Genomic DNA, 288,358 nt, shown 5'->3' with positions numbered 1-288,358 from the left:
TTGAATAGATTTTGTGAGGCTGCAGGCTGACCCGAAAGCCCTCAGCAAGCAGAAGAGTAATGCTAGTGCCAACAGCTCTGCAATAGCCTGCGGCAGCTCAGCAGTGCACTGAGCAGCCAGAGCATCAGAAGGGCACTTTGGGAGCCCATTGCTGCTCATCTCCACTGCCTAATTGGCAGAAAACTCTGTAATTGCTACAAGTCAACAACACCAAGAGTTCAACACAGAAATCAAACAAGGGGGGCAAATTAAATGACTGTACATGCTTCTAGGAGAGCCAAAGGCTGTGCATCTCACAGCAAGTGAGCTACAAAGCAAGTCCCTAACAACATATGCCCAGATCTTCCAGCAGGGAAAGGATTGAGTTCAGTGAAAATGCTGATGAGCAGGGAATTTGGCAGGGGTTGAACTCATGGCACAGAAAGTGAGCCTTACATGGTTGGGTTAAGAAGTGAGAAGCCTTTGCCTTCTTGTGTAAAGAATTTTTGGACACACCTATCCCATGAGACCAGGCAAAGCTCCTTCCTGCTTAAAGAGAAATGTACCTCTCCAACTCTGCGGTATTCCCATTTTCAGGGACCAGGTTTTTAACTAACCTCAGCTAAACCTCGAGAAATGGCACTCAGTGAAATGCACAGGAAACATCCAAGGTTTATTCCTTTTGATTCATGTAACCCATCTAAATGGCCTTCTGCCCAGACTCTCACACGTCCCCTCTGCTGCATCATCTTGTCTCCCACTTCTCTGCAGACTTATAGAAGAGCAGCCAAAACATGAGGGCAGAGTGATCTCAAAGAAGCAGTGCCAGCCTGTCCTATAAATAATGCATACAGATCTTTTGTAGTGGTGAATTTTGCCTCTGAATCATCAACTGTGTTATCTTTCCCATTCCTGTCTTCTGCTGCAGCCTTCCTGTAACCCTTCTAGAATTAAAGTAATGTAAACAGCAGATTTGAAGTGTGGTTTTTACTATGGGTTCAGCAACCCATCGAATGGCTCCTTCTACTCACTGACTTCACAGATGAGCAGAACTCTTTATCCAGGGAACAGGGAGCTGTGGAGCTGGTGCTCAAAGGTGGCAGTAAAGAAGAGGCCTTGAATTATAACAGCGCTGCAGTGCTCAGTGAGAAAGGACATTAAATTAAAAACAATTTTTGTAAAGCAAACAGGACTGTATCCAAGACAAGCCAGACCTTGACCATCCATTTTACCACTTCAGGGGGGAAAAACCCCAAAGGTTTCAGATACCAGTGAGACAGAAGTAGAAACTCAAAGACCAAATCAGACATTTTCCTGTCAGCCAAAATCTACTTACAACTGATGGCTGACTTTGAGATAGCACACTATACCAGTACAGTGGTCTGTGAGCAATTGGCTGAGATACACATTTGTGCAGCTTTCTTCCTTAAAACAAATGCAAAAGTTTGAGATTTGTAAATTGAAGAGCTATTGACTCATTAATGTTTGTTTTGCTCGAAGAGACACAGATCCTGCTGAAAGTGTCATTCCAGCCAGGAAAAAAACATGATCACTTCAGGAGTTCAGATATGGGGCTGAATATTGTACTTCCATGTCTGAAAGGTTTCCAGAGTGAAAGAAATAAATATCATAAAGTCTGAACTGTGGCTCAGTGCATTTATAATTATACCAAGTGTGATAATGGTCCTAAAAGCAAATTAAATGCAAATGAAAATGAAAAAGGTCCTAAAAGCAAAGGAGATAATACCATCAAAAATAATGCCCTGCAAGCCTCCACCAGCTGAATGACATTTATATAAAGATGCTTTCAGATCCAAAAGCACACAGAGGCACTTACTGTCACCCCCTCCTATCCATCAGTTTGCTCTTGCTGGCTCTCTGAGGCTGAGCACTGAGGCCAAACAATGCACTTGGCTTCCCAAATGTCCACAGAGATCACTGCTGGACAAAGGGACACACTTTTTTCTCTTCCTACCATTTATTCTTCTTTGAGAGGCTGAACCTGATTGTTGACCACACTTGCCTCAGAGGAACTGACATACCAAGATCTGAACTGAGCTCTGCAGTTATGCCTTAGGTTTCTGTAAGACCCCATATTTTTGGATGCCAGTGTCATAAAATGAGTTTAATACTCAGACAGCAATAGATGGAGCAATTCTTAAAAGATGTGCATTTTCTGCAATGGTAATAAGCAGTGGGGAAGCAGTGTAACAACCCAACCTACTAGCACATAAAATGCTGTCCCTCCTCACCATCAAAGGGGACAACTCCCTTGTCTAAAACTATAGAAGCTGGTCCCTTCTTTTTCTCTCAAGATACTGCAAAGTGACAGCTCAGGGACAGAGATCCACAGGATTGCTGAGCTCTTCCTTTTCCTTTCTTCAGCTTTTGTACAGTCAGTGTTGGCCGTTTAGGGGACAGGATGGACAGTCCAGAATGGTACTGACTGGCTTCCGTACCCTGGTGGAAGCCTGACAGATTTTGAGTGTCCCCTTGCCTCCCTGACCTCCCAGTGCTGGGAGCACTGGCAGCTGGGAACAACGCACTGGTGATCTCTGTATCCTTTCTTTTCTACTTCCATGCCCCTGTGATGCTTCAAGGTGGCCACCTATAAACAGAGACTAGACAAAAATAAGAGGATAAAGGTAGGTATTTATTTGAAGGGCCTTCAAAGGTATGCCCTGGGCAGTCAAAAGGCTACACCATATGAAACAGATAACAGGCCACATGAAACTTCAGAGTTATGCACTAAGCAGTACAGGATTTGAAAAACATAAGAGTTAAAACCAAAGGCATCACCTGGATTTTAATACGTTCCAGGCTGCCTCTCTTGTGTGGGTATCCCAGTTTAGCTGAAGCCTCTAAGATAGCACCATTCACACACAAACAGTGTGGCTGATGAGTCATGCCCACTTAATGTCTTGAAGGACTGGACTGCACTTGTCCCACTGCTGCTGTTCTGTTCCCCAGCAACAGCACAGGTTCTCAGTAATTTCAATCACTTCCACTACCTCCTGGTATTTTGTTCCCTGAACACTGAGTTCTCCCCATCTATCCCAGGAGCACCTGGGCACCTGGGTTACTTGGATGCAATTGCTTGCAGCACATTCCTCCACTGGCATTTCTATTCCCCCTCAACCACAATGGATCATTAATGAGTCTGTTACTTGGATCATTAACTATCATTTATGCAGAAACTCAGTAGAACATTGTCAACTTCAAAAATTGTATTCCTCAATGAAAACATAAGTTGTTGATAAAGCCGAAAAGATTGACCAAATTTTTTTTTTCCAAGTTCTTGATGCCCTTGCCAGTAAGCTGAGTAGACCCATGCCATTTTCTTGCTGCACTTTCATTTGTGTTTTCCAGTTTGGTCCTCACCACCACTGTTAGACTCTTCTTGGGCAGAAACCACAAAACCCAATAAAACCTAATTATTAGAACACTATTTAAGATAAGCTTCCCTTTCTAATGATATAAACCTTCCTTATCACATATAGCTGTGCTTTCCTCAGGCATTTTCTAGCAGTGCCTCTTTCAGCACAAAAGAATAAAGCTCCAAAGCACTGTGATTGAAAGCGTGCCAACCTTTATTGACAAGGAAGCGCCAAGGCTTTGGAGAACTGTGAAACAGAAGCCTATGGAGAAAGAGATACATTATGTATAACAAGATATTCTAGAAAATACCCAAAGGGGAAAACGAGCTAGCCTTGAACAACTGTGACAGACTTCCAGCCTCAGCACTTACATTGCTGTTGAAATCTGCTGAGGAGAACTGATCAAGAAGCTGAAATCAATGAAAGACAACGATTCACAGGTTTCACACACTGATGACCCTCTGTATAAAGTTAGGTGACTGGGAAAAGCAATGACATGTGAAAGATTTGGTTGCCTATTTTCCATCAGAAATGTGTAAGAATGAGGTTTTCCAACTCTGAGAGAGGCAAATTCTAACTTAAATGTAGTAAAAGCTATGGGGGAAATGTGGAACTGCATCAAACTAACAAATGCATGGAAACAAAATAATTGTCAGCAAATGTTTCAGCCTGGTTGTCTACACAAATGTGGTAGGCAAAGAGCCAGCAGGCACAGGAAAGACTCGGAGGTCCAAATGTGCTCAAGACATTGACAAAACAAATCACTTCAAACCAAAACGAAACCAGACTATGACTGACAACCAGATTTATACACTGACAGCCTCCAGCCCCTCTCACATGGTTCAAATTCTTGAATGATCTTGCATGTGCTTTACTTTGGGGCAGTGACAGGTATCTATGCTTTGTCTGGAAGCCCCTAATATCTCAGATATCTAGATCCACTAAGAATCTTATTCCTTTACAGTTCTCTTAAAAGCATGGTGAAGGAATTGGTTCATGGTACAGGTTAATCCATTCCAGAAGACCACTCCCAGCATCCCAAAACACAGCCTAAAATGGCAATAGCCTAGTTGTGCTTTTCCAGGCAATAAAGAAAATAAATGGTTTAAATTCTAGCTAAGTCATGCAAATGCCAGCATTTTAACTGACAATGATGCAAAGAGCACTTATTTTCCAAGAAAATGTATCAGCTTAACACAGCTTAAATCCCACTGTGATCTGCCTAGACCCTTTTTGCCTTGTCCACAATACTTTCAGTCCCTAGAAGAAGACCCTTTTAAGGACACCCTAAAGAATGTCCTCTATCTATGAAATCTGTAGGCTGAGGAAGCTGTTGGTTTGTTCAACCCCTCTCCACAACTTTCCCAGTCCCAGTTTCCAGCACTTCATGCCAGGTTTGACAGGAGTCAGCCTGAAGCCTTGCCCCTTCCCACTTCCTCAGAGATTCCTGATGGATAGACCTGGGCTGCTGAGTATAGCAGCACCTGCTTATCTCTTAATTTGTTAAAATTCTTCCTTAAATGCTTCACCCCAAAGTTATTCAAGTTAAACCCCCAAGTTGCTTTTCTAAATATCTTTTTGAAATAATCATCCTCAAGGAATGGGCTGGAGCCCTTCTGTTTCCTTCAACCTTTCCCAGCCAGATCATCCCCTTTTCAGCAGGGCCTATTGTAAAGTCCCAAACAATTGTTCTGGAAATGCTGTTTCCAAAAATAACATTTGGGTAGTTTGCAGGCTACATTTCCATCTGGAGCAGATCTTTTCTCAGCAGCTCCAAAGACATGGATACATAATGGAAAATACTGTCATGGCTTGAATAATGGCTCCATCGAATAGAGAGCAAAACTCACTAAGCAATGAATCCCCAAGCATGCTGAGCCCTCAAGATCCAATTCTGCAAAGCTGTTAAGCATGGATGTATGTTGTTTTAAACAAGCTGCTATTGTAGCACTTCGCAAGATTTATTGTTTGTACTCTGGTGGCACATATCGATTCCTGGGATGTGCAGAGCTGAAAGAGTTGTTACAAGAAGAACCTCTAGAGCATTAGATCTGGAGCATTGTATCTTGGCTCACAGCTTCAGCCAGTTCATCCACCCAGCCTCTGTCCCTCTGGTCGTCTGTAGGTATCCTTGCACAGCTCTCCTGCCTTGCTTTCCAAGCAAAACTTTGCAAAGCATCTCAAAATTGATTTGATTCTGAGAGGACACCTAGGTCCCTTGAGCTCTGGAGTCACTTTCTTGGGAAGCATTTGAGAAGCCATCTGGATATGTGAGCCCAGTATCTGATTTGCTTAATGAGCCACATCAAACTCGCCCAAATCTACATCAAAATGTAATGAATGGAGTGATATAGAAGCAACCTTTGATTCACCAGAGTAAATTCATCAGTAGCTGAACTCCGAGGAAGTTGATGGAGTTCTTTGACTACAGGCTGCTGGGGTCTTTGCAGCAGGGCTCTTCATGTTTTGTCTACTGAAACAACCAAAGACGACTCATTAAAAACCTCAGCTCTCTGGAGTTATCGGATTTTCAGATTTAATACAATTTCTGCACTATTTCCTGCTGTAATTTCCAGCTAGCATGACTTAAAGCATGAAAATTGGCACAAAATTAAGAGAACCAATTTGGATGTATTAATTTTGTCGTGTGCTTTTTGTATAAATCCCATCTTCTTCTGGACTGCTGGATTTGTCAGCACAAATAACCTGGCAGATTCTGTGACTAACCTTGAGGCTTTCCCACCATGGTTCCCATGTAATTTCATCACAGTGGCGGTACTGAAGTAACACACTAACAAACTGCATTTCAGATCTGCCCCTTCCTTGCAAACAAGCAATACACCAGGGTTATGCTGGGATCATCCCAAATCCTGCAGTAAGGCTGTCTCAAGGTGAAGGGGTGGCTTTGAGCCATGAATGTCAGACCTTACAAGGCTGGGGTTTTATCAAAGGCTGCGGGAAGCCAGTTCAGGGCAGGGGAACACCCTTCCTAAGGGGCCAAGCCCAAATACCTCAGGCAAAACTAAATTCGGGGTCTCCATTCCTACAGAATACAAACCTTTTTCGCCATTAACACTTGGCTCACAGACCCAGCAGAAAGGCAGAGGTGTTTCTGTACCTTTCTCTTTAGGAAGGATGGACCCAAGGGCAGTTCTAGGACCCAGGCACAGCTGAACACCCAGGGAAGTGACAAGTCCAGGGAAATGGCTCACCCTCCCAGGCTCCGTGTGCCAGAACAGTTTGCCAGGAGGGCTGTTTCCCACAGAGCCAGTCAGTGACCCCAGCAGAAGGGGCTGGATTTCCCCATGCTGACAGTGACTGGCAGGAGTACATGGGCATGCAAACGACCAACTGTGTGCCAGTCTCAGCACAAAACGTCACACTGGCTAATTGCAGACTGAATTTGATGATAAAGTTCCTGTCCTGATGTACGTGAGCTATCAAGTGACCTTAAATGAATCAACTGCAGGTCTAAATGGCAACTGATTATAGCAGGTTGCTCTAAGTGGGCTTAAAACAGCTGGAACTTTACCCTATTTGCAAAAATTACTAGTGGTGGGTAGAGAATGATGGGACATCAAACTGCTTTTGGTGTTGAAGAACACCGAGAGCAGCCTGACCCATCAATCCCAAAGTTAAACATTCTGAGGATGTGAAGAACAATGTTTCCTGACAGAAACTGGCACCCAGTGAGGAGGTAGCAGAAAAATTACTGAGAAAGGAACCAGCAAGTGATAGTACTGATAAGTTATCCAAAGCTGCTGAGCTAAAGGCTGCTGAGCTGACACAGTTGGCACAGAAACATCTGACTGAGAGACAATAATTTTATACTATAAAATCCCACTTTTTAATGGCAGGGACTTCTAACAAACCTTTTCTAAGATCATTTGTGAGACTCTCCCATTAGTGGGGATGCTCCCTGAGGCCAAGTGAAAGAGATTTTCACACAGTTGTTCATATGGGTGAGAAACATCCAGTCTGTCCTTCATAATTATTTTACTGTCTTCAATATCATTGCTTCAATATTGCCTCAGAAAATAGTGTACTATACTAGTAGCTGTAACTATATTGTGCAATAAGTAATTCTGATTTGGGTCATTTATTCTAATGATTATCATTAGAATCATCAATAACATAAATACTTAATCTTATAAATATAAACATGTTTGGATTGCCATCATTAATCCCATGGAACAAAATTGTACAAAGATGCAATTGCATCTATAAAACCCTTTGACTAAGTCTGGGACTAGGATTCCAGACTCCTGTCTGAGAAGGAGTTTAGAAGGACAGGGGGTCCTTTCTGCACCTCGTGACTCAACAGGAGATCTGTTCTAATAAACTTAGTCCAAAGCTTCTTTCTGCTCACAGCACTGACCTTGAGGAGGCAATACAAAAAACTTGCTTGTATGCCATGTGCAATTAATGGGACATGGTGTAAATCAGACCTCATGTCAAAAGGAAAGCAGTTAAATGCATTTTCCCAAGTTTATCATATTTGTCTTCCCAAAATTCTGCTTCTTGTTTGTTTGGGTTTTTTTCCTCTAGTGTTGCATCTTTGCACTTGTTGTTGGAGACCTGACCAAGGTCCAACACTTATTAAATCCAATGAGGGAATTCATTTACATCCAGATCCAACTCAAACTACATCACAATGAAGTTGTTTGCTTCTGTTATATAACTGTTTGTACAGGAAATAGTTCATTATTTGCAAGGAAGGTTTTAAATTTTGCCACTTCTCCTTGGCTTTTGTTGTGTATTTTTTTTGGCACAGCAATGAAGTATTCTGCAGTCCTCACAATCCATTCTTCAGAACTGCTTCACAAATTCAAAATCACAATGTTCAATACATTATTGGGCATGGACTACTTTTCTTTTGCAGGCAATATAGAGCAGTCTATTTAGAGAGAGAAGGTCACATTATGTTGGGCCTTGCACATCACATCTTACCTCAAGTCTCTGAACAGAAATTTATAACCTTCTCCTTTGTCTTCCTTTGTGAATGTTCATAAAATAACCTTGGTATTTCCTTGCTGTTGCACATCTTGGTATTGAAACTTACTGATGTGGTTGTTTGGGGGAAGGAAATATAAAAAGCACAGCTCAGGAAGAGCCTTTAGAAATATGGACCAGAATTTGACATAAAGTTTTTCATTAGATTCCAAGTAGGAAAGTCAGTGATTAGATAAATGGCTTAAATGTATAACACTTATCTCTTTATTTCCTGTATAAATTATCCAAGTGTTAGCTAAACAGCCAATAGTTAGACAGACAATAATTCTTTGTATCTCTAATGCTAGAAGTCATACATGGCAATTGATGTCTACTGATTTCACCTTAAAATAATTGTAACTTGAAGAATTTGCTATTTTCATACATAAATGATTGCCTTTAATACGTCTACAAGTGAGGCACAGTGGCTTGCATTCTTCTTATGAAAAGAATATTTCTCCTTTGATGAATTTGGAGGCCAGAGACAGCAAAAGAAACATGGGCAGTACCTCAAAGCACTCTAGTGGCAAAGATGTATCACAGCTCAAGAATTCTTGGTTTCCACATCCCTCTTCAGGCTCGTACTTAACTGCTACTGATGAGCTTTACAGTCTGCTATACATTCAACTCCCACACACACCTTGAGTAGTAAGGTACAGGCACAGTTTCTTAAGCAATTAAAAAGAAAAGGAATTAAACATCAGGGAAGATGGACTTGTTATCATTATTGTGTTTCTGTGGGGCAAAAAAAATTGTAGATCCATAGTTTTACCTCTCCTTTTTCATTTATTTATATGGAATGAAATCTGATGTAAAGAGAATCTGTCCCCTCGAGATGTGTCATTCTGTCCTCATCTATAATGTACAAACTGGTAAAAGCAGGTTGGTGTACCAACAGTTAGAAAAAACATGGATAATATATAATCTTGAGCTCATTATCAGCCTGAGAAACAAAATTTATAGATCAGATTCCTTTAGCCCTTGGCCCCCAGTTCTGTATTTCTAGAGATAGGGCACAGAAGCATTGCTCTGGCCAGGAAAAGAAAACCTTTTGCAACACTGTAAGGGAACTGCAGGAGATCTGAAAGGCAGCTGTTTTACACAGAGGAAACAAAGCACTGTGCTCCTGTGAAACAGGCCTGGGTCACCTCACGTGGTTTTCAGTGAGATCATGGAGATTCCTATGCAGGCATATGAGGGTAGACTTTGGGCCACAGTGCTGAGAGAACAGCTGTGATGATTTCAGCATGAACAGAGCCATGATATGGAGTCCAAAGAATGCATTGAGACAAGCCATGCTGAACAAATGGTCCATCATTTACTGGAGAGTTCTCTGCAAGGAGCCATTGCATGGAAAATGTAATGATGGATGAAGTGAACTGGAGATTTAATAATGGACATTCATGAATGCCATCATTGTTAATCCTTTTTTATCTGCTAGGGACACAGACAGGGCAAGCAGATACCTGGGGTTCCTCAGTGTATAAAGCTCCATCATGGGTGGCTGCTCTGCGCTGCCACTGGGCCTTCTGCTTTTGCTTTTCCTCCCCAACATCTTTGAGCTCAATGGCCAACTGGAATGACGTGATTCAAGGATCCAGTTGTCTCCCCTTTGCCACCCAGCTTGGGGATGGAGCAAGAGACACAGGTGTGAGGCAAGTGGACTCCTGCAAAGTCTACCATGTGCTTCAGTCTCCTCAAGAATCATGAGAATGATTAAGTGATTTTCTAAGAGCCTCCTGGTGTTTTTCATTCCTCCCCTCTGGAGCTCAGCAAGTTAATTACTTCAATTTGTTTCTAGCCACATACATAGAAAACACAACAAGAGCACAGAAGCTTGTCCACATTGAACCAAAGGCCCCTCCATTGTGGGATCCTTCTTCAGCAATCAGCAAATTATCACGAGCATATGGGGGGAAATAAATTCCTTCCTCTGCTTATGTGGAGATGCATGTTCTGAACAGACCCCCAAGGCCAGTTCAAGGCAGAGCCAGAATCAGACACAGGAAAACCACGGTGACTTTTCAGAAGTTTAGCAGACCCATCTACTTCATCCATTGCAGCCAGGAATTATTTATTCAAAATGTTTAATGCAGCAAAAGTGAGGCTAAATATTTTATATGTATTATACACACATATATGCATATTTGCAATTGATATTAGTTTTCCACCTCTATTTAATGTTTGCTGCCAAGAACACTCTTTAAATGAGTGTTGCCTTTCTCCTTAGATGGTAAAAGCACCTGCAAAATAATTTCCTCTTAATCTTTAAATCAGCAAGTACCAGTCTGCAAAAGATGCTTCCATCTCTTCCATAATTTCTTTGGGAACAAGCACAGCACACAGCCTCCCTGAGACTTCCCGTCTTCTGCACAACTTCAGCTGAGGAACACAGGGAGTATTCACAACTGCCTCTTCCATCTTCATTTCATTGCACAGCTCTCAAAAGCAGGTTCTGGAAAGTTTGGAAATTTCTCATGCCATGCTTGATGAGAGTGTGGAGAATGATCCCTTCTTTTGCACCAGTGCACACAACATCTCTGAGCTCCCCTTTTCAAATCCTGCCTCTGACACTGCTGTGATGCTTTGTCTGCAGCACTGCCCTCAGCCAGAGTGGTTGCAGCCCCTGCTTACCACACTCAGCACATAAATCCCTGGGAGGCTGCAGCTCTGGTTTCTCTGTCAGGAGCCCTGATTTGCCCAGAACTCAGCCAGGCTGCAGAGGGCAGGTGTCTTTTCCCCTCCACACTTGCTCCCTTTTTCTCTCACACACTGAGTCCTCACCAGGGAAGGACTGAGCAGAACATTGTTTTAGGTAAGGGGGTCTATATCTGCAGGCCAAGAGAGGCAAGGGCAAATTTCCTGCCTTGTGCCAGTTCCAAAGAGAAAACATCTTTTATTCTTCTCTGCCTCACCAAAGGCTCCTCAGCCTCAGAGCCTTTCTGCTTTTAAATTACCTTTGAACTAAGCTGGGATTCCTGTTATCCTCCTTCAGCTCAGCAAGTGCTTTGTCTCATCAGGGTGAGATCTGTGCAAACCATGAGTCCCACTGCTAGAGGAGGAGCTCTTGTCTTTGGGTTCCAGTCTGGGACAGGTGCAGAAGAAGGTACAGAAACCACATGGTCACTCTTAAAGGAACTACTTCCACACTTTATAACTATTTCTCTGAAAATGGGGAATGTATATCAGATGCTCAGATACCCCAGGAGGTACCTACAGACTAGTTCTGGGTACAGAGACATAACTGGCTTCTAAGTATGAGGTTTCCATCTGGACAGGGTTTTTCAGAATATTCCACAGAGTCCATTCACCAGCTGATTCAGCTAGCAATAATACTACTGAGCTTTGATGTTACCTAACAGGATTCTACATTACAAGCAAGGTAAGCTGTGTTTCCATTTTCAGAATGAAATCCAGACATGTCTTCAGAGAATTTTTCTGAGACTCAGCTCAAAACTACTGACTTAGAATACACACAGAATTATACCCAACGAAGGCACTGGCTCAGGTATGAGAAGCTCTGGAGATGTGGGGATCATTACCAGGATTTCTCTGTCACCTTGCCTACCTAGAGACACCATCACACTAACATGATTATACCACTTCTCTTCCAGGGAGGACTTGGCTGTGCATTTTACGGGCTATCACCTGCATTCCATCCTGTGTACAAATGCTGCGTGCCCAGGGCTACCAGCAGCAGCACTGCACCAAGAGAAGAGAAGACACAGTTTGGTTTCAAAAGGTCACGAGAACTGCCTTGGCTCTGCAGCAAAAAAAGTACGGGAAGTGTTGGGTGGGAGAAAAAACATTCTGCTTTAAAGGCTCCTGCAATTAAATCCTTCTGCAAAATACATAGTTTCTTCTAGTAAGTAGAGACTCAAGAGGTTCTGAATTTAAATTAACCTCCTGACCAAAAATAAATTAAAACTATCTAGCTCCATTTTTTTCTTCATGCTATCCTGCAATTATAAGGAACTTTATCAAAACCACCTAGTACAGAGTATGGGATCCTGAAAAAAGCTCACAAAATCATCACTGTACCTTTATTTGAAAGAGTGAGTTTGATTTTATACTTCAGCAAATAAGAATATATTAATAAATGTAGCCCAAATGCCAGGTCTTTTTATTTTTGTATTAAAAATAGCTTTTTTTCTCTGAGGATTTTCCACCTAATTAAAGACCAGATGTAAATTAATGCATAAGCATCATCATTTTGTCAAATCAATAACAAAGCACACCAAATACTATAATGCATCTTGCCCTTTTATTGTGTTGTATTATAGACAAAGAGAAGTACAGAATAATCACTCTCTTACAGCCATAAAGTTGCAGTGTCACTCTGATCCCTTTGGGAGTCAGACAACATCCCCTTGTCATTCATTCCACCTTTTATCGTAACAAGCTGTGTATATCAAAACTCAACTGTGAGCAACCACTTTTCTAAATAAAAACATGAACAAAACAAAAGAATTTCAGTTCTTGTAACAGGAATTTGCAAGATTCTTTAGGGTACCAGCAGAATAAGCACGCACAATAGTAATACCAAACCATAGACATGCTGCCCCCTGAAAAGGGAAGCTGTGCTGGAAAATTCACAGGTTCAGTGCTGGGACTCCATCTCCTGCAAAAAGCTGGCTCGAAAGCTGTGCATTATTTTGGTCCAAATCTAAGTGAGGATAAAGTAGCCAAAGGCTGGTATTTTGCAATGAAGCTGTGTTAATCCTACTGCTTTCTTTGATAAAATTTGGTCTATGAGGAAAACCTCTATTGCTCTATTGACCGGTGCCACAGTGCAGTGTGATGCTACCAGGAAGGAGCTGTTGCTGTGTCATGCTGCTTCTCTTGTACACAAAACAGGTCCCAATGACCTATAAAGGGGTTTGCTGGAATACTACAAAGGACAAAGCAGATTTTTTATTTGACATGCAGGTGCAAGGAAACTTTTCCTTGCTGAGAACCACACACCTTTCAAACAACTTTGGCAAAATATATGGCAACACACACTCCTTTGTGTTACTGAGTATGACTGCTCACAAAATAATGAGTTGGCAGTGGGTCACAGGTCCCTATTTCTCTGTGCCTGATGTTGTAGACAAAATGAGAGAGAAGCAGTTTGGAAACATACAGATAGCTTTGATCCTAACTTACTGAGCAGGCTGAGAGCAAAATATCATAAACATCAGTCACTTATGGAAAGACAGACATATTAATAAGAATTAGTAAAATGACTTTGAAAACCACTGTTGTTCGTCCTGCTCCAATACTCTTGTTTGTATAAAAGTTTCTAGCGTGTACATAGATGCTCGAGCTGATACACAAATGTCTACTTTGGGGATGATATTTTAAGTCCAATGAAAAATCTATTATTATGAACAGGAACTTTCCACTGGGGCCATTTTCTGTTCTCCTTCCCAAAATAAATGAAAAAAAAGGTAAACAATGAGAAAGGATTTGCTATTCTCTTTTAAAAATTAACAAGGCACAATCTTGCTGTCTACTACTACACTGCTTAAATTGTTTTGTTCTCTCTTGTCTCACACTGACTGCAGCAGGAATGTGAATAACATCAGCACTGTAACCCACCCTGATGGAGTGCAGAGTCCATGCAAGAGCTAAGGACCATTCTGGTAGAATTTAAGTATTTCCCAAAATACAGTTTACAAGAGACTCCTGGGCAGGCAGGCGTTGTGTAGGCTCTCTGCCAAAACTCTCTGCAGAGGCCAGTTTGAGTGGTTCAATCCAGCATGTGATTTGCTTAATGAAAGACACTTCTCCAGAAGATTTTGGCAGATGCAATCAGTTCAACTGCCAGGCAGTATTCAAGTGATTAAAAATGTTACTGATCACATTAGATACTTAATAAATCTCTCCAAAAAGATCACAGCTACTGTGTGGCTTTGAAGAAATGAAAATTGTGAGACAGATTACTGTGTTTGCACTGGACTATTGATACAATTGGTAACAAATCCCTTCCCTGGACTGCCAAGCAGTCAGTGATAACTATTAATTTCTATATAGAGCCAAGTCTGCTTGTTTGTAAATATTTATCTATGCATCATGGCAAAGTATCTTCCTTTTCATGTTATTCTTCTATAAATACATTAAAAATTTTGACTCCACTGAATTTTACAGATCTATGGCAATTCACATAAGCCAAGAGGTTGGCCTGAGAGTCCAAGGACAATTTTTAAAAATACCAAAATTTTGAAATACCAAAAAAGCAGGATGCTATCCTTGCATAAAACCTGTAAGCATGACTTTGTCACTGTTTCTTCTGTTGACATTTCAGCAGATGCAATATCACATAGAGTAATGATAAACCACAGCAAAGCAAAAAGAATCTAACTGAGCTATACCTGTTCTGATAAAAATGCTTTTCCTTATGGTGGGGCACAACTTGCACTCTGTATCTTCCTGTAATTTACTGAACAGCATTTTTAAAATGAATAAATGTCCATTGGCCAAATACCGGTGCTCATTTCAGTGTATTGCACGAAAGCAATCACACAGGCCTCTCTTTTCTGCTCTCAGGAGGAGGGTTTCTGTCTGAAGAAAAAAAAAAAACAACAACTATGAAATCAATGAACTGAATATATCACTTTAAAAGAGTATATAATTGATTAGATCTAATCCCTCTGCACAGCTGTAGCCAAGGTGCTCTGCTGAGTGAAAAATCATAGTTATTAGTGCTGGTTTTCATCCAGAAAAAGTGATGAAATGAGTATATTCAGAACCGAGATGCAGGGAGAGTATTTTTATAGTTCGAATGTTTTCATTTTCACAGTTAACTTCTAGGGAGTAGGCTGTCAAAATTATTAAAGTGTCCTTTATAAGCACTGCGACAAATTCCACTTTCAACTGCACTGCTCTTAATTCCTTTGTGGTGATTGATGGCTTCCTGTTGACGATGCCTTCAGTACTGTATAATTTAATTGCACCAGATAGCAAGTGCTGAGGAGCCAGTTGTGCTCTCAGTTACACTGCTGTTTCTCTAGAATAACTCTGAGTTGAATCCAGCTGTCAGTTTAACTCTGTTGTCTGAAACTCATAATCTTTCAGGGCAGATCTAGGTCTGAGTGTGTGGTTCCTATTTCAACCTGAGTTAATTTACTGACAGTTGTTTTATTATCAGTACTCGAGCAAAAGCTTAAACACCATTCTCAATATACATCATTTAAAATTAGTTGCTGTTGTATTTGGAGCTCCTTAGTGGAAAAGCATTTCCAAGCTTTTTTTCTCTGTATACAGTGGGAAAAAATAATTTTAGATCTTTAAAGATCCTCGAGTATCATTTATTTAATTGTGAACAAAAAACTTAAGTATTTTGTGAGTTCTTTTGTCACATTTTTTGAGAAACAAAGGCTGAATCTTTTGAATGGCACCATCATTTCAGAAGCCAATTTCTTGTGAGACTCAAAATTGTTGCTGCAAGGAATTCACATCAGCAAATGCAATTGTGACTGAAGAGAAACTTCTTCCTGAGCATATCTTGTGGTTTCCACCCTGCGGTCTGCGGTCCCTCAAGCAGTTTGCAGACTGGCTTTGAAGAGTTTCTTGAGGGGAGAAAAAAAGAATTTAGTGGACTTAAATTCACTGTGCCTGGGTTTCCCATCCGCACTGCAAAAACCCATTAAAGGTTAAAACCCCCTTGTTAAGAAATTATCTCAAAGACCTGTGAAACAACAAGGTCTTCAGCCTGCTGGTGTTCCTCTGACCTGATGCCTCCTGACAAATTAGACACAGCAAAGGGCTAATTAACAAAGAGTTTCCAAAGGAGTAGCTGGGCACTCCTGTATGGGTCCTGCTCCACTCCTGGCTTGCTTGGGCAGCAGTACGTCTGTCCCCCAGCTGTACCCACTCTCATTCATTTCGTGTTCTCAGACTGCAAGTTTGTGCAGGACAGGCTGTTTCAGAACAGCTTTTGCTCCCCTCCACAGCCCTATATCCTCTTCAACTCGAACTTTTGACATCCACCTTTGCCTTAAAGAGGACTTGTTCACATTCCTTGCCTGCTTTCACTTATCAGCTTAGCGCAATGGCAGGCGCTGTTAAACACTGCTCCCTGCTCGCACATTGAAATCTTGGATGAGTGAATGCTCCCATTGTTGGGAGCCCAGGAGAAATCATAGAATCATCTTAACATCAAACAGGCTTATTGGATTTCACAGTAATGCCAACAAGCTGTCACTGCTACCACAAACTCTGCCTGGGCGTCACTCAGAACTATTTACAGGCAGGAAAAGCAGCTCTGGGAGCACTCAATTGCAAATTGAAAGACTGTGAAAGAGAAGTATCAGTTAAGAAATTAATTGTGGCCTTGATGGCATTGGCTTAGAAAGTTCCTGATATACAGGAGCAGTCCTGCATGGGGCTTGCCCTTGTAGCAACAATTTCCAAGACTCAGGAGTTATTCAATGAAGTTATTTGTGTGTAAAACTTGAGAAATGATAGTTGGTCAGCACAAGCCAAGCACCAGCAGTGGAGTAAGGATATGGAAGCCCTGCCTTTCAGAGTATAGAAGGCCACAGGGTGCCATCTGTAGGGCCTTGGCTGTTGTATTTCACTTTGGTATCTCTGCATCATTCAATAATTTGTGTTTCATCAAAGCATCTCTGATAGAAAGCCCATTGGAGTCTTCATCCAATGCTGGAAAAGGTAATACAGCCTTTATTTACTAGTGGTAGTAAACTCAGTTGTCTAAGGGTGGGTGATCTTACGAACAATGGGTTCTGTTTGTTTTTGTGATGCACTGTTCCTATGCCCCTTGCTCTGTAACACTGGGAACTGTCTCAGCCAGTCTCTTGGCATGTCAGGCCCATCCAGGTCCTCACAGAAACAAAAATTCATCTTGTGACACCCTGGGACCAGCCTCTCCCTTTATATTCTGCCTCACCTCTTCCAAGACAGTGCTGCTCTCTGATGGGCTGCATTCTCAGCCACTCTCCAGATAGAATAGACATCACAGATACATCTGAGTATCTCTGCATGTGGGATTAAAGAATTGTGCTGCCTCTATTACATTCAAAAAAATCTTTAACTTCCCACATAAAGCCTGTTGGCAGTATAAGAGCCAGCACAGCTGCAATTGCACCTGGCCTTGACATGTCATGTGTAGGTACAAAACATTTCAGCTGAACCTAATCCAAACAGGTGGAAATCTGCTATGCACCAGAAGAGCCCAGCACAGCTGCTGGAGGTAAAGCCCTCTCTACTGACACTTTACCACTTAAGAATTATTTATTATTACTCCAGTGCATGGGAAATTTTTGGAATGTAACCCACACTGGGAACTTTGTCCTAATCAGTTTGCTATTGATAGATCAAGAAAGCTGAAGTCACTCCAAATTTATTGTGTAGGGCATGACATGGCTGCCCAAGGTCACAGGAAACCAAAGGCAAAGCTACATAGTTGCCTTTCTATGTTACGGTTTGAGACACATAATTCATTTCTATCCCTTTAGTTGGCTTTGCTGTGAATGACAATTTGAGCTGAGTGTGACTGTAGAGGAGCAAGGAGCCCTTCTCACCTGCCAAGAGAGATGGCCCTGCTCGAAGCGAGGAGAGGTAGGACAAGACATGCCTGGAGGGGCTTTATTACAGAAGAGACCTCCTGCCTCTTGCAAACTTCAGACAGCCCCAGAACCACTGTGGTAAATCCTACCCCAGTCAGTTTGCACATATTTATGAATCCATGCATATATGAGTTGCTAAAATCAAGGCATTTAACATGCCCTCATTTTGTTCACTGAGACCTGTGCAGACCGGCATGTGAAGTGGCAGAATTCCCTGTGTGCTGTGATAAATGCCCGAAAAATTGTGCTTCCCCCTTTTTCACGGAGTATCAATCCATGAGCAAGGAGTGTTATGTGTGTGCTACCCTTTCCTCTGCCAGCCTTGCCTGCCACCTTCTTGCTCTCCCGCTCATTTCTGCTCCTGCCCAGTGAATAGTCAGTCCACAGCTTGGAAGCAACGCTGTGAGGGTAAGTCATCTTTCTTATTTTCCACTGCTTCCTACATCTTCTTTCCTTCTCTGTTTGGTGCAGGGACTGTCTGAGATAATTCCTTAGGCTGTTATGCAAGAAGTCAGACTGGATGACCATTAATGAACCTCTGCAGACTGTGAAAAATAATCCGTGCTTGGTATAAACCTATTTGCTGAGATGGGAGTGAGTCAGCAGAGATGTCACGTCTGCTGTACCCAGACAGGCAAACCTAGCCGCTGGGAGATAAAGGCTAAGGGAAAGCATTCCTACAGAAACACATACCCGCGTGTCGAGGTTATACGCCGTCTTCTTTAGATCCTGCAACGCCCTCTGCATGAACTCGAACGCATGGCAGTCAACACAGGGACGGCCTGGGGAGAGAGGCAGAAGAAGACATCACTGCCACAGCAGGAAATTTGGAGTTCAGCAGTACAGAGGAGGAATACTCAGAGACCTTGCCAGGGGAAACTCCATTTTACCAGGCACCCACACCTGCATGTGTGCAAAATTCGGGCTCCCTGTATCTATCTTTGTGCCAGTGTGAGAGGATCAGCAAAAACCACAAAGAGTACTTTGCTGTGTGTGCTTTTCTGAACATGGCCCAGACCTGACTCTGCCTGCTGCTTCAGCCCCCAGCCTCTCCCCTTAAAATTGAAATCCTTACCCCTCCTCAGACATGGGTTAATTCTCAACAGATACACTGAAAATAGCAGTTTGCAGTGGTTCAGGAACCAGACAGGCAGGTCTGTTTTTACAGGAGCTCTTACAGAGCAGCTTGGCAAGGGACAGTGCCAGATCTGTATTTGCTTCCTTTCACCTGCTGCTGTATTTTTTCTCTGCCAGGAATGCAAAGCATCCCACTGGCTCTGCAGCTGCTGCCAGTGTGTGTGCACAGAGGGGCAGGGCAGGGAAAAGGCAGAGAAGTGGAGGAGGAGGGGACTTGACAATAACTGGAATGGCTCACTTCTGAACCTGGGCATTTCTGCTCTGCCAAGATTCACCCTGCACCAATCTCTGCCTATTCGAAGTTAATGAAGTGTGAGTTTTCAGAAGAAGAAATTGCAGATACTGGAAGAGATGCAGGGGGAATGGGGAAAGAGGATATTTCACACTGATCACAGAGCCCCCATGTTGGGGGAAGTGCCGAAAGCCTTGTCCACATGCAGCCACTTGTGCTGCTCTACCCAAGCAAAGAGGGTGCAAAGCTGCTGCTGAGATGGCTGGGGAGCTGTCTGGAGCCAGGACCTGCTGAGCAGCACTGCAGCACCCATCTGTGCCTGGCACCCTGCTGCCAACACTGCCTTCTGGGTTGTACCTGAAGGAAGGGAGCAACCAGAGTGCTTGTCAGTCCTCTATGCAGGATGTGTTTAGGAGGTATTTCTCTCCCACCCACCCTTCTCCATCTCCCCTTCATGCAGCTGACATCTCAGGGAGACCTGGGGATCAAGCTAGGGATTTAATTCCCAAGTTGTGAGGAGATGCAAAGTCCCCACCTCTATCAGAACAGCATTGCTTACAAAGACTCTGCTTCTCCAGGCACAGGAGTAGTGACAGGATGGTTTTGAGCACACTTTAAAGACACTCAACCCCCTCCTGCTTTCAGTATTTCAGTAATTTAATTGTTTCTACTTCAGATCATGAAACAGAGCCCTTAGAAAGAACCTGCATGCTCAGACTGCTGTCAGCAAATCCATCATTCGCTTGGTGTCACGCCCTGCTCCCTCCCCTCACTCTGGTCTGCTCAGAAACACTCTGCCCTGGCTCCACCTCGGGGAGGTGCTGCATGCCCTGAAGTGCTGACAAGCACCAAAGTGCTCTCAAAACCAGAATCTGAAGGAGGAAAAAAAACCTTCAGGTGATAAATGAATGTCTCCTGCTTCTGCAGTGGGAAGAAAGCACATTTGAGGAGAGCCATGAATTCCATAAACTGTCACTGCCTGTCACCCAGGAAGTCTTCCCAGGCCTTTGTGAAAGCTATGATGGAAGGGCTGTGTGGGATCATTCACTGGTATTTATGACAGCCAAGTGCTCCTGTGTGGACAGGGAGGTACTAGTGGAATGGCACAACCATGCCAAGTGGTTATTTTACTTCTGCTAGCCCTGGGAAAGCAGCTGCCCTGGTGTCAAAGCAGCTCCTGCAGGAGAAGAGTGGTGGCACAGAGGACCTGCCTGTGCAGCTCTGTGTGTCCTGAATCAGCACCTGCAAAGCTCCTAGCACGGCACTGCCCTCTAAAGTCAGAGTGCAGATGCAGCCAGTTTCACCACATGACAGGATATTCACTCTTTAAGGTTGTTTCTTGGGCTGTGCTCCGCGGTGGAGGGTCCTTCTCCAGGCACTGCTGTCTCCGGGTCAGGTCAGCATCCCTGCCTGCTGGGAGCCAGTAGCCAATAGCAGATATTTAAGGAAGATGTCAGAATAAGTGTCTAGCAATGTTCTTCCAGCCTACCAAGAGGCTGGAGGATATCCTGTGTCTGGCTGGTATTTCTACATCTGATAAGCCCTCCATGAATTTTTCTCACATTAATTTGCATCGTTGCTTCCTGAATCCATGTAAACTTTTGCCATCTGCAACATCCTGTGGCAATGAGTTCCACAGCTCAGCTATTCACTGAGTGAACAAAATACCATTCCTGTCTGCTCTGAAGTTGACATCTGCTGCTTTCATTTCCTGCCTCTAACTTTTGCAGTGGATGAGATAGTTATTAAATAATCACCAGCTTTGTCCCCCTTATGACTTTGATGTTCTCCACCACTCCCTGCCTTGGTCTGCTTTTCAGAATGAAGAGCTGAGCTGCTAAGCTGGCCTATCTAGGTGGATTTGATCTCTCCTCATGCCCACAATATTTTCAGCAAGGTGCCCATGGACATTTCCCCAACATAAATATGTCTAATCATCTGTTTTGACAAACTAAATAAGTGCTGTTGTCACTAGGATCAATCCCACTGTGCTTTCTGTCCTTGGCTATGGCATCTCACACTTCCACTCACAGCAGGAGTGGCAACGCAGCTCCTCCATCAGCTGGATTGCTGATTTTTTCCCCGCAGATCAAATCCTGAATGCCCAGGTTCTGGGGCCAGAACAAGAAATAGAGCAAGGAGAGGAGGACAGCTTATGGAGAGGAGAAGGGCAGAGGCAGCACAGGCTTACATTGGCTTAAAGCAGTCATGAAACCAAACCTTAAGTCACATCATAGCGAAGTATAGAAGAGTGCTATTAATTCCTTGCTGACAGCTGGAAACAGACTATCATTCATAGGGAGACTTAGCAGGTCTGTGGATTAACATAATGAGAATTACCAAGAGTCAGCTATAATTCCTTAAATGAGTCCTGTCAGCACAAAGACTGTGTGTCTGTGTGTTTTGGGAGGAGTAGGGGAAGAGAAAAAATAAGTTTCTTGGCTTCTTTGTGGTAAAAAATTGGAGCTGGAACTGGAAGCACTGCGTAAGTCTAATTTACTTTCCCTTGCATAAACTTGGTGTTTACTCTTTGTATTTCATGCACCTTGGCTAATGAAAACAGACTGACCAGCTTCTGGTCTTCAGATTCTATATTTTAGCTTTCACAGTGGGTGATCTGGCCTATAAATGCAATGGGAGGTTAGGGAAATAACTTTTTTTTTTTTTTTTTTTTTTTTTTTTTTTTTTTAGTGGATTGCAGAGAAAATTAAAGAAAATAATCTGCAAGTATTAGCAGCAGCACCACTTCAAACTTGAACAGTCTTTTGCATATGCTAAATGCTGTGTATAAAGGACACAATTAATCATTGCTAATTAGAATTATTCATAAAAAGCTATGCCTGGCTGTGTGACTGGCAGAGAGCAGGGGATAATGCCCTGAGCCAGATCTCAGTGCCACACACGGGACAGGATCTCTCTGCAATGCTAAGGAGAACTGTGACTCACTCTCATGCTCCTCTCCTGTGACTCCTGCACCTCCCACACTTGAACGGAGCATTGCTGCCCCTGTCCTGCTCGTGATGCTGCAGGAGGGACACTTTCCTCCCACCAGGTGGGAGAGAGAGACTGTGTGGTCCATGCGGGAATGTTCCTGCTAAAGGCATGCTGCCAGCGCCACGTCGCACACCTGGGAACAGAGAAAAGCATTGAGCACCACACTGCTCTGCCCCACAGAAGGACGCTTAGTATGCTTAGTATGGTCCCTGCCCATCCTATATCCATATATATACACTAGAGCCTCCTTCCCCTCTCTGGGTCACCCAGGGTCCCCGAACCAGCAGTTTGCCTGGGCCGACAGTAAGGGCTGAAGTGCCAGCAGTAGGGAAGATGTGTGCTCGTGCTGCAGAGGCAGTGCCCGCTAAATGGGTCCGTGCCCACGGGGGTCAGCTCCTTGATGAGAAGTAGCCAGTGGAGCACCAAGCAGGGAAAGATCCAGGAATGTCTGTACTAGATCCCATCAAAGTGAGTGCCCGACCCTGTGTCGAGTCTCCCTTGATCTACATCTCTTGAGGAATATTGCAAGCCTGGGAGCATTCCCAAGCCTTGAGAGCAGCTGGCATGGGACAGCTCATCTCTGGAACAGTAAAAAAAGTCTGTCTTCCAGATGGACAACTGGCCTCCTATCATGGACACAAGAGTCATCCTAGCAGGTCGCTGGTACAGTCATGTCCCTGTGCCAGGGTGCATCGCTGGGCACTGTTATAGATGAGACCTTCATGGCCAGCAATGGGTGCCTTGGAAGAACAGGGCAAGTCTGGAGGGATGCATTCCCAAAGACCCTCCCAGGTCTCAGGAATATGCTAAGGCAGCTCCTGAGCCAGAAGAAATGCTGCTGTATCTAACAGCCTTTTCTAGAATTTTTTTCCCTTGAATTTAACCAATCAGTTCTGCAATCTCATGCAAACTTTTAGCACCCGCTGTCCTAAGGGAAGAGTTTCACAGGTTAACCATCAGGAAGAGCCCTAACAGGCAAAGGAAAGTGTCTGGAGCACTTAGCAGCTATGTAGCACTCTCTCAACAAGTGGCTGATGAGGAGCATCAGGAGTTTTTTGCGGCTTTAAATCTCTGGCCCTGCAACAGTCCAAAACAATTTACAATTCACAATTAGCTGACAGCCTTGCTCTTGTCCTGGTCTCAGACAAAAATAGCATTATGCTTTTGTGGCAATGCTCGCAGCCTCTGTTCCTTGGGATGGGGCAGTGTGTCTCTGCAGGAACACTGCCACAGAAACACTCTGACCTGCCCTTCATTCCACACTCTCATGTGCAGGAGTAAGACAAGGAATCTTCCTCAAAGGCTGTTCAAGGGACTCCACAGCTTGGCTAGAGGATGGTAAAAAGATAGTAAAAACACTCCTTGATACTGTAAAAAGGAGGGGACAGACTTTTTAGCAGGGCCTGTTGTGATAGGACATGGGGTAATTGTTTTAAACTAAAAGAGGGTCAATTTAAATCAGTTAAAGAAGAAGTTTTTTACTGTGAGAGTGGTGAGGCACTGGTATCGGTTGCCCAGAGAGGTGGTGGATGCCCCATCCCAGGAAATGTTCAAGGTCAGGTTGAACTCAACTCTGAGCAACCTGATCAAGTTGAAGATGTCCCTGCCCATTGGAGGGGGTTGGACTAGATGAGCTCTAAATGGCCCTTCCCACCTTTCTATGATTTTATAATTCTCTGAGACCTGGGTCAGAAACCCTGAACCAGGAGTTTTGCTCTACAGATCAAACAGGAGTTTTCACTACACAAGTAGAACAAGAAACCACTGTATACATTTTCCCAAATGTGTTGACTTGCCTCTGCTAACAAAGACACACAAAGGGTACATACAATTTATTTTCCAAGCCTGATTTTCTCTTTGAGGAGATAAAATGGACTACTCATCACAAAACTCCTTAGAATTAATGAATGTCTAGAAAACAGACACACAAAATAGCAGTGAGGTCTGGTTTAGAACAGACCAAAACACAGCACTTATAAAAAAAAGAAGAGAATGGAAAAAGAGGGAAATTCAACATCTAAGTCCTGTGGAGACAAATACGCATAAATGTATTTGAAAAGTAGTAATGGAATTAATGGAGAATAAAATGCAATGACTAAACCAGACCTTGTACTAAATATTTTGGTAGTCATATAAAAAGATAGCTGTGATACAAAGTAAGCATGACTAAGTACTAGAGATTTGTTTTTATACAATTATCTTTCTTTGGTTTAAATTATCTTTTTTTTTCCCCAGAGGATATTTTATGTTTGTAATGAGTGGCTACTTCCCACTTGCTGTCACCAAAACACTGTGAGAACATTGACTCCATCCCCTAATAACTTTGAACTATCGCCTCATTTTGGAGCTGAGAAAGTTTAGAGACTTACTCAAAATGACAGAGGAAGCTCTTATAGAACTGTGATCCAAATTCAAGAGCTCCCAGCTCTGTGGTGTGCTCAAGCTAGTCTGTCATATTTATTTATTTTTCAGGTTTGCAGGATTTCAGAAATTTATATATGCTTCACAAATGCACTATTTGGGTAAACACCCCCTGTGTTGATTTGTAGTAGTTACAAGAAAGTTGAACTTGACCTATTGTTCCAGCCATATACTAAAATAAGCAAGATGCAATGCCCCAGCAGAAATACACAGAAATTTCTTCTAACAATACTCAGACTAGTAAAGATATCACACGTATTGTGGCAAATCTGGAAATGAAACTTCCAAGAAGCAGATCTAAAAGACCTACAAACAAAGAGCTTGAATACCAGTTCAAATGAAAATTAGAGTATGCAGTTAGCAATTTTTCCTAAATAACTACTAATCCTACTAATCCTATGCTTGCTTGCGGTTTCTATGACTGTTGTTTTCATGTGCTTTGCTGACATGGCACAAACTCATCATTACTGCCTCGTTAATCAGGCAACACAAAGTTCCCCTGGAGCTGAGTGCCCGTGCGGCTGCTGAGGGTGCAGTGGAGGAGGGCAGGCAGGACAGGGTGCAGCAGGTACCTACTTTCTGCAGGGATGACACTCCCGGAGTCCTGGCCAGCCCCCACGAGCCCCGCGCTGAGCAGGCTGAGCACCGAGAGGAGCAGGATTCCCACACGCATCTCGCTCCACACAGACGGCAGCGCCATTGCTCTCATCAATAATTCAAGCTGTCTTCCCTGCCTGGAACAAGGAGAAGCAGTGAAAATCAGCAGTTTGCTCCCTGCATGTTCCTCACAAAGAAGTGGATGAGACACGATAAGCACAGGCGCTGTGCACACACAAACCCACTCGCACACACCACTGCCGTGACACGCCATGGGCTCGAGATGCACCCCAAGGACCAGTTTGCCCAGTACCTGATCTTTCTCTTCGCCTGTGTGCCAGACCCTTGGAGCAGCTGTAGCGAGCAGGCAAGGCTCCAGCAGCCACTCTGAGCATGCGCCCCTTTTGCATCCCCTCTTCCCTGATTAGGGTCATTGCCATGGAGATTTGCTATAGCAACACTGAAAAATTGGAGCTGCCAAGTGGAGAAGAAGATTTAAAGAGACCACAATGTGATGGATGGTCACTGCTGTACTCCTCCTCTGCTCCCAAAGGCCATGCCCTCTCCTTGGCAGACACTGGCTGCTGCCACCCACATAAGAGAGTCTTGGGCAATTTTTGTATTTGTTGCTGTTATTCCCAAAGGAACTGAGCTGAAATACAGAGCTCCCATCCCTTGCTTTAGCTGTAACTCACTTAAAGTGAGATTTCATTCTGTGAGGTATCAAATGAGATGAAAACTCAGAAGTTTGCTTGGATAAATGAAGTTGCCGGGCCTGCTGATGGTAGCCCATACTTTGGGGAAGAATGCATTATGGTCTTTGTTTAACTACACTGAAAACAAAGATTTGTAGACAAGAGCACCCCTGGCACATGGACCAGCCACATGAAAATAGATCCTACACAGCATCACACGAGGTAACCGTGATAAGAGCCCAGCCAAGATGTACACACTGCAAAAGTTTAAGGATGCTCTCTTCAAGCTCAACTTTTGATCTGGGATCAGCCTATCTGCTAATAGGCTGTGTCCTGACAAAGTTCAAGCAGGAGGCTTCCAGGACAGGGAATCTGTGTAAGCACCTGGCTGAAACCAAGCATTCAGATGGGGGAGGTGATACCGTTGGGAAAAGAGAAAGCGATGCTCTAACATGTACCTGCTTGCCCCAGAGCACAATTAAAGGCTCATTTTGCAACATAAGTGTTCAATTAATGTCTTTGTTGTTCTGTCACAGAAGTACACTCCATCTCTTCTCACCGAGGAGAAGCTCCAGCCTTCCTCGTCTGTACAGAATAACCACCCTGCCAGGCTGTGGAGCTATCAGTCTCCCCAGACACAGACATCGTTTATCCTTGGCTTTCTTCAGCCCTAGAGGCTGTCACCTGCACTGCACTCTGCTTCCGTTTCACTTGTTCCTGTGGATTCTTCAGGATTACCTCTTACAGCCCTCCCTTCAATGCTTGTGCTTTTGGACCAGGTTAGTTTAAAAGTCCTCTCACAGGACTTTCTGGAAAAGTGGACGTGCCTTGGAACTGCCTCTCTTGCAAAAGAGGATTTTGCAGGGAGCAGCCCAGAGTGGTGGAAGCAATTCCTACAGAAATGACACACTGCCAAATTTTTAGCCCACAGTACAACTGAAACTCAAATTCCCCTGTGTGGAAGGTCCAGATGAAGGTCTCAGTCACTGGGATCTTCATGAGGTGAGTCTGGCACCAAAATGGCTCCTCTGGCTTTGTGAGAAGCTGAGACTCCTAATCCAAGTTCTGATGCTGGATGCCTGAAGGGAGGTTGTGTGAGATGGACCAGTTTTACATTGTTTGCGTCATCCGAGGCCTCAGATGCCTGTTAAAGGAGCAGCTCCGTAAGACCCAGGGTATCAACAAACAACATTGTACAGCTAGACAGTACACCCATCTAGAGCTGGTCACAAAGTCTAGCCTGATGTGCAGTTTTAACTAACATCCAATGGAAATTCTGGCACATAATCCAAAATCCTTACACTTCCATTTACCCTGGTGTATGTGTTTCTTGCCCATACCCTTGTTATGGTCCCAGGGCTATAACCTATTTCTCGTACATGACTTTCAAGAAAGGGACAGGAAGGAATTACCTACAGGTGCAATAACCTTTATAGGTAGAAAGCACTGTTTCTTATAGTATTTTTTCAAGGTATCAATATAGACTTCTCTAAAATGGTAACTATTGTGATATCTGCAGTAGGGCATTCTGTATGCACCACCTAAAGGGGTACAAGGTGTTATTTCAGTGTTACTTACACTATTAAGCTTAAAATACTGTCCTTTTTTTTTTTTTTTTTTTGCTCAGTGCCAACATAAAACAATCAGACACTGCACTTACAGAGTCTGGCCAGTTTTTGAGTAAAACACCAGGGTCTTTAAGAAACATGAAGAAAGTTTCCAGCTCCTCCTGCTAACAGAACCATGAGGTCCAAGATGTGATTCTCAATTCACAGGGAACAGGAGCCAGTATGAATGGAAAAGTTCCAGAAATCTGTGCTATTCTCTCACCTCCAACAAAGCTGAAGAAGAGAGACACGTGAAAACATTTGCATGACTTGCTTTGCTATTACATTCACTATTGGCTATCACCATAGCTAAGGGATACCAGTACTAAATTAACTTTGGAAGGTGAGAAAATTCCAAGAGATTCGCAGAAGTCCATTTGTGGTTGGAAGGATATAATAGTGAATCCCAGAGGGCTGTTGGAAACACTTATACTTATCTTTTTCAATGGAGAATACACACCTAATAATTGTTTGCTAAAAGAGAAAAAGAGTTTCCTCCAAAACAATCAGAATGATCAGGCATTTAAATGGAAGATGATTAGTGATGATAGATATCTGGTAGCTTTCTTGGAAAATTTCGTATTGATGCCTAAGTGTTACATGTATTGAAAGTTACATCTTTGAAGCGGAGGAAGAAAATTTATATATCCAGTTAAAATGACATACATTAGAGGCCTGAGTTGAATAGGTGTGCATAAAAGCAAGATGCAAGCAAAGGTTCTGATTTTAGAACTAGCTCCATTATTACAGTGATGGGCACACATGGCAAACAGGGCAGTTAATCCCAGCCTAATATGAAGTGCTAAATCATTGCCTACTAACAAGGCCACAAGCCCTTTGTTGGACTCAAACAGAGGAAAAAACCACAGGCACAGAAGAATCTGTGTCTGGTCACTACTACCTGAATAACAGAAGGAGAGGAGAATAACCCCAGGCATAACCCCAGAGAGGCCAAAACACAAACCCAGATACAAACAGTGTGAAACATGAAGAACAGCAAGAAAGCATCCTTTAAATACAAAGGGAGTAAAATAAGGAAGACAAAACCCAAGGGAAGGGTTTATTCTCTGTTCAGCAGAAGGGGAAACTCAATCAAGCTGATGCCTAGAAAGTGATACAGGGCTAAACATCTCTTTTATCTACCAACGAAAATAAGGAGAGCTGGTGAGCAGGAGGCTCACACAACTAATACCAGTGAACATATTTTAGGTAAGAACATTTAGCAGAAATTTACTTTGGTTACTGATGCTTGTAGGTTTGTGACAGGTCCCTTTTCTATGATTTGATCTGCCTGGAGCTCCTTTTTAGTCAGGGCTGTCACTAGACCTACCACAGGAGACTGAAAGAAGAACCTAAAACAACAACCACCAGCAATTATTGCTGAGAGCTCAGGGAAGATGTAAGTTATGCCAGCCTTGGAAAAGGGTAAGTGCAGTGACTGTGTTTAAAATGAGGAAGAGAAACTGGAAAATGACACACAAGCCAATTTACCATCCATCCCTGAGAATGTTCTTGAAGCAATAATCCCACCAACATTTTGTAAGTGTTTGAAAAACAAGAACTGGAGTTGCAAATAAGAGCAAGAATCAAGTCAAACTGGTTTGTTATCCTTCTGTGACAGGGTAACAGGCCTTGCAGATAAGGAAAGACAAATTTAATCAACTTCAAGGCGATTTCTACTGCTGTGTCACACAGCATTGTCAGAAGCAAACTAAAGAAACCTCTCTGAGGCCAGCAAGACTGGCTGGGTCACTGCTCAGAGTCAGCAGTGGGTCACTGTCACCATGGGAAGATGTATCACATCAGGACTGCAAAGACTCGCTTAGTTCAGGTGTTATTCAGCATTTAATTAGACAACTGGATAATGAAGAAGCAGAGTGGTCATTTAAGATGTAACATCAGCCTGGACGTTATAAGCAAAGCTGGGGGAGAGGACTAGAATTCTAAATCAGGCAGACAAGTTGGAAAAAAGGGTCTAAAAACTGAATACAATTTTATAAAAATGAGAACAAGGTGCTACACTTCATCAGGAATAATCAACAACTCATATTTGGAATGGGGAACAGCCCCTTAAGTGGCACTTTTATAGTGAAACTAGGAAGTCACAAACTAAAATCAGTTTATCATATTCTGTCATTCCCCCCAAAAATACAGTTATACTGGGATATACAAAGAAAAGTGCACAAGCTTAGGCAGCCTTCAGCAGAAGGTCTGAGCTGCAGTGCTGTGTCTGGTTTGGTCACTGCAGTACTAGGAAATATCAGAGACACCAAGAGCAGCAGAAATAACCACAGATTTAAATAGCATCCAGGAGGCACAACCAAAGCCCCTGGAAAACGTCTTAGTAATGAGGATGGCACTGGGATGGATTTCCTGTGGAAGACAGGGGAATATTTAAGCCTGCAGGTATAAACTAGACATCATTTGGGAATGGCATTGGGATAGTGGCCCTGCATAAAGACAAGGGAAGAATGGAGTGATTTCTTATCGATACCTTTCCCTTCCTGTTTTTCCCAATTCTGTGATTAAGAATAATTTTGTTCCCCAGGCAGTCACTTCCAACTCTCTGTGTTGTAATTCCAGCAAATACAGACACCCCTGGGAGAAATTATTTGCCCTTGTGCAGCATCTGAAATTCAGACTAATTATTTCTCCTCCCTCAGTTATCAGGGCAAAGGAAATGTTTTTTCTGGTTTAAGCAAGTATGATGTCAGAACATGCCCATTCTGGGATGGGTCACTGATAAAGCAGTTCAGAGATATTTGGCTGTAGGGCAGTCGCCAGGTTTCACAGTTTCTTAATCTGCCTTTAACCAAGTAAACCACAACCTTGCCAATGAATTGAGAGGTGAGAGGCTGGTGCACTGTTAGACATTTTAGCCCATAAACAGAATCAATTGTATTGTCTTTTTTTCTGACAGCCATCTTAGGCCTGAGAAGGACTGAAAATTAAATCACCTTATACTTACCTTGTCCCTCATGCTATGAGATAATTGCTTGATGGCTCAGTATCTTCTTTAAACACTAAGTCAGAGGTTTGGTGAGAGGCAAAATTCTCCCTCGTGAAAAGACCAATTTGTTCTTGGCATCATTGCTTGACAAGTTCCCTATCTCAGAGCTTCCTGGAAAACCCTTCAAGAGTTGACCACAAGCTGAACCTTGGTCAGACTGTGAGGCTTCGAGACACCAAAACTGTCCCAATGAAGTTCACGTGACACTGCAAAACAGGCATGTGGCTGCAAACAGGGAGTATGACAGAAACTTAGCACTAAGATCCTTCAGTGTAGGAACAAGTCAACTCCAAGAACCCTCTTTCACCACAGTGCAAAATGTGGGAAAGCACCCAGGATTGATCAGTTCTCCAAAAATAACTGAAGCCAAGTGTGACAAGCGTCTTTAAACACTTTCAAAAGCCTAGAATGCTTTCAGCTACACAGGAGGGGCTGTGTCAAGCTGTTGTGAAATGAAGGTCAGTTCAGGCTTTTGGTTCCAAGAAAAAGTAAGAACCACTGGCAAAATACCAGTTTTCCTGGTTTATTTATGAGGCTTGCACTGGACTGCTGGAAATCCAGCAGGCATCACTGTGCTGGACATGGGGTCAATTTACAGCATAGGCAAGGGTTGCGTGCTGCTTGTGTGCTCTGAATGCCACTGGACGAAGCTGAGCTATTTGCCTTGCTACTGCCAATCTTATCCCTGTCTAGGAAGATATAAGCATGCTGTTGTTTACTTGCCAGTGAATTGTGTGTAAAAATCCTTTCTGAATTTTTATGTTTGGGAAGAAACAGTTGGTTGATTTTTTAAGTCCTGGTATTTGGGCAGGTTATTCCACGGCTACCAAAACCAGAGTGACTGAAGGCACAGACAGTTCTCTGCACAGCCTGTCTGTGCTTACAGAAAGGGCAGGTGGGGAGATCTCATTCTAGTTTAGGAAATCTATTGACTTCCAGGACGTGGCTCAAACTTCCACGGGTAAAATGGTATATAAACCAAACCATACTTTCAATGTGCAACATACCAGCTGTCAAAGGGCATGCAAACATTGTTCAGGTCCTGCTTCAGTGCAAGCCCGAATTGTGTGTTACATTTAGTGCTGTTAGCTGAAACCAGACACGGTTCACAGGCTGGATGCTGCGGTACAGTGTATATATAGTCCAGGATGAACGCAAGAGCTGCTTAGGCAAGAAGTCTTGTGTATCAAATCTAGTGCATGGATGAAGTTCTGCTCTTCAGCCGGGGAAGAAGAATAGCCCACAATGCCCAGAACTCTGAGTGACAAGTTTTAGCACTGCAGGTGGCCTCCATGAAAGCCTGGACTTCAGGCAGTCACAAATGGTAACTCTGGGTTTTTTCCTGAAGTTTGTGTCTCTCCCCAGACCCTATATTAAACTGAAAAGTTGCAGAGTGCAACTCCACAATCCCCTTTATAAGTTGCAGTCAAAAGATTAATAGATATAACCTCACTAAACCTGTGAACTTTAAAGCCCGTTGGGATTTATGCAATGGAAGATGCTAAGCTTCACCTGGCTCAGTGCAGGAGCCACACAAAACAACAGATTTGGTCAGTACTGGTTGCCTAAATTAACTTAACAAAAGTTAGTCCAGATTAGTATTAAAAGGTACTTTCTGTTAGCAAATCTTTCCATTAATTTGGACTAGATTAAATTTATAAAGAAAATCTCCTATGTTTTCTATTTTGTAGAAAACTCCCTTAGATGAATATCCTTATACATACCAAAATGTCATGTTATCAACACTTTTAGCACTTAAAGCTAAATAGAAGCTGTGTTTTTCTCTTTCTCTAACAATTCATACAGGTCCCTAACTGCACAAAAATCCCAGTGATGGGATTCCTTCATTTTTCTGTCTGTGTTGCCTACTGGCTTTTGCATAGCCAAACACTTTATGGACTTTAGGAATAAAATAAAAGAATTGGGTAAAAATAAAGTTTTTTTTAAAAAGCATCAAGCATCAATTCTTAGAAAACATCTATCTAACAGTTAGATGTGGCTCAGGGCTGAGGCTACCATTCTGTTTGCCTGAACATGAACATTAAGTGTTAAGTGCAGCTATTAATGCACACACACAGAATATTCAGATCCCCCCACATCTAAACAAGAAACTGAACATTGTTTTCCCTTGAAATCTGCATCCTGCTTACCCTGTGGAAGGGTCTAACATGCATCACCAGCCAGCAGTCTTTCCAGCTGATTTGGACTCTCAAAGAAGTGAAGCTGTATGAAGAATAATGAGAGGGTTGCCAGTCCTGTCCCATTTTCAGACTCTCTTGACGAAGAGACAGTCTATAGTTTTGTCACTTAAATGACCAGAAAAGTGCAGCGTCACTTACTTTAATTTAAACAGCAAAAGGTGCTCAAGGCTAACGAAGACAAGCTGATGCGTTAGCAGGTTTTCAGACAGTTCCAGGTTCAGAGCAGGAATCAAATGATGACAGCCCTGACTGTGAAGAAGGAAAAGTGTAGGCAGATCAATGTAAAAATAGAATTTCTGCAGATATTTGCATTTCCTTTCTCATGGCATCCATGCCTGGAACTCTTCTTCTTATTCTTTAAGCCACCTTTTAAACTTCAGGTGTTTAGAGGTCTTGAAAATATCATCTCTGCCACTTCCCATCTCTACAAAGTCACAGCTGGAGCAGCAAGATGGAGTTGGAAGGTTAAGGAATATCTAGATGGAGATTAAACTGCAAATCTATGCATATAAATGAATACTGTGCTTGAAACTTGAGGAACAGGCCAGGATATTTTACATTATGATTTTTATTTAATAAATTGATGATACCTAAAGGTGTGATGGCCACCTGACAGTGCAATTGACATGACAATTTCTCTGCCCCAAACAGCTTTCAGTGCAGTCACAAAGTGAGAGGCACCACGTAATGTAGAACAGGGAATAAAACAGGACAAGGTGGAGAGTGAGAAGGATGCATGAGTATTCTAATGACCCCATTACATTTATGTGTAACAACAGTTTGGATTAAACAGGAACCTTTGGATATTTAGGAGAAAAAATGCACATCTTGTAGGACGCACAGCAGCAGATTCCCACAACTGGAACACACGGGAGGTCAAGAGCATCATCCTCATGTTTGCTCTGACCCTGCCTCCAGCAGGTTTTGTTCAGTGCATCCCACTGCTTGTTTGCAAAGGGATAGCAAACAGCCATTCTCTGATCACTTATGGTTTTATAAACTTCTATCATCCTCTTCAGCCATCTCTAGTCTAGACTGAAAACTCCCAGTCTGTACATTGCTTCTGTTTATCCTAGCTCCTTTGTCAGCACTTTATATGGTTCTGCTGTATTCTTGTTCTCTATAAAAATGGTCTTGAGTCTTGTCACTGTGTCATACTAAACCTGACTTTACATATTCAAATTCTTCAAAAGTTTCTTTCCCATAATAGATATTCTAGTTGCTGGGTGCAATTCCCACATCTTCCTGCCAATCCTTTTTCAGAACTGGTGGCATATTAGCTGCTCTCTGCCATTTTGGTGGTTTTGAATGAGAGGTAATACAGAACAGTCATTGAATGAAAAGAGAATAGGAAAGATGGACTTTAAAACAGCGTGCAAAAATCTCCACTAGAAAAATCCTGGTCCTATTAGAGCTCTGCAGACGGAAAAGAACCTTAAATTTTTCAGATTCTGAGAAAGAGAATGAGAAAGTTATTCCCCTTTCCCCATCCAGCCCCCTCCTGGCTCCTTTGTCTTGAGGCAACAGCCCAATTCTATCTTGTGTTTCACTTCTGCAGTTCCAACATAAAGTAGAGGTGAATCATAGAGTTGTACTAAAATGACTGAAGGAAAATATTTCCACATGGTCAGGTTTTCTTTTGCTCAAGCCAGTGTCTGTGCAATCACCAAGGGAAAAATTTATGAAGATCTATAGGTGTTTCCATCTGGCAAACATGGCTGGGTTCCTGTCCACACCTGTAAGAAGCCAGTGAGATTACATCAGCCTGGGGGACAGTGCACAGAATAATTCAGCTTCAGGAGCAGAGCTTTCATCTGAAACTGAGCTGTTCTAGGACTTCCTCCAAGTTTTGTAAGAGAAATGTTGGCTTTTAGGTAAAAAGAGGCTGTTCCACACAATGTCTTCCCTGGACAGGTGAATTCCTCTTCCTTGGGAATGAGATGCTGATGTTGCTCACACCATAGTCACTCACTGCTCTGGCAGTGCTGCCGGCTGGACTACAGGGGCTGCTGACCTGAGGAATATCAGCCCCACCACCCACAGCTGCAGTGACTACAGGGTCACCAGGATGAGGGGCCTGGAGAGCACTGAGAAATCCCTGGAACTAGAGGGAGGGCAGTGCCAAAATGGAAGGGGGAATGGAGTTTGAAATGCAGAGGAGAGAAAAGACAGGTCCAGAGCAAAGCAGGGGAATGAAGCCAAGCTAGAGCAAGATGGGGATGAGCCAAGTGCAGCAAAAGCCAAGGAGCTCCAAGAAGCCATTGTACTGCAGCCAGGATCAGCTGAAGCCCTCCAAAGGAGGCTTTGCTCCCCAAAATCCTGAGAGTGCTCTGCCATGCATAAGGACTGCTGCCCCTTCCCACTCTCTGGGAGGGGAGCTGCAGGTGAGGCTTGCAGTGATTCTGACTCTGCCAAGCAGCCCGAACTGAGCAGTGCCAGTGCTCCCATGCTGTGTGAATGAACTTGGTGAAAAACACACAGCACAGCTGCTCCTTGAGGGAATTTGGAAAAATAACATCAGAATCCCCTCTCCAGTTCACGTTGGGCTTCTGTGCTGGCCTGTGTCCTAGTCACACACAAAAGGGCATGCTGCACTTCTCAGTGTACACGAATTGGTTTTCTAAGCTCTGGAGAGGTTTGAGAAGCCACTCAGGGTTCCTATGGTGTTCCTCTGCTCCCACAGCTGTTGTTACCATACCTACAGCTGCAGTGGCAGAGCAGTAGTTGTGTTTCCTCTCTCATCCACTTCCAGCAAAGTCAAACCAATTTAGTTACAGAAGCAAGGCCACAGGCAGGGACTTTCTTCCAAATTCAGCTGAAGAGATTCCTACCTTCAGATGTCCTATCCACTTCCCCAGCCAGGTCTCAGTGGTGGAAGGGTTTGAGACAGCTCTAAATCACATCCGACAAACTCCAAGCACCTGCTCACAGTGCTCAGCCTGTTTCAGACTTGAGAGTGGACACAGTCTCTTACAATGAAGGGGGAGAGGTGAGGATAAAACAACCTCAGATTTCAGGTACAGAAGTCTTTCTTCATCCCTGACACAAAAGGAGCTTTTCAAAGGCAACTATGAGGGAAAACCAAAACATTTGGAGTTCGGTCCAGCACAGGATGGACTAAATATGTGTGACCTAATCACTGTGTTTCACTCGAAGCAAAATAAGGCACAGTCTCATGAAGAAACTTCTTGGCACTGCACAGAGCTTTCCTTCAATGTGATGCTCAGCAGTTGCTGGTGGCAGCATTTGGTACAGCTGGAACTGGCCAGGCTGCCTAGTCATACCCTGATTCTCCTTTTTACTCTATCCATTTGACCTGCTAAAATAAAGCTATTTAGAAATTCACTACGTTAAGAATGGAGGGTCCAGGGAAGGAAGGGAAGAAATCAAACATTTTAATTAAAGAAAATAATACTCTTCTGCAGGGTAACAGAAGGCTCAGCACTGAGATATAAACTGTTTTGGTCCAAGAACAGCAGACACGTAACTCCTCATGACACACACCTCATTACAGCTGACAGAACTACAACATGCCTGAAGGTGGTCACAGCACAGACAACAAACAGAAAGGACTTCATCATCTTTAATAGACAGGCAAAGCCTACAGAGACCACAATGTCATGTCTCAGTGTAACTGGGTAAGTTGCCACAGACATATGTTCATTTTAGAGACAAAAACCAGCTGCATGTGTCTCTAGGGCACTGTTCTCCAAAATTATATTGTGGGTTACACTTGGCAAATTCTGATTTAAAAATCAAAGCAGGTACATTTTCCCTCCACTCTAATATCAAGTAACAGATTTACTGAATTGAGCCGTTACTGGCCATCCAGCAGATGTGAAAAGAGGGTACTTTTAAAAAAGATACAGAACAGACCAATACATCAGACACAGGCCCCGAATTTCATCAGTACATTGGGGCATACATGCTTGCAACATGAACTCCATAAAGCTGTATTTTATACAGCTGCATTTTAAAAACCACTGGTCAGGTGGCTCTCCTCAGGTGTCTCCAGGATTCAGTTCAGTAGATTGGCAGCTACACAGTCGCACAGATTTCTCTTTTCCACCTGAAGAAGCAGAGTTTCTGTCTATAAGAGGGAGGAACAACATCATCAAAAAACAAGCATCAGCATTGTAAAACTAATTCACTCCCAAAGAAAAATCCATTTTATTTTTTAATCTACAATTTGGAACTAGTGGTATGAGATGAATTTTGGGGTAAAAAATCAGATTTATTTTTACTGCTCTGCAAAATGATTTTGCTTTTGTGGGATTAATTGGCATACCAACATAGCACTACTTCCTGTGACATGGAGAAATTTATTTTTCTTTCCTGCAATCTTACTTCAACAGCAAAAACTGGAGCATAAGCTTGGAGGTTCATTAGAGGCTTACCACCCCACCCACCCCCAAAATCATGTCAGAAATTTTATTTTACTTAAAAACAGACTCAAAATTTAAACTTAGAATATTACAGCCTGGATCCACTCTCAGGGAAGAAATTAACTTCTTTAACTTCTCCTGTTTCACTGATAATACAAAAATTCATTTGTTACTGATAATATGCTTTGGAGCCTAAAACAGACAAGAGGTGCCAAGCTGGCATGGAGCCATCCCAGTTCAAAAACATTATGAGATTCCTGGCTTCTTTAAGGCAAGAGGTCCAAACTGGTGAAAGCAGAGGTCTCTGGGTTCGTCAGTATCAGGAGATCTCTGTTGCCCACAGATCCCTGCTTCTGAAGCAACAAGGGTGGATTGGAGACTTCTGAGAGCTGGAGCTGGGAATGATCAGAAAGGCCTGCATCCTCTCAGCCTAGTTGTGTGAGAAAGGGCTGAGGACCAGGGAAAGGCAGCAGGGCTACATAAGGAAATTTTGGAGTCCTTCCTCTCTAGCACATACACACACACACCCTTGGGTTTTCTTGGCTGTCTGGAACAATTGTTGCTTCAGCAGATGCATGATGGAGCATGTTTGACACCAACATCATAGTTCCACCTCAGTTTGCCTATCATGAGCTGAAGCTGTATCTGAGAATTAGCCTGATCCAAGAGAGGACTTCCCCCTTATTGTCATGGGACACAGTAGCTGTGGGAAGTCTACTCACCAGATTGATCCCTACTGGTGTAGGCAGCTCCATATTAAAAAAAAAAAAAAAAAAAAAGGCATTATGAAGACTACCAGCTCTAAATGCCAATCAAACCCATCCTTAATCTGCCTGATTTGAGATTTTCGTATGAGATGGAGTTGCCTGTGATTAAAGGCTGTGTTTTAAAAGCTGTGTTATCTATTGACCCACATCAGCAAAGGCACTTAGAGCAGAGCTGGGCTGAAGCATCCTGCTCTCTACTTGCCTTCTTAGCGCAGGAAAAGCCATCTGCTGCTCAGGCTTCCCCCCCGCCCCAGATGATAAATCTCAGGAAAAACCACAGCCCTGTGGTTTTATATTAAATCAGGTATCACCTTTGATTGTTTCAGCCACCCTGCAAAACTGAAAAGATCTGATCAGACTTTGCTAATCATTGAAAAGACACTCAATCACCACCTTTTCACCACCTCTTTGACATCATTTGCAATGGTTTGCATAAGGGAAGTTGACAGCATGCCAACCATCTCCAAGATGCTCCATCTTTGGAACTGAGCCCCAAGGCTGCTCACCATCTTATGTATCTTTAATAATATTTTCAAGCCTTTCTTTTTGTTTTCAGGGACACATCTAGCTTACTGTGCTTTAAACATACTAAATAACCACTGACAGTTGATAAAGCAATAAAGACCAACATGAACGTTAGTAAATACAGCTTTGCTGACTGTTCTGTGAATGTGATCACAGAACTGTTTGCTCATAGATTTGTTATTATTGCCTGGTAGGTTAAAGCCTGTTCTAAAAAAAAGAAAACCAAACCAAAACGGCACCAACCAACCAACCCAAAACTAGGGAAAAAGAAAAACAAACGCAAGCCAAAACCATGAAAAGGAATCAGATTTCGAACCTACAAGAAAAAGATATTAAGTTCCAGCTAAAAATGCAGTTACTGATCTCTTTAAAGTTGTAATGCAACATCCACTGGTTAACTCTGAAAAACGGGCTGGAGTTCTGAAAACAAGTGCAGACTTTGAGTGAACTGTGTAGCCCATGGACTGCATTTGTTTTGCAAGGTTTGTTTTATGGCTGAATCCCTGCTGGGCTCTGTCTTGAGCAGCTTTTAGATGCCACAGGGAGCTGGCTGTGAACTGGCTTAAGAGTTGTGGTGGGAGCAGCTCCCTCCCAGCAGTACAAGACCCCTCTCCCCAGTTCATGACCACATACGGCACTTGGGCTGAGTGGGGAATCACAGATATCCCCAGAATATATTGCCCAGAGTTAGTTCTCACTGCCAAAACAACTACTCCAGCCTGCAGCCTTCTCTGAGGGGCCAGCAGCAACAAAAAACAGGACAGAGAGGGGTAAACAGATCTGGTATGTGTAGAAATCAGCCTGTCAGAAGTGGTTTGTGACCCTTCTCATACAGCCAGCCTGACAATTAGTAGGGAATCATCATCTCAGCGTAGCTTACAAATACAGCTAGTTTTGGAAAAGGAAGGAGATCCAGTCTATGGCCTTCATAAAAGGGTTATGTAAGGCTATAGATGGTCTATGCTGGAGTCAGTTTGCTTTGAGACACCATGTAGAGCAACCCAGGGCCAAATGAAGTGTGAAAACTCTTGAGCTGTGCAATAAAACCATATACAGGCTTCCCCTGTACAGAACTGCAGGGTAAGATGTGCAGGAGGAATTAAATGAGAATTTTCTCTCTAAGCTTTTGGGAATCCCTCCCCCTCCAACACAGTTAGGAGCTGCTTAGTCATCATCTAACAATCTTGCCCACAAACAAAGGAGAGTTTTTCAAGGAAATCAGTGTCTCCAGTGGGAATATTAACAAAGGGAATTGTATTTTCAAGGACAGAAATACTTGCCCTACAAAGTAGCAAAACAGACTAAGATAGTCAAATGTGAAATATATAGATATATATATGGCTGAAAGCAATGATCCTAAAACCCTCAGTTTGAATCAATTTGGGCCACAACTGAATAATAAAAGTAAGAGTTAAAATATCATAGAAGGCAGTTCCAAGAAGTCTTCAACTGTTAATTATTCCCATGTCTTTTGAAGATGTAGGCAGAATTCCTAGCTTAATGACTGGAACAGGCCTGTTCTAGTTATGGGGATCTGAAGGATTTCAATATGGATTCAATTATTTAGATTTTAAAGTGATAAGGAAGTGATAGGTTTGTTTCCATGAGAATATATCACATTTTCAGGCTTCCTGTCAAATCTACAAGTGTGAAAGCCAATAATAGGACATTCATCTCAACTGACTTTTTTCTATCCTCATTTTATCTCTTTGGCTGGCTTTTGTTTTTAATAAGTATTAAAACACTTGCTATCTTTTGGGTTCTTACTGCTACTCCTGCTTTGGATATCTGTGTTTATAAAGTTTTTGTCTTGGTCTGCAAGCTGAAGGTTTCATAAAGGTCACTGCCATAGCCAGACACTCAGAGAAAACTTTAAGAGATTTTGCATCAAGATGTAGAAAATCTGGTGAAAAGTTCATAGGTTTGTAGAAGGAAAAGGTGTGCTAGAACCACTTTACAGCACAATCTGAACATCTTGTTTGGCCTGTATACAGTGCTCAGCAGATTCATTAGCAAGATTTCTTCATGAAGCCCAAAATATATTTGACCTGTAATTATTGAACAGATTTTGTTTAGCTGTAAATGTGCTACATACCAATCTGGTTCTGCTGGAATGTTTGTTTCTTTTTTTTTGTAGAATGTCACAATTCAAGGTATATTTGTTCACGCACTTGCATTTTCACCTAAGCATCAAGGACCATTCCTCAAAGACAACAGTTCACAGGCTTTGACCTGGGAACAACCTTGACCATAGATCAGAAAAGCAGAAAAGTTTCAGTGCCTTCTGTTGAACAATCTGTGCAGGAGTGTATCTATAGCACTTCAGCTAAAGGGTACACAGGAGGTGGGAACAAAGCCACCCTCCTGGGACACCACCATCTGACAGCAGCTGGGACGCAGGTAGGCACAGATTGCAGGCTGCAGCAGCAAGAGACAGATTCAACATCCCCCACAGAAGGGAGGTACCAACCCTGGCAAATTCTGCACACCGACTGCAAGCCAAACAAGTTTCATTCCCTATGCTGTTCTACTTTGTGGCATTTTTCATCATTATGAAATCAGAGAAACGTAAAAACTCTCTACGGATGATGTTTTCTCCCTTAGCCTCTCCCCAGGGATAAAAGCATGTGCAGGGAGTATTTTATTTTAGTAGGCTTTTTGTTTGAGCTGGGTCTCTTTTTTTGGGTAATAAACGTAAGTTATATTCTCACCTATAAGTTATATACTCCCCCTGACATAAAAACAACAGTGTGTGCTCAGCATTTGGAATGAGAAGAGCAGCACTAATGCTATAATTCAGCAAGAGAAGGCTAGAGGGCAGAGGATAGTCAGTTCACACTTTCCTATACTTCTTATTGTCCCTGATACCCCAAAGCAGAAGAATTCCACAGATTATTGCACAGAGAGGTGAAATGTAATTAACCAGCCTCACCTTAGAAGACAGGATAGTACAGTTCACTGAGTGTGCAAAATCCATCCACCTTATCTGCTTTTATCCACAGCATTTTCTTTTATATTGAAAAAAAAATTAAAAAGAAGACATTTAATGTTTCCTTACCCTTGTGTCTAGACTATATGCCGTCTTCTTTAAATCCTGCAGAGCTCTCTGCATGAACTCAAAGGCATGGCAGTCAACACAGGGGCGGCCTAGGAGAGCATTTAGTAGAGCACTTAGTGGAGAATCATGACTACATGGCATGAAGAATTAACTAGAAGGATTAAACAGTGATTTTGAGCATCAGAAAGAGCTACAGGAAAGAGTCCACGGAGTGAGTACTGATGCTCTTGAACAACCCAGGTGATTGTAAATGGTCCACTATGATTGCCCACCCAGTCTCTCAATGATAAAAGAATTACTTCAAATTTACAATAATATTTTTCTTCCTGCCATATTGCTGTTCCACTTTTCCTTCCACAGATCATTGTATATAAAAAAAAACCCCATTAACTTGAGCCTTTTGTTCCAATAAACCTGAGCATATTCTCAACCTTATCTTCACATTTTTCAGAAATTATGTCTGAAAATATGAACCTATTCCCTAGAAAAATCTTGTCTCCTAATCTAAGAAATGTGAACTCTAAGTATAAAACTAATGGAATAAAACTGACTACAATACCTCAAAGACAGACCACTTCAGCCTCTAACTTGGAATACGATACAGCTTTGTCCAAACAAACACCCAGTTATTAGTGGGCATTGCTGATAAGCAGAACTGCTGCAATCTGGATTTATTGGAGTGCTTAAGAGAGTGTTCCCAGATTGAGACGCCCAGACTGAAGGCCACAAGGCTTGCTTTGCCTTGATCACCATGTAACACAGATCTGTGCCCTAACAGACAGCAGTACTGAGACAGAGCAAATACAGATACGACAAAGCATTTTTGAATCATCAGGCCCTACATCTGTTCTCATTTGCCTCTTGGTGCCCGTGCCTTGCTGACAACTTCACCGGAAATACTACACAAGTGAGAAATTCTGAGCCCAGGTTTAGTTTGCTCTTTGAGGTCTGGTGTGAATGAAAGGATGAAATCTAGACCAATGTTGGAAAATCCTGCTGTGTCTGTAAGCCCATTTTGCAAACACTTGGTGTTGGACTGTACATGCCTCTCACACGCTGGAGAATGAGCTTCCAGCTCATGATCTGAGTGCTAACCAGCAACCAGGAGCTCTGTCTGCTGGAGAAAGGGAGCCTGCCAAATTCCTTAACAGGCTAAGAAAAATAAAGAAGAAGAGGTAAAAACCCCACATTGAGCAGTATTAAAGACCTGCTCCATCACTGTTGTTCCATCACTCAACTTCAGTGTTACTATATTTACACTATACAAACAGAGAGGACAGCAGTTTTTCACATCAATGACTCGATGCAAGGACCTGTCATTATGTTTATAATGTAAAATAAACTCAACACAGATCAGCAAAGGAGAATTAGGTGGTTGAAGGCCACAAGACTAGGTGTTGACAAAATGCTTTCTTGGCATCTTCATTGTGAATTTTTAAAATAAATATTCATGACTTAAAGACAGCAAACATACTCAAGAATGAAATACAATGAATGGTCAATGTCAGCTGAAAAAGAACAAGTCTCAATAATGACTGAAAAGCAAACAAGGTGATTGCTGGCATAGAAAGGGTTAACACAATGAGAGGGCTGTGCAAAAGAAAAGGTGCAGAACAGTGGCAGATTTCAGCTACAAGCAACACAGCAACAGCCAGAAGACAAGGATAAGAGAGTGAAGAGCTTTGGATGCAGGAGCAAAAGAGCACTGGTATGTTACCAAGTTGTGGTTTTAAAACAATGTATGCAAGACATGTCCAAAATAGTTTGAATTATTTGGACAAACTTCAAAGTCCTACAATATGAGAACTGCAGAAGAGGCTGTAGGAGAGGACTGCAGGGTACATACTTTCAGCTGGTATGGCTGTTCCTGCTTCTTGGTCAGCTCTAACAGGCTCCGTGACAAGTAGTGCAACCACAAAAACTAAAGGAACTGTAACGACGGCTCTTCTCAGAAGGCAGGGTGCCAGCATCTTGGGGCTGGGTGCTTCTCTGTTTGTCAAGAGACATAAAAAAGTTAGTGAGGAACACTACAGATACACAAGGGTTTTGTTACAAAGAAGTTAATGTTCCTGATGGCTAAAGCATTGTCGGTCTTCCTGTGAAAGAAAACAAAATAGCAGAAGATCTAGAGCATGGACAAAAGTTCTCTGTACCTTTTCAGAGCGTACATAAAACTCAACTGGGAGAGAACATCCCTACACAAGATAAGAAGTCCCTAGAGTGTTCTTGGTTTCATTTGAAAGCCAGGATGCCAGCAACTTTGCTCGCTCTTGTGACTTTTCTCTAACTACACAGTCACAGACATTGATTTGGAGTCACTGTTAGACTTTGAGATCAAAACTGTCGGGATTTCAGAGCTGGCTGAAAACAGAACCTGGAAACAAGGTCTTTGGCCTCTGCTTGCTTTACTGATGCATCATCTTTTCACAAGTATAATACCTAAAGGTAACCATTACCATTACACAGCACACTGATTATAAAAACTTACTCCTTAATTGAAGTAGATGAAGGAAAAGACTTTTGTTAAACCTCCACAAATTCATAGGTAGAACTTCTAGTGGTAAACACATCAAAACTCTTTGACTTTCTGTTTCCCCTCCTAATCTGGGCTTCAAGCCATTATTTACAGCCATCCATTTGTTCCTGAACACCACAGCCAGGCCACACCATGCTCTGAGGTTGGTACAACCTGGTCCAGCAACAGTTTCCCTTCACAAAGAGGCAAGTTTTTTAATAAGTTTCAAATTAAGTATTTTCTTGACCCAACAGGTAAACTGTTTGGATCAAAAGGGACTGGCTCAAGTTGCAGCTGCTCGTTAGAGATTTCAATCCAAGGATTCTGGCCCACTGCTAGGGAGGTCCTTAGCTCAGTCAAGTTTACCTTTCATTCCTGTACATCAAAATGGAAGAAAGAAAGAATTAAATAAGGCTAACTTAAGTCAATACAATAAAACCACATGAAAAATCTCTTCAGCTAAACATGGGAAAGCAGGACAACATTCTGCCTCTTTCTGATTGTTAAGTTGGTGCTTACTGAGCAAAGGATGTTGCATAAGAGCATCAGATCTGCATGTACTGAATGCAAGAGTACAGCACTCCCCAGAACAGATTGTATTTCACATTTAGAAAGGCAGTAGGGGGAGGCAGGAGAGGGAAGGGTTTTTCCCATTTTGCCACAAACAGAACAGAACAAGACTGCTCTTCTGTATATGCAATCCACCTTTTCAGACACAGCTAATGTGAAGCTGTAAATTCTGCACAAACATTTGCAGCATGTGCAAATCAGTAATTCACCCAGGAAAGGGGCAGCATTATACACATCCCCTTCCTGTGCACCTCAACCTAAACACAAGAGAAGGGAATGGTTCAGAAGCAACATACAAACATGTATGTGTAGAGTCACAGATATATTTGAGCACAAAAAGATCTGGTAATGTAATTTCTATACCCTCATATTTGGTTCCTGTTCCACCCACTATTTAGATCTGATCCTTTCTCTTATTTCTACAATCCTTAAAGTAAAGGGATTAAAATCACTACAAGCGGCTTGGGCTTTCTTCTGTTTTAATTAATGGTGATCTGCAATGAAAACAAGTACAATCAAAAATACCAATCTTTGCAATAGGATGCAGCAGAGTGTCTCCAAGTTACAGTAAATTAGGACAACACCAGCCTCTTCTGGAAGCACCTGATGAAGAAGCCTCCTGGTCAGTAGAAGCAGAGCCTATTCTCATAGTTGATTATGAGTACTACAAAGGTTCAACAAAACAAAGCAGACACACTGTTAAACTTTTTTTGGGTACCTTACCCATCACCCACCCCAGAGCCAGCTCAGCTTTGTATGTGAGCCCCACTGCAAAACAACTGCTCCTCTAGTGCAGCAATCATCTTAAATCACATCTAACTCCTGCCTCTTAGTTATTCTGTGGGAATTTGCAAGGAATAATCACGACAGGCTTCAAGGGTGGTCTCCCTCTGCAGTGCAACTGGGAACAGAGACAGATCTGTGCGTGGACTTCTGTGAAAGAGAAAAGTCACCCCCTTTAACAAAGGAAAAAATATCAGTACCTGATCTTTCTCTTGTCTTTGTGATGGTTTCTTTGAAATGGCCGCTGCAAACTGCTAAGAGAACAAGTGCAGCATTTCTGAGCATGTGCACTGTCTCTTTTTAACCTTCGCTGAAAGAGGTTATTACTATGGGGAGATTTCTGCCATGGCAACAATGCAGAGCACTGCAGCACGCAGCACAGATTTAAAGAGGCACAGGCTGTGTCTCCCAGGTCTGGGGAAGGATGTTTCTGCTCTGACATGCAAGATCCAGCAGTGACTCATCTGCTCTGGTAAGGTTTTTAAAGCCAGGCCATTTGATTAATCTCTCTTGAAGTCCGCTGAATGGTTTTCCTGAAGTCTAGCAGCTGGATGTGGTGCCTGGTTTAAGCAACTTGCTTCCCTAGTGCCTGAAAATAACCATGACAAACTACAGCTGCTTTATGAGAAATGGGGACAGACCATGGGATTGCACTCAGGAATTGTTTAGTGTCATTTGAATGGTTCTGAGTTACAGGGGTCATAAGCACTCCTGCCTGCTCTCCCAGGTGTTTCTGTGATTCCAGTCCCAGGGCTGCCAGGCGCAGCTGCAGCCACTAAAACTCTGAGTGGGAACTTGAGCCCAAACTCAGAACCCCTCTTTTCCAGCCTGCACCTCTGTTCCCCTTTTAATGGCCCGTGAACTGCACTCCAGGAGAATGCTGACAGCAGTTGTTCTGAAAGCAGTAATACAATGGAGTGCAGATGATAAAAGTGATTTTGTCAAAGCAAAGCTAAGCTCAGGGATTGCATCACCCCCCAAAACCCACATTTCCCATCACAAATTAGACACTAGCAGTGCTTGTTTCAGAGACAATGAGCCCAGCTGAGGGCAGGCACAGCACTGAGGAGTGTGCACAGACCTTCAAAAGGACTCTGCACTGTGTTTGCTACAGATGGTTCAGAGGAGACTCAATTTTCAATGATTTCATGGTGAAAGTTGGGGGTATTCTGTGCCCAGGAAGGTCAGGCACATAGCCTTTTTTCTTTCATGAGCAGAAACTCCTTCTCAGAATTATGACTGAATTGCTGGCTAACATTTTTCTTTTCAACATGCTCTATAACCTGTCTCTCCTGTACAGCCCTAGAGGAACAGTTTGTTCCCATTAATCCAGGTAAGTAAGTAAGAAGCTAAAATTTCAGCTTGCTCAGTGTGTAACTATGCTGCTGTATGAAGCTACAGCATCCATGAGCAGAGTCAAGAGGGGATTAATTATAGTACTGCTATCCTTATACATCACAAAAACAGAAAGCAGGGGAAAATAATTTTTAGAGACAGTTCTTTTGGGAAAACAAGGCTTAGCATTGCAGAGATAACTATTTGGTCTGAATTAGGATCTGCCTATGCACAAATTACAAATGCAAAACTTTATTCATGATCACTCTCCGCCCTCTAATCTCACATTTTAGCTTCTCTTCCTGATAAATAACATAGATATTCATATAGACACACACACACCACCTGCCCCCCTCTCTATATACGGCTTTTCTTAGCCTGATCATTCCCAGTAAATCTGTTCTCCTGAATCCTGTTCTTTCTCTATCACAACAGTAACCAAGCAGCCAGCCCTGGTACCTTGGGTGTTATCACTGATTCATTCTTCTAGACCCATGCAATGGGCTTCTGATTCCACTAAATAAAATTTTAAAATCTATTTCTGCCATTCTCAGATGCCAAATTGCTTGTTCTAAGTATCCCATACCACATATTGGAATGTCTCTTCTTTAGTCTTGTCTTAGATCTATTTATCCTGCAAGGAACAACTTCCATTTCAATGTTTTAAACACATTTCCTCTTTATTCACTTCTCCCCACTCTGCACTCTGTTAAGCACCAGTTTTTCTCTTCACTGAAGCTAAAATTTTCTTAACTGGAAAATATCAGTTCACCAAGGAGGAAGTCTTCTGTATAGGAGGAAGAAATTCCATTTCAGGATATTTTTCATAGAACCATAGAATGTCCTGAGTTGAAAGGGATCCACAATGAACATCAAACTCCTGGTCCTGCACAGGAACCATCACCGAGAGTCACACCATGGTCCTGGGAGCATTGTCCAAGCACATCTGGAACTCTGTCAGGCTGGTGACCATTTACATAGGGGGCCTTTTCCAGTGCCCACCCTCTGCGTGAAAAACCTTTTCCTGATATCCAACCTAAACCTCCCCTGACACAACTTCAGGCCGTTCCGTCAGGTCCTGTCACTGTCACCACAGAGCAGGGATCAGTGTCTGCCCCTCCTCTTCCCCTCATGAGGAAGTTGTAACTGCAGTGGGGTCTCCCCTCAGTCTCCTCCAGGCTGAACAGACCCAAGCGCTTTCAGCTGCTCCCTGTATGGCCCCTCCAGACTCTCACCATCTTTGTGGCCTCCTTTGGACACTCTCTAACAGTTTAATATCTTTCTTATATTGTGGTGCCCAAAACTGCCCCCAGCACTCGAGGTGAGGTCACCCCAGCGCAGAGCAGAGCAGGACAATCCCCTCCCTTGCCCGGCTGGAGATGCTGGGCCTGATGCCACCCAGGACATGGTTGGCTCTCCTGGCTGCCAGGACACACTGAAGACTTTTGAATTTTTGAAAGCTTTGAAACTTTTTATTTGGAAAATATTTTGAAAAATATTATTTTAGCAATTTTCAAATTTTGATAATTTCTGGCTTTCTGCTTCAGAATTACTTGGTTTTTAAAACTAAGCTTAACACAGTAAAAATACATTGCATAGTCTGTTCATGGAATTGGAGAGTGGGAACAGCTCTCATGTTAAAGATACTGAGGCACAACCCCAACAGAACATTACAACCCCAACAAAATCTTTCCCTCATGCACAAAGCACAGGTCACACAGATGCTAGTCCAAGGGCACCTGAAAATTTGAAGTACAGACCAGGACTGGAACTATACAGCACCTGCACAACACCCTCAGTGGTGATTTCACTGGTGTGTCCAAAGTTGCAGTGGTGCTCCATGGACTGGGCGGGAAAAGTGACATTTGTGTGAAAGCTGGAACAACTTGACTCCCCAACTGCCCTTGGGGATCATTCATGAGCAAAGCAGAGAGAATTTATAGCTTCTTTCTATAATGAAGTCAAACACAATAGATTTTTTTTCAAGATCCTTACCAGCTAAGGAATATCAAAGCACTGTTACTAAGATTTCGTTTTTTCATCTTGATAGCATGTCTTGATACTATAAATATTTTGGTGGGATTGGGAGAAAAGCTTGAGCCTTTACTTCTAAGTCTCTTCACTGCTTAGTCTCTCCTCGACTCTTAAATCTAATACCCTGTCACTACAGAAAACTTTCTTCCCTCGCTAAAGATAACAGATTCTGTCATTTCTCCTGGAGACACTTTTATGTTTTCTCACAGCCTGTCCTCTAAATCATGGTAAAAATCTTCCCACAAGGTACCATCTTGTCTTCTATCAACTACACTTTTATGCTTTACCTCTGCCATGAATCCCAGGAAGCAGAGACTGGGGATGAATGTGGTTGGGGCTGTGGATGCCATACAAATGTGTTTGTCATACCAGTATGTCCCTGCCTCACACCTCTGGCTGTGTCCCCCTTGTCACCCCTGTAATCCTGGGCTGTGATAACTCGAGGGCTGGGCTGTGTTTGTGCTTGTTGGCACAGTGCTACAAGGCTAGAGTGCTGATAGAGGCCTCCAGGCACATGTGATGAATATTAGTAAAGTCAAACTACCTAAAGCTGGTCTCATTCTCCCACCTTCCGATATATGAGCTATTCATAGAGCAAGCCTCTTATTCTTTTCCTTCCAATGTAAAGCTCTTGGGATGTGTCAGAGTGACCAGATTAAGAAGTGAAGCCTGCCTTTGTTCCCTGAACAGGTCTCGCCTATCTTGGTAGCAGCAAATAATTGCAATTGTTCCTCCTTCCATTTTCCCGACCAGTAATTTTAGGAACAATTTCCTTGTCACTAACTCCGAATCCCACAGTCCCTATCTGTCAGAGTATGAATTCCCTGAAGTCATTCTAGGACCCAAAAATCTGGAGTTTCAGCACAACACTAAGGCTGGGCTCACATCCAAGTCTGACTTTTCCTCAGAGATCTTAGGGAGACCTGCACTGTCAGAACTACTTACTGCTTTTTGGATGAGATGCTAAATTGGGGTCATATCTTCCTGCATCTCTCTGGGAGCTGAGAAGCATCTAAAAATCCCATGGCGATGTTCAGGAAGGGTCATTAACTGAGATCCTTGGCTTGCACTCTCCCTCTGCACCCTGCTGCACACACATCTTTGGGGAAAAAAAGCTGTGATCCAAGCTGTGCTTGAGCTATTTCAGGGTACATAAGAGTTGCAACTTTAACTAGTTTGCAAATTCTACAGGGATGTCTTGAGTACTCTGCAGCAATTAAATATCCAGGAACTTGAATGAACTTTGAACGAGAGGGGGACAAACCTCTTACTTCCCAAGCTTCCCTGTCTGGAACCAGACTTCAGAGTCCAGGGGCCTCTTCTAACATGGGAGAGAAGACCTCTCAGCTGAAAAGCAATGCACTGTTAGCCAGTTTCCTTGCAAAGGCTGCTTGGAGAAATAGCAAATGAGGAAACCAACAGAAGTGAGATTGCTAAAATTGGAAGTTTATTGTTGACCTTTTTTTTTCCCCCAAAAAAGATGCCTATTAACCAAGGTCTGCATCAGGGCTCTCAAACTACAGAAGACCCACATCCAGATCCATTCTCTGCTTCAGGAATCAGCTCCTTTGGAGCCAAGAGACTAATCCAGAATGATTTTTATGACACCAATACTTGGATCTCATTGAGAATCAATAATTCTGACATTATGATCTCTATGATTTAATAGCTTAAATATGGGTGTGCCTTCATACATTTGTGTTTGAAAACTGCATCTCTAACTTGATTTCATGTTTACAAGGTATTTGCAAGCTGAGGGATGTGGTTTCTCCTTTTTGCATTTTTCTTCTCCTTTCTACAATGACAGTGCTACAAATTGCAAGCTGGATAGTGCAGTTGCAGTAGCTGTGACTGCACAGTTTTCAGCTAAAAGCTTACTCATGTCTGCCTTTAAAATACCTTGTAAATGAATTCCTCATTTGTGATCCTGAGATGTGGCAAATAAGCAATTAAAATTTCATAAGTATCACTATAGTGACCATAATCTTGGCTGAAATCCAGGAAAACAGACCAGAACCACCACTGTTAAAAGCATGGCTGGTTGGAGTCTAAGTAACTGAGTCAAGAATCAGTGATCACAGCTGGGACAGACTCCCATCCTTAGGAGGTCCAGAACTTGATCTAGGTAGGGATCAAGTTCTAGCACCCACTTAATAACAGATTACAATCCCCAAATCCTCAGGCTCATCTAGCTGTCATCTAGAGGGATACACAGTGACCACCAGGGCAGAATGGGTTACTTGTTCCTTGGAGAACTTAATTTCTAACTGTTGGCAAAAAAAAAAGTGTAGGTCTACAACTCTCAAAACAACAGATTATGTTCAGATTAGTTTGTAGTAGCAACTACTGTTGACCTGTGTTAGCACCTCCAATGCTGTCCAAATGCCCTGTAGGGCATGTCCCACGCAGCAGCTGATTGCCTTCCTGTGCTCTGACATCCAGTCTCATTTTCTGAGCAATGTGTCCTTTCATTCCTATCACCCAGGGAAATATCTCTGCTTTCTTCCACACTCATGCTCTCGATTTTGTTATTATTGGGTTTCACTGCACATAGTTGTAACCCACGAGTGAATGCAGAAAGAGTGGCACTTAAATATCTCATGCCCCAGCAGTATCAAACTCATAAAACACAATCCTGCAGCTCTGAGATTATGCAGAATGTACTTTAAGAGAGCTGAGGACAAATCAATCTTGTTCAGGACATTTGTCTGCACGAGTAGCTTCAGAAGAAATATGGTGAATGCAGAAGTCTGACCAGAATTAGAAAATGCTACAAAATCTTCCTCTCAATAAAAGCCTTTCAATAATTGGCAACCACCTGGGAGGTCGAAATGCCGAAATTTTCCACTGAAATGCTTCTTTTTCTCTTGAATTTCTCATCTTCACATCTACTCACTTAAAAAGCAACAAAAGTCCCTACCATAGGGAAAAAAAAAGTGTATCCTAAGGAGTTGAGGATGTAGAAGGAAAACAAACAAATATACCATGGTGAGAGGTGTATTAAAAAATGCTAAAACAGATGGTATTTCAGTATGTAAAGGAGGCTTACAAGAAAGAGGGGGACAGACTTTTCAGCAGGGCCTGTTGTGATAGGACAAGGGGTAATGGTCTTAAACTAAAAAAAGGGTAGATTTCACTTAGATATAAGGAAGAAAAATTTTTATGAGGATGGTGAAACACTGGAAAGAGTTATCCAGCGAGGTGGTAGATGGCTCATGCCTGGAAACATTCAAGGTCAGGTTGGACAGAGCTCTGAGCAGATTGATCTAGTGGAAAATATCCCTGCTCATTGCAGGGGAGTTGAGCTAGATGGCCTTTAAAGGTGCCTTCCAACCCTTTGATTCTACGATTCCATGAACTACAAAGTCTTGCTCACTTTGTCATGTCCCGTTACCATGATTTCTGTGGATTACTGGTTTTAGAAATGTAGACCTCAGCAAATCAAGAAAAAGGTGATTTTCACTGTTGTGATGGAACCCAGAGCTGTCAGGACACTGTAAACAGGTCTGTCCTGATAGGTGAATGTGCCTGCCAAACCAGCCAAACACCTCTTCCAAAATTCAGCACTGCCTGTGTGGGAGTTGGACAGGAGCTTATACAATTTTAATAGCTTGAAACAGTGCTTATGCTTAAAATCAGGAATGGGTTATTTACAGTGCAGCCAAATTTTCAAGGTGAGCAGGAAGAGAACTCTCAGAAAATATTTTACCAGGTGCTTAGAGATGTGAACAGGACAGTGTGGCAGTTGAGAGAAAGGGAAAGAAGTATCTCAGCTAAGCACTTCCTTTTCTTACTTAGCCTCTGCTCCTTTCATATATTGCTCTTTTCTCTTAGATAACTTCTGCTGTAATTACTCATTCTCTCTTAGTTCTTTTTCCCCCTTTGACATCTTTTGTTCTCTCAGCCCCTGACATTCCCGCAATCCAATGCTCAGCTGCAGTGCTTGAATGCTGACTCTTGTTTGGGCACTCAGCTCTCTGAGTGCAGTTTATCAGCTCTCCAGAGCAATAGCTGCTCCTGCACATCTCCCCTGCCTTATCCCTCTGCCAAAATGTTGCAGTTCTGTAAAAATATGGCTGGAAGAAGCACAATGGCTCCTTATCCCCTTGTAGTTGATAGTCTGGCACAGTAGATCACAGAGTGCATTGTAAAGGGTATCGTGCAGTGTCACTGAGTAACTCCTCACTTGTTCCATCTGCCAGAACCAGCATCAGCTCGGCTGCCTTGCTGCTCCAAACAGAGCTACAGCCAGACTGTAAACAAAGACTGAGGTGAACATAAAACAAAGAGAGACTCTAGTTCTTAAAAGTCATGTAACCACTCTGAGAACTCCAAACACGCTTGGGAATCTCTCAAAATACTGTGGAGCTAGTGGGTGGCACAGGTTCCCTGAGATCAGTCAGTAATCCAGCACGGGTGCTGGGCCTGTGCTGAGTCAGGGTGTATCAGCTCTTTGGGGACAGCAAGACACAAACATGCATTTTTTAAAAGAAGAATGTTATAGGCAGGGGAGGGCTGAGATAAAAAGCTGCCCAATCCATCTCCCAAAAAATAACAGCTGGCTCCAAGGTGAACAGGAGGCTGTACAAGTGCTGGAAAGGCCCTCACTAGAGGTTCTCCATCTTTTTCACACTGAAACCCATCTTGCCTTTTCTAGAATGTAATTTTGGGGGATATGGGAAATACATGGCAGTAACCACCTGGCTATTTCTCTTCATTTCTTCTGGGTGAGGAGTCTGCAACAGGGAAGACCATCCTGTCCCCAGGAATGTAAGCAGCCCACAGTACCCTCCTGCATTATTTTAGATCCTGTGTTTGAACCTGTGATAATGCAGAAGCTACTTCTCATGTCCACATCCCAAAAATGGAAAGAGCAAGGGAGAGCTCTCGGTTGCATAAATATTTTTCTCTTGCCTAGGAATCTTCTCTGGGCCAGCATCCTGCATTGTTATCCCTGAAAGCAGCATCCTCTCTTCAGAAAACAGGTATCTTTAACTTCATTTCCCACTGCATTCTGGAAATTGCACCAGGAGGAAGAAAAGGAGATTATGTGAGAGTTAAAAGACCCAATTTTTCGAAGCATAAATTCCTGCAATGTCTAAGCCAACAGTGCACTTGTGATAGGCTGATGTTCCTAACGTGAGCAACCACCTCTCCAGAGTTACTGTCTAGACTAACACGACCCTGAATCACCATGGGGCAATGGGTTCACATCTAGGAAATGTGGCTGTCATATGAGCAGATTTTTTAATAAGCAATTTGAAAGAAACAGTTTCTCAAGACAAAAAAAGGAAAAAAATCTCATGGATTTGTATCAACTTTACAATATAGCTGAGGCAAAGAAAGGTTTTCTAGTAGCATTAGATGAAGAATCCTTTTGACAAAGAGGTACCAAGGCTTTCTAGAGTGTTTTAAAAAGCATGCACTATGCAGGTAGACAAATGTAGCTGCAGCATCCTGGGCTGTTAAAGCTGAATTACAGCTTTTGCTGTGATCCTTACTTAACCTCTCCAGTTGCTATTTTTTTCATACACTGTCCTGGAACAGAAATTAATTCAGAGAAAGCACTTGAACCAGAATTTATGCACTGGTGTGAGAACAAAACAAGCCTACCATTCCCTGTTTGTTCCAGTGGTTTTTTTGAGCCTGAAATGCTCCCACTTGGCTCAGCTGTTTTTGTATTTAAACTTGAATGGTTTTGAGTCAAAACTAAAGAACATCTGTTTGGCAGTTTTAAAGCTAGAAGTATTTCACATTTTTCCCTTGATGCGCACAATTTGATTCACTGCCCCGTTACACTGATGCTACTGGAGGGGCTTTATGCATGGTTTAGAAGACAGATTGGTGGTGTGGGACACCCGGGATGGCCCGTGGCAGCCAACAGTGCTGTTGGGCTGGGGCAGGGCCAGGAGCCACAGCCTCCTTACTGAGGCATTTGTGAGAGGCGGTAGCTGTCAGCTTCTGGCTTAAACCGAGTTCTGAGCTCAGCAAGAGCTGCTGCCTTCCAGAGAGGCAAAGTGCCTCCCACCAGCCAACCAGCTGCACGACCTTACTTCTTTGGGAGGCAGGATTGCCGGGTTCCGGACAGGTTTCCCTTCTGAGGAGAGAAAAATGAATCACTTCCAGACCAGCAGTGTAGCCCTCCTTATCCTGAACCTCCAGAGTGCTTCCCATTATTCTCCTCATTCTCCTCACTTAGACCTGCCAAGCTGCTTTTCTGATCCAGGTCTGCTAAAAAAAAAAAAAAAAAATTAAAGCATGTACATATTCTGGAATTTTAAAATTCTAAGAGACAAGAAAATATTTGCTGTTTTGCTATCAATTACTTTATTAGTTGGACTGTTTCCACTTAGTAAACTATTTTATTTATTAGAGGAAGTGTCAGATGTATGTTTTTTAAAGGCTGTAATTAAGCAGAGTCAGGAGTCATTAGATTATTCAAAAAGCCTGCTGCTTCCCATTAACTAATAGCAACTACCAAAACAAGTGGTTTTTTATAGACCAGGTCTAGATAGAAGTGTAAAAGTATATTGGAGAGCATAGGCACATATTGTACTTAGACATCTCATCTTCATGCCATAGAATGCCCTACTTGGCAATTTCTTCCAAGATGGAGTTGAAAATTGCCACTTTCCAAACACTGAAATTACACTGAAATTAATTAGGATTAAACTGTCACCCTTTCCATAAAAATGGGCTTTGAAGATCTATTATGCCATGAGTCACCTTTTATCTTGAGATCAGCTATTTAAATTTGATGCAGGCTATACTTTTTTTGCTAGCATTTTCTATCTTGGTGGAAAAGAGGCTGAATATTGTGGTAGGGGATGTTTCTCAACCCATTTATTATGGCTCTTCTATCTTCTAACCAGTGTTAAATTGCAAATGTGATTGGAGAAAATGAGAAGGGTATAAAGGTGGCAGAAATGGTAACTTTCCAGAATAAAGAAAATATCATTTTAAGACCCCATCTTCTGAGACAGACAAATGTCAAAAAAATACCTTTATTGCACCAGCAAAAAAAAAAAAAAAAAAAAAGCCATAAGAAAATGTTTGGACACTGTTCATGTCACACCATACTATGTTGGCATTTCCATTTGACATGCAGACTTGTCAGTTTCAAGCGTAGCTGTGAACTACAGATGTTTTTAAAATACAGGCTAGAGGAGAATAGATTTCCATTCAAAATAGAACCTGCTCTGAATGTTTATTTCAGGTCTAAAAAGGACTGAGATTTACAGTCATACAGACAATTTTCCAGCTGTGCTAACAATGAGGGAAAGAGAGAACATAGTGAGGTGCTCCCTGTCCTTTATCTTTCAAGCTGGTTTTGAAACCTCTAAACAGAAATAATTCCTCTGTTTCTAGAGACCAGCTGTTCAACAAGAGGTGGGAAATGAAGGGAGCAACAGACAAGCAGCTTTGAAATCTGTTCATATTGGCATGGCTGAATTGTATTAACTCATCACCTGGCCAACAGCATGTAAAATACAACACAGTTCACAGAGGATTTTCCCACCTGTGCATTCCTAAGTACATACAAGAATATTTATTATACTATCTTTTTTCTGTCTCTCTGATGATAGACACAAAACCAAGTGTGACTGCTGGGGGGCATCCTTCATCTGAGTAACAGACTTGCAGTGGCTGGGGCTCACCACAGAATCACAGAACGGGTTGGGTCGGAAGGGACCTTAGAGATGATTTAGTTCCAACCTCCCCACCGTGAGCAGGGTCAATGTGTGCCACTTTTTGTTGGTTATCATCTCCTTCCAGAGTCAATGCTGGTGTTGAGGAAAGGTGGCTGAACTGAGGATAGATTAAACAGGAAGCCAAGTTCCAGGCACTGTCCAGCCAGGAGCAGCCACTCACACAGAAAGCAACAACAAAAGGAATTACTGCACATCAAACGACCTACTTCGTGCTGTGCTGCTGAGGAGCACCTGGATACAACCACCACACCAAAATCTGCCAGCCTCCCTCAAAGGCATCTCTACTTATGGGAGACCCAGACTACTGCGTGGAAATTCTCCTCCATATGTGCTTTTACATGGCCTCTTCGCTAAGTACATTTTAGTACTTTGCATTCATGTGCTGGGCTAACATCACATAAAATTTTCATATAAGCATTGTTGTTCCTCTTCTACTCTTAGGAAGGAGAATGTAACATTTGGAGAGCATTTATAGTTAAATGAATGATGTTTCTGTGTCAGACACATCAGGTCAAAAACTATCTTCCATTTGGAGGAATGAGAAATAACTTAAGAAGATCCTTAACTGCTGCAAGAGTTGTGTCCTCAGTCTGTGAACTACTCCCCAAAAATGCACCTACACTGGCAGTTATGACTGAGACAAAGGATCCCATGTTCTCAGCCACCTCCCTGCATCTGCATCTTGCTTGTCAGCACCAGCTTCCACATCATTCTCCTCAAACCTCCATCCAGCTCTGTCTACAAGCTGTCTTTCTCCATTAAGTCAGATCTCTAGTCGTGGACACCAAAGACAGGAGGAAAAATGCCGTGTGGGATTGCTACTCACCACAACCCATACTTAGGTCGTGCAAGCTGCAGCAACCTGATGAACTAAGTATATCATGTAACTTCAGAAAAGCTTCTGGGCTCAGACTGAATGGCTGCTGAGACTTGTACTTATGGGAATTTTTTCATAGGCATCTACAAAGTTGGAGACTGAAAGTGATCCTGAAGTTTCCTGTAATTACCAGGCATTTTCTTAGCCTTCTTGCACACCTGTTCTCCAGCTGGGGCTAACAGAAATCCTAAACTCTCTCAAGCTGAAGGGCTTTGTTTACCCTTGTGGTCAAAAGCTCCCCAGTGCCTCAGGAATAGCACTGTTAACTCCAGCCAACACCCCAGAGAACACCACTTATAGTTCCCAGGCCAGGCCACAGAGCAGCAGGGAACTAATAACTCAGACCTGGAGTTTGAGCACGGGAAGCCAGCGCAGAGAGCAGGAACGAGTTTGACATGAACATGGATGTTTGTTAAGGACACACACTGCAGTGCTCTGTAACAGCTGTGTTTCCTGAGGACTTGGGGCATTGTGCCAAGTACACAGTACCCCTGTAGATCTGAGAGCAGCCTGTGTTTCAGAAAGCTTTCCTCCACCTCCAGATCTCTTTACCAGCCAAATGGGAAATGGGTGTCTCTGGGCATCTTTCCAGAAGCCTCTGAACCGATGCCTTCATGCAGCAAAACTCAACAGGTACATTCATGTACTTTTTCACCTTAGTATTCACACTACATGAAATATTTGCCTCACTTGCTGCTCATTTGGATGCCCACTGGCCTTCTGTCTATTTACCAAAGCAGGAAGTACCTAAGTAGGAACAAAACTAAGTCTGACACAGCAATAGTGTCTGGCAGATATCAACATTATCTGCCTCGAGCTTTTTAACAATCATTAATGTTAACAAAAGTGTTAAGCTCTATGGGTAGGTGTCCCTTCTGAAGTTACGCCACTGAGCTGAAATTTAACCCGTCTTCACATTTCCAAAAGTCAATCAGGCTGTCATTGAAACAATGGAATAAAATCACCAGACCTTGCTCTATTCCTGTTTCTATTTAAAGGTGATAAAGAGTTGATTTTACATAAGATCTCATCAGCGTTCCTTAGTCAGCATGATTGTTCTGGACTTCCTGGCATTCTGACAAACTGAGCAAGTAAGGTTGTTTAGGAGCTTAGAGCTGGGATGGATGGAAAGGGAAAGGAGACAGTATGCTGCCACCTTTTGGTTACAGAAATGAGAACAGGTATGATCTGGGCAGATCTCTCAAGTGGAAATTAAGACATCTATGCTTATCTTCTGTAATAAAACAACCTGAAAGCCCAGATACTGCAAGATGCATCCCTTCATGTTCTAAACTGTTGCCATAAGCTTAGCTCCCGTATTTTACATTTTTTTCAGTCTTGCTTGAATGAATTAATAATTATCAAGCCATAATTAATAATTTATCTAATTTAAAACACAAAGGCTTGAGTTCTCTCACCTAAAACTAATGCTTTGCATCACTAAACTGATTTGAGGAACATACAAGATCTCATGAATTAGTAGCTTGTAAAAGTAAGTGACTGTATGTCATGACTCCTGACACTTTCATTACTAGGTTTGCTATCAGTACTTTACAAATTCAGCTTTAACTGCTTGAATGAGATTTTCTGTGCTGGCTGACTGCTGAGGAGCTGAAGGGTATTTTGTTTGCTTGTTTATTAAAAGATTGGTTCAGCTGTTTATGAGAATAAAAGATTGAAGAATTGCCATCTTAATAAAAGGAATGAAAGGCTGCTCTGTTAAAAAGTTTGTGCACCTCCTAGTTTGATGCAGAACCTCAAACTTTAGCAGAGGAACTCTCTGTATCAAGGATGTGCTTCTCACTGCTCCTATGAGTCACTGTACAAATTTGGGGCAAGTGATGAGCTGTGAAAGTCTCAGTTTAAAAATGTTCTGTAAAAACTTATGGGAGCCTGTGAGTTCAAGTCCATGAATGTTCTCTTACTTTCTGCTCCCATGAGCCAGAGGCTCTTTACATTTACTGCATTTATAAGCATGCTGCATCTTCATGCACAAAAATCCATCAAATACTTGATTTCTTCTTTCTCAGTGCTGGCACTGAGTTCTCTTCTCCTGACATAAGGGTACTGTAAAGGGGGATCCTGTCTGCCTGTACTGCAGAAGGGACAGGAATGCTCTGACCACTACCAAAGCTGTGTTGGTAGGCCTGTAATGTCCTATTCCAGTGACACATTGGTCCTTGAGGCCTGAAGCACTTAACAGAGTTTCAAGATCCAGCTTTGGGAGTGCTTGATACGGTGCTGATGGTCCCTCAGGTGGAACACCAGGACAACAAACCCTAAGGGTGTCTGGCTGTGAGATCCCCCCGCAGGACACTGCTCATGCAGTGAGCAGCACTTTGGTGCAGCTCCCACCTGGAGCAGCCGCAGCCACTCAAGCACAGCAAAGCTGTGCAGCAGACCCAAACCTGGCCCTGCTGCCACCTCAGGCCGTCGTTACACTTCACACATGGATGCTCATGCAAAACGTCCCTGTCTCATGAGAGCTTGCAGACCTGTAATACACTAACGGTGCCATCCTACGCCACCTGCTGCACACACTCCACTGCCTGCTGCTCCTTGAGGAGTTCCAGCCTCTCCTGCCATTTGGAAGAGTATCCAGAGGTCTACAGACCTGAGAAAACCACTAGGAATTATCTTTTTTATGTACTCATCACTCACTGACAGTCCCAGCAGAAGCACTCAACAGCTTCCAGACCCTGTCATATAGACATCAAAAAGGAGACCTACAAGAAGGCTCTTGGTAGGAATTTTAAGGCAAAACAATCCCTCCGCTATGTGTTATTACTTCTTCAAGGGGTTTAGCTCCATCACCCATCAGGAAAAGGATGAGAGGAACTGATTTTATCTTGCTCTTTTTAAGAAGGGAAGTAGTGCAATGAATTACAGTGCATAATCTCTCAGGGTAAGGGGCATCCTGTTATCCTTCACAGGTCAGGATCACATTAACCATCTGGGTGGGAAACAGCAAGACACATCCTTCCAGAGCTAAATGAGGCCTCATTTTCCTACCAGCAAATTCCTCTAAGCCTTTTGGCAACCAGAATTCCTCCTCTCCATCTCAGCACTTGTCTTCCACACACCTCATGAGCCATTTTTCACCTGTCTTTCAAATATAAAGGGGTTTTATACACTTAACCTACATGCTCAATACCAGCACAGGCACACACTGATGGCACATCAGGGTGGAGAGGCAGAGGAATACCAGGACCATCGGACCTGCTAGAAATATTTGAAGAAATGATCTTTTTTTTCTCTCTCTCTCTCTTTTTTCTTTCTTTTTTTGCTTTTTTCTCCCTACACCACTCTTCCATCATTTTTAGGGAAGCATATCTAGCTTGTTGGCATAGAGCTGTATATAGCAACTCAGTGAACAGAATGGACCATGGTATGGAGATGAGTCAGGATTTTGTGATGAATCAGATCTTGTCCAGAGAATCCTGGCTCGTTTGTTGCAGACAGTGAACACAGTGACTGCAGGAGGAAAAAAGTGGTTCCAGGCTAAGGCATTTGTATGCGGCTCAGAAGGACTGGATTCTATTTTTGTCCTTCTCACAGACTACTAAATTAGCCACTTAAAAACCCATTTTTCATGGCCAGCCATGAACTAGGTACAGGGTTTTGATGAAAGCCTGAATTCTAATCTTGTGCTTTTATGGCTAAAAATGTAGCTGCAATGTAATGTAATTAGCTGTAATGCTATTTTCTCCTTAATTTATGGGGATGTTATCAAAATACACTGAATTCTGTTCGTGAAACTCTCAGCTTCTACCCTGTTGTATATCACTGAAAAAATGCATAACAAAACTGATAACTCTGCCTTCAGAGCAGGATTTGAACAGTAAGTAGTAAGGCATGGAGTCCCATGTCAAGCACCAAAAAGAGAACAAAATATTGACGAGTGGCTCATTAAGTGACAACTGTCCTTTCTGTCCACTAATGAGCTCCTGTCATTAATGACTACCTTGCAATCAAATACAACAGAAGGCAAATCAAAATTTTGCAAACAATGCAATTCCTGGCATCTTCTAACTTCAGAATGCTTGACTTTGCAGCCTTAAAAGCTTTTAAAGCTTTTATATTATTTTTGTGTGGAATTTAAAAACACATTACATAAAACAAAGCATTAAGAACATAAGAGGAAGCCTTGTAGATTAAAAGTGCATTAAGAGTGATTTTTTGAGACCGGGCAACACATGTACAAATCTCATAAAATGGTACGAATCCTTTTTAGCAGGGATTGAGTCAATACAATCCACTGGCAAGTAGAACCACACCAACAGATATCAGTAGAACATGTAAACCAACTTTATGCCATCTGAAGCTCCCTGTAAATGTGTTCATCAGGACATCACCTCAGTTACTAGAATACAACAAAAGTCTTTCTGAAGTCATAACAATAATTTTTTTTTAAAAAGAAAGAAAATTCTCAGCACATCCTACTAATTTGAGTTAATTTACTGCGTCTATAATGGATATGCAGTATCAGTTTGTTCTCAGAGTAGCAACATCTCAATAATTCATAAACAATCACAAACAAATATTCTAAATCTGCCTGCAAAAGCTCCAACTTTGTAATTTATTATTAGAATTCTGGAGGAAATCCAACCATGCTGAGAAAATCCGTGCTGGAAAAGAGAGTTTGGAAGGAGAGGTAATATGTTTTATTAGATGAAATCAGACCAAATACAAGGACTATAAGCCTGAAAGGGTTTATTTTTCCAATTATATCTGATAAAATATAATTATGTTTTGGTACAAGCCTAACCTTTCTCACAGATTACAGAAGTATTACTTTAAAAGTAAAGCATTTGCAAGAAACACTTGTACAATAAAGCCAATAAAGCTTAAGATAACTTACAAGTGAAAAAAGATTAGAAGATTTATAATAATTTACATTGTTCTCTACATAACTCTAAAATTGTGTAGTCAGCTAGTAATCTTCCCCTGCTTATCTGGATTTTTCTCATAGCAATGAAAAAAGCAAAAATAAAAAAAATTTAAGTGTTATTTCAAAAACAAAAATAGGTGCAGAGAATTCACTGGCATAAAAAACCTTGAAAGGCTTTCAGTTCATTTTATCTTTAAGGGACTACAGTTCAAGTTCATAGTATCCCTTAAACTATGAGAGATGTTTTGATTTCAGCCAGACTCCTCAGATATGTTTATCTTGTCATGGTATTTGGAGGTGTCTGCATTTTTTTCCTACTGTAATCTGTGTTTTTCAAAAAAAGACTCCACTTCTCATAGCAGAATCTGAACTAACACCAGAGATCTTAACTGTTAGGCACTAACTGGTATTTGTGGTTTATTCAGACAAGCTGGAGAGCTGGTGAATTTTTATAATGTTTTGATTAATGATTTGCATTAATTTTTTTTTTCTGTGTGGGTGTGAATTCTTTGACTTTATGCTGGGAACTTAAGCAAATACTGACATAAGGAATCTCTCTTTTAATTATAAGAGTAAGAAATACATCAGCAGTAACTCTGGAAGGCTCACTGGGTCAGGAGCTACCATTAAAAGCAGGAAATTTTGTCTGTGAGAGTTATCAACTTCTAACTTTGAGTATTTCTATCTTGTTTTGCTACCAGTGTTGATACTGACCGGGATTCAGAGCAGGCAGAGATGGGCTGTGAAATCAAAGTTCTCCACTGACTCACAAATATGGAGTTTCAGGCCCAGATACCTACATCTCCTAAATCACACCTGGAACATCCAGCTGTACCACACAGGGAGTATCTCAAACTACGGAAAAGGGCACGTGTAACACAATACTGCCTGGTAACACTTAGATACTGTAATTCCTATCCAGATATTTTAGCATGTCCTTTCTGTGCCCCCTCGGCTTTTAAACTCTTTTCAAATGTTCAGTGTGGGATCTATGAAAAAAAAAATCAGGTCTCTTTTACTTTAATTTATACAGTGACACAGAAAATAGTCCTTTTTGAGAAAACAAGGGCTGGGCTGCAGTCTGTCAGATGGTTTGAAAACTGGCTGGATGGCCAGGCTCAAGGAATGGATGACATGCAGTCAGTGGAGAACACAGTGTGTGTCATATGGTGACACAGAATGCACCCTGAGCAAATTTATGGGTGCCAGATTAAGGAGTGCTGACATGAGGACTGGCAGAACTTAATCCAAAGAGATCTCGATAGATTTGAGGATTAGGCTAACAGACACCTCAGGCTTGATGGAAAACCCCAGGCATGAGGACAGGTGGGAAACTGGCTGAGCATCAGCCCAGGAGAAGAACCAAGGAATCACAGTGGTGTCAGGCTGAGCACAAGCCCATCTAGGCCAACAGCGCATTCTCACTGCAAATAATGCAAACTGCAGCCTGGACTCCATTGAGAGGTGTGGCAAGGAAAGCATTACCCCACAGTCATTAAAACAGAGAAATGAGGAGCAAAAAAATTGTCACAGAGGCTGAAAAATTCTACTTTAATTCAAAGTTCATCCGGTTTGCATAAAAAGAAAGAGGAGAAGCTTTCCATAGAAATGGGCGTAGCCTAGCTGGGAAATTAGAAGGTAGCAATCCTTGCCAGAGCAGTGACTTTGTGGAATACTCTTCTGCCTTCAGCAGCAGGAAAAAACAATCAAGCCAGTTGCAACATGGAGTTTAATAGCTTATAAAAAGACTGATGTAATAATGTGGCACATGACAGCAAGTGGTCATGTAGGACATCTCATCCAGTCCTACATTCCTCAATTCTACATGCATGAAGAGTGATAAAAAATGAAAGAAGATAAAGAACGGTTTCTGAAACATAATAAAGAGGAGGAGAGAAAAGGAAAGAAACTTATGGGTGCTGGAAAACAAAGTCCCAGGGGATTATGAAGAGGGAAGCATTCATTCTTGAAAACTTGGTGATTTCCTTGTTGGAGATCACAGCATTGTCTCAACATGCTCTGATGTCACAACCTTTAATACCCCTCAATTCACAGCACAATTTCATTGTGACAGCTGCTGGAAGCATTATGCCTCCGACAAAATAACAATAGGGTGTTTTATACAGTGTATTCCACAAGATGTCAAGTAAGAGATGATCCAAAGCAAGGCCTTTCTACCATTTGGCCATATCATCATAAGCACAGACAATTTGAAGCACAGTGCATGGACAAATACATGACTTTGAAACAACAAATTTATTTGTGTGCAACACTTTGTGTTTTAGGTCCTAGTGGTTTTTCAAAACCTCTAATGGTTTTTAGTTTTGCACATTATTAGGTCTGATTAATGGTATTTGTACTGCTCATAGTGATGGTGTTCTTATTTATTAAAAGTAATTGAGAGGGTAATTGAGCTCTGCATCCATAGTTTCATGTTTTAAATAACAAATTTAATTCCTCCTTTTGTTACATTAATACATTAAAAATCTTGTTAAAATCAAGAGTAAAAGAAAGAGAGTGGAAAAGGTGGCAAAGGCAATCAAACAGATCTGTTTCCAAACAGATGGGTGTTTCCTCAAGGATGGGATCTCTAAGGTAGGTGTGCTGCTCTACAGAAACTTCAAGGAAATTATTTCATCACTGCTGACCTTCAATGTTCAGGCCCCATCAGCCACTACCAGACATGAGAGCCCAGAGTGGGAGTGTATCAAGTGAAACTGCTCTAGAACAAGATAGAAGGGAAATTACTGTCTTCAGTTCTACCTCTCCCTCTTCATGGGCCTTTTTCATCTTAGGTCTGAAGTCACTACATCATTTTGAAGTTTATTTGGGAGGGAAAATAATCACAGAATCATGTGGCTGAAGTTGCAAGACGGTATGACAGCAATGTAAGCATAACCCTGGACTCAGGCAGCTGGATGGAGCACCATTGAAACAATTACTGCCCATAATGCCATGCCAATTCACAGGACAAGATGTACCAGGACATTTTTCATAGCTTTTGTCTTTATTTATCTTTATTTCTGCCAGAGGCTTTGCCTGCCAGGAAAGGGAGCTGGCTGTGTCACAGCTGACACAGGAGGTTCCCACGAGGAAGCTTTGCCTTTGACTTGGGGAAGTCAGATAATCTGGTTTTATTTGAGTAAATTCTCAGCCAGTGTTTCCTTTTAGGTCACATTGCTACAGCAAAGTTTTAAAATGGGTCAAATAAAACTCCCGCACAAAATGATGCACCCACGCAATTGCATTAACCCATAATAAGCAGCATTTTACAAACTGAATTACTATAAAAATATATAATGTATTTACAGGTATTAAAACTGACACTAAATACCATTTTATAAAATCAACTACTGCTTAATGACAATTAACTGTGTTCCTTAGACCCACTGACAAACCTCTGTTGTCAGTTACCATAAAGGATATTAGACTTGTACTACTACCAGTTACTCCATTAGTGCCCCTGAGAGCTCTAAACGCTTAACCCCACAGTAAACTTACATGCCAGCCTATATCAAAGGATAAAATTTATCCTCTTATTCTGCTTTGAAAACCTAGGAAACTGCACTTTAAAAGCATATTGAAAAGATGTGGTATTTAGAACTCAAGATACAAACATGAAAGTTCACAGAAAAGCTGTTATTCAGTCCTGATGGCAATGTTGGGGGAGCAGGGTTAATTATATGATAATACTCAATCTACTGCTTTGTGTGCCTTCCTGGGCTGGTCCCTGTCAGCATGGCATGAATCACAGCCTAAAGCCTTGCTGGCTCAGACTCTGCCATACTTGCCATTGCAGGATGAAATGCCAGTGGGAACTTAGTGCCACTGCTCATGTCAACGTTGTGTTTATTGCACATGCCTCAGTGCTTACTTAAAATCAGTAAAGCAGCTTCTTGTTCACAGAGAGATCAATGCCAACACCAAAACTGAAACCTCTGCCTATGAGTGTACCAGAAGCTGTGCTGCTTTCCCTTGAACCAGGATAACTCCAGGCTCTACCCCTGGAACATCCTGCTGAGTACGCACAATTACCCTGAATCTGACACATAACACAGTGCAGGACTGATGCACCCCCAGCAGATTATCTATCTATCTATCTATCTATCTGTCTATCTATCTCTTTCAATAGGTAACAAGATAAAACTGCAGGTTGGGAAATTCATGGAACACTAGTTTTGGTATGAAACAAAGTTGCACCTTTCTTGAAACAATTATAAAGTGGATTCAAAGAAATTAACCTTGCCTATGTCCGGCTTTTATTTGAATACTGTCATGACCGGATGAGTGAATCCAGGGTGTCTCCCTCAGTCCATTTTGTAGCACTCTCCAACTCTTCTCAACAATTTCATATTCAACATCACCATCTTTGAGATAGGGACCTGCAACTCAGAGGAGAAAACATCTGCAGACAATTATCTGTGCAATGCAACATCTTGAGGGATATAAAGCATTCCAGAGAAAACAAGTATGTCCTTTTCAGCTCCAGAAATCCCTGAGGAATGAGCACTTTTATATTTGCCATATTACTCTGAAAATTACTACTCAAACTAAACAAAATTCAGGTTAAAAAAAGTAATAATAAAAAACCACTTTATTCTACTCCAACAGAAATTTAAGGTACAAGTAGCCGGCAGGACAAAAGCTCTTACAGCTGGCTGGCACTTTGTCTTAATCTCCAGAGTGTCTGATGCCTCTTCAGTAAAGAGCCGAGAAGGACGCATTTGCAGGTGATAGGGCTGGAGCCAAACTGACTGTGCAAATCCTTACATTCCAGATACACATCACAGAATAGGCTCCCTTCTCAGGTCACACTTGAGATAAAAGCACAGAAGTGATCACAGCAGCTCAGACGAGATGGCCATGCAGCTCAGTGCTTTAACACTGACAGTGTCCAAAAATAGATGCCTCGAGGAAAGCACAGGAACAGAATGTGTGTAATAGCCCTTCCTTAGCTTCCATCAGCCTGCAGTTAGGCTCTCCTGAGAAAGCCAGCACCTAATCCCACACTAACTTTACTGAAACAGAGCTACCCTTTCAAAGGACAGCCAGTCCACCCGCCTGAACTGGTGGAGTTTGTGCCATCTCACAGAACCAGGCTAACTCTCTTACAGCTACTGCCTGAAGACAACCAGCCGTGAAAACATGTTCTCTGATTTACGTCCCTCAACACAACCTGAAAAGGAGTTGATTACTTTTCTGCACAATTAGAAGGTGAGAACATCACTAGTTTTCCTCGCTTAATTAGATTTTTTTACACTATCTCATGGATTTTACCTATTATTTTACCTAAGCGTGTACCAAAGACCAGTACTGCTGCCTACCTTTAGCAGCTGGGTATAATCAATAGAGGGCAAAGGTTACTAGTGACAATTACATGTTGATTATATGACTTAACTAATACAATTCCTTTACAGTTATTTTTAAACCTTTTGCTTTAATTAATTTCCTATTCTGTTTCAAATTAAATCATTTAACTCAGTTTCTTAGTTACAAATTTTTTTTCTGTACAAACTAACAGATAAATAGTTACTCATGGATAAATAATTCCCCCCACAGCTACATACTGAACTCACATACTGAGATAGAAGTCAACTAAAATTCTGGATATTTATATGCTACAAAAACTGCCTCAACTTTGATTTTGCTCACTGCATACAAAAGATCCTTAAATCAGATTTGAGTATATGTAGTTTGATGGTACCAACAAAATGCATGATTAGGTATGGAAAAAAAATCACAATGTACTAATATATAATTTATTCACATAGAAACTCTGCCCTTCAAAATACTTTCACACTGACAGAAGTCATAGCACCCAAGAGCTGCAGACACTCAGCATTTTTGATATCAGTAAAAGTCAGAAAAAGAATACAATATAAAACTCCACGATGCGGTATTTGGATTTTATATTAAGAGAAATATTTTCACTGCAAAGGTAGTTAAGAATTGGAACAGGCTGCCCAGGGAAGTGGTGGAATCACCACTCCTGGAAGTGTTCAAAAGACGTGGAGATGTGGCATTTGGTGACATGGTTTAGTGGTGGCCTTGGCAGTGCTGAGTCGATGTCTGGACTCGATGATCTTGGAGGTCTTTTCCAGCCTAAAGGATTCTGTGATTCCATATTGAGGAAATATAAAGCACCTGGGCAACAATTGCTCTGTTCTCACAGAGAAATCAGGTTGTAAACAACGTCTTTTAAAGGCGGAATGTTGTAAAGAAAACGTTTTCATTCAAAAACTTAGGAGAAAGAGACCAACAGAATCTGCTCTGCACCCCTACAACTCCTGTACTTTAATTTCAACCAGAGACGCGCTAAAATGAACCGTTTATGCTGCACTTGAAAACCTGCTGAATCTTCCGGGATTTAGGCAATTGATTAATTTTTCATATTTAAATAACAAAGAGCCGAATCGCTAGGGAACACAAATCTATGCGCTGCGGGTTGCTGAGTGCCTACTCCCTGTGCTACGGACACCGAGGTAACCTCCTACACGGCTGAAACACGCAACACACCAATCTCCGGGAAAAATCATGGAGGAGACACTCGGCCCCTGTCAGAGGCAGCACCTCAGCCAGGGCTCCCCGCCTCGCCCGAGCTGCTCTGGGCGGGCAGCTCCCAAGGGAGGCGCGGCCATGGCTGAAAGCATTTTAAGGGGGCACTGGCGCCAGGGCGGGAACACGGGCCGGCCGCGGCAGGACAGGAGGAGCGCGGAGAGAAAGGGTGACCCGCCCTCGGGGTCATGGGGGCTGTGAGGGAAGGAGACGTGGTGCTCCGCCAGGCGCTGCGCCGGGAGGCGAGGGGACCCACCCACCGCGGGGAGGAAGCCCTGCCTCCCAGCCCCGCCGCGGCTCGGCGGCCCGCTCGCGGTTCTCCTCCCATTCCTGCCCAGAAGGAGTCACGGCGGACTGTGATGGACAATGAGTTGGGGCTAACAGAGGAGCTTCTCTACAGTGAGGCGGCGCCATCTTGCAATACGGATGAAAAGCTGTGACGGGAGCCATTTTGCATTTGGCTGAGAGATGAGAAGCGTCTTATTACATTTCGTCTTCTGGGCGCCGCCATTTTAGGTTACGGCGGAGCCTCCGCCTTCCCAAGCACAACCTCATTGGGCGCCGCCATTTTGGCTTACGAACAAGACGGCGACCCGCAGGGGTCCTCACCCCCTCCCTTCCTCCCTTTAGGTGCCTTCATAAAATGCCCGTCGAGAATCCCCTCTTTTTTCGCCCCGCTCCCAAGATGGCGTCGATGCGGGAAAGCGACACCGGCCTGTGGCTGCACAACAAACTGGGCTCCACGGACGAGCTGTGGGCGCCGCCGAGCATTGCCTCACTGCTCACGGCCTCGGTCATCGACAACATCCGCCTCTGTTTCCACGGCCTTTCCTCGGCCGTAAAGCTCAAGCTGCTCCTAGGGATGCTGCACCTGCCCCGCCGGGCGGTGGATGAGGTGAGAGCCGGTGGGGAGTCGCAGCGAAGCGGGGTACGCGCGTGTGTGTGAGGGGGAGAGGTCGGAGATGGCGTGAGGGGAGAAGGGGAGGCAGTGCCAGCACCACCTCCCCCACCCTTTTCTTTCCACACGGAGGCTGCGGGGAGGGGGGACCCCGAGCTGCTCGCGGGGCGAAGCCGAGCGGCCGCAGCCCCTCAGGCCAGGGGCGTGTGATGGGGCTGGTCCCCACCTCTCCCTCGCAGCCTTCCTTGGACGGGGAGGAATAAGGAAAGAAGGTCTCCCAACTAGGAGGACTCGGTCCTCGGTGTGAGGAAAAGCGCCGAGATTCCCCGTGATAAGGGAGTGAGTGGAGTGGGAGCTTTGCCGCTGCTCCTCCTCTTCCTGCTCTTCGGGGATTCCCTGGTTGGCACTGGCCTTTTGAAAGCAGTTTGGACGTGAAACCTATTGTGTGGCCCAAAAGGACTCGTTGTAGGGCTGTGTTTTGGGTGCCTTTTCGGAAGAGGGCTTTTCTGAGTCAGTGGTTGATCAATGGCTAAGACAGAGGCAGGATCGTTCAGGAGCTGTCGTGTGTGTGCTCGGTTTCCTCCACTCCTTCCTTAGTACTGGCAGCTCTGTAGGTGTCACAAGTCGAGCATCTCGGCTTTAGGAAGGACAGCAGCAAGTGCTGAAACTTTGGGAGTGGAAGATCTGGGGTCTGCACTGAGCAGTGCTTTTCCCCACCCTCCTGCAGACAGGTCTTGAGTGAGGAAAATTGCTGTGGTTTTTGTTTGCCTTTCTTTACCTTTCTGGGAACAGCTGGTGCTTTCCTCTGCCGTCCTACCCCAGCTAATAAAGTGGCTGGCTCGAGTCTGAGCTGGCTCTGCAAGCTTTTTCACTTGGCCCTGGACCATACCTCATCTGTACCTGGTTTATTCTTACCAGTGGGCAGCTACAGATGTTTGGGGCAATAGCTGGAGAATGTTTGGAAATCTTAAATTTCTTCAGCCAGACTGGAGGAATTCCTCTCCTACTTCCATCATGTAAAGTAGTGTTTCCTGGTAACAATTATGGAAGTGGTGTGTAGTTAGATTTCACCTTCCTGTGTAGACTATCCTCAGCTGTGCTTTCACCAGTTTCTTTCTTGGCTAAGACACAGCTGCTGCTTAGGTTTAATATACATATATACCAGGCAGGGTGTGGTATGTAACTTGGATTATTGTATGCTCAGCTTTTGTGCAGTTCTAGTCTGAAAATGGGCAAGCATCACCTTTAAGCAATAATTTAGTATATGTCAGTGTTTGTCTTGCCACATGCATCTGTATGATTCTTCACTGTGTTACACTGGTGTCACTTAAAAAAAACCCAAAAAACTTGTTCAGCACGTTTATGCTAATTTTTAAAATATGATATTCATGTTTAGTGCCTGTCCAGTGAACAAGCTGTCATCCTTGTGTGTGATAAATGGGGTCATGTTTTAGATAAATGAAATAATCAAGGCCAGAAAGGGGGATGGAAGCTCATGTGAACTTGTTGAGTTTGCAGAATTCTTCTGAACTTAGTGTGAAAATCCAAGTAGCCTGGAAGAAATTAGTATTGCAGTGTTTAGAAAAATCCGTGGTGTTTTTAGATTGAAAAGAGCTTCAAAAAGCTCAGGGACTTTCATAAATAGCACTCATGGTAACTCTTAGAAGGAGCAGCATTTAAGCAAACCGAAATAATTTGTTAAAATGCTTCAAGAGTGTTCACTGGGTGGGTAAAAATGTTTCAAACCAAACCCAAGGAAGATGGCAGCCAGCAGCTTTCCTGGATCTGTGCTTTTGTTAGCCGTGGAGATAAACTGTATGTAGAGAAAAGCAAGTCAGTCAGTGTGCCTTTTAGTGTATCCTTAAAGTTATCAGTTGTGTTCCAAATGTAAAGCTCTTGTTACGGCTGTAACAAAATATTGTGGGATTTTTCAGTTTAGTAGAGTTCATGAATTCAATCGTAAGTTTAATCTTTTCATTGTAAACTGATGATGCTTGATTGAAATCTACCCTTAGCATCTTTAATTATTTCAAGAACATGAGATTTTTTTTCTCCCCCTTAAACTGTGAGGAGTACCTTAAAAAAAATGTTTAAAATAGAAAAACTCCTGAGGCAGAAGCCCTTAGGATTGCTAGTAGGCCTACTATTATCATTATAGACTTGCTTCTATAGATGGTAAAAATAGCTGATGTAACCAAATTGCTGATAGAAAGGGCTGTTGTCTTATCAGATGCTCATAATTTGTGGTTAGTTGGCTAAGATAGTTTTATTTGTGCAGATTTGTCACCTAAGTTACTGTCAAGAGTTTCAATATTTTAATTGGCATGGAGTATCTTGCACACAATATCCAGAAAACAGATAAATATGTCTGTGTCCAGAATGGCTGTGCTGTGCACATCTCTGTAGCAGCCTCTGCTTTTGTGTTGGGGGGTGCTGGGGGTGGTGCCTTCCTGCCAGGACAGAGTACCTGTAGCTGCCTGGAAGTGAATTTGTCCTTTGGAAATCACTCCCATGCCTGAAAATTATTAAACTTAACTATGAGAGTGCTTAATTAGTCTCTTTGGAAAGTCAGATGTCTTTCCCATGCCGTGTGCCAGTCTGTATCGATCATGTGCGAGAAGCACCGAGCTGGCATTTGGAAGCTTTAATTGTATTGGAAAACACATTGCATCAGCTTTGTAAAGCTTTGGGAATCTCGATAGCAGCTATAGGATATGTTACATGTTAAAAGATAGTCCCCTCTCTAGATAACAGATTCAACTGAGTTATTTTCTCTTCAAAATATTTTTTTTCTGCTTTCTGTATAGTAGCATTTTCATTAAAGCTTAGAATAACACGGAAGCCGTTTGGGAGCAGACATTTGAGTAACAAGCAGTGTGGGAATCAAGGAAACTGGTGGTTTTTGGTTTAGAAGGGATTTAATTGCTCCTGGTCCTTTCTAAATCTCTGTGAAAGCTTCAGTCTAGACAAGTGAATCTTCAATGAGTTCTCTTGAAAGCTCAGTCCTTCACTTAAGTGGTTTTATCCTCATATGTAATATCTTTCAATTTGCATAATGTTTTCATTCAAAACTCCAAATATTATATAGATATAAGTGAGTTAATCCTCATAATACTCTTGTGGGACAAGTAAAAATCTAATTTTTTATCATGCTGTGAACCTCATTACTACATGTTTGTTCCTGCTGACTAATAAGAATAATTGGCTCTCATTTTAATTTTGTGTTTTGTAGGCAGTTACCAAAAATTCCTTTCCCACTGTAATTCTCTGGGCAGAACTTGCAAACTCTTGAATCTTACGGCTTTTCATCTGCTAAATTTTTTCTAGATAATTGCACTTATGTGAAATGGTGCCTAAAGTTCAGTGTAGTGCTGACCAGAGTTTCAGTTATGAATTTGGCAGAACGGTTTTTTCTGTTTATTTTGCATATTATATTCTTGTTAACCTGATTCACAATGACAAGTGCAAGCTTTCTTTTTATGCCAATGTTTAATTTATTTGTTCAGGGTTAGACTGAGATGTTACAACCAAGTCTGGAGCAAGGACTGTGCTTCTGTGCTCTCTGAATTATCTTGAGAGGAAGATCCCTATCCCAGCAGGGACTTGCCTGTTTATTACAGTAGCTGCAAGAGAGCAGAAATCAAAACTGGTTCTTTGTACTGGTTTGTGTGCACCAGGAGTCATCTATGCATGGAAGTGGGAATTGTGGAGTATGGGTACAAAGGAGTAAGAAGGGACATGACACTTGCATATTCCTCTGTATTGAGAACACACTGGCTGTTGTGCACCTTTCTGGCCTGCGCTTAAAGTTCACAATTATTCTGTGATGTAAAAGTAGTATATTTCAATCCAATATTTCTCTTGACCACTTCAGCTCTTTTTCATTATTAAAATGCAAACCACATACAGTAGTGGTATTGACCCATCCTGGGTTTGTATTATGTAAATATTAATACTGTGTTTTCAATCCAGTGCTTTTAGTTTAATGAAAATGCTCTATAATGATAATGTGGATACCTATTAAATATCATCTCTTCTATAGCTCTGAGAGATTAAAGCTTCATTTGGTTTATTAGCCAACTGTTGATGCAGTTGTCTAAAAGTATTGTCACACATATTAATTTAGGCAGAATATAAAGCAAATAAATGGGAATTCTTTGCAAGTAGTTATCTTGAAGCTGTCATGTTGTGTGTTCCTAGTAACACTTCCTTTTTTTTATACGTCCCCACAGTCCTGTTAGTCCTTCCCGCACAGCCATTATAATCTCCCTTTGTCCCCAGACTCTTCCCATCCTGCCTGATCCCTACTTGCTAGATGTTTCTAGCTGTGGCCTGTGCTTTTTCTTATGTGCTAGCAGGCTGAGAAAAATACTTAAGGATCTTAAGTTTTAGATGAGAAAGACACTGGAACATGTTACATCAGATCTTGACATTCATGCTTAACAAGATGCTGGTTGGAGCTGGTGGGAGTCTTACTGACCCAGTGTTGCAATCTTAGACAATTAAGAGCTTGGGATTATGGCTGTGCCCTGTAAAGTAACAGGAAAACTGCATGTAGAATTCCCTATTGAGTTGCATTTCATGCATTCTCAAGCCATAAATGAAATGTTTCTTTTCAGCTGCCAGTTGAACAGTGAAGTGGGAACATGTGTTTAAATTGCCATTTGAAGACAAACCTGAGTCAAACTTGAATCCGGGCTTTTTAAATGCAAAGCCATATTCAGGCAAGGTCTCTGGTTAGCTCACAGTACTTGTTAGTGTGCTTTGCTTCCCTGTGTGTGATAGTGACTGTTCTTCCACCATGTTCTTTCTGTCATGAGGCCTTGTGATAGTGTTATTTGCTGAGTGCTAGGCAAACAAATTGTTTCTTAGCTCCTTTCTTGAAGGAACCAAAGCCCTGTAAAGCTGTGGGTCGTGGCATAAATAGGCTGCCTGAACTTTAGCCCTAAGAGCAGTGAGGATGCAACATGCCCAGACAAAAGCTGTACAGGAACTTAAATAGTATAGGCATGTAGCTCTGTGAATTTTTGGTACAAATAAGAATTTTGTGAAATAGATATGAAGGGTAAGTTGTGAGGATGTAAGAGACATTTTTCCTCTAGCTATTGCCTGACTTTGCTTTGATGAAGGAAATTCTGTACTGTACACTTACCTGCATTAGTGGTGTCCATAGAAAAGCTTGTAAAAGCTATGAATTCATCAGCTCTTCTAGGATGTTTTAGGTTTCCAGGTGTTTCGTGTCAATCAGTACCTTGATTCCTTAAGGACAGATAAGAGAACAAAAGACTTGGCTTTGATAGGGTTCACAGTCATCCTCTTCCACTGTAGAAATTACTTTGTTAAGGAGTTTAGGGTTAGAATAGAGAGATTGACAAGTGTGTGGAGGTTCTGGTGGGGTTATGTTTACTGAGGAAGAAATGAGCAATGGAGAACAGCAAAGACTAGAACCTCAGAAATCAATTCTTTCCGCTGGGTAAGCGTTGGTTAAATTTGACAGCACATTAACCAGTGTGTGCTCCTGGTTATGTGCTCAGTTTAATCTAAAGCAAATCAATGGCACTGCTGAAGATGGGAACTGGCTCGTGTAGTGTCTTCTTCTTGCTCTCCTCTTTGTGCTTCTGGTGTTCGTGTGACTGCAGTCAGTCACACCAGGGAGCTGGTAGAGCTTAAAGCTAGAGAGATGCTCATTTTGGGTCAGATGGACTGATGCAGTTTGTTTCACTGGCACATAATGTGTGAGCCCTAAAACTTGCAGGGGGTAAAGGACAAACTGGCTCTGTAGTGGACTTGTAAACCCTTCCAAACTGAGAGGGCAATAACATGTGGATGAAAGGACTTGAGAAATGTCAATGTTTGCTTGCCTCTGAGCTTTAAAAGTAGATGGGAGAGAAATGGGGAGCAGAAATTTAACTTTTATTTCTTTTATTTAGAGTTGTATGCATAGAGTAAGCTTATTTTATTAAACCTTTTAATATGAGTGCTTTAAATAAAGGAAAAGAAATGCAGCATAAAGGCAAAGATGAGTCTCTTGCTTGTCTTCCCATGTTCAGAAACACGATGACTGTAACTAAGCTATTTGTGCCACAATGGGTTGTGAAAAATCAAAATTCATGTATTTCCTTATACTTGCTTGTACATTTTTCAGCATTAATACAATGCAGATAGAGTATGGCAAACTACTTTGTGTAATTTTACTATTGTGTTTTGTGGCGTTTTAGACACAGAATATTTCAAACATCTTAGTTCTCTGAAGCTAATGCTGTTCTTGCTTACATGAAAATTTATTTAGAAAAAAAGCAACTGTTCAGTCCTTGGGGGTTTAAACTTACTTGTGAATGAAGTAAACAACTAATTTAAGAGATTCACTGTGTAAACCCCTGACTGCAGTCACCTTGGTTTTCATTTCTTAATGCCAACAGATATGTTGGTCAGTAATTAAAAAAAATACTGTTTCATTGAAACTTTTGAAATTCATTTCATGCATTATTTTGCATTTTTCCAACTAGAAAAATAACTTTTTTTCTGACTATAGAAGCTTTGGGTAGACGAAAACTCTTGTTACTTGTGGCATGTTAGAGGGCTGTGTTTACTTCTGTAATACCTGACTTTTGTCAAACAGTACAGTATTGATTAGGTTATTTTGGCTTAAGCTTAAGTAATATTTTGAAGACTTAATTATGATGCAGATATAATCTGTCTGCTTAATTATGCTGTAGGCTGGCAAGGGGCACATCTTCATTTAGATGCCTGTTCTAAGTAACTTGTATTCTAGTTGCATAGTCCTATCACTGAATAGAAGGTGTGGGTCCACAGGGAGTATGAGTGTAGAACATAAGGAGACAGTAATGTAAAAACTTGGCTGCTGCATTTTAGTAAAAATGCCCAGTGCTAAACAAAGCTTTGAGCTGCCAAAAGCTCAAAACAAACTTGGGTTAGATTGACTGAAAGCAGTATAAAAAAATTACCTTGGTTCATTCTTTGCTTGGTTCTAGAGTTAATGTATAACTTTGTGGAAACAGTCTCCCTCTTCCCTCCCCCAGTAGTAAAACATTGTGCATGTTTGTGTCTTTTTAAAATAAATCCAACTATAACCTGTTTAAAACTGTTTCCAATTGGTTCATTTTCTTTTTCTTTTTTTGTTAGATGAAAGGGGCACTGACTGAAATTATCCAGCTCGCTACCTTGGATTCAGACCCCTGGGTCTTAATGGTAGCTGATATTTTAAAATCCTTTCCAGATACTGGCTCCCTTAACCTTGATCTTGAAGAACAGAATCCCAATGTTCAAGATATTTTAGGAGAGCTTAGAGAGAAAGGTAAGCCTTTTCTGTTGGTGAAAATTGCAGGAATGTGGTGCCTTTTTTCAGGAATAACCTATCATTTCACAGGCAGCCTTGCTATCTTAACAGTAGAGGTACCAGAACAAGCACTGTCTTGTGTCTGAACTACCACAGTTCATGACTTGCGTGTTACTGGACTGGGAACTGGTATTTGAGGAACAGTAGCTTCTTAAATTATCTTTTCACGTATCATCAGAACTTAATGTCAGTTATTGCCCAGAGTGTGAAGGGCAGCACAAAAGTTGGTGTGGATTCATTAGTCTGAGAGACAGGCTGTGCTGCATCTTAATCAGTAGAGGTTTTTTCTATGTTGCTCTTCTCACTTTTGTGGTACCAAAGATGCAGCAAGTTCTGTCTTGTGTGGACAGCCTTGTGAGTGTGTATGTGTGTAAACACCACCACTGTCCTGGGCAGGGGCTGCCTCTGCTGGAAGTGTCTGGGCAGCAGGTGATAGGTGCTGGAGAGAGACTGATCTCAGGAAGAGCTGTGCTGCTGATGGTCAAGTAGATACAGATTGCCCAGCAGCTAAAAATACAGGGTCAGTCACTTGCACAGTTGCTGTTTCAAACAGTAAATGGTGATGCAAAACTACTCCTACTTCACTGGGTTTATTTTAGCACATTGTCTAGAAAAAGCCCTCGGGCATCCATGGACAGACATGATCTCAGGGCTGGGATTGCAGCAGAACAATAATTAAATGACTTGGAGGTGGTAACACTTTGTTTTCTTCCTATACGCAAATGATCGTTTGTCTGTCTGCACTTGTGATTTGGATTTTCATTCAGTAGTTTGGTTTTCATGTATAATTTTTAAGGAATCTGAGAATTCAATAATTTTTATCTTTCTTTGACAATATTAGCATATTTAAGATACCTATAATTTGACTAGGTATAATTAAAATGGAAGCTTTTATGAAGCTAATATGAAAAACAAACATACTAATAACTGGTTATATATTGTGTAATAATTGGAACTAAATTACTCTTGGTGTTTATACAAGTAATCTAAAATTTAAAACCACCTGTACAGTCCAGTTGTAAAATGTTTTGTCATTAGCTGTCGAAGAGGTGCTAATACCCATACTGTGTTAACTCTTTATGCAGTAAGTGAATGTGAAACTTCAGCTATGTTGCCGTTGGAATGCCAGTACTTAAACAAAAATGCCTTGACAACACTAGCTGGGCCACTTACTCCCCCAGTGAAACATTTCCAGCTGAAAAGGAAACCTAAAAGTGCCACTCTTAGAGCTGAACTCTTGCAAAAGTGTAAGTAGTATTAAGATTGTGTACAAATTAAATGGTGAAAGGAAGAGTTATATTCAGTCTTATTCTCCAGTATGGTGATATACATTAAAATTTCCTGTTACAAGAGCTTTCCTGGATGAGGATGGACTGATCTGTGGAAGAGCAGGTGCAAGTCATTCCAGCCAGGATTGCATTAAAATGCTAATCTTGATTTAAATGCTGTTCAGATTTCAAGGCATACAAAGAGCTGTAGCTTTATAAAGCACAGATAGGTCCTCTCATGGGTATATTTAACAGTCAGTTGGGAGGACTTCTGAGGGACAGCTTTGGTTGAAGTTCCTGAAACAAAAGTAAAATGAGAACGTAGTTTTATTTTGGCTTGTGCTTTTGGAGCAGGGAGCAAGAGATGGTGATTAATGCTTTCTTTCACTCAGTGTGGTTGTATAGGGTGTAAAAACCAAGAGGGTTTTTCTTAACACAAGGCAGCGTATGTGCACATGTATGTATTGGTAGCTGGTTGAACTAAGTGATCTTAAAATAGTTTACTGCAGCTGCTGTTCTGTTGGAGCAGCTTGCTGCTTTCTTGCACGTAACTTGAGTTGGTCTGGTTAAATACAAGATTTGTAACTTTTTATGATGTGTCGTATAACTTTTTAAAATTATTTAAAATTCTGTTGAGTGAATTGCCTGTTCTGGTAATTTCTTTTAGTTTAGGCCACCTTGTCCATTGCATAGTCATATTGATTTTGCATTTTCTCCAAATACTGTGCTTACTTCACGTAAATGACCTGGGTTTTAATTAAAATACAATTCTTTTTTTGTTGCTATTCGTATCTCTTTATGTATTAATTAGTAACATTTTGTATAAGAAGCAAATGTGTTATATATTTTTAGCAGAGGTTCTGTAATAACTAAAGCCCTTCTTCCTTTTAGCAACAGAAACTGCACAACAGCTCAAGAAGACTGCAGGAGTGCCTTTCCATGCCAAAGGCAGGGGACTGGTCAAGAAGATAGATACAACAAGTATGGCTCACTTTCATCAGTTCTCAGAAAGAAAACCTGATAAAATGGCCTTGATGAAGAAAAAAATTACCATCTGTTAAAAATTACCAGCTTAATTCTTTTTTGAAGCAAAGGATTTTTCCCTTTCTGCCTCCCTCTCTCCTGATACTTAAATATTTCTGACATGTCTTGTCAGAAGGAACAACAGCGTGTGGGGTTTTTTAAATGGCAAGTGTATCTGCCATGCTTCTAAACTGTATGCAGCTAGATCGTGCCTATAGACTTTGACAGGAATTTAATTTGCATCTCTCCAGGAATAACTCCTGACTAAACCCTGTTGCTCCAAAACAGAGCAGAGTGGATCACACTAGTATGCTGTGCTCTTTGAAATGCTGTGAAGTAGACTGAAACTATCTTGTATTTGTATAATTCTGTCTGGAGAAAGAAAAGGGGGACTGTGTGTTCTCTGCAGTCAAGGCTGAGCAGTGAATTCTACATGGCAAACCTGTAGAATGATCCTTCAGCTTTGAATTAATACATTTCAGCTGTTTGTTGAAGTTCCTGAACTGCTTGAATTTTTCAAATAAGGAGTGAGAAGAGTGTTCAAAATTAGTTACATACTCTTAAGTCACTGCACAGGTATAACTTTCCTGGCCACCAGTGTGAACATTTGAGTGATTTCTTGATTTTGTGGCTGGAAGCTGTGAAGTATTTTGTCAGTGCTGTTTAAGGTGTAGCCTTGAGGGCTGAAGTTTGGCCTCATGTTCATGCAAAAATTGTGAAAAGTTTAGTTGTAATTTGAACTAAAAATTGTTCCATTATAGAAAAGGACTGTTAGTTCTTGGTATTTTGTGTAGCTGTTGAATTACTAAAGCCAGTTTTTAGACCTGGCCTTGAGAGCCAGTTGGCCTCTAGAAACAGGAGTTGAGGACCAGGTGAGGTTTGCTCTGCTGAAATGTAGTCACATGGGTCAGAGGATTGTCCTGTGGTGAAAACATTTTCAGTACAACATGTAGAGGGATACAGAGTCTCTAACCTCAAACTGAAGTTCTGTGTTTATCTTCACCTTACAGGGCATGATGAGATTGTCAGGAGGCTCAAAGACCTGATAGATCTGTATATGTGTCCCTAATCTTTTAATAGTTAAGAGATTGCTGTGTTTAGTGGTAGCATTTAAGTGTGAGGTAGAAGGGCAGCAGCATAGAGTTGGGGGAAGCAGATGCTTACAGGTGTAGCTGATGCTACTGAGTATTGAGCAGGTGTTCTGTTTGCACTATAGACCGAAATTGAGTCCTCCTCCTTGTGCAAGCAGCAGCTCTAGAATTTCAAACCCCTGTGTGAGGCAGTAACTTACCTTTGCAGTAGATCACAAGCCCTTAGCCCTGCAGAAGCTTGGCTAAGAATTTTGGTTATATACAGTTTTACCAAGTAACTAGATTGTGAAACTCAGAGGGCAACTTTGCCAATAATTTGATTCAAAACATTTATGTCCTATACTGTTACATGTTCAGAGTTTATTTTTTACAAGTAAGGAAAGCATCTGTGTGTGTAGGAAAAGTAGATTTTGTTAGCAGTGCACCTGTTTGATTACTTCACGTAGAATGGGGTTGCAAGCACTGGTCAGAGATTGGTTCTTACTCTTTTTTTGAAGGGTAAAACCCAATCTGACCTTTGAGGGACATGTAGTGTTATAGACAATTTGACATTATAAACATTTTAATTTAAAGGGGAAGTAGTGTGTGTGTTAAGAAGGGGAAGAGCTGAAGACCTCGTTTTAAAGCATTTTTCATAACCAATTAAACACATATTTCAGTTGTTGCTTTCTTTGCTCTTCCCTAAGCACCACTCAAAGGAATACCAAAACAAGCTCCGTTCAGGAGTACTTCCGCACCCAGTGTATTTAGTCCTTCTGGAAATAGAACTCCTATTCCTCCTTCAAGAACACCTTTGCGCAAAGAAAGAGGAGTAAAGGTAGGTGCACTCCTTGTTTTTCTGCTCAGTTCTTCTCTCACCTGAAGTGAATTTCTGCTGCTGATTTGAATCAATATATTAAAGGAAAAGAAATTGAGCATGATATTTAGAGATAAACTACATACATTTAGCAATGGTTAGTAAGTTCTATGTGGTCTTTTCTTTTTAGCTTCTAGATATTTCTGAGCTGGATATGGTAGGTGCTGGCCGTGAAGCAAAGAGAAGAAGAAAGACATTAGGTTGGTACAGCATTCTACTTACAAAGGCTATCAGTACACCTGCAAATAGGATCAAGATTTGTAGTACCATTTTGTTCTTAATTTGCTAAAGCTTAGCCAGAGCTAAACTTTAAGAAATAAGGGGATGATACCAACCAACCCAAATAGGTTTTAAGGGAGGATTTTCACTTGTCTCAATGCTCCTACTCATATTGCCTTGTGCCTAGGTAATATACCTCAGTCATGTGAAAGGATTGAACTAATCAGTTGTGCTTTGGGCAGCCCACAGGTGTGACTGGCTTTGGTAGTGGAATTTTTCTGGGTTATTTTGATATGCTCACTTCTGCTGGCTGTATGGCCAAGTAAATTAATTGAAAGTAATGTTGAAAAACGTTATAGCACTCTCCAAAATTCTGACCCAGAGATCTTAGCAAGTGAATAGTATCTGATACACTGCTTCTAAGGCAAGTGACAGGGTAGTGCCCTTCTTAACCATATCAAGAAGATACACTGTGCAGCATATTTTTCCCAAAACAACTTTTTTGTATTAGTTACAAAAAAAAATAACACCTCAGAACAAAACCATAATTGCAATTAAAATGTTGCTTGGGCTTTCATGCTTCCTAATACCAAATTACTCAGTTACTGTATCGTGTACATTGTGGTTCCGTTCATTATTGGGTTCATTACAAAACTGTGTTTGGAGTTTACTGTATCTATTTCAGCATATACCTCTTCAAGCATGTTTTAGTAGACTTTGAGAAATGTGGTTTTATACCTTTGTTTAAAAAGTATATTCAGTATTTCAGAAAAAAATTTTGGACTCACTTCCATTTTCGTGCAATAGATACGGAAGTTGTGGAAAAGCAAGCCAAAGAAGAAACAGTAGTAGAAAATGCTACCCCAGATTATGCTGCTGGCCTTGTATCTACACAGGTAAAACCAAGCAAAATTGATCAAACAAAAACCAACCAGTCAAAAAAAAAAATAGTCTTGACATGTGCTATTCTAAACCACTTAAACACTGCAATGGTATTTTACTCACTTGTTGAAACGTGTCTCTTTATTTAAAAATTTTTACATATTTTTTTCAAATATCCATTATATTTTCTCCAACAAAAAAGCAAACCAGTTGCTAGAAGTCGTTCAGTCAGGGAGAGGGGAGGGCAAGTCGTGTGTAGGGTTTTTTCTTCCTGTTTCAGATACAGTATATTAGAAAACGTGGTGCAGCTTTGTTTTGTTAGTCAGGACGTCGCTTCTACAAGAATGTTACGTCCTGCCCTTGGTTTTGAGTAAGAAACTGTCTGTTGGGCATGTGTGACACTCCAAGGCCAACATATGGGCAGAACATGGTAGGCCAGAGTCAGGAGTGAAGGTTATTGCCTCTCTTTCTGCAGTGCTAAGAGAATCTTTCTTTTAGCGAGTTCCACATTTTACAGAATGTCCCTATTTTATATTGTAGAGCTACCTTAAATTATTTGTCTGTTAGACTTATTCCCCTCAAAACTTCTTTCCTCTCTCACCCCGTTATGTTTACAAGACTGGATCAGGCAGAGAAATCTTCAATCATGCTGCTATCTTTATGCTGTGTACTCAGTGTCATGTATAATTAAATACAAAATTAGGCTTTTTCTGTAGCCTTATCAGCCTGGATGGCATCAGTCATGTTGGTGTTGACTGCCTGTTTCAGTGGGAACAGAGTTTTTACCTGTGCTGTTACTGCTGCCTTCTGCTTCCCTGAGTCCTAGAGGCCTTTGTGTTCTTGTGGGTGATATCCTAGTAGACCTTATGCCCATGGATGAACACAGGTTCTGCTTGCTAATGGTGGAGAGCATGTTTTCTCTGCTTGTTCACTTAATCCTAGAGTGTAATTACTTCATAGAGTGCCATCTGCACAAATTTCTAATGTTTGAAGTAGAAAGTTAGTGTTGAACAGATTGTTAGGTAGGACTCCTAACAGAGGAGTCTGCAATTAAGTTCCCAAAAGGAGTATCTTAGTAAAACTAATGTTGAAGTTGTATTTAAAATGCAGAAACAGCCCATGAATGCTTGCAGTGTGGCTTTAATACTTTCTTTTCTGTTCTGTAGAAACTTGGCTCGTTGAACAATGAGCCTGCACTACCTTCTACAAGTTATTTACCTGCTACCCCCAGTGTGGTGCCGTCTTCCTCATACATCCCAAGCTCTGAAACACAGCCAGGTAACAGCCGCTTCTTTGCTCTTGGGACCTGATACCTCCAACTCTGTACAGTTTTACTGTCTGGCTGCTCTTTTATTTACAAACCTGTCCCTCAACTCGAGTGAAACTCCACCTTAGCGATGTAAAATCCATTGCAAGGCTCCAGCCTTTGGGTTTGGGGTAACCAGACATGTCATTTAACCTAAGTAAAGAAAATAATTGTTGGCTCTAAATTTTAGAGTGACTTCTAGTTAAGTCAAATAAGCAAAATAATTTCCTGATTTGTTTTTTCTTACACAGTAATAGAAAATCCGGCTTTTATAATCCCCAAAGAGTAATCAGTATAAGTCTGGAGTATATATTCCATGCACACACATGCTAGCACATACAAAACAGTTGCTTTCAGAAGTCAGTTTTATTTCTAGAGGAAAATGCATATTACCTTTCACACAGTTTGGGATTAAGCCATCCATTTTTCTTTTACGTTTGTATAACAAAGATAATAGCAGGACTCCTGCATATTTTGAAAAGTGCTATGTTATTTTCAATTCTAGAAAATTGCCAGTAGTAAAAAATAGTTTTTACAAGTCCTTATTTCCTACACTTTTATTTTGACCCACTTAATTTTATTTTTCCTTCCCTGTTCTGTGTGAAGTCTTCAAAGGGATGTGTCAGTTTGTGCTAACAGATGTGTGTGACCAGATTCATGACCAGATCTGTTTGTTAACAGAGAACCGACATTTCAGTTTAATACATTATTTTTACTTTTGCTTCTGAGGTGTGGCATTTTGTGCACTATGGAAAATTACATATGCAAAACCCAGTCATTTCACTTGGCCTTAAAACAGTTCAGAATCTCTCTGAAGGTCCATGCACATCTCTCTCTGGCAGAAAATTGGCATCTCCAGAAGGAATGCAGCCAAGAACACATAAGTGTGTCAGCAGCTATAGTACTGTTTTCCAGATTGGTGGCATTGTGTTCAACAGCAGGAAAAGTCTAGTTTAAAATTCTTTATTCTCTATTCTTTCCTTTAAGAGTATGGAGTATTTAGCTTTTCTTATGGACCAGGAACATAAAACTGTTTCCTTGATATAAGATGCGCACAGAATATCCACAGATTGGGCCTCATATAATCTGAGGTTGCATAATTAAGACGTTACTTTATGAAAGTCAGTTATTCTGACAAGAGATAAAGCCAGTAATGAAACTTGTACAAAATTAAGGAATAACTAATAGTTGCAAATGTTTATCCTCTCAAATGTTCCACATCTACTGAAAAATATCAATATTGCTAAAACCATTGCCATTCCTGTGCCAAGGTGGAGAACCATAGACCTCTCATTTCTTAAAATCTGATCTGAAGGGTATCAGTGTAGCTCTCATCCATATCTGCCTTTAGTCTGCTGCTAACACAGTGTAAACAGGTCAGCTTAAATCTCATGAGGTTTGTGACGGGTGCTTAAGCAGCTGTGCCTGTGTCTAAGAGCTGCAAAAAAACATAGTGTCCACTGGGTAATTACCACTGGCGGGACAGATGGTAACTTGCATGGTCAAGCTGCTGTTATTTCATAAGTTGCCTCCAGCTGCAGCAAAGTGGGAATACTATAGCTTCCTTAGTGCAGGTGAATGGATCAGCTTTGAGAAAGAACAGAGTTAAGCCCTGTCAAAGTTGTGGGGTTTTAACTTCTAGCAGCTAGTGTTTAAATAATGAGTGATTTATGAAGATTACATTTAATTCTGACATCTGTTGAAGTGTATTTGTATTTTCAGTATCTGTTACTTAATTGCCACTTCCTTTGAAAGCTGCTGCTACATTAGGTAAAAACTGATGAAATCTTTTTGGACTTGCTTCTATGTGATAGTACAGCAACAATCCTGGTAGGATCAGAGTACAGTTGTTACAGCAGTATAAGCTAAAAAGTAAATAAAGCAGTTTCAATTTGATTAATCTCATGTCCATTAAACATCAAATTTCATGGTAAATATAGTGCAACCCATACTGGACAGCTAGTTACTCTGTTGTCTAATTATTTCTAAAAATAATTGAGTGGAAAGAGCATTAGCTCAACTTTTTCATATGGCTCTTAGATGGCATATTGAATTGTGCTAAAATGAATCATCAGAGATTTTAGTTTTCTTTAAAGACCACTGGTGATGCTAATCCCTTTTGTGGATTATGTTTTTAATTATCCTGACTGATTTTTGCAGCTGGTTCTGCACGAGAGGCCTTGCAGACCAACAGACAGACTGAAGAGCCTGCAGCTCCAAATGCAACTACAACTCTCCCTGCACAGTTCAAACAAAGAACACCCATGTACAACAGTAACTCTAATCCCCCTGCAGCTACACCTACCTCACCCCTAACACCCACCACACCTCCTGCCATCTCTCCTGCGGCACAGGCACCACAAGTGGCCCCCCAGACTCAGCAACAGCCACCACCGAAGAAAAGCCTCTCTCTTACAGTAAGTTAAAACAGGCTCTTTTTAACTGATGATTTTGATGTGGATTGGATCTCATTTATATGTTGGCATTTCTTGGCCTTTGGATCATGGAGTGTTTGAGGCTGCTTTTTTATAACCGAAGGTTACAAAAACACTTTGTGGTTTAGTATTGCTGTTAATCACAAGATTTTTAGTTGTGCAATGTTAATGTTGCAGTAAAATGTCATTATTTAATGCTATTTGTTATGTAAAATAATGTGTTGCTCTTTAGAAAGAATTTTGGGAGGAAAGTGTATTTCCAGCAGAAGTTGCCCAGCCAATTGCACATAATATAAATTGCTTAAAATTGTCCTAACATTGCTGTAGTAGGAGAAAATATATCAATAGATTATTTTAAGGTAAAAGATTTTATTTCTGATCTACCTCATCCCCCCATTACACATTTTCCAAAGCCTGAGAGTGGGGATATATGCTGAAGCTTCTTATTCCTGGTACTTTGGTATGTATTATGTGCATGCTTGAAGTTCAATTCAAGATGCAGCTGATCTGAAGACTTTGCTAAGCACATCTGTAAGCCTGGGTTGCAAGATCTGAACTTTAACAAGCTGGGTGATTTCTTTTCAGTATCTCTACTGCATTTATTAAAGGCAAAAAAATCCTCTGAAATTATTGCAAGCCTGGGTTTGTTGGACTGTAGAGAAAGCACTGGATTTTTTTCTTCTTTTCCTAATGTTATAAAGGACACAAAGTTGATAACATAAACATTAAGCTTCTCACGTGTTTCTGTACCTATTTGAAGGTGGAGGTTTTTTATTTTGACTTTTCAGAATTCAGTTGTCACTGATGTGTTAGGTGTAAGTATTACAGAGGGGAAGGCTTGAAATTAAGATGCCTTTTTTGTTAACTTTCTGTAGGTCCTACAAACTTTCACCTTATTCTTTTATGCCCATCTGTGGGTATTAATGTGGTCCCTGTTGGCAGGGTTTTTCTCCACTGGAATTGACATTTTTTGTATCTGTTACAGAGGGAGCAAATGTATGCTGCACAGGAAATGTTCAAGACTGCAAACAAAGTTACAAGGCCAGAAAAGGCTCTTATACTTGGATTCATGGCAGGATCCAGAGGCATGTATTGATACTAATTTAGCTTACTTCTGAATACACAAATCTGAAATACAGCCTAGCATTTCTAAATGTGCATGTGAGAGTGCTTTGCTTTAGCTTTGTCTGTAAGTGCTGGACTCTTTTTGTTTTACTCTGGACTCCACATAGTATGAATTATAGTTCTAACTACCTGGAAACGGGTCTTTAGGGTCCATTTCCAGTAAGTCAACTGGTCTGTCGGAACAGCTGTGGACCACAGTATAACTGACCTCATTGTAGAATCATGGCTTAGGGTTGAAGAGAAACAAGGCAGCTGGTCAGCAGTGAACAGACTGGTTGAGTACTACGGCTCTGCCTAGAGGACCAATGAATGTAAATTCTGTTGTGGCAAGTTTATGTACAAGTCGGGTAGTACAGAACCTCTTTGCTAATTCCCTGCTTTAGAAACTGGCAGCTGTTATCTCAGACTTTAGATAACTACTGGTGCTGTGAATCATGGGGAGATAAGCTGTCTCATAGCCAGATCCTGTTATGTATTGGCCTTGATAGACCAAAGCTGTTTTACCTAGAAGATTATCAGATGTAAGATGAGAAGGGGCTAAAGAGTCCTTAAGTGAACTCCCATCATCTGCACTAGCTCTGATTTCTAATTTGGTATTTGGGGCTCTTATCACCAGAGTCCTGCAGCCTAAATGTGGCTCATGAATTTGGATTAACACAATACACTAGTGAGGATGACCAGAGCAGAGTTACTGTGGTGATCCCTGCGCTTTAAGTTTGGTACATCTTGCATTAATGACCGTGCTTTTAGTACTAGATGCTACTTCAAATTGCAGTAGGGGGCTGTACTTTAATATCTACATGGACAGCTTTTTCTAACACAAGGTAAAATACTATTTTGGAAGTGTGTATGTGATACAGATTCACATACACATATATAGTAAAGTATATATTAATATAAATTACTTCAATAATAATGTCAGCACCTTCTGAAGGTTGGATGAATAACTGCCAACTGATATTCTTGAATATCAGTACCTTGAAGTGTAACATTTAATACTTCTACTGGCATGGAACTGAGTCTGGGACTAGTGGTTTCAATGAAGCTCTTTGGGCTTCTTTAACAGCTAAAAATTGTTGAGGCATTTAACTACAAAATGTATCCCAAGTAAAGGAAGTGGTAGTTCAAGTTTACTAACTCCCTTTTAAATATAAGCTTCTCTTCTGACTCTGAGGCAGAGAGAAATGACACTGGCGGCTTTACTACTTCTTTTCTTGTTCTTCCAATTACTTTAGTCTTGAGCTTCATCTTTTGGGGTCTGGTTTTGTTATCTTTAAAGCATGGTCTCAGGAGTGTGGATGCAGAGAAGATCTTGGGCTATGTGCTTTACTCAGCTTTGGGTCTGAGGTTGTTATTTGTGGTTTTGGGGTTATTTTTCTAAGCATAAAAACCCCTACCTTGTTTAATACATTGTTGAAATGTATAACGTGTTTCTCTCCTTGTTTCTGCAGAGAATCCTTGCCAAGAGCAAGGTGACATCATCCAAATTAAGCTTAGTGAACATACAGAAGATTTACCAAAGGCAGATGGCACGGGCAGCACCACTATGTTGGTTGACACAGTCTTTGAAATGAACTATGCTACTGGTGAATGGACCAGATTCAAGAAGTACAAACCCATAACTAATGTTTCCTAAGAGATGCAGCAGCAGCAGACTGGACCAAATCAAGCTTAGAGTCAACCAGCTCATAGAGTATGTCAACTGTATAAAATGGCATTCATGTGTACATGTCTTATTACCCTCCAGAGTAGAAGCTGTGCTCTGCAACCAAACTGAGCTCGGTGAACACAGAAGATGATGGTGTCAAACTCACTTTTTGTTTGGTTTTTTTTTTTTTTTATTAGTCTTGGGAGAGGGAAAGATGATCTTGAGGGGGGGAAGTTGTTGGTGTGTTTTTGTTTTCCTACAGTTCAAGATGCTGAAAAAGGAGATCACATCTGAAAGGTTACAGATGAGAGCAGTTTACTGCTAAGTACAAGAAGAGAAGACTACTGCACAGTCATTCACGGTTTGCTGTTAACTGAGGGCACAGATCTTTATTATAAAAACATTTTCTTTGGCAACATGAGTTCTATCATAAGAATGGATGTCTGAAGCACCACAGATCGGTGCGTCATAATTTTATATTTCAGCTGCAGTATAACTATTGCAGATGGTAGATGTCAGTGCCTAAAGGTACCCACTGTATGTTTAGCTTATTTATGCTTGGGTCATAGGATGAGATTGAGCAGCTTTGTTAACTTGCTATATTGTCAGTGTACATGCCCAGCATGAGTTAATCTATATTTGGCATTATTTGAGGTAGATGGAAACTGAGTATCATAACTTTCTGAAGAAAAAACCCATCAAAATCATAAAAGTAATGGTGGCTTGTCGCTGCTGAAGTGGCAGTTTCTTGCCGTAGGAGTCTTGGGGTAGAAGTTGGTCTATGGCTCTTGCATAGCAAGCCCTTTGCCCAGCATAACTTACCTGGAGGAAGGGAAACAACTACATCACAAGACCAATGGGAGCTCAATTTAAAAATGGCCCTAGAAATGGTTGGACATGTATCTGAGAAGAAGTAGTTCTGTTGTCTTGAGGCGCTGTTAATCTATGTTTGGTTGAGCAGTCATAATGTGTTTGATTGCCGAGCCCTGACCCAAAAAGTTTTGAATGACTGTAGCTGTGGTTCTTACCAGTATAGTTTTATCAGTATAATTGCTAATGTGGCCACAATTATACTGGTGTATAAATGTGCCTTGTACTTGTCCTCTGCTAGTAGAAGCACATTTTTCTTTATAACTCTGTTCATACCACTGGTGTAATCTGGCTTTAATAGTACAAACAAAGCTGGCATTTACTGAGAGGATTTATGTACATAAGTCAGGATTCCTTCTTGGGAGACTTGGCTTCATCATTTGAAGGAGTCTTGGATTCAGTGTCTGGTTTCTGCCAGTACTTGAGTGTGGAGCTGTGCTTGGTTGGGAATGCTGCTTAGAAGGAAGAAATACAAAGATGAGTAGCAGAGTGGTGATGTATTGAGGAGGTACCTTGGCTGACTTAAAGGTTCATGTTGAAGTGCAACTTCTAGGATGAAATGAGGCTTCCTTTTTTTTTTTTTGTTTCTTTTTTCTGAAAAGAAAGCAGACCAAATCCCCTAGTACACTTGTATACTAATAAAGACATTTAGATGTTTGATTAGAGTCTTTTTTTATTGGGGAATTTTTATTGCATTTTAACCTTAGTTTTTCAATCAAACTACCCAACAGGACAGGGCAAATATAAATATTATTAAAAAAAAAACAACCCTGTATTCTGCAGTGTTTTAAGATGTGACCAAAAGCGTAGATTTCTTAACTTTATTTAAGCAAATATACAGAATGTTCTAGCTCTGTAATGGGCAGGTTATTTGTTGGTAACTGCTGCCATTACAGAGTGTTGTGCATGTTTTAGTGCGAAAGTTACATATTACTGTCACATTGGGGCTGTCCTCCCCAGAATTACCCATTTCAGAAACAACATAGATTGTAATTTTGGTTGCAACTTTTCTTCATAAACAGCTAGAAAACAGCTTGACAAGTGAGGATGGGTAGTGAGTTTTAGTTTTTAGGAGTTCAGTAGAATGTGTTATGGTTATAACTTACTTGATTCTAGAGCGTTACACAGTGAGGGCTAACAATAGCATATGAAAGTATTCATCTTTTAGAAGAAAGGTTTAAAGAAAAGTGACATTCCTTTTGTTGTCTGCGTTCAGATCTTAAAGTTTCCTTGTGATGACCAGTTTTCTGTAAACATGTATGATACTTCTGTCTCAATTGTTCGTGCTTGCTAGATGAGCTACAAGTATCAGATACAGTTGTTAAGGAGCATTTAGAAAATTGGCTGGCTTGAGGGGTGTGTTCTGTCATTGTAAACTGTTGATGCAAGACCTGTGCAATTCAGTCGTGGTCAGGAGCTGCTGTGTGGTGGCTCTTTTGTCTTGCTTGAGATTAATGGTGGTCCCTCACTAAACTTTCTGGGTCCACAAAAGTCTGCATTTCAGACCTGTGCTGTGGGGTGGAAATAGCTGTCCCTCTGCTCTTAAGAAGCCCTTCTAGAATCCAGTGGAGTCGTTTGAGTGCAGTAGTATGTAGGAAGCTTAACCATGCTGCTATTTGTAATTGCTGCATAATGCAGTTGGTCTCCAGGCCTTTTTGTCTAAAGTCAGTCATATGCAATAAATGGAAATTTTAAATAGAGCTATAGTATATTTTTAATTCCGTTGACTCGTTAGGATGAGACAATTTAACACTGCAAAAGTAAATTATTTTTTAAAGTCACTCTATGACCCTCAATACCAGAGCATTACTTCAACTTGATCTGTGTATCTAGAAAGTGTTTCTTAAATGCCTAAAGAAAGGGAAGTTTCTGCAACATTGTTAAAATGATAAAGTAAGAAGTAAAACTACATGGAGTTCTTTGGTTCAGCAAATGAAACCATCAAATCTGTGTTCTGAAAGTAGGAATGATGCCAGACAAATCAGAAAGGGCAGTTTCAATATTGAAATTCCAATATATTGGAGTTGTTACATACAAAACAAATTCTGGCCCTGGAACTTGACATTTTTTGTCTTGAATACTCAGTCATGTGGATGTGAAGCTATTCAGTGAGGCTCAGTGTGTGTGCTGTAAGGTTAAACAAAAACATTTTGTTACTCTAGAGTGACTTGCAGATGTACTGATTTGACCAGAGAAGTAATTCAGGGTTTTCTTAAAGCTTTGGTTTTGTCCTTTCCTCATCCCTCTATCCAAGCATGAAGTTGTAGGAAATAGCACGCCCAAACTTTAGAACTTTGGGCTTGAACTGCACCTCATCAAGGAGGATGTCCCAGTCTCTCTTGCCCTTGCTTGTAGAGAAGCCCCTGTCTGTGCAAGCCTAGGCATGATATGAATTAGCTTCTTTGATTTGAGTATGAAATACTGGAGAAAGAAGCAATGAAAGCAGCTTGTGTTTTCCCCTTTCCTGTCCAAACTTTGTTTTCAGGGGAGAAAGAGCACATTCATCTTACCCAGGCTTCTTCAACAACTTGCCCTATAGTGAAGTGCTGGGTTTCTGAAGGCTCCATTTTCTTTTGTGTGTGCTGTGAGGACCAGAAAGAGTGCAATGAGTGTAATTAAGAAAGGGAGCCCAACAAGGATGCTGAGCAAGACTTCTGATCACAGATTCCATCTTTCTGTTCATTCTTTTGCAACTCTAATGCTTTGTAGTTATCTCCATACAAACCAGTCTAGGCTTAGTACAGTTAGCACTCTAGTACTGGGCTGGTATTTTGTGGTTAACCTGATTTTCAGTGGTGGCTTTGCCATTTAGTCTTTCAGTTCAATACCATAGGATGCTGGATGCAGTGGGGAGGGGCCTTTGGTAGTTGCTTGACATTTTTATGTGGAATTGGTCATTTCTCTCACTAAGTTGTGTCAAAGTGCAGACCACTTGTCTAGATAAAAGAATCTTGAGACTTTGACATGACACGGTTTAAGAGTGAATCACATTTTCATTGTAAGATCTGACTGGAAAAAAAAAGACTAAGAAATGTTAAGCCAGAGCCCTCTGGGAATCTGGTGCCTTTAACAAAAACTGTCATTTTGTAAAATGTCACATCTATAGCATAGCCCGTATGTTTTCTATTGGTTTTTGTTTGGTTGGGGTTTTTTGTACAGATGTAAATTCAAAATATTCTGTCTTTGGGTACGTATTTTCAGTGTAATACAGTATGTATAATAAAAAATTTAGATTTTCTAAGGAAATGGACTGATACTCTTCTTAATAATCAAGTTGTTCATTGTACTAACAGTTGAGTTGTTGTACCACCAGCCTGAGACCAAACAGCCAAATTGCCTGATAATGTGTATTTTTTTCATATTTGTGGCATTGTTTCTGTAGGTACATTTCAGAGTTGGCATTTCAAAGCTGACAAGTGCTGGTTTTGCTGGTTTAGGATATTTTTGAGTAGATTTACTGAAATACCTGCTCTTGCTCTCTGGGTGGGTTCACTGCAAGCTGGTGAGCCCTGGGTGCAGTGTGTGGGTGTGCACATGCGGAAGCACTCGAGGCACAGCCAAGATCTGATGGTATGAGGAGGATCTGCCATGCACAGGTTCTGTGGATGAGGTGTGGAAGTGTGGAATAAACCCTGTTGTTCTACAGCACTGCCTTTTTCCGAATTGGAGCAATGGTGGCTTCTCGCAGTTTGAGTGCAGCAGAAGGTGGGTGTGTTTTGGTTTGGGATTGGTGGTTTTTTGGGTGGGGTTTGTTGTGGGTGTTCAGAAATTGTTTTCATGCTCATGTACTGTTCCTAGGGTCTGGTTCTGTGATAAGCATGAAGGTTTGTCTTACAGTGTTATGTGGAGATGTGTGGCTGGCCTTATCCCAATTTCCTTGTGTGCAGCTGTGTGAAATGGCTCTGTTCCACATGCCTGTGCTGGGGTGGTGCCAGACATAGTCTGAAGTTTTTCTTTTCTGTGTCAGGTTGACCTTATCAAATAGTCAGGAAGGGAATTCTGTTCCAGGTCAGCTGCTCTTGTAGAATGCGTGGGACAAAAGCTTTGGGAGAGGCTGAGATGCACGCTTCATTTGTTATTTCATAGGGCACTTGCTCTCTGAGATTTCCTGGTGCCCAGACCCTGATGCACTCCACATAAACAGGGGTGTGCCAGTTCACCTGCATGGTGAGACTGGCCTGGGCAGAATCAGACCTGTCTGTTTCCAGCAATCTGTGCCACTGGACACTTTGGAGAGGCTTAGCTGATACAAGGGTGTAGGGGATGTAATGTTTAAGATGTTGCCCTAGTGCTAACCCTTAAGACTAATGATGGACTAAACACTGACCTCTTCCAGACCTGGACAAACCCATGTCAGGTGCTGTCCTATATTCTGGGTGCCTTTAGACAGAGCTTGAGCATCTCGGGCTCCACTCCTCTCCCTGCCATGCAGGTGTGTGTGTACAGGCTCTCCTGAGAGCAGGAAAGGGAAAATGAGGCAAGAAGCAAAACCCAATTGTTCTAAAGTAAATGAGGTGACTTTATTTCCAGAACCTGCTGTGTTTCAAGACACTTGCATTGTACCAAGTGTACTGGAATTGCTTGAGGCCAGGTTGGATGGGGCTTGGAGCAACTTGGTCTAGTGGAAGGTGTTCCTGCCCATGGCAGGGGAGTTGGAACTGGATGATCTTTAAGGTGCCTTCCAACTGAAAATGTTCTGGGATTCTGTGACCTTTTCCTGAGGTCACAGGAAATTGGGGAGGTTCCTTTATTTGGCTCTCAGAATGTGGTTCCTGTGTGGCATTTGGTATTAAAATATACTTGTTCCTTCCTGGTAGAAATTTAATGGAAACAGAAAAGCAATTGGTTTCTCTGAATGGTTGATTGAACTCCTCACTAGCATGTAAGCTTGGCTCTAGTGCCTGCCCCATCATTTTGTGTCACTGAAGTCCATAGTCTCCTTTTTCCTTTTCATCTTTCAATAAAAATTGGGGGTTTTTTCTTGGCTGTTTCCTCACATAGGAGAGTCAGCAAGGTAAGCTGATCTTGTGCTAAAATTTTGTGATTATCTGCATTGAGCCAGAGCTGCTGGTTGGGGGTACCCAAGCTGTGCCTCAGTGGAAGGTGTTTCCTCCTTCCCTGCCCCAAATGCTGCAGGCACGGACAGCAGAGGCAACGCCCCCTGCACTTGTTCTGCCTAAAGCACCCAGCTGGGTTTGACCTCCATCCTCAGAACTGACTTACCCAAGACACACTGGTCCATTTTGGAGGGTTTTTTTACATTTTAAGACCACCTTTTTAACTGATGGGGGGAATAAATAAGAATTAAATGTTCTGTGCTGCTTGTGAGAAAATAAACTTCTAGCCTCTGTATATTATTATGGTTGGATAAACCATCAGATCCCTGCTGCAGTACAACACCTTTCCTTTGGCTAGCTGTACTTTTTTATTATTATTATTATTCCTTCTAAATCAGGCACAGAAGAAACACATTTTTAAAAAGAAGAGGTGTTAGGTTTTTGTTTCAAAGTGACTGTAATAACTCTTAACTTTTATTTTTTACTTAAATTCCTCCAGCTCCCTTTTGTGGGTTTCGTTATTCCACCTCCACAGCACCCACCGTTGCCGGAGGTTTCTGCTGGTGCGGTTTGGGTTTTGGGTGAGTGCTCCTGGTCCCCCTGCCCAGTGCTGCGGTGCCACCGCGTGGCCGTTCGCTCCCGAGCAGGTTTCGCTGTCCAGGGCACAAACCCTGCGTGTTCCTCCAGGAACGCTGGCGGTGCTTTTTTTCTTCTCACCTGTGTAGGAGTGTCTTGGCCCCCTCTTGGGCGAAAGGGCTGTTGGCTGCTTGTTAGACCTGTATTTCTAAAGCCTGGACGCCCGGCCTGTTTTATGAGAGTCAGTGGATATACCTTGGAATAGCCCTGCATCTGAAAGAGGGGTCTGGATTTGCTGTTGCTTCCCAACACAGCCCATGGGGTGGTGCATCACAGAGGGTTCAGGAGTGCTGCTTCTTTTTGTCCGGAGAGGAGCAAGTGATACCTGCGGGCTGGTCCCTCTTCTATACACAGCCAGGTTTGGGTATGAATCACAACCTGTATTGCTTGAAGAAAAGACTTTTCCAAGAAAAAGCCCCTGTCAGAATCCAGCTTGCAGTTTGCCTGAATATGTTGCTCTTTCCCAGCCGCAGCTCAGCCCAGCCCCCAGTTTCTAGGCCAGCAGCAGGGTGTGGGTCGGCAACACTGCCAAAGGACCACAGTCCTCTCAAATAGCTGGGTACAGCACACCAAGGACCATCGTCCCAAGAGTCATGGGAACAGGATAGCTTTGCAGTACCTTGCCTGCCTTGGAGCATGACAGTCATTTGCCACTCCAACAGGTGTCTGTTAAGCCTAGGACACCAACAGTGATGGAAAGAGCCTAAGAACACAAGGATAAAGTGATCTGAGTCCAGAGGAGGACCAGTAAGATCCTCAGAGGCCTGGAGCATCTCTGCTATGAGGACAGGCTGAGAGAATTGGGGTTGTTTAGCCTGGAGAAGAGAAGGCCCCAGGGAGACTTTACAGCACTTTCTGATACCTCAAGTGGCTGTAAGAGAGCTGGAGAGGGACACAAGTACACAGGGTGATAGGACAAGGGGGAATGGCTTTAAACTGAAAGGGGGGCAGGGTTAGATTAGTTACTAGGGAAAACTTAACTGTGAGGGTGGTGAGGCACTGGAAGTGGTTGACCAGAGAAGCTGTGGCTGCCCCATCCCTGGAAGTGTTCAAGGTCAGGTTGGATGAGTCTTGGAGCAACGTTGTCTAGTGGAAGGTGTCCCTATCAGGGACGGAACAGGGGTGTTGAAATGAGATGATCTTTAGGGATACCTTTCAAGCCAAACCACTCTGCTCTCCTCTGCTGGTAGTTAATACCTTCCTGACCTTAGAGTCACCTGGTGACCTACCCTTTTCAGGCTGATGGATGTGTCAATCTGCTGTCAGCTCAAGCCTTCTTCTCCTTTGCATTATCCCTGCTGCAGGTGGGACCTCACCTGGGGATGTTCACACCCACAGCACTTACTGTCACATCCCAGCTGACAAAAGCTGAGGCAGTGGCAGGTCACACGGGACACTGCAAAGAGGGCTGGTGTTTGAGAGAGCCTTCCTGCTCAGTGTTTCTTATTAAGCAGGTAGCTCTCCTTGTAAACAGACAGATCATTTGGACATCTAACACCCAGGTGACGTGCAGACAGTTAATGCAGAGCCCTGTGGTGGCCCTTGGGTTTGTAAACCTGGGAAGCTCAGAAATCTAAGTCTGCCCTCAGCAGGTGAAACCTCTAATGGCACATCCTCTGCTTGCTCAGGTTGGATAGATCTGGGCAGCCTTGGACAAGAGCTGTCCTCCCCAGGCTTGGCAAGGCCTGGGAGCTGGTGCAAACTGCTGGAGTGTTTGAACAGGATGCCACATTCTTGGGAGAAATGCCACTGTTCCTGCCTCTGCCCTGTAAGCTCTGAGGGTGGAGGGCCACTGTCTGGTTTATTTGGGGACACGAGGTCTGCCAGCTGTGGAAGAACAACAGAACTGACAAGAAGAGGGCCCTGTCCCAGCCTAGGACATCGCTTTTAATAAAAAATGACACTGCTTTTTATTCTCTATCAAAAGCATTTCATCTCAATGGAGACAGGCCCAGGCAGGTCAGGAGTTTATGAATTTGTCTGTTTGTACTTTTCTGCCCTGAAGTGGCATTAGACTTTCCCTGTCAAAAGTGTATTTCCAGCTTGCCCAGTTGCTAAAACAGTTGAGAGGAAAAGCCGCCTGTCTCATCTCTCACCTGGGCTCTGGTAGCTCATCCAGAAAGGGGGCTCTAAGGGGACAGTTTCTCTTTCTCTTCCATGTGTTAGGCTGAAACTTGCAATGGAAGTGCTGCCCCATCCAGTTCTGAACTGCCTTTCCAGTGTGTACATGTGTGCAGTAGCTGCTCAGCAAATGTGTGCCTTGGTTCTGGGACTGGGGAGTGTGGGAAAGCTCCCCACTAACCAGGGCTGCAGCTTGTGCGATGGAGGGGCCTGATCTCCTGCCAGCTCCTGTAGCAGGATAAATCTCACTGGGTAGCTGCTGGCAGTGTTTTACCAGTGCACAGAGCTGCTCCATCCTGCAAATGCTGCTTCTGCAGCAGTTGTCCCTCACTGCAGAGCCTCAGCCCACTGCAGAGTGGATGGCCCTGCACAGGTCTGGGTGGAACAGGTTCTTTACACAGACTGAGATCAAATATCCTGTGCAGAGACTTGTAAAACCTGTAAAGCCAAGCTGAGCAATGTCATGTTGAGAGCTCTCCTGCCTGCAGCGAAGGGGCAGCCCTCTACCCACCCCTGCCTTGCCCAGAGCCACGGGGCAGCGTCTCTCTGAGGGGCTGCCAGGGCCGAGTCCTTGAGCCTGATGTTGTGCTTGTAATCACTTTGGCAGTGATCAGTTCATGTTAAGGTTCTACCTGACAGTGTTGGAAGCCAGCTGGTCACTGCCTGACCTGTACCCACCCAAACTGGTGATGCCAGAGTGCAGGAGGCTGCCCTGTCTCTGCAGCTACCATGAAGCAGGGTAGTTAGGCAGACTGTCACTGCCAGAGACAGGAGGACAAGAAAGGGTCCCTAGTCCCAAACTGACCCACCTGGGCCACTATGAGGAAAGCCTGAGGGTTGGTGTTAGAGCAGGCTAGTTTTGGCTCATCATGTTGGGTCCTGCTGAGGATCCTGGAGCGCAAAGGACACGAGCAGTGCATGACAGTGCCTGGTCTCAGTGCAGCTGTGGGGCCTGCATGTGGAGCATTCACAATCCTGTATGAGTAGCCCTCTGTGCCCAAATTTTGGGAAAAGACGTGACATGTGAGATGTGGCATTCAGCTGAATGCTAAAGGAAATCCTCTCACAGTGGGGGCTTGGCAATGCTGATTACTAAACAGTGGGGGCAGAGGGAAAGGGGGGATCTCTCAAAGCAGGGCTGCAAGGTGAAGAGAACATGGGGCCATCTGTGTCCTCAGGTGGCCAGCAAGCAGTACAGACACTGCAACACATGGAAAATGGGGTGGGGCCTCGTTAAACTCAATGCCCTCACCTCAAAATCATCAGCATCGGGATCCTTGAGCTTAATCCTGATAACAACTTGATGCATCAAGTTGGACACCTTGAGGACAACAGGGGCGGGAGGGGGAGTGAAATGCTGGTTGGGAAGGCTCTGTGTTCACCAGAGGCTCCATTCTGGTTACAGCATGGTTGGCCCCAGCTAAAATGGGGACTCTTCTGGGGTTGTTTTTCTTGTTTCTCTTCTTTCAGGAAATCTTGTGTGTCTAAAAAATGAAATCCTCTCACTTGCTGAGGTCACAGGGGCTGGCCCGTAGCCAGGCCGAGTTCCCGTGCTGCCCTGCCCGTTCCTCGCCAGGACCCCATCACTTCCTCCAGAACGCGCTCTCACACGGATTTCTGCATTGCTGTGAGGAGGGGTCTGCTCATCTGGGTGCCTGGTGCATGCTCTGCTCTGAGGAGGCCGTTCCGTCTTAAGACCTGTTGCAGTCTCCGAATATAAACCCCCCTTTGTTGGGGAGAAGTTGACTTGACTGAGCCGCATGATCAGAGTCAGGTGACAAAACTGGGCACAAAAGCGGAGGAGAATGAGCAGCTGGGTGAGGGCGTTAGCTGCTGATCTTGCCATTTGACAGGCTGTGTTACTCCTCAGGGAAAAATGAGTGCCTGGCCCTGTCCTCTGCTGTGGAGCTTAACCATGGTGTGTCTAACAGGTAAGTCCTCCCGAGGCAGGGTTTCTCTTCCCTGCCTGGGCACGGGGGTGGGTAAAGCCATAATGGGATTGTGGGGGCCCTGGGCCTCACCGCCGGGGGGTGCGGCAGTGGGCAGGGCTGGGGGGAAGGCAGGAAGGAAATGAGTGTTGAAAGACAGGCAGTGTTGGAAGTGAGATGTGTACAGTAAATGCAAAAGTTTGCTTTTACAAGAAAAAAGAAAAGAAGAAATAGAGCTGTATTACTCTGCATATTGAGGATTTGCAGAGGCTTTAGCTTAAACCCCAAGGAACAGGATGCCTGCTGGTAGGTTGGGAAAGATCAGCTCTGTAGCCTTCCCTGACATCCTCAAGGCTCTTGTTCATACCAAGGCGTCACATGCAAAATAACACATCCTTCAAGTTTCCCTGGAGATAGTTTGGGTGATTCACAGTGCTCCTTAAAAAAAAAAAAAAAAAAAAAAGAGGCTCTAGAAAGCAAAATCACTGTTCCATGATATAGGCAGTGAAAGTGCAGGAGAGAAAATGATTTGTCTGGTGAAGCTGATGTTGTTTGAGTATTGGTTTTTCACACCTGTGACTGACTGTAACTGGTAAAATACACAAACACTTTACTAGGTGGTCAAAACTATTTTTTTTCAGTTGCTGACTTCTTTTTTTTCTCCAGAAATTGTTTAAATTATTAAGAAGTACTGGCTACCAAAGGTTATTGATGGCTACTGAAGTTTTGCAAACAACTCTACTATTTTAGTAGCATGTTATGGAAAACTACTTTCCATTTTAAAAAATTCCTCTTAACAGCACCATTATTTGACATTAAAACAACCAACCAATGAAACCTATTCAACTAAAAAAAAACCCAAAACAACAAAATGCATCCAGCTGTGGGCAGTCCAAGGTGTTGAAACCTCTGCGGTGTCTCTGGCTGGCAGAGCTGAGCTGTTGGGGACAGGAGGGAGTTGTGGGAGATCAGACTTTGTTCTCAGAGGTCTTTCTGAGAGGTTTTCCCAGGAGAATTTTACAGTGCCCTTGACTTACTGCTGGTGTTTACCTAAAGATTACTTTGATGGATCTCAGGACTGACTCAGTTTGTTGCCAGAGGCGAGGAAAGAGCAGCAGATTGGCTTCAGTCCTTAAGGCAGAGGAGTCAGATGAGGGGAATTGTGCATCTTGGTTCTGGGTGGAGGCATGGCCACAGTAGTGGTGTCCTATGTGGGCACTGTGGAGCTGCTTTCCCTGCCTTGGACCAATGCTGGCACCTCTGTCCCTTGGATTTGAGCCTGGGGCAAACCAGCATGTTACAAAATGATCACTATTAGGTTTGGTGTCTCTGTTTTAGGGCTACAGCAAGGAATTGAGATTTAGCTCAGTTGGTCAGAACACAGTGCTAATAATGCCAAGGTTGTGGGTTTGATCCACATATGGGCCATTCACTTAAGAGCTGGAGTCTGTGATCCTCTGGGTCCCTTCAACTTGGACTATTCTGTAAATTCTGTAAAATGTGGATAGTGGCCCACATGGCTGGGTGCTCATCTGCTTTACTCAGTAGTTACACCTAGATGGGTTTTGGCCCTTGGTGAGGCACAAAGCAGGCAGTGAACATCAGAAGAGAGCACTCCAGCAAACTGTCTCCATGTGATCACAACCTTATAAAGACCCTTATCCACTGCTCTGATCCTCTGCAGAACTTGAACTGGAGCTGCCATCAGCTTGGTCTGCATGTTGATGTTCATCCCATGTACTGCTGGGCACTGGCACCCACAGTGCCTGGCCTTGCATGGTGGGGACAAAATTGGAGAGAAATTAAAGGCTGGGGGCGAAGCAGGGCTGGGGAAAAGGGATGTGGGTCTGACACCTGACAGCCTGTGCTGTCACCCCTCTTGTCACCCTGCCCGTGTCCTTCCTCACCTGCCTCCTGCTGTCGGGCATCAGCTGCACTCTTTGACCTCCTTGAAACCCATAAACTAGTTTCTTAGGACTCTTTTTGCTTTCCATGCCACTGGTCATGCATTACCAGGGGGGTTAGCAGGTGTGTGCTGCTTGGGGAGAGCATTTACACCCCAAAGTATCAGCTCCAGTTGCCTACTGGTGCTGTATAAGGTTGGGTGTTTTCAGAAGTTGCAGTAAGTGTTGAGTAAATCCCTGCCCTGAGTTCCTGAACCCAGCTGGTGACACAGCTGATGTGGCAGGAGCTGCCTATTTTGGTTTTGCTTTTCTTCCTTTGCTTAGTACCACACTGCTAAATTAACAATAACCTGCTGCTTTCCATGCTTAGTTCCATGGGTCTCTCCTCTGTTAGAAACTGGAGGACATTCCCCATGCCTATGCCAAGGGATGACTTCCATCAGCACATGATGTTCCAGTCCACCATGTGTCACAGCAAAACAACTTGAGTTGCAGTAATACTTCCTTTCTCTATGGATTTCAGCCATCCTCACTCTGAGGAGGGATTTCAGAATTAAAGCAAGTCTTGGCCTGCAGGTTCCCTTCTGGTTACTGGATGTACCACCAGAATAGCTTAAAAAAATCCTGAGCCCCTGACTTTTCTTGGCTGATCTGTTTAAGGGAGATAGGATAAAGCAGTCAGCTACTTGACAAGCATCTTAAATCAGATTGTCATGAGATCTGAGGCCACTAATTATGTTTTTTCTTCTCCTAGGTATTGCTTTAGGTCAGACAACCAGCACTGAAGCTGCCATTTCATCAACTCTAGCACCTCCCAGTGCAACCAGCACTGGGGTTCCCATTTTATCAACCCCAGCACCTCCCAGTGCAACCAGCACTGAGGTCCCCATTGCATCCACCCCAGCAGCCCCCAGTGCAACCACTGCTGTGGCCTCTGCTCCCCCAGCGGCTCCTGCAACACTCTCAGCTGGACTGACACCAACCACTGCAAACTCTGCTGCATCCACAGCAGCTCCATCTGCTGATCCAAGCACAGAAACCCCTGCCCAGACTCTGCCCACTACCATGGGGACTGTCCCCACCTCTGGCAGCACGGCCGCCTCTCAAGCGTCTGCAGGACTGATGGCCACATCCAGCAGTGCCCCAGTGTCCCCTCCAGGAGTGACCACATCCCCTGGGGTCCCGTCGGCAGCTCCGCTCCCCACCACCCCCCAGCCCTCCAACTGCAGCAGAGTGAATGTGACAGCCTGTGCCCGCTGCCCCCCAGGGACAGTCCCCAACCAAGGTAAGAGTCCCTGCTCCCGGCTTCTGTGTTAGAGGGAAAAGGGATTTGTCAGGGGAGGTGAAGCCAGCACTTATTCTTGTGTTGGAAGCTTGGGCAGGCAGCAGGAGAGGGAGTTAATTCATTTCACCCTTCTGAAATCAAAGACTTGGTCTTTCCTGGCCTCGTGTTGTGCTTTGGTCTTCCTGAGGCTTCCCCCATGGGGTTACAGAGCAGTGGGATTGTGGCACAAAGTGTTAACACAAGTGAAGTTTGATTTTTTTGGCAGAAGAACATCATTTTGGGGTCCAGGGCCAAATACAAGGTCAATTTCCAGCTGTCTCGAATGTTTGAAAGAGAATCTCTGCTGTAGAGACAGCCTTTCCCCGTGGCCTTGAGAAAACACTTGATCAACCTCTGTTGTGGTCAGCAGTGCATAGTATCACCTTTCCCAGAAGTCATTTATGTTGTAACATGGTTGGATTTTGATTTCAAACACCACCACCCCATCCCACAAAAAAAATCTCAAAAAAAGAAAATAATTCTCCAAAATACAAGCCATGTACTTTTTGCTTTTTCCCTGCACTACAGGGCACTTTAAAAAAGGGGAATAAGCAGCTCTGATGCTTTAGGGTGAATCTGCAGAGAACAGGAGTTAACTCCCACCTTCCTTGTGTGCAGGATCTTCTTTTACAGGGCCTTTTCCTCTTGCCTGTGTTGGTGATGCAGCTGCCAGGACTGTCTTGGGCAAGCAGGGGGATGGCAGGTCTGATGTGTGCAGCTGCAGTAAATCCCACCCAGTTTTTCTGTGTGGCTGGGATTGGTTTTGTGGAGCAGAGAGGGGTAGAACTTTCCTGCTGGGAATGCCATGGTACCTGTGCTCAAACAAAAGCTGTTGATGCTTAAGGCAGATCCTCGACTCTGGGGCTTTACACATCAATTCTGCTTCCTACAAGCTTAAATTATCCGTAATCTAAAGAAGCATATTGGGTTTTTTGGAGGGGTTTTTTGGGGATTTTTTTTTTGGTCTTTTTTTTTTTTTTTGGCGTTGGAGGGAAAACAAGGAAAATTTTCCTGGCCCCTCAAATTAAAGATGGAAAAAGCAGTCAGCTTAATTACTGGAGATTCACACTAATAGACTTGACTCCTTAGATCATCTTATGGCTGTTCTGCAGCTTGCTAACTGTGGACAGCACCATAACTAGCATGAACATTGCAGTTTCTGCCCTTTATGAGTGCCTTGCCAGAGGAACTGCATCCCAAAGCTTCTGCCTTTGTGGCAGTGACCTGTCCCAGCAGACACAGGGGTTTCAGTCAAGTCTTGCAATCCTGATCCTGACTTTTTGTTCCAATTTAGGCACCTTGAGCTGCTCGTGCTGCATGGGGGGCTTGTGCACAGACCCCAGTGCCTGCACACCCTGCCTACCAGGCCACTACCAGCCCCAAAGTGGGCAACCATCCTGCCTGCCCTGCCCACAGGGGTATTACACCAGGTGAGTGACTGAGCTCCTGGGCATGGGGACTGGATGCTATTCCACAAACACTTCCCAGCCAGAAAAATCTCTTCCTTTGGGCTGTAGGAAAAGTGCTGCAAGGGTTGTTTCCCAGAGGCTAAATTTTCCTTCTCAGGAAACCTTGGTGTGGATATCCTTGTGCTGAGGGCTGTCCCTCTGTGGGCTTCCCTTTTTTACCCCCATGTCTTTTGTCTGCACTGAGGGAACGTGTTGTTTTGTGATGGGGAGACTCTTGGGAGTGAGGTGTGTGTTCATCTCTTCAGCTTTTCTCTAGGATATGTCTGTCCAACAGGCTCCATCTCTCTGCTTTGCCCAATTACTTTCTCACTTCCTGTTTTCTTGCCCCCAAGGGATCTCATTACATTTAAGTCAGTGGCATCTAAAGCAATACCCTCAGCTGATAGAGTGTGGAAAATCTGACAAGACATCCCAGCCAGGAGCCCAGTCTTGCAATTCCACCAGGCTGTCTCATCCAGGGATGCTGTACAAGTGTCCTCTGGCTGCGGGGACATGTGGATGTGCTGCTCTCTCCATTTCCATCGGATTTTCCCTTGCTGTATCCACATCTGCAAACAGTGGGCTGTGTCCTTTGTGTGGTGGCAAGGACAGGAGGTGTGGCAAGAGCCTCCCAGGATTGTGTCCATTGCAGAACAGCTCCATTTGGGTCAGTCCTGGGGAATGGGAACAAAATCTGGCTGTAGGAAGGATGATCGGACTGTGCAGTTTGTTTGCAGCCACTCCTGAGTTTGAGGTGCCAGCAGGATCTTTCTCTGTGCTCCCCCCTTGAAGTTTGTGCTGTGAGGACCTGCCTTAAAAATATACCCCAAATTGCTTTAAAAAGACAATCAGGAGCAGCCTCCAGGGCACACACAGCTGCTGCTATTGGGATGTGGAAGAGGGCCAGGGACCAGAGGGGGTCAGGCAGCAGCGCTGGGTTGGTGTGTGCCAGAGCAGGGACCAGAAGTGGGGGGTCTGGAAGGGACCTGGGGGTGCAGTGTGTGCATGGCCATCTCCCGGTGGCTGCCTGGGCCTCAGGGCTTCGAAGGGACCATTTAACACTTCTGTGGTATTTGGAGAATTTGGCCTCCCTGCAGCTTAGAGCAGCTCTGGCTGGTTCAGGCCCTGTGTTGGTTTGTTTTCAGCAAAGCAATTGCTGTGTTTCCAACTGACTTTTGGGGTTTTTTTTTGGTTTTTTTTCTGCAAATCTCACTCGGCCCTGGAGTTTCTGAAAGGAATTAAGAGAGCATGTCCTTGTTTTCCTCCAAAGCATCTCTGAGTATGTTATCAAATTCTTATACCCACATACTTGTTGAGGGGGATTTGGCTCTGTTAGTGATGAATGTAAAAGCTTCCTCTTTTCCTGCCTTTCTCACCTTTCCTCCCCCTCCTCCTGGAGGTCTGACATACTGCCTCCCTTTTCCCACTATGCTGTTTAAGGTCAGGGCTCTCACACATCACTGTCTGTGGTTTACGTCCTTTTTTCAGCTCCTTCTTCCCAACAATGGAGCAGCTCCTTCTGAAATCGCTGATGGATGCTGAACAGCAAACACCTTCCCTATTCCATTTTCAAGAGTGGATTTAAGAGTCTGACTTTAAGCCAAGGGTTTTAAGCCTGGCCACAATGAATTTTCAAGACCTTCAGTTCAGATGGTCCCTTTCCATATAGCCCACAGGCACAGGGCATCTGTAATGTTAATACAGAAAACTTTAGCTTTTTAGTGGACCTTTTACATTCAGGTGAGTTCAAACTGATCACCTGAACTCCTTCTTTGTAATTGTTCTATTTCTAGACTTGTCAGTGTCATGCTTTGCTCTCTCTTCTCCAAGTGGATAGAGGCTTGGGTAACCTAAAACCACGTTCCACTCTGCTCCCTTCCCTCCCAGCTTCCCAAGAAGCACCGTGTGCCTTCCCTGCCCGCCTGGACATTTTGCTAATGAGCCTGGGGCTGCAGCCTGCAGAGCCTGTGAGCGAGGTAGGCTTCAGCCTGTGTTCAACCCAAATGCATTTTCATCATGTGATGCTTTTTCCCAGGGCCAGATGCAATTACCAGGTAACTTAAAAGCACTGAAGGGTAAACAGGCTAAAAATAGCCCAGCAGATCTCTTCCCTGTTCTGTTGTTATTAAAATGAAAAGAGCATATCTCAGCCATGCTTGTTTTTGCAACAAGTTAATGCTAATACTGCAGTGAAAGTCAGGAAAAAAGGTTTATGAAATTCAGTTTTAGCACAAGGGGGAAGCGTTGTCAGGAAAATAAAATATTCTCTATTTCTGATTGCAAAAATGAGTCTAAACCATCCTGGTTTTCATTTAGGCAATCTTCTGCAGTCTGAATATTAAGTGTAATACTCTCCTTAATTTCCACACATTAAAACTGGGGTTTCAGGGAGCTGCATTGCACCTGGCTAATGCCACTCAAGCCTGGTACAATGTGTTTGCAGACGGGTAACAGCATGTGCAGAACAGAACAGCTCTTACTTATGCAAAAACCTAATTAACACATGCAGTGCAGCAGCTCCTCTGCACCCAAATGGGGTCCTGCTTGAACATGCACAACTGTTCCTTTGAAAATCCGCCCACCGAGCTGCCGGGCTGAACCCAAACCGTGGCTGTCACTTGCTGAGTTTGGGAGGAACAAAATCCGGCTGGTGACAGCAATGGGGTCTGTCACTCCCTTTACTGAGCAGATTTGAACACTCTGTCAGACAACAGGGGAGTCTGTGGGGGTGGCCCCTAAATCCTGCAAGTATAAATGTACAAAGTTCCTTTTTCCTTGCAGGGAGAGGGGAGGTGGGTTTGGCTTCACCCTGCTGTGCCTGCCTGGTGCAAATCTAGGTTTGAGGCAGATCTTACCGACGCCACGTCCAGCTCCTCTCTGAACCTTACCTCCGTCCCATGTGGGCAGTGACCATGTTGTGCATCATCAGGCACCTTCCAAACCCACCTGAATTCCCAAGTGCTGCTCTCAGCTTTCCCATTGGTGTGGTGGGACTCAGAGGTTGGGTCCTGCTGGCCCCTGCCCACACCCTGGGTGCTTTGGGGAACTTCACTCTTTGCTGTGCTTTGGGAAGGGTCTGTACGTGTCCTCCTGCCTGTCCTGGTCCTTGTGGTGCAGGGAGGGAGGGTTTGCTGCACCAGCAGAGCCATCCTGGCTGGTGGGTCTTGTGTTCTTCCTTTTTCAGGGAAGAAGATGCACCCCAGACTTCCTGAGGTGGGGGAAGGCCTGGAAGGGCTGAGGTGACCAGGGGGGTTTCTCCTGGCCTGAGACCTGCTCCAGCTGAGTAACTTGGAAGTTGGCACTGGGATCACCCATTCCAGCTTCATTCCAGCTCAGCCTGTGGTGCTGGGAAGGGTGACAGGTGTCTCCTTGGTGTGGTTTTGAGTGATGTGAGATGTGACGCCAGGGGAACCTGCCTGAGCCCTCCATGCAGGCTCAACATGGCAGAGGGCAGCAGGGAACTTTCATTGCTCTTTCAGAGCTTTTGACAAATATAAACCCAAATATCCTAAATTAACCCCTGAAATGCCACCTGAAGCATGTTGTGGGGAGTTGTTTGGTTGCTTGTAAAATGGACATGAGCAAATACACAACAATGTGGGGCAGAGATGTGGAGGCAAGATCCTGAAACCTTACTCTTCTCTTTTTCAGGCTATTTTAGCTCCAAGCAAAATGCAGCTTTTTGTCTGCCTTGCCAGCCAGGATCATTTTGCAAGTAAGGAGCCTCCTGGGGTGCTGGATCTCAGGTGGATAGGGAGGGGGGTGTTTCTTTTAGCCACTGAGCTGGAACCACCAGTGTAGTGCCCAAAGACAAGTCACCTGCCGTTTCAGCTGTAGGGACACTGGTGCTGTCCTCGGTGAGAGAGGGATGGTACGATGAGGGGAGGATCCTGGCTGGATGTGGAGGGACCCTGGGATGAGGTGGCAGAGCATCAGCTCACAACCCACCTCCCCCATTCCTGCATTCCAGAGGTGCTGGTGGTACCTCACAATGGCCCCTGACCTACTGTGTTAGGGATTCCTGCACAGAGGTTGGGGTGTTCATGTCCAAATTGAACTGGCACATGGATACTCACCTTCCTTCCTCGAGCTCCTTTGTCCCATGTTATGCAGCAGATCTCTGCTGAACCCTGGTGAAATGGCCACAGGACTGGACCCTGGGCTTACCTGGCTGTATCGCCGGTCCAGCCCAGTTCTAACCAGTTCCAGCCAAGCTTGCTAAGGCACGGTGAGTTCATACAAGTTTCATACAAATAAGTGACCAAAGGCAGGACAGAAATGCCACCATGTGCCCAGCCCTAATTTGATGTGCTGGATGGGCCAGGCTGGATGGGGCTTTGAGCAACCTGGTCAAGTGTCCCTGACCATGGCATGGGGGTTGGAATGAGATGCTCTTTAAGGTCCCTTCCAACCCAAACCTTTCTGTGATTCTGTGTGAGAAACTGCACTGGAGACACACCGACAAAATGGCAAAACTTCCTGGTTGGTGTGGTTGACCTTGGAGACTCTAGTTTGCAAGAGCTGGCTTTGATGGGCTGGGCTGGTCTTGGAAGTGCTCATCCTACAGCGTGTCCTGCCTGCTCTCCCCTCGCAGCACCACCAGCTGCTCGGCCTGCCTGCCCTGCCCCGGGGGGCAAGAGGCTCCTCGGGAGGCGTCGGAGGGGTGCGAGTCCTGCCTGCCAGGTAACTGCAGCCGGGAGGGGAGGCTGTGCCCAGCTGGGATCACACAGCTCCAGCTCCAGAGGCTCATTCCAGACTTGTCCCACTCGACCCAGAGGCTGCAGGTCCCCTGCAGAGCAGAGCTGTGCCCTGGCCGTGAGGGATAGTGCTGGGGTGCTTTGACTGGGTGCTGGTGGAGGCTGTGCTTGTGCCAGACCTTCCTGCCAGGCTGGTTAAAGGCCAGTTAACGGAGGTGTGCTGGTCCCTGGCATGCCAGGGAGCCCAAATCCACAGCTGAGTAACAGCTCCAGCAGAAAGCATCTTCACTGGTGGTGGTGGCTTTGCTGAGAAGCACAGCCTTGCTGTCGGAGATGGGGATGCTCTGCAGGAGCAGCCTGGGGCAAGGGGACACAGGGAGGGGATGTGAGGGACATGGCCCTGCTCCTTCCTGTGCTGTCTGGAACAACACTGGGCTGCAGCAGGTGAGCCAGCAGGAGCTGGGCAGAGCTCAGGCAGAGCACTCCAGCCACCCCCATGGCAGTGGCCAGCCTTCAGTATGGACACAGCACCAGGGGCTTCTCGCAGCCAAGCTCCATTTTAAACACGCAGGAAAGCATTTACCACTTTGAGACTTGGAACTTCTGTGACCTGTCTCTCCCACAAAGCTTGGGAAACTGAGCTGTGCTTTGAAGTCTGCTCAGCAAGTTTCAAACAGCTGGAAAAAGTGTTTGAATCCAGAATTGGAGAGGATGAAACACCGCTGACCTCCAGCTCCCATTTTCCCTCTATATTAAAGCCAGAGCTCACTACTAAACCCCTCTCCCCCGTACTCCTACTCACACTACTGTTTGCCAAGGTCTGACCCCAAATATTCTTTAGTCCCTCTGTCCCTGTTGGTTCTGTTCTGACCCTTTGCCACCAAACCAGGACCAAAGTCCAGGCTCAGCTTTTGTTATGCACATGAGCACTTAATGCTCTTTCTCCCTGTGGCTTTGAAAGTTGATTCATCCATTTGCAAATACAAAGGGCCTGGGATCTAGTCTCAGACCTTAATTTTGTGCTTATTTGCTATTTAGGTACATTCAAAGGTCTCAGTGACAACAGGTGCAAGGCCTGCAGGACAGGAGAGTACCAATTACAACGGGGCAAGGAGAGCTGTGACCTGTGCCCAGAAAACCACTACTGCCCTGTGAGTCCCCAGCAGCTGGGGGGTGTTCCCCAACATCTGGCTCTGTGTTAACCAGAGCTGTCCCATGACAAGCTAAATACACTTCAATTAACACTCTTTTTTTTTTTTTTTTTTTTTTTTTTTTTTGTAACCTGAGCTTCTTTTCTTTCAAACAGAGACAGGGCTCTGATGCAGGGAGATGGTTAAAGCTATGACTCCAGGAGTGTGGCTTTGTGCCTGGAGCTGCCTGCTCTGGCTGGGCCATGAGGGGATGGTGTGTGCATTAATGAGGGGGTTTGATGTATGGACTTGCTGTGTAATGACACCTTCTGCTCTTCCCCATACTCTAACACTGCAGGAGCAGACAAGGCTGAATTTAATAATGGCAGATTCATTTAAAAATTTTTTTACCCCCAATGCTTAAGTGTCACCTCCCTTTGCCCTGGTTTACCTTCTGCAGTTTATTGGTGCTGAGTTACTTCTTCTCTTGGGCAGAGCCCAGATGTGAACCCCATCAAGTGCCCTCCTGATGCCTTCTGCCCCAGGGGCAGTGTGGAGCCCACCTACTGCATGGAGCTCTTCCTGTACAAAGTGGGGGACTCCTGCCAGCTGACCCCTGCCATGATCATTGTCCTGGCCACCTTCTCAGCAGGTGAGTCTGGGTCCTCTCTGTCCTCTGGTAAAACCAGACACCCCTCCACAGTTAAACCAAGCATTCTCTGGGGGGTCTATTTTGTGTTTCTGGAAAACTGGATTTCTAATGAAAGTCCTTCTGGCTGCTTTCAATGCCAGTGATAGTCCTTTCCCTTGCTCTGAAGGAAGGTGGCACAGTGCTGAATGCTTGTTTGTCCCTGGGAAGCAGGGGTGTATATGGACCCTCAGTGTATATGGGATTCCTTGGCCACACAAAAGTAGGAAAAATTTCCTTTTGGTATGAGACTTCATTTCCTGAAAGCATTCCTGCCTTAAGTCATGCCACAGCATCCAGCAGGATGGGGAACTGCTGGCTCATGCAGCGGTGGTTGTATTGATGCCATAACGTACCTTGTAACCCACAGAATGAAAGACAGCCTGAAGCTGCTGAGTGTGGGGAGCATCCCTCCAGATGCCACCTGCTGTAAATTAGCTCACTAGGGCAAGTTAACGAGTGGATGAGCTTTTCAACTGGGAAGCTGTGCCATGAATAATCGTTCCAAAACAATGAATATGCATTTTTGGTCTCAGAAAAGGGATAAATAGAGTTCTCTTGTTTTTAATCCAAGTTGGGGGGAGGTTTAATCAGTTATGATGAAAATGAGCAACTATTACTGCTATGGATTGCAAAAAGGGCAGATGAGGAAGCTGGGAGGAGGAAGTTGTATCCTGTGCCCAGAGAGATGAAGAGAAATCCCTAAGTGCCACTTACACTACCAGAGATGAAAATCCTGTATCAAGAGAGCCAAGTCATAGAGATGACTAAGCCATCAGAAGATAAAGAATATCCAACAAGCCTCATATTCATGGTTTCTGTGTTTCAAGTGTATTTTATGTACCTTCTGACGACCCGTTCTCCACTTAGCTTGCTGTTGTTAAAAGGAGAGAGAGGAGAGATTAAATGCATGTGTTACACCCCACAGTGAACAAGACACACACGGAGCAAAGCTGCTTCTCCAACAAGAAAGCAGGGTTCTCATCACACTCCTCTCTTGGCAGCTGAGGAGGGGACTCCACGGGTGCACAGAGAGACAAGGGCAGCAGGGTCTGGAGGAGCTCTAGCAGCACTGACTGCTGTCTCCATGGGGCTGCTATGCCTGGTGGGAGCAGATGAGGGTTGTTCTCACAAGCTGTGGCTTGGAGCCATGAGAAAGCTCCTCCACTGACCTCTATCCCCTCACGCCAGGCTGTTGTCCAAAAATCTGCCAAAACAGATGCCATCTGAAGCGAGTATTAATTTGAAAAAGTAGATTAAACTGAAGTATATGAAAAGACTGTCCAGAGAGGGACAATGGCCCATTAACCAGCATTTGTGATAAACAAGTCCGAGGGTCAGGGAACAGCGTTCCTGCCTCTCCCAGAGCTTGCTGCAAAGAGGGAGAAAGGAAACAGCCCACACAGGAACATGCGAGTATTTCACGGCTGGGCTCACAGATCAAGTGTTTACCATGAGACTGTCTGCTCACACAACCGAAATTTGGGCGTATTTGTCTGGCCATATTGCATCACAGCGACAGATTTGTGCTCTTCTGTTCATATCAATTTTCTCTGATGATGCTTCTGCCAGAAACAAACGAACAGAATGTCGCAGTACTTGAGATTTGCCAATTACTTCCATGTCTATGCCCAATCCAAAAGTAATTTTTCCTGACAGCCCTGATCTCAGTCTAGATTCAATCTAGGTTAGTTGCTTCTTGTGCAGTGTGAGTGCTGCACAGACCAAACTAGTTTCTGAGCAAGATCCTTTTGGTGGGGTCTGCAGTGGATAAGATGCCAAGTGGGAAATAGTTCCAGAGAGCAGAGAGTAAATGGGAGTAGGAAAACAAGTTACTGAATTACTTCATTAAAAGTTGCCATTATTCCTTGCAGCTTCCAGAGTTAAGCTGAAATGCTGAAGTTAAATGTTATTACTGTTTGTGAAACCTTTTTTTTTTTTCTCCTTTTCTTTTGGGGGGAGGACAGAGTATGTAGGAGAAAATACCCTTTATTTTACCAGAAGAGGATACCTGAGTTGAGAAGCCTTGGAGCAAACATCACCTGACACTTTACCTTCCCATCTGTGAATAACTACCATTCCTTTCTTTCCAGGTGCAATCCTTGTTGTCTTTCTAATAATTCTGAGGAGGCGGCAAGAACATGGCAAGAAATCCTTGAAGTCCCTGTTGCTGCTCCGGGGCTCGGGAGGACACACCACATACGGGGGCACGGAGGACACAGAGCCAGTCTATGCTGGCTGGTAGCACAGGCCATGATCAGCAGCCACCGGCCTCTCTTTCCCCTGGGGCAACACAGATGTGGAACTGGGCAAGATGTTTAACCACGAGCAACCTATTTCTGTATAGCTAAAATCAGTGCTGGGAAATAAAACTCAAGTTTTTAGCTGTGGCTACATGTGCAAACCAGCCCAGCTCCCTGCTCTGCTGCACTGGGCTGACGGACAAGGTCTTCCCCTTCCAATTTCTGGCTTCTTTCACAAGTAAATACTTTTCTCCTTTCTTCAGGACATTCCCACACAGGTGCTGTGTAAACCCAGCCCAGCCAGCTGTGACCCTGTGTGTCAGTGCTATGCTTCACCAGCTCTCCACTGCCAGTAAAAACAGAATCTCTGTCAAAAGATCCACGATTTTAAATGACTGCAGATAGGTGGGAGCAGGTGTTACTTCTCACTTTAGTCTTGCAGCAGCAGAGGTAGCTGAAGTGACCCAGCTGGGGCGGGGGTTAGGTGATTCTTGCCCTCAGCTGCTCATTCTCTCCCCAGGGAAGGTGTTAAAAGTGCTTAAAAAAATTTATAAATGTATCAGTTCTCTGATCTCTCTCAACTGTATCAGGCAAATAACTGGGTGGAAGAGTGGCACATCAGCCACTGTGGTCAGACAGGGTGCCCAGAGAGGCTGTGGCTGCCTCGTGCCTGGAAATGTTCAAGGTGATGTTGGACAGGGCTTGGAGCAACCTGGTCCAGAGGAAGGTGTCCCTGCCCATGGCAGCAGGTTGGAAGTGGATGGTCTTTAAGGTCCCTTCCAACCCAAACCATTCTGTGACTCTAATCTGAATCAGCAGCAACAGGGATGGTACCTACAACCCAGCACCCAGCATGGACAGAGCTCCCTGCAGTCTCTCCCTCTGTGTATTTAGGAGAGACATGAAATTTCTCAGCTGGCCCAAGGCTGTGGTTTTCCTGGGAGCAGCAGAGGGACACAATCCTGATGCACAGCCCCAGGTGACCTCAGCAGAACCGTAAGCCACCAGAATCAAAGCAGGTCTCTGAAATGCTTTTTGAAAAAATGTAGCTGCTGTCACAGGTGGGAGACTTCACAAGTGAAGCCAAACCAGACCCAAAAAAAACCTATCTGACAAAGCCAAACAGAGTAAAATTCAGACCTGACCAAGGAGGACCAGCACTTGTGACAGCAGAAGGACCCCGAGGGAGCGGTGCTGGCTGGGCTGGGTAGCTCCAGCTCCGTGTCACTAAAGCCTGTAAAATGATGAGCAACAGAGAGCAGCACTGGAAAAACTGGACTGCAAGAAACGTCAGCATTTCTGTGATAAGCAACAGTGTGAAAACAAGCCAAAGCACAATCATTATCACCTCCATGGAAGTGTAAAACAGTATTTCCAGGGTGTCTCTTAGGAAGGCCTGGAGTGTAAGTTTTCCCTATGAGAGAACAAAGCCCGGTTCCCTTGCTGCCAAACTATGCTTGCTTAGTATGTAACAATTTAACTTTTTTCTTTAAAGAAAAAAAATAGTGCCAAAATAAGCATATAGAGCTGTTTTACAAAAGAGACTTAGCAACTCCTTAAATAACTAGGAATAGAATTCAACATTTAATAAGACATTGACGTTTCTCAAGCAGTCAGACATGGAATAATGAGACTCAACAATGTGGAAAAATCCCATTAATACGTCTTTCAAGATATTTTGCTTTTCCAATTAATTAATATAAAAAAACCTCCTAAAACCTGACCATGAACACAAAGCTATTGAACAAAACAGACATTTACTTTGATTATTTTCCTAGGTTGTATGAAAATACATCTAACATATTCATCTGAAAATTGTTTCCATGCTTGCTCATGTGATAAAAGAACAACAAATTCTGAAATTGGCTGTCATGTATCAGCTTTTTGCTGGAAAAGGAAAGACATTTTGCTACTTTGACGGGCAAGACACAAAGAACATCATTTAAGGCCACATAATATGCCACAGTTAGATGTTGTTTAGATTAATTTATAACAGAAAATCCTTCAAGTTGCTGAATGCTAAAAAGTATTAAGTTGCATCATGAGAAAGCTCAAGTCTTAAGGATTGTTTTACCTTGTATTTCAACAGTGGGAAAATGAAAACAATGTCACAACTTTTCTTTGTCTTCTTTTTAAAACAAAACTTTAGCCTGGTTTCCCAGGCTGCAGAGTAAGGTACAGAAGCCTTCATTACAATGCACCTAAACCCCACCTGTCCTGGTACAGAAACCAGAACTCTCCCAGATCACCACCTGAGTGCCTGAGCTGAGCTCACAGGGTTACATGGCCAGTACGTAGCAAGGGAGAATATGATCCACATTCCTTCTCAAGATCAGTCTACAGGACGTGCCCAGCAGAAGGAACGAATTTCTAGGAACTCACAAATGAAGTCCCGGTCTGCAGTCTCAGGGATGCAGAACTCCGTGGGCCCAGAGAGTGGAGCAGTAAAGAGCAGGGAGAGGTAGAAGGAAGCAGAAGGTCAAACAGCCCCTGGCTCAGATCTGTTTGTGTGGACATAAAGAGTCTCTCTGTCCCCACAGGCAGACACAAGGGGTGGCTGTCCTGCATCCTGCCGTGCTGAATGTGCTTGTGAGCCCCGCAGAGGGGGCAGGGAGCTGTGGGCTCCGTGCCCCATCCCAAACCCCCATGGGTGCTGTCACTGCAGCAGTGCCTGTCAGTAACTGAGACAGTGGCTTCTGGAAGTGGGGATCTGCCTCTTAGGAACTGGGGCATCACTGTTCCAGAGTGACAGAGCTGTTACACCTACACGTGAAGAGGAAAAAGCAACAAAACAACTAAAAATATTAACAAATTATAAAAGCAATGGAATGTAAAGGAAAAATTTTATAATAACTTATTTAAATGCATTCTTACAAAGCCTTCCTTACATGGTATAGTATTTAAAGAATGGTCCCAATGACATCAAATTCCTTCATTTTGTTTTAAAGCAATGAGGAAAGTATTTCTGCTTTACTACCTGACCTCGTTTTCCTTCCCTTGAAGCCCAATACTAGAGAAACATCCATAATATCATTTTTTGGTTTTGATTTTAGGCACAGGACTGTTCTTCAGTCCCATGGCAGAGCAAAAGTTTCCCTCAAAATCAATTAAGGAATCTTGAATTTTAACTTGAGTGCAAGGCTTGGCATACCATTTTAAAAAATGCAAACATGTAACACTTGCCCTGATTTTGAACTGTGCTATTTCTTCAAAATTATTTAAAAAAAAAAAATTAACCTTCCAACAGTGTTTATAAAAACTGATTCAAAAAAACAAAGCATTTTGGTCACAAAACAGAAACCAAAGTGTTCAGCATAGGGCAATGCAACATCTATAACCTCTTTCAATTAATATTTTCTAATAAAACCAAAATTTTTATGTGTTGGGAATAAATGAGGATTTTAGTAATTCCAAAAACTAAATCAAATCCTGAAGAAATACCTTGGAAAAAACCCCATACACTTCCATGATACAGCAAGGCTTCAGTCTCAAAAGGGCTACACACAGAGTTTCTGCACTATTAAGGGCAAACTAAGCTAGAACATACACAAATGGCTAAACGGACATGGAGGTGCACGTGCTCTTTAGGAGGGTGGGTCACAATGGCACAACGCAAAACGTGCTTGGAACGCTGCCGAATCACATGCCAAGGACGTGCACTGGGAACTAAACTGGCAAAGATGTTTTTCTTTACCGTTTTTTCCTAGTTCTAGGATTATTTCCATCAATGCTAAGCCTTGTATATTCATCTCACTGTTAGTGAGAGCCTAACGCTAACGGGAGTGAGGAATTCAAAACAACTTTGCTGACACAACAGTGGTGACAGGATAGTCGAGAGCAGAGCTCCTAAAAATGTAACAAAAAATTTCAGTCTGTCAAGTCAAGAAGCCTGTTTTATACAAACATTAGTTTTATACAAAAAGGAACAGTCAGGCTAAATTTCACATCAAAATTCTTATGTGCTTCTTCAAAAATCTATTTCACTTTTACTTAATTGTTTTGAATTTAGTTTTTGCACTTTAGTCAAGTTTCACTTTCTGTTTCATTCATGGGGGTGGTTTTGCTCCTTGTTGGGCATTTCTTGCATTATCATAAAGTTGAAATGCTTGGACTCCTAACATTCCAAAGAAAAGTTTGCCTCTGCATTTTACCTGACATTAAGGAAAAAAAAAAAATCAAGTAATCTTTTCCAAATAATAGCTTTTGTAAGATTTATTTTTATTAAGACACAAAAATCCTATATTATTGGGCCTAGATTGCAAGACAATATCCCTTTAAGTCCAGACCTGTACAGCTCTGCAAGATCAAGTAACTTCTATTTTGCTGGGATGAAATACAGGAAAAAACAGTATAGAAAAAAATCTCTTACAAAGTAAGATTCCCCCTCTCTGGTACAGGGTGTGCCTTTCCCACCACGCACCATATTTCTTGGTGGAAGGATATTTATGATTATGATAGCTTAAGAATCATTTTTGAAGAGCACAAACCAATTGTTGTGTGTGTGGCTGTAGCGAGAGACGCACCTGGGTCGTGACTGGCATTCAAGCACTTGCTCAAAAACACACAAGGCAAGCAAATCTCATTGGGACCACAGACCAAGCCATTTCTTACTCAAAAGGACTTGAGAACTAACAACTTCTTTCAAGGATATACTATTTTAAACATCTGTTGGTTGACAAATACTATCTCAACAAGACTATGTTTAAGCCTACCTGGTTTGATTTTAACCTACCTCCAACCTGCAAGTATTTTGGAGGGAACATTTTACATTCGTAACAATTCAAGTGTAACTGTAATGCTGAGTAATAAGCTTGGTTTGTCCTGAAGTTTGCTGAACTATGCAGTTCGTTATCAGTGCAGAAGCAGCAGAAGACTGCTGTGGTTGGCTCAGTGGATTTATAAAAACAAAACAAAAAAATCCCCCCCCATTGTAACCTTTACAGAATATATGTAAAATTGTGTCCTTCCCTGGTCATATTCACAACTTATCTACAAGATAGTGTTAGCAGTAGAAACTGCAGTCCATGACTATTTGCATTCAGCTCTCATCCATCTGTTCCTCTTTCTCCTAGGCTTGAACTTGTTCAGTTTTTTGCGGGGTTTCTCAGTCTTCTGAGTTTCAACAGAATCCACCCCGAGAACATGTTCAGAGCAGCATAACTGTCCATTCAACATGGAATTTAGTACTGTCCTGTCTTGGTGCTCCTTGCAGAAAGAGTTTGGGCAGAAGTGGCAGAAAGAAACAGAAGGTTTGCCACAAACATCACAGTGGTGCCAAGGACACTCCCACTTCCCTGCAATCGAAACCAAAGAGCCATTAGCGGGGAGTAAAACACGGCATCGTCTCTTAAAGAAGTTTTGTGTTGTAGCAGCTGAACACAGGCACAACTTTCCTGACAAAGCAAATGACAGCAACTACCGGGGCTGATCTCAACACTCAAAATGCTACATCATGCTTATGAAGCTCAGCTGGCAGCTGCAAGGAGCGGACTTGACACAACCTCATTTAAACACAGCAGTCAGCTCCAGCTAGAAGAAATGACTCAGGCTTCACTCAATAGCATTTTACAGAACTTGCAGGCTGGTAGAGCATCCAAACATCCGGTCAGCTGCTGCCTACTTTACAGCAGTCCCCTGACTGTTGCCAGTTTTGCTCAGGGATGACTGGTGTGCTTCACTTACAGCTGCTGTTTCACCCCAGCATACTTTACCAGTCCTTGTTTTACTTGTTTCTGGGACAACAGGCTTTGCCTGCTTCCCTTGCTCATATCCCATGTGATATGGCTGACTGGGACTCGGTAACTCCTGTGATATCTGGAACCGCAACCTGATGTCTGCTGCTCTTACATTTCCCTACTTGCCTTGTTTCAGAAGCTGCTGCTGTTCTTCTGGTTTGAACTCAAAGGGCTTCATGCATTTCTTAGATAAAATCAACTTTCCTGTGGCAGGCCCACGGTGCTCCTACCAGGCGATGTACTCAATTACCTACATTTGTAAAACAAATGCCTCATTTTGCCAGAGAGGCAGGAGGAGGCCATCATTTTGTCTTCAAATCCAAGAGGAGCTGCTCCCACACGATGCAAAAACAAAGTTCCTGCCATACAAACCCAATGTTTTCAAGATGACAATCCTGACAAGGTTTCAGTGCAATAATTGAGGTACCTGCACAAGTTAGTTATACAAGTGTAAGACATGGGCTGACTCACCAAAAGGACGTTTCACCAAACCAAGACAGGAGAGATGATAAGCTTTAGTACAAGATTTCCTGTCACACAATACCAGCTGGCCTCCATCACCACAACGGAAACAATCATCTTCAGATTCTTTCTTCCCTTCATTTTTCATTCTGCGTCTCCGTGTTCTCTTTTTGGTCTTTTTGCCTTTTTCTTCTGAGGCATTAGTGGAAGAATTCTAAAAGAGTAAGATGTAAATCTGTAAATGCCAGTTTTGCAGAGGAAAAACATTACACAACCTAGCCAAGCTGTTGGCACACCTGCCAGACCATGCGCACAACCAAAAACTTGACTTGGGGCAGACCTGCCCAGTGCCCCACTGTACTCATCTGTGTTGACAAAAAAACTACACTGACCCTTGTGAAAAGTCATCTTCTCCCTACAGGACCTTTCTACTGCAAAACCCCCTTCATTTTCTCGTCACTGACAAAATTTCCAGTCTAATCTACCTGTGGCTAATTTACCCTCATTATGTACTTGCACCACCAATCACTTCAATATCAATTTTTCTCTTCCAGTTGTCAATAGCCATGCTGGAATTACTAAAAGCTGCCTCCATTTCTCTTTGAGGTACAGACAGCAGAACTTCAGGAACTGTAGGTAATGATGGAAAGAATATACCAACCTTATCCCTATTTCAATCTGACATTCTGCTGCTTGCACTTTAACTCTCCTTCACCAAATCATAATAAAATTTTGGATGATTTTTCCACATCCCTACCACCATTCCCTTCCTCTCACCCCAGTAATCACTATCTACTTTAAAATTAGCCCATTCTATCTACCAATGCAGACAGCCCCATTAAACTAAACTGTAACATTTAATTTCTTCATGGGTGGCTGTGTAAATGTTCACAAGCTTATGTGAAACCTCATTTAAGTCCATCTCTTAACAAAAACCAGCTGTGTGGGTTCTGAAGATTCCCAGTCCACCCTCTGAAGTGGCTGGTACTGAGCAGTGTGAAGGACCACAGGAAGGTGCAGCTTATCAACATCCACAGGTGGTACTTGTGCCTTCCCTCACACTCCTATGCCAGCCCTTCAGGAAGCTCCATCAACTTCTGCTGGATACAGGCTTCAAACTAACCTGACAGGGAATCCTACAGATTGTTTCTTGATATAGTTTGGTAACATTTTTTCCTCATTTGAAACTCACATTTTTTATTCTTCAACTCATTGTTTTTTTTAGTGAATCTTAACAAAATAATCATACTTTAAGGTTTAGATGGGGAAATATAAACTAGAATGTCAGAATAATCTCACTGACTACAGTTAGGCACATTCTCAGTCAGTTTGAAGCTTCTACAACCCTTCCCCCGACAAGACTGTCAAAATCTCTTGATGTATTACTTGCCTTTGGTCTGTCCCCAAGAAATCCACTGCAGTTTGGGGCACCACATTTGCAGACTGTTTTTTCATTGCCCAGACAGTCAAGGTTGTAATTAAAAGTCAGCTCCGTCCCTGAGCGTGAAAAGGACAAGGTAACAAATTCTATCAAAGTTATTACAAGCAAATACAGTTTTTGCTGTCTGCTGTTTTGGGATTTGCTTGCTTCCCTCTCTTTACTGCTCGTAAGCACTAACAATGATTAACTAGATGCCCATATAACACGATGTCTTATGCAATTACATTTTAAAATAAATTCGTTTGACTTCACAAAACTGCGCTTGTGTCTGACCTACACACATATCTATCCACCCATCCAGCTAAATACAGCTATAGATAGGTATGTATGTGTGTGACCATGTGTGCACACAAACCAGAACACAGACACTTTTAAACAGCCTCCTACATCCACTCCTTAAGCTTATTATGTTCATGGAAAAGATGCATTTGAGAGCTCCAAAACAAAAACTTACTAAGGATACTTGCCCTAGAAGCAAGCAACAAAAAGCAGAAGACTCACAATTAAGAATCATTAAAGTATAAGGCAGATCACAAAGCGTCTCCTCTGTGTGATGAGTTCTCTACAAAAATATTTGCACTGAATCAGTTAAACGATGACTGTCCCACTCATAACTGCACAAAAGGTTTAACTTAGGGAATGAAACCAAGCCAAGCCGAGCTGATGTACCTGCAGGAATGTCACACACAGCAAAGAGCCCGACACGAGTGTCTCCATTCACTGTCCACTTTAGAGTTTCACAATTTGGTTGGCAGCTGTGATTCATAAACCGAGAATAGTTTCCTTTGGGGCCAGCATCAATAATACGGTCCTGGAGAACAAACCAGCAACAGGATGAATGTTTTTCCTCTCCCCTCTCACGAAACAAAAAAAAGAAAAATCATCCATAACTGATTTCAGTAGTTGCATTCGGAACTGACATGGTGCTGCTATCCAGAGCACAGAAGCCAACTGCTGGTACATGTTGTATTGGAAACTGTAGTGTCCCACATGGCCTGGAATGTGACACTCCCAAAGCAATACTCGTGCTCTAGCTCACATTTTCCTAGCACCCATCACAGCCACACGGCAGGATAAGTGCTCTTGTGAGCATTGTGGTGGGCATGTTAAGGAACCCCCTCCCCCAGGAAGCCTCAAAACTTAGACTCAGTCCCTTTACCATTTACTTTGCATTCACAAAGCTGTGAGGCATCTACAAGTACTGCGCTTTGTGGCATTTACCAAGTCACTGCATGATTACTTCCACAGATTACTAGTTTCTCACCAGATTTCTTTCCTCAAATCAGCCTAGTTTACAAAAACAAGCTCTTGGTAAGCTAAAAACATCCCATCCCTACACACAATTGCTTTTTCATTTCTATCTCCACCAAATACATCAAACATTAACAAAATAAAATGAAGTCTTGAAATTGCCAGAACTGTGTTTCTTTGCAGACCTGCTTGAGAAGGCTCTGCTTATTTATGAAGTATTATTATGGTTTCCTTCTAGCTCATTTTCATAATGCACATGTACAAGTATCATGCCTGTGTGCACATATTTCACTGCATGGGCAGCTCAGCCTCATAATGGCATTGGCGCTTTTGGCAAAACAGACCCACAATGAACGTTTATTAATTACAGTAAGAGTCAAATACATATTCAGTTCAGATATTTAACACACTGACATTGTATGTCAATCTAGTAGAGGGCTGAGAAACTTTTAAAGTGTTCAGAGAAACGTGGTTTCATCATCCTGTGGGGTAACTCCTGTGCAGGAACTCCTCAGTTACAGGACTAATGAAAACAGCAGGTGTGGAAATGCAGAGCAAGAGTCTTGGGAAAAGTAATGGTGGTTGGGACTGAAAAAGATGCAGGACTGGCAGCCAGCTCTTGTTTATCTCCTAACTAGCTGTCTGGGGACTGAAGTAATATAACATAGATATAATGTATAACTCCTGCTGTCCAGGTTCTTCACTTTCTCCCCCTCCTGAGGAAGAAAATACTCAGAGGTGTGCACAGAACCACAGGTGCTGAATTATTTTGGTGTGTTAATTAATGTGCTGCAACAATTTGCTGCAAATCAATTTGTGGAGGGCTGGCTGGCTACTAACACAGAGAGTGCTTTCAGAAAAGAGTTTCTACAAAAGCGCAAGCCTAGTTTTGTTATAAACAAAGCAAGGGACAGATGGCTGCAAAAAATATTAAATGCCCTATATAGGACACAGCCTCACAATTCTATCCCACATTCTCTCAAGTGAGAATTTTATTTTCTGCTGTTGAAATTTTAGTAGAAGTATTGCTAACAGCAATTCCTTCCACTGTATCACTACTATTCCCCCAAACTTCACACTTCATTTTAAGACTAGGCAGGTAAGTACTTTGTACTTACAGGTACAGGTAAGCACTGTACTTAATCAAGCAGCCTATAGACCTTAATATGTAATTTATTACGTAACACAGAACTAAGGAGATTCACTATGTACATACAGAATGGAGAGAGCAGGCAAAGAAAATGCAACGCTGTGAATATATGAAACTGTGGTATGTCAAAAGTAGCAGAGTGCCCTACCAAGGTGATCAACAGAAAAAGAGGTCAAAGTAAGGTTGTAAGTAAATAATGGCAAAAACCATCAAATACCCTACCTTATCAATAGTAAGCATATAGAAGTGGGTGATGTCATTTTCATGTGCATATTTGATTCTTGCCATACATTCCTCTTCATCAATCAGCTCTCCCACATACTCATTGACAAACTCCCCCTGAAAGGCACCAAGCATCACTAGTGAAGTATATCCCAAACCCACAAACAGCATTGCAGGTCACCGATTCTCTGCTGGGTAAGAACAATTCCTACCTTTTTGATATCCCTCTTGGCAACCAGACCCCACCCTTTGCCGTCAGTTTTGATGATCTTTGTCTCAGGGTACTGACGCTTCGTAAAGCACTGGTTCTGGCACCGCTCTCCCGCCGGACAAACTTGTGGGTGGCACTCGTACATCAGCATCCGATTGAGGCACTCGGAATCGAAGCCACAGGGGTTTTCATCCGTGGGTTTGCAGTTGCACTTGGGAATCTCAGATATATCAGCAGTGTATATCTGCACTTTACCACAAGGTTTATTCACCTGAAAAATACATTAAAATAGTTCAAATATGACTTTAGAACCGTTATTTTTATTGTAAGAGTTACAGTTACATAGTGGTTGCTAATTTGCTTTTGCACCACTAGATGTTTCCAAAGCAAAATTTTACCATCTCATGACTGGGAAAGCACAGTTACCATCATTACAACCTGACCCCATCTCACTGCTCAGCTCAAACCTTCGAGTACCCAGTGTCATTGCCTCAAACTTTACCTTAATATGTTTGTATGGTGGAGGTTTACGTTCACTCTCCTGGGTTTCTTTGGCTTCTCGCTGTAGCTTTATTTCTCGAAATCGAGCTTCAGCTTCTTGCAAAGCTGAAAAAGATTGCAGCATTAAGAGAAATGCCAGAAAGAGGATTACTCCCCCCAAACTGACTTGCTCATTCCCATGTGTGTTAAAACAAAGCATTGTCTACTTCTTAGTCCCACCATTCAATTTTCTTGCAAACAATGCTTCTAGAGTGTTAATGCTCTTAACAGATGTATAAATTCTACTCTTTTAGTCTCCCAGTCTGAGAGAGTCTACTCTCTCAGTCTTTCTTTATAGCTTTCCAGAAAATAAAAATCATCAGATATAATTTCAGTCAGATCCCAGTCTTTTACAAGACATGAAAATAATGTTCTCATGCAAAGATAGTAATAGTGACTGCTGCCCAGGACACCACAAATTTGTTTAATTCAGTATTGTAAAACAGATGTTCAAAACCCAAGGCTATGTGTGAAGAAAGCAAAGCATGCATATCCTAGGATTATTTTTGTTTACTTTTAGCTATGTACCATTTTTGAAGACTTTTCCAATTCCTTTGATCCCTTGGTATCTACTCCCTCTGTCTCCCTCCATGTAAGGGAACACCCGTGCTTGGTGCGTCCAATAGTAATCCTTAGAACCAAAGAAAAACACAGGAAATTCTCCGATTTCATGCTTCATTTTCTGGATATTTGGGGGAACGTTTTTCGGATGGCAAACTTCTGCAGGCCACCATCTAGCACAGAAGTACAAATAAAAAAATACAGCATTTTAGTCAGGCTCTTTCTGCAAGAGACAGTTTAACAACATCACTTGAAACAGCAGTAACTGATTATTATTTCCAATATCCAAGAGGATTTAAAATCCTTTTCTCCCCTCTCTCAGTAGAGAGTGAGAGAAGACTAGAAAAGGAAAGCCTGACACTCAGATCAGTGGGACTTCACCTGCCTGCAAGGTAAGCACACACACAGGGCTTCCTGTGTCTGGGTGGCAAAACCGTCATCTTTACAAGGCCTGCAATTACTGTAATTGTCAAAGATCAAGAGAAGGTTGATAACACCCATTAATGTTACAAGGATAACCCCCAGTTACCTCTATCTCACTCAAATCTCATCCAAGTGTTAAACACCAACAACCTGAGTAACTGATGTCCCAGCCTGCAAGGGAGTAATTTAGCCAATTACCAGTTAGACCAATTTATTGGCAGGGATCTCTGAAACCAACAGGGGTTGATAGCTCATACACTGAAGGCGGAAGTCAGAAGACTCAAGGAGTCCTGTATGGGTAATGCCTTGGCCAAGAGCAACAGCAAAGCTGCAAGTCTTTGAACCTGAAGCTTGCAGGGAGGTGAGGTCCTTAGTTCAGAGAGCAGTGAGAAATCAGTGTGCAGCAGGACTGGCCTACAGGAGCAATCAGTTGTATGATCCTTAGTTAAACATGCCAGTACTGTAAAACAACACAAATTCCTTCATCAGACCTGTAATTTCCCAGTTTAACCCAAATAATATCCTGGAAATGGAGCTTCTTGCCCGCCCTGCAGTCGTTGCAGTACCAGCTCCCATCTGGCATTTCGATGTTTAAGCAGTCAGGGTGAAAGGCTGCCGGGCACGACTCGCAGCACAGCAAACTTCCACCTGCAGAGAGGCAAAAAAAGGAAAAAAGAAAAGGTTGGGAAACATCAAGATCAAAATAAAAGTTTTGCATTCCAGACAGGTTTGAAATGATACACATGTGGTAGGTTCAGTTAGAAAATAAATGGTTAAAATATGCTGACCCTCAGCAACAAATACACACATCACTTAGTTGGGTACAGCAGCCAAAAGGTCCTGACTAATTTATATGCCTGGCAGACTCGGGTTAGTAACACATGCAAAATAACAAGCAAGCTGGTGATAAAAACGCCAGAATAATGCACAAATTATAATTACTTTGCTGTACTTTAATGACTACAATATGTTCAACATAGTTTTAATATATATTAACATTTCTATGTAGGAAAAATTTAAACCACAACAGATACTTGTAGGATTTTGGGGTTTTTTCCCCCTCAGGGGGAGAAGGAACAAGGTTGTTAGTTTGTTCCACGAATTATCAAGTGGAACGTTGGCTGCAGCTTAAAAGCTGCTATGCTGCATATTAATTTGTTAACAAATCAGGTAGAGTTTCACTGCTACAAGTTTAATCAACACTACACATTTTGTGGTTCTCAGTAAGGAACAGATTCATTGTACAGGATAAAATGAAACACCCTTAATTAGTGGCAATCCCGGCAACAACTAATACTGACTCAATTTTCTGTCTGCTGCTAAACTAAGAGCAACTCTTCAAATATTTACGGTGCAATATTACATATTAGCAATAAAGAAACAAAAAAAGCTTTAGTACATTGAACACAGGGGAAAGAATACAGAAATACTCATTAGGTATCTCTTGTAAAGAATTAAATCAGGCTTCTGGTTGTTGGATAAAGCCCAAGTAAAATTAATTATTTCTGGAAAAAAAAGGGTATTTAAAGCCCTGAAGCAGCATAAGCCAATCTGACATCACAGCAAAACCTAACAAAGCCTAACTTCATATGCACAGTTCTAACGATTTGCTATAAACAGATTAGAAAAACAACACTTAAACTGAAGAATAAAATGAAAGAAAAAAAAGTTTTGATGCTGCATTTCTGGAGGAGTTCCCCGCCCGTTTACCTTTGGAACACACAAAGCACCAGCTGACATTGACATGGGCATGGTGGCTCTTCCCCTTCATGGCAGTGAAGTGGTTGGTGCACACGATGCTGTTGGAGGCGATGACGGCGCATCCCGCGGCAATGCAAACGTCCCCGGCGTGGTACGCGACGGGGCAGCGCACGCAGCGCATCATCTTCCCTGGCAAAGCACAACACTCACGGGTTACCTTGGGACAAAACTGACTTGCAGTGAAGCACAATGCTGCCGTGTTACTTTGGGACAAAACTGACTGGTTATTTCAGCAAAAAGGATGGTAGTGCTCAGACACCCTATATGCACGCGCAAAACTCCAGCCATTATGTTTTCAACGCTTGCAACAATACTGAATTAATAAAGGTTTTTAGAGAACCCTACACCCAATTTAAAGCACTCTATGACTTTAATTATGAACACCAGGGTAGACCAGCTCTTCCTTAGTCATGTAATTCTGCCTGCAAACGTTGCCCAAAGCTAAAAACCTGCACAGAATCAAGTGTCTCCACTTTCATTGAGCCTTGCTAAAGTGTTTGTACATTCTCAGGTCCTGCCCTCACTGCTTGGCCTCTCTCCTCATCCTCTATGCATTCTAGATCTCATTCTCTCTTGAGAAGAAAACATGGCTAACTATGGATAACTGAAAGCTAGTTAGAAAGAGAACACAAACAAGGTAAATAATAAAGCTGACTAAAAATTATTCTATTAGTACTTTTTTAAGAATTCTGAATCAATCGCTAGTCCATTTATGCCTAACAAAACTGCAGCTAGCAGCTCTCAAATGGACACATTCCTTACCTTAGCATACCATAAATAAAATTAATTCATCAGTCACAAAAACGTAAAATCAAACTACCTTTTGAAATTCGTGGATGTGAGGGGTTACTAACATGACAACTGAGGCAGCTGTGGAGTGGACACCGAAACCCCCTGTTCTCGAACACAGTGAGATGAAATTTTTTCACACAAGCTTCGTGGTAGAATTTTCCGCAGTGAGACACAACACAGCGTTTCACATCTGCCTTTCTCTCCTTACACACAAAACAGGTGTGCACACCTGGTGGCAAAAGAATAAACAGAATGTAACTCATTTTTCATCCAAACACATGACTTTAAAACACTTCTCTCGTGCCTTTATGTTATGCATGAGGGAGTTGCTTTTGTTGCATGCAGGAGGCTTTTTCAGCAGATCAAATTGCATTACTTGATGTTGCAGATATTCCTATCGTAACAACTTGGTACAGCAACTATTTACTTCAGCTCTTTAGTATTAAATACTGATCTGCTCAGATACAAATAAAGTTACAAAGCAAACCCATTTGCAGTTGAAGTATACACAACAACACCCAAAGCCGCACCAATCTGATTTTACGTTCTTATTTATAAGTCTCAGTACGCCAGGACAACTATGAATTTTTAAAATTTTTTTAAACCAGTGAAATAGGATGATGGGTTGTCTGTGGTCCTGTGAAATTTCAAGCAGGACCACAAACCAAAGACAAGCATCCTCTAATCTTTTTTCTGGACTAGTTGGAACAGCTTTATTTTGAAGCAGCAGTTCCAACAAGGTTTACTGCATGTACTGAAATGAGCTTATGAGCCAGAACACAAATCTTATGTAAAGTTTTGAGATTAAGAACTTCTAAGCAGTTATTACAGGATTAAAAGCAAATGAAATTAATAGCAATAAGGTAGTCTTTTAACAGGAAAAGCAAAAGATTGATATAGACACACAAAGGACTGAAAAAGAACTTAAAACGTTTCACTCGCCGCTCTTTTTCTAGGATTTCTTAAGTCTTTGTGAGAGACTTTAAATCTCATCTGTAATTGTACTCAGAGAGCAAATAATCTGTAGTTATTAAGGCAATGGAATTCTGATTAAATTAGCCACGTTGCAAGAGAGTTCTCACTGAAAATAGGGTGAACTTTGTAAAAAATGGCACACTTAGTGGTACTCTATGAACTCCCACCCTGTCAGGTCCAAAAGGACAAATAAGGGTTCTCAGAGGATACATACTCTGCCCAGGAGGATGTCCTAGAGCAATGGATGGGAAAACTATAACTTTTTTTATTTTTAATTAATAGAAAGGGACAAACTTGCCTGATGTACATTCACTACAAATGAATTTTCCTGCTGGTCTTCCAGAGAGCCCAAGGCAGCTTACATGAAAAGCTCGATAGCAAAGTCCTTCACACAGTAGGAGATCACCTGTTTTTTCACACAGCTTTTACAACACAAAGGCATTGAATGTTAAAGAAAAGTTCATATGTGGAAAAAAACTGTTTTCTTTATTCCTTTTCATAACACTGCTCCTCAAAATATCTTTTCCCACTGTTGAAATCAAATTTAACGAGTGAAAGATAATTTTACAAGCATCGTCACATGCCCTGGCTTCAAGTTGAAACAGGTAACAGAATCATTAAACCACTAGAAATATCCCTCCCAGACCATGGTTCAGGAGTAAATACAACCTGACAGAAAAAAAGGAATAGAAAAAAAGCTTTAAGAAATATTCCCTCAGCACACTGATGCATCTAAGTAGGGTTAAAAAGCATCCTTCCTTTCCTTTTCCTTGGCAAAAGGAAATCAGTTCAGTTGGCACAATGATACTTCTGTGTCTGATTAGTTAGCAGTGATACATGCATAACTAAAGATGAACCGAACAACAGTGCTGGCAGAATTTAAGGACTACCCAACATTTATAGATAGATACAACCTCATCCTCACTATGTACAAAAAATGGAAATGTAACTGCTTGCCCAGTCTCATGGAAACAAATTTGATCTGTCTACTTGGATTGTGCTATCATTTCATAGCCTAAGAGCCCTTCTAGAACAGTTTGAGAAAGGCTTTTGCTTTCAGTTGCTTCCCACCCGCACATCACAGCAGAGCAGTGCTGCTATCTCTGCTGCACACAGAGCACAAACCCCACTGGGCTGGACTTCTTCCTCTGAGCTAACAGAGAAACCAGCATCTCTTCTGCATCAGCTAACCAGTCACCTGGCAACACTCATGTGCTTCTTCTGAGGTACAAATTATGCTTATCTTACAGACCTGGAAACTCAAGCAGAAAGGCTAAGTCACTTACTGGAGGTCAAGAAAAATAATAATTAGGTATTAAGAATTCCATTTACTGCCATGGCAACCTCATCACAAACAGACATCTCAGACTCCCATGATAAACCTGTTTCTGGCCTAATATTGTCATTTTCATATTTAATAAGACCTTTTCTAGGAAAGCTCGGGAAACAGCCCAGCTAACGTCTCTCACCTGACAGACATATTCTTTTTTTGTTCCTGCTCCTCGCTCAGATTTTTTGGATGATATAGACACTTCAGTCTGAGTCTCATCAGCACTTTCATAGGGGGACTCTGAGCGCTCATCTCCTTGGCCATCGGAGATCTGAAGATTAAACACAGGTGTTAGAGAAAGCAGCCATAGATGGTCAGTTTTGCACAGAGTAATAACTGATGGAAGCAAACACACTGCAATTCAGACTAGCAGATTTAGGCACGCTCTTCTGGTTTTGTTTCCCCCACCTTCAAAGGAACACCTTGATTAAAACCAGAATATGCATTTGTGGAAGACTCACAAAAAGGACTATACAACAATCCCCCTCACCAGCAACTCAGTAGCAGCCAAAACAGAACACCAAAACTTTGTAACATGGCATTTTATTTATACTCAGTTCTGTAATACAGTTAGCAAGAAGTGCCTAGCCATAACACAGGGGTATCTTCAAATCCCTTGATTAAAGTTTGAGCATGTGGTTTATGAGAATGCAACAGTCAATTTTTAAAAAGAAACTTGGTAAACTCCAAGTTGCATATAAGTCTCTGACCCAAGGATTCTCCAAGAAAGTGTGAACAGCATATAGAAGAGAAGAAGAAAAGAACAAGCAGCTCTCAATATGTTTAAGGAACATTACCACCAACAATAAACTCAAAATACTAGAGAAGATAGCCCTCCCTGCTATGGATATATCTTATATAACAGACCTAGATGTAATAAATATGGGGTGTTTTTAAAAATAGTTGTAATTTACTTTAAAAAAACCCCATCCTTAGTAACATATTTAAAAGAAAATACAGGGTGGTTTTCAGTTCAGTAGAATTGAAGGAGGTAATGGACAACCAAGTCATTTGTCTCATCTCACATTACACCAGAAGATGCAGAATTTCATGCTGTTGCCCCCAGATGGTACTCAGTGAGTTGTGCCTAAGTATATTCTCCAGGAGAACACCACAATTTGGAATTGCAAAAGGATGCCATCACTTCTCTTCAAGCTCATTCTAATGGTTATTCACGCATACCATCAAAAGTGCTGCCTCCTGTCCCTTTTGGGTTGTCTAACTGCAACTCACAGGGGATGATGCTTTCTCCAGGCATTTCAGCTATATTAAAAGTCCCTTGGAAGCAGACATTTTCCTCCTGTGGAAGCAGGCTGCAATTAAGCCCGTTTCAATCCTTTTTGTTCCGCCCTCTAATTTTCTCCCTAGGGGACTTTTTCCAGTATCTAGAGCATTTTAGTGGGGTTTCTCTAAACCTTTTCTGTGTTTTAAAAAGGCTGTTGAAAAATCAAGCATGAGAACTGGAGGCAATAACCCATAAAAGTCTTGTAAGTACCATATCCAAAGCAACCCAACATGATGCTATTCTTCTCCACTTCTGCTCTGCTGTGCAAGAATCCCCCCAAGTCTCTTCAATACAGCACTGAAACTCACTCTAAATTGCTGTGCTATTTAAGAGATCATTTTGCCAATAGCCATTTGTCAGGATACAGACACCGCTTTATATGAAGAATTTATTCTCTGTTTTCAGACACAGAATCTCATATTTATCTACAGTAAACCACCTTTTTCTAAAATTGGCCCAGCTACATGCTGGAGACAGACACATGCAAACCCCCTATCAACCAATCCATGTAATGTACAAATTTATTAGAGGTGATTTATTTTGAAATCAGAAAGAAAAATGTAAGACCAAACCAGGTCTAGACTTAGTCTTCATAAAATCCCTTTAGAAACATTGGTTTTGAGTGATTAATTCTCACTGCTGCTGCCAGCTAACTTGCATTCCTCCATTTAACATTTGCTTTCCTTGATCACATCTAAAAATATTTTATAAATTGGATCAGACTGACAGCTGCTGGTTGGTTGGTGGGTTTTTTTTCCCACATTACTTGCAAGGGTATAAATTCATCTCCTCAGTGCAAATAAATACTATTAAAGCGATTCATACCTCCAGTTCACCTATGAATATTTCTACAGCTGGAGTGACTTGGGGATTCTGCCCGACCATTTCATAAGAGGTTAAAAGAAACTGCACGTAAAGTCATTGCTTTGTTCAGGCACCAGGAAATCTCTGTACCCTGGAAGGAGCTGTGAAATAGTAAACTGCAAATGTGACCTGAGTGCAAGGCCAGGAGCAGCCAGTTCTTGATGGGAAGGGGCAGATAAAGGAAGGCAGCGTGGGAGCACAGCAAAAACACAAAACCAGTTTCCCTTATGGTTTAAGTAAACTTACACACATGCTCATTTCTGTTTAAACTATTCCCACAGAAACATTAATTAGTGTAAGCAGTGCACTGCTCTAACATTTTTAGTACCTCATTATATTCCTGTTTGAACTAGCCAGAATTAGTCATGGTTAGAAAAGAAAAAAGGAAAAATAAGCTGGAAGGTCTTAGATCTGTATTTCTTTCCTACTTAAAAACACAGCAGAACAAAACAAAGCAACGCAAAACAAGCAGTCTTGCTATAACCTGACACTAGGTTTCCCACCTTTTCCCCACACCACAAAACACCTAAACCCCGAGAAAACCCATTTGTGCAGCACCCCTTGAGTTAATGCAGTGTTCCCAGCAGCAAAAGCCATAGAGCCTTGCCCTTGAGGAAGGTGCTCCTCTTCCCCCAGCACACTGCTTTTGAAGACAGAGCAGAGAAATAGAACATATTCAGTGATAAATATACTCAGTCAAGAGAGTAAGTCAAAGTCATGCTTTCCAAGATTTTCCTTGGTTTATACACTCCATTCAAACGAAGGATGCAGACCTCTGTATGGAAACAGAACCCTATTGGCAGAAGGCAGTTTTTCAGAACCCCCTAGATATGGGTGACAAAATCCCAGCCATTTGTGAACCTCAGGCTGACATCAATTTTCCTACAGAAGAGAGATTTTACCGCCCCAGAACTAATGCACAGCCCTTTATTTAAATTAAATGGTTACTGAGCCAAAAAAATGAGCAGGGCTGGCAAGAATCAAACCCGAGATCACAAATGCAACCACAAAAGCCAAATACTATCAGCCTATTCAAGATAAAACTTGGCAATTTACACCCACCTATGTATTAATGCCAGGTTTCAAGCACAAATACCAATACACAGAGCATGAACAAAATACCCTCAGCTCATCAACTAAATGGCTACCAGGCTGAGAGTATCTTTCAAAATCTCTCCTTTACAGCTGTCAGGAGCCTCACACATGTTACAAATCAAATGCTCTATTAACCACCAGTTTTGTAACACACAGACAAAACCAGATACCTGCTTATGGCTCTCTCAGCTCCTAAGAGTCACTACATTCACAGGCAGCTCAGCAATACACTCCTGTGGCCTGGTGCAGGCTGCAGAATGCACCTCCTCGTCCCTGCCACCATGACCAAAGGTTTAACCATCATCTCCAACAGCCATAATCCATGCACTGCTCACACACACTTCACTCCCATCCCAGATTTCACAGTTCAGGGCCTAATAAGTGGGAAGGCTAACAGATTCCCTGTTGTACGAAAGGGAAGCATTTCTTTTGGATAATTCAATTTAATCCTTATTTTCATCTTGCAGAAGGTGAAGTCTCTACCAGACATCTCTGGGGAAAGCTCCCTCTATGAAGAGAGCTGGAATTCAACACTCAGCTCCTGAAGTTATCCCAGAATAGCCAATGGAAATATCAGGGAAGTAAAAGAGCATCTGTTCCTTGAGGCCTACGGAGAAGAGGCCGAGACAACCCTTCATCCAATGCTTCTTCGAGAGGACTTAGAACCTAAGAGAGGTACAGCATGAGGTAGTTGGGAAAACTCTATTTGTACCCCAAGCAAGCTGTAGCAGCACTAACAGGTTCTGATTCATCCAGGGGACACTGAGTTTTGCAATTAAAATACGTGTAGATTGAAACAGTCACTACATAAAGATGATTTAGAAGATCGCTAGAAATCAGTTCATGCTGATGTGACACAGCCACCTCTGCAATGAGACATAACACTTCTGTGGGTGGTTAACACAACTTCCCACAGTGGAAGGTCTAACAGGTCACATACCAGAGCCCAAATCACAGCCTTCAATACAAATGTGGACAGGTTTTGGGGGGCTTGTTACTTTACTTGTTGAGTTACAAATATAAATCTTTCCCTTGTAATCATGCCAGAGCTTGTCTTGTCCTTATTTTTGTAATATAATCCTCCTAGCAAAGTAAAGTGTATATAATTAACTCTTCTGATATTCAGGCCAAGGTTCAAAGTAATCAACATTTAGATTAGTGGCAAAATGTATTAATTGGCAAATTGTAGCTATTTTATTCTGCTTTACATTTGGAGTAATTTCTTATTTCTCATAAAGGCAAAGGACTGTTTTAAAGAGTGTAAATTTAGGGGAAAAAAGCCAAGGCTGTTCACTTCAGATTTTTAGCAAGTGCCAAGTTTCTGCACTGAAATTGTACCTGAACTCTTATCATCATCTCCACCTCTCATTAGCAATTACTGCTGCTGTGACATGGAAGACACCCTTCCCCTGCTGAACTAAGGATCACTGCAAGCACCATCAGCCTCCCCATACTGCACATCAGTCACACTTTCCTTCCTACTTCCTTCAATTACTGAATGTCAACATTATCTTGTGAGGACTTGCCTGTAGAGGCTTTCACACTTCACTGCCTGAACGCTGAGCAAGGGTGGTATATGAGAAATCGAATGCAGTTCTTTCTACTGGAAACTATGCACCTGCATACACAAGTGAGAAAAAGGGAGGAAAACAGCCTAAAAACCAATTCATGCTCTTCATGTGGGGTGGGCCAGAACTTACTTCAGGGATTATTGAGGTTCCAAATACCATTACCACTCACAGAAGTGACCAATTTCCCATCAGGCTCCTAAGGCAATCCTTCCTTTCCCACATGTCTCAGTCATTATTCACTACTTACACACGTAAGACTCAAAAGGGAACATGTAGGGACACATTACTGCATTTTCCAAGTTCCCCATAGCTTTATTATTGAAAAAATACTTCACTACCAAGTCAAACTAGGACAAAATTTTGGCATCTCTGTGAATTCTTTGTGTTTAGCATTGTATTTTTACCCTTGAAAAGACAGAAACTGTAGCAACGGGTAATTAAAGAATTGGGTTTACTCATCTCAGGATATTTTGAGCATACATTTTATACTACTACTGTATTTTTGGAACAGTTACTCAGGCCCACAACAGTACAAGGATCAGCATATAAAGACTTCAAATCCCCCAAAGTATTTTTAATTTTCTTTTGAACTATATGCTAAAATTCTCTGTTCACAATAACCAAAAGAAGTGCTTAAGGGATTCTTTTAGACAAACATCAATCTATTTTTAGAATGACTATATAACAATGCTTATAAAAGCCATCTTCAGCATTAATTCCTAACTGAATGAACATGCTTTGCATACTGCAATATTTGATGTATAAAGCCAGATTACATCAGCAAGCCCTGATGAACACTGGGTAGTTGTTTAATTGCTAAATATAAGGATGAGATTTACTTTTTTTCCTGCTTCCTGGACTACTTTTACCTGTTATGTGCAAAAGGGATCTATACGAGCATACAGATGCAAGGACTGTTGGTGGAGTAACGGAGTTTCCTTGGCATGATTATATTGAGTAAATAAGTGTTTGGTTTTCACAGAGCATGCTGAGCAGGCTTAGAGGAAGAAATGTGTGCAACTCTATACAATAATTATAATAAGAAAACACACTAGAGGATTGAAAGGAATTAAACTGAGTCAGCTATGTGCATTTTTTGAGTTTATATGTTTATATTTTTAATTTTGTCTTTTGTCTGAAGCACTCTAAAATGATTAAAGGGGGGTGGGCAGGAAGTCAATTTGACAGCAGGTTCTGTACACAGATTTTGTATACAAAATCAATTCTCAATGTTTTTCCTCCTGCAAGACTTCCTGCAGCTGCAACACGAGTCCTGCAGCTGCAACACTGAGTCTGAGTTAACTGCACAGCTCAATGCACCACCAATTAAAGCGTTCTAAGGTGAAAGGATAACACTAACACAGGGGAACATTTCTCACAGTACATTTTAACACTGAATCCAAATCTACTATGATTTTTTAAGATTTTTACAACCAGGTACCTGATTCCAGTCACAGCCACACACCTCGGCAGAAATGTGAGGCAGTTCTTCAGTCCCTCTGCTGTTTTACAAAAAGAGTTAAATGCGAGCTGGTACGTACACTCAGCTTGCATATTTCTAGAACCACATGGGTGAACTTTGCAAATGGTATTGCTACTTCCACATCTGGGTGGCTGAAATGTCACTTATTTAAAAAAAAAAAAAAAAAAAAAAAAAAAAAAGGTAGTGACACGTTCTCAGTTGGCATCCGATCATACTGATACACAATATAAGCTGTGAATCTGTGAAAAGATAGACTGGAATTTAAAAATTCAAACCATGCTGTGGTTCAAAGAAGCAGGTGAAGTCAAATACTGATGTGGACATTTGCTCCACTTACTTGAAGAAAAAAAAATTTTTTTTCCACTTATAATTGTCTCCTTCTTTCAGACAGCTCCAAAATCAGAGTAAATACCAGAGCCAGAAAAATCACTGCTCTATAATTTCAAGGAAAAAAGGTCCAGAAATTCTATCTCTGAAAATAAAGTATCTGTACTCATCCCATCTGGAGCCTGGGAATTTAAGAAGTTAGCACAGTAAGAACAAAAAAATTTAACTGTTCTGCTTGATCAGCTGGTGACCTGGCTATTAAATGTGCCTTTTGTTTTAGAGTTAGGATTAAATCTTCATTTTTAACAGCTGATCTAAGAAAGCATCCTTGCTGGCTCAGTGTTTTCCTAGGAGGTGGGGAGGGGGTCATGGTGCATCTTTTTTTCTTCCCTGTAATTACTTCCTGGCTAAAGGCTGTCCTAAACGACCAGAGCATCAGTATTTGTTAAGGCAAAAACTTCTGTCTCAAGGAGCAGAAGCAAGTCCCAAATAATATCCCAGTGTGTGCTGGCAAATGCAGACTGAACATCGACACTTCCGTGCTCATCAGTTTCCCTGGGCTTTCCCCTCTCTAGATCCATTTCAGACAAGGTTTTCCTGCCATGTTTGAAGGCTCAAAACAAATCTGGGCATTTAGACTGAAAAAGTTGCTAACCTTTGAGCATCTATGGTGCCCACAGTTGCTACTCCACCAGCCACACACCTCTTTAGACTTTTACAGCTACCAAAGCGCAATTTTGTTCAAAAAATTTCTTCTTCAGAAAACTCACTTTATCAATTCATTCAGTCTAATAAAAGCACTTCTTGTATTACTCATATATGCTTGTGTGACAGCCTTCTTAAGCCTTAAGAATACAAGCTTTGCTCTTAGTCATTCAAGACAAGACAACAATGTTCTTCTGTCACATTCTGTTTAAGCAGTAACAAAAACAGCTAAAGGGCAACATTTGAGAGCCAAAGAAGGCAGACCTCCCCCCCCCCCCCTTCCCCTTGGTTTACTTGAGCATCACCTGCTTTATAATGCAGGCTGTAGAACATCAAAAGGAAACACACCCTGCTATGTACACTTATCTTGAAGCTAGGGGTATGTAAAATGAAAACAAAGCATGGCAGGAAATTATTTCCTCCTGCTTGGCAGGCAAGTCTCCTCCACTGCAGGAGCAGCAGGATCCATAAAAGAAAGGGCCCACAAAGAGCGACCTGCACCTTTTACAGGGATGTCTTAAGCAGCATCCTCTCTCAGGTCACCTCCCATTATATATATCATGATCAGATGATATGAACAGATCATATAAAAAGATACGCGGCATCTTTTCACAGGCAATTTAAGAGGCACGTCTTCACGAGTTCTGAATGCTGTTGCCTACTAAGTTTCACTTTCCTTAACACTCAGGACACTGCTACAATCTCAGACTTCCTGACAAGACTTTAGAGTCGGTGATTTCTACACCACAGTCACCCAGGAGGAAGTGGGCTTGGCTGGGCAACAGCTCTCTCTAGAAAGCTTGGAGTATGCATGTTCTGATAAATAAACTCTTCAGCCTTTCTAAAAGATAAAACCCAACTGCATACTTTTTTCTTATTAACAAAATCCGAGCAGCTACAGCTTTGGGTTTTTTTTTTTTACTGTAAGAACAACTCATGTAAGAGTAAGTCAATAAGCAACATACAAACAGGTCAGGCTGTATTCAAAAGACAATCTATCGTGCACCCACACAGAGACAGAAAAACTGACAGAGCCAATTGAGTTACAGTTAACATTTCCTTTATTTCATATAAGAATTCCTGAACTGAATGAAGAGTGATATTTTGGCCCATACTGCTAGACTAGATAAATTCTTTAAGTATGCGGTGCCACAAGTGTACACAGTACTATAATAGCAAAAAAAAAAGACAGCCTGGGACAAGTTTCATTTTTATTATTAGCAGGAGTTAGACGTTTCAGATAAGGATATTATGCATTTCTGAATTTGCCTGGAAAGTTAATTAAAACTATGAGAACATTTTAAAACAGTATAAAATTGCCTACAGATACTCATGATACTTTGGTAGGGGATGTGGAATAAAAACCTACATCATGTAAACATTCAGTTAACAGATTCTCTGCACTCTGAAGCCTAAGTAACACACAAGAGGAGAATAATTACATAAGAAACTTAGTTTTCTACACAGAATGTGCCATCAAAGAACAAAAGTGACCTTAGAACTTTTTTCCACATGAAAATAGAACCATTGTAACAAAACTGTATGGTCTGGTGGATGATGCAGGTCATGGAAAATGTCAGAGGCTTTAGCAGAGGTTTAGCAAGGAACAAGTCCAACTACCTGGAGTGTTCCACAAAAATGTACCTCTGACTGCTTACTGGTGCTTTCAAATGGGAAAAAAATAATCCATAGGCATACAGAAACAAACACAGGAAACAACTGTCTGCTAAGTCACAGGTGGCACTATATATTAACTTATCCTTAAGCAATGTTTAGAAGAGAAAATTATATTTGAAGGAAGCTTGAATGAAATGCTAGAAGCACAGTGATCTTGTTTAACAACCTGGAAGGTTCACTGGAACTGTTCTTTCTTTAGGTCAGTAGTTTGTTTAAAATAACATGAATTCCCTTCTTCCTTCCTGTTCTTAGGATCAAAAAATCAGTTATTTTTACCTTCAGTAAGAATTTTTAGTTGTATACTCTAGGACAACTAGACTCCAGGGTTGATAAATGGAGCTGATGTACTTTTTGAGTTGCAAGCTGTGCATGTCTCATGACTGCCTTCTCAATCAAACACCTTACCTTTTAAGAGCTGTACGTGTTTTCTCCTTTGTGTATACATGCTAATACCCATTAAAAATGCAGATAAATGAAATCTGTCTCAAATCAGTAATGGGGAAAAAATACTGTTTAATATGCAGAAAAAGAGCATTAAGGCTTGCATTTTATAATTTGCATTGTTAGGCCTTGGAAACACAAGAATTTGTAGCTATAACCAGGAACTGAGCTTGTTTTGACACTGTGTTACAGAAGGAAGAAAGAATTCCTCTAAGGAAGATGTGATGAAATTAAAATAAAAGCACCTCTTCAAATCTTTCCCAGGCTTCTTTAAGCTGCCATCTGCTGGTCAGCTCAGACTTCAGGGTGTGATGAATGACAGGCTGGCTGACTTACAGAGTATTACATGTGCTTTATTTTGTCCTCTCTTAGGAAAAGATTACAGTTTCTTTGACAAAGTTTGTAAGTAGTACCTACGGTCTGCACGATACTTTGACACTTATCTGCTGCCAACAAATTCATCCAATTTAATGAAGCCAGACAATAATCACAAAAATTGATTGAAAAGCTAAAGCAGATGTTTCATGCAAACACACCAAGTGTGCCAATAATCCAGCAGTAATGGTAATGTAAAGTCTTATTTATTTATTAAAAAAATACTGATTACACTCTTACTGGCACCTACTACATTATTAGGGGGTGGAGGGCCAAGGTAAAAAAAGAAATTAAAATACACCACCTGTATCTCTTCTCACAAATATGTGCTTTTGGATGCTTACACCAAGTTTTACATAGCCAGTAAAAAACTAGTCTGAGCTTTTGCAGACTCCAAAGTGTTGAGTATCTTTTTCACATCTTGCCCTATCAGTTGCTCATTAAGAATTGTATTTTAACAGTATCATATTTCACATAAGTACTGGAAGAAATTACTACTTGTGTCAAGTGCCTAGAAGTAAAATTATTTTGTTTCAAAATTAAATGCAGGTATGAAATTTGTTTATTCCTGTATAAACACTTTACTGCTTCTGTCCACCCATCTTAAAACAAATTCAAAGCCCAATTTTTTGAAGGGAGTAAACGTTTAATCTCTAATATGTCACGTCTAGAAATCTGTTTGTACAAGTCCACATCCCCACTCCTATCTCTCTCCCAAAGTAATTTATCAACTGAAAATTTAGCCTTGCCTGATTTTATAGTATTTCAAATAAACCCCATTTTAAAAATATCCCCCAATAACAACAAAAAGCGTTCAAAATATTTTTTAAAATGTCAAATAAGATGCATCTTTCAAACATGAAAGAAATGAGCACACCTTTCCCAAAACTTGGTTATAAAGGACAAACATTTAAGGGGTGTGCAGCTAACAACAGTTCTTGACAAATAACAGTCACAGCCAGGTTCCATTCTGGAACAAGTTGTCCATAAAGAGGATGGGAGAAAAAGAAAGGAGAGGGGAAAAAAACCTGACCAGAATCCTCGTATATACACCTTGTGGAGATGTATGTGCTTGTAGAATACAGAGAATTTTTCCTATACTTGTTAAGAGAGCACCTAAACGAACACTTAGAAGTATTATAGTGAACACAGAAATGTCAAAGTTAATCATTAAATCTATTTCATGTTGAGAAGAATTACACCCTATCCAATTATCTGTGCAAGGCTTTCATCATTACCTGACTGTGTTTATTTTTTAAACTCTTTCCCTTAATACTGGGAAAGTTTCTCTCCAGATGAATGCTCTCAGGACACACACACATCTAGCCATTTAGACAAGTGCTAAATAAAAATACAAAAGAGGAAAAAGTTTTTAGAGCCACTCACACAATCCAGAATTTCTGTCTTTCCTTGTTTTGTAGATCAGGTCAATATTAATTTCAAAAACACATGCCTGACATTTTTGTTTTATTTAAAGGCAAAATATATCTAATATAGGAAACAAACCGGGCCCAATCCTTAGTTGGTCCAAGTTCAGGTCAGTGTAGTTTTAAGCAATCCAAGGACTATTTGAGTCTACTAATCTACTGCCCCCTGCACTCAGTCCCACAAAATATGTTATTTAACAAGCTGTGCTTTCTGTTATGCTGTTCGGGACTTTTTTTTGGTATCTTAACCCTTTGAAAACAATTAATTCACTTTCTAGTTTGTGTATCTGTGTTCTGTGAGCAGTGTATGATGTTAATTTTTCTCACATTTTTTACTAGCAGTAGCTGAGTAAATTAGTGCTAATTTTAGAATTTCCATCCCAGCCATATGTAAGATATAACCATCTCCTTTCTCACACGTGAACCATTATGTTACAACCCAAAATCCTACAAAAATGAGCCTTTTGTTAAGAAAGACTTCTGGATAATTTGTTTTACAATCACAATCTCTAGAAAGAGAAGAATCTTTCTCCTGAGTGCACAATGTTTAGAGACACATATTTTGAGCCAAAAAAGACATTTTTTTCTTTAAACTAATCTGGCTGAATAGATGGTCCCAAATAGAAACAGCCATTACACAGCAAGTCCCGTCAGTAAAGCCAATCCAGCAGAAGCTGGTAAGCCAAAAGATGGGAGCCTCTCAATTGAGAGAACAAAGTAAGTATTACTTTACTTGGCTGCTGCTAAGGACATTATTTCCTGTGGGACTTCCTTTGCTTGTTTTATTGGGGTACAGGAGGGAGTATTTATTGGGGTTTTTTTAGTTAAAATGCTTTTCCAGTTATAGTTAAGATATACAGCCATTAACATGCAATCTTTTTTCCCTACCCAAAGGTAAACCGTTTACTGAATATTGCCTAGATATTTTAACTGCATTCATTACAGCACCTCATGCATTTGTTAGGGGAGATGAATGTCTCTAGGAGAGCTGGAAGCCCTACGCCCTTGTTAGCAGGCAAGTATTTTCTCTACAGCTTTTGTAACACAAACTGGGTGAAGCTGTTTGTCTATGGATATTTTACTACATCCTACTAACTACAGATCCAAACCCACCTGCAAACAGCATGCATACTTCACCCTCATGCTGCCACTCTTTGGCTGATTGGTTTTAACAGTGTAGATGACTTGGGGAATGGTTTAATGGATTATATGGATACACTTCTGTACATACATTTCATTTATTGTATGTCAGCTGAGAAGAATTACAGTTCCAAATATGCAGAGCTAAGACTATGATTAGCAAGTATCAAAAAGATACATCCTTCACTGCCTGTTTAACTCTACTGGGGATGGAGCTATTTGCATCACAGAGAAATAGCACTAAAACAGCCTGAAAACTAATTTGAGTTAAAAGGGGCTCTGCTCAGAAGACTGTCCAGTTCTAGATCAAACAGAGGATTAGGAAATTTGCTTCGATATAAAAGCTATGGCAACATGACAGTATTGAGTTACATAATGTAACTAATGTAGTACACTTACATAAAAGTCTGTAGAAGAAAATACAGAACACACTGGCATTTTACTTTGCCTCTAATAGAAGGTTACAATTCTAAAACGTTGTTGGTAAATACATTAAAAACCACAATAATATCTTGACGTCCCCAAATCAGACGTTCGTGTTACAATAAATGAATTTGCAATGCACACATTAACAGGTTTCACAGAGGCCAAAACTGTAACTTGTCTACAGCACCAACGTTAGAGAATTCGCCTTTGATTTTTGCTTTTTTTTAAAACAAGCTTCACACCTGATAATTTCTGTCATTAAATGGCTGTGTGCAAACACCACTTTTTTTTTACCTCATTCTCAGTTAAGGAAGCTGAAGGAGATGAACTCTTGCTAAAAGCAAGAGTTGAAGATTCTGCTGCTGAAGCCCGATTTCGCTTCTTCAGAGGTTTACATGCATCAGACAGATTTTTCGTTGCTGTAAAATAATTTTGGTTTACAAAGTGAAGTTTGGAACTTTAAAATGTTATCTCCCTGAAGCCATTTAAAATATTCCTTCACATACAGGAAGGAATTATTTAGGTAGGTCTTCTGGGCACCTACATAGGACTGAGTGAACATGAAGTTTCTGAAGCCATGTGTTTTGGCTTGATCTTAAAAATAAAGAGGTTTCCATTAATCAAATATGTGCTAAGATATGTTTTCCCAATTTTTTCTCATCTCATTTCTATTAAAATCAAAATACCTTGTGACTTAAGACCTCTTTAGAGCAGAGGTAACAGTTATATCAGAAGGCCTACATGATGTCGTCACAATCTGAGTACCACTAGCACTTTGATAAGAGAAAATTTATATACAGGAGCCAAGTACCACGTATTAGCGATGGCACATCACCACTTCTACACCGTGCAGAACTTGCTGAAGCTCGCTGGTCTTTGGCATATCATTGTAACACCTAAAGAGACATGCTCAGACAGAAGTTACCTTTAACTTGAGCATCATTAACAAGTCTGACTTTGGCGTTTCGATCCAAGGTTCTACAAAATTCCCTCTCATGCTCCACACTGCCTCCCATCACGCACCATTGAGAAGGACTAAAACCCCAGAGTACCTGATGACACTGATGGTCACTGCACTTGTTTTAGTGGGCCAGTGCACCAGGCAAACGGGAGCAGCAGGGTTTGTTCCCTGCTCGCCAAGATCTCGGGGCACCAGCTTTAATCTGGTGCCATCACACGGTGAACTTGTGAACTGCTGCTCTCAAACAGTAAAGCACAATTTTAGTCCAGGATCGAGCTGCAGAAGGGCAGTGAAGGAACAGGGCTCCCCCCCAGCTATGGCACAATGCCTGCAACTACTCATTGAGTCAGCAGAATTTAGCCGGCTGCCTCAGACAACCTGGGCATTTTAAAATTATTTAATTGAAAAAGTTACATTAAAACTTATTCTGACCACATTACCTGACTGGTTCTTTTGTGAAGAGGAGGTTTCTGTGACCTTAGAAGAGTTTGTTTTTGCTGTTTTGTCATTGCTTGTCTCCCTCTGTCACAAAAAAAAATATGAAAAAATAAAAAAACTCCTAATTTATGAGTGGTTGGATAAAACTGGCAATTAGTTCTGGATTTATGTTATTAAAAAGAAAGTGTCTTTACAAATATCTGAATGGTACTGTAGTTAAACTAGCCCCACTTAAGTGAATTTTAAAACTCATTTACAGCACAGGGTACAAACCCATAAACAAATGAGAAATTAATTAAAGAACACAGTATTTCAGCATCCCACTTATCCATCCCAAATTCAGCATATCAAAAGGGGGAGTGCTAAATGAACATGGAACTTGTAAATTATCCTTACTACTCTTTGTACAAACTGGTCAAATTAAGACCTTTAATTATTAAAGGTAAACTGCACAATTATATATAAATTTGAGAGTAAACCCTGTGCAGAACTCTAAGTCTCAGAGAGGCTTGCTTTCAACTCCACAACTTATAGCAGTGCCATTTTTTAAATTACTATGGTTAAGATTGTTTCAGCATTTCCAAAATACAACCACTATTTTCAAGGGAGAATAAACAGCACCTAAATTTGCTCCAGAATGAGAATTCATGATTAAAAGTTTAGGCCAAAAACTGGGGAAGTTTTTGTCAAATCTTTGTCAAAATTAAGACATTGTTCCTTACACATGCCACTATTTTTTTCCATTTCTTATGTTAAAAATTCATTCAAGTTACTAAAACTGTAGCCTAGAATGCTTAACCCTGACACATGCTCATCTGATCAATAAGCACAACTCTATTGAACAGAAGGCTTTACACGCATTTCCAATGATTTACATGCTTTTTCACAGTCTTCATCTGACAGTTTTACCAAAGAAAGATGTGCAGGTGAACACCTCGAAGGCCAGAGAACTGATTTCCTTCGTAAAAATAAACATGAATGGCTATTGTACTACAGATGTGGCACGCTGTGCTTTTACTGAGCTCCAAGCAGACTAAGCTGCCCCACCCCCAATGCCACTGGAGGCTCCCAGCATCAGTTTTCTAAGATTACTGTTACACTTCTGGGTAAAAATGAAAGAAAAGAGGGTGTCAAGAGGATGGTGCCAGACTTTTCTGTGGTGCCCAGTGACAAGACAAGGAGTAATGGCCATAAACTAAAACACATGAAGTTCCACCTCAACATGAGAAAGATTTCTTTACTTTGAGGTGGCAGAGCATTGAACAGCTGCTCACAGAGGTCATGGAGTCTCCATCTCTGGAGACATTCCAAACCCACCTGGACACATTCCTGTGTAACCTGCTCTAGATGACCCTGTCTTGGCAGGGGGATTGGACTGGATGATTTCCAGAGGGCCCTTCCAATCCTAAGGATTCTGTGATTCTGTGAAAATGTACAGTATAGTTCATTCTTAAATTTAAAGCACACTTTACAGAACCCCCATTTTGTTAATGTGCATTTTATATACATCATCAAAGCAACAATGAACAAGTTAGTTTTTTCAAAACTTCCATATGGGTACTTATAACTTGGTTACTTCATGTGAAAACATTCTGATTTTGTAAATAAGAATTAAGGACAAAGGGAAAGTATAACCCACAACTCTTGTGCAATAAGTAAAATGTAATGAAATTAAAGCTCCTCCTATCCAAAATGATTGTAACTAAAGCCTGCAGATAAACTGGGAATAGCAGAAAGAATATGTATGGTTAGTGTTTGCTTTTTTGAATCATTACATTGATATTTTCACTGTCATTCACTGAGTGTTCTACTAAGCAGCAGCACATACAGCTAGAAGTGCCTTGGGCTTGTGAAGGCAGGAAAAAGACTAAGATAATTCCTAAAACAAACTGCAAACCGTATCTGACCTTTCTGTGGAGCAGAAACCCTGCTATATGCATTTAGAGTTTCCAAACTACCCAATATTTACACACATCAGACCCCTTGTAAGCAGTTCTGATAAACTGACCAGAGAGAGAACAACACTTTTTAAAATGCACATTACAAAGTCAGTGTCATTAGTGCTATGTATCTTATGGGAATCATTCACCTTATTTAGTTATTTATTTTCCTGCTGATACATTCACATGCCACAGCACCAAAGATACCAGAACCTCCCATGCATGAACTATACTGCAACCACCTTTCATCCTACTTCCGAGAATGTAGGCTAATTGTAGTGTACAAGTGCTGGTGGGACAGGAAAGTAACTTTAGAACAGTCAAAACAAGGACTTTATAGTAGGAATTAATTATAATAGGTAAACTTCATTATTTCATAGATCTAGTGTATTATAATGTATTCAAATCAGTTAGAGAAGTTTAAAAAGGTTTGAAAAACTGATCCTAGAAAATCAGATGAATATGCAACGACTAAACCATTATGGCAAGAAGTGCAAAAACCAGTTTTGGCCCTTCTTTCTGCAAAGGTAACAACATTAAGAATTAACTCTGTCCCTTGCTAGTCAGCTCATTAAGCCTATCTGAAATTGTATTTATTTTTTTATATTAAACTCTAAGTCAACAAGTTGTCCTAATATCTACAATATCAACTGAAGTAGCAAAATAACCAGCCTACCAAACAAACTGACACCTACAAATAAGACCTCCATAACTCATTTAAAAAATAAATCCACTACCTCTCCTTCCATTAGGTTGTTTCATTTGATCGCTGTACCACTGAAGTTCTGAGCTTAGGTCTGTGGTACTCACACTAAAGTATGATACTGCAATAACACATCTGAACATACGTGTGAGCTAAGCTTTCCACACAAGTAAAACCCATGAACTTCACTGCTCTACATGCACAACTAAATAAACCTGTGCCTAAGTCTCCCCAAGATTTGTGCTGTGCCCACATACATAGTGACCTATGTAAGGAAAATTCTCATTCTCACAAGCAAGCTAACCAGAAAAGGAGCCTGTGATTTGTGTGATAAATATACTTTCACTGCATAAATATCCATTTACTGCAGTTCCCTAACCCAAGAAATGGGTCAGCATGCCACTCTAAAATGTCCTATAGCCCTCCAGTTCGTGAAAAGTAGTTTTTCTGTTTTGCTACACTTGCTTTCCTCTCTTCTGTCTAAAGTAACTATTGACTAAAGGTATTTATTTTACATTCTGGTAAAACTAACTCCAAACCAGGAGGAAAGGAAAAGAACTACAAAGCATAACAACACAGAGAGGTCATGACTCCCTCTGCACATTCCTTTGGGAAACAGTTCAAGCAGCAAGTGCAACTTGTCATACCTCTATCCTCAAAACCAAAGGAAAAAATCCCACAGTGGTAAGCTCACATGTATCTCTGAATATTGACAACAGTTTGGTATGATATATGGACATTCTTTTTTAATCCTGAAAATGGAAATGCTGACAAACTTAACTACAGCAATGTGACTGGTGCTGCTATAAATCAACCCCAACAAACCAACAACATAATTACCTTCCGATTATTCTGTTTATCCATCCTGAGTCTTTTCCTAGGTGCTTCCTGAACTTCAAAATCTTCTGTAGGCTCCTTTGTCCTCTTTTTTTGGTTTCTTTTATTTCCATGTAAATTACCTTGGGATGGGGGATGGGGGAAACTTACATGAAAAATAATCTAAAACCCACTTTGAAATTACTTTGAACTGATCTAGTTATTTAAGGTACTTTTCTTTCAGTCATTATTTTTAAAACATGGTTAAACATTAATACAGTTTGATGACCTCTTAATGCTTAGAGTCTGGTTTCTGGTGCTGAAGACTAACTCTAGAACACATCCAGATCAACTGCTTCATACTCAAGTTATTTTACAAAGATGAGTCTACCTATAAAAGCACTAGTTTAAGGTCTGGATGTTACTGCCCAACACTTATTTCATAAAGTCAGACTGCATGTGATTGATCTATACAGCTTTTAACTCTCCTGCCACTTTGTAACAGTGTCTTATAACCAAAATTAATTTCTTAGTCTCCTCCTTAAGCCTACTTTAAGTTCTCCAAACCATACAGATGAAGACACTGGTGACATCTATTAAGGGGCCTCTGAAAAAGACAAGATATCACCAACTGTACAAATTAATTCTCTTTCTGGTATGGCAATTCCAGACTCTAACACGGGGATTGTATTTTACAGGAGACCATTATGATCCCTTCCCTTTATGAACCAGAATCCTATGAACAGAACCACGTTGGCCATTTTAGACCACCAAATTATTAATGTATTTAGATGACTGTTCACTATAAAGTTCAAGCAGCTGCTAAATACAAAGGGTCAGTGAGTAATCTACATACCCCTGCCACAGGTTCCACTACTGTTTGCACCTCAAAAAGACAGATGAGGGTTTGGGAGGTGGTCTGTTTCATCAAGATGAAATGACAACATAATTACACTCTCCAGTACTCTCTAGTTTATGAAGCTACAGAATATTATTAGTACGAAAATTGCAAGCTCCAGGGGCACAAATACGGTAACTGAAAATTGTCCTACAGCTACAAGCATTCTATTCCATTGGGAACAAATATCTGTCAATATTAAAAATATAGCAACTTGAAAATATAGATCATTCTCAAATTAATGGATTTATCTAAACAATCTAGGACATATTCTGAATCCACAAAGCAGACTGAAATGGCTCCAGGAGAACCTGCTACTTACAAAAAGCCAGCAAAAGAAACCCCACAATAATCTTCCAAGTTTAAGATAAGAGGATTTGAGATGGGGAACAATCGAACTGACATATTTTCATCTGTAGGTAACTATAAATGTACACAATATATGTACTAGAAACACCTGGTACAGGTACAATTTCAATTACATTTCTTGCAATATGACACTGAGGAAGGTGAACAAAATTCAGCACTACAGTGTTAAGATATTTAATTTGGGATCCATTAAAGTTCTAACGTCAAGGAAGACAACATCTGAGATAAAATAAAGAGATTATGATACGTGGGCGATTACATAAAAAAATACACTCAATAGCTACTTATAATGATGAGCTATTTGCACACAACACAAATTTCAATTACTTCTGGATCTTGATCTCCTTTTAGGTGAGTCTTGAAACACTTTACGTTTGGCCTCTCCAATATTCTTCAATGATGAACCTTGAGAGATACAGAATGTGGTTTTTTTTAACTGATATCCAAATATTTAACACTTAAAATTTAAAGTTAAAAACTTTTCAATTTTCCACAAAATGATGTTATTTCACACACACACAGTTAACAAAACTGACTGCCATTTTTTATACAAGTTTTTCCAAGTCTCACAAACTTTCAAACACTCCCTCTCATTCTTGTCATTGCCCAAAGCAGCACCTGTTGGCTTCTAATACTTCCATAGTAAGTCTTCTTACAGTGCTGTAAAGCCATTTAAATTTGAAAAATGATACCTAGGTAAATTTGATAAAGTTCATGCAAATGGCAAACTATCTTCCTCCTCCTTTCTCAAGTAAGTGACTCCAAACCCCCTCAAATATTTCGTAAAACAATCAAGACTGTTCATCAAAAACAAACACCAGAAAACAGCAACAAAAAATAAAAGGAGAAAAAAAAGAAAGTATTTGCAATCTTGTACAAAGTCCTAAAAACTTTGAGTAGCACAACAAAATGCCAAATGGATGAAGGTTTCAGAATAAAGTTTGGAATAGTTCTTCCTGAGTTGATGATGATGTGAAGTAATACACTTTAGGTATATATGAAGAAAAGGTGTAGCACTGATTAAATTTTTTAAACCATTTCTAACTGTTCTATAAAAACAACGTCTCAAATTTACTAGCAGTAACACTTCATCTTCCCTTCCCACCATCCACTTTGTAACAAGCAGTGGATGCAATGGCAGCTGCTTATGGGCAGAAGAAGAATGAGACATCAGCAATGTCTAAACAGCAGAAGGTTTACATATAACAACTTTTCAGAACAATGAGCAAGAAATGTAGACTTCATGGGTTGCGTTTATTGTAACCATTGGCATTCCTTTGCTATTGGCACAAACACCAAGAATTAAAACTGGAAAACAGTGAAAGCTGTTTTCCCTACAGGGTCTCAAATATGTGCTTAGTTTAACGCCACTATGTATATCAAATTTAGTTAGAGTACACTAGCACAGTTTTACGTTTACCAGAGTCTTCTTCAGATTTGGGAGAGGTCACTATGGCAAACTTTGTATTATAGCGAGCTTTCTGTTTTTCACTAAGCATGTTCCACTGCGATTCGAGCAGTTCTTCAATCTCCTCACTTGAAGCATCTGGATGTTCAGCAACCACCTATACATGCAGAAATAGGGTTGAATTAAAAAAAAGGTGACCATTGGAAAGAATGGTGTACATACTTCCATCACTTTGGAAAACTGGATACAAACAAGTTATCTAGTATTTCTGCTGTAGACAGAACTAGAATAAAACCTTCTGTATCCAGTTTTGTTTTGAATAACCACTTATCTGCGTCTTAAAAAAAAAATTCCACTAGCTTATTCCGAAGTATTAAGACTAATTTTGGAAGTATCTATTCACATTTTAACATTCAAAAAATGGAGTAAGTGGAGTAAGTATAAATCCTGTCTTGTGGTCATTCAAAAAAATGTGTATTGTTTCTCAAAGAAGTTTAAATCTATATCCACAAACGACAGGTAAGCAATACTGGAATATACGTTTGCCTAGAAAGAAATCCATAAATTCATAGCAAAACTCATTAATCATAGAACCCAGTACCTCTATCTCAGCAGAGAGATTTACACAAGTTAGCATTTAATGCAACATTTTCCTGTATTGATTCATCATTTTTGTATTATGCATATGAACACTAGGAACTCACAAGCTGTGCATCTTTTTAATGTTATAAGCAGGACACATAATATCCATCAACATGGAGTTTAATAGAGTTCTAGAAGTTTAATCAACACACACAAAAAAATCCAGTATTAAAAAGAAAGAAAAAATCTTCCCAAACTCCTTCAGTATACCCCTACTTCTACTTAAGGAAGATCATAATTGATTAATCATACAAGTCAAAAAACTCTACACTTGTACAGAAATGAAACAGTACCTTTAAAAACAATGCTTCTCACCTTATTACTCAGCATTCTCCAAAATCCTATCTGAGTGATGCAACCGATACCCCAAAAACACAGAGCAAAATAAAAACTAGGTCAAGAAAGCCAATTGTTCAAAGAGTAACACCATTCAACAGAACAGAAATACAATTTTTCTGATAAGGTGAAATGATTAAACCTAATTACTTAGAATTTAGGGTCTTAAAACTGCATTTCCTGTTATCAAACAGGATGCAAGTGTGACTGGTGCTTTTCCAGGTGTTAAAATAGTTGCAGTACCTTCCTTCCATTGGAATTAGTCAGTGTCTAGTATGGAAATCCATGCTTCAATTTTTCTCCTAGTAGAGTACTAAGAATTGTCTTGCTTCTATCTGGAATAATCCATTGCATAAGGCTTGAGGAGTACAACTACCTTTGGTAGCTTCTACTCACAGTTTGATTAAAATCCAACAACTGGTTTCACATTATTTAAAGGGAGGAACATAAACCCACAAGGTACCCTCTCCCACAAATCCCACTTCTTCGGGAAATGAAATTAGCATCCATTTTGACTGTTGTCACAAATGTACAGGTCATTGTGCTCAATGAGGGCACAGAGCTATTTAATCCTCCAAGAAATAACTAGATTTACTCAGACAAATGAGACACACATTAACACTACCTCCAGTCTCAACAAAACAAGAATAATAATAACTTTCATCTTACTAGGAGTACTGTGAAATGACAAGGAAAAGACACCCATCATTCTTAATGGTGAAGGGACCCTTTCAAATAAGGCCTCCAAGGAAAATGCTCAGTAGTCTTCTCCAAAGTCTCTATATTAGTGAATTTATTCCTTAATTTTCCTCACAACAAACTCAAGGCCCAAATCAATTAATGCGATTAGTGTAGCTGTCTGCCTCTCACTTGAATCATACCTTTATCTCCAATTAAGACACTCCCTTCCAATGCTTCCTAGGCTTCTATTTTTCACAGGGGAAGCACATAAGAATGCCAACAGTACAAATTACATCTTTACTCCTTTGGTAACAGCACAAAATACTTAATGCGTCACTACAGCCACAAAAGCGCTTCAAGCTTTCCGCACCTCCCTCAGGGATGTGGGAAGTGTGCCTCTTAAATCACTAAAAACGTTCTTCAGCAGTTAAATAATAGTAAAATCAAACTGATGTATGAATCCTACTACCACACGGAGCCAGACTCCAAGCAAGACACAGCCAAAACGGCTGTAAGTTTAAGAGAGCTCAATATTACTACAGGCCCCAAAGAGAAGTCTTCAGTGATCCCTTTCACTTCCACCCTTCTCAAGACTGGGAACAGAGACCCTCTTCTGGGTCTGTAATTTTCCTTTCTTCTAAGTTTCTACATGCAAATACTAAGACAGCCATAAACTAAATTCTCCAATGCCACCAATACAAGTAGCTCAAAACCAGGTTTGTTTTTTAGCCAACATTATCACTCTTTCTAAAGCATCAGAACATCTACAACCCAACAAAACAAACTCTGGGTGAAAGCCATGCAAGTTGAACCAGATAAGCCTAACGGAAGGGGACACTCCAAATACTAGACTGGGTACAATCTCCACCTTTCACCAATGGCACAAACCTGCCATTTTAAAAGCAACATGAAAGGCAAAAAGCATAAATATCTAAATTGGTATTTCCTCACTTTGCCAGTCCAATTCCAATCAAGACAAAGGGAAGACAGGTTCTTCTGCCCTGATGATCAGTTAGAGGTATCTGCAGCTTTCACAGAAGCTCAGCAAAACATTCTAAATAAGTAAAGGAGGTTTTGAGTTGTTCAAAGATAATGGAACACCCAGAAGGAATTGAGCCATGTCCGCAGAAAGAATGTAAAAGCTATCTACAAGCAGACTGCCATAAACAGCATAATCTTTTTTATATTTGCCTGAGCATAAATGTATCCATACCTATTATACTGTACATACATTAAAGAAAAAATATGGCTAATACAAAGGACTATTAGTTTATGTGGGAAGATACTAACACAACCTGTGCTTGAAGTACAAAGGCAGCATCACCATCGTGTTTACATTGCTCACTTACATTCCCTTCTTTATTTCTGTCTAGAATAAGATTTGATGCAGGCATACCTTGTCAAACCCAGAATATTATGGATTGTGCAGTAATAACTAAGTTTTGTTTAATAAAATAAAGAAGTTTCTTCAAGTACAGAAACGAGAAGAGGCAATCAACAATAACAACAGCTAAAAGAGACTAACCTCATCTCTGTGCTTCTGACAAAAGACCAAAAACTGAGATACTGCATCGCCCTTTCTGCTTCGTGGAGTAGATGCTGGAGTTTTCTTTCTATTGAGAGGGGAGCCTATCCCTCTTTTGGATTCTGCCTGTTCAGATGACTTTTGAGGAGTAGTATTCTTATCCTCCAACTGACTGCTCTCTTGTGTATCATCAGCAGCAGACAGTTTTGATGTCCTTCTCCTCCTCTTGCTAGGAATGCCAGACTCCTTCACTGATTTCAGATTTGGAGTGGTTTCTTCATTTGAGTAGGATGACTCATCCATCTCCTCCAAGGGTTCCACAGCAATGCCAACCTCCTTTGCCACTCGAGGATTAAGATGAGGTCTGTCCCTGACATAGATGAAGGTGTACTTGGCCTTGCGTTCGTCCACTGTCATGCCCACTGCTTCACTGGCTTGCTTCACACCCATCTCCCACTGTGGCCGCAGCTTCCCTGACACAGGCTTTAGCATCTGCAAGAGGAGACACAGTGTGAGGAATCTGCTCACTTTTCATTTCAAAATGCCGACGTTAACACAAAACAATTCCAAGAAAGTAAGTGTCACACAGATCTGTAATTCAGAGTTCAAAGGGAGCTGCATTTGATAGTACTGATACTGTGCATAAATCCATGACAAAGCAGAAGAGTACTAATTTTTCTGAGTAACAGTGGTAAATCATCTCATCCTTTGCATCTGTAAATGAAATGTAAGACTGCAAGCTCCAGTGAAACAAGCTGTCTTTAAGCTTTCTATAATATCTATTTGTATCTGCTACACTTGTACATACCTGTAACGCTAAAAAAAAAAGCTACAAATCTTGCCTGGTTTGGTAACGTCTTACCTTTATTTTCTCTGCTTTAGTGAGGGCTTGTCTTGCACTCTCTTGGCATAATTGTTCAAACTGGTCTTTTTCTTTGAAGGGCACCAGGCTCTTCTCAAATATCCAGGCTCGCTCTGGGGCATCTCCAAAAAACTGAACATGATATTGACGAAAACTCTTTTTCTGTCCTGAAAATTAAAAACACGTGTATTAAAGATACAACTCTGGTAGTTCTCTGCACTTTCAGACTTGAAGTCTGTAAGCTGCTACAGTTGCCATAACAAAAGCATAGTAAAACTGGATAACCTTTCAAAAACCCACTTAACCAGACTGAAAGTCTCTGAGATATAATATATGGTCTGACCCAAAAGCCCAACCATCTAATTCCCAGCAAGAACATGCCTGGATAAATTAACTTGAAGTTACAATCACCTGTCAGTTTTCACATCTATTAACTTACATGTAGGTCTGAGTGTTTCTGAAAATGCACTGACTATTCATTTCCCAATGAACACTGAGAAAGTTCCAGAGGTTGGAGAGCTTGTGCACTCAGCCTTCCCCCTGAGTCTCCTAAACTTTATCTTTTAATATTCTTAAACAGAGACACATACTTCAGCTATTTTTAACCCTTGCAATCACAACTTCATGTTAATCAAGATTTTTCAGGAATCAAAATAATCAATAAAGGATTTGGCTGGGGGAAGGGAGAGTGGAAGGATAAGAGAACAATTTTGAAATCTAAATACGAAACATTATTCTTCTAAAAATAAAAACATTCCCTTTTTTTCCCTAGAAAAACTAGAGGAATATTGTCTTACTGTGGTACAATACAGGCATATCGTACCTTCCAAAGGTCTCAGCTATTCTACAGAGAAGGGGAAGACACCACATTCAAAATTCATCAGAGTGTTTATAATTAACAATGAATTTCTAAAAGGAAGAGGTAAGAGATCAGACTTAAGATGTCCTCTAACACCTTGCTCATTACACCTTGTAGATTGCTGTCTAAGTGTTCAAATTAAGGTCTTGTTTAGAAATAGAAAAGGTTTTAGTTGTGATGACCTGCAGTTCTGTGTTTGCAAATTTAATCCTGCTTGATCAATTCTGCTCCCTACAGTATCTGTGGTTCCTCCAGTGTCACCACATCAGTATATCCAACATGTAGACTGGACACCAGAGGAACTCAGGGAAGGATGGACATGCAATAGGAACAAGTAACAGGCACAATTCTCTGTTACAAGTGTCTTCGAACTAGATCTAGATTCCTCTAGGTTATTCATACACTGCATGTCTTCAGGCATAATCAGCAAATACATCTACCCGGTTGCTTCTTGTACTATTACTGGGGTTTCTAGGCCTAGAAAGAACTTTCTTTTCTTGGTGATTCAGCCAGTGGTTATTTTAATAGGGGCTTAATCTTGTTGCAAAATGTGGCATCTGGAAGGGTAATATGAAATCAACCTAATTAATAGTATGGGCAAATCTTTGCTCTTTCTCTCTCTCTATATGTAATGTTTTGTAACAATTACAAACATACACATATATATACAAACATGTATGGGAACTACAAGAACAATAATGACCATCAGAGATCACATATGAGAATCTAGAGGAACGGCATAGGCAAAGTCTTGGGATTGTAAATATCACACATCCAATCACTTGTCTAATATATGTTCCAGTGTTGCATGGTCAGAAACAATTCTCTTGCACAGTAATTACTTTGTCCTCATCAAGAAAATGTTGTTTAAGTAGGGACTACAGAGATCTGATTACTTAATCTGTCCATGATGAAATAAGGGCTAATGTTTGTATCTTACCAGGATGCCACAGACTACGTTTACAACCACCTGTAAAGATCTGCTGACAGCCCACTGCCAAGCAGACAGACAGACACTATGTTCCCTTTGCAGTGTAATGCTGGACAGCTGTAACTGCCTAATTAAGGAGACTAAATAATAGTGCCTACCACTAGAGTCACTGAACCTAGTGGGGAATCTTCAGGTATCCTCTGAGAGTTCAATTTGTACCAATGTTCCTAGATAAAATAATGGCATTCATTAACAGCTGTTACATGGGGAAACAAAATTTTTGGCCCACAGAATCCTGAAATAACCAGTTGTTGGCAGTTTGGGAGAGTGTTCTGGGACCCCACCACTTCTCTGGTGCTTCTCTGTATCTGAGCATCTGTGGTTGACCACAGCAAGAGACAGCATATTCAATGAGATGGAGCTTTAGTCTGACTCAGTACACGCTTTCTTACACAAAAATGTACTTCCCGCAAGTTAAAGTTATTAATTTTCATCAAGCCTAATCAGCTGGAATGATCAAATCAAGTATCAACATCCAGAAATTCAGACTGCTTATAAACACTTGATCCTAAGCCTAGAAATGAGAAATACAGACTTAGCTCAGTATTTCTACAACGCCATGATAAAAGAACTTTTCTGTTTGCAAGAGGAGACTTTTGATAATGCCTCAAGAATAAACAGTGGGTGTAAGGTAAGACTGGAAATACCTACTGATGGAAATACACACATCAGAGTGGCATTTAGCAGTTAGGATGGCTGCCCAGACCCAGACTAAACTCCTTAAGGAAAAGGCAGGCCCAAGCCAACTCCAGAGCAAATACGAGAAATAACCATCATCCACATTACTTCAAAGTGAGAGAAATTAACACTACAAAGTGTATGGGCTCTTCTTTCTGTTCGTGCTCCACAGGTTGCATTCAGACATTCGGTATTGGGTTTTGCTGGGTCTGTTTCTATAGTTTCTGACGAAGAACTACCACAGACATTCTTGATAATGAAACTGAAACCTTGCTTCTTTCAAGGAACAGAGTAATTGTTAGGAACAAATAAACAGCTCTACTACTCTCAAAATCCAGCTCTTTATGCCATAATAGACCTAATAATCCAAAGACTAAAAATGACAGGGACTGCCTGATCCCAACTCTGAAAGACTGCTACAAGGAAAATTTGACTGAGGAGTCAACAATAACCATTCCATCAATTTTATTATGAATGATTCACACAGTTCTCAAGAAGCCGTTTAGTTTACTACCAATGTTGAATGTAGCTATAATCCTAAAGATATTAATTTAATTTGTTCTTAAAAACCTCCTATGAATGAGATCAGACCATTTCTCTGGGCAATCCACTCCAACACTTCACTACCTTCAGCCCTTCCAACTCTTTCTTAATGTGTACTCTAAATATTTATTGCTACTAAGCCTCAAAAGTGTCAGGTATCAGAACAGAGAACAAAGGTGCAAATGAGATTAAGAAATTGTACAGGTTCATACCTAAAATTTCATTTACACTTGGTAGTTCCTGCATTTAAAATCAACCAATATTGTCTGTAGATAACAGTATTGACTCTGTGAATCAGAGAAAATTTAGCTGCCTGAATTATGGATTGCTTTTAGTACACCATAATCATCAGGAATATTTAATTCTCATCGGCTCTAATAAAATTTTTAGCCTGTATCAATTCTCCAAGCATCTCCACAAAAACAATGGAAAACACCATCAGGTTTTGGTTTTTTTTTTAGCAAGACTCCACACAGTTTTACAGATCACAATTTTGGTATCTTTCAGAGAACCATGAGTTAAAAGACACACTGCTATATGCTCAAGAATAGCATTTACATGATTTTAACATTCCTGTTGACAACAAGTTGCTCATCAACTAAACAGATGAAGAACAGAATTTTTCCAAAGCAACCATTATTTATACATGAAAAAACTTGAATGTTTGTAGCATCACTGACATACCTTTTAGTTTAGTGTAGGCATGGAGAACAGGATCAGCAGAAACCATACATGGCCACCATGGGAAACCAGACACTTTTGACCAGACTAGATCTCCTATATTATACTTCAACAGATGGACTTTTTCCTCTTTGATGGTACTTTGAGTTGGATCTCTCTTAGCAAGAGCCTTAAAAGATAAAAAGAAAAAAAAAAAAAAAAAAGCCAAACTGATCATCATCTTTCTTCAGACATGCACCAGGATTACAAAATAGAATGAAAAAAGCCAAACCACATTTCATATTCTGTTAAACACTCTCACTATATGTGAAAAAATACAGTGTTACGTAATAGAAGGAGGAAAAAAAGAAATAGTTCAGAAGAATAAAGTGCTGTCATGTTTGCTAGTATACAATAATTGCATTTCATGTATAATAAAAACTTTAAGTCATAACTTTTGTTCTCTAGCAGTGAAAAAAATCCACATTCCAGTTTAATTAGACTTAATTAGTTTAATTAGAAATATTGGCAAGTAAGCTGTGGTTTGCCTTTATCTTTTCAAGTAACTCCGGAGAGACTAACAGAAAGGCTTACTTTGACTTTAAATACATTACCTGAGCACTGGATGTAGATGTGGAAGAGTCAACCTCCCTCTGAATTGAATATTATTAATCAAGTTAAGTGCTATGCACACAAATGTACTCTTAGATTTAAAAAAACCCCTCAAAAACACAAAACCAAACAAAACCCCCAGACTAGAACAGACTGAAATACTGTCTTTATGTCTGACTGGAAACTACATAAATAACCAGTTTTAAAACCCCAAACCCTCCAGCTTTCAGCTGTTTTTTCACATATGGAGAACTTGTAACATGAACCATTCCCCACGTCCTTTTGTGAGACTTTTTTCTCTTCCAGTTCTAGCAATAAAAGTTTGTGAGTGCTCCGTTCATGCTCTAAAGCTATTTTAGATACTGGAAAACAATTATGGAACTATTTCCACTTCAAGGCAAGGGAGTTTTGTGTTCTCCTATGACATTTTTACTATATCATAAAGTTCAGCAACACAGACATCTATTCACCAACTAAAACCTTTCACAGAGTTAGCTGCATTTTGTCTTTTTGGCGTCATCTGTTCTATTTGATATGAACAGAGCGTACCTTTATCTAGGTAAGCACTAACTCTGTAGAAAAGCACAGAAGGGGTCTCATCACAGACATGCCACATATTTTATAAAATCACATATTTTGAATCTCCTTTTTAATTTTCTAGTACTAAATTTATATGCAGCATGTATCATTCATCTTGTGTAGTACCAGCTCATCATTCAGAAGGCAGACTGGAGCTTCAGGTTTTCCCTGGATTCAGTGTTAGGGCTGGAGCAAAATCATGCTTTAAAATTAATTAGAAGTGGCAAGAGGAAAGAAAGAAGACCGTTAAGAAAGCAGAAATCTAGAACTGAGAAACAAGTACTTGGAGCATTACGCTGAATCAGAGTAGATCACTTCACCTTGTACAGATTTTCAAACCCAGAAAATAGCACTGTAAGTAATTAAACATTATTTTCCAAACACAAACTAAAATCTTTGATGTGATGCAACTTCAGAGAGATTTATCTGCAACTTAAACACAGAGGTACATCTAGTCAAAACCCCTAAAACTTAACGTACTCAGAAATCCTTCCCTGAAAAGCTTTTAAAGCTCTGCTTGGTAAACATACATGAAGCCATGTCATCTGATTGCTAGGGACAATTACTCATCCAGTGATTCAGCTTTTCTGATGAATTCAGACTCGGTTCATATGACTCCAGCTACAGCTATGTTCCCGTGTCTCAAGGTTTTTTGGCTCACTAAAGATTCTCTGTCAGAAAACCCCTCCTGCGAGCTTGCCTCAAGTCCAGCACTCTCAACAGACCTAAAAGATTCCAAGCAGATGTGAAAAATCAAATGCTCCTTCTAGCAGTTAAACATGATGTGAAAATTTATGCTTAAAGGCTAAAAATTCAGAGGTTCGTATGTCAGGGGCAGGTCTTACACACACAGACCAACTTCAGCATTTCAACTGAAGAGGTAGGATGAATTTTTTTTCAATGAGTCAACTTTTCAGAAATGCGAAAGTTACGCAGGATTCTGAAGCTCATTTTTAATTTATGACTCCCTGTATTCTTCAGAAAGTGCAACTAAGCTACGAAGATTTATGACTCCAGTCTGAGAGGGAGCTGGCTGGAATAATGAAAAGGCTCTAGCAGTGCTTCTTACTGCAGCATAATCTAAAAGGGATGGCAGTACAGGAGTGAATATCGCACTCCAATGTGTCTACAAGTGCTTCACAAAATTTAAAAAATGCCCAGAATTCTTTTACTATACTGGATTATGATAAAAAACTTGAAAATGACAGGCTCTGACAAAACCTGCAAGGTTTATCTATGCCAGACTTGGTGCATTTATGTTTTCTTCTATTGATAAAACGTTCATACTTTAAAAGAATGGCAAAATACAGCACAGAATTCTATATCCATTACTTTTTAAGAGCTCTCATATGAGGTTCTTTAAAAACCTATTGAAAATACCACCATGAACTTGCTCACTTCCATCTTACTTTCCCACACCATTCTGGTTTAGTTTGATTTTCTCATTCTGGGAACTGCTCTGATGTATTCAATAGGTACCTTAACAGTAGACAATGAGGTGCAATTCCTGGCATGTACTTTGTACATGCAGCTGTAGGACATCAACAATTTCTTCAATACTTCCTCTCAGAAACATTTTTGCAAACCAAATGCAGTCATATGTACAGATTTTACTTCAGTATCCAGGTAGGGTTTTTTTAAATTATTAATGGCAGGGGAGAAAGAAATAATTTCAAAACAAATTTGCCACCCAGTCCCCTGATGGCATCTATCTTCTCATACAATGAGAGCTGGAGCTTCTTTATGAGACACTTGTATTCTCTGCAATTTTAAAGAATAGGAGATCACTGTCAAGTTACAAAGTGGTATAGAAAAAAAGTAATTTGGCTTGCAGATTCTTTTTCCTCCAGAAGAAAACAGAAATTCTTACTTAGGGAAGTTTGAACTCCTAACAATATGTGGTCAGACAGCACAGGGCATCTGACTGCACCCATGAAGATGGAGAGGCAGGACTGGAAGCACAGTCCTGGTGGGCTGTCTGAATGCACCAGAAGGCAGGGAACACCTCCTCTGCAAGACCTGACCAATTCTTCTGGTGATGATACTGAAGCAAACAAATTAAGATAGAAGACTCCTGGTTTAGAGCCCAACTGTAAAGCAAGGGAAGATTACACAAAATCAAACTATTTTAAAATACCTTCACCTCAAATTTTGGCTCCTTGTGTCTTTTTCATGACTTTTTATTTCTTGAAATTGTTCTCACTTGTAATTAGTAGGATCTCACTAGATCTCCTATCCATTAATGTCAACAGGCTTCCTGTGCTGCACAGGAGCACAGAACACCCTCTGGTTCTGTCACTGCTAAGTAAGTCTGGACTGCCCTGCATATGCCCCATTCCATTAACTTTTACTGCAGTTTTGCCAGAATTAAAACCATTTAATTGCAGAATTTCCTCCACCTCTCCTTCCTTAATTATAGGGAAGCTCTGCAGCCTGAGGGAACTCCCACCTCAGTCACCCTAGCCCCAAACTTTTAACCAGTTATGCTAAACGTAAGAAGAAAACAGCCTGGGATCGGATTACTTTTCTACTTTAAATAATCTGAGGGTTTTTATTCCCCTTTCAAAACACAAGACTGCAGAGAATTTACATACATGGGGCAAGGCTGAGGTGAGGAGGTGATGACTCCGACACAGACCAGTCCTAACACTGGACACGCAGGTCATTCCACAGGCTCTGCACTACTCAGTATGGCAGACACAGAAATTCCTGACTTTCTGGAATAAGTTTCTGGAGTAATGAAACAATTGCTTGAAAAGGTATCTAGATGGATTTGAAGTTTATTTTGTCCAGGAGGATGTGGAGTGTGAAAATTGAGTAATTCCTTTATAGCAACTCAGTTTTCCTTTGAGAAATTACGCCTCGAAGAGAACCAGCATCCACAAAAACTCATCTGGGCCAGCAGCTGCAATAGGCTGAGAAGGACTGAAAAATAAAACAAATTAAACATGCCTTTTCTCTTCCCTTAACATATGACAGATTTTGTCATTTCCCTCAGCACTTTCACAAGCAATGAGTGACAGGCAGATTGACAAGAATTTACAACACTGCTGTCAGCATTCTACCAGCCCGAAGAAGTGCCTTGGCCATCAAAACCACTAGTATTTAATTAACTTTGGGCTACACTTGCTCAAAAGAATCCAATCAACTTCCATTTAGTTCTGATCTGCCTAACGAATGAGACAAAAACACACCATGAATAATAGGTCATTTCAAAGCTTAAAAATATCTTAAAATGACCAAAACCAAACTTATTTAAGAAGAGCATCTTTACTGCACTGAGAGCTTTAGGTTTGTTTGTAGACTCTGCTACGAAAACACCATGATGAGTGTTTAGTAAACAAGGGACAAAGGTAATTTTTTTTGATAACACCTAGAAGGCTTATTAGGTGGTATCACATTGAGATTACTTTATCCCTTTAAGAAGTACTCGGTGTTGTGTATTTCAGCTATTTCTTGTGAATATGCTCATGTGCAGACATATGCAAGGAATTACAACCCTTCAAAATTACTGCAAATTACCTTGAGCATCAAAGAGCTACTACTTCACTATAAAAATGTGAAAAGCTACAGGAACTATTAAAAAACCATCCTCTGTGAATTGTCACAAAGGGATCATATAAAGAACAATGTTGAGAATTGGTGAAGAATACATCACAAGAATTTAATATTTGACAAAAAAGTATGAACTATTAAGACAAGTGAAGACAGTAAATGCTCTTTTCTGTGTAACATAACTTGGAAGTACATACTGAACAGCTTAAGCTGCAGAGATCTGGTATTTCTCTTTCTGTTTTCATTTTCAACTCAGTTTCACTCTGTACCAAAGAACTTCCACTTTCACTATAACAGAAGGCCTTGCTACAAACACAGACTGCTGTAGGTCCAGCTGCAGGCCAGGATAAAAACCAAGCTACTCACACTATGAAGAAACTAAACCAAAATAATCAAGGCCCCTAAACAGAATATATGCATTTAAAATATATTTTGAATCAAAGTTAGAACATACAAACTTAGTCAAATCTGTTTCTTTCCTATGCAACAAGATTTACTATGGAAAAAGCTAAGATTGCTTGCTGACCAAACCCACGTTATTTTTCTGTTCCTGCTATCTACTAATGCTGTGCTTTGTCAACTAAAACTCCTATTATCTCTTATGGACTTGTGTAATGAAAATAAAAGTGAAAATGTTTTGTCTTGTCTTGCCTGTCTATCAGCACAGATAGATAACTAAGGAAATGGTTGTAGAAAAAACTTCATTCCTTTCAGAGGTTCAGGAGAGGTGGTTGGTTTGTCTGGAGAAGGCAGCCACAGAACAGAACAGATTATTTTTGTAATATTTTTGCACTTGAATTCCCCAATGACTAAGGACACTATAACCCAAAAAACAAAAAACCAAAGTAACAAGACAACAATCCCATGCCTTTCTTCCTCAAAAAACTGACATAACAATTATGTTCTTAGAAAAGCTCTTGTTTTGTGAAAAACTCAGGAATTTTGTATGCCAAAGATAAATCAACATTCAATCTTCAGCCAAAGGAACCCAGGGATGCAGCTACTGTCCCAAAGAGTGATGCCCCATCATTCCAGACAGAGAAATGGCTGCTTCTCAGTCTGTGTCTGACGACAAAAATCTCATTAACTCAAATCACTTCAAAACCCGAAACTACAACTACAGCTGATCAAAAGCAATGCAAACTCAATGTGTACTATTGCTTCAAATAAAAAGTGCAGCACCTTAAGTCTGTTAAGAAATGGCCAGTGCTCATTCTAAGTGATTCTGTCTATAAAAATACAGTATCCTCACAACGCTGACTGCCTAAGTGGTTTTTAATTTTTTTTTAGATTATAATTCACACATTATAGTAAATCTGTTTATCCCCAAAGGGCCTGAGAGGCCCTATGTTTATCCAAATAGCTCCCACCTTCTGGGATGTGGGGGAGTATATTTAGATAGTAAATGACAAGTAACTGAATACATTAAAAATAAAACTAAAATTTTTTTCACTTGTTATATTCTGTTCACTACGTAATCGATGAATGCTGTGCAATTACATACTTGGCAAACCACTGCCTACAGAGAGAATGTTTCAGGCACAAGAGTAAAGAGTAAACCAGAACCTCACAAGATTAAGGGAAAATGTGGGATTATTACTACAAAATGGAGAAGGAAGAGGAAACATAAAGAAAGAAGCAGTGAACTGGCAAAGTTTTATAATCCATCTTCAGTAAAACAGAAGAGGACACTTCAACAGAGCATTCAAGAGACTGCAGCTCCCAAAAGGCCACTGCATCCATATCTGCACAATTAAATCTGCAACAACCTCATAAAATATACAGTGAGGTAAAGACTTCTGAGAGGGAAGAGGACATGAAATGTCTACATCAAAACAGAAAAGCAAACAAACTCTATTTTAAATTGGTTTGTTAAGTTTTTCAGATTTCTATTTGTTTTATAACAAACTGGAGATTTAACTAAAATCTTCCAAATTCAATATTGAGAGCAATTACATTAAATGTATTTCCTCAGTTATCTTTCACTTTATTCTATTATTAACCACTTACTTAATTTCTTCTATCACTAAAAGGGGGTCAAATCTGGCAGGGTGAAAAATTATGTTCGCAGAATACAACATATTTTCATCTTCCTGCCACAACCAGGATTTTTTTTTCCCCTCAATGTGCTTAGATGGTAAAGCTATAAAATAAGGTCAAAAAATGCTGAAGAAAATCACTGCAGATCTGAAAACTCTTCTGTGCTGGCTGAGGCTGTTTGAAACCACACATTAAGTTGTAGGACTGTAAGTTTGTTACCACCATTTTGTCCCACAAAATCATCTGAAGTAGTTTGTGGACAGCAGGTTGAGTATCACCATGCAGGACCCTCCCCTCCAGGAGGGAAAGCAAACAAAAGACAATAAAATTTATTTAAGTTTAGACAGGGATTCATAATGTAGGTTATGGATTTTAAAACAAGACAGAAGTTCAAATTTGTCTTTCAAATCAAGCACTAAACTCCTGGTTCCATTTCAATTCTTTTTTTTCTGGCTTTGGTTCCCTCATTAGCAAGTCTCTAGCAGATGAAACAATTTCATTTAAAGGCAAATCTGTCTACTCAAATCAGCAGTCCTCTTTTACCCAAACACTACACACGCAAGTATTTCAGACATAACATGGTATTTTAGTAACTAGGACACAACTCTTCTTTCGGAGTAAAGAGTTGAAGAGAAACAGATTCAATCACTCACAGATTCAGTAAAATGTGAATTCTGGAACACTTCCCAATCCTTGTCTTTCTTAAAAATGTGGAGATTAGTTTCTTTCAGCTGTTTTACTGAATTTCTGCATTTACATTTAGATGATCTCTTAAATTTTAAGTTACTGGCTTATTAAGGAAAGGTTCCATGTTTCAGAAATTTAAGCTAGATAATGTTTGATCAGAATGAATAAGCCTACCTTTTATATTGAGTGTTAGAAAAAGATTTCTGCCTACATCCTGTGTCTCTAACCTTCAACAACCCTCAAAGGCTTAAACTTTTGATGTGGTATCCGGGTATATAAGTCAGTGTGGATACAAGATGCTACAGAAGTCTGTAAAAATGTAACTGTAGATCCATGAGGAACTTTGGCATGAGAAATTATTATTTCTGAACAATTTCCATATGAACTTCACACAGGATAACAGAGTGAGAGCTAAATCATCTCAGCATACCTACAGATTTTCAGAATGCCATATCCATATGTAGCTTGTTAGTTGCATGTACCATGGTCTCACATTCTTCAACACCAAAATCTGTATCAGGACCTTATCTTTAGCACTCTTTTACACCCTTACAGAATTTTCCCAAGACACTTTCTGAACAGGTATCCTCCTCCTGGCAGCTCATAAACATCCAGGACAGCATGAGTACATGTTTTGAATCCCAATATTGATAGAAAACAGAAAAACCCAAATTCAGATAGCGCTGCCAAAAGGCCACTAGATTTACAGGACACCGTTTTCTGGTGAAAGCAGAGACTTATCTCTACCTTTTTTTTTAATAACAAGAACACTTCTGAAGGCAGCTGACTATGCTTAAATAGAACAAATACTGATTTGGCATAAAGGGGCTCTGTTAGTTAACTAATATTTTGACATAGTCCAAGTACTACTTTGCTTTAGAGACGAGACCCCTAAAATTAATTCCCACACTTACTGCAGGCATGAGAGGTTTCACAGGTTGTGCTGTTACATATACCTAGTAGCTCCTCCTCTTCTACAGATGAAATGCCAAATCAGTGGTTAATAAGCCTGAGACTGGTGGGGGGAAGGCAACCAACAAAATCCTGAACAGATAGATGTTATCTTGACTTGGCAATGCTGAAGCTTATTCCTGAAACATCACTTATTTTCAGCAATAAAAATGCACAGAAAACCTGGGAAACCCCAACCCCATATGAATATTAAAATAGGGAAGTCTTTACAGTACAAAATCATGATGCTCATGACCGAAGTGCCATCAATTCCACCAGAACTAAGATCCCAAATTGTTTCACTTCATCACAAGCATCCACAACATACACTCACACTGACATTTATTTACCAAACAAACAAAACAGCAAAAAAGAAAAAATCCAGCTTTTCTAGCATTAGTTGCTGCTATGAGGTCACAGATTCACTTCCCTTTCTCACACAAGCACAGCAGGGCTTGTTTTACAAATATATAAACAAGATTCAGTTTTCCCTCTTCCAGTGAGCTTCCAAAATAATAATTTTTACAAACAGTCCTTCTGAGAAGGGAATTCATTTATTATTGACAATTTACAGTTTTAGCTAGTGCCATTCTATAATGCACAAGAGCACAACTCCTGCAGGTACTTAAGGTATTCCCAAAAAGCAAAAATATAAACATTAGCCCAGTGGGACTTATTTATTTATAATAGAAAGATAATGAAAGACAGTAACAGACAAACATAACATTAGTGTCTGTGAACAAAGACCTCTTTTGGAGGTCCTAAAGTTCATCTGCCCTACATGAAATCCACCCTAGAACATGGAAACTTGTAAAGGAGGCGGAAACCACTGCTCCAAGATTGATCAAAATATTTTGCTTTTTCTACTTTGCCGAAGGGTTACTAAAAAATATCTTTCTTTCTTGACAAAAGGGGGCTATAAGGGCAAGAAATTACACGTGGTACAGATCACCAATGTTTCCCAAATATCTTCCTGTAAATCCATCCAAGTAACACAACCCTGAACTGTATATCTAACTCTTTGCTACATGGAAGACTTAGACATGCATTTAGTTACGCAGAACACTGAGCAGAGCAACAGAAAGGCTTTGCCATATCTTGGACAAAAAAGCCCAGTGAAAACAAGCAGCAAATTCCTTGCCAAACCAACCTGTAGTTGTCAACACAGGAGGAGGAAGAGGAAAAGCTGGGATTTAAATTATTTAAATCATGACATTACCTGTGCAACGACTGAGAATAAATCTGGTCAGCTTATAAAACCAGAAACTGCCATTAATCTCTCAACACCATCTGCTGCTGACATGTAAAGGCAAGTTAGCTCTTCCAAAGACGGCTTGCTCACTGCTTTACTTCATCTGTCATGTCCACCACAATGCCCAAAAGACCAAAATAAAATAGAAGAAGCTCTGGAATTCACAAATGATTGATAAATATGAAACAATGCAAGAGATGCTGACATTCTTCGAATTTGACTTAGCTACATCTGGTCAGCTCTTTTCTACAGAAACCTGGCTCAATGTTCAGAGGCAGTCAGCAATCAATCATATGCTAAGTATTAGTGTATTGGGTTGACCCTGAGTTGATGGACAGTCTTTAAGACCAATTACGCTTCTCACAATTTACATATTTAAACCGCACAGGAAGGCGGGACTTTCCCTTTTGGTCGGAGCTCGCCTGCTGGAAGGTGGGGGGGCTCCGAGCCTCCCGGCCCCGCCGGGCTGGGCCGGGGCCACTGCCCCTTTCCCCCTTTCCCAATGCTGCGGCACGGACCCTGGGTCACTGAGGGGGACTGTCCCAGAGCCGCAGGCAGCTAAACCCAGCCATGGACTGCCACAGCTCAAACCAGCCATGGACTGCTCACAGCTAAACCCATCCAGCGCGGCTTCTGGGGACAGGTGGGTCCCTCTCCTCTCCATGCGGAGCCGGCAGAGCCTCCTGTCTGCAGCCAGCACACTCCGTGCTGAACTGAAGAGGACACCACGCAGCCAGCAGCACAGAGGGAGCGAGGCTTTCCCCACCGTAAAGCCTGAACAAGAACACCCTTCAACATGGCGGCTTCAGAGTCAGAGAGAAAGAGAAGTGAGTCACGTGGGACGGAGCTGAGCATGGCGACGGGAGAAAAGAGGGCGGTGCCGCGATTCTGGCGCGCAGCTTAAAAGAAACCTTCTTGCATGCCGTGGTAAGAAACTGTAATACCACAAACTGTTTGTCTCTTTAATCCATTTGAAGAACATGGGGGGATGGAGTATCTTCGTGTGCCTGTGAAGATTGTGAAGAGTGCCTATGCCAGGCTATATAGAAGTAGTAAGAGGCTGTTAGAGACTTGTGGCGAAGGAAAAGCCTTTGTGTGCAGGCCAAACGAACTTATCCTTAAAAAGATGAATAACCCCATGTGATGGCCTATGTTTTGCAGTGTGAAGGAACTGTGAGATTTTTCATGGAAGAGATGTCCTACACACAGCAGATTGTTTGTTTCCGGGCGGATCTGCTGTTAGTGGCAGTTTGGGAACCACGTGCAACTGAAGGAAAACCCTTTTTTCCTTAAGCATAAGAGAGAGACTTTTCAAAAACTGGAACACTGACTAACATCCCATGTTCTGTTATCCCTTGTGTGAGCTGGGTAAAAGGAGAGAAGTGCTGGGGGGGCGGGGGGGGGGGGAATTTGCTTTAATTTTGTTTTGTTATTTTCTCTTTACTTTTAATTCTATTAGTAATAAAACTCTTTCATTGTACTGCAACTGTTTAAGGTTGGTGCCTGCTTTGCTTTTCTCCTAATTCTTATCTCACAGAAGGAAAATAAGTAAGTAATGAATATTTTGAACCAAAACCACTACATTTAATTGGTGTTTCCGCCTGGTTTAGAACTCAACCCGCTACAATTAGTTATAATGAAAAATAATGAAATTGAGAACAATATAGAAATCATTAACAGGCCACTGTATGCATTCACAAGACATTTGTATTTTGAATGTCCTCTACTGTTCTGGTTCCTAATTCTCAAAAAGAAACAGCAGAACCCAAAGGGCATCGCAGTTCAGAAACAGGATGATACCATGAACTAGCATTCTGGAATGGCTTCTATAATATGTGGAACAACACTAGAACTGGCTAAGCTGAAATACAAATAGATCAGGTTTGTGAGAAGTCTATATAACAATCAGTAACAGAAGTCCATGATCCCCATGTCTATTATTATGAGAGAATCCAGCAAAACGAGTAGGTAGCAAATTGAAAAAGAGCTGCTCTATTGCCCTGTTACTTAATGTCATGGATGCAAAAAGCTCACAATGGCTCAAAAAGAACCCGAGGTCTCCTTCCACGAATTTAGCCATCTACAGCCATTAAATACAGAGTCACCAGCTCCAGAAACCTCTGAGTCACAAACTGCTGGAGGCTGGATATATTCAAAAAGAGCATCACTCCATGATTTGCCATGTCTCTACCCTCCATAATGCCTCCTCCACTGAACCTCACCCCGAACTGAGGTGCTGAATTAAACGGCTCCTTGATCCAACTTGGTAGTGCTATTCTTAAGCAGTATTTTTGTCAACACTTCAAGATATTATTTCATACTTGATTTGGACTCTCCCACCAATGTCTTTATGGAGAGGGCAAAAAATGTATTTAAATAATACATATTGAGACAGCAGTTTCACACAGAAAGTGTACTTAATTCAGCCACTTTTACATACAAGAACAGGAAGTCTGGTATGGAAAGCCTGAACAAATACTCAGGCAATTTCTGCAATTAATTTTGTAGCCACTCTGAAAATACAGCTTCTAATTTCCCCTCAAACCAGTATATTGCTGTATGCTTTTTGGTGCTTCTTAAAGAACAAGTAGTTCTTTAAGACACTTTTCCAATGAGGCATTAAGAAAAAACAATTTAAAGTTCTGAAGTAACAATTACTGCTGCACATCATGAACTGCTTAGCACTAACAAGTTCCCAAGGCTTAGCTAAACTTAATCCTTTAGTAAGGGCTAATGCAAAACAGTAGCTCAGAAACTCTTCCAAAAAGGGTAAGAAGTTATTTCTCTTGCTCCTGAAGGGATCAGCAAGAAGAGATTTTTAGGACTACTCCTTCTCCTTTGGGATCCTGGTGACATCAGCCAGATAGCCTGTGTTATCACTTGCCTGAAGACAGGATCTGATTTGACAGAACAGTCCATTAAAAAGGAAAACATAATTGAGTTCATTTTACCCTACAACTACAGATCCTGACTCCTGTGGTAGCTTAGCTGCACATTTTGTGACACGTACAGTAACTGTACTTTACCAGGAATTCCTAGCAACTGATAATAAGAAACAATCAAGTCCTTCCCCTGAAAACACATACTTATTTGTTTTTCTTTTTATTTTTGAAATTAAGACAAAACAAGCAATCTCTGGATCTGCCTGTACCATCTGCAACAGGATAATACAACATTTGATGAACTCCTTTCTCCAATCTTACAAAGGGAGCTTGTTGCTTTGTGCTGGCCTCTACTGACAGATGCAAACATCAGAGCAGTATCATCACCTTCAGTGTCCCCAGCTTCCCATATTTAGTTACCACAGACACATACAAATTAGATGATCATCCTCAGATTGCTTCTGTTCTCCCCTTACTGGGTTTTTAAATCTTTGTCTGTATGTAGATATTGGATATAATGGAGCTGGCCAGAAGAGTTTTGTGAAGATGAAATGGCAACATAAACACATGACAAGGACTAGTGGAATTACTCCAGCAATTTGCAGTTGCCCCCCATGTAGCTACTGCAAGGTCATTATAGGCCATATCCTGCAGAGAGAGAGAGTAAAAACCTGCCAAGTTTCTGTTATAATACTAGAAGAGAACTGCAAGAAAAGTGGATAGGAAGCTATATGGAAGGTATAATTTTTGGATCATGACATATATTACACAGCTGGAAACCTTACACTAGCAAGTAGAGCAGTGTGTGGACTTCCAGGTTTGTTCTGGACACAGTGCTGCTGCTTTTGTGAGCTACTGCACCCGTGCTGGGAAGCCAGGCCAGGAAACCCAGCCAAAAGGGCGAACTGCCACTTGTAGGCCCATCCCAGCTTCTGCAGAATGAGCTCCGATGTGCCAGGATCACATACTGGGCTGCTCCCAGGGTCAGAGAGCACAGACCTACCCTGGGACCGACGGCATGAGAGCTGCACATGTGTGTACTCTCTGTTTCCTGTACAGAAACTATGGATTCTCTAGGGATCAGACTCAGATTAATATATGAAATAAACCTCTGCCTTGCTCCTCCAAACAGGATTGCTTCACTTCTAACACAAGCAATGAGGAAGAAAATTTCATTCCTCACTGGTACAGAAAACAGTGACTTGAAAAGCAGTCAGGACAAAATCCAGTCCCAGAGCACCCTGGCACGTGAGCAGCTACCAGAGCCCACGGGTCTGGCGTCAATTCAAACCCCCAACATAGGATATCCACCACCCATAACACAGACCATTCAGGAGTGCAGTGCTTTGGCAGTAAAGTTGCTAAACCAAGCCTTATCATGAGAGGCCTGGATTTTAAAGTGAACTTCTCAGGTGAAGAGATACTGGGGTGTAGGGAAGAAGGGTGAAAAGCAGGAGGGAAGGAGGAAAAGAGCCACAGGTTGTCCCATTTTATCTCCTTTACGCTGGGAAATGAAAGCATTACAGCTGTTTCCCAGAGGCCTGGAAAAGCTGGTGGTTATCAACAGAAATCTAACGTGAGAGCTGGGCAGATCACATTTATTCCCAGCTGAAAGCTAACTCACAGATAAAGTTTTAAATAGCCTTCATTTCTGTTAACAAAAAATGCCCAAACAAGAAGAACACCCAACAGCAGAGCACTGGAACATTTGTTACACAATATGCCTCTCACCTCAGTGCAATAGTAATCTGCTGTGTCCATCAGAGAGATATAATTACCCTACACAAAAGGCAGTATTCAAACCATGGTGGTTTTTGCTAAATCAAAAGAGTAAGAGGTTGAACAACAAGAAATTGAGAGAGAAACCAGATGAAAAATAAAGCCAGACAAACAGGTTCTACATTAACATGTAACCTACAATAAACAGGTATCTTGAGTGCAAAATTAATCAGTTTTTACTCCAAGGGTATTCACCTAATTTTCACTTTGCAGCCACAATCAGTTATATAAAACCACAGTATGATGCACTAACATTAAGGCTTTGGATGCTGGCCATGAAATAACAGCTAGAGTCTGAAACCAAAGAACACTGATAACTAAGCTATTACAGTTATTATCACAGAAAATGCATGTATGTCACAAGCCTGACAAGTACATGTGGACAAACATTTGAACAATCTCCTTCACGTGTTCCCTCATATCTGGTTTTCCTTATTTTAAACCTGCACAGTTGCAAACCCTCCCTATGAGAGAAAGAAAAGCCCCAGTTTTTTACAACCAAGGAGTTATATCATAAAATAACATCTTGCGACCTTTAAATGCTTTTCCTTTTGACCTTTGAGCTTTGAAGTGCACTATGATAGGAAATAAAGAAGCCAGAAGCATGACCCTCTGTTTCAAATTCTCTGAAAAGAACAGGGCTGCAATATTGCAAGGTCTGAGATCAAGCAGGTGGTTGCCTTGATTCAGCAGTTTGGTAGCTCAGGGGTTTGGCACAGGAGCAAAAAAACCCTATCACTCACCAGCCACCAAGTCCCAACCACTCTGGGAAACAGCATTGTCAAGGTTTTCTCCTAATGATTTCTGCCCAAAAGACAACTCAAAGAAGCCAGATGAACCTTTCTTTTCATTTTAAATGAACTGCATACCAGGAAAAATTAAAGGCCACTCTTAATGGACAACCAGTGTAAAAGGCTTCAGAATAAACTGCATAGGTGGACATATTAAATATCACCTCCTCTTTCTAAAAAAAAAACAACTAACAAATCCACACAAATATGCTCCAGTTGTCAACGCTATTGAACGTACCACCTTTTAGTCCAATATAGCCTCATTAACAATGAGCTGGACAAAGAATTACTCAAGCTATTGACTGCCCATACCTTTTACCTCTGAGTAATGATTCAGAAAAGTCTGAACCAGTTAGTGTTAAAACATTCTCCTTAAGAAAATTAAGGAAAACAAACTCTTTAACAACATTCTTGAAAACATCAGTATTGATAATTTTAGGATGAATTATACAGTCAAAGCATAAACAAATGATAAATATTTCTAATACCTAGAAACACATTTAACACAGTTCTGTGAACTCATTTATTATTTAGTTTTATTGAAAAGAACGGTAAATAAAATCAGCAATACAGCAGCTGTGTTTCCTCTCTGTATGTGTGACCTTGGGAGAAAGTAAGAATCAACAGTGCTGTGTTAATGGTAGGACTTAATGATCTTAGAGGTATTTTTCAACTCCCGATTCCATGATTAACTGCAGTTGACAGAAAACTGTAACATTCATTCTGTGTTTAAGGTGTGCAAACCCAGGACCTTTTAACAAGCCAAAGCATTCATTAACATTTACCATTGTTATACAACACCATTCTCAATTATTAACTGAGAAACTTAATATACATTGAAGTATCCCTGCTATGTAGGGTTTTTCCTCTGAGATAAAATTACTGCAAACCACATTCCTTTAAATGGAATCTAGCAACAAAAGCGAAATAAACGGGGAAAAGGGCTCCCAGCAGCATTCTTATTTACAACTTGGTAAGGCAAATTGAAAAAAGCAAAATATCCATTTCTGCCCATGTTTAAAAGAAGCAAAAAACAAATGAGCTTGACGACAAAATTAATGACACCAAATACAAGATCTAGATATTTTCAATAAAAACAAGCCACTAAGTTATAGCAAGCAAAACCAGCTCTTTTCAGATGACAAATATGCAGAGGGACTACATTCCAATTGCCAAAATCTGATGGCAAAGAGCCCAGCTGATCAGCCAACTGACTGCTGAGTACATTGTTCTTTAATGCAGAACCAGGAAAATTGCTACATGTCTTGAAGTTTCTGTTTCATACAACACATCCTTCCACATGCCCTGATTTGCTCTGGAGACTTATTTTACTGATACAGAAACAGAATTTATTGGGTATTCCTATCCTAGGGAAGAAACAGGGACCAGAACTAGAGTGCATTCTGTCCTTTACTGAGACAAAGAGAGTCACAGAAAATGACTCCCCATTCATGGGACGCACCTCCTAAATGCCTGAAGATGAGCATATGAACACTGAAATTCCAGTATGATTAACAAACTTAACAAAGGAGAGAATACATTAAAAAAGTACTACCTTCTTTTCAGTGGTGCTTGAAGTCTTTGATACTAACGCTGTTTCAACAAGACCCTGCTCAAGTAAGGAGTCATATTTTATGCTTCTTTTTCTGCTTCTCCTCTCCTTGTTTGCTGGCTTTTGTTCATTTTCCTCCGACTGGGACACATCAGCACCATTGTCTCCACAAATGGAGGATTCAAAAAGAGGCTTCCCATTCATGTAGGTTTTAGTGATTTTCAGCTTTATTTCTGGAGAGCCATTCTTGATAGGAGTAGTGTTAGCGGGTGTTCCAACTCCCTTTATTTCCTGGGGTTCAAAGCGCAGCTTGGCATCTTGGGCCCCGGACTCGCCATTAAACACCCGAGAGGTCAGATCTTTCAATTTATCAGCTGGAATAAATGGAAGAGTCTCATGGCCATTATATTTTTGCATGACACCTTCCTGTAGAGTGGCAGAAAGTTGTGCTTTGCCCAAGTAGACGGAACATTCACGATTCACTTCACAATTCTGAGGTTTCCCATTGGTATTTCCAAGGATCTCTGGTACCTGCTTCATTTTGATGTAGTTAATTTTTTGAGTTAACAGTTGAGAACTTCTTTTGATGCTAAAGTCCATTCAGCCCAGATGTTTCCAGTCTTACACTGCTATATTAAGACAAAAAGAAAATATTTTTAATAAGAAATGTCAAAAGTATTCCGATAGACGTCAGCACTAATATAAAACTTAATGTACTTCATTCAAGTTTTACTAAAAAAAGCTTTGTTTACAATCTTCACAACCAAAATGCCTCAGTATCTGTTAATATGCATTACAAAAAACGTCCAAGAAAAACATATCTATGAATCATCAATTTTATTGAATCAAAAGCAGAAAGCAAATTCACAGCTTTCATTTTAACCATCTGTTAACCATCTACAGCATGAGTCTTGCCCACAATAATTACACAAAGGTACTACACTATTTAAAACAAGTGAGAGTTAGACCTAGGATAATATCATTAATAACAAACCAGATGAGTTTATTTCCAAGAGGTTGTGCCAGCATAGAAACCTCAGGGGCTGTGCTCCTGTAGCACCTACACCATGGACAGCAGCATCACAAGCTTCCCTTCCTCACTCTACAGACATTCAATCTTCCATCATAAAACACCTCCTGCAGAAGCACTACAGCTCAGACAATCTCCAGACATATCCCAAAGCATTCTGGCTGTAAGAACGAATAAAGGGCAAGCCTTTTGGGCCAGGAACGCCAGCCCAACTGGGAAACAGCTAATCCTTCAGGCCAGTGACCATACTGGCCAAAATTTAAATGATCAATGCTGTAATTTCAGATTTTTCATGATAACAGTATCATCTAACACCTACTTCTCATACAGACATCTGCAAACATGCAGCAAGCTAAAACTGCACAACTTGCTGCCCTAGATAGGTTCTCCAAGGGTTCTAAAAGCTAACCCTGCCTATTTCTACATTATGTCATTGTAGCACACAAATCAATCTGGCAGAATGATTCCTTTGTGCTCCTAGACCAGACAAGATTATTTCAGTTTTTAAAATTCACATGCACAGATTCTTCATACTACCAGGTCCACTATATACATGATATAGAAAAATACACCATCATAAATATTATGAAAGCTCATCACAATCATCACTATATCCATGCTCAGGGTAACCAATTTCATATATGATTAAGTCCAAGCATTGTCACATCGAATCAACATTTCATCCAATCTAGTCTCATGTGCTTCCAAAAAAGTGCAGTAAAACACATGATAAGTAACTATTGAATTGTCAGTTGCTATGGAAGAAATCACTTCTGAATCGCACCACCTTGTTTATTAATGCACATGGTTATAATGCTTACAACTGGCATATTCCTCCAACTTGCATTTTTGATACCTCTACATCAGGAATAGCAATGTAAACATGTTCATAACTGAGCACTGCTGAAGCCTGGCCAAACTTCTTAAGGATGTCAAGCCTGAATTCAAAGCAACTGACAAACATGAAACCTTTTTAATTACAAAGATGCAGAAAAAAAAATTAAAAATCATAACTCCATCACTCCCTTAGCAAATGTTCCCATATCCCTAACATGCTGCTCTAAAATATCTACAAGATAAAGGGTATCTATCCACACAAGCTATATAGCCTCATTTGAGAGATGAAAACCATTCTTGTTTCAGGCACAAACAGTAGGCTGAAAATCTGGCATTAAACAAGGTAAGAAGAGCAAGTGTACCTGAACTCCAAGTGAATCTGCAAGAGAAATGGTTCTAATCTTTCTTTAGTCAGATGAAATTTGAATTACCAATAAAATCTCTCATAAAATGAGTAGGAAGCAGCCAACTACGTCAACTCTTAAGAGGAATCAGAGATAAAAGGCAACGCAAAACTCTACTAGAACAGAATAAATGACTAAACCAAAAGAGAATTCATGTCCTTTCACAACATCTTCTCTGAAAACATGGACATGAGGCAAACTCTCAACCCAATTAATAATATGACAGTGTTTCAAGCTGTGATTCAGCAGATTTAACTGAAATCGTATTTCGCCTAAGGAACAAATAGTAACAAATTCTATAAATCTCTAGGCAAAAGGCAAACCCACTGGGAAACATTACACTTACAGTTACGGAGTGCAAATCTCCTTAAAAAAAAAACTAAACAAAACAAAACCAAACCAAACAACCAAAACACCGAACTGTTGCTAAATCTGTACTTCCTTCCCAGGGATTCTTACCAGAGTAAAGCAGAGATTTGCTTTGGGCATGTAAATTCCGAATTCCGTCCGTCTGAGGCAGCAGAGCGGCTTCGCGCGGCCGCAACGCCCCCCAGTGGGTGCCGGGCTCGGCGCGGCTCACCCCGGCCGAGGAACAGTTTTTAGGATGGCTCCATTAACTGCTTATCAGGGTATGGATTTCTGCATCGGGCCACCTGCGTTTTGTCATCCAGAATTTCTTTTGTGCTGCTTAATAATAATTCTTACTCTCATCACATACTTCTTTAAGCTACAAAGCCATCAAGCTTGAGGCACACCTCCAAAAAAGCAGTAAATAATCCAGTTAGACTGTATTACTGGTGCAGTCAATCTCAGGACACTGGATGAATTAAAATAGATATCTTAAGATTTCAAAACATAAAAATCGCCACAGTCACAGAATAACTTAGGCTGGAAGGGATTTCCTCAGATCATCTATTCCAACTCCTTGCTTAAGCCAGATCAAACTGTTCAAGGCCTTGTCTGAAAAATGACCAGTAGGTAACTATGTGAAATGCTACGGCTTAAAGAAATCAAGTAATTCTCTTCCTAGCTAATAAACCTAACAGTACTCACGCCATATCACAAATGAAAAAAAAAAAAAGAAGACCAATAAAGCCATGCAGTGAAAGACCCTGAACTTCTAGGAGTTACCTTGATTTGCCTAATCCATCTGAAGATACATAGATTTCAAGAACTTCAGTGAGTGAAGGTTCAGTTAATGATTCTCACTAATAGAGGTCACTAAAAACAGCCGAAAGCACTGAAAAAGGCTCCTCAAATCACTGGAGCCTAGAGACAACAAATCCAGGAGTAATACTGGTAAAAGGAAGTTAACATACTCAGGACAACAGTAAATGGGAAAATGAAGCCGAAGGCAGTAATTTGAGACTGTAAGATATCACAGCCAGCAGATACAGATTATAAAACATGGAAAATGGACCACGTTTGTACAAAGATTTAATAGAACCAAGTGAGTAGAGGCTTAAAGTAAGAGGCAGAATAATGGGCTATGACAGCAGATGTGAGTACCTTTAAGAAAATATAATCCCACCGAGGAGATGAGACATGTAGACAGTAATTTACAGGTTAATCATCATCTCTAGAACAATCAGTGGGATGGAAATTATTGATATACATCTTAATCTTCCTTGCAATAAATAAGCTACATTGTGGGGTCTGGTTAAATGAAAGTTAGCAAATCTACACAGGGGAATAACAAAGGGTTTCAGGAAAGAAGATCAAAATTAAAGCCAAGTACATTTTGCACCACCTTTACTATAGAAAACTTCATGGTAACACCATAAGGAAGAAAAAGGACCAGGCCCTTTATGAGAAGAGGACAACAGAACAGAAAAGAAGGGGTGAGGAGAAAATAACCATCAACAGATAACCAAGCAGTGCTGCTGTGAGTTTGGAATTAATGCAAGGAGATCTAGAAGACAAGACATGAAAGAATGAAATAAGATAGATCACAGACAAGATCTGGTTGATTCAAGTTGTACGAGTAAGGTCCTGAAGCAGCTGAGCATACAATTAGATTTGGTAGCTAAATTCAAGTGCTCTCATGCTGGACCACCATATCACACAGAAGCAAAAGCAATCCCTTATCTTTTTCTAGATGACTCTGTATCTATTGAAAAGGAAAATGGGGGGAGGGCAGGGAAAGGAAGGGGACAAAAGCACCACACGCTAGTAGCGGCTAATGAGCTTAAGCCAGTGTCGTCCCATATTGAATGTCTGGTGACCCAACAAGTACCATTTTGATTAACAAAGGGGAAAAAACCATTATAACCAGGAGTCTGCTGAATAAACATGGTATTTTGGCTTGTGAACAAACAGTTTTCAGTATGCAAAAGAAGATTTCTTATCAGATGAAGGTCTCTAGAATTTTTAATCATATAATGACAATTGGACAATCCTTGCAGTGGCTTTGTACACATTTTCAAACTAAAAGAACAGGTTCTATATAAGGCAAACTATCTTGCAGACATTTTAAATCACGTATTAATTACTTGAAAGTTCTTCATCTGACAGGAATCATGAGCCAAATACAGTTACTGTGCATGTCAGATTCCTCCTTCACTGTCCAGGCCACTATCATTTATGTGATATTTATTAGTCATTTCTTCCACATCTGCTGTAATTTCAGGGATGCTTTTCTGGTGTGTCAGAAATAATGGAGTACTCCATTCCTTCCAATTCTGCCAAAGGGAGTGAACTCAGTAAGTAACCATCAACAAGCATCTCTATTAAATACCACTTTTGTTTTGTCTATGGGTTTTCTTACTCTGGTGAATTACTCGCGGCAGGCACAGGGAGGTGGGGGAAAGAAGGGGAGGAAGACGCACCTCAACACAAATTCACACTAAGACAACTTTATCCACAAAAGCTATTTTTATTACCTACAAATCAGGCTTTCAGCTGGCACTAAAAAGCTAATAGATGGCTGCTGCTTTTTTGTGTTAAGATTGCTTTCTGATAAGTGCTCTTTATTGCCTCATCAATTTTAAGACCAAAGGTTATTCCTATTTTCAGATCAGAATGAGAGAAAATACTTAAAGAGATTAAGAAGGTTACAACACATTTTTGCTAATACATTTGAAAACTTGAGGATGCTTACTCAGATTATCTTGTATAAAACCCCTAAAATATCAAATAGGAGTTGATATTTACAGTCGTGTAGTACACTGTAACTGTTCTTCACCATATTAAAACAGTGAAAAATTACTGCGGGATCTAAACAGAATCTTATTTTAGAAGAAAACACAACTAAAAATTGCATTGCAAGTTTGCCAAAAGTTGTCACAAACCAGTTCTATCCAGAAAATTCAAAAGCATTATCTCTTTACTGTAGTAGCTGAGATAGAACTGAAAATAAATACACCAAACCTTTCTAAAAATTTACCATGAGTCTTAGGAAAGTAAAACGAAAGCATTCGTCCAAAGGAGATGATTTTTAATGTAAAAGCACCTGAAGTAAAGACTTCATTAATCTTGCAGTAAATATAAGAAGATAAAGCACATTTTCAAAACTCTGTGAAAAAATTTAGTGTACTTACAGTTGCACTTACTACCCAGTATTACCTGCCACCAAATATTTTTCTTGGGGGGGAAAAAAAGTATCCATCTTTTTTGGATTTGCTTTGTTTCCCTCGATGAATAAAATTTCAGAACTTTAATGTCACAGCCTATTTTCATGAACCTAAACAAGTACTGCCTTCTTATCAAGACAATAGGCAATACCAACTTGTACACTTAAGAACTGTAGAATGGAAAGTCATTTCTTCCCTTTAAATGCCACTCGCTACAGCAGAAAGCAAGCTTACAAAATGGATGGACCTGACTTCTTGCTCTTCCTCAGGAAAAGCTTTTGCAACCAACCCTTTTCTGAGGACAAGGCTACAAGATTCTGTAAGAGAATTCCTCCCCATCAGTTCCTTCTCTTTAAAATCGAAGAAATATTTTTTTCCACTGCTGCAGGAATTTAATGTTGTCAGTTCCACTCCTGCTGCTGGAGGTGGGTGAAGCAATGAGATGGATTTGAGTAAAATCAAATTCTTCTAAGATGTCGTAATTCTGTCTGAAGAGAAACTGCAGATACCACTGTGGTGGGACCACAGATGAAATTGAAAAGAATGGCTTCTCCTCTGCACATAAGCAGGGAGGAACACTGGTGCGTAAAATGGTAGGAACTAATGGATATACCAACAATATTTAATAAGTACTAAAAGGCAGCCCCCAAACCTGAGACTTTTCTGTGTCCTGGAGAGCTCCAAAGGGAATGATCCCTTCTCTAGCAAAACAGGACTCACCAATTCAGTACTTCCTCAGTTTAGGTCTTTGCTCACCAATGAAATGATGTCTCTCTCTGTCTTTCAGGTGGGCCAGAGTTGTGCAGCTGGCATCTATGTAGCTTGGGAACAAAGAACCAAACACAGTCTCAAACAGCTCAGCACTATGACGCAGAGTTCCTTATTTATACTGCTTTTTCACCTGTCTAACACTAGTTTAATTTCCCACACCTTTTTTAATCCCACCACCTTTTTTCGTCAGCATCCTACCTCTACTCCTTGCACCACACTTTCAGGATCTGGATCCTCTCGCTTACATAATATTCACTGCAGCAGATAAACACACTATAATCTGTTTCCTCTTCACTGTGGCCATTGATTCTGCTCTTATTCCCGTATGTAGTTGTGGCAGCACAACAACTGCCTGAAGCTTCACCATGAGAATCATGAAAATTTCTGATTGTGCAAATTCTGAGGGAATTCAAGGAAGGGAAGATCAAATCTGGGATGACACCACAAAATGTTATAAGTAACGAATCAAACTGCAGCGTTAACAAAATGCTATCTGCTACACCTCTACAGAAGTCGTTTCCCAGATCTGACTAGACAGCAACTAACTTTAATCCAGAGGCTACAATCATTTTGCCTAGACCCTGACAAGTCTGCTGTCTTTGTCTATCACAGCATTAAAACCTGTTCATCCAAGTGGGTGCATTTAAATGCCAGAAGCACACCTGGTGCACAGGAATCATTCTAAGAAGCAGCAGTGACACTGGTGATACATGAGGCTTTGCCAACACTATGAAGGCCCAGCTGTACATACACAGAGAGGACATAGTAATCTTAGAGCAGTATTTGGCCACATCTTCTGTTGCTTACAGAAGCAGCAACACATTGCACTGATAATGCACCTCTCTGATGTGGACAGGTAGTGTGCACAAACAGAAGATTTCTTTCACCCAGTACATTCAACTTCACATCCCATAGCATTAGGTAAAGATCTGGAGGGTAAAGTTTGCAGGTAATTAATTAAGACTCCACAGCACTACAGAATTTTACTTACAGATATGCACCATTCACCAAAAACTGCACATATCCACATCTGAACAAGGTAACTGTCTGTAACATAATCCTGGCCATACTTCGCTAATTCTGATCTACTTCACACAGACCATAACCATTTACATGCAACTACATTAATAATTCTATCAATGTATTACCTTGAAGCAAAACACACACACAGAGGGAACTGGCAGATGTATGCCAAGAACACTCAAACAAGGCCTGAGACTTCAAACATTAGACACTCTTCAAACAAATCCAAATACTTGCTACAAAGTGCCCTTTCTCATTTGGACATTACTTGGAAGTATTTCCCTGTGCTGGAGCTTTACCATACTCCTGCCAAAATGCATTACCACCATTCTCAGGGTTCTTAATTCCTTTCTTATTTCTTTTGCTACATCTACATCAAAAATCTCTCAGAAAGTGATTAGTGTAACTGTTACAGGTGGAGGTCTGGAATTTGAGTTTTAAGTTTCTGTAGATATAGCGTACCTTACCCATTCCACTTGGAGACAGAAAGATAATACAATTCCCTGTCTAACAAACCAATTCCTTCTTGTCCACTTTCCAAAACTTCTGCATAGAGAGGTTTGCAGTGGGTATCTCTTGCAATTTTCTGCTTTCCTTTCAGCACAGTACCAGCTTTGTGCACTACTTCACTGTCTTATCAAATTTAGTTCTTTGGACAAATTCTGTTGTACATACTTCTCATGGGAAAATCTAGTTCTGACTGTAGAAGTAAGTAGTGTTGAGCAATTTTAGTTGCTCTCCTTACTTGCAGAGTTTCTGAAGGCTCAGCTATCACTACCATTTTGAGGCAAGCTTTCACCTGATGAATAGGTAGTGCACATGCACTTTCTACTACACATTTTAAGACTGGAACTTGTTTTTAGCACAACGGCTGAATTTCAGTCACATTCCACATTTAATCCCAGCATTTGTTTCTAGTTTGTTCAGGAGTGCTACTATAAAGCAGCTTCTGATAGTCTGCATTTTACACTCACAAAAAAATCACAACATTAATTTCATTCTGAAGTATTTGATTGAAAGTTGTTGGCAACCACTCCATATAGGGAAATGATCCATATTCATATATCTTTCACCCTACACTGCTCTACAAGGTTCATACTTTGGCTTAAATCCCTCTGGCTTTACTATCAGCCTAGAATCTAGGCATTCTTTACTACAGAGATAACTCCCCAGTTTAGATGTTTCTGAGAGCCAGTGCAGTCAGGATCTTTGCTCCGATGGCATCCCACCAAGGCTGGCAAGTTCCACAATTGATTTATCTGATACATGATCTTGGGAACCTCAGCTCCACAGACTAACCCACGCCACAGCAGGAACATTTATGCTTCTGCTTACTAGAATGAATAAGTATGTGAAATGGGTCCCAAACACCATGACAGAAGGCTGTATTACTGCATATTCTTTCTAATGCTTCTTTTATTCTTTAATCAGTAGCTTTTCAAAATATTTCAAATTACATTCAAATAATATTTCTAATGAGATCTTCCCTAACCTCAGCCTTTTCTCTTGAAAATATTTTTGTCACAGAATATCTATCTTCTGCTCCTTGGTGTATCTCTTGTTTACTATGGCAGGACTCAAGAGAACAGAACAGAACTCACTTGTGTTATGTTTTTTGACTTTGGCAAAGAAAACATGGAATTCTGATCTTAGCCCTCAAGGCCAAATATGTTTGAAGATGATTTGTATACCCTGAGCTTGGCTCAGCTGGTTGCAGCATGGTGCTACTAACCCCTACGTTGTGGATTCATTCCCTATACAGGCCATTCACTTCAGTGCTGGACTCAATGGTCCTAGGGGGGTCTCTTCCAACTCAGAGCATTCTGTGATTCTGTATAAAACACATTTTTTTATGTGTATTTTAGCATGGATGTGAGATTCTAATGTTTTAGTATTTTGTACAAGGCACAAGCCAAAGAGGTTTCACAAAGGCAGTTAAATGGTCATCTTTGTCAGCCAACAGAACAAGACATCCACGTGCTCCTCCAAAGAGACACAGAAAACCAACAGTATCCTTCACAGACAGCAGAGGAAAAATCTTGAAGCTTCTATGAAAGTCAAGTTCAATAATACATCATGCTGCAGTTTTCCAGTCATTCACCACCTATGTATCCTTACCCCAAATAGGAATGTAAAATAGCTCCAATTTGTGCTGGGAAGCTGAATACCAAAGTTCAAAAGAAGATCAAATTGCTATCTTGCACCAAGATAAAAATAGGACAAGTTTAAAAGGATGGGAACAAAACTAGAAACAGAGCCATCACCTGTTGAGGAATCCTTGCAATTTAAAACATGCTTTAAGTCTCTTATATATTTTACTGGTGTCACAGTAAGTCAAATATGAGAACCTGCATCAGTGGTGCCCCAGGGCAAAGTCATTTTGCCCAACATATGAAAACTCTGAAGTACATTAGGTTAGTACTTCACTTTTCCATACTCACTAAGTGCAATTTGACTGCTGTTAAACATTCAAAAACATTTTCAAGCCCCTACTTTCCACATGTAGCTCATCACACCACGGTACCATAAGAACAACTTCTGTGCAATGGTAATATTTCTTAACATTAGCAAGGTTAGTAGAAACCTTGCTTTTGGTTCAACCATGATTCACAGGTATTTGTTCACTGCACACAAAATACAGTTTAAAAAATTCAGTTTATGGTATAATCTACTGTATTCTTTGGACAGAAGTTGCTTAATAAATGTACCAGAGAGTCCATAAATTACCTGGTGCTAAAGTTTAGAGTTACTTGTCAGGAAGGTTAATGCATAGTCCACCATGCATTACTTATCATCACAAGGCATTAATATATATTAGTATATATTCCTGCTCATCATGAACTTTGAGTATTTTTGTAGCTTGCTATTCAACCCAAAGGGCAGCAGAATAGAGTACGGTCTACATTCTCCTTCTACACATTCCAAAAACTTCTCTTCCTGCTGATGCTAGAAAATATAAATTAACTGTTATAGATGTCACCAAATTTGATAAAAACACTAAAAATAACAGCTGATGTATCATTTTAGTAATTTCTGTCAGTGTAAAATGACAGGAAAAAGGCAAATATATTTATACAGCTACCTCCAATGACTGCAGGTCATAGAGAAGCTAATTTGAAGGCACAATGAAAGGAGAATTTAGGTAGTTTCTCTCTTTTCCTTCAAAACTGTTCTCAGAATCAAAATCTTCCAAGTAACTAGTAACTGTATAAAATAGCTGACTGGCCCATTCAAACAACTACATAAATTTACAACCAGCAGGGTGACTACTGACACATCAACAAGGCTGTCCTTACCAGCCCCCTTTCTCCCAAGTGCTCCACAATTATGCACCAAAGGAAACTTGGACTCACATGTCAAGCTCTGATGAGAAACTATTTTCTCTCTTGACTTCATCACCTGACCACCTATCCTGGGGCCATGTTCCATCTCCACTTCTCATTTACACAACCAAGATTCCAGTACATCCTTGGTGAAGACATTTCTGAAAGCTACAGCCTAACTGGAAAGCGATGTTCCCTAGAAACACAGGACTTACCGATCCACTTAGATCCACTTGAGATGGGACTTTGGGCAACCTGGTCTCGTGAAAGGTGGCGGTGGGGGGGCGCGGAGCTAGATCATCTTTAAAGTCCTTTCAAACCCAAACCATTCTCTGATTCTATCATCTCCATTCTTCCTTCATCCAAAGACTAGATTTGGGAATTACAGCAGATCTATCACATCTACTCAACCGTAAGGCCATTTTAATTCTCTTTGCAGGAAAAAAATGAAAGAGCTCAAATAGTATAGCCACAAACACAGCACTAAAACATGCAGTCACCACCATCCACTGCATTATTATCCTCACCCAAGTCCCACCCAAGCACTTCTTTACTGATGCCTGATTACTGACTGCTAGGGAATCTGTTGTTTCCAGCAATACCACTTAGTGGATGCTTCTCACTGTGCAGCACACTGCTCCCGAGGTTTAATTTTTTTCTCCCAAAAAGGCCAGGCCCTTTACCTTGCTCTATACAGGAATTACTTGCTATTTTCATGCATTAAACCATCTTCTGTGCTTAAAACCTAAGAAATGTCGTGTCGTTATGTAAGCAGGAATGACCAGTGGTGACCAAAATGCTGCAAGAATTCTGCCTGTATCTTCTCCTCACACACTAGATCCTTGATGCAGGAATCCCAGTGGAGCTGGTGAACATTTATGCACGCAGAGCCCCAATGCAGTCAATGGGCTTTGATCGACCACAAGGAAACACTCGCATTTATCAGCCTGGAGAAACAAGACCTCGCTTGGGAAATGTACTGACACGGGTGAAACAAAAAGCAGGCTCAGTGCAAAAGTGAGAGGTGAAAGGGCCGCAAATAATAGGACGCTGAAAAACAATCTCTTCTTGCGATTCCTTTGCTATTTTATTAGTGCAATATTTTGGACACAAACTCACATGTATGCTTATATTCACCACCCAGATACTAGAAAGCCACCCATCAGCAGTCATTTTCACTTCCAGTCTAAACCAAAGCAGAGTTGGTTTTGCTGTAATATCCAGTCTACTGCATGCAGGCAGTAATTTAAATGCAATAATCTCACCTGCAAAACTACCAGTGGCTTCAGAAAAGGAACGTAAGACTACAGACAGTAAACCACAATTTTTTTCTATTCTCACCAGCCATGTGTTGGATTCATTTTGAACTAAAAAGCAATATATTTTATTATTATTTTCCATCTTCCAGACTACTTTAAATCTATATCCTTAAAGTATAATGACTTCATTTCTTCTGACATTTTCAAATAATATTTGATGAAGTAGTAGGTTTTACTGTACTTTTAATATCTGGATTTTTCCAAGCATGTATGAGGGTGGATAGTCCTATAACCTTCACAAGAACTAGCTATACAGTCTCCAGGAATATTTAGAGTCTTTATATTCACATACTGAAAAAATCTGTCAGATTTTCTGATGGTTGCATACTAAACAAAAATCCCTGTATGATTTAATACATGGGATATAGATAGTTACAGAAGCAACCAAAAATTGCATACACTGTAAGTACTGAGCCCTGAGTAGCCCTGCAAAACAGTGGTTTAATTTAATTATTTCATCCAACAGTCAAATAATCCACAGTCAAATTTGCCACACTGTGAGACTGAGGAGTTTATTAAGGTTGGTAAGCTGCATTTCCTGAGCAAAATTCCCACAGCAAACAAGCAAATAATAGCTTCAGCAATAAGTTTACAGATATCCTACTAACATATGAACATTTTGGTAAAGAACCAATTTATTTTTGCAGCTGAAGCCACACTTTTCCATGCGTAAGGAATTTTAGTAACCATATATATGTATGTCTGCTTAAGTCACCAGCAACGACTCCTGGCAAAATCTATTACAAACTTCACTGCCGCCCTAGTGTTTACCTTCCCTGGATGTATGCAAAGGCTAAAAGCCAAACATATCTTCCGTCTTTTTTCTTTTTTTTTTTTTAAGCAGACCTATTTAGCTTACTCAGTGTGGGCAGCACTAGCTCCTAAATTTAACAATCATTATAAACCAATTTTAATGCAAATGCCAATAAGAAAATATTCACACTCACAAAATACACGGGTAATGACTGATACCCGCCTCTTGCTTGCCTTGGATCTGTTAGCAAGAAGACCATTTTCTCTGAAATCTGTTTAAATATGGTGTTTACCATCTCTGTACTTGTACTAGTGTTTACTCCTCCTTTCAGCCGACATATTTAAAAAAAAAGCCAAAACCAAAAAGCAAGTATAAATACGTTCAAGAAGTATGGCAAATTCCCTTCTCCACCCCCAGAGCAGTAAAGCCACAGCAGATGAGCTGTAACTATGGCCTTGGGAATACAAGTTCCCCAGGCTCTTTTACCACACAAATATCAATTCAAGTTACAAGAGCCCTATCCTCTTATACTTAATGAAGATTGAGCCAACGAACCCGCACGCCTTCGCAGGAATGTTTTCTTTCCGTTTTCCTAACAAGGCTCTCCTCCCATACCGGTCCAGGATGGACTGCAGAAGGGTGTAAGTAGAAGGATCATCACACCAGTGTTTAGTGGAGGAATAAATCAAACATGGCTTCCCCCTCCATACATTTCCAGAGTTACATTCACTCCTGCGGCCGTACAATCTCAGTCCTACCCGGCGGGAATGGGCAGGAGCAGCCTCCACCTTCCCACACCCTCACCGCCACGGAGGGGGGGCATTTGCAGCCTCACGACCCCTTAAGGGGGCGGTTTAAACCCTGGGGAAGCTTTTTTCCCCCCTTCCCATCGGTCGGGTCCCCCCCCCCCCTCCGGTTTTCTTTCTGATTTGCACTGATTGATCCCCCATTCCCCGGGGAGGGAGGTGGGACGGGTGGGCACCTCTCCTTTACCCCTTTATGCTGCCCCCGACCTCCCGCAGCGCCGAGGAGGAGGCGGCGGCGGTCAGGGGGGAAAGGATGAAGCTGCAACAGCCGGGACTCCGGCTCGGCATCGCTCCTTTCCGCTCCTCCGCCACCCAAGAGTCAGGCCCAGCCAGCGGCACAAATCCTGCGGCAGCCTCCGGGCGGGGGGGGGCGAGGGGCAGGCGGGGGACCCGCGGCCCCGCAGCGAGGGCCAGGTAGCGGGGGGGAGGAGGGGGGAGCGAACAAAAAAACCCTTCTCTGGGGAAGAGGGAAACGGGAGCTGCGGGCTGCCCGGGCAGATGGAAACGGTAAGTTTGAGGGGAGCGGAGCCTCGGCGGAGGGGGAGTCCCCGGGGGAAGCGCCGGGGCGGCAGTGGGGCGCGGATGCCCCGCCACGGAACCCCTCGTCCCCCACGCCGCCTCCGCTGCGCTTTTGCCGGGCAGGGCCCGCGGTCCTGGCCCGGGAGGGGGCTCCCGGTGCCCGCGGCGAGGCGCGGGGCCGGGCGGCAGCATCCCCGCGGGCGGGCGAGCCTCGCCGCCGCCGCTCCCGCCTCCCGCCCGGGGCCTGCGGGAACGTGCCCCGGGTGCCTTCTCCCTTCCCGCGGGGAAGAGCCAGCCGCGCTCCCGGCCTACCGACCTGTGCCCTAGCGCATCCTTCTCCCCGGGGAGCCGGGCGAGGCGGCGGCGGTATCTCGGTGCCGGGGAGCAGCGGGAGCCGAGGCGACACAGCGGCAACAGCGGCGGCGGCGGCTCCGGCGGGTCCTGCGCGGCGGCCCCGCCCCCTCCTCCGGCCAGAACCAGCGCGAAAAATCGGCGGCGCTGATTGGCCGCCGCCGCCGCGCGGCCCCCGGAGCGGCCGTTTCAAATCCCCCCGCGCGGAGCCGCCCGCACGCGCGGCCGCCGGGAGCGCCGCCCGCCGGGAGCGGGGCCGGGAGCGGGGCCGCGAGCGGGGCCGCCCGGCAGAAAGGGAACGCCGGCTGCCAAGGGAGGGAAGGCCACGGGGTGAGGTGGGGCCAGACCCGCTCGGGGGAGCCTGGTTCGCCGCCTCCAGGTGGGCGAGAGCGGGTCCAGGGCCCGCCCACTCCGGTGGGAAACGCTTTTTAAAAAATATGTTGTTGTTATTATTTACCTCCCCTGGGGTATGGGGATGCTGGCCGTGAGCCGTCCCTAGGCGCGCAAGAACGAGTTAACCTTACCCCCCCCTCCCCCCCGCCCCGCCCCATAAGGGAATATACAGAGGTTGGTAAAAAATGTTTCGTTTTAAATATCTTTTGTATTACTATTTATCTCCTCCTGGCCGGCTGAAAAGTGCTCTCCTCACCGCTGGCATCAGCCACTGTACACGTGCGCGTTCTGAAAATCCTGATTTAAGCCAAATGTTTTGACTTTCCTTACAACTGCACACAATTTGGAGGCTGTCGAATGGTTATAAGAGCCGAAGTGTGCCTGGCTGCGAATTATCTGGGCTGTCTCTTCTAGAAGTATGGCCTCGGTTATTTTATTTTTTTTACGCTTGCATCAAAATAAGTACATGTGCTTGCAATTTGCCAATTGAAAACATAGCTTTTTTCTTTTTCTCTTTTTTTTTTCCTTAGGTCAAATTGTTAAACAGCCGTCATGTTACAATAGGAACAAATATTCTCATGAACCGTTGCACCAGATAATGTAAAGCAGGTAATGGCTAGGTTTTTTCAAGCTTTCAATGGGTTAATAAAGGATTTGTGGAGCACTGAGAACCTGTGCTTGTGTACAAGGCAGAGAATAAAGTTCCTCGGTGCTATGGATACTGTATTAACCTGGTAACTACGGTCCTGTCGCAACTCCTGCCAAAGGTAAACAGATGATAATTGAGGGAGGGGAACACACCAGCATCATACTTCATGGATAATGGTGAAATTAGGCCATCTGTTGCAGAAGGGCTCTGGCTATTTTTTTTTTTAACGTAATCCTTAATTTACTTTCAGATGTTAAAGTTTGTTGATGTTTTTAGGTGAGTGTTTAATGGTGGCTGCATGGCAGTTAGAAGTGGAACAGTGTGAATTTAGTGCTAAGTACTTAGTAATGAAAATCTTAATCGTCTGATTAAACTGAAGGTGGCTGGAGGAGATCTGTCTGTAGTGATAAAGGTACTTTAACTTGTTTTACAGCCTTTCTGTAAAAAAAAAAAAAAAAATACAGTATCTTCAAGGTGTTAGACAAACAAGATTTAGCTCCCTAATGTTAGTGTTTACAGCACTAAAGAGAAAGATAAAGTGCCATTACATTTTAAAATACCTAATTTGGATTAAGAGTCATGACAGTTTTATCCAGCTTCCTTTCTAACATTCAGTTAAATGCAGTCACAGCAAAACTAAAGATCCTTTCTAATTAAAAATAGAGATGCCAGTATAAATACAAATATATAGAAGTACAAGTACGTGAATCCTGTTGTTTACATAATGGAATACACAGGCTTGCTTTTCTTCTATAGTTGAACAATAACGCTAACATACTAAAGTACAAAGCATGCCATGTATGCAGGGGTGTTTTCTATTCCCTGCCCCCCAAAACCCCAAACTTCAATGAGAAACATAATTATGAATAGTTGGCATGATACAAACGCTTTATCTATGTTCTCTTGGGAATAAATTCTGTGTGCAGGCCCAATGATAAAAATTCATCTTTACATATGACTTACAAAAGAGAAACAGATTTTCATTTTGCACTTATCACTAATGCATAATATCCTACAGATAACACAGTTCCTATGTTTGCCTTCTGTGTCAATTCTTTAAGGTATAAGTGGAAGGATTTTGTTATCATGGTCAAGGTGACAAATCTTCCTTAGGCCTTACAATTCCTGTAGATCACTGGCCTTGTCTATGAGACCAAAATTTGCAACTGTGTAATTACCTCCTGATAGACCCACCATGCAGATTTCCAGGAAAGCTTATGCTGGGAGTTAGCACCTTTAACTGGAATACTACTTTATATTGTAGATAGACACTGGTGCAAACTTGTCCAACATCTTGACCCTTTAAATAAAAACTGTGCTTGCAGGTTTTTTAATTTTCAAAACAATTAGCTGTTTCCTTGAGCTCTTATTGTGGTAATAAAGATACCTATTTTTTCCACAGCAGTATATAAAGAGGCTGGTCCTTTGCAAGGGTGTATAGTTATATGACAGTTCTGAAAACTGAGCTCACAAAAGCTTTAACTTCTCAAGGTGTAAATGTACATGCAGCGCAGAACGAGCTTGTGCTGACAAATCACAGGCATGCTGCATTACACTTGAGCGATGGCTTTGAAGGAGCTGAAGGAAACATCCTCTAATCAGTTTCTAGTAGTCACAATTTCCCAGGCTGAACCTCTTAGAGATTTTGTTTTTCCATTATTATATTTCCTTGTGATTTTAAATTAGCCAATATTTTTTAACAGTTTTGGTTTCAACGGCCTATCCAAGAAATATCAAAGATGCACAACTAGAGCAGATAAAAGTACTCATTTATTAGTGATTCTTGTTTCATTTGGTATCTAAAATTTTATTGCTTCTTACTTTCAACTTTTATATTGTGTTAAACAGTATCACAATTGATATCGCTCTGTTCAACTCAAAGGCATTTAAATAAATGTAGTGGTAGCATATTGTCCTAGAAATATTTAAATATTTTGGAGATTATCAAGTAGTTACTAGGCCGAAAGATAATTTGCAATTCAAGCACTTTTCCAAGACCACTTATTCAGCAATAACTGAAGTCAGTGCCCCTGGTTTTAGGCATGTGCTAGGATGTACTGGAATTCTGAAGATGAAGGAAGTTTTGTTTTGTTGCTGCCACAGGGACAGCTAGTGCTGGACAAGCCAAGGCCTTGCACTGCTGTAGTTCCTCGGTTTGGCAGAGCTCAGGAACAAGCAGTGTGTGTGTGGCACTGCTCTGTGTAACAGTGCAGAGCTCCCTCCTTGGAGAGTTTGGTCAGTTTAATCTCATTGTAGATCTCTGTGGCAGGAGCCTCGTGTCTACATTTCTTTCCTGTATGGATGCTAAGGATTGATTGCTTTCTAAATTTCTTTCTTGTACCCTTCTTTATTTTTTTTAGGATTTTATATCATAATCTGTCTAGTATGTATTTTCCTGAATGCAGATTATCTTGGTGGCAATGTTAACTCAAAGCAGTGTTAAACTGAAGTTACGATAGTGTAGTCCATGTATTAATCAGATATTCCCAAATTCGTAGAGCAGCACAGCATGTTTGTAGTGTTTATTGTACTAAGGTGTTTAATAAGATAAGGCCTGTACTAGCCCATGTAGAATCTATAGATGTTTTTTTGTTTCACAGACTTCTCCATGTATTGGGGGTGAACACTGAAGACATTACAGTTCAAGCTGTGAATACACTGGTAAAGTTAATGCTGCCCATTGTCCTGTTTTGGTGTAGCACTGATGCAGAAATACCTGCTCAGTGTTATCCCTACTATCACTGTGACACTTTCATGCTGTCAGCCCATCACCTGTGCACTGACTTTTGCCAGCAGTCCATGCTTTTTCTTTGGGTTAACAGAGAGTAATCATTGTTTTCAACCTGTCTGAACCTATCCTTAGCTATGTTAAGTATAGCTAGACAGAGACACTGATCTTCAGTCCAGGTTTCATCACAACTGTTAAGAAAAACCAGCATGTATGTGTTTGACCATGCAGCATATTGCATACTGTTTAATATGGACATGGCAAGCTGCTGATCTAGAATTAAGAGAGAATGAAATATGAAATTTAAAATCAGTGTTTCAAACTATTTTATATCAAGTGTACCATAGTCATCATAAAACAATAGTAGTAAATGTGTTCTAGAGAACTTAGACATACATTTGCTAATTAATTTGAATGAAAATTCATTGAAAATGGTTACTTGAAAAATTTGATGTGTATTAGAATCACTTTTAAATTATCTTGAAAATGAGAAGGTACAGGCTTTTCAGACTTTTTGTGTAATCCCATTTAAAAATGGAGTAACAGTATTTTTTAAAAGAAAGTTGATTCCTTGGGAAAAAGAAAATAACCTACTTTGAGAATTTGAAACAAAATTAGTCTCTGTCCAAATGAGGGACATCTTAACTGCAGCTACAGTTTATGGCTTAAATGCTGATCAGAGTAAAATATGATTACCTGATGAAAAAACACACTTAAATGTGAATGTTCTTCATACTATGAGTTATACACCAGCCTGTGTTACTAGGTATGTTTTCAGATAGGAAAAGAAGGGAATAAATGTCACTTTTCTTGCAAATACCTATTTGTGTTTGCATCATTTGTGCTGAGCAGAAGGAATGGAAGTGTAATTGAGGGAGCAAAAGGAAAGTTGAAGACATGAGGGAGTGGGATACATCTTCAGGGCAAGACAGAGGCCAGGAGAAAGGAAAACTGAAGAGCATGTCCCTGCTGTTTTCCAGTGTTGGGATGATAAAAACCATCTGTATACGAGTTCTCAGCAGCTAACATGCTTCAGCTTGGTATAAGTAACTTCAGTGAATCAATAAATTTATCTATAGAAGTTATATGTCTTTAATTATCTTCAACATCAGTATGACTTTATTCTGAATGTCAGCAATGTTTAAATTAAATAAATCTAATCTACGTAGAAACACACAGCTTGAGCATTCAAAACATATTAACTCTGCTATCTATTGATAGCATAGTATGTTACTGTGTTGCTAAACATAATCTCACTTAGAAGTATAAATTTCAAAATACATTTATAATCAGAAATAATGTTTAGCACAACAGAGCAAAAATACAGTTTTTTGCAATGTGTTTGGTATGCATTTCTAGATCTTACAGAGTTAAGCTTTAGCCTTAACAAGCTAAGTCTTAGCTTTCGAGGAGCTGTAATGTAGGTTTGAATGTTAAATTCTTCTGCATTTCAAATTGCTGACTTACATTTAATCTTCATGTAATTATTGGTCAATGATAATCACAATGTGGTAAGTTATATAGCAATGGAAGTCTTGAAGAGTGGGGTTTTTTTCATTTTGGCAGAGAAGTGACTATTGATATTTCCACTCTCTGCTGATGCCGAAGAATAAAGTTTGTTAAGGGTTGAATAGGCCAGATAGATAATGCTACTACTGTTTTCAGCAGATGCTAATGCAGTGTTTTATTTCGCACATATATTAATCTTTTCTGCCTCAGTACAGAGTGGTGAGGGTAACTATGTCGGTCCTAAAGGTTAATTTCATTCTTTTTTAAGGCATGCCATTATTCTGTTAACAGTAATTGCTCTTTTTTGAATGATTAATTTGATCATATGAACTGTTTCTAATTATGCTGGTGACTGGCAATTTCCTGTACTGAGAAATTGTAGCTGTGATCATATCCTATTTACTCAGTATATATGCCTTGAGAAAAATGCTCACTAACAGGCATTCTCAGAAATATCCACTAATTTCAAGAACTGTTTGGAGACTTTATATAAGATGCTTAGCACTTGTTTTACATTGGTGTTGAATATGTGCAAATGTACTTGACAAATGAGGGCTGAAACAACTGGATGTGAGGCACAGGATGAGCAGGTTTGCAAATGCAGGCCTATCTGCTAAATTATCACCTGTGCTGTCACTGGTGTGAAAACTGAAAGGAGTGGGATGTGTTTCTTGCGCATTTTACAATGTTCTTACACTCGAGCTGGATATGCTCACTGCTGTAAGCTCTGTTTGCTCACTTCAATTACTGTTAATGAGGGAGAGCGTGCGCAGTGCCAGCCTGTGCAGCACTGAGAAACTCCTGCTTGGTAAGCCAGCCCTGGCAGGGAGCAAGGGGCTGCTGGGCTGCCTGCAGGACTCAGACTGTGCTCCACTGTCAGCAGCTCAACCCTACACACAGCAGTGACCCTGCGGAGGCAGTTCTGGCTCCAGTGCCAAATCTGCATCCAGTTTACAAATAGCAGAAAAACATTGGGCTGTCTCAGCTGCATTTACAGCAGCTGAATTTAACTGTGATTCAAATGAAGAATGTACCCAGCAGAGAAGAGGTGCTGGGCTTGGCCAGGGTGTAGGACACTGCCTACTTGAAGATTCACCCATTCTCTGTTGTCTCACGCTGAAGCTGGGCATGGTTGTAGTACCACTCTGCTAAGAATAGCATCATTCCCATGGACACAAGCCACTGGGAGTTGAACACTCCTCCTTTTGCAATTACTACAGCAACTGGCCATGTAGTATTTTCTGAAGGGCTGATGTTATATGCATCTTCTGGGCCTGAGCTGCTTCTTCAAAGCAGGAATAAACTGTTTGCACTGGTTCCATAGAAGGTGATAGGCACTTAAATGGCATTTAGAATCAAGGAGTCTGTGAATCAATGCCCCAACTTCTGTCTCACCCCAGAAGGTGCTTCAGAGGGCCCAGAAGAGGTACTTTTGCCTCCTATTAAAAGTACACCACTGATAACATAACCAGGAGCTGCAGTACCAGGATCCTGAAACTGAGCGTTCTCTCTGGTAATCTGACATTCAAAGCCTTCAAGGGAAGGCATTCAAGGCCTTCAAAGTGCAACTAAGTGCTTTGCCACAACATACCATCTTCAATGCGCATTCTACATGTGTTCCTTACTTCACCTACACTGGTAAAACTGTTACATTTGACTTATATTTGGAATCACTCTAGTAAATAGATGTACTTATCAATAAGTACTCTCTGCAGCCCCAATCATGCATGCTCCACTACAGCTGTACTGCCCAGTGCCTGTGGGGACTCTGGTGTAGCCTACTGTAGACCTCCAGGAACAAGTCCCTCACAGTAAATTAAAGAACTTCATCAGCTGTTCTCTGGCTCATTAGAGTGGCACCTGTGATCCCTACCCCTTACACACACGCTGCTGCTCCAGCTGCATATTGCCCTTCCTGATTACCTTTGCCACCTCTAAGGCTGGGACGTTTATCTCTTTGTGAATCAGCTCAGGCACTGCTGCAGTTCTCAGCCTGGTGCAAAAAGGTAAACCAGCTCCCTTCATGAGTGGATCACGAGTTCTGCTTTAGTGTTTTGAGCCAGAGAGCTTCTGCTGGCCAGCTACAATTCATTGTCTGCCTTCAGCTGCCTGGTGCCATCCTAAAAAACTGTGAGGTGTGCTCTCAGAATTTACCACTTTGCTGACTGTACAAACAGCAAATAGAAATCTGCAGGATGCTTTGGAGATGCTTTTTACAATGCAATATAAACATAGTGAGTGGGCCTCTTCAGAAGTCTGTGGATGTGCTCACACTGGTATAGTTGCTGGGCCTAGCTGATTCAGGAAAGAACATAAAGAAGTCATTGATTCAATGGGAAACATTTACCCAAGAGTTATGTTTGAACAGCTTATGTCTCAGAACGGAATTCCACTTCGATAATTGTCAATATTCATTTAAAAACTTACTTTGGCTTATGAGAATTAATTTCTAGGTTGGTTTAAATAACCAGTTATCGTATTCTTTCATTTTCTTTTCATAGCATTGTAGGCAAATTAATTGTACGTTAAGTCTTGAATAATTTTAAAGATTTAATTTATGACCCAACTATACTTGCCTTTTAAAAAGTCCAAAGAGCAGAGACTTATAAAGCCTTACATGTTCATATGGCACCAGTACAGGAGCCCTCAGCATGTGGGTGTCCTGTAAACAATATTGAAATGTAAACGTTAAATAATGATGGCTTCTAAAGGTAAGAGCCATGGTTTTTCCAAACCTTTTGCACACTCATGTGTATGTGCCAGGCAGATAAGCACTCTGGAGTTTGAGAGATGACTCCCTTTTGAACTATAAGCATCCCATCTCAGTATGATTCCTAGGGAAAAAGTCTTGTTCCAAGCGTTTTGGATTTATGTAGGCCCTGTGGAGTTCACTGGTGGGTTTATTTGGCAGGTGGGCCTTATTAACCTGCCAGCAAGGGACTGTTTGACCTGCTTAGGTTTGTAGAGCTTGTAAATAAAGATTCTGTCAGGGAAGAGAGATTCTCTTGTGCTTCAGACTATTTATATCTCTTCTAACTGTGGCTGTTAAAGCTTATAAAGAAACAGAAGGTCTGGGATGTGAGACAGAAAACCCTGAGGGAGTTTTACGTGTTGTATTTGGATTGCTGTGTTAATATCCTAAAATAAACACAGCATGACAGAAAATGGGGAATATTTTTATTGTAATTATTATTAACTCAAAGACATAAATTATTGGTTATTGAATGGAGCATGGCTGAGCTTAGCTGCAGAGGACAATAAAATAACCTCTTAATTTAACACTAGCAGCTATTGGCAATCAATGGGAGCCAGACATTTAATCAGCTTCATTTCCCTCTTTTTTTGCTTTTTCTTTTTTTGCATTGTTCTCAAGTTTAATAATTACTACTATTAACATTTTTTGCAGCTCAGGTTAATAATGAATACAATAACTTTACAATAAATTGTAAACATAATAAAACTATGATAGACTTTCCATCAATGGAATTCTTTTAATTGGACAGGAATATTATATTGAAAGGTGTGTTGTATGACAGATTGAAAAAAAAATCCCTTTAAGAAGTCTTTTAGTCTGTCTAGTGCAGGTCTGATTATAGGGTCCTTTCTAACTGCAACATGTAATTTTTAATAGGTGTATCTTATTCAGTGAAAGGACTTTATGCTTTTTTTTATATTACTTATAATGTAAGAAAATGTTTTTCTCTTACTCAGAAGCTATCAATTTGGACTAGCTGAACAATCTTTTTGAGGAAGGTTTACTTCTGTTTCAGCAGACCTACTCAGACACCCAAGTGCTACTTTAGATCAAATGACACAGGGTTCAGCATCTGCCAGAGTTGAGATTTTGAGTCTGTATTCCTTATTCATTCATTTGAAAGTCAATTTTGCAATATTTCTGCCTTCTGTCCTGAATGGACTCAATAAATGTTTTTTGACCTTAATCACGTTGGACTGATCTGCTATTTAGGCATTCTAGGGAATGTTTTAAAATATTAAGTCACCAGTTTATAGAGAATCTGTTGAATTTACAATTACAAACATACTGTCTGCAGAAGTGTTTCACTCATGAGCTGCTGCTCTGGCCCAGGAGAACTGGCTATTGGGAAAGGACAGGTAGGGTACACTGAGTGGAGAATGGCTTCCAAATTCTTCTAGGCACCAAAACTTTACAAGTGGAAGCCACTCAGGAGAAATGTGAAGACAGGCCCTTTCTTCTTTTGTTTCACCTCCTTTCCAGTGGGCATCTCTTTTATGAGCTGGATGCCCTGGCTCCCAGCCCTGCTGTGATGTGGGACTGGCAAACTTCTGTGCACCTGTTCCAGGGGGATTAGCCACTGGTGACAGCCCATACCCAGAATTTCCTCCACAGATGGTATTACCCTTCAACAAGTGAGTCAGAACCACTTGACTTGGAGCTTTTTATAGTTGTTGAGGGTAATGATAATCATCCTAATAAAGTAGTTCTTAATCTCTCATACTGAATAGTTTGCCAGTGGTTGAGGAAGATACCAAGCTCCCATCACTCCCATCCCTATCAGCTTTACCAGCACTGGCAAAACACTGTTAAGCTTTTACAATCATCTGTCATTAGATTGGGAAGTGAGTGTTGTCTGGTGGATGAGATACCAGGCTGAGGCCAGAACTGACTCCGCTAATTAATTCACCATTGGGAAATCTAGGACTATATTACTTCCTCTGCTGTTTTGGTTTTCCTAACAATAAATACATTCATTTGAGAATTCAATAAACAGCTCATGCTGAAAATCAAGTATGCCAGGATTGGTTTGCAGAACTGGGCTTATATGTTAAGTTTTCTTGTCCAAAAAATCAAATACTATTCTGCATTGTATTTCTACATGTTGATATGCACCATATTCCACTATGATGCTAATTGATTACAGAAGTAATATTCACAGGGTTTTTTCTCGTTTGCTGCTTACAAAATTTTATGTCATTCTAGTAGTACACAGTTTTTTATATAAATACTTTATTATTTTGAAATTCTCCATATAGTTCAGGGAATAAATGTCCTAGATATGATTCCACTCAAGTCTCTAGTTTCTTTTTATCTTTTTCTCTTCTCCTTTTTATCACCTCCTTTTCCCTTTTTTCCTTTTATTTTTTTCTCCCTTTCTGCAAGTACATAAAAAGAATCAGGCACTTCCTGCTATCCCTAAGCACAAATTTAGTTCCTGGTATATCCACTCTAACATAGGAAGGAAGGAAGGAATAATTTTTCTGAGGCTGTCGTGCTTTTACAGTGGCTGCAGTAGCTGTAGCTCAGGCTGTAGCTCCATACTGGAGGAACTGTGTAATGTTTGATCTTTGGAAGTAGTAAGGAACAGGCCCATTCATAGGTGAGAATAATATGCATTGTGCAGTGCAGTGAAGCAGACAAATGTTCCTGCATAGAGGAGACTACCATCTCCTAGAATTAAACAATTCATACCAGCCACAAAATTCACTGAATAACAATAATTTTTTCCTAAAATAAACCCTTCTATTTCCTGGCTAGGATAAAGTAAGACTGATTAGGTACCACTTGTAAAAGGTGGATTTTATGAAAGAAGAGGATGTTAAGTGCTCTAGAGGAGGATTTGCAGGAGAAGCATGATAAGATAAAGATTTGTCTAAAATAGGACTGGGAAATGGCTAAGTGGGAACTGTGAGCTGAGTGTGTGGGAGGGAAGGAGGCAAGAATTCATTTCACCAAACATTTAAGAACAGAAAAAATGCATGGATGGAGGGCAGATTTCTTTTTGTTAGTCTGCTTAAAATTGACCTGTTGATTTCAGTTCCTGCAAGGCATTAAGACTGTGTTCAGTGGGCTTTTAATGTACATTTATCAATCAGTTTGTTGTGAGTAGTTTCTATCTGCTCTTTCTTCTAACTACTCTCTTTACCTCACCAAAAAAATCCAAGAGGTAACAACCAGCCTGATTCACCTTTCAATTCAAGAAGATTCTACTTGATGTAGATCCAGCTGCTTTGCTTTAAAGATATCAGCTGTTAATTTTAAGCAGCACACTGTAGAGCACTGCGTGCTCTAGCTTTCACCTGTGAGCAGTCAGGTCCACCGTGCCCTCATACCCCTGTGTAAGCCTTCTCCTGGCTCCCATGGCAGCGGATGTGAGGACAGAATAGCACAGAGTGGGTTACACTGTTGGTGTGGGAGGGAAACAGCTGCCTGGTAAAGCAGCCTTTTGTGGAGTATATCAAGTTCTGGCCCTGTTTTGCCATAAATTAGCTGGTTTAATAAACATTTCCTGCAGCCTTTAGTAAACAGACTGTTTCATGCTTGAACTTACTAACATGCTCTTATCTTTGCTATAAAATGTATATAATCATGAGAGATTTCCGAGTGACAGAGTGGATTTGTGAAAACATCCGCATAATGTTTTTCCACTTGCTTTCAGCCCCGTTCATGGATTTGCTGGCTGAGACAATGTTTGGAGCAAAGTCACATGATCAATCTGCATTTTCTTGCAGTCTTTCTGGGCTTTTGCACCACTCTTCTTCATGCCAGGTATTCTGTTGATATATAGATCCAGGCTCCTTCTTTTAAGAGTAATAAATCAAAATCACACAGTGTTTAGGATTTCAGTCAGAGAGATTATGTCAGAATTAGAACATTCCTGAGTGAAGGTCATATAAATCAATCCTTCAGTTATTCCATTTTCAGTTTCATTGTAATGAACAGTCCCCTGCTTGCAGTGAGAAAGCTTATGGTGCTGGAATACTGATAAGATGATACTGCATTCAGAGAACATTTTCGACTACTGGATGAAATCTGCAATGCGATATATGACATATATGCAAGGGTCTGAGTTGAAAAGTCTTGAAATTGTCAAATTATAGCATTCTAGGAATGAGGCTGGTTTAAAAAATCGTTGAATCCTCTTTATAGCAGAAAAAATTTTAATGAGCAAAGTAATAGCAAAGGGCTTGTAGTAGAAATGTAAAAGAAAAACATACCACTCTTCCAAGCTAACATGTTAAACAGGTTAATAGTATATTGTTGTGCATGCTTAACATGGGGGTGTGATTTTTACCTGGGTAGTAATGCATAACAACTAACATCACTTTTCCTACTTAAAATACTTGACAAGTGATGTTGCTTGTAATAACATAATGTAGCTAAGTAGCCATTTTAATTGCTTGTGAAATTGTAACACTGAGAAGGAACTTGGCGTTGGGATCAGACTGATGGGATTTGGTGTATGCTGCCAATTACTCAGGTTATTGTCTAAATTCCTTGATCAAACAGACACCGTATATGTACATCCTAATGTATATATTGAACCTGTGCTCACAGGATAGTATAAAGCAAATACTACTCTTTGAACACACTCCTACTCACTTTACCCTGGGGAAATTGCTAAAACATGCATATCTCTATTTTTTTACTATACACAGCCCTCCACTGATGTGCCAATACTCCAGGGCCTGTATGTTCCAGTCTATTTGCTCCCTTCCCTTTGACTAGCTCTGCACTTCCCACCAGCTTCCCCCGGGTCAGACATATTTGGTTACCACTCAGCCCTGATTTGCATGTGGCTTCCTCCAGTTCCTGTCCACCCCTGCCCTGCACAGAAGCACAGCTGGAGGCCACAGGGAGGAGGAGGAGCTCTCCAGGGTTCTATTCAACCTGAGGTGCAAGGATCTGGGGAGAAATTCCTCAAATCTGCCCTTCAATCCAGCAAGCTTGAGTCAGCTTACAGAAATCCCCAATGGTATCACACTGGTAAAGGCTCTCCATTGCAAGGTTAAAAATGGAAAAGGGAATTCTGACAACTCCTTATCTACCTGCCTGCATTGTGATATTCTGAGTAGTGCCCTGAGTGTGGAGCTTGCAGTCCTCCACTTGTTTCTGAAGGGATGGTAGACGAATGGATGTAGGAACGATTGTTACAGTGCAGATACTGCAACACGTGTATCAGACAACGAGGCCCGTGGAAAAGAAATATATATGGACGGATTCTTGCTAGATGTTTCAGAGATGTTTATTTCTCCAGCCGCATGGCCGGGGCTCTGCCGAGGAACTGCTCAATCACGGGACCTGAGGGTCCTTGCCCGCACAGGGGAACACAAAACAACCAACAGGGAACGAGGGCAGGGCCAGGGAAACCCCGTGTCTCCCCCCAGGGCCCCTCTCCCAGAACCCCACGGCAGGGGGGGAGACCCCAACAAATGATGGTTGTGGAGGAGGAGGTGACAGACTTCCAGGAGCAATGATGAAACTCTGAGCTCACCAGAAGTGGGCCTGCAGCTGACAGATTCGATTTCTGAGGATCCATTCAGGAGCAATCTCATCATGCTGGGAATTGCAGTTAGCCCTGAAGCAATGTGAAACATAGCTTTTAAACAAAATTTTTAACAGGGATTTTTAAGGAGATGCTTTCAACATTATCTTTCTGGTTTTACTGGGCATCTAACAGCATCACCTTTTTATTGGCAGCTTCAGCAGGGACAATTGAAAGAGTCAGCCTCTCTGTGCTACCTGATGGATTGACCTGAACTTGGGCCACACAGGGAAAATATCTGCAGAGTTTTTACACTGCACCGAGCCTGCTGTTCCCGAGTGTAGGAACTGAGGGATGACAAGCTTAAGACAAAGCACAAGAACCACAAAGGCCAGTGATGATAACCATGTGAAAAACAGAGGAGCCAGAAGAAATGGGCAAGAGATAAAGGGGCACAATAAGAAATGCACTGGGATATTATGCAGCTCTTCAGGAAACAATCACAGCTGTTAAGCAGCTCATTAGGGAGGAAGAAATCTCTCCATAATACCAGACTTGACCAAAACCAAACTGAATGTGAGTGTGGCTACATGAGCACGGGTTGTGTGTGCCTCTGCACTGCAGAGGCTTGAAGGCGGGTTTGCCACCAGCACACACGAGCTGGGACACAGCAACGTACAAGTAACCTTGGTGACAGAGGCAGGACTGAAACAGTGGATTCATAGCTCCCAGCTCTGTGCTCAGACCACCAGACTCCGTTCTCTGGGTGTTTATCAGCAGTGATGAAATACAAGACACTGCTGCAGGCAGCACAGGCAGCAACGCTCTCTGCTCACCCTATTTCTCATACTCTTTCCCTAAGCACTCATTTCTGGCTATGACCAGAGATTGCATAAAGGCACTCACAGGCCCCCTTGGTTTAGCCCAGTGTAGTCGTTCTAGCTTCCATAATGCCAAATGAAGCCTTCATCCAACCTAAATAAAGAACAGGATGTGGCACTGTAAGTTTCTTTGTTTACAGTGTCTTAATAAATTCTAGAACAAATGTACTCAATTTGGATGCAAAAGAACATTCTCTTACTGTCAGCTCTACAAGCTAGTCTTAAAGCTGATAGTCACTGAATTCTTTTTGTCCTGTACATCAATGCAAGGAAAACAGTAGAAACAAAACCTGTAAATTTCTTCTGCAGTACCTCTTCCCTGCCTCCACATCCTGCCTCAGCACTGTCTGCAATTCTTACCTTAGCAGGTTTATGAAACGTCTCAGCTGAATAAAATTATGTTGTAACTGATACAGGAGAAGGATTGGAATTCATTTCATCTTTATTACAGTGAAATGAAATTAGTTATATTGACAACTCAGTTATGAAGGGAGGAAAAGCTACAATATTTTTATACCCATGTTAGTTAAATAACTTGATGATATGCTGCATTGAAAAATTATTTTTGTATGCTGCTATTTCACAAAATAATGTAAATATATGCATTGCATAGGTGTTTCTAGGAGCAGAATTTGCTCACAATAAATAATCTGTGATCTTACTTTGCTTCAATAGAATTCCAATTTATCTTCATTTTATTCATTCTCCTTGTGATACCTATTTGCACATAATAAAGACTCTTGGGGTTCTAATTAGTGACTTCTGTGGAATACCATTTACCACAGTGATTTGAGAAAAAGGTCAGTGCCTCCAGGAACCTGGAAAATACTTGGATTGGAGCACAATGTCTTTCATGTTGTTTTATTTAGGTAATTCAAAGTTTTAAACAGAAAGGTAAGATATAATGATTAATATGATGCCTACTATCACTGGAGAAATATATTATCAAAGCCTGTCCTAAAAATTTCTTTCAACCACATCTGTCATTTTTCATTTGGACAATATTGACTTACTCATCTTTTTGTTTGAAATGTGCTTTACCACACACATAACACAAACAAAAACCTCCCAGAGTAGTCAAAGAAAGGAAATACCTTTGAGATTAATCCCTTATATATTTCCATTAATCTAAATGGAGTAACAGCCATAGTATCCAGCCCATATACTCTGCAAGGAGAGAAATGCAGTTCCATTGACAAAAGGCATGGTCTGGTTAAATCAATTTCTATAGCATCTTGTCTCGACATATTTGAGAGCACTATCCTTCTCAATTAATGTCAGCTCTGCTCTGGGAATACTCTTTGGTAGTTAACTGTTGCTGTTAGAGAGCTAACTTCAGATTGAACACAGCTGGCTTACGTATTTTGCTGTTGATAGTCTTGGTAATGGAACAACAAATGCAAGGGGAACAAACTACAAAGCAGAATGCAGATTTTCAACCCAAATAAATCAACTTTAAGGATAAGAAAACCCAAATGTAAATTTCCTTTGACTGAGTCCTGATAAAAAAAAATTACAAACTTAAGGTAGGTCTTACGGTTTCCTTTTTCCCAGGTTTACATCAAAGTCAAACAGAATCCCCTCAAACAGCCCAACTCCTCACATAACACAAGAATAGAGAAGGAGCAGATAGGATGTTTAGGGAGGGTAGGAAGAAAACACATAATGTATGTGTGAGAAAGATCACAGATGAAAGAAGAAAGCCAACTGAAGAAAGGAGATAAAGGAAAGCAAGTGCAAGGCAGATTTTTAACACATCTCAGTATTGCTGTGGCTTTCATGGGTAATTAATTACCCACTAGAGGGAGATCGACTGTAACTTGTTGCCAGGTGGATTATGGCAGAAATTGGACTTCGTAAAGTGCAAAGAGGAAACACTGTGGTAAGAAAGCAAGAGAACATGCAAGTTCTTTTCCTTGGTAGAGTTTCGTTCTGTGTAAGTTACCAAGTGGACTGAGATCTCTTCTGTTTCTGAAATGGCTTTCATTATATTTCTACACAAAAAATCCCCACCTTTATTAACCTATTTTTTCTGTTGGTGAGAGCAACACGTGGAGCTTAAGGGTGGCAGGAGAAGTGTAGTGCTTGTCTACGACTAACCAAACTGCCAGAGGCCCCCAGCATGGGGTGAGCCATGCACGACTCAGTCAAGTGCCTTGAGACCCACTGACAGGACCCTTTAGTCCATCTCAAACACCTCCTTGGTTCCAGGCTAGGACTTGCATCCCACAGCTTTTATTAGCTGCCCATGGGTAATCATTTATGGTCTCTTACTCTCACCTCTATTTGTGCAAAACAGAGGAAGCTTTTAACATTCAAAGCAGGCTTAGGCATGTCCTTTCCTCAAGGGAAACCAAGAAAGGAAGTAGTAGTGGATGCTTAGAATTGGAAACGGCATAGAAAAAGTAACTCCCACCCATTTGTGTCATTCCTGCTTCTGAAAATCAGTAGTTTAGGGACTTCCTAACTTCCGAAGAGGACATTGCTGCTAGACAAGCATGTGTCAGGGACTTCATGAAGCCTAGCTCCCTTGAGTGTGACTATTTTCTTGTTGAGCCTATTTATTTCTATTTTGGGGTTTTAGAACATCCTGTGGCAATGACTTTATATGAAAATATATTTCCTTCTTTTTTAAACCTTGCTCCCAGATAAACTGGTTTAATTAATATGGCACTATGAGCAGCAATAATAACCATTTTTTATTCACTTTCCTCCCACCTTGTTTTCCAGACCTCTTGTGTCCCTTTCCTGTTGCAGCACAGAATTCTAACCCCACTCTGGCTCCACTTATACTAGGATTTTTTAATTATATGAATGCTTTTCAGAGTCAAGCTATTAGCAGTGACAATAGTCTTAACTCTAACCTTGCCTTTCTGCATAAGAACTGTTGAATACAGAACAACATAATGCAAACTTGGAAAAGATGCATAATTATTTCCGCACAGGAAGTTTGCAGTTGATAGTTTGGTGTCACAGATAGAAATGACTAGTCTAACATGCCGCGAACTAAGTCAGAGCCAAAACAATTATCTAATGCCTGTGAACCCTCAGGGTCAAATATACTCTCTGCTACCACGTGCAATGCCAGAAAAGTCTGCTGACAAACACCAGCCATCAAAAACACTTCTTCCTCACAAACTCCATGTCAGAATTTCCAAAGTGGCCTGTGGTTACATCCTGGTTACCTTCAAATTCCCTCAAAAATACTGCAGGGGGTTCTGGGCACTACTGGTTCAACAATTCTGGTTTAACAATTATTGAAAATATGGCATGACTTCATTTGTCAGTGCGCTGATATGATCCTTAAACCAATTTAATGTAAATGTAAAGCAATGTATTTGCAAAAATCCAAATATAAGCAACACATTTACATTGCTTATCCAAAGCAGTATACAGAAAAGAAATAGGGTATACAGGACCTTTGCAGACCTAGCAGAGCAGCTGGCTGTGCTCTGTAAGAAAACTAGGCACAGGTGCTGGGATTGCGCCCAGGGCCCTGATTTCCAGCTGGCACACTGAAAGAGGCTTCCCGCTCAGGGAGAGTTAGATGTCTGTTCCTTGGGAGGAGAGGCCTCGCAGAGGGGAGGAAGTTGTTCCCTTGGCACAACAGGGAAGCACTGCTGGCTGAGCCAGCTTTTTGTTGGTATCTGTTGGGCATTTTTCCTTTTTCAGCTGTTGGATTAGTGATTAAAAATGATTGATATGTGTCATATTAGAATGAGTGTGGGGCTTGCCACCCTGACTGATGAGCAGGCTGGATGGCTCACTTTTACCTGCTGCACAGATTAGTCCCAATGAGCTCCTCTCACTCTATCCAGCTGATGAACTGCTAGGTATTTACAGCTCCCAGCTAAGCCTTCAGTTTGCACACAAAATTCCCCCTTGAAGTTGCTTTCAGAGGAGAGCGCCTGCTTTGGAGGACTTTTCTTCCCCTGGATACTGATCAAATCCAATGGTAAAATTCTTTTATGTCAACTTTGTATTTTCTTACATACACGACTTGCAAACCACACTTTGTACACACATGTAAACAGGATTAAAGCATATAATGTGTTACTGAGAAAATGCCTAATTGCTTGAAGGTAGCAGGATGTTTGGGGGTGAATGCCTCCCAAGTCTGTCTCTAGGGGATACTATAATAGTAATAAAGTGAAGAGAGGCCTAAGACAGGCAGGAGAGAGGTTGCTGATTACATGGGAAAGCCCAGACAAAGCGTCTTCTGTTTCTGATGCCTGAAATTCAGCCGCACAAGAAAAAGGCAGGATACTGGCAAAGCACCACTGGGATGTACTTGTGCTGATAGCTCTTTGTTGTTTTTCTATGGCTTTACATTTTAACAGGTATTTCCCCTCAAGATTCTCATATACCTACAAATCAAGTGTTGTCAACAGAGCTGCCACTTCACTTGCCTTGGAGGTTGCCATTCTTTCTGTCTCACAAAAACAAAGAATAAGATGTTAATTTTTATCTCTGGCGAAGACTTTTATGGTATTACCTGGCAAGCACCGGGATTTGATCTTACAAATACATAACTGCACTGTTCCTTTATCACTCTGTGTGAATCTCTCTGTTAGCAAAGGGACATAGCATGCATATGCATGTGTAAGACTGGGGGCCAACAGCTTAGGTCCTGCCGAGGTCAAGGCACAGACATCCAGACAAACACTGATTTGGAAAATTTACAGTATAGAGGATGGTTGTAGAAAGGGAAAGCGCACTGACCATTCCGAAGGAACCAACTCCTTTTTAAAATCTCTTAATCTGCTTTTCATTATCTCTGTGGGGAGGCCTCTTGAGAAAAGCAGCTCTTTGACTTGAATAAAGGAGGGGCTGTGGGCTTGCATGCTGGAATGGGGAGGTCATTGTACAGCAGCACGGAAGATGGGAGTGTTAGTCGGGTCAAGGAGAACAGGATGAAAAAGTGTGAGATCTGTGGTACAGACTTGGTGTGGATTATATGAAAGGTAGAAGTCTTAAAGCTGAAAGGTAAATAAGAGAGAGTGAATTCAAAGGTTGGAAAAACACATTCTGGTAGGGTTATTCAGTCTGACTATAAGGGAAAAATATGAGCCAGGACTGATAAGATCATCAGCAAAACCAGCAAGAAAGAGGTAATGACAGCAGAGGCCCAAGAGGGCTAAATTCTACATAGGAATTTTAAGCATTAGGCTTCAGCAAATGAACATATCCATCTTCAATATTTTTCTCATTTGTTCTTCTAACAGAAATGCTTAGCTCTGCTCACCTCTTCTGAGGCAGAGAAAGCACAAATATGCCTGGGGGACAATAGGACTATGTTGCATTTTGCCTGCACCAAGTCACATACAGCTGTGTGCATGTGCTGGCTGTAACCTGCTCCCCTCCAAACCAATGGTTATCATAAGCACCCTCAGCCTCGCCAAATTGCTAAAGAAAGTGATGTTGCTGCCATTAAAATGGCCCTTGGAAGTAGCACATTTTTCTCCTTTTTAGACTACAAACGTAAAAATTCTCCTAAAATGGTGTGCTAACCTTCTGCTGTTTCTTTAATGGACACAAACTGAAAGGTATCTCTGTTTTGCAGGGACCTCCTGTTTTTCCAGTACTCCTATAACACTGCCTGACTTCACCAGGAATTTTATGATATACAAGAAGTGCAGGAACGGGTCTACAAAATCCGGGATGGGGTGGGGGAGAGCCTTCCCAGTCGCATGCACTTCTTGTCTTGCTTCTTGATGGGTGCATAAAAGCAGAGGTGGCAGATTTAGGGCTTTTATTGACAGTAACACAACATTTGGTGTTTTCTTAAAGGCCTAACTCTGAGAGGCAAATGATGACGTAAGATTGTTGGCTTCCTGTGTTTCTAACTGCAGACAGGAACTTGCAAACCCTACAGCCTAAAAAATCCTGGAGGCAAAGAATAACTCTAAATGCATAGTGTTAAAGCCTGTCATTTATAAAATCAAATTGATTCATTTGAGGCACAACAGGTTACTTAAATACAGGATTGATGATTTTGCAGCAAAATCTCAAGTCTTTCTCTTATCAGCTGGAGCTAACAGGTGTGTTTGTAAAACTAGAGACTCCTTTTTTTTCCCCTCCTTCTGTATTTCTCAAAGCCTAAATCAATTTGCTTTTTATAGCTACATTCACCCTTTTTTGTCGTGCACACTACCTGCCCTCCCTCTGCTTGATCCTGCCTTGGCCAGAATCTTGTGGCTTTCTCCCCATGTGCTCCTCCAGTGCCCCAATCTCGCTTTGTGCAGTGGTTCTGCAGCTTCTCCTCCTGTTTGTTTCACATAAGCTCCATCTGCTGGGAAAAGGGAGAACCTCGGTGGTTTTTACTCTGAATGGGAAATACTTTTCTCTCAATTTGGAAAGATTTTCAAAATTAACTGTTTCTGCTCCCCCAGCTGTGCTCTTGCCTGCTGGCATGGCAAGTTTAACTACTGACAACCTGATATGTTATTTTTATGTCATTTTGTGTGGCTAATTTGGGTCAAGCCTAAGCAATCTTTTAAAATACCACTTTTTGACTGGAATTTGAGCAGGTAGTTAATTATCTTTGGATTGGGAATGACTGTTTGCAGCACATTATTGCCATCAAGGCACTCTCTGTGTGGCTTTTCAGGGCAGTGTTTGAAGAGGCACCCAGGGCAGCCTGTTTCTGTGCTAATGCATAGTCAGTGCTGCTTGTTTTTGGCACATTTACAGACAGGACTCAACTTATGACCTGGACCTTCATACAGCAAATCTGTAACCCAGTCACCACTTGAACTTTTACCTTTGGGTATAACACTGACAGAGCAACAGGCTTCAGTATCCCATGAATCTCTCCTAAAAATTCCCAATAATGAATGGGAGTATTTTTTTAAAAAAACTACTAATAATCTGCTGGCTTTCTCCCTAGAGTAGAAACTTAATGCAACTTGCTACACAGTAATGTCTTTTTTTCCCCCCCCTTTCTCTACATTTACGCTGAACACTGGTGAATAAAGATGAGGTTAATCCCATATTGTTAAACCTATTCAGGGAGACAACCTGAGGGTTGCCATGGAAACAGATTCTCCAGCCTAAAAGCGTAATTCTACTTCTAAGGACTGTCTGTGGATCTGCACTGATAGTAGCTTGTAGAATCAAACTCTGTACACAAACATGATGTTGCAGCAGTGAAATGGCAAAGGTGCCTCCCAACTCATCAGATGCTAATTATGCTCCCATCTCCTCCCACTTACAGCCCAGAGCATCAAGCACTGCACATCCTCCCTCTCCACACCCCGAATCCCATCTCCCGACCCTTCCTGCCTTTGCTGCCAGCTCAGTTTGTCATCAGGGTGTCCTGAGGAACTGAGGCTGTGTCTGTGTCTCTGGCAGGACTGTCACAGATTTGATACTGTCACACAGCCACTGTCAAATCTATAGGGCACCTCAAGTTGGGAGTGGGGGCAGCTGCTATCAATCACCAAAAACATCAACAGGATCTAGGAGTGCTTCCTGGGACATGTCTTCAGGGAAGGGGTGACAAACTTACAGTTCTGTTCCCTGTTCATATTAACATTTGCCCCCCAATTCCTAGATAGATTTCTAAACTTCCTCAAAAAGAATTATGGATTCATCTGCTCCTTTGTCATGTCTCTGCAAGTAAAGCACAGCCCTAGGCATGTTCTCTGCTTTTATAGGTGTTATGCATCGTACCTCTTTCAGACAAGTGAAACAGTCCTGCCTTTGTGATATCACTGGGCTCTGCTCATATAGCAGTAAAATACATATTTCAATATTCACATAGCCTATAACAACCATCAAAATTTCCTTTTATTTGGAGGTTGTTTTGAATTGATTTAGACAACTCTTACCTTGCTTTTGCTTCTATTTAATATCCGGGGGGAAAAAAATTGATACTTAACATGAAATAGTAATCTTAGTTTTGTTCAAATGTTACATTTATTTTAATAATTCTCAGATACTTATTAAAGCCATCTAGAAAGAAGGCTTTGTATTTCTTCCTTTTAGTCTCTCATCCTATTCCTGCTGGGAAACATATTTTTCAGCAAGATGGCTGACAACTTTTCCAGACAACATGGTTGCTTTAAGAACCAGGTCTAAAATGGCTGTGTAGCAGTTGACTTTTTTTTTTTTTTTTTAACAAAACCCCAAAACCTTAGTAACTATGTGGTACTGTGATTTATTCTGGGGATAAGTGCTTTCTCTGTAAGCTCAAGGGCTGTTGCTCTGGCTGGAGTAGAAGATATTTTTCTTTAAAACAAAAATTGACTCCTGGGGGAAAAGCCCATGTGTCACCTACAGTCACTCGGCCTTTTCATGTGGGAGCAATTTCTACAACTACTTGAAAATTATGAATGCTTAGTCTTTTCTTAAGCATTACTTCACAATGCTTGGTAAATGCACACAATCAATTAGTATTTTGCAACTGTATCTATTTGGGAAATTTTCACAGAGTGTATTATCAATCCTTTTCATATACAGTAGCAAACCCTGTAACTTCCAGGTATAAACAAATCTGGAACAAAAGACTGTACAAAAACATAACGAATTCAGCTCTGAAAAGGCCCATGCATCTACATTGTCTGCCACCCTGAATACTAATGAATTTAATGAAACTATTGAAAGGCTGGTTACTTGTCTGCATAAATGTATTGAGACCTCTGTAATCATCTGTTTGCTGTCTGAAATCTCTTGTCAATAGTTTAATGACTTCAGAGCATATTATTCTTCTTGTATAGGCTTCATATAATGTTTCTACATAATTAAGCAGCTTTGTTAGAGGAACTGCCATTAGTTGCCCCATTTCATTTGGTTTTGTTATCAGCCAACCAGAAAGAAAAAAAGAATAACAAGAGAAAGATACAAACCCAATCTAGTGAGAGATGTGTAGATTGGGAAGATGTTTGTTCGGGGTTTTTTTTTCAAGACTGCCATTAATATAGAGCACTATTATCAAGTTGCACATTTTAAATTATTTTAACCATTTAAATGCACTACATATTTAAATACTTGTAAAGCAAACACAGCTGGCTAAAAATCCTGCAGTGCATTTGGGAGCCTAACATTTTAAAAGTAGCTCTAATATTAAGGATATAAATAATAATACCCATTAATTTATTAATTATCACTAGATGTAAAGAACACTGGCATTTCTATAGCCATAGTGAGAAGAGTGTCTCGATTTTTTAAAATATTCAGTCAATTGCATCTTCAATTGCAAATCCATCTTCATGAATACTTTTGAATTAAAAATGTAAGTAATATAAATTTCATCTAGATTTTTTCGTACTTTGGAGAAACCCTGAGGATTTTCTTTAAATACGTAAAAGAACTCTATAAAATTACCAATTAATTTCATGCATTCGCCTAGTCCTAAGCATGAACAGATAAACTGCAGACTCATTTGCTTTTTATTGCTACGAGATGCTGTTTTCAGTCACGTTTTGGGTCAAACCTGAGAGTTCCTGCTACCCTTTATGCGTAAGGTTAAGTAGCACCTATTTTTTTTGGGGTTGAGGTACATGTAGAGGTGACCAAATGCCTGCTGCTGTAAGTTACCTGTGAAGCAGGAGAGGTCTGATCCCACGGCTCCCTTGTCCCTCTGGAGCCCTGTCCTTGGGGCAGCCATCTTGTTGACAGGGCTGGCAGCCATCTTGTCCACAGACAGTCCCAGCAGCTTTCCCCCCATTTTTTCTGGAACAAGGAAGGCATTAACACCCAAATCTCACGTGCATAGTTTGTAAAATGTCAGTGTTCTCAGATTAAATTACGATTTTTGCAGTTTGATTCTGGTTATTCACTGCATCTGGCAAAACAGTTAAAGTACATACTGCATAATACTGTATTAACTGACTAATAAAAGATTTGATAAGAGATCCTACTGCTGGTCAGGATTCGACTAATATCTGAAGAATAACATGCTACTTGTAGTCCAACTATTAACCGGCACTAGTGCGGCACATCTGTCAATTGACTGATTTATGTGCTATTTCCTATCAAAACCATCACAGCTCCACCAGAAAGCCATTTCTTCTGTCACATCCCGAGATCCACAAGCAACACACGTGTGTGCAGCGGAACTGCTGCTGCCAACCTTCGGCCGCAGGCGTGTGGAACAGGGCCGCACACACCGCAGCATCACAGGGTCGTAGGGCTGAAGGGACCTCTGTGCATCATCCAATCCAACCTCTGCAAAAGTGGAAAGCACCGTGCCGATCTGGAGCGCTGCACTTTGCACTGGGCTTATGCGTGCCCACAGCGGCCTGGGCGGCTCCGTGAGGCACCGGCGCCCTCCCTTCACAGCGGGCACGGCCTGTGGCCTTCCCGGCGTGGCGGGGACCGCGGGCTGCGAGCGAACCACGCTCGGGTGGAGAAGCCCCGACACCGGGCCAACCCCCAGTGCCCGCCGCAGGTCCCGCCGCTCCCCTCGGGCGACCGCGAGAAAGAGCCGCGGCCGCCCCTCGGTGACGCCATCCCCCGCCGCCCGGCTCCACCGCCTCCCTCACCGTGCGCTCTCGGACTACGGCTCCCGGCGTGCCCGGCGCCGCGGGGCGGTGCTGGGCGAACACGGGGGCTGGGCACTGCTGGGCGTGTGGGAATCGCCGCGGCCCGGGCGGCGGGACAGGAGCGGGACAGCAGCGGGCCCGGAGCCGCCCGCCCGCTCGCCGAGCGCCGCCATGGCGTCGATGCTGCTGCAGAGCTGCGGGCGGCGCGCCTGCCGCCTGCCCCGAGCGCTGCGCCGCCCGCCGCAGCCCGGTGAGGCTCCCCGCGGGCCGCTCGCCGGCTCCGGCCCGCCGGGCCTGGCCGGGAGGGCACAGGGAGGGAGAGCGGGCGGCGGCGTCTGGGGGCTCCCGGCGTGGGCGGAGAGGCTGCTGCGGGAGGGAAGGGCCGCGGCCGAGTCCCCGCCGCTCTGTCCGCCGGGGCTGGCGCTGCTCCCGGCCCGGCCCGGCCCACGCTCGGCGGCTGCTGCGGTCTCTTCGCATGTGCTTCCGCGGCAGCGTGGTTGGAGGGGATGATTTACCCTAAGAGCAGTGAGACACGCGTGTCTCTTAAATGCTGGCTGGTTGGGGATGGGAAAAACACGTGCTTTTTGTTAAAGTGCAGGAACGCGTTACTACGTCTCGGTCCTGCCTGCCTTGCTCTCGGCGCGGCTTGGGTGTGAAATGGGATTGTCACTAGTTATGTGCTTCTTTTCTTTAAGTACAAGAGGTTGCTTTCTTAGTCTATTAGGGAGGACCCATGAATTACCTTTTTCCAAGTGGCTTTGAAAGCTTAGGAAAATTAAAAGGAAGCGCAACGTGTGATACGGATTAATAATGAAGATAATTTGGCAGTTTAAATATCTCTGGGTGGTGAAGCTTAGCGGCATGAAACAGCTGATAACTTGTGACGTTTGCGAGGCCTGTGGCTGCTCTTCACGTTCTGAGCTGGAATGGCAGGGGGTTAGCGAGGAATTGCCTGTCACTGACACAGAGCCCTGGGCTGGAATGGCAGGGGGTTAGTGAGGAGCTGCCTGTCACTGACACAGAGCCCCGACTTGTCAAGGGAGTGCTGTCACTGAGAGCAGTGCAGCTGCATTCTCCCATCCAGACAGACGTGATGAGCCATAGGGATGCTTGTTCATTGCAAAGAACAGCTGTCCTCTTGGTTACCAGTAGTCACTCAAGTGTGGTATCTTCTTCTAGTTGATGGTTTCTGTTAGCCACTGTTGTAAAGTCATTTATTTAGGTTGAACATGGACAGTGCCCTGAACAAAAAACTGGGGTATCCTAACCATCCAGTTTATTTAAAATGGGGAAAGGCACATCCGTGTACCTTCAAATTAGATGGGAGCTTTGATTCTTCTTGTGGCATAGCATAAAAAGTAGTGCTAATGATCGCTGCAATTTTGGTTGTTATAAATCTTAGACAACCTAAGCTGAAGTGCTGTGATAGAATTAAATAATTAGTGTGCTGTGGTGCACTGTGGTTATGATACAACCAATGCTTTTATTTGGAGTATTAATCTATTATTCACACATTCTTGTATGGTGTAATTTTTTTCTGTACTGTTTTGCTTTACTTAGCTCATCTTCTTTGCTTTATGTGTAAGTAGTCGAAGATTAAGTTAAAGCTAAATGCTTCTAAGAATCCTCCACGTTATTCCTGTGAAGATCAGACTGTTAAGTACTGGAAGCTTACACTTCTCTAGGGACTTACTTCATGATAGCATTTTATTTTTAAAAATTCTAAACATAGTAACAGTACAGCTATTCTATGTTAAAAACTTTGGTTTTGATGTTTCATTAAATTTAAGTATAAAGTTTCCCATGACTGCTTTTCCACGAGGAACATGTTAACATACAGCTTTTCTGGCACTACTGCCTTTCTTTCTTACAAAGCTAATGAAGGTTTCTTAAATGAACAGTGTTGAGCATGGTTAAGCAACATTCACCTTGTTCAGACACTTTTGGATGTCTCTATTATCCCAGAAGCAAGGATTATGGGCTTTGCCCCTTTCTGAAGGAAGTATATATTTTATTTCAGGGCTGGTTTGCTCTTAGGTACATGGTTATAAGAGACTCTGCAAAACCTAAAGAGCTCTTGTCAGAACTGGCAGAGTTGGAATTAACATTTTCTGTGGGCCTGTTCACACACTGAACGTGCTGTACAACAAGAAGCTTAGTCAGCATTTTTTTTTATGGTAACCTTGGAATTTTGTTCTTTGACCACTTCCTTAACATTTAATGAGCCTGGTTGAAAAGAAGGTAAGTGAAGTGAAAGTGTCCTGCTGCTATGGCATTTTATCTAAGAAACTCCAAGCCAGTTTTGAGCTCCAGATCGCCCCTCTTAGTTCTAGGGGCACCTGTCCATAGCAGGCAATGTCGTCTCCTAGTAGGACTCTTGCCTTAGGTACATGAGGCCTTGTGGGCTTCCTGTAACTCAGGTGAGACAGAAAACTGTGCTGTGACTTATCCCTCTAGACATTGAGTACTGCTCTGCTTTGCTCAGCTGCTCCTTGAGGTCAGGGATGTCCTTCTGGGTTGGCCTCTTTGCTTAAGTAATTCAGCTACTGTTCATTCAGTAAATATTGGAGAGTATTATAGTGCCTTCAGAGATTCTTAGGGCTTGCTTTTTGAGCCAGAAGAGACAGTTTTTCCCTGGCTCTACTTGCAGTGGCAGTGAGTACCTGTTATTGTTTGATACAACTTGAGATTGGTAAATCTTTTGACTTGATTATGCCACAGCTTTTGCTGTAATTACTTTAGAGCCCACTTAGCATGGGACATCCCTTAATTTTCTTCAGATAAGTTAACTTCTCTTCTATACCTTCTGATTGTCCCACCTGATTTTGGCAGCATCTCTTTTCCTCTAACAATAAGGGTATTTTGTTGGGGAAGGCTTTTGGTCGTCAGCATTGGGTGCTTTTCTCAGATGCAGGTGTCTAGGTTCTGTCATAGGCTGTATCTTGGCTTTGATGATGGGAAAGGGTACCAGAGACCTCTCAAATGACCTTTCTATCCTGCTGTCTCTTAGGATTGACCAGAAATGGTAGGTTCCAGATGGGAGAAACAGTATGCCTAGTCTATCCAGCCTTCCAATTTTATTTTGGTTATAGTGAATTCTGAAAAGATTGGCCAAAAAGAGTCAAGACATTTGGAGTCTTGCTTGTGTGATATTTTTATGATCTGTCCAGAAGTCTTTTTGCTCTTGGTAGTGACAACCTATTGAGTTATTATAGCAAGGTGTTGATACAAGATTTATTTTTTTAAAGTTTCTTTAGGAAGATGAATTCCTTTCTAGTGGGCTCAGGGATGACTTTCAGTGATTGTAGATTGTGTACAGCCACTAGGTAGCATTTTATTTGTTGATGCTTCTTCCATGGTTGGAAGAATTTCAATCATGGCCCTTTATTGAAGCATGCGATGTAGATGATTTATGATTTGATGATCTTCTCAGTTTATTTCCAGAATGGATGCTGTTTGTCTCTGTACCTGGATGGAGGCTGCCTATATATACGTGTCAGCCCTTCTTTTGGACTTTATTAGCTCTTATTAGGACTGATTCTGAGGTAGTGTTTCAAATGTAATTTATTTTGAGAGACACAGTGTTTTCTGGAAAGCTGACTATTCGTATGCTCTGGGTCAGGCTCTCATCCCTCTATTCAAGACAATTTCTATCCTTTCCAGAGAGATCATGGGGTAGAGCTATTTTTACCAGTTGCTAATCAAAATGGACAGCAATGTATTGAAATGGTGATGTGGTTCCACCTGTCTAGTGAAGTATCTTTAGATTCCTGCTCATGTTTTATTTGTTTTGCATAAAACATCATCTGATACTGTGTTGTCATTGAGCTGTTAAAAAATTACATTTGCTTTCAGTTCTTCTGCAATATAGTTTCTTGCCTGAGGGACCTGGAAACTTGTCTTCAGACAGTTGAACAAGAGCAAACAAGCCTCACACATGCACAGAGTTTGGCTCTGTGTGTTAAGCAACATCTTTTTTGTGCTTTCAGTAGTAGCCATTTCTATGTAAAGATCAATCTTCTAACTCATGTATTTGTGTGCAGTTCACTACACAGGTAAATGTCCTCCTGAATTTCAGAATTGGTGCTAATTATTGGTATTTTTCTAGGTAACTTGGGAGATCGGGCATGTCTTAGCTGTACATCCCTGAGGCTGACAAACAAAATGTGAGTAAATATGAACATTTTTCTGAACTATCAGTTAGTATACTGTCATAGAATGTAGGTTTAAATCTAGACAAAGTGCTAAAATACTAGCTTCAGCTTGTGTTATTCACAGATTAAAGGAAGTCTGAGTATAACTCGCTTCACCTGGTTGGTTGTGTATGGGAGAAAGAAAGTGAAATCTTCCCTTTTTTGCCCACTTCCTCCCTTTCTGTTTCACTTCTGAAATGAAAACTGTAGAATATTAATCTCTATCTTGGGTGATTCCAGGTGTGCCCTGGAATCATAACGGGATCTGATAAGCTTCTTGCATACTTTCTCCATGGAGTTCCATAGAGTAAGTATTCAGTCACAGCTAGTTGAAAATCACAGTTGACAGATAAGAATGTAGAGCATCTGAGTGGTATCTCTGTTAAACCAAAGAAAGGAGTTTATTGTATGTTGCAGCCTTGGGTGATGGTGTCCTCTTCTGAAAACACATCCAGCTGTTGTGTGCCCTTATGGAAGTGAAGGGGTTGAATGTTGGCAGAATCCATTCTCTGTTCCTGGCTTGGCTCACAAGGCATGCTTGTAGATAAGAATTTCCTAACGCCTTTCCCTGGAATGTTAAAATACATGTTCTGTAGTTTATTTATGATCTGGCTGCTCAGGATACAGGGACTATTCTTCTATTTCCTGAGTTTTCATTTTAGCATAAGGACGTGTCTCTAGACACAACCTTCTAATACAAAACAAACCAGTTTGTTTTTCGACGTGTTAGTCCTATATCACTTGCTATAGAATTAATTATGATTAATTTTTAAAAATAAATAAAACATTTAAAAATACCTATTTTTAGTGTGTTAGTATATAAGAGCTCTCTCTTGGGAAGTTGGAAAATTATGGTTTTAAGCCTGTTAGGCTGGAGCACCTCTCCTATGAAGATAGACTGAGAAAGTTGGGGTTGTTCAGCATGGAGAAGAGAAGGCTCTGGAGAAGCCTTACAGCACCTTCCAGTACATGAAGGGGCTACAAGGGAGCTGGAGAGGGACTTTTGTCAATGGAATGGAGTGACAGGGTGAGGGGGAATGGCTTTAAAATGAAAGAAAGTAGATTTAGATTAGATATTAAGAAGAAATTCTTTGCTCTGTGATGATGAGGCACTGGAACAGGTTGCCCAGAGAAGCTGTGGATGCTCCATCCCTGGAAGTGTTCAAGGCCAGGTTGGATGGAGCTCTGAGCAACCTGGTCTAGTGGAAAGTGTCCCTGCCTGTGGCAGAGGGGTTGGCAGTGGGTGGTTTTTAAGATCCCTTCCTACCCAAGCCATTCTGTGATTCTGTGGTGAAATCAGCAGCAGAATATTGAGACAGAAAATCTTCTTATTCTGTTGAGAAGGTTTGGGGTGGAGTTTTGTTTGTTTGTTTTGGTTTGGGGTTTTTGTGTTTGTTTTTTTCCAACCAAAGCTGCTATTAATGTAATGTTGCTGCTTAAAATAAAACAAAGTAATGCCTGCACCCCACATGACCCAGATCTGAATGCAGGGGACTCTAGTGATAAGTACTGAGGACAGATGGGATAGAAATTGTGTCTGACATCACTCAGACACACATTGTGTGTCTGCAGGTGTGTTCAGAGAGGCACATTTCTTGCAAAATTTTTATTCCCTGCAGACTCAGAACCAGTTCTGCTGTCAAAGCTCTCTTCCTCTTGGCATGCAGAAGAGTGTCAATGTATGTAGGTGGAACTTGGTTTGTAGGCCTGGAGCTCTGCTTTTGGGAAATGCCTTAGAGTCAGGGTGGATTGATTTATGCAAGTGTTTTAATCTGGTTTTGAATATATACTTCATTTTCTTAAAGTAATTAAGCTGTAATTCTTATTAGTTAATATCTGCGCAAGTGTGTAGCTTTCTAGCTAACCAAGAGACTGTTTTGTGTAACTGCGTATGTTCCAGCAGTTGTCTGACCACTGAGAGATCAGATGCTAAAACTTCAGTTTAAACTAGAAAATCGTGTGTTTTTAAAAAGTAATAATTTAGTCTTTTTTTTTTTTTTGTACAAAACTCTATGTAAATAACATTGAGTAGACAGAACCATTACTCATTTGAGCATGTAATAATTAAGTTTAAAAAGTGTTTCTGGCTGAAAATTGAGTGAGGTTAACACTTTTAAGTGTATGATAAACCTTTTTTTCCTTAAAATGTTACTCAAGCCTGTAGAGCCACTTGCACCTGTTTTTTTTGTTCATTGACTGAAGACAAAAACACATTCTGATTTTGTTTCGATAGTACAAAGGCTCCATGAAGAAAACACCCCAGTCATTTCTGTCCTGTTGATGTCTTAATGCTGGTATCTCAGTTTGAGGGACACTAATGGAACTCATTTATATAAAACATTTTATCTACTGTTTTATTTTTGTCCTGTCTTTTAATAAAAGCATGTACAATCCTACTTGCATATTACGAGTGGTTCTTCTGTGTGTATAAGGAGTGTTAGGGGTGTTTGAGCAGTGCTTCCCCGCTAACTACAGTCTACATTTAATTAAAGAAAAGAACAGAGTTCTCAACAAGGTAGAAGAGTGTTGGTTCTCTCTGCCCCAAATCAGTACCGTGATGGAAGTTTTTGCAAAAGTTTCTGTTGAATAAGGAAAACTGGATGCATGGTGATGGTAAGAGAGGAACTCTAATGAAATTGGATTCCTCTGATACTAATTCTCTCACTTAGCACCTCTCCCAAGTATACAACTTCTATTTTTTTTGTCTCAAGTGTTTTGCACAAAGAGGTGAAGTAATAGAAGGGACTTTATGTTACTTATGAATTTGCATGTTAGTTTTCAAATGTAGCTTTCTAAATGGAAAGCACATGTGGTAGCTGTTCTTTATTTAATTGGAGTAAAATAAACTACCTTTTCAAAGTTGTACAATGGAAAATTCCCTGCAGGTTAATTTTTTTTTTTTGGTCATGAAGTAAAGCCAAGTGTTCTTTTCAGGTATAGACATTGGTTTTAAGAGTCAAAAAAAAATTTTTTCCCTTAAATATGCAGTAGATAGTTTTCAAATTACATGTTTTATAAATACATAAATATATATATCCTTGCAAATGTATGTATAAAAATAGCTGATGATCTGTTGCTAATTCTTGAATGCTTTTTTCTTTTTAAGGACTGTACACTTTAAATATTGCACTAGTGTCCCTCCTGTTTACGCCTACTCCAAAAAAGGTCACTATTGTTGTTGGACTAAAGGATCTGAACAAATACACTTTTCTCTTGCGAGCTCTTCTGGCTCATGGACGCCACTAGCAACCGTGGGTGTTTTAGGTCCCCAGTATCTTCCACTTAGGTGGTGGCATTCTTCACGTCCCCTTCAAGATGACTCCATAGTTGAAAAGTCACTGAAGTCCTTAAAGGATAAAAACAAGAAGCTGGAAGAAGGAGGTCCTGTATATAGTCCAACAGAAGTGGAAGTTGTGAAAAAATCTCTTGGACAGAGGATTGTGGATGAACTGAAGCACTATTACCATGGGTTTCGATTGCTGTGGATTGACACAAAAATAGCTGCGAGGATGCTCTGGAGAATCCTGCACGGAAACACTTTGTCTCGTCGGGAACGGAGACAGGTACTGAGTCAAGACCTATTTCCTTTGGGTGTCCTCGATGGTTGCTCTGTTATGTTAGAACTGAATTAGTTCTTTCTGTTGTCTTTTGTTCCTAGAATTAAAATTGCTAGGTGTGTTTCCTTCCTCCTCACTATGTGGAGTATTTTTGGGTATTACCCCAAAACTTTTTACTTGTGTTACCCATTATTGAAGATAAATTTGTTATTTTCTAGTTGGACCAGCAGAGGATTCTTCTCTTTTGTCACATGGGCAGCAATTGTGGTTTGTTCTCAAGTTCCCAGCCATGTACCATACATATGATCACTTTCTCTGCTTTTTCACTCCAGCTGGAAAAATAGAGGGAAAACACTGCTAGTAAAGGTTGTATCTGTGCCAGTTCTGTTCCTGTTTGCTACTTCATGGGGTTCTTTTGAATGGGATAAAAGCTGCAGGCTGAAATGCATGATTGATAATATACTATTTCAGTTATAAATATATCTGAAATAATTTTAGCCCAGATACATTTCCTTTATTTATGACGTGTTGCTTACATTTATGAAACTATAAAAACACAACTGAAAATTTTAAAGAAAAGGGAGATGAAATCTGGAGTGCAAAATGTGAGTGCTTTCAACTTTGGATAATATATATGTATTTCAATAGTAATTTCAGGTTTTGGGTGAAATGAGCATATTTAATTAGAATGAAAAGTTATATGGATATTTAAAAACATTAAATGTGAGCTGGTATATGAAAGGACTGCAAAATATTAAGCTGGTGTTGTTAATTTCTTGGTTTTGGTAAAGAATGCATTGATATTCAGCTTCAGTTCATTAGCAAAATATTAAACATGCTGATTTGACAATTCTCATTTTACTGCTTTTAAGGACAAGATGTTTAAGCAGTTTATACAGATTAAAAATTCAAGTCTGTCTTCCTGCCTTCATAAAAAAAGCATTTCAGCTGTTACTGGAAAGATGTTCTAGAAGAAATGCTGGAGAGCAGGTGTGTGCGCTCTGGGGCAGGAGTGCACAGTGCTGCTTGTGGCAGTGTGGCGCTCTGCAGTTTGTACCCTGCACACACAATGTGCTGGGTTCACATCTCTGCCCTCAAAACTTCTAGTAAATGATCAAAAATACGAGTATCTCCTCATTGTTTTAATCATTTCCTGATAAAATTAGGTCACATTTGAACAATTTGTTGTATAAGTAAAGCACATCACATCTTAAATGCAGTATGAAAAAGTTCTTCTTAAATTCACAAGGTTAGACAAGTAGCAAAAATTGTTACATGCACGTGTAGCAGTTTCTGTCTGTGAGTAGGTGTGGTCTCCTCTCGGACAACACTGCTTGATGGTCTCAGCATCTTTATGCTCCTTAAGTTTTGCCATCTTCCTTGTGCTGGTACAGGAGTCTGCTTGGCAGCTCACCCAGCTGAGACGTTGCTCAGCAATAAATATAACAGTCTGTGCTGACGTGAGAGGGGATTATGTAGTACCAGAAAGAGCAACTGAGGACAGGGGAAGATGAGGACTGCAGGACTTCTTGAAGTAGCAGTTCTAGCTTGTGCCGACTTATTGAGAGCTTTGGGGAACTTGGAAAGCCAAGCAAGACAAATTAATTCATGGTTTAAAACAGAATTGGAAATTCTCCAGGGAGAAGATTGGAACCATTGATTTTCCTGCCTCTGTCATATTTACTGAGCCATACTTCTGAGAAATTATATAAACAGCAGTAATATTCCATCAATAGATGGATTTATTCATTTGATTACCTTTTGATTTTGTCATCTAGTGATGATAGGGCTGTCTTTCTCATGTTTAAGTAGTGATCTGGCATTTGGCCTTCCCGGATTTGTTTTTTTTTGTGCAAATGTTCACTTTTTGTATTAATTCTCTTTTTAAATGAAATGGACATTTATTTGTTTGCAGATATAAATTAGTGTTTACATTGCTGTAGCCTGTCTCTTATCTGATGATGTACTGTGTATTTATATGCATGCAAATGCAGTGTAGGAGATGTAGAGAAAATAGTTTTAATAACTACAGTAATGTTAGTTTCTCAGTCTAGGTTTTGTGTTTTCTGCATTTGGAGGAAGAGGACATCCTGTCTCTGGAATGAGGGCATGGTAGGCTCAGAACCTGGGGTCAGTGAAAAGCAAAAGCCTGCAGCTGAGCAAACCCTCTACATGTTGGGTTTTTCTAAACCTTATTTCAAGTTTGTTTCAACACAGTTCATTTTTTATCAGTTCAACCTTAAATTGTAGTATATTGACTAATTTAAAGAAGTTTTAACATTTTGGTGCCGGATTACCTCCTGAACTTTTAAAAAATGTAAAATAAAAATTGAAGTATATACTGCTTTGAAAGTATTAAGCTGCACATGAGCTGACAGTCCTAGACAAATCTTATCTTCATGCAGACTGACAAATGAGTTATTTCTGCCTGCCCTTTCCTTCCTCATTGGAGGCAATAATGGAAAGATATCCAAGTAATCTAACCACATGAACAAGCAATTCCAGCATGGCTAATGCAAAGGGACCTATTGTTTATGTAAACGAAGTCAATTCCAAAATTCTGCTTTGTACAATTGCTGGCAGGGTTTGATTCAGCAAGGTCACAATATCTACACTTAGGAGAGAAGGCAGGAAGAAGTAAAACATGGTACTGTTAAAACCTAACTGCTCTAGTGCTGACTCCTGCAGCAGGATGATTCAGAACGTGGCAGTGAGCTGGCAAACACAATGGAGTTTGTGGCAAGTCCACCAGCTTTACAAACTCTTCCCTGCAGAGGAGGGAAGAGTGGAATACACGAGCTGTAGCAGCAGATACAGAGTAGTCACAAGGTTCTCGTGCTGTGCTGCCAAATAATGTGTGTGTAATCGTACACCATTGTATTAGGTTCCTGCGTAAAGCTGTTTTCCTTGAGTCAGCCGAGGGTGCAGTTCCATGATTTGTGAAAGCCGATCCAGGACAGTGCTGCTGTGAAAAGCTTGGTGCTTAAATCAAGTTTTCCTGCCCCACCCCGCTTGGTTTATTCTGTTCCTTTTCCCCTTGTATGTGTATGTATTTATGGGTCAGTTTTAGCTGGATCAGTGGTGTGAATGCCAGTACACCTTCACGGCTCTTTATACCTCGTCTCAGGTTAGCATTAGGTTGGCTTATCCAGTGGTAAAACTGCTTCCTTGGAGATGGATTTTGTAGAAATACTTGCACCCACTACCTGAGAATAGAGACTGGGTAAAAATAGGAACTCTGTACTCTATAGAAATTTTCAGTTGGGTTTTTTTAGGGAAAATGTACTTCTCTTCTGAGTTTTAAAATTTTCTTCCAAACTTTGTTACATTTTTTTTTTTTTAATTCCATGGTAGTCGTTTGCCTTCTATTGTTGGAATGAATGGAAAAATCCTTGAGCCTGTAAACAAAGGACTAAAGCATGCCTTCTGGGAAACTGAATTTTTTTATATACAAAGAAAAATGCCAAACTTTGAATCTGTAGAGCGTGTGCATTCCACATACAGCAGTGCTTAAGATTTTGGCTGGTTTTATGCTAAGGAAATTCTGAATGAAGTTTTACAGGTTTTGTATTTTAGCAAACCAGTCCTGAGGACATGGGATCTGTGCTGGCTGTTGCTGGTGTTCCCCTTGATTACCATGAAGCCTGAGGAGGGGCTGGAGTGGGGAGCACAGGTTTACTTTTGTAATAGCATTTATGTTGCCAGTTTTTGCCACTCAAATCCTGATGTGGAATGACAGTGCTGTGGCACTAGAGTACTGGAGCGTACGTCTGATTTAGGAACTGATGGGATTCCCAACAACCAGTTTTTTCCTTTGTAAAATGAGGTAGAGTCAAAGAAGATCTGCACTCCCCAACATAAACAGAGTTATTAAGCTTTCAACAATTACTGAAAGATTTGATAATAGACTGTACAGCCTAATATATATATTTGTGAGTGTACAGAAATCACAAGGATAGTATTTATTTCATGCAGCTCAAGATTCCGTAACTAACGCCGCCTGCTTCAGAGGATTACTGCTCTGGAAAAGCAGTGGTTTTTTTAAAAAAAAAAAAATCTACCAAGCTGGGCTCATTACCCTGGATTTAAATGTACATTACAATTGTTATAAGGCAGAGGGGGAGGGATCTTTCATTTTATTCTTGGTTACTTAGTCCATAGTAGCTCATGCATGTAAGAAGTGGTGGAGCACAAATAAAGATGCATAAAAGAAGTTAAGCAGCTTTAATGACAACAAATGACCACCTCCTGTTTTCAGGTGCTTTTAAGAGGTTTAAATGAGATACTTGTCCTATAATCCTATTGAGACACAGTGAGGCTTTTGAAATACTTTCTATAGTGTTGAAAACTGGTGAAACTCCAGCACTGTGTAGTATATAGCAACTTGAAAAAAACCCACTAGAAACTGACTTTATCACATCCTTTTACTGTGTTATTTTAAAATTTCTTCATAGCAAATATGTATATATGAACCCAAGTGATAATTGGATGATCAAAACAAGTATTTTTAAAATAAGTATTTAAACTTTAGCTTATCAATATATTTTTTTTCCCCTTCCAGTTTCTTCGAATATGTGCTGATATTTTTCGTCTGGTCCCTTTCTTGGTTTTTCTTGTTGTCCCATTTATGGAGTTTTTGCTTCCAGTAGCTCTTAAGTTGTTCCCTAATATGCTTCCCTCTACATTTGAGACGAAGTCTAAAAAGGTAAGCAGGTCTGAATTGATAATCCAGTGATATTTTTTTAAAAAGTTAGAAATTTTCTTGGTGAAGTAATTAGAAGAAGTCTAAGATATTTTTTTTCAGTGTTAGGGTGATGCTTTAATCTTCCTTATCTTATTTTGAAGATCTTGCTTTTTAATATATTATAATGAACCAGTGCCATAGTGGTTTTTATATGTGCAGGTACCAAGCTGTCAGGGCTGAAAGTCTTTTGTGCTGTCCTCATCTCCATTTTCTGGCTCCTACAAAGGAGAAATGAAAGCTATGAGATGTTATTTTTCTGGTTGTATTAAAACAGACATTGTAACATTTGTAGTCTTAAACCTTGATATAAAATTTAGTATTTAAAATAGCTTCTTACGCCTTTTTTTGATTAAACTTTATTTCTTTTAGTTAGCTTTTCCCAGAATTGTTAAAAACCCACCAAAAAACCCCACAAGTTTTCACTTTCAGAGCACACAGTGAGCTCTTCAGCTCTTCAGCTTTTTCAGTGTGATTTGGAGATCTTTGGGAAGAGTGAATGCCCCCTTGGAATGTGTGTATTATAGCAGCAGTCCAGAATTACTCCACATAACTTGTCTGGGGGCAGAAGTGATACTTAGTCCATGTATTTCTGGAAGGAACTTTTAAAACAAAATATTTTTCTAACAGGAGGAAAGATTGAAGAAAGAATTGCGAGTAAAACTTGAATTGGCTAAATTCCTTCAAGACACCATTGAGGAGATGGCCTTAAAAAATAAAGCAGCCAAGGGAAATGTTACAAAAGATTTTTCAACATTCTTTCAAAAGGTAAAAACCTTGGAAAATGTATTTTCTCTTCCTACAAAAAAATAACTTTGTGACTTTTTTGGTCTATGGTAATTATCAGATACCTTTATTTTGTTGGACTTGAAGAAACAGGATGTAGTAGCTTTTTTAGGATAAATTTCTTTTCTGTAAGTAATACTTCAGTGTGATGAAGTTTTCCTCTTGCTAACTTTGGTGTTCTAGCTGGTGCTTCTACTCTCTAATTCTAGAAGCAGTGTATTTCTGCTCATTTGCTTCTTGTTCTCTTATATGTTAATAAGTTAACTCTAACATGAAACATTGTATGCTCAGTGGTTACTCAGGTAGGTTTTGACCTCTTTTTTTTTTTTTTAGTATTGGTTATGAAAACTGGGAGAAGACTTCTTTTCTAATTAACTGATTGAAAGTTAATGGGGGGGAAGTAAAATTTTTTTGTCAAGTTTAATTCTCCTTATAAAACAGTTTTTAAGTGCACAGTTGCTATACTGACTAGAACGTGGTATAATCTGAGGTTTAGTGAGAATGTGGTTGCTGTGCTTGGTGCAAAATTCTTCTATTTAAGATCAGTTGCTGACAGAGAGACTCTAAGTGTCAGGCATCTGCCTCCTACATTGATGGCCTTTAGGTTTCACAGCATTTCCTTTCACCAAACTCTAGGTGAGAGTAAGGTACTTCCTGGAGAGATGAAAAATACTCTCTTAAGTCTTCTCAGGACAGTAATTATCTCTGATTTCTCTTAATTGTGGGGCTGCTGATTAAGAGGTGGAGCCAACAACATCCCCAGGTGCTTTGTTGAAAGAAAGGCAGTAGAGAGAGTCCTTTGGAGAGAGTGTGTATTTGCACAGAAAAAGGCACATAAGCCCAGGGGTTTCAGACATGAACTTTACAAGCCCTGTCAAATAGCTTAAGATTTTCCTCCATGTCAGAGCTACGAGTAAAGTTTTAAAGTGTGGGGTAGTAAGATGATGCTGATAGTGCCACGTAGATCACCTCAGATAATCATAGCGGCAAATTTTGCCAGTCAGTAACTGCTTGCAAAGTCCATGTACTTTGAAGCCTCTATGCAGTCATCTGTTTCTGTTCTTTGAAATCTGCAGAACATTGTAAGCTGTTAGTTATAGCACTTAGTGGCTGAAGCACTGGGCCTGCAGGCTCTGGGAACTTGTCGCTGCCATGCTTCATGTTTGGAACATTTCATTTTCTTCTGAAAGAACTGCTACTGAGAACTTACATTTGGCCGTTAATTTCCATGGAAATAAATGATGTTTCACTCCGCATTTGCTGGAGGAAGTCCCAAGTTCCTCTGATGACTAAAAAAGAAGTTTCAAGCCCTGCATTTCTTATGTGTGGGTGTGCTTCTTACAGCTTTATATTTCTCATTTGTGCCACAGAGACAAACTTCATTGATCTCATTTCACTGTACAGGATAATAAATGTCAGAGCAAGAAGAAGCTTAAATGTTTCCCACCTTTTTGCTATTCTTTTGCAGCTGCTTCTGTGGTGAAATATTTGATGCTGCAAGAACCATTGATTACAGGCTTAACATGTCTGCTGCATAATTCCAGAACTTCTCTCTGTTGCTTTGTAGCTAGTGATGTACTAGAAAGCTTCAGTTTGTACTTTTAAGAAACACGTGCTTGGCTATGTCAAAATTCATCTTTAAACAAGGGAGAAAATACTTCCTGTATTTTTGAAGTGCCATTTTTGGCTCCTATGGTGAAGGCACTGGCAAAGTGGAACAACAAAGCCTTTTGGCCTTTCTTTCTCCAGGTTGGTTTCTCTGCTACACAAGTATCCTGGAGGTTAATGGACTCAAGGCCATCTTGTCTCCCGATTTTTACCTTTTCCTGTACTCAGTAGCTGTTCACTATAATATTTGAGTTCGCAGGTAAAACAGGTAGGCATGATAAATCAGGCAGTATAGGTAATGTTAGGTTTTCAACCTGTACTTGATGTCCCGTAGTTTTATGTTTTATTTACAGGGTTTAAAAAAACCCAGAGGTATTGGGAAAAGGTTTTTTTGGATATCTTTGTACTTCCTGTTTAGACCGAATGTGTCAAGTGACTGGGAGTACTTAATTGTGAGTTCTGTAGACTTTTGATGGAGTGATGTCTCTAATAAGCTTTTGGTGGCATACTTAAAATAGAAAAATCAACATCTGTACAGGTGATAATGCTTTACTGTGACCTGATGAGACTAGGGAATTTTTCTCCTACTTCTTTGAACTGTTATTTCAGCTTCCAGTAGTTGGATTTAATGACTGGGAAGTCATTGGCAACACATCACTGAAAACCTTAACTTTGCAATTGTACAAGCAGTTACATAGAACCTTCATCAGGATGCAGCGTCCTTTCCCAAACAGTGGTTTATACTTTGGAATAACTTCAAGTACAAAAACATTTTCACTGGGGTGCTGCAGAACATCTAGGAATTGAAAGGAAAACAGTATTGTAACAAATGTGATGGTGGAGAGAAGTGGGTAGGTAAGTGTCCTAAACTGTGTTTCAAAGGGACACCAGTGTTGCAAAATTTTTGCCATTGGATGTACTTACTTTTCTTCCTGTCTTTATCTTACGTGTTTCTGTGTTCTGTAAGTATGGTACCAGAACAAATACTTGCCAGTGTGACTCCTGTAGCAGCTATTTATTAACTCAAACGTATATATTTTATTTTTGAGTATGTCACGGCAGTGCAGCTCAGATAGACCTGCTCCTTTGTGTACAGATACATCTAATTTTTGTTTTGTTAGTTTTATCTTAAGTACATTGTGCAGTGTTGTTGGAAACTGTTGACACCATCTTTTGCCTAAGTAAGTAAGTTGTTTTTTATAAACTTTTATTGCTTCCTTGTGTGCTATTTCTTATCCCAAAAGTGCTGCAAAGTGCTTGACAAGCAAGGAGACTGCTTTTATTCAAAATAATGCCAAACCATAACATTTGCTTTGAAAAGCTTTGTGTGTGTTTGTTTTTTTCTCACAGATCAGGGAAACTGGTGAAAGACCCAGTAATGAGGAGATCTTAAGGTTCTCTAAACTGTTTGAAGATGAGTTGACGCTGGACAATCTGACCAGGCCTCAGCTGGTGGCACTTTGTAAATTGTTGGAACTTCAGTCAATTGGGACAAATAACTTCCTCCGCTTCCAGCTGACCATGAGGTTGAGGAGCATAAAAGCAGATGACAAGGTGAGTCATTCTGAATAGGCACTGGGTAATAATTTTGACACATAGCAGTAGTGAGTGTGTGTGAATATATGTATGGTGGTTTTTTTTTGGGCATTTTCCTTTTTTTGTCTTAATTGTGTTGTTCTTGAGCTAACTTTGAACAAAAAGGCTTGAACAGCTTGAAATCAGAAACGTCCTTATTTCTTAAGAAAAAAACGGACCTTTTTTTAATCTACCATTACTTGCAATGAAAATAATTATATCACAAAGAAAAACGTTTCTATGAAGCTCTAATTTGTAAGGGAGCTGATAGAAATACCATCTTAAAGAGAAGTATCAGCCGTGACTGGCCGTGCTGGAGCTGTGTGAGCAGCAGGGGCTGTTCTGTGTTACCGTAGCAGCCTCTAGTGGCCGTTCCAACACGTGGGCTTCTGGCTGGGCAGTGCCGGTGATGCCTCTATTTTGAGCTCGTACACGGTCAAATTTCCTTTCCATTGTGCAGATGATTGCTGAAGAGGGAGTTGATACCCTGACTGTTAAAGAACTGCAGGCAGCTTGTCGTGCCCGAGGGATGAGAGCTCTTGGTGTGACAGAGGAGCGTCTCAAGGAGCAGCTTAAACAGGTATGGTTTTGCAAGACTGAGTACACAGACCTAATTGCAGTTGTTAGCTCTGTTGCTCTGATTTTTGTCTTGATTCTGAGAAGTCGTTTTGATTCTGTTCTCATTAAAAAAGATGGTTAAAACAGCCTTTCTTCTTAATAAGCTTTTATCACATGTACTTTGTAAGTATGTAGTAGCTGTGGGTTGCTGCCTTTTGACTGGACCATGATGTTTTTATGATGCAAATAGATACTTAGACTTAAACATACCCAAAATATATTTTCAATTCTGAAAGTTTGTCTTGTTAATTATTGTATTGCTCTGTAAAGTTTTCACCAAGTAGATCAGTTCTTTTTCTCTTGGTGTTGCCTGGTTTAGGGGGAGGTCTGTTGGAACACATCCAGAGGAGGCCAATAATTTGATCACAGGGCTGGAGCACCTCTGTTATGAAAATGGGCTGAGACAGTTGGGGTTTCAGCCTGGAGAAGAGAAAGCTCCAGGGACACTTTATAGCAACTTCAGTACCTAGAGGGGGCTTACAGGAAAGCTGGAGAGGGACTTTTCACAAGGACATGTAGTGATAGGACATGGGGGGAATGGCCTAAAGCTGAAGGAGGGCAGGTTTAGATGAGATATTAGGAAGAAATTAATTTCTGTGAGGGTGGTGAGACATGGGCACAGGTTGCCCGGAGATGTGGACTGCCCATCCTTGGAAGTGTTGAAGGCCAGCTTGAATGGAGCTCTGAGTTTAGTGGGAGGTGTCCCTGCCCATGACAGGGAGTTGGAACTAGATGGATGATCTTTAACCTAACCCAAACCATTCTGTGATTTTAAGATGCATGTGAAACAAACCACTTGTTCAAATATTCATTCAATACTTCTTGAAATGCTTCTTCAAACAAAATACGCCTTCCTATATTTCATTGCAGTAGCTGTAATTCTTAGCTGGTTATTGCCTGTAGTTCCTGTGCTGGGATATTGAGTGATAAGTAGTGGTTAAAAAAAAAAAAAAAGTATTTGCTTTTTTGTGTGTGCTTGATTTTGTCTGTAAAAAAGAAAAAAACATCCTGAAGTTGAAGATTTGTTTTTTGTATTGCACTTACAGTGGTTGGATCTGCACCTGAACCAGGAAATTCCTACTTCATTGCTTATTTTATCCAGAGCCATGTATCTTCCAGATACCCTTTCTCCAGCTGACCAGCTCAAAACAACCCTTCAGACACTACCAGACAGTGCTGTAAGTATTGGTGGACATAGTGTATAACTAACTTTCAGTGTCATGACTGAAAATCTATCCAGAGAAGTAGATGTTCTTCTCAGTCATTGCTTTGCCTTGAAAAACTAAATTATAGATAGGTTTATTTGAGTGACCTTCAAACGCAGAAGTTGGGTTGTATGTGGAGAGGTATGAGGATAAAGTAAATACATGGCAATATTGGATTACATGACAGCAGACAGTAATAGCATCAGAACATTTAGAATACACCTTTCACTTGCAAAAAACCAGTAAATGCTTCAGGCTATATAAAGACATTAATACTGGAAAATACATGACGTTATGTAGAGAGAGAAATTGTCAGAGTGGATTGTTGGTAGTCTTGAGAGAAGGAGAATGAAGAATGTGTATGATTTCAGGGTGAACAGTTCACATTTCCACTCTCAAGAAAGAGAGTCATCTTTCTCTGAGAAATGTAAAAATAAGGTAACATTTGGGGGCTTTGACTTTATTCATTAGCGTATCTGTATGATCTATCTCAGTCAGGATATCTAAACTTACATTATGCAGACATACATATATGTATATATACACGCTTTTATTAGACTGCTTTTGTTATTTTTAGGCTAAAGAGGCTCAAGTGAAAGTGGCAGAAGTTGAAGGTGAAAAAATAGATAACAAAGTGCGGCTGGAAGCAACACTTCAGGAAGAGGAAGCCATCAGAAAAGAAAATGAAGAAAAAAAATTGTCTGAAGCGGCAGAGAAAGCCAAAGAAACTCTTGAAGTTGCAGCCATGGTAGGTTCTGCTCACAACCATTGAGAAGTAAATGTCAATAATGATGTGAAAACTAGCATGTTTCGAGTTACTGCCTCTGCTCTGGGTATTGCCTGCAAGAAACTGGACTTTAAATCCACGTATGGAAGATGTGAGAGAATATTAAAACTGACTGCAACACAAGAGTTTACTCTGAAATGTTGGCTCCGTCTTACTTATCTTTGATTTCCTTCTTAATTAGAGCAGTAAGCAAAGACTTCTTTTTCTTTAGTAAAGGTACTGGTTTTGTTGGAGTTTTTTTAAAATTTTCTACACCCCATACTTTAAATGTTCTTATCTTTGGGTCTTTCTATTTGTCATTAACCTGATAACGCTATTGTATAATACTTGATTGTAAAGCTGCTGTCCTGCTTTATTAGTGAATTAAGCCTCAGGAGCTCATAGAAGTAGTTCATTAAATACAAGTGAGTATGTTAATGTGAAACCACTCAATAAGTTGCAGTTTTTTAACCTGTTCTCATAAAAATGTGTGTGTATACTTTGGCAACTATTTCTATTTTGACAAGTCATTCTTTACTGATGCTAAAACAGATAATGTTTTGGTTTTTTTTAAATGAAACCTAATGAGGTGTTTTAAATTTAGAAGGCAATGGAACCAGCAGCAGATCTTGAAGCAACTGCTCTGCAAGCTAAAAAAAGCCAGGTGGCAATGGATACTGAACCAGAAGTGGCACGGGCAGGTGCAGCAGTGCACTCAGAGGCACTGATAGATACAGCACCAGTATTGGAAGGCATTAAGGTAATCTGGATAACCACACGTTTTCATACTTCTGAATGTAAAGAGTCAAAGTATCCATGTGAGAACTATGATATATTGTTTGTCTGTCCTTGACTTTTAGCTCCCTCACCACATTCTGTCAGTTGAAAACAGCTACTTAGTGGATTGAAAGTTCACCAATGCAGAAGCTGAAGTCAGCACAAAACAGAGCATCTCCTTTATCTATCTGCATTATTGAAATTAATATACCTGTTTTGGGGGGCATTTGCATTATCTGTAGATGGAATGGCCCTGTGCATATTTTATTTTCAGCTTTTCAAGAGACAAGTGTACTTCACAAACTATGGATGTTCATCCTCATTTTCACAAAGGTTATTGAAAATAACCTGATAACTTTACTACAGTTCAACTTTCCAAACTTTACAGGTTTTTTTGGTGTAATTTATCTTTTCTCATACATAGTGAATTGTTTCTCAGTTGTTCTAATTGCTTAACCTAGGAATGAATGAAGTAAAACATTCTTAAATGAGAAGATCATTTAAGATGAGATGATCTAATCGCCAAAACTCACATAATCAATCACATTAGCTGAACTTACTACTGGTGCACTTCAAAAAATTATGTACTGTAGCAAACTAATTGCCTTACCATTTAAAATCTTTGCATTAGCCTCAAAATGACCTTGTGATAGTAGTGACGCCAAACATGGAAAAAGAACCTTGAGTTTCTCTTTTTTGCTAAAAGACTGCAAATCTTGGAGTAAAATCACAAATGTGCCTTTCACTAATTTATGTATATTTTCTTTTACAGGGTGAAGAAATCACCAAGGAGGAGATTGATGTGCTGAGTGATGCTTGCACCAAGCTGCAGGAACAGAAAAAAGCACTAACAAAGGAAAAGGAGGAGCTTGAGGAGTTGAAGGATGATATCCAGGAGTATAACGAGGTGAAGAATGGGGCATGGAAGTTCTTTTCTTGTTCATGTTTTAGCAGAAATGATCCACAAATTTAAAGATTATCTTTCTTGGTTGTCTGTGTGTCTGAAGTTGGAAGCTCAGTGAATGAATTTTGTTTGTGACAATGCAGAGCCTCATTTGCATAACATGTTCAAAGCCTAATTGTTATCACTGGAGTAGTTCCCAGCAGACGAGAATCCTGCTCCTGCTCTTGTTCCCAGGGTGACTGGTGGGGTAACAGGAGCTGACTGACTGCTGCGTGCTGCAGTTCTTTCTTAGCAAGTGTAGATGTCAGTATTACAGAAACTTCCAAGATAAGTAAAATGCACCTTATCCAGTCTTATGAAAGATGTGGAAAATAACATTTAAGGGGTGCATGAAAAAGGCAGCAGTGTTAGAATTTATTGTTCTAATTCCATCTAGCTTTGTATGTCCCTACACTTGTATTTCATCTACAAATGGCTCCTGTCTTGAAATGCTGGTTGAAGTCAGTAGTGTCTGTTGTGAATTCACACCAGCAAAAGCTTTTCTCTCTCTTGACCATTTCTTTTAGGATTTGCAAGAGATAAAGGAGCTTTCTAAAACTGGTGAGGAAGAGGCAGTGGAAGAGTCAAAGGCAAGCAAGCGACTGACGAAGAGAGTGAACCGAATGATTGGCCAGATAGACAAAATTATTGTGGAATTAGAGACAAGTCAAAAGACAGATGATGCAAAGCTGGATGGTGAGGATACTCCTGCTGGGTAAGTGACCTGGGAGCACTGGATGTGTCTCTGGCTGTTCACCTTCACTCTTGCTTTTGTCTGATGTGTGGTTAGAAAAGAGTTGGTGAATAACTCATTGTTTAGAATGTTGAAATAATTGGTTTTAAAAACAAAATTAACAAAATTTTGCTGTAGATTTTCTCTCTTCTGAGGCTAAATGTGTCTGAACTGATGAAGGAAAAAAGGATGTATATTTCCCCAGGTGCTAGTCCTGAAGGTGTTCTGAAAGTCAAAGTGTTCATTAGAATCTTACCATCTTGCCCATGCCTCTGGCACTAACAGGATTACAGGTGAAACCTTCCTTTTAGTCATGCTCCTCACACAGTAATTTTTCCCTGTGCCATTGATTGAAAAGGTGCACAACAGTGTGTGAGCATGTCCATATTTATTGTTATTTAGTAATAAAGACATTAGTGAGGAAAAAAATTGCAAGGATCTATGGTGTCTGGAGAAAAGTGGGGAAATGGGTCTAATGGGAGTGAGATCATTTTACACAGTCCCTTTCCAAAAGATTTTCTTCATTTCAATTTTTTAACACGCAGATTTTCAAAGAAAGATCTTTCCTGATAGTTTCATTACAAAATTCATTTATCAACACTTATCCAGGTCTTGATATTATTGGAGAGTCTTTCAGGCAATCCTGTGTTAAATGGTCATATACTGCTTGTTGCAGACACTGAAACACCTGAAAACTGAGACATAAATTCTCATGTGATCACGAATGCTGTTATTAATCTAGTTTGTTTGCACCATTTTGTGTGATTCATTAAGAGAGTATCCCAGCTCCCAAAGAGCATAACTAAACAGAAGTAAGGATTCTGCTTTTGTTGCTTCTGAGCTCTGTATTTTCCAGTCCCCAGGGCAAACGGTCATTTGTTGCAGATTTTGTGTAATAGCATTACGGCAGCCATATGAGTGCTGCTAGAGAGAAGCTGTTGATCAAAACCATCTGAATTTGCAAACTAACAATACAATGCAGAATCTGCTTGTACTGAATGTAATTGTACTTTTTAATGGATGGTTTTCTGGATAATTTTGTAGGTGATTGTGGATGATTGAAAATTTTAAGTTTGAATATTGCTGAGTTGTCAAAGGCTTGTCTTCTAACCTTCAAGTTGGTGCAGTCATTATCAAGCCATGTCCAGGACATTTAGTGGCAGCTTGAGAAATGCTCCTTGCGTGAAAGTCTGTCTGTGCCCAGAGGAGCTGGGACTACACTGATAAAGCCTTCTGTTTAGTATTTATTGGCTTCACTGTCTCCTGCATTTCAGCTGGATCTGTGCTGGACAATGTTTCTTTAAACTAGTAAAATACGTAGGCAAGCAGGGACTTTAGGTTGCAGCAGACAGACAACTTGAACTTCATGAGATGAGTGAGCAGAGAGTGTAACATCTGAAACCTGCTGATCCTTCCTTCCACAGTGTCTGGTCCTTGACAGGAGCAAATGAAGCCGATTTTAACAAAACAGCTCATTTGCTCAAGTGATTAGTTCTCAGCTTTTGTTTTCCTGTGACTCATTGATTTTCTGTCAGCCAGCCTCTAAATGTAAATGGATGACAGAAACATGGCACTGCATCTTTGGTAAATGGGGAGTGAGGGGACAAAGGGCAGTAGATACACAGCCTGGGAAATACAGAAACCTTTATTTCAAATGCTACTGGATACTTGTATTTGTTCAATAAAACATGTGGAAACTAAAAGCGTGAGATTCAATGGGAAGATAAAAATCTTGCTGATCAGTAACTCCTTTTTGGTTTTTTGCATTCTGTTCAGGATTATTAATAATCAATTAATAATTTTACAAGCATCTTGCAGTGTAGTAACTTCCAATACTGCCTTTTGTCAGCCTTTCTCCTTTGGAGTAATTGCTTGTCATGTAGAGTTTGTGCTTTCTCTTCAGGAAGAATCTCATCAGTATTGCTGAGCTAATTAATGCAATGAAACAAATTCAGAAGATTCCAGAGGAAAAGCTGACAAGGATTGCAGAGGCACTGGATGAAAACAAGGATGGCCAAGTCGATATAGATAATGTTGTTAAGGTAAGTTTGTGGACTTCTTTAAGAAAATAAGGCAAAGCATACTTCAAACATTGGACCTGTTTTGACATAAATTTGCAGTGCAGTCTTTTGCAAGAGTCTTTACTTGATGCCAGTGAGGTTTTTCGTATGTATTATAGATCTCATATAACAGCATCTTGAGAATCTGTATGGCTATTTTTGGGGGCAGGAGGGGAGGGGAATCCATGTCTGTTACCCACATTACCTTTAAAGCTGTAGGTTTTCCTGTGTCTCTCTGTCAAGTTCTGTAAAATATGGTAATTTTGTTATTACTTAAAAATGGGAGGGAGTAGAAGAACTATGACTGTTAGCAAAACTCTTGACATAACATCCATAGATATATTTCATATCAACACAAAATAGTAGCTTCTCTTGCCTACTTGTATACTTTAGATGTTTCATTGAGACCTGTATTTCCTGTACTTGAAAGACAGCAGACCACCAGTTGTCTTTTAAGTCCACTGTAAATGGCCTGTGTTTGTTGCCTGATTTGTCCTATTTTCTCATTTTGCAGAACATTCTCAGGTTTTCTCTGCCTTTCACCTTCATTTTCTTGTTTTTCACTTGGTAAATGTAGATAGGTCCTAAAACTTACTTCCTGCAAGCCATTCTGCTACTTGATACAGAAATAGTATTTAAACTATGGCCAGCTAGAAGATACAGTATCAGCCTTTTGAAACACATTTTTCCTCTGTACTGCCCTGTGATGGTTATCTTCCCTATTGCTCTAAACAGCCGTTGCACATTTAGCAACACAGATAAAATGTACTTCTAAATTCTGCATATATTGCAGAATAATTCTAGGAACTTGAGGAGATATGCCAAGAGTACATCTGTACAAAAAGCTATTTAAAGGAATTTGGAATCATTTACTAGATTATTTTTTCATTTGCTTTCTGGACGGCCCACCCCCTCTACCCTTAAGTTTTTCTGAATTTGTGCTTATCTAGTACAATAGGTCTTTTTTAATAAAATCAAAATAAAATTAAGCCTATAAATTATTGTCTTAAATACTGTTACAGCAGGTACTGAATCTCAGTTTTCCATTGAAACGGGTAAAATAAATGGGTCTGTTTTACTAATGCTTTAAAATGTCTTTGTGTGCTGCACACACAAAGGTCAAGAGTTCTAAGTCGTTTGGTTTACATTTTAGCTTTTTTTTAATATTCTGGATATGTTTGAGGTACTGGTTGTGGTTTGAATTTGTCTTCCATGTAAGAAAAAAAATGCTGTTTTTCTTGAACTTGAGAACTGAATACTTTTGTCGTCTTAACAAAATTTGTTGTAGGAAAATGCCTCCATCATGTAAAAACTAAATGCACTCTGAATTTCATTTTATGTTCATGTAGGTAGTAGAATTGATTGACAAAGAAGATATTGATATTGGCACCAGCCAGGTTGCTGAGATTATGTCACTGCTTCAAAAAGAAGAAAAACTGGAGGAAAAAGAGAAAGCAAAGGAAAAGCATGATAAAGAAGCTGCAGAAGCAAAGAATTAAGCTTCAGAATCTGAAGCTAATCACAGTTGTAACCAAAATCTTGTATATCTTTCTGTGTCTAATGGCTTACAAATTACTTGAGCTTTGTGATTATGGGAAGTGTTTTGAGCTGATTCTGGTAATAAATTGTAGATACGTTTTCTGACATATGGAATGAAATTTCCATTAGTCAAAGAAGTGATTTAGTGTCATTCCATACTGATGAAAACAGAATATGCTTCTTTAGCAGTGCTCCTGCCCACAAAAACATGTATTTGCACTCATTGTTGTGGTACAGTGATCCATTAAACTTGGAAGTTTGCTGTATAAATTAAGTGTATGTATCATGGAAGAATGTTTCCCATTTATTTTCTTTCGTCATTACATGGGGCCCAACCTTGCTCTGCTTCTACCTTTTAGCTTTTTCAGAATTTAATACAAGGTTTTTCTGTTCCATCACAATATTACATATTTTCTAATCTGCTAGTGAAAATCCTGTGGCTTCAGTAGTAGCTCTATAGATGTAGAGTTTTTTAAGCTAAATATCACTAAGCTGTTGCCTCACTGACAGAGAATGTGGCATTCTGATCACTTTTATGAATTCATGATTATTATTATTTTCTGTTGAAGGGAAAAATCAGATTTATTTTTCCCTAGAATGGAAACTTGGCATGAAGTTTGCTACTTATGGGTGCCTTAAATTTCATAGAACTAGGGAGTAGAGTATGTTGGTTCTACTCAAAACTCCGTGAATTATTAAAGCATTGGAATCACAGGAGCCTTTAAAATAGTTTCAGAACACAATCTGTCACATGGTAAAGTGAGTTAAAAGTGTTTGTCTGAATAGCAGAATGAAAATAATCAAAAGGGAAAAATGTCAGTTGTGATCTTTTTGCATATCTTTTTAAAAATGTTGCTATATTTGTGTGCTCGTTTTTCATCTGATAATTATTTACACCATAACTAGTTCTCTTACCTCTCAATTTTCATCTCAGGTATAAAGTCATTAGCCAGGTATAGTTGGAGTGCATAAATATGTTCATCTCATGGGTTTGCTTACTGTGCAGTCAATAAGTCATTTCTGGTATTGCCAGTGTGCTGATTACATTACTGGTTTTCTAATTGCCTATAGCCACTGTCTTTAAACGTGTGACTACATACTGGCAGTAGGTCAAGGTTTTCTCATTAATATTTCTTCTTAGTAGTAAATTTTAAAGTTTTAAAACTAAAATACTAACTCTGGGATGTTCCATAATTCATGGTAGCCTAAATTTTACACTTTTCTTAAAATCTGTTACAAAATACATATAGTGTGGCTTGAACCAGCAGGGCTGTAGTTTGGGTTTTTTATTTTATTTTGCACCCAGTATTACAAAATGTATGAACATTCTTGATTTTGTGTACACTATAGAGAGCACATCTTACAATGGCACTGTACATGGTGATATTGAGGTGGGCAGTTAGTACTTAGTGCTTTTAGTCATAGTTGCATATTTTCATAGAAAATGTCAACTCCCAAGTATATTTCAGCATAATTCCATGTGCAGTATTTATCTAGATTGGCTAAATTATTTGTACAAACTTATTTGAAGTTAGTGGAACAAAAGTTTTGACAGTCTCATGGCTTGCATGATATGGACCATTGTATTTAGTTGTTTCCAAAGCAATATGTACAGTGAGATGTACAGTTCTAGAAAAAGTCAGTGTCTAGTTCAACTATTGAGTTCATATTCTGTACAGTTTGCAAAGAAAGCTGCTTACAGCGAGATCCTTCTAGGAATGACTGTAATTGTATCTGAAGTGTAAAGTTGCTGTGATGAAGCTGAAATTTCAAATCAGTACAATCTTTATGGTTCATGGATCCCTAAACAAGGGGGCTGTTCTCTTCCTCATAAATCGAGATTACCTTGGAGATTTCAGCATGAAAGTCACTTTGTAGATTTTTGAAGGTCTGACTTCACTAGGTGCTTTTTTATTTTAGGCCAACGCTTGTATTAGATGAAATTCAAGAATAAAACTGATTTCACAAAAATACAATCTAGAAACTAATTTTACATTTTATAATTTACAGCTAGAATTTCTGGGCTTTGAAGTATGCTAAATTTTTACAGTGGCATATTTTGAATTTGAAAACAATGTATAAGAATATTACTTGACATTCCTGAAATGTGGTAAAGATAATCTAAAATTGCCTGCTACCTTTCATGGAATATCAAAAACCTAAGAATTGTATTCACTTGAATGCATGCAGATTTAAACCAGGAAAATAGCAGAAAAAGCTATGTTTTCAAATATTTATTGATTGAAGTTTTACAGAGCTTTAACTGGCCTGAAAGTAAATTGGCTGATGGCAGTATTTGGGAGTTTAAGACACTTTGCTGCTGTTCTATGTTTACTGTTCACTTAAATTTTCTGTGGATTAAATAAGAAGGGAGCCAAAAATAGCTGATTTTTTTGTTTAAATGCCAGTCACGAATGCCAGCTTGCTGCTGTGACCTAAAGCGATCACAGGACTTGCATACCAACCATAGAAAGGACTTTCCTGGGGAATACGTTCCTTCTGTTGAAAGCAGGCAAACCCATGGCACCTGGACTTCAACAACACATGTTCTGCAAGCTTTAAAGGATTAGGAAGCCATCAGTGATCCACTTTTACCCAACCTTGAACCTCCCAAGCAGCTCTGTCTCTGTGATACAGGCAACTGCAGCAGATTGGAATAGCTCCAGATAATGTGTTTAGTTGCCTTTGGTGTTGACCAAAAAACCCAGAAGCTGTGGTATGTTCAGAGAAAGGATGACTTCCAAGTGTACAGTAACTGGTCTGAACTTATTCCTGAATGAATATTTAATCAGAAGATGTAAATATTTCTTTAAATAATTTAAAGGACATGCGAGATTCCGATGACTTTGTGACTTACACAGGCAAAGCTTCTGAGCTCAGACTTAGGTAATTGGTAAGACCATTGATGGGGTTGTTGCAGATTCAAATAAGACAGATTTTGACTATAAGCTATTCAGGGGGGAAATGTAAAACACACAAAAAGCTTTTTTAAAATTCCATTTAGCAACAGGAAAGAAAAGTAGAGTAGGATGCAATTTCCCCCTTCAAAACAAGTGTGTTATAGGACCTATTTTATGAAAAACTTGTTTCCATTTCATCTTAGCCCAAAAGATGGTTTTCACAGAGATTTTCATCACTGACTGCATGCTGTGAGAGTCAGTCTGCCTGCAGGTTAAGTGCCAGAAAGCTGGTTCAGTCAGAGTTTGTCAGCCGGACTGCATGCAGGTAGAGAATAGTCTCTTGCCAGGATAGTTCCTTACCCTTATGTAGGCTTTGTCTGGGGAAAACGTTACATCTTTTATACAACTCCAAAATACTTCTTGTAACTTTATATCTGCATACCTTGCTGATAATTTTAACTTTAGCTACTTCAGCATGTATTTAAATACTTTTAAATTGTTAATATCAAATAATTGGGTATACTTAATTAGAAGAATAATCCCATATTCTGTTCTTTGTATGTATTCCAAGTTTTGCTTTTCAGTTGATGAATTTCAGCCTGTGTTATAAATTTAAGTTGAAAATCATTTGTCTGTGCACTGAGCATTCTGGTCCTGTGTTTGCCATAACGCAGTAGAAAATTTTTATATTAACTGGAGCTTGTGTCCTTTGTTTAGTTACAATAAAAGTATCATTTTGAAACTTAATCTCTCCATTTTTTTAATGTTGGTTTTGATTATTTAGTGTTAATTTCTTGCTCTTCTGATGAAATGCCAGGCACAGGGCTGGATGCTGATGAGCTGTGTCCATGAAGGTAGTGTCCTGTGTGCTTTAAAACAGGATTTGGGAACATGCAGATGTTGAATCTGCTCTCTAGTGTAAAGTGTTTGAACAGGTGGCTGAAGACAACCTTCTGCCTTGACATGTTTTTAAAATAATAATAAATAAGCCAGGTTGGGTTGTAGATTTTTCCTTCTTCTGCTTAAAGCCAAGTACCAAATAAAAAGCTTTAAAAGTGGCAGAACTTGTTCCTTTTAAGCTTTTGCTTTAAGAATTTCCTTTAATGACCCTTCAATTAGGGTGAAAAGGAGTGGTGTGCCGCAGCATGGTCAAACTGACTAACAGAGGAATTGGGGTTTGAGTTTGTGAATTAAATGTGGACATTAGCAAGTGCCCTTGATCATATTTACCTGAATTACCAAGAAAGAGACTGACTTCTGGATCCACTGTTGTCTTTGCTGAGATATATTGGTTATATCAGAGAAATTACACTCTTTAATGAATCTTTATGACGTATTTATAACAATTGTGTGTAATTGTTAAAATCTAAGGGAAAAATGGGGACCGCTCATAGGTTGAGATAAGGCAGTTTACTAAGGCAAAAGCAAAAGTTTGTGCATGCACAAGCAAAGAGGAAAAAAATAAGATTTATTCTCTACTTCCCATCATCAAGCGATGTTCAGCCACTTCCCAGGAAGCAGGGCTGCAGCAGGTGTAGAGGTTGCTCTGGGAGCCAAACACTGTAAGTAACAAATGTCCTCCCTCCCTGCTCCTTTCCTTGGCTTTATATCTGAGCTGATGGCACATGGAATAAGAGATACCTTTGGTAAATTGTGTCCCCTCCCAAGATCTTGCCCACTCCCAGCCCGTTGATGGGGGGAATGTTGAGACAGTGCTGATGCTGTGCCAGCCCTGCTCAGCAGCAGCCAAATCATGGGTGTGTTATCAACACCTTTCCAGCTGCCAGTGCAAAGCACAGCACTGTGAGTGAGGGCTGCTGTGGGGAAACGAACTCCAGCTCAGCCAGACCCAATGCAATTACAGATGTGGATTTGTGCATTGTCTGCAAATGCGCACAGAGGGAATGGCGACTGCCTGCTCTAATAGCAGATAATGAACGTGTTGCTGTGACTTCACTAGATGGAATCTTCTTCTGCTTCAGGCTGGTGTTGCAGGCAGGCAGAAAACTGGTTGGGAAAACCTCTGACTTCATGACACCGCGGTCTGAAAAGGATTAATATAGAAGCTTTATTGCAAACTATTTTGGTGAAATGTCATTTAGAGGGTGAACTCATCTGCATAGTGGTGGTGAGAGATTGATAGCCTTGTGGTTGTTTCATCGACCTGAGGCTTGAGATATCTGTGTTCAGTAAATGCCCAGTCTATCAATAATACATCGCTTGGCTCTCGTGCCACTGTAACATAAAACCTCCTTGACAGTGACTGGGCAGACAACAAGTTCTCCAGAGCAGAGTTTCTCTGTGCAAGGACCTAGTACAGCATTTTGTAGCAATAAGGCTTTTAAATACCAAATGCAGACAGTGACAGATCATACTAAGTAGTTTCTCTGGCTAAGGATTCTCACTTTTCTCACTGCTTATATATTTGGTATTTTCTTGAATTATTTCTCAGCGCTGATGTGAGCAGGAGGATGTTTGTAGTGTGTTTCTAATTCCCTGTACCCTCTGTTCACTTCCACTTTTGTGTATTATTGGACATAAATCTTTCTCAGTAGTTAAATATCCTTCACAGGTCAAAATTCTTTGGGGGCTCATGTCCAACTTCACCCTTGCCAAGCCTTCTGTGGTTTGCAAGCATCAGTTTCTCTCATCTAACTGGTGTAAAGGATTTCTACTATGCTAGAGATGGATCTAATGCAGATTTTCTGCTTTCCGTCTATTCTTTCTCTCTATGTATATTGGCAGAGCAGCCCCTTCATGAATGGCCTGATTTATGTCTCAGGGAATGCTGCAGCCAGAAATTTGAGATGTCAGGTCTCCTGTGCATGTTGGGAGTGGCTGTGGATTCTCCCTCTCTCCTTTTGTGTTAGCTCCAGCCCAAGAGCCATGCAAGCTTTTTCCTAGTATTTTCTAACTGCATTTTCAGGTCCTTGATTAAGGAAGAGTTTCAGACTCTGTCATAAGGAGAACTTCTGCAAGGAGCTGAAGGGCAACTGGGAGATGAGCAACAACAAAAAAAAATAATTACCAAAAAAAAAAAGAAAAAGAAAAGAGAGAGGAAAAAAAAGAAGAAAGAGAAGTCTTAATAGTCTTACTAAATTAAGATGGGAAGTAACAATCGTTTGCGCAGAAAACCTGGGGATCTCTGCAGCCTACCCTAGACTTGTATAAGTATTTTCTTCCAGAGATCTAATCCCAAAGCAGTGGGCAAATCAGCAGGTTTTTCTCCTCCATCCTTCCCATCCCCCAACCTTTCCCTTTTCTCTATCCCTTACTTAATATGCAGGACCAAGTAGGAAAGATACATGGAATCCTTGTAGCATTTCAGTTCCTCAGAACCTTGCTTTGCCCTGATGAAAGTGGAGGTGAAATACAGCAACCATTTATGTTTCCAACGAGCATCTCCTCACTGGATGATGGTCAGTGCTTGATCTATGCAAACTCCAGTCACCAGCAGCCTTCATCAAGTTCTACTCTCACCTTCCTCAGTCATAACTACGCCAGCTCCTCTGCGGGCCCTGTGCAGTCTCTGCTCCTAAGAGCAGGATGCCTTTATCCTTCCCTTCGAATCCTGCGTGCTCTTATCACTGGGAGCTGTATAAACCACAACATTTTGGTGGAAACTATGTTCCTAGGATGAGTCTTCAAAATCAAGAGTGATATTGAGAGGAAGGCATGCATGTGCCTATTTTTAGACCTACCTTCTGCAACCATCAAATTACGTGATTAAACTAACACTGCCGTCCCTAAGTGACTCAGTGTGATTTGAAGTTTACCTAAGCCACTTGGGGTCTTTTTCCCCAGAAAATCCTTTATACTCTGAAAATGAGAACCTGTTGGGTATCTAGGTTTTGGACTTTCAAATTCAAGAATTGACTGGTGTCAATCCCAAAAGCCCTTTTCAAATAAATGATAGGGGAGAATGCACTAACAGAAAACGCTTATTTGTAATTTTTATGCCTTTTGGTACATAATTTGTAGCTTTGTGCTCAAGAGAAATCTGATGTGGAAAATAGCTCACCTAGCCAGGCTCAAGGAAGATTTGTAACAGTGAATGGAAATATGCAGGGAGAGCTGATAGTAGCATTTTAGTTGTTCATTATTCCATGTAATTTACCCTGGAGTGAGTGGGAGAGTATAATATTTATTTATTTTTATTTTGTGAATATAAACACATCCTCAGTCGAGACAAATATAGTAGAAATATAGGATATAGAGAAATAGAAAATTATAGATGTAGTTATAGATGTACCACCAGGCCTGGTACTCTTCCTGAAGCTGTTGCTGGAACCTGGATGCTTGAGAAAGGGGGCAAAGGCTTTGAAACTTCATTTCGGCTTTGAACAAGCGATGCCACGGTGGAAGAAGAAGCAGAAACGTCCCCTGCGTTTTTCAGGAGACCAGAGGGAGAATGAATTTGCGTGTCCGAGCCCCAGGACCATCATCCCGCCGGGATCCCGCTGCACCTCGGGATCCCCGAGCCCGCCGGGGCCGCGCGGCACCGCTGGGAGGCGCTCGCCGCCCGCCGGGAGCGCCCCGCCCGCATCCCGCCCGTCTGATCCATCCTGGATCCCGCCCGTCGGATCCATCCTGGATCCCGCCCGTCGGATCCATCCTGGATCCCGCCCGCATCCCGCCCGTCTGATCCATCCTGGATCCCGCCCGTCGGATCCATCCTGGATCCCGCCCGCATCCCGCCCGTCTGATCCATCCTGGATCCCGCCCGTCGGATCCATCCTGGATCCCGCCCGTCTGATCCATCCTGGATCCCGCCCGCCTGATCCATCCCGCATCCCGCCCGCCTGATCCATCCCGGATCCCGCCCGCCTGATCCATCCTGGATCCCGCCCGTCTGATCCCGTCTGATCCATCCCGGATCCCGCCCGCCTGATCCATCCTGGATCCCGCCCGTCTGATCCCGTCTGATCCATCCCGGATCCCGCCCGCCTGATCCATCCTGGATCCCGCCCGTCTGATCCCGTCTGATCCATCCCGGATCCCGCCCGCCTGATCCATCCTGGATCCCGCCCGTCTGATCCCGTCTAATCCATCCCGGATCCCGCCCGCCTGATCCATCCTGGATCCCGCCCGTCTGATCCATCCCGGATCCCGCCCGTCTGATCCCGCCCGCATTCCGCCCGTCTGTTCCCGTCTGATCCATCCTGGATCCCGCCCATCTGATCCCGCCTGATCCATCCCGCATCCCGCCCGCCTGATCCATCCCGGATCCCGCCCGCCTGATCCATCCTGGATCCCGCCCATCTGATCCATCCTGGATCCCGCCCGTCTGATCCCGTCTGATCCATCCCGGATCCCGCCCGCCTGATCCATCCTGGATCCCGCCCGTCTGATCCATCCCGGATCCCGCCCGTCTGATCCCGCCCGCATTCCGCCCGTCTGATCCATCCTGGATCCCGCCCATCTGATCCCGCCTGCATCCCGCCCGTCTGTTCCCGTCTGATCCATCCTGGATCCCGCCCATCTGATCCCGCCTGATCCATCCTGGATCCCGCCCGTCTGATCCCGCCCGCATTCCGCCCGTCGGATCCATCCTGGATCCCGCCCGTCCGATCCCTCCCACATTCCGCCCGTCTGTTCCCGTCTGATCCCTCCTGGATCCCGCCCGTCTGATCCCTCCCGCATCCTGCCCATCTGTTCCGGTCTGTTCCCGTCTGATCCCGCCCGCATCCCGCTCGTGTGTTCCCGTCTGTTCCCGTCTGATCCCTTCCGCATCCCGCCCGGCGCCCGTCTGATCCCGCCCGCATCCTGCCCGTATCCCGCCTGTCTGTTCCCGTCTGATCCCGTCTGATCCCGCCCGCATCCCGCCCATCTGTTCTTGTCTGATCCCGCCCGGAGCCCGTCTAATCCCTCCCGCATCCCGCCCGTCTGATTCCGTCTGATCCCGCCCCGATCCCGCCCGGAGCCCGTCTGATCCCTCCTGCATCCCTCTCGGATCCTGCCTGATTCCGCCCGTATCCCGCCCGGAGCCCGTCTGATCCTGCCCGCAGCCAGCCCGGATCATGTCCGCGTCCTCTCTGATCCCATCTGGATCCCGTCCGAATCCTGCCCGAAGCCTGCCCGCATCCCACATTGCCTTCGTCCCCAGGCTCTTGTCTGGCACTCACGGGCTCTGCTTCGCACTCCCACAGGATGGTCTGGTTGGAAGGCACCTTAAAGATCACCTCGTTCCGAGCCCCCGCCACGGGCAGGATCACCATCACTACATCAGGTTGGCCCATTCAGCCTGGCCTTGAACACTTCCAGGGATGTGGCATCCTGGATAACCTGTTCCAGTGCCTTACCACGCACCTGGTATCACAGAATATGATGTAGGAGAAGACTTACAGGATCATCAAGTCCAACCTTTAACCAATCACCACCTTGTCAATGAGACCATAGCACTAAGTGCTAAAAACCTACTTTATATCTAATCTAAATCTACTCTCTTTTAGTTGAGAATGATTACACCTTCTCTCATCACTGCAGGCCCTGCTAAAAAGTCTGTCCCAATTTTTCTTATAAGCTCCCTTTGGGTACTGGAAGGTGCTGTAAGGTCTCCCTGGAGCCTTCACTTTTCCAGGCTGAACACCCCCAGCTCTCTAGCCTGTCTCCACAGGAGAGGTTCTCCAGCTCTCGAAGCATCTCTGTGGCCTCCTGAGGACCCACTCCAACAGGTCCATGTCTTTCCTGTGCCAAGGACCCTGCAGCTGGACACAGCACTGCAGGTGGGGCTTCATGAGAGCAGAGTAGAGGGGCAGAACCACCTCCCTTGCTCTGCTGGTCACACTGCTTTTGATGCAGCCCAGCACATGATTTGCTCTCTGGGCTGTAAATGCACATTGCTGGCTCATGTCCAGCTTTTAATCCGCTGTTTCCCAGGTTCTTGTTTCTCAAATTTTTCATTCCTCCCCCTGAGGATTCTGTTTTCTCAAGGGGATATTTTGCTGTTTCTGCCTCAGTGCTTGGTGCCCTCACACTGCCTCTTCCCATGTTTCATCTCTGTGTTAACAAGATAACCTTTTCTTGTGAACCAGAATAAATCTTTGCTATCTGGTCAAATGACCTAGTATAATCAGACACTGGACTTCCCAGAATTAATCCCTCTTTAAAACACAGCATCAGTTCTAACAAGTTCTCTAATCTCAGTTTAAAATTTGACAGTGAAAGAGAATCCGCCACGAACATTTCGTGAGCTCTTGTGCTCATTTATTGCTATTGCTATCACTCTGTGGTTTGTGGAGGTTTTCTTGCAGAGCGAAAAGAGTCTTTAAAAATAGAAAAATAAATTAGCTCCTCACCCTTGGAAAATCAAATAACAAAAAGCCAAATTGTGTCTAGTGAATTTGCCTAATGCTGGTTTCTATTCAGTTGGCTTCAGCTGGCTTGGTGGAAAAGCCCCTGACAATGTTTTCTTTGTGGGGCTGCTATGGGCTGCATTACCGTGGGTAACTCCAGAGCTGCTCAGCTCTTCCAGAAGTGTCCTGACTGTCATCAGTGACCTGTGTCCTGCCCTCCCCAGAGCCCTTCCCTCTGCGCTGGTGGTGTGTAGCATTTGCTTATTAACTCTTCAGTACTGAGAGCAAGGTGTTCAGTCGTACCTGATGGGGTTTTGTCTGCCCTGACTGCAGAGTAGTCAATGTGATGCCACATTGAGAGGTGACATCTAAACCCCCCAGGAAAATATCCATCTCACTTGTGATGGATTAAGGTGTTAATCTGGGTTTGCATGGATTAACAGAGCCCAGCACCTTCCTGTTGCTGTAAAAGCAGAGGTGCTGGTGTGCTCTCCTGTGTAAAGGCAGATTCAGCTCTTGTCTTAACAAATGACATACTCAGTGCTATAAACACTTAGTTAGCAAAAACTGAAAGTCCACTCTCATTTCTTTGCTATGAGACACTTTCAGGATCAAGTGGTAGGTCAGGTTAGAGTAGGTTACACAGATGCGATTCAGCAGCTTGGATGCGATGCTTCAGGTGATTTGGGTATGCTATAAAAAACCATAGCTTGGTGAAAAGGTGTGAATCAGAGAGTCAGAATAATTCAGGCTGGAAGGGATCCCTGGGGTCATCTAACCTTCTGCTCAGAGCAGGACCAAATTTAGATTAGGTTTCTCCTGGCCTTTTGCAGTCATGTTCTGCTTGTCTCTAGGGATGACAATCACACAAATTCCGGGGCCCTGTGTCTGACCACCTTCAAGCTGATAATTTTTTCCTAAAATCTGGTGGGTGTTGCAGCTTATGTCTGCTGCCTCTTGCCCTATTTCTGTGCAACCCAAGGAAGAGTTTGGCTCCATCTTCTCCACAACTTCTCACTGCAGATTGCAGTAGGGTGTCCCTGAATCCTTCCCCTTTCCCAGCTGGCAGGCCCACCCGGCTCAGCCTCTCTCCATACATTCTGTGCTCCAGCCCCTGGCCATCCTGGTGGTCTCTGCTGGATCCTGGTATGTTCACATCTGTCCCGTGCTGAGGAGCCCAGGAGTGGACCCAGCCCTCAAGGTGTGCCTTACCAGTGCTGAGCAGAGGGAAGGGACCATGCCTGTTGTGGGCAATGTCCTTCCTAAGGCAGCTGTTGACCTTCCTTGCTGCAAGAGCTCGCTGCCAGCTCATGGCCATCTCCACCAGGACCTTTTCCGCAGAGATTCTGTCCAACTGCTCAATGACATCATGTGCTGATGCATGGGGTTATTCCTCCCATCTGAAGGGCTTTGCATTCACCTATGTAGCACTCCATGAGTTCCCATTAGCCGGTTCTCCAGCCTGTTGAGCTCCTCTGCACACAACTCTCCCTCCCTCCTACACAAGCACTGCTCTGATTACAGTGCTGAACACTCCACTGAACAAGAAGGATTGAAAGGAAACAAGGAGGTCACACAGTTAATGCACAATGTGGAATAACTGAGTCTCACTTGCCAAATCCAAGAGGTTATTTGGGGTAAACCTTGTTTAATGACAGGCATGACAATTTATGAAATTATTATTAAGTGAATAAACTAGCATGTGGTGTTACAGAAGGTCTGAAAAAATATTAATAAGCTGTTGGTTCAAATGTGAAAGTGCTAAACTCATTGACTAATATGTGCTCTAAAAATAGAGACTTGAGCCTCTGCATCAAAAAAAATAATGCTTCCCTTAGGAAGACTTAACCAGGTCCAAGCAAAAAGCTTTCTGGCTGAAGTCCAACAACTATTTTTTTGGAAGTCCTGTAATTAACTTTTTTTTTCATTACTTTCTGGTGGGAAATTTCTTTTTTCCCCCCATTTCTGTTAAGCAGTAGTGTGTGTTCAGTTGCTAGGATGATAACAGCAATGACATTCCTATCACCATGAAATGTTTTAAGTTGAAAAGTTTATGTGATTTTTGTACAGACTGATCTTACAAGTTAAAAAATGACCTGTTCCCTATTTATCCTACATGGATTGAAACTTTAAACAAAGAGTTGTTCTTCAATTCATTCTCTAATTGTGTTTTCAGTCCTACATGTTTTCTAGATGTGTACTATAACAATATAGATTTTTCAGTTTATTTAACAGAACTGGTAACTGCAGTTCAGAAAATGCTGTGCAGAAGAGCTGGAACCTGCCAGACCTTTGTCCAAAGTCAATGGGTTCCAGGGTTTTTGTTTGATCTATAGATACACTGCCTCAGGTTTACCTGCCCTACAGAAGAGATTTAAATGCTGCCTCAACAGTTCAGAGTTGCAGTTTGCCAAAAAGGGCTCACAGCAATAGGGACTGTTGGGTTGTTTGTTTCCCAGTGGTACCTAAAGGTTATAAAAAAATTACTAAACCCCTGAACTGTCGAAGTCCAACACAAACCTGAATGCAGGTGAGGATTTCTTTGGGTTGAGAATCACAAGGCAATTGGGTGACTGCAGATCACAGTGAGAGCAGTGGGTTAAAAAGTATTTTCAGACTGTCATAAAACAGAATATAAAACATAGTGATATCAACAAAGAATACAGTGATATCTTCCATATTGTGCTCCACACTCCCTGGCTCCCAGCCCCGGAAGACTCGGTTTATGCAATGATTTTGCCTATAGCTGCTGTCGAGCTACCAAGTCTTTACATCATGCTGTAACCTCCTGGGTATCACTGTGAGCTGAAAAGTGGTTAGCTGGAAGTTAACTATTGAAGTAACCCCCCAGGCAGTGGTGGAGTCCCCCCTTGCTGTCTTCCACCTGAGGTCTAGCTGTCATTCCTTGCATGGGATGCACATCTCCCTGGGAAGGAAATGCTACTTTTCAGGAGCTAACCACAAACCTGCCATCAGCAAGATGTAAGCAAGAAAGCGTGATCCAGTACACAAATTCCTAGAGGAGGCAGCAGCTGGTGGGGCTGCAGCGTGATGGAGAAACATCTGGAAGATGTGGGAGACTCTAATCCAAGTGGGATTGCACTGATGCCATTTGTCTGCCCCAAAAGAGCTTTCTGGGCCAGCTTCCTGGGAAGGCTGGATATGAGATAAGGGAGGTGGCTACACCAGGTGTTGATGAGGTCTGAAGTATAGTGTGTTTGGGTATTTCTCTTCACCCCTAATACCAGTGAACTGGAGCAGGTTCAGATTAAAGAGAATCACAAGCAGTTGGTTGCTGTGGGGAAGAGTTAACAGCACTGAATGGCTTTAATCTAGAAAATACGGGGCTGGAGGCAGGGAACACCCACGTTTGGAAATGTTTGCTGCACGGGGCCTGGTGCTCCATTCTCCTCAACAACTGCTGGGATGAGACAAGAGCAATCAGCTTAATTTTCAGTGAAATTACCAGAACAGTGGGGTTTCCACAGACTCTCACTAGCACAACTTGAGGCATTGCAGTTTCTGGTACTGGCTGGAGGTTGCTGGGCCTGTAGCTCACAGCTGTGACAGCTGCTGCAACTCAGCAGTTGATGTGTTAATTTAAACCAACACCACTCATGCTTTAAGTTATTGTGCCAGACTACACTACAGAAGAATTTGGGATGAGGCCAGGGGACCTCTCTCATCCAGTGCCCTGCACAAAGCAGGTTCCAGCAAGACCAGGTTGCTCAAGGCTTCATCCAGTTGAATTCAAGGACTCAGCTCCAGGATAAAGATACCACAAGCCCTCTGGACAACCCATTTAACCACCTTTATAAATTTAAAAAAATGATTTAAAAAAATTTTAAAAAATTTATATTTAATTGTTATTTCCCACATTGCAACTTGTGTCCATTGTCTCTTTCCTATCACAGGGTAGTTAATGCTGTTAGCTGTTACTTAATACATCCCTCAATTATTAACTTGTTTCCTGGTAACCAGCTACTGGACTCAGGTTCCATTTCATGCTGCAGAAGTGGAAGACATGTACCATTCCTGCTTTGGCCAGGTTTGAGCATCCAAACAGGACTTCTGTACCAGCTGAGCTGCAGAGATGCTGCTCCTCCCTAGCACTGAAGCCTCTCTCTCACAGCATGGCATGGCTGGCTGGAGCCCTGGGAACAGCCACCTTTTCACAGGGCAATGGATTCATCCCTGTCTGTAATTGATGTGCAGTGGCTTAAAGCACTTTGGGATCCTTAGGGATGAAAAGCTCTGTAAAGACTGGAATTGTTTATTATGATGATTACTAAAATAAAACTTTAAAATGCCTTAATGTAAGGAGTTCATTGGAAGGTTTACAATTTGGGGTGTTTTATGAGGGGAGAAGTTATTTCCAAGAACCACATTAGAGTAAGTCCCCCTTAGGATGATGCAAAAGGAGAGTTCCAGTGTATTACAAAATTAGCATGGCTATAGCTTTCTAAGCTTTTAAGACCTCTTAGTATCAAGGGGAAAGGGGAAAGGAGAGTCAGGCAGCCAGAACAGGAATCTGTTTCTATTGGGAAACTATTAGAAAGATGAAATGTGATGGCTGGGAACCAGACAGAATTTAAATGTCATCCCTTTCCTATAAATAGTGAATAAGCATAATTGTATTTTTTAATGCAGAGCCCAGAGGAAAATAATCTCTCTTGATTGAACTGGGATGTAATGTTTTGGACTGGAATTCGGAGGTCCCAAGCTCAGGGGTTCCCAGTGTTATATCCCAGCTGCTGGGTGCTCTCCACTCCCACTCGAGCATCTCAGGAACAAAGGGATGAGGATCCTGTGCAGAAACAGATCAGGGGCTGCAGCCTGTCATTCTGAGGGTTGTCCCAGGTGCACTGCAACCCCTACCAGGAAAAAGGGACGTTTACTTTGAGTGATTTTTCATCTCTGGAGCCTGAGTTTTACCACCTACATCGAGAGTCACAGGGTTGTAAAGTCAGTGCTGTAAAGCTTTGCCCTGTTTCAGTCTCACAGGTGGTAGAAAATATCACAGTTCATTTCTGCTAAACACTGAAATTGGAGACAGTACCCCTTGTTTGGCATTTATGATGTGAACAGGCAAGGCATGAGCAAGGATTTGAGTCCAAAACTCAGAGGCTAAAGCAACTTGGCAAGTCAAAAGACATGCAAAGGGGTGAATGACATGTCCCACATCCCTGTCAAGTGTCCCATCTCATAAGAGGCACTGTGCTGCTCACCTCCTGCCTCAGTGCCTTTGAATTGCTCTATGTGCAATACATTTCTATAGGAACTGACTTATTTACACAGCCTGCCCTCTCTGTGTCTGAACTAGAGAAGAAAACTGATGGAAGAAAAATGAAGTGGTTACTAATTAGCAAATGGTTCATTAACAGAAGACATCTGCTTCATATTAGGCAGGGAGAGATGAAGGCTGAGTCTCACATCCCCAGTGACTGGCTGGTTATGGAATTGGCATTAAACTCGAAATCAGGCCCTTTTTAAGGTTGCTTTTTTTCCACCTTGGAGATGTCCGTGTATTGGGGGCTGAGTGCTGTGAGTACCAGTGATGAGACAGGGCATGACAGCACAGGGAGCCCGGCTGTGAAGGATCCTGTATTCTGCCGTGTGAGGGGTGACCTGACCTGCCCCGCCCTGCATCCCTGCTCTGCCTCATTCAAATTTCTTACCTTGGTATGGGTGGGAACAGGTAGGAGGCTTCTGAATTTGGAAGGAGCAAGTGGAATTACTCCTACAGTGAATTCAAACAGGCTTAAGCCTGGTCTTTGAAGTAGCGATGGGAGCAGTCTCCTGTACCAGGTGACCAAAACTCCCAGGATACACAGCTCAGTTCAGGGAGGTGATGGATCTGAGAGTTTATTTGTTTTTGTGAGCTTTGGATGCAACACCAACAGCTGAATGACCAAACCATTTTTAAATCTGTTTGAACAATCAACTTCCTCAGCCACCTGGCTGCTTTGGGCAGTGCCCATCCCTGCATTGGGTGAATATTTCAAATAAGGATCAGGAAAAGCTACCAGTTCCTCCAGAGCAGCAGTGGTTTTCTCCTAAAGGACAGGGAGAAGGAGGATGAAGAACTTCACATGGGATACTGCAGAACTGAAATACCCCGAAGTCCAAAGGTGAGATTGTTGTATGTGGCCTGGAAAACAGCAGGCAGGACATGCCTGGGAAGTTCTTGTAGTTTTATTTTCTGCTGGAGAATTTGGAAATTCTGTGTGAAGAACACATAAACATATAAGAACATACAAAATGCCTTTTTTCCCTTGAAAACCATGCAACTGACCATAATCAAATCCTCCCCTATCAGAGCAGCAAAATTCGCCTGGATTTCAGGAGCAGTGGGATAGGTCAGTAGATTTTGGCACCAAAAAGAACAGCAGACTTCTGACTGCATTAGCTACAAAACTCCTTTTCCTTGTCCCCACATGGATTTTCTGCCTATGTATCAAGAGTATTTGAATTTTGAGGCTTTTCTACCAAGCAAAATTGCCCAGAATATTCTATTTTGCAAGAGCTGCTCTGGAGCTGCTGCTCCTCTGAACCCTACTGAGGGAGTGTATTCCAGAGCAGTTATTTCTCTCTGGAAGGGAGCAGTAATTATTCCACCCTAAAATGACTGTTGCTGTGGAAGACAGCCTGAGCAGGGAGCTGCTCCAGGACAGTGACTGTGGAATGGGTTATTCTGCAACAACTCTTTTGGTCAAGCTCCTGGTGTCAGCAAGGTGTGAATCCCTGCTGTAGCACAGGTGGGAACACACCTGGCACACGCAGCCCTTGGCTTTAGAGGCAGCTGGGTGGCTGCAAGGATATTAACACTTCTCCCTGCTGGATTTTTCCCTCTGTTACACTTAAGAACTCTTCCATCTCAGTACAGGTATGTAACCCTCCTCCTCTTCCCTTCCCATGGAAAAGCTGACTTGTTTCACCAATGTTTCTTAACTCCCTTGACCTCTTCCCAATTGGATGCAACCCCCTTTTGTTTTAACCGCATCTGGGACTTTCTGTCAGTGCTCCTTGGATTCCCCTTTTCTCTTCCTCGATGTCTGATGAGGTTGAAGTGCAGCAGGCAGCTCTCAGCCCCTTGGTGCCACAGTGAGAGCATCTCTGCCTGTCACTACCCCGTGTTTACAGTCATCTCAGGCAGCTTTTGGTCAGCATGACACTGTTTTCCTGCCTGAGCCAACTTGAATTAATTTGGAGCATAAGATTCCAGGAGACAGTATCGAGTCCTTCAGTGAAATCCAAATAGATTGCAGCTGCTCTGCGCTCTATTAACCCCATTATTTTGTAATTCTGTCCAAAAGAACCAGGGGGAAGGGCATAGAAAGCTGGAGTTTGGAAGGATTTTGATTCCACAAAATCAAAATGCAGACTGGAGGGAGCGCAAGAAATACTTTCCTGGAGCAGGGCAGCAGGTCAATGAGATGGATTTCTTCACTTCTGCATGCTCTTTCATCCATAATTAATGGTTGTTGTATTCTCCACTGTGGAAGTATGTGTGTCCCTCACGGGTAGTTTTCTGAAGATCTCATGATTTTGGCTCTAAGGTTCTTAGCTGTTATCAGCTGCCAGGGGGATTTCTGTTCCCCAGAGATGGGTTCTTCAAAGTAGTTACAAGAAAAAACTAATAATAATTAAAAACACCCTCTCCTCCCACTCCTCATTAACAAAATCTTCCCAAGACCCAGTACTGACAAAATCATTGAAAGCTGTTGACCTCAATAGTGCTGTGGCACACAAACCAAAGTGAGAATAATCTTGCCCCAAATGCTCTATGTTTGGTTTTGTTTTGTTGTTTTTTGGTTGTTTTTTTTTTTTTTACATTTTACATTATGTTGGCTCCCTGTTAGCCTCTTAATGGATCCTGGCCCTGTTGTCCTCCAGGTGTTTAATGGTTTCTCTTCACTCAGTCATTGCCCTGTTTCTTCTTCCCCCATTTTATGCAGCTTCTATCCTTGCAATGATCATTGGTGTTTGCTGTTCACCACAAGTAAGTGTGTCCTGGTCTTCAAGTGCTTGACAAGAAACCAAACCAGAAACAAACATCTCAGTGATATAAAAACTAGCCAGTTAATTGCCTCACTGGGATAAGAGGAGAGGAGCTGAGCAAGCTCATTTGTGCATGTTCACTTTTTCCATTCACACATTTCTCTTCCCTAACTACCAAGCTCCCTGGCAGCTGCCCCTTCCTGCTAAAATATCCCAGCTTACTGCTTGTGTCCTCCTTGCTGGAGAAACCTGCAGCCCAGTGTGGGTGTTTCCATTGTGGCCACGAATAAAGCCAGAGCCTGCTCCAGATGCTGCAGGAAATGAGATGCTTCTGCTGAGCGGGGACGGGACGTGGTTACAGACTTTGGCATCAGCCAAAAGGCTGCAGTGCTGACCTCGGGATTTTCTCCATATAGTTCATATCACAGTATGGAGGGAAAGAGATAAAGATAAAGCCTTGTGGAGGTTATTTCTGGGAAGCAGCTACATTTGCTTCACTTTCCTTCCAACCACATCGTCGCACCAAAATGTTACATGGGTGTTCTGAGGCATCTTTGCCACCTACTGCTATGAGATAACCTCGACAGCCAAATCCCTCTCTGCTGCTCATTCTCGCTTCCTCCAAACAAAACAACCGAAGAAATCAAACCAACCAACCAACCAAAAAAAAAAAAAACCCACCAAAAAAAAGCAGATTTTCTCTTTATTCTCCCACACCCAAAGTATAGTTTTAAGGTGGAAGAGCCCTTCTCTATGTTACTTTTCAATAAAGTATTTTCTGTTAGGACGCTTCCTTATTAATATCCATAATTCATCTTAATGCAGACTTCCTTTTCTCTTCAAAAAGTACAGCAGAAGCTCAAAAATAAATTGTTCCTGTCGGAGTGATTCTGATATATTTGAATAATAAAGGGTGAAATAAATTCCCCATGCCAGTGTCAGAAGAGGAAGATCTGGGATACTTTTAAGCTGTCTCTAGCCCTGGTACTAACTCTCTGTGGGAACCTTTCTTAGACAAGACCCTGTACAAGGACAGGGTGTCTCTCTCCCTCAAAGGTCTTGAAAAACTCAAGCTTATCTCTCTGCCTCATTTTTCCTGTGCTCAAAGCATGGGTTGTACCTCAAACCCAGCCCAACTCCAGATGTTCCACTGATGCCAACCAAAGTAGCTCCTTCACAGCTGGTGTTGGCCAGAACTCATGTGCTTGTACTGCTTATAGCTCTTGTCCTTCCCCACGTCACCTCTCTCCTGGTGATTTATTTGTCCCTTCATGCTGTCATATCTTGATTTATTCCACTGCTGCTGATGGCAGGGCCTCGCCTGGATTCTCTGCTCCTGGCGCGCTCTACTCTGTGGCAAAGGTAATTACCAGTAGCAGAGAGCAAGAGGTTAATTCCAGGCTCCTTTCTTCTGCCTGGACCAGGCATAAATTCTCAATAGAATCAACAGTGCAAGCAGCTTCCACTCAGTACAGAAATAAATAATTCCATTTTTAAGAAAACAAAATTTTTATGCAGTGCATAACTGGAGAGGTAATATTTAAGCCTACTACTGTGGGTTTGGAATTAAACCTTCTATGTAGAGGTTTAAATACTGATTATCTCAGTCCATTTTCATTCAAAACCCAGCATAGTCTGAATGAAGCAAATATTTCTATAAGCATCTAAACATTAAGTCTGATTTTCAGACTGATGGAGAAACATTAAACGTATGTTTTTCTCTTTCATTACGCTTGCTTTAATTACTATTATGTTTCTAGTAAGGGGAATGAATATTTCCCGCTTGGGCACTCTGTTTCATTAAGCAAATTGCTTGCTATTAAATCAAACTTAGTTGTCTCCTTGTCTGATTTAAAGATTTTACCCACAGTCCCTGAAACAGGCTGGTGGTGATACCTTCAGAAGGGGGAAAAATCTGTGTGATGGAGGGAGGTTTCTCCTTATACCCATTATAGTTTCAGTCCATCAGCAGCTGGCTGTGCACACAGGCTCCCAGACAACACACCAAATAGTTTTTGAATGCTTTCAGAGACAGTGATTCCACCACTCCCTGGACAGCCTTTTCCAATCTTTGACAAGTCTTTCAGTGAAGAGATTTTTCCTAATACCTGATCTAAATCTCCCCTGGCACAACCAGAGGCCCTTTTCTCTCATCTGGTCACTAATTTTCTGAGGGAAGACACCAACACTCATCTCACTTCAACCTCCTTTCAGGTCTGTCTTACCTGGCAGTCACCACTTGCAGTAGCTCATTAATTAGTGAGATTTTTGCATGACTTGGTGCAGCTGATTATTTCTGAGACACCATGAAGGGAACCAGAACACAGACTGCATAGTCCATGGCTTACATCTGATGGCCCAATGCCAGGCTGAGGGTGCAAGAATAATAACCCCAGGGATCTGATTCCTGATGGGAAGCTGAAGAAAATCTCAGAGCAACAGCCACAGGTCTCAGGAGTGTCCACCAGAGCTGCAGCTCTCAGCAGCAGAGAGGCTGGGGGACTACACAGCTGAAGTATCTCATCCATCCAGTAATTGCAACTGGGTTCACCTGGAGAAAGCTCTGCTCCAAACCCCAGAGCCTCAGGGGTGTGGTTAGGACAGTTTTCTTCTGCAGAGCAGCCCTTAAAAGGAATGCTTTAAAGCAGCTGCAAATGTGCATCAAAAGCATACAGGAGATTGCTTGAGCATGAGGTACTTGGCCAGGCACAGCGTGGGCTGGCACTGCTAGATTCTTGTGAGCACAGGAGTTGTGACAGTGATGTGGGAAGTTTAACGTGAAAGTTTTTGGTGGCAGAGCTGGGGAGCAGGTCAGGAGTGGCTGCTGGGGATGCAGAGGTCAACGAGGGACTGTGACTGGCTGAAGAGGTTCTGCAAAAGGGTCTGCACTGAGGAACACACCTTTTATGGGTGGTTTCTTTAATGGTCTTGGTATGAAAAGCTGCAGTTGGTTGGTGGGAATTCCTCCTGAGCATTCCCTCCTGCCATGACTGTCTTTTGTTTGGACTGTAGTTAGCAGTGACCTGCCTCAGGTTGGGGTATCACCAGAGCTGTAGAGGGAACAGAAGGAACCTGAACGAGGTGTGGGAGATATATGCCCTCATAAGAGGACAAGAAGCTGTTTCTTGAGCCACAGGAAGCACTGTTCCAGGCAGGTCATCTCAAAGATAACATGAAGATCTCTATTTCCCAATTTTTGGGTTGATGGGTTGTCTCAGCTGAACAAGCACACCATTAATAAAACCTTAACTTCAAGTTTGTGCTTATTTGTCTTTTGGGCTGCAAGGAAACAACATTGAGATGTGAAGATGAAAATTTTAGCATCTTTGGTTGAAACTTCCGGTTTGGTACTAATGTAGAAGGTAGCAGGAGGGGCTCAGGTCAAGAAAGCAACAAGGAAAGCCTGGTGGAGGAAAGGAACTTCTTCAGAAAGGAGTTGGGGTCTGGGGGGGCACTAGGTGAAGGGCCAACAAGAGAATCCTAGAAGTGATCTCTCTAAACAGTTTTATTCTGTGCATGTCTGCCCAGGCAGCTCACATTGACTTGATTCTGAACAATTTTTCTGATTTTAAAAACTGCAACAACTCACAAGCAATTGCACATGTGCTTCTCTTGAAACACTCATGTAGCTGCATGTCTGATTATAATTACACTCCTGTGAAAATTTCTGGTGGACCCAAGGACTTAATCCCGCAAGCCTCACTGATCACATCATTGTACGTGAGAATTTATGCTTGCAGGATTAAATGCTGCCTTTAGCGATGAAGCAATTAATTGTTATAAGCAGAAGCCACGCAGGGGTGGGGGAAGAAGGGACAGACTACAACACACCATGAGTGAAAGGAGATCTTCTGCTGCTGTGGGTGCATATCCCTGTCACTAGGGCTCATTGCTGGGCAGGTGGCTGGCTCAGGCTCTGTGCTCATCAGGCAAGTGATGATTTACTCTGCTTGACCCAGAGAGGGAAATAAAACCTGATTTTAATTCCAGCTGTGTAAGAATGTTTGGGTGTGCCAGAAGTGCTTTCCCTGGAGTTCCTACAATTCATTGCTCTGGTTTGCAAATCTCCTGATAGCCAGAGAGCTGCTGGGGCTGTGCATGGCTGCGGGCATGGGAGCAAACCTCTGCCTCAGCCAGGGAGTGACCACCCACCCGAGAATGCCCTGGCCTAGACCAGTTGGGCACATGGTGTGAGTTAGTGCGGAGAAAGAAGGGGAAGGGAGGTTTGAGTGAATTGAGGACTGAACAAAGAAAAGTTTGTCAGACACTGAGCTCTGAGCACTGCTGCATGGGAGGTCTTTTTGCTGAGGCTGCATTGGAAGACCACGGTGCTGTGTGAGTGCTTAGGGAAGGGATTGCACAGCCCAGAGAAGTTGCCCAGTTTCCTCCTGTGACCTCCACCAGCTCAGCTGTAGAGTTCAACAGGCTTTCCTCTTACTTGAGGCTGCGTTCAAAGCCTTGCTCCTGTGGAAAGGATCTTTCTTCTTGTGGGAAGGAGAACTTATTTTCTTAGTTATTCTCCTGAAAACCTTCAGGAGGATTCACCCAATCCCCTGGTACACAACCACATAAAGATGAGGTTTTGCAGAGGAGCACACCTTCTCCTGTTACTCTAGTGTAAAAGTGAGGTTCAGAAGTAAACCACCCTGAAGTCACCTGGTTATTGAGGAGGCCACCTGCTGATGGTGAATCTCATCCCTGGTGCAAATCAGGAAAAACCTGAGTTCACCTGTTGGTGGCATTATCCCCTTTTGTAAATTATCACTGTCCCATTGAAATCAGCTGAAGATCTAGATTGAGCTCTTTATCCCTTCCCTCCTCAACAAGAGAAAAGTGAGGGGGTGAACTGAACAGAGTGAAGGAGTAAACTAGGATTTCCAAGAGGCAGGAAAAGCAGTTTGGAGCAGACACTCAGCTCTTTCTGCTGAGCAGAAGGTATCCTATTCCTTCAATAGGTGTCAGAGTAGTGAAAAGGTTGGTTATTGGTATTGTAAATGGATGGAGCAGCATTAAGCAGCTGCAGCCATGATGGTCTGAGGTCACTAACCATGTAAAGTTAGATTTTTCCCCACTCACTTCATCTGAATATTTGGGGTAGGGAGGAAAAAATGAACTTTTGCACACCTGGATTTTCTTCCCATCTGTATATGCCTGTGTCTTCAGAAATGGTCTGTAGCCTCCCTAGAAATGGCAGGAGGGAGCTGGAGCAACCTCAGGTCCTGGAACATGAGGGTGGGAATCTCTGATACCCTTTTTCTCTAAGCTATTTGCTACAGAATTTGTCTCCTCTGTTTTCAGTTTCTCTGCCATAGAAGTGGGAAGCTCACCTGTAAGGGCAGCAGGAGGCAGCTGCTGTCCCTTGGTCTTGTGTGACTGCTGACCTGCAGGGGCTGTCTCCCCTGAGAAGTTTGGTGCCAACATTTGAATAAGTAGATCACAGACATTCAGGATGTTCTGCCAGAAGCCCCAGTGGTTTGGCAGATTTTCCAAGCTCATGCCCCTTCTTGCTTTCATTGATGTCCGTCTTAATTATTTTACATATGCCGTTCCTTGCTGCATGAAAGAGTGTTCTGAATGTGTGAGAAGGAGACTTTGTTGTCTCTTATTACTCATGTAATTAGACAGTACTGGTAACTTTATGTAAAGGAATATGAAAATATTTAGGTTGCTTTTGGCCAAATGCCTTGCAAACTTCAGAATCCCCTGAATTTAGATGAATTTCATATTCTTCTGGGGTTGCTGTAATCTCTAGAGGAGTTTAGCCAGTTAGGTACAGCAGGTCTCTTCAGGGCTTTCTGTCCCTTTGTTGTTATATATCAACCTCTTAAATCATGAATTAAGCCACTGCCATTGACAATGGCTGGGAAACATTCTCATAGTTAAAACTAGATCAGCCCACAAGCTTTAAATGTCTGCAGTGAAAATGCTTGTCACCAGCTCTGAGAACAGTGGAGCGTGTAAGTCTTAAACAGGAATGGCTCTATAGGACTAAGGAAACAAATGGAAGGCTTGCTGTTTTATTAGCTCAACAAACTACATTTCAGTCCTGTCTCTGTTTCCCTTCCTGCGCAGCAATATATGCCCTGTTCCCAAAACGCTCCTGTAAACAATGGGGAGGGATGCCTTTTGTGTGGCTTTCGCTAAGATTGCAAGTTGTGTGGGCAATGCAACTCGACAGAATTTCAATGAGATTTGCAAGCCTGTGTGCTTATGCAAAGGGAAGTATTTCATAATGCCTGTTCTCTCTTAATTGACTTATTTTTTTGCACACCGTAATTTATATGAAGGCAAAAAGGAAAAGTGCTTTAGCAAAACAGTCAAGGCTGTCTTTGAAGAACCCAAAGAAATTTTGTCTGGGTAGATTTATTCATTCTGTAATTAAAACACTTAGATGCAAACATGACATACTCCAGAATTTGTAAACTGCTCTGCTTAGTGCTCCAAAGGCCTCCTCTCTTTACATTAGTCAAAGTCCTGCTCTGAATTGTATATTATGCATTGTTTTGTGGACCACTTGAATTATTTTTAGGTGTTTTTTTAAAAAATTTGAATCTAAGTCTGCACCATTTGGCTCCACATGTTACTGAAGAAGTTCGAGTTCCTGTTGTCTGTCTTGTATCCTCATTCATTCTTGATGTCTCCACAGACATCACTTAATTATGACAGTGAAGAGAGTTTTAAGCACCTCTTGCAGCATCCAAATTGGTGTTCATAATGAGAAAATCAAACTGATACCGATGTCACATTATACAGAAAATATGCTGGGCAAAGTGTGTGTGTGGGAAATAGTCTGAACTTAAGCAAAGTAGTGGGGCTACAGGAAGTTTATGCTGGCTGCCCCAGCAGACTGTGAATGCTGGTTTCCATCTCACTGGCTGCAGAGAGATACAGACACATTCTCCCTGCACTGGGTTCTACTGTGGTGTATTTGTTTATGAATATCAATTTTGTGCTACCACTGTGGCAGCAGAACCAAGTCAGAGAAACCCCTCTGGAAGACCCATGAGTTTGGGGTGGTCCTTGGCAGTGATGGATTTAGATATGTTGGAGTAGGTGCTCATGGTCAGAGGAAGCACGTGGATTTCAGAGGGCTGAGGGTGAACTGAGATTCCCGGTGTGGTGGTGTGTGGTGTGTGGAAAATCCCTTGTTGCCAGTACAATGGCTACCCTGGATCTTGAGGGGCTTTGTTCTAACTTCATCTACTTTCCTGATGTTCTAGCAGTGGAGGGGCAGCTTCATGGGACCTGTTCTGGGAGTGAGGGCCGTGTTTATTTGCATCCTTTTGAAACAGGCAACAAGCATTTCTAGTTCAACAGTGAAGAACAGAGCCATGGAGCTTGAAATGTGGGATCTTTGAGGAGATTCCTACAGAGGAACCCAGACACCAAGCCTGGTGTGGGAACTCATTTTTCTTGGGAAGATACTTAGGAGTGATGGGAAAATGGGCTCTGGGAATCTGGACATAGAGACTGCTCTCTGTTCCCTGGCCTGTTGCAGAACAGCTCATGGTGCTTCATCCTCACTCTGAAATCCCAGGTATGAACCTTCTCAAGGACCATTAGCCAAAATGTTTGTGGCATAGTGTGGGACCTCTTCTCCTGTTGTACACAGAAGGAGGACCCAGAGAAGCTGCAGTGGGTAGAAAGGTGAGTGGCCCAGGAAACCCACACCAGCAATAACAGAGGCACCACTGGTGCCCTTGGCATCAGCAGGACCTTTTGTTTTGGTCTTGGCAAATGCCAGTGGTGCCATTCAACTGGGTGCAAGGGTGGAAAGGGGAGCTCTACAAAGTGGAATATGGGGTTGGGGTCCCTTCATCCCAGGACAATTCCTTCAGGGAAGAGCCTCTATGCCCTTGTTCCCACCTACACTACTGCAGACACTGCTCTGGAGCATCGGGCAAAAATACTGCTTCCAGTCTTGTAATGTGCTGCCCAAGCAAATGTAAAATATTTAATCTGGCATTGCCAAAGGGGTGCTTTATGACTTCTGCCAAATTACATTATATAAACATAATTAAAGGGTTAGCTTTGTTTGAATCTGTCATTCTAAGCAATAAAGATGTCAGATAATTTATTGTTGCATTTTGATACTCACCCTATTAAGCTAATAACTGTTTTTGTGTGTGCATGTATGTATATGAGAGCAGTGTTCATGGAGTTTGTCTTTCTGAAGGGTGACCGAGTCTGAAGACGTTGCTGATGGAGTCCAGGCATATTTCTCTGCTTTTCAACTGCCTTTCAGTTGCTTTTGAGCCTGGATGCCTGTCATTCTCAAAACTGCTTGGGAAGGCTGAGAGGGACAGGAATCAGTGCATCTGTGGCAGTGAGGATCTGGGCAGTGGTGCCAGGAGAGGCTGGCACCACTGCTGGGGCAGAGCTGGGATTGTACTGGGATTGTAGCTGTATTAAAGATAGGACTTGACCCCTGCAGACCAGCAATTGCCAAGCTGTGATGGGCAAGGATTCAACAGCCTGAAACATTAAAAACACATGATACTTCACATGAAGAAAAGGATTTTTAATGACTTGTTTCTCCTGCACTGTGGACCCTTAATGCCCAAGAGGTTTCATTTTGCCTAGCAGCAGGTGCGTCACTGAGTATTCAGCATTTTAGCCAAGTCCTGTCCTTGTTTTAGGGTGGAGGAACAGAGGTGTGGCTACCTGGTTTATTGAAGATGGGGGAGGATTTGGCTGGGCACATGCCTGTGCTGTGGGTATCAGACAGGAGCAGCCCTGGTACAGTACAGGATGGAACAAAGCAGTGGCCAAAGCCCAGGGCATGTCCATCCTTATCTGGCAGGGAGCTGGGATGGTTTTGGCTCATGATGGCAGGAGCTCTGTACAATGGGGCTGACATGCTGGGTACACACTCAGCTTCTGGTGCAAAACAACACTCTCCCTCCCCCTCTATTTTAAGACCTGTGTTACAACCACTAAATTGGTAGAAAAACAAGCCCAAATCCTGTCGAGTATTAGGACAAATATTTTTAAAGCTATTTTAAGATTTATAAAAATATTAAACTAGAGGGTAAAATACACTTTATTAAACTGTCCTAATTTACAGTCACATACATGGACTCTCTGCTGGGATACAGAAAGTAAAGACGCCTCTAAGACTTGCATTATCAGATTCTGAGAGTACTTATAAATTAGTAGGTGCAATTATCCTCTTGAAATCTGCTGTTAAGATAGGCTTTCCTTAAAGTCAGCTTTTCTTATGGCTGCTGCTGAGTGCGCACGTGGAGCTGTAACATGCTGTTTGTTCACCTCTCCAGAACAGCAGCTTCACAGGGAGCTGAGTTTGTCAGTCACTCATCACTCCTATAGCATAAAGTGTCCTATTTAATACTGAGACATTGCTGCTGGTTGCCTGAACAGCCCAGGAATACTAGAGGATTAAAAAAAATAGTTCAATTAAAGACCAGGGCAAAAATAGTTCCATGGGTTTTCTGTTTCAAATTAAACTCTTAAAAGCCTCTATCCCAAATTTCTTCCATTCGAGTTTTGGATCCAGTCCTAAATGCTGGGTCTAAAACCCCAAATTACACCGCAGTTTGTGCCCATGTCAGTGACGGGCTGGATCCAAATAGCAGAAGTAACCACACTGAAATCCAGGGAAGCTTGGGGTCCCCTGCCCAGGTTCAGTGGAGTCCCTTTGCCTTGTGGATCCTCTCTGTCATGCCAGACCCCCATCTGTCCCCCCACAGCCAGTCCACCCCCATCTAATCCACACAGGGCCAGTCTGGGTAAACATAACCTATAACATAAATATAAAAGGATCTGTGTTAGCTGTGAGGACTGGCAGGGGTTAAGACTTTTATAAGTTCAATTAGGAAATTAAACTCAGTGGGAGACCTGCAATGCTTTCCAGTTGTTCTCCAAGTATCACAACAAACCTCCTCATTTTAGGCATGGTATCTAGGGGGGTATCTGGCTTTCTAATCTGGGGTTTGGTTTGGGCTCATCTCTATCCAAAATATTATTTTAACCACTCTTTGTATTTCATTTCCATACTTTTTCTTCGGTATGCTTTGAGAAAAGATTCTGCCAAAGACAGAAATGCTTTGAGCCTGAAAAACATTTTTTTGCAGTGTATATGGAAGGCGGTGTTTTGCTTGGCTTAGCTTGTGAAATACATGGCACAACCTGCATGAAATATTTGAGGCCATGAGGAGACATGAGCAATTCTTGAAGAAAAAAAAAAGAAAAAAGTTAATTTTCATTCAAGGGTCTCATTTGCTTAGAGCCACACCCAGACAGGAGGTGCAAGGCAGAGCAAGGAAGAAGAGTTGATTTATGAACTTGTAAAATTAAAAGTATTGTAAAGTTAAAAAGAAACAAAGCAAACCCCCAAAAAGCTCAGACTCATGGGAAGGTTTCTACATATGTGAGAAGGAATTAAACCATTAGCATTTGATAAAAATTCATGAGACTTTAGAACCACCAGGGGTTGAGATGAAAGCTCTGCCCACATACCCAGGCTGTGGGGAAAGGGCTGCCAAGTGCCCCTGTCCTCACCTAGGTGGGCTTTTCCTGCCAAGGGCAGCAGTATGGGGTGGAAGACTAATGGGGAGTTAATAGAATTGTAGGATAATTTAGGGGACCTACTGGAAGGGACCTCTGGAGTTTTTCATTCTGACTTCCAGCTCCAAGCAGGGTCAACAGCAAATCTTTACCGCCATGGGTTCCTCTCTGCCCTCGGAGTGTCCATGTACCTCCCAACAAAGGTGTGGAGGAGAGATGGCAGGAACAACTGAATCTGGCTCAACCTGCTCTTTAGCAGGGAACTCAAACTAGAGAAGCCCCTGCATTCCCCCATTTCATACTGCTGCTCCTTGGATGTCCCAGCATGAGGATGGGCTTGCGGGCAAAGCAGCACTGTGGCCACTCAGCTTGTCCTCATGCCCGTTCCTCCACGGTGTGGTGCCACAGGTTGTTTGACGACGTGTCTGAAACGTGTAAACTTGATTTCCATCCATTGTCTCTGCCTGTCATCTCTCTCTGAGATTATGGATACAGGAAGAGTCTGTGAATAGTGAGCACTGCTCCAGGTGATGTGTTGTCATGCTGCCTGCCAGCCACACGGTGGGTCAGGACAAGGGGAACTGGTCATTGTTTGTATCTGAATATTCCCAGGGGCCCATGATACCACACCAGAGCAAACCAAGACAATAATCCTACCTCTCAGATTTCCAAATCCCAGCCATGGCCCCATGGATGTGTAAGAGGCGGGCAGAGGAAAGCAGAGGAGGAGCTGGGGTTGCTGCAACACACAGCAGATGTAGGATATTAGCTGGCTCCTCTACACTGCTCCTGCTGCAGCTGGTGGGCATTTTGCACTCTAGTTTGCTTATTGTTCATTGCTTAATGCCTTGCCTGGCAGTTTTCCTGACATGCCTCCACCTGCAAGCAAACAGCTTCTCCTGCAGCCCCTGGCAGAGCAGACTGTCCCAACTGGGGAAGTTTCTCAGTGAGATGCTGGAGGGCATGGGAGAGAGAACCAGGACTTGGGGGGACCAGCTGGCCCTTGGGCCAACCTGCTCTCTCCATCCAGGCACCTTTCTACATGTCAGAGGAACTTTTATTTATCCAGAGCAGACAAAATGATTAGGAAGGTAATAAAATAGAAAGGCTGAGGTTCTGTGGGCACCTTGTGGGATGCTGCTTGCTTGCTTTTAACAAGAAGTGGCTTTTTTTCTTAAATTGTAAAGTGTACTTTGAAGGTGCCCTGGTGTGCTGTCCAGGGCAGTTTCTTTAGCTCAGGGGAAAGTGTGTGGATCTAATACCCTTGGGACAGATGGTGTCAGCAAACTGATAAGCTGATGGTTAAGGGAAGTTTGCAAAGCTGGTGGTGGCATGGGACATCCCATTCCAATGGCCTCCATGACCACAGCACAGCATGGGCTCCACATCAGCAGCTCAGTCATGTTCTGTGTCTCTTAAATGCCTCTTCATTTTGCTGGTTTCTTGCAAGGCTTTGATAGGCAAAAGTGATGTTTTGGAGGTGGAAGAGAAGATGTATAGACTTCTAAACTAAAAAACACTGACACTGGTCAAAATTTCTTGACACCACCCTTCCTACCAGCCCCCCCTGCTGTGGCAGTCCACACACAGCATGCTGGTGTGCGGTCCTTAACATGTCCACTCGATATTTCTGAAGACTTCCAAGACTTAATTTTCCTCTACCAGTCTCCACAACCCCAGTGCAAATCTAGTCAAAAAAACCAAAAAATATTTGGAAACTGCACTTCTAGCAGAGAGTGCTGGAGTCCAGATGATGTCCACAGTTTTTCCTGTGTTTTCTCTCCTCAAACTCATTTTTCCTGTCACTGGAGCAAATCTTGGTAGAGCCACACATGTTGCACAGGGATGAGTGAGAGTAAAACCACCAAGAGGAGCTTGCAGGACCGCCTGATCAAGTCTGTTTGTGCTGGTTCCTCCCAGGTGAAGCAACTCCTCTATTCTGACTATCAGCCCTTGAAATTCAGCCCAATCTCTGTAGCTCATCTCCAGGTTGAGCTTTCATCATAACTAGCAGGAGAAAAAATTCCTTTTGACTGGAAGAGATATTCTCCTTGTTAGACTCTGAAAGTGAAGCACGTGCACATGGCCCTGGTGCTTTGGCTGCAGGAGTCATTAAGTCTGTTTAATTTGGCTGTATCAATGTGCCTGGTGCCTGATGCATGGCAGGCAAGCATCAACACACCAAAGCTTGGGCACCATCCTGTAAGAAGGCCTAGGCTTCAGAAAGGGGAAGAAGGGAAATAGGAAACCGAAAACCACTCTCAGGGAGGGATAGTTTTCCACTGCTTCATTTGGAGTATTTAAGTAGCCCATTAGGGAGCAGGTGGAAGAAATTTGTTGGTCTTATGAAGTAAGCAGCTGCTTTCTTTAGAGCTGTGCACAGGAGCTGCCAGGCCCAACAGTGGATGGGCCATGGGGATGTTTTTGCTAAGGAGAGGGAAAGTGCTGTGCAGCTGATCTCAATGAGCTGGGTCCTGAGGGGAGGGCACTACACCATGGCAGTACAGTGGTTAAACATCCCCAAGGATGTCCCTGTTGAAAGTGGTTCCATCTGGTGTTTGGGAGAGAAGGAGCAAGCCCTGAGGACTGGGACACTGGGATGTGGCTGTCAGGGGCACTGATAAAGCCGGCAGAGGTCAAATTTTAGCACAGGAAGAACCTGAAGAAATGAAAGAAGGGGAATGAAATAATTCCTGGTCTTGGACACAGTGGTCAGTCCCCCTGACTCCAAGTAAACATTCCATTGCCAAGCAACCATTAAGTTGCCAAGTAAACACTTGCAGAGGTTGGAGTAGCCAAAGGGGCTATTACAGAGGTTGGAGCAGCCATAGGGCCTTTCTCCAAGGCTGGAATAGCCACGGGGCTGTAGAGGCCATGGGTCAAGGAAGATCTGAGGAAAGCGGAGGCAAGAGGCTCCCAGGGCTCATCCCCTGCCTGCTGCCTCCCACACTGAGCCCTCAGGGTTGAAGGGCAGCCCCTGGGCTGAGCTGGGAAAGAAGCAGTGTTGGCAGGACCTGGGCTCCCTGTTTCCTGCTGGTGGCTGGAGCAATGGAGACTTGGAGCAATGAGAAGTCAGCCCGTTTCCTCAGGATGTACACAGTGGAACTCCCACCCTTGCTCAGGTGAGGGGGTTCCTCCACCGGCCTGCATCCTCTTCTTCAGCCTTCTCCATACCTCCTTCCCTCACCATGGCAAACTCCCATGCCTTATGTCCATCATCTCAGCCTCCCCTTCCCCAGCCCTGTTCCACCCTGTAACACTCCTTTGCTCTGTCAGAGGGATGCCTGCTGGGGAGGGGTGGGGATGCCGTGCTGCCAGATGGGATCTGAGATGGTGTTGGGATGCTTTTTCCCATCACCCGACCCAGGACACAGTCCAACATCCAGAGCAATCCAACACCCTGCCAAGGAACTCAACTCAGTGTAACCCCAAGGAAAACTCCTGCGGCAGGGAACTCACAGTGACAGAGGATGACTCCCCATATTCACTTATTCGCCTCCTGAAGAAGAAAGAAGCCCAAGAGATGGAAAAGGCCCTGGCAGAGAAATACAAGGTGGGAAAGATGTGTGGGTGCTGGGGCATGGTTGGGAGAGCTCGTGGTTTTTTGGAGGGTTTTTGGGAGGCAGGTGACAAATTTTGGGTGCAGGCAGCCAGGTCACCCTCCCTCTGGTGCTGCCAGGCCTCCAGGGAGAGGATGAAAGTCATCGCTGACCAGTGGAGGGACCTGCATGCCAAGAGGGCCCAGCTGAAAGCCTACGTGGAGAGATGTGGAAGGACTATACAGGTACACCAGATGACCTTGAGCCACACCACCAACTCCTCCCCTCCCTTGGTGAAGAGAGTCTTGGGCTTGCAGTACTGTTCAAGCCTCCTGTTGAGACTGGAGCTGTGAGGAACAGGACTGGCAGGGCACAAGGTTTTGTACCACAGCTATGGAAAGCCCTGATAGGTCTTGGGTGGAAAAGAGCCTGTCCTGTACCAGTGTGATCTCCTGGGGGCCCAAAATGTCCCCCAAGGAAGGTGTTAGCCTTGCCCCCACTACTGGCACACAGCTGTCTTCAGGGGACAGATCCAAGGAGGTCTGAAATTCAGACTGCCATCCTGGGTACCTGTCTCCAGGACCTAAGGGTCAATGTAAGAAGGATGGCCCTGTGAAACATGGAAAGGAAATGTTCCTGGGGTGGTCCAGCACTGGTCTCTCCTCTCTGAAGATATGTCCTAGCAGTGCTGTTAAGTGATTCAGCTCCATCTTCCCTTGCCTCCCTTTCCCTCTCTCTGTATGTGCATGTGTGCTGGCGGGGGAAACCACCAGGAACGCGAAGAGTTACGAATCCAGGCTCTGGAGATAAACAGCCAACAGAGAGAGGAGAAGATGAAAAAGGATGGTAAGCTTTTGAGAGCCAAGATGGAACTGGAAGCCCTCAGAAAAAAGCACTGGAAACTCTGCAAAAGAGTGCAGAAGTGCTCCATCTTCAAGGAAGACCTGGAGAATGTGGTGAAGTTCTCACAGGTGAGTTTGGATGTAAGCAAGACAGATCATGGCCTTGGGGAGGGCATTAGATAAATGCTATAACTAGAGAAGATAAGGCAAGTCCAGAACACTGGACACTTGGTCGAACCCAGAGACCTCGGTGGGATGGAAAAAGATTCCCTGCAACCAAGGTGAGCCACAGGGAGTGGAGCTAGGGTAGGAGAACCAGAACAGGAAGTGAAAGATTGAGAAAAGCAAAGAAGAACCATGAGAAGGGGGAAAAGCTCAGGGCTGGGGGGAAAGGGGACCCCTTTGTGTCACTGTTTTGGGTCAGATGGATGGTTTGGGAGAAATGAAAACTGCCCTGAAAGTGCCCTCAGGCACTTGTCAAAAAGCTGTGCCTTCTCTCAGGGCATCACTCCATGTATTGCACATACTCCAACCACCCCAGTCATGGCCTCCCAAGTCTGGGGATGTGGCTCTGGAAGCTGCAGTTGTGCTTTGTGTTTTGTCAGAGCACTGCTCACCTGGGGAAGAGGCGATACCTCCCCTTGCTTATGGCAGTGACAGCTCTGGCTGTGGCACAGTGGGAGACCACCACATGGGGAATGTAGCAATGCTCAGGAACCAACTGGGGCAATAGTCTCATCGAGAATGGCACAACCCCAGAACAGTCAGGGCTGGAGAAGGCGGGAAGATCTTTCAGGTAGGGGAGGCATTGGCCCTGGTAAGGGCATGGTGCCAAATGGCATGAGACCTGCAACTGGTGTGTGGAGGGCAGAGAGGTACTAACACCAGGAACTCTGTGCTGCAGTTTGAGGACATCTCAGAAGTCACTTCATGGTACAAGTTGCTGGTGAGGACACAGAAGGACCTTATGCAGTCACAACAGGGGCACAAGCAACTGACTGAGCAAGACAAGGTGTTACTGGAACAGTACAGAGCAGAGAAAGAAGCTGAGATGCTTCAGTACAAAAATGAGCTGGTGCAGTTCAAACTACATTTTGACCAGGCTCAAAGTGACATCCCCCTCTGGGTAAGGAATTGTGGGGTGGGCAGGGGAAGATCTCCAAGCCTGGCTCTGTCAAGACTGGCTGATGTCTCATCCTTCAGCCATGGGGTCATGGCAGAGTCCAGTAACAGTGCCTGGGATTGGAGGAGATTCCTAATTTTTCCCCCTCCACGGGGTTGCAGAAGGAAGAATGGAAGACCAGTCTGGAGTATGGAAGTTTGGGTCTCCCAGCCAGGGGCTCTGGTGCTGAAGCATCACTTTTGCTGGGGCATGTCCCCATGCTGCCTGTGTCCTCTCCTTCCAGGAGGCTCACTGGGCTGACATCCAGAGCAAGACTTCTGAGAAAACCAGGAAGCTGTGGACCATCAAGCTGGCCATCCACAACCTTTTCCAGTCCACCAACATGTGGCTGCAAGCAGAGTGGAATGTGTTGAAGTATGACAGCTGCAGACAGCTGAAAATGGTAAAGCCAAGACAGAAAGAGGAGCAGTAACGAGTCTCAGCAGCCCAAAGGGAGGGGAGAGCCCACAGACCCAACAGACACCTGCCTTTTCATTTGGGCTCTCTCTCAGGCATGGGGAAGGGGCAGGGGACATCATGCAAACCTGTCTCTTCTGAGGAGGTGGAGCAGGGTCCTTGCCTGGCAGAACAAGTGGGAGCCAGGCAGGCTGAGGCAGGGGATGCAGATCAAGCCATGGCCAACACTGGCTTCATTCACCCTTGCCCGGGACTCAGACTCCCTCACAAAAGTCCATTCTGGTGGTGCAGATCCAGCAAGGCAAATGCTTTATCCTCCTGCTCAGTTTGACTGGTGACATTTGCCATCTTAAAGAGCCAACAAACCTCCATCTGACTCCTGTTCCCATCCTTCTCTGCCATCTCTCTTCTCCACCCTAGATATTGCAGTATATCCAACACTTTAAAGACATCCAGTTCTATGCAGGATGTGCAGAAGCACCAGAGTTGCTACACCTCTGAAGACAAAAGGGACATGGCAGCATGACTTGTCCTGCCAGTGAAGGTTCAGTGGGTTGGGAATGGAAAGAGGAAGACAAGAGAACCCTACAGATATCCTAGGCTAAAAGAAAAAATAAAGGTATCTCTTCATTTCCTGGGAGGATTGGACACATTAGAGCAACTCCATCCCACAGCTTCACCCAGACACCATTGGGGGGTGTTCCGGTTTGGCCAAATTTAGAAATATATCCTCTGAGAGAAGGCACAACCACCCCTCCCCCACCGGGTTCGGGAAAAATAAATTTTCCTCGAAGGAAAGTGAAGGAGATAAAACTATTTATTTACACAAACACACGGGAAAAGGAAAATAATGCTAAATAATAAAATCTCTCGCTGTGGAGAAAAAACCTGGGAAAAGTGTTAGAGTCCTCCCTTTGGTCTCCTCAGAGCTGGCTCACCCTCTGCGCTCGGTGGAAAGTCCTCCTGATGTGCTTGGAGGTTGAAACAGTCCAGTAGAAAAGGGAGAAAATCTGAAATTCCAGGGAAGGAAAAAGCAAAGTTCAACTCTCAGTCTCTCTCTGGAGAAAAAAAGAAGCTGAACCACTGGCCAAAAGCTGACTGGAAAGCAGCAAGCCGGGTGCTTCCTCGCTCCCCTGCCGCAGCTGGGGAAAAAACTGCTATCTCTGTGTGACCTTGAACAAGCTGCAAACTGCTTTGAAAACGTTTTGCTCAGTTTTTCCTTCCTCCTCTCAGGCTCAGTTTAGAGGCATAGAAAGGCACAAAGTTAATTTCTGGGCATAGGGCAGCGATATGGGATACACATCATAAAGCCACCCCAAGACAGGGGCCTTCCTCAAAATTCTGGTTGCATGACACAGTGTTCCTGCAAAGCAGGCAAGATCATGAGAGCAGACTGGGACAGGAATATGGTTTTAAACAGGGATCAGTAATACTGTTCACATTTGGACATCCCACTCAGCCTAAGCTCCTAGATATTTGAGAGACATGTCATGACAGGGGGGGAGACTGTGCTTCAGGAGAGCTTCAGAGTGTTTCCACCACCACACCCAGCACTTCCATGGATGTGGATTTCTCTGCACGGCCATGTGTTATGGACTAAAGCCCAGCTTCTGCTTGAGCTCCTATGGAAAATGTGGACAATGGACACAGGCGACAGATGAACCAAAAGCTGAACATTCAGCTGCGCATCATGTGTGCCACTGGGATGAACAAGAGGACTAACAGTGGCTCTGGGGACACACTGTGGTAGTCAGGTCAGGCTCCACAGTCTTTTGGGGGGACCTTTTAATGCAACAAGGACCCAATGACATAAACTTACAGATTTTGTGGCGAGAGGCCATTGATCACATGCTCTTGAGTCAGGTTTTTGCGTGCTAGCTCAAAGAGCACCCAGAGGCCCAGCTGTAACCTGACTGCACTACGGTGGCACACACACACACACACACAAGAGCACAGGCAGACGGGGGTGCACCCCTCACCCAAGGGAGCTGTCCCTGAGCTGATGTGAAGGCACACAGGCAGAGGCAAAGAAGGGAGAGAGAGGGGACTCTGTGTAAGTTCCATGCAGAAGGTTTACTAAGGTGAAACAATGGGGGGAAGAGACGGAGAGCTCAGGATCTGACAGAGTCCAGGGGTTTTATAGTGGGGATAGGGAAGGCGGGGATAACGGATACAGCAAATGGGACAGTGGACAAAAGGCAAGGTTGAGGGGAAGGGAACCAATGGAAATAACACAAAGGAGGGATTTAGCCAAGGAACCAATGGGGTGTCGAGTACAACAGAATTTTCTAGAATTAATACATATTAACTTAGGGGAAATGAATATTAACAAACACATAAAACAGGGAGGGGGAAACATGAACCTATCACATAAAAATATGTAAACAGAGGAACCAGGGGATTATGGGCTCTCGCCCTAACCATGTGAGGCATTAAACTTCAGTGCCTGACCACCACAGCTTGGTGTCTGTTGGATCTTCAGGGGCCAGGGTGGCGGCAGCCACTTGCACTGTTACGCTCATGCTCCCCCCTCTCCTGTCCTGAGTTGGGGAAGAAGAGGAAATAAAGCTCTCTGAGACTGGGGAAAGGTTGCACAGTGCAATGCAGAAATGCTGTGTGTGATGCTCAGCTGTCCCCAGGCTTTGGGTGGGATTTGTGAGGAGCAGGGCTGGAAATGGAGCATCTGGGAATGAGCTTTGAGGGCATGTCCCAAAACACCCACCACTCATTCAGAGGGATGTTTCACCTTCCTCATGCTCTCCATGGTGCAGACCTTGCAATTTCTGGGTTTTTAGGTCATGGCCTAGACATAATTTGGAAGAATTAAAAATTGGTGGAGAAAAAGCAGTTCAGGTTCTTCAGCATAGTGAGCATGAGTCCTAAACTGGTGCTCTTTTTAGCCAGGCAGGTTCTGCCAACCACTTGGTTTGATCTTCCAAAAAAACAGGGTGTGAACTTTGATATTTCCACGTTATATGGCAAGAAATAACGTGTCTGTAACAGTTTTAATCCTGGGCATTACCTCTCCTCCAAACTTCAGAGATTTACTGATATACACACCCTGCCTTCCCGCATGCGGGTGGGTAATTAGGAAGAAAAAATCCTCTTTGTGTGTTGGTACATGTCCTTCTGAGCAATCCCAATTTCCACAGGGATCACATGTGGCTGAAATGCAGCCGTTGCTGGTATCCTGTGTGCTTTGCAGTCCATTGTGCTCATAAATAAAAAGTGGGACAAATTTTAGTACCTAATCTTTTACTCAAGAGAACTAAATGAGGGCTTCAGAGCCCTTATTGTGTGCCAACACAGAAGTGAATAACATCTGAATATTCTTACAGGAAACTTCAGAATGGTCTAAGTTGAATATATTAGATTGAATGGTCATGTGGATTGTTACCTTTGATTTTTTTTAAAATATCTTTTCATGATGTGTGTTAAAACCAACAAATTAAATCCTTTAATTAAAATCCTCTTAGTTGGGAATGTGACTATTAAGGAAATGTTTCCATTTTATAGCTATGCTTTTAGAATGAGGATACAGAAATATAGAACTTCCATCTCAAAAAATACTATTTCTTTCACTACCCTCACATGAGCCTGGTTCAGTTGCCTTCATCTCCCCACATCAAACTGCCATGAGTTAGGAAATAAAGCTACAATCTAAGGCTGTTATAGAGAATCATCTTTCTTGGTTTGTTTGGTTTTGCCTTTTTTTTTTTTTTTTTTTGTTTTTTTTTTTTTTTTTTTGTTATTTGTTTTGGTTTTTTTTTTAATGAATTCATGAATGCCTCTTTTTGAACTAAAAAAAAATTGAAGGAAAGAAAAGCCTTACACTTTCTTTCAAGTGAATACCAACTATTAACTGAGACAAGGCAGTGCAATGCCTTTGTTTCTTCTTTAAATTCTAGTATAACTGAGTTTTTTTGACATTAGTTGGATTACTAAGAGTGCTGGACACAGGCTGAAACTGAAATCTGAGTGCATAATAGGAATCCGTGCAGTGGTTAAGGAGTATCAGGGAAAATTTATACTTGGAGTTATATTGAAATAATTCCAATGTATCTTCACTGGAATTAATGAGTTTATTTTGGATTCATTCTCTTGTAAGTAGGAGGTTGGCAGCAGCAGGGATAAGAAAGTGGCTTTCTCTGGAATAGGAGAGAGGAAGAAAAGAATGCAATCTAGGAAATGACACAGCATCAGTCTCTTAAGAAAAATCTCTTTCTATAACTTTTTTGCCTTATTGTATATTTTGCAGAAGAAAAAATTGTAAAAATTAAATGGAATGATAGACATGTGTGTGAGGGGGACAGGATGACTCCTGTTTAGAATTTGGTTTAAAATTTGAGATTATTCATGTGATTATTCCTCAGCAAGGCATATCTTTCTCATGGGGTCAGGCAGCCACTTGGGTCCACTCCCCTTCTTTGTATCACGTGGCACTGGGTTGTGTACAAATTAAAGACTGACAGACTGTGCTCTTCCCAGGCTGGCCTTGGGGTCACTCTTTCATTAAGAGCTCAAACTCTGGTGTGCAGCAAATCCTCCACTGTTATGGGGAATTGCAGCAAGTGCCAGTGCAGCCCAGTCACTTCATGTGAGTACATCGGGACAAATTCCCAGATTACTGTGATTATGTGATGTTTATCTCATGTTACATCCTGGGCTTCAGGGTAGGATGGTCCCTATGCCCTGTTAGACATGTACCTGTGCCCTGCTGGAGCCCCGGAGGTCTGGGGTTCCTGCGGGCCATGATGCATTTGGGGTGAAACATCTCTTTTTGTGCCTCCCAATACCAAGAGCCATTGGATTAAATGTGGAAGACTGTGACTGGGCTTGTCCTCTGCCCGGCTGCCACCTTCCATAGTTCTTATAAAATTCTGATTTTAAGTCCACAAATACAATGTATAGCCCAATTTGATTCTTCCCCTCTACTCTGCTCAGCTGAGTTCCCACCTGGATCTCAGGTGGGATCCAGCTCTGGCATCTCTCAACATGAGAAGGACATGGAGCTGTTGGAGCAAGTCCTAGAGGGGTCACAAAGATGCTCCAAGGGCTGGAGCACCTCTGCTATGGAGACAGGTCAAGAAAGCTGGAGTTGTTCAGCCTGGAGAAGGCTCTGGGGAGATGTTACAGCACCTCCAGTACCTGGAGGGTCTCCAAGAGAGCTGGAGAGGAGTTTTTGACAAGGCCATGGCATGATAGGACAAGGAGGAATGACTTTAAACTGACAGAGTGCAAGTTTAGATTAGATTTTGGAAAGAAATTCTTTACACAGAGGGTGGTGAGGCACTGGAACAGGTTGCTCAGAGAAGCTGTGGATGCCCCATCCTTGTAAGTGTTCAAGGCCAGGTTGGATGGAGCCTTGAGCAATCTGGTCTTGTGGAAGGAGTCTCTGCCCGTGTCAGGGGGCTGGAATTAGATGATCTTTAAGGTCCCTTCCAACCCAAACTATTCTATGATTGTATGAAATTCAGTCCACTGTGGGCACAGAACATGCTCAATGGTAATGGAAATTGCAATATTCTTGGGCTTGGCTGTGAAGTATTTGCAAGACAGGAGAACAGTAGAAAGAACAGTGCTGTAATTTTTGTTCGAATGGCTTTAAAGAAAAAAAAAGAAAGCACTCAATCAGATATCAGCTCTGAACTGGTCAGAGTTTATGTAATGGCCAATGGTTATTTTAAGGCCAGAGAGGGATGCCACAGAGCAGAGTTGATGATGAGATAGAGTTAAATCTAAATATATATAAAATCCTGGACAGGAAAGGATAATCTTTCAAGGAGTGTGTACAGCTGCTCACACTTGTTCACTAACCCTTCCAAAACGTGTCCTCTGGGAATTCCCACACAACACCAAGTAAATTGCAGATTCAGGAGGAAGCCATGTTGCTGAATAACAGACGTTCAAGTCACCATTCACCCTCTGTCCCCTTGCATGGTGAGGCTACTGTGGTCTTGCTCCACACCTGCCCTTCTCTCCCCCCTCCCAATCCTCTCACTCGCGCCTTGCTTGATACAGACACTTTGATTCATTTTTCATCAATACAGTTGTGTGCACATAAAGCGCATGGTGAGGAAAGAAGGAGATAGAAACACCTGATGGGAGCTTCTGGGGGAGAAATGCCTTCAAGAAGGTGAACCCAGAGCATTTTTGCCTCCACCGTGTATCAAGTGATGGGCAAAGGGGTGAGGGTGGGGCTGGGGGCTGTGCATCCCTGTTACACCCTCCACCTGGGGCAAATTGCCTTCATCTTAGAGGTGTAAAGTGCTTCTGCTGGTGCCAGGGAAGGGAGGAACAGTGAGTGGGACAGGAGCCCTCTGGGGAGCAAGGAAAGAGGAGTCCAGAAGATGTGCATGGGAAAATTCCCTCTGAGAAGGGTGATGTGGGTAGGTCTTTGGGTGCACCAGTTGGGTTGTGATAAACCAGGATTTGCTTTTCTCTGTGAATGTGGCACCTTGGGTAGATTTAACCTGCTCCCTTTCCCCCTCATTGCAGTTTATGTCACAGGATCCACCTGTTAAAATGTCAATATAAAGTATGTAGTTGGTCCATAACATGCTGTACGCTTCTGACTGGCGCAGTTTACGTGTCCATATGCAGCTCCTCACACCATGGCTCAGTGGTGCCTACACAGCTATTCAAGGCTCATAAATTCAGGGAAAGACAACCTTCATGGAATGTCAGTCTGGTGGCTCTTGCTCTTCTAAACCGTGTTACAGAAAGAGGAGTTGAAGACACGGGGTTTCAAAATTGAACCAAAATTCACGGTATCACTTTTGCATGATATCTAAATATGAGGACCACAGGAACCTCTTGTCCTGGGGAAAGACTGATAAGAGACTAGAGTTTGGCATTTGGCTAGGCCTAAGGGAATAGTAGCTGTAAATTAACATAACAAAGATAAAATTGTATAATGGTTTTCATCCTAACTTGGTTAGCAATTTGTTACAATTTTCAGCTTTTGGGATGAAATTTTCTGGGCTTGTTTTCAAACTGGGAAAAAAAACCACACAAATGTGTGTAAACTTGTTTAAATTAAATATTATTATTTAAATATGATTAAATAATCTCTGTATCTAACGAGAGATAAGAAACTTTTCTCCCATTATTACTTCCTATAATTCCTTCAATGAATGTTGACAGAGCAGACACAGCTGGTGTTACACACTGAAATGTGGGCCAAAGGTGCCTGATTCCATATGAGCTATTGCTGTTCTTTTTGGCCTTGTGGTTTTTTGAAGGTTTTATCTTATTTTGTTTTCAGGTCTGCAAAGCTAGCAAGTTCCATGAGACAAAACTCTGGTTTGAGAATTGTAACAGTTGCTCAGGATTTTTAAAAATATTGCCATTTATATTAGAAAGATTAACCCCAGGAAATTCTTGCCCAATTTCCCTGTGCCTGTACTCCTTCTCCTTTGGATGCACCTCAGACAGGAGCTGATCTGTGGTGCCCCAAAGAGGTCTGGCAGCCCTGTGGCACTGGCAAAGCTCATTTCTGTCAGTACAACCCAAAAGTTTGCTTTGTAACAACCAGTAGCGTGTCAGCAAGGAAGAAGAGACACAGAACTGAATTTGATCGCTGGGGCTGGAGATGATCTTTAAAGGCCCCTTCCAAACCAGACTATTTCTATGACCTATTCTGTGGCTGGTGAATTTGGTTCACATGGTGCAAAAAGTTGTATAACAGCCTGTGTCCCTGGGTACATCAGAACTGGCATTAACTCATCTCCTGCTCTGAGGCTCAGCAAGGCACTGTGGGGTGTGTGTGCATTAAAATAAAATCAATGTCATTCTGCTGCAATAAAACAGATTTATGTCTCCACCAGGTATATTTTCTAGTATATCAAATCCAGTCAGAATTAATTTCATGGGCTTATTGTATTCTTAGTGCCATAGTTTTAAACCCAATAAAAGATGCTCAAATGGCGATAGTAAAAACAGCGAGAGCAGGCTTGAAAATCAGCCCCTTGTTGCTTACACTGCATTTATATACAGATCTTGACATTTGAGCTGGTGGAATTTTCCAGAGATACGTAAAATTAGACCTTCATATTTGTTTTTATTTTCTATCTGCCATTTATTTTGTTTGCCTTGGTTAAGTTTCCAATTTTCCTTTTATACGGTCCCTGCATACTGGTTAAACATACTTGCTGGGAACATTCTTGCTCAGTTTGTAGGAAGATGCTTTGCTAAGGGGAACCTGCTTGGATCCCAGACTGCAAATAGCTACAACTGGAAATTTGGGATGTATTTTCCCTCTTGAAATCAGGTCCACTAGCAAATATCACAGTCTAATTATCATACCAGGGAGAGCCAGGGTAGTAGCCTGACTGCCCTATTTGATGGCTAAAAATGCAGGGTTGCAAACTGTATTCTATCCTCTGCCAGTGACAGTTTCAGGCATTTCAACACCTCAGGTAACCCCTCTGTGCCCATTGGAGTGATGGTGATTTGCCTCTCTGTGCTGTCACGTACCTCATTTAGCTCAGCCTTACAAATATTAAAATCCTCAGACAACTCAAAGAGTTGCTTCTGCACAGAGCAAGCTCCTAAACCACTATTTTGATCTTCAGAGATTCTATTGCTGTTGCTGAAAGTAGGTTTTTTTCATAAGCAGAAACTTTTTATCAGGTCAAAACTTTTTCTGTTTTCTCAAGAAATGGATTCTTAACCTAATTGCTGTTAGCAAAGCCACTGACACTGCAGGTGCAACCCTGCCCCTGGGCTTAGAAACTATTGGCAGAAGGAAATGAGTTTGAGGAATAAAATGCTTGCTTTGGTTCTAATTATCTCACACTGAAAGCCCAGAATTGTTTCAGGAGTCCATTTGATTGATCTTTATAGATTATTGATCTTGGTTCCAATTCATATCTACCCTGTCGTGACTGGATATCCAGGATATTCCCAAGTGCTTGCACTATCCAGTGTCTTTCCATATAATTTGAGAGTGTTTTTCTGGCTTGTGATGTGCTCAGAAACTTGTCCTCTTTCCACTCTGAAAGTTGATGTTTGTGCAGTTTAAGTTTTTATATAGGTTGTGCCATCCATACCTAAAAATAACACATAAATGTGTTAAATGGAAAGCTAATATGTAATTTTGGGAGTTTACAACTACCCTAATGCTTTAGAGGATATGAACTGTTTTCATGAACAGTTAAAAGCAAAAAAGCATTTTCCCCATTAAAGCGGGCAACCCTCTGCTCAAGGCAAATTCAGGGGGAAAGGAGGATTTGTCTCTCCAAACCAGCCCTGGAGACAGGTGAGCTGCAATTTCATTCTTAGACCAAGTAATCCACTTCTCTGCTTCAAGGAGTGTCCACTACTAGGGAAGCTGGGCTGTGTGGGGCAGCAGGGCCCCTGCCTGGATTGGACACAGCACCTAATCCTGGCTTCAAGAACAATGTTTTCTGCAGAACACAGGTTTTAATTAATAAATTGACAGACTCTGGTCAGGGAGTGTGCACAGCCTGTAGAAATGAGCTCCTGGCAGTGCTAATAGGTCTGCACCCAGCTCTCAGTGTGCCACAGAGATTTGCTTTTCACAGCGGTCCCACTTTTCCCCTACCAGACATGGGAGTTATTTGGGGTGAATAAATAGCTGGAAGCAAGAATGGGAGGGAGGGGATGTGGTCAACTGACGGAAAGATGCAAGTTTGCATTGTGAAAGACACAGAAGCCACTTCCTTGCAGGCAGAAGTACTGAGAAGTGACTGACATGAGTATTCCCAAAGGATCTGTCCCAGAGAGATCGAGTTTCCAAGTTCTGTTTCAACCACTAACCCCACCTGGCACCTTGTGCCTGCAGCCTGGGCACAGCATGGAGATGTAGCAGCAAATCAGAAGGGCAGCAGGAAGCAGATGCTTTTCCAGTTGGCTCCGGGCAGTTGTTTGTAGAAGGATGGTGTTGTATTTAGGTGCATTAGAGTGCTAAGGAGGTCACCTTGCCATGACAAGGGAGTGACTGTGACATTCATGTGGTAACAGTCTATTCTTGCCCAGCACAAAGTAGATTTTAGTATTTGCTTGATGTTAGGGTGTTGCCCTTACAAACCTTAAGCCTGTGTTGAACCTGCTGAAGGGACAGGGCAGTGATGGTTATGTGTCCTCAATCCTTAGGCTTTGAATCGTGTTTAGTAGGAGCTGTCCATACAATAAAATTAATATGGGGTCATGAGATTGGTCCAGCACAGGACATTAGGCTTGTGGAAGAGAGAAACAGTTGGGACATCTCTCCATAGGATGGCCTTTCAAGCCACTGAAATAAAATTTATTGTTCAAAAAGGCCCTGTATGGCTTGAAGTTCCCAGGGGAGCTGAGAGTGAGATGCCAACAGCAGCAAGGCTGTGTGGGTCCTTCGCTATGTCACCCCAGAGAGGCAAAGTGTGGCCCAAACTGCACTACAGCATAAATATCCCCACAAAGATGGTTAGGGAATGAATGAACCAGTCAGCCAGGTCTCCATACCTGTACAGAGGTGAAGCAACTATTGAAAAATTGACTAAAGCCACAGGAATGAAAAAGCTGAATATGATGACATGAGAAGCTCTGGTTAATGCAGGTCATGAAAAGTGTTTTCAGTGACTGCTTTAACCAGGAAAGAGTTGTAGGTGAGGAAAAGCTTTGCTCCGTGTGTCTCATCAGTTGGGAAAACAAATAGAGGTGAGGGAAGGGAATGAGGTGGAGACTAAAGACAGAAAATGTTGTGAGTGGGATGAGCAGCATGGGCTCGTATAGCCCACAGCTCCAGGTGCTGGCCACTTGCCTTGGAGAGGGGGCTGAGGGGACTCACTGTGGTAGGAAGATGGAGAAAAGGGAATATCATGATCATGAGAGAGCTTTTGGTTTTCCTTTCAGTGCAGGCAAAGAGAAGTAAGCAAAAACTCAGTAAAATGAAACAGTAGGGAATTCAAAACCAATAGGAAGGTGGATGTGTGAGCAGCATGAGCCTGGTTGGTCACAAATACATCCCCCTGCCCCTCAGCCTGGCCCAGAAAGTGTAAGATAAAGCAAATCAAGAGCTGTACTTAGCACACTGTGTTTGCTCATATTTTGTAATCATTAATCCACCCATTCATTCACGAGCTGCCTTAAGGTGTTGCTAGAGTTAAATCTGGAAAAGGGTACACAAACAAACCCAGCATGCAGAACCCTTCCTCAAAGGGCTGTGCAGCAAGCAAGCCCCAGGGAAAGACAAGAGGAATGCAGCAATCAGAACATAACTCACTCTGGTAGTAATTTTTTTTACTCTATCTCATGGAGAGTTTATTTTGGCAACTGTGGGTCATGAAAAAAACCCCCGAGTATTCCAGTTGTGAGTATTGTATATCTTCCCTGATCTGGAGAGAACTGCCTGGATGGGATAGGGCCGGGTCGTTCCCCATGGATAGAGTCCATGGATGGAAGGACAAGACTTCCCTGACAAATCCATGGAAAAACTTTCTAGCTTGCCGCAGACAGAAAATAGCCAACAGGTATTTTCTAGTGGAATTAATCCTGGAGGAAGATTTGTGTAGAGCTTAACAGTGAGTGTGGAGCTATATTCAGTTCCAGAAAGGATGGAATTTCTGCAGTGTAATAACTTCAGCGTGTCAGAGATATCGCTGCGAGACCCTGGAGGGAGACAAGGCACAGATGTGGTTTTCTGAGAGGCAGCAAGGAAAGGCAGCTGTGGGTTGGGTGCTGGTTGACAACAAATACCTCCTCACCTACCCATATGGTGGGAGAACCTGCAGAACCATACTTAGGTTGTCATGGGGGACAAACATCAAGCTTAAAAAGAAATACAGCACCAAAATAATCCACCTCTTGCCACTCCTTATTGATGTGCAAAGAATGAGCATCTTACAAAGGTCTTTTGAAGAACTAATTCAAACTAACAGTCATTTACAGCACGCTCTTGCAAAAGCTTGTGGGAGTGCTGTGGAAACAAGATTATCTGCTTTTCTCTTTTCACGTCCCTTTATGTGGCAAAGGAGTGCATCTGGATCAGCCCCTATTGCCTGGGTCACAGGAGCAAAGATGATGTAGCAGGAAGCATCTGACAGCTGTGTAGATATCCTCAGTGCATCTGTGTCCCTTGAGCAGGCAGGACAGGCCAGACCATCCTTTAGTGCAGGGTACAAATTATGAGCAAAGCCCAGATTGTTCCTTCACTTGCATATGCACCTCTATATGGCAGCTACAAGACCTGAATATCTGCAAACATGTGTCCTCCTGCTCTACAACAGCAGATTATATTTTCTAGTCATCTGAGTGGCGGGTGCTATTGAGGTCCTCGAGGCTGATAAACCTTGACAGAGGAATAAAAGAGGGTAGATTGGATAGCACACTGTGGGCAGGTGGCCTGTACTGTGAGTGGTTGCACACTGGAATCTTTGCTCCCCAAAACTCATCTTGAACCTGATTGTGAGCTGTGCAATTAAGACAATTAGTGATCTTGGGCTTGTGTGGGCTTCAGTGTGCACTGGGTACCCAGCTGAAACATGGATGCAGGACCTGACTGAAGGTACAGTGAAGCTAATGAAAATACAGGTACCACAGATACCACTTAGTGTCCCCAGGAAAGACCCATGGGGCTGGTTCCTCAAAGGAAAAGTTGGTTTAAGCAAGTGTCTCTCCATTCCCTTGCCCTGAACCCCACCGTTCTCTGTCCCAGGCCGAAAGCTGAAATTCATCAAACCTACTGGATGTCCCAGTTAGAGGCATTACTTTACCTTAAGCTTTGGTCAGTGTGTAGGGCAGTTTTCATGGTCATCTTGCTGGTCAAATTGTCTCAAGCCCTCTTGCTCATCTTTCCCCACAGCCTTTTGGACCCTCAGTCTTGTAAGGCACATCAACTACAAACAAGAGTCAATACACTCTGCAGGCCAAATCCTTTCAGCCAAACCTGAATAACTGTTTAGTTACAGTCCTCTCTATAACTGGAGTATTTTCCTCTACAGATGATCAGAAAATTTGTCTGCTTAGAGCAGATTTTGGCTGAGTTTATAAGTAATTTTAATTCTCATGACTGTGGAATAAACTTTTGTTTTGGCAGCTGCAGTGTCCAGCCTTGTTAATTTATTTCTTTGTGAGCTGTGAAGAGCTTGGATTAAGCTCCAAGAAGTGGACCATAGCAAACGTGAGAGAAGAGCAAATCCCATTTTCCCTGTCTCTCTGAGCCTGGGGGTTGCACCAGGGATTGGTGGTGCAGAAACACCTCCTGCCCCCACACAGGTGTTCAAGCAATTAACCTTTTGTACCTCTTGTCCCTACAGTGTCTGAAGATGAAGGGACATCTCCAATAGGGTCAGCTGTGCAGGCTTCTTACTGATTTGGAGGTCTTGGTAGGCTGAATAGTACAGGAGCACAGCAGAGAAATATGCTACAAGAGGAATATAAAACAGCCGAGTTTTGGTGGGCTTGTTCTGTTTACCATTGTATGAAACATCTGTTTCATTTCAACAGTAGTAACAGGCTGGCTGTTGCTTTGATCCACTATTGCAATTCCTATCTGTGTTAGTGTAAGGGCTGAAGGTTGATGGTGACGTCTCTCCCGATCGCTGTGCACATTGTTGCTCTCTGGCACTGACACCAGCAGCAAATCATTCCAGTTTGACTGGCAAATCTACCCAATCTCCTGCTCACGAAACAGCTCTGAAAGCTGCTGTCCCCTGGGAATGCCAGTGTGTTTGGATTTATGGGGCTGCCTTGAATAAAGGACTGCAGATGCTGCTGTTGAGAAGAAAGTCGTACTGCTACTAGGCTTGGTTTTTTGGTCCTAGACTTTTTGTTTTCCAGAAGCCTCTCCTTATAATTACTCTATTTGGTGACTGTGTTATTTTGGTAGGAACATTCATTTTGCCTTGTCTTGGCAATATTATCAAGATACCAATGTCATAAGCAAAAACTTTGGTTGAGAGTCAACAAGGAGCACTGACATTACTCCAGCAGCAGACAGCGAATGGTTAAATATATTTAATTTGCTTGTATGTTTCATATCAGAATAACTGCCAACTTATACTCCACAGTACTTCAATTGTACACACAAGCTATAAGAATGCCTCTGATAAGCTTTATCTTGGACAGTGTTTTTGCAAAGAACTCACTTCAAATGAATTGTTGCAAGTTTCCTCCTTCCCTGAGTAAATTACTTCATTCGTTGTAAATTATGTCCCTGCAAATTTTGAATTATTTGCGTTCCTGTGAAAAGTTCCTCTGTACACTTTGTGCATTTCCTATTATTCCATGGCCAGAGGAGTCCTTCCTGGTGGCTGGGTTCATGCTGAACAAATCTGTGGCCTGTGCTGAAAACTAATCATGGTAAATGCTGAGATTGTTTCAGCTGTGTTTCATGTG

General features: G+C 41.9%; 6 protein-coding genes, 2 long non-coding RNA genes and 1 other non-coding gene across 18 annotated transcripts; 6 read left to right on the top strand and 3 right to left on the bottom strand.

Annotated features, from left to right (window-relative positions):
* Nucleotides 1-12,590: 12,590 nt before the first annotated feature.
* C5H4orf48 (chromosome 5 C4orf48 homolog) lies at nucleotides 12,591-33,126 on the bottom strand. Of its 4 annotated transcripts, none has more exons than XM_048303231.1 (4): nucleotides 32,953-33,126; nucleotides 25,281-25,438; nucleotides 18,614-18,702; nucleotides 12,591-14,894 (listed from the first exon to the last, which is right to left on the bottom strand). In XM_048303231.1, the coding sequence occupies exons 2-4, from the start codon at nucleotides 25,411-25,413 to the stop codon at nucleotides 14,829-14,831; spliced, it is 288 nt and encodes a 95-aa protein (XP_048159188.1). In that variant the 5' UTR covers nucleotides 25,414-25,438; nucleotides 32,953-33,126; the 3' UTR covers nucleotides 12,591-14,828. The 4 variants fall into 4 exon arrangements, with proteins under 4 accessions (XP_048159188.1, XP_048159185.1, XP_048159184.1 ...); XM_048303228.1 differs by lacking the exon at nucleotides 32,953-33,126 and adding an exon at nucleotides 32,764-32,931; XM_048303227.1 differs by lacking the exon at nucleotides 32,953-33,126 and adding an exon at nucleotides 25,557-25,748.
* A 12,668-nt stretch (nucleotides 33,127-45,794) lies between these two features.
* On the top strand, nucleotides 45,795-59,070 carry LOC125325799. Its single transcript, XR_007203546.1, has 3 exons — nucleotides 45,795-45,889; nucleotides 53,705-53,771; nucleotides 56,563-59,070. It is a non-coding gene; the product is annotated as an uncharacterized LOC125325799 (long non-coding RNA).
* Nucleotides 59,071-69,028: 9,958 nt separating this feature from the next.
* NELFA (negative elongation factor complex member A) lies at nucleotides 69,029-93,045 on the top strand. Its single transcript, XM_048304240.1, has 11 exons — nucleotides 69,029-69,716; nucleotides 76,863-77,034; nucleotides 78,162-78,323; nucleotides 79,236-79,325; nucleotides 81,145-81,275; nucleotides 81,445-81,514; nucleotides 82,341-82,429; nucleotides 83,582-83,693; nucleotides 85,882-86,138; nucleotides 87,142-87,241; nucleotides 88,733-93,045. Exons 1-11 carry the CDS (start codon nucleotides 69,465-69,467, stop codon nucleotides 88,915-88,917), a joined length of 1,620 nt encoding a protein of 539 aa, XP_048160197.1. The 5' UTR covers nucleotides 69,029-69,464; the 3' UTR covers nucleotides 88,918-93,045.
* A 6,138-nt stretch (nucleotides 93,046-99,183) lies between these two features.
* Nucleotides 99,184-113,116, top strand: LOC125325727 (multiple epidermal growth factor-like domains protein 9). Its single transcript, XM_048303019.1, has 9 exons — nucleotides 99,184-99,544; nucleotides 102,200-102,730; nucleotides 104,064-104,199; nucleotides 106,105-106,193; nucleotides 107,869-107,932; nucleotides 108,812-108,900; nucleotides 109,953-110,065; nucleotides 110,540-110,696; nucleotides 112,826-113,116. The coding sequence occupies exons 1-9, from the start codon at nucleotides 99,490-99,492 to the stop codon at nucleotides 112,975-112,977; spliced, it is 1,386 nt and encodes a 461-aa protein (XP_048158976.1). The 5' UTR covers nucleotides 99,184-99,489; the 3' UTR covers nucleotides 112,978-113,116.
* A 1,420-nt stretch (nucleotides 113,117-114,536) lies between these two features.
* Nucleotides 114,537-214,295, bottom strand: NSD2 (nuclear receptor binding SET domain protein 2). Of its 6 annotated transcripts, none has more exons than XM_048303013.1 (24): nucleotides 214,235-214,295; nucleotides 213,288-213,422; nucleotides 174,639-175,264; nucleotides 157,980-158,145; nucleotides 154,225-154,391; nucleotides 153,363-153,854; nucleotides 150,191-150,335; nucleotides 149,098-149,175; nucleotides 147,528-147,646; nucleotides 144,047-144,128; nucleotides 142,940-143,064; nucleotides 129,969-130,100; nucleotides 128,798-128,921; nucleotides 127,553-127,753; nucleotides 126,682-126,861; nucleotides 125,463-125,619; nucleotides 124,516-124,721; nucleotides 123,950-124,053; nucleotides 123,449-123,718; nucleotides 123,237-123,353; nucleotides 121,283-121,424; nucleotides 120,563-120,669; nucleotides 119,182-119,386; nucleotides 114,537-118,269 (listed from the first exon to the last, which is right to left on the bottom strand). In XM_048303013.1, the coding sequence occupies exons 3-24, from the start codon at nucleotides 175,233-175,235 to the stop codon at nucleotides 118,004-118,006; spliced, it is 4,182 nt and encodes a 1,393-aa protein (XP_048158970.1). In that variant the 5' UTR covers nucleotides 175,236-175,264; nucleotides 213,288-213,422; nucleotides 214,235-214,295; the 3' UTR covers nucleotides 114,537-118,003. The 6 variants fall into 6 exon arrangements, with proteins under 6 accessions (XP_048158970.1, XP_048158969.1, XP_048158968.1 ...); XM_048303012.1 differs by lacking the exon at nucleotides 214,235-214,295 and adding an exon at nucleotides 213,823-214,172; XM_048303011.1 differs by lacking the exon at nucleotides 214,235-214,295 and having other exon boundaries at nucleotides 213,288-214,172.
* Nucleotides 121,576-121,706, bottom strand: LOC125326846. The gene has a single exon (XR_007204028.1). It is a non-coding gene; the product is annotated as a small Cajal body-specific RNA 23 (non-coding RNA).
* On the top strand, nucleotides 188,922-193,646 carry LOC125325726. The gene is made up of 3 exons (XR_007203508.1): nucleotides 188,922-188,981; nucleotides 190,268-190,346; nucleotides 192,987-193,646. It is a non-coding gene; the product is annotated as an uncharacterized LOC125325726 (long non-coding RNA).
* Nucleotides 214,296-214,315: 20 nt separating the features above from the next.
* Nucleotides 214,316-242,982, top strand: LETM1 (leucine zipper and EF-hand containing transmembrane protein 1). 2 transcript variants are annotated; one of them, XM_048303018.1, is made up of 14 exons: nucleotides 214,316-214,484; nucleotides 218,343-218,400; nucleotides 221,534-221,990; nucleotides 226,546-226,689; nucleotides 227,356-227,493; nucleotides 230,470-230,673; nucleotides 231,155-231,274; nucleotides 232,359-232,490; nucleotides 233,095-233,265; nucleotides 233,891-234,043; nucleotides 234,833-234,967; nucleotides 235,531-235,718; nucleotides 237,640-237,778; nucleotides 239,146-242,982. In XM_048303018.1, exons 1-14 carry the CDS (start codon nucleotides 214,406-214,408, stop codon nucleotides 239,293-239,295), a joined length of 2,268 nt encoding a protein of 755 aa, XP_048158975.1. In that variant the 5' UTR covers nucleotides 214,316-214,405; the 3' UTR covers nucleotides 239,296-242,982. The 2 variants fall into 2 exon arrangements, with proteins under 2 accessions (XP_048158975.1, XP_048158973.1); XM_048303016.1 differs by having other exon boundaries at nucleotides 214,318-214,484; nucleotides 233,888-234,043.
* A 28,124-nt stretch (nucleotides 242,983-271,106) lies between these two features.
* On the top strand, nucleotides 271,107-274,034 carry LOC125326089 (coiled-coil domain-containing protein 42-like). Its single transcript, XM_048303895.1, has 6 exons — nucleotides 271,107-271,180; nucleotides 271,377-271,611; nucleotides 271,738-271,842; nucleotides 272,371-272,568; nucleotides 273,344-273,565; nucleotides 273,846-274,034. Exons 1-6 carry the CDS (start codon nucleotides 271,107-271,109, stop codon nucleotides 274,032-274,034), a joined length of 1,023 nt encoding a protein of 340 aa, XP_048159852.1.
* Nucleotides 274,035-288,358: the final 14,324 nt, after the last annotated feature.

Source organism: Corvus hawaiiensis, chromosome 5 (genome assembly GCF_020740725.1).
Source record: "Corvus hawaiiensis isolate bCorHaw1 chromosome 5, bCorHaw1.pri.cur, whole genome shotgun sequence".
Taxonomy (NCBI): Eukaryota; Metazoa; Chordata; class Aves; order Passeriformes; family Corvidae; genus Corvus; species Corvus hawaiiensis.
The sequence above is the reverse complement of the archived record's forward strand: the minus strand, read 5'-3'. Positions and strand labels throughout refer to the sequence as shown.

Coding starts and splice junctions, on each gene's coding strand:
- NSD2 (XM_048303013.1), bottom strand. CDS start 175,235: ATGGACTTTAGCATCAAAAGAAGTTCTCAACTGTTAACTCAAAAAATT. Junction 127,754..128,797: donor TTGTAGTGAATGTACATCAG/GCAAGTTTGTCC, acceptor TTTTGCCACCAG/GTGTGCACACCTGTTTTGTG. Junction 126,862..127,552: donor ACATCCACGAATTTCAAAAG/GTAGTTTGATTT, acceptor GTGCTTTGCCAG/GGAAGATGATGCGCTGCGTG.
- NELFA (XM_048304240.1), top strand. CDS start 69,465: ATGCCCGTCGAGAATCCCCTCTTTTTTCGCCCCGCTCCCAAGATGGCG. Junction 77,035..78,161: donor AGGAGAGCTTAGAGAGAAAG/GTAAGCCTTTTC, acceptor CTCTTTATGCAG/TAAGTGAATGTGAAACTTCA. Junction 81,515..82,340: donor GAGAAGAAGAAAGACATTAG/GTTGGTACAGCA, acceptor TTCGTGCAATAG/ATACGGAAGTTGTGGAAAAG.
- LOC125326089 (XM_048303895.1), top strand. CDS start 271,107: ATGGAGACTTGGAGCAATGAGAAGTCAGCCCGTTTCCTCAGGATGTAC. Junction 271,181..271,376: donor GAACTCCCACCCTTGCTCAG/GTGAGGGGGTTC, acceptor CCGTGCTGCCAG/ATGGGATCTGAGATGGTGTT. Junction 272,569..273,343: donor ATGTGGTGAAGTTCTCACAG/GTGAGTTTGGAT, acceptor TCTGTGCTGCAG/TTTGAGGACATCTCAGAAGT.
- LOC125325727 (XM_048303019.1), top strand. CDS start 99,490: ATGAGTGCCTGGCCCTGTCCTCTGCTGTGGAGCTTAACCATGGTGTGT. Junction 99,545..102,199: donor AACCATGGTGTGTCTAACAG/GTAAGTCCTCCC, acceptor TTCTTCTCCTAG/GTATTGCTTTAGGTCAGACA. Junction 110,066..110,539: donor CAGAAAACCACTACTGCCCT/GTGAGTCCCCAG, acceptor TCTCTTGGGCAG/AGCCCAGATGTGAACCCCAT.
- C5H4orf48 (XM_048303227.1), bottom strand. CDS start 25,741: ATGGCAATGACCCTAATCAGGGAAGAGGGGATGCAAAAGGGGCGCATG. Junction 25,439..25,556: donor CATGGCGTGTCACGGCAGTG/GTGTGTGCGAGT, acceptor TCCTTGTTCCAG/GCAGGGAAGACAGCTTGAAT. Junction 18,703..25,280: donor GAGTGTCATCCCTGCAGAAA/GTAGGTACCTGC, acceptor CTCTCTCCCCAG/GCCGTCCCTGTGTTGACTGC.
- LETM1 (XM_048303016.1), top strand. CDS start 214,406: ATGGCGTCGATGCTGCTGCAGAGCTGCGGGCGGCGCGCCTGCCGCCTG. Junction 227,494..230,469: donor TTTCAACATTCTTTCAAAAG/GTAAAAACCTTG, acceptor TTTTTCTCACAG/ATCAGGGAAACTGGTGAAAG. Junction 234,968..235,530: donor ATATCCAGGAGTATAACGAG/GTGAAGAATGGG, acceptor CATTTCTTTTAG/GATTTGCAAGAGATAAAGGA.